This window comes from Phlebotomus papatasi, chromosome 1, assembly GCF_024763615.1.
Source record: "Phlebotomus papatasi isolate M1 chromosome 1, Ppap_2.1, whole genome shotgun sequence".
NCBI lineage: Eukaryota > Metazoa > Arthropoda > Insecta > Diptera > Psychodidae > Phlebotomus > Phlebotomus papatasi.
The window spans coordinates 9,833,195-10,121,552 of NC_077222.1; the positions used below are offsets into that span (position 1 = coordinate 9,833,195).

The 288,358-nt window shown below is 34.3% G+C and overlaps 12 protein-coding genes across 15 annotated transcripts in view; 6 read left to right on the forward strand and 6 right to left on the reverse strand.

The window, feature by feature from the left end:
- Window positions 1-2,661: 2,661 nt before the first annotated feature.
- LOC129798739 (serine-arginine protein 55) lies at window positions 2,662-30,481 on the reverse strand. Of its 2 annotated transcripts, none has more exons than XM_055842051.1 (9): window positions 30,294-30,481; window positions 29,972-30,099; window positions 29,816-29,886; window positions 29,196-29,300; window positions 23,476-23,557; window positions 13,861-13,934; window positions 4,027-4,311; window positions 3,742-3,882; window positions 2,662-3,647 (listed from the first exon to the last, which is right to left on the reverse strand). In XM_055842051.1, the coding sequence occupies exons 2-9, from the start codon at window positions 30,095-30,097 to the stop codon at window positions 3,545-3,547; spliced, it is 987 nt and encodes a 328-aa protein (XP_055698026.1). In that variant the 5' UTR covers window positions 30,098-30,099; window positions 30,294-30,481; the 3' UTR covers window positions 2,662-3,544. The 2 variants fall into 2 exon arrangements, with proteins under 2 accessions (XP_055698026.1, XP_055698027.1); XM_055842052.1 differs by having other exon boundaries at window positions 29,196-29,288; window positions 30,294-30,442.
- A 4,705-nt stretch (window positions 30,482-35,186) lies between these two features.
- LOC129798729 (mitogen-activated protein kinase kinase kinase 4) lies at window positions 35,187-62,986 on the forward strand. 2 transcript variants are annotated; one of them, XM_055842036.1, is made up of 10 exons: window positions 35,187-35,405; window positions 41,666-41,836; window positions 45,593-46,097; window positions 47,766-48,358; window positions 50,349-51,278; window positions 53,846-55,043; window positions 57,601-57,792; window positions 57,861-58,256; window positions 62,140-62,319; window positions 62,402-62,986. In XM_055842036.1, the coding sequence occupies exons 1-10, from the start codon at window positions 35,335-35,337 to the stop codon at window positions 62,483-62,485; spliced, it is 4,320 nt and encodes a 1,439-aa protein (XP_055698011.1). In that variant the 5' UTR covers window positions 35,187-35,334; the 3' UTR covers window positions 62,486-62,986. The 2 variants fall into 2 exon arrangements, with proteins under 2 accessions (XP_055698011.1, XP_055698012.1); XM_055842037.1 differs by having other exon boundaries at window positions 47,769-48,358.
- A 3,954-nt stretch (window positions 62,987-66,940) lies between these two features.
- On the reverse strand, window positions 66,941-177,253 carry LOC129799289 (choline O-acetyltransferase). The gene is made up of 10 exons (XM_055843032.1): window positions 176,029-177,253; window positions 175,222-175,757; window positions 145,916-146,078; window positions 95,889-95,968; window positions 88,056-88,247; window positions 82,141-82,313; window positions 81,154-82,080; window positions 78,731-78,938; window positions 78,468-78,668; window positions 66,941-72,435 (listed from the first exon to the last, which is right to left on the reverse strand). The coding sequence occupies exons 1-10, from the start codon at window positions 177,251-177,253 to the stop codon at window positions 72,238-72,240; spliced, it is 3,903 nt and encodes a 1,300-aa protein (XP_055699007.1). The 3' UTR covers window positions 66,941-72,237.
- On the forward strand, window positions 86,987-88,059 carry LOC129798740 (uncharacterized). The gene is made up of 2 exons (XM_055842053.1): window positions 86,987-87,021; window positions 87,075-88,059. The coding sequence occupies exons 1-2, from the start codon at window positions 87,015-87,017 to the stop codon at window positions 87,917-87,919; spliced, it is 852 nt and encodes a 283-aa protein (XP_055698028.1). The 5' UTR covers window positions 86,987-87,014; the 3' UTR covers window positions 87,920-88,059.
- Window positions 121,256-129,732, reverse strand: LOC129798734 (vesicular acetylcholine transporter). Its single transcript, XM_055842044.1, has one exon. The coding sequence runs from the start codon at window positions 129,559-129,561 to the stop codon at window positions 127,804-127,806; it is 1,758 nt and encodes a 585-aa protein (XP_055698019.1). The 5' UTR covers window positions 129,562-129,732; the 3' UTR covers window positions 121,256-127,803.
- A 28,047-nt stretch (window positions 177,254-205,300) lies between the features above and the next one.
- On the forward strand, window positions 205,301-211,574 carry LOC129798737 (pro-resilin). 2 transcript variants are annotated; one of them, XM_055842048.1, is made up of 4 exons: window positions 205,301-205,401; window positions 206,103-206,158; window positions 206,344-206,410; window positions 209,983-211,574. In XM_055842048.1, the coding sequence occupies exons 2-4, from the start codon at window positions 206,156-206,158 to the stop codon at window positions 211,164-211,166; spliced, it is 1,254 nt and encodes a 417-aa protein (XP_055698023.1). In that variant the 5' UTR covers window positions 205,301-205,401; window positions 206,103-206,155; the 3' UTR covers window positions 211,167-211,574. The 2 variants fall into 2 exon arrangements, with proteins under 2 accessions (XP_055698023.1, XP_055698024.1); XM_055842049.1 differs by having other exon boundaries at window positions 205,314-205,401; window positions 206,347-206,410.
- Window positions 211,575-220,636: 9,062 nt separating this feature from the next.
- LOC129798733 (high-affinity choline transporter 1) lies at window positions 220,637-249,713 on the reverse strand. Its single transcript, XM_055842043.1, has 8 exons — window positions 249,026-249,713; window positions 238,858-239,212; window positions 238,686-238,793; window positions 231,156-231,740; window positions 230,772-231,093; window positions 230,456-230,498; window positions 230,045-230,386; window positions 220,637-222,227 (listed from the first exon to the last, which is right to left on the reverse strand). The coding sequence occupies exons 2-8, from the start codon at window positions 239,021-239,023 to the stop codon at window positions 222,015-222,017; spliced, it is 1,779 nt and encodes a 592-aa protein (XP_055698018.1). The 5' UTR covers window positions 239,024-239,212; window positions 249,026-249,713; the 3' UTR covers window positions 220,637-222,014.
- Window positions 249,714-256,180: 6,467 nt separating this feature from the next.
- Window positions 256,181-261,756, forward strand: LOC129798732 (kanadaptin). Its single transcript, XM_055842042.1, has 2 exons — window positions 256,181-256,596; window positions 260,091-261,756. Exons 1-2 carry the CDS (start codon window positions 256,274-256,276, stop codon window positions 261,715-261,717), a joined length of 1,950 nt encoding a protein of 649 aa, XP_055698017.1. The 5' UTR covers window positions 256,181-256,273; the 3' UTR covers window positions 261,718-261,756.
- LOC129798735 (SET domain-containing protein SmydA-8) lies at window positions 261,707-267,503 on the reverse strand. The gene is made up of 4 exons (XM_055842045.1): window positions 267,114-267,503; window positions 262,919-263,295; window positions 262,164-262,857; window positions 261,707-262,108 (listed from the first exon to the last, which is right to left on the reverse strand). Exons 1-4 carry the CDS (start codon window positions 267,255-267,257, stop codon window positions 261,746-261,748), a joined length of 1,578 nt encoding a protein of 525 aa, XP_055698020.1. The 5' UTR covers window positions 267,258-267,503; the 3' UTR covers window positions 261,707-261,745.
- A 4,260-nt stretch (window positions 267,504-271,763) lies between these two features.
- Window positions 271,764-273,460, forward strand: LOC129798736 (zinc carboxypeptidase-like). Its single transcript, XM_055842046.1, has 2 exons — window positions 271,764-272,473; window positions 272,534-273,460. Exons 1-2 carry the CDS (start codon window positions 271,864-271,866, stop codon window positions 273,202-273,204), a joined length of 1,281 nt encoding a protein of 426 aa, XP_055698021.1. The 5' UTR covers window positions 271,764-271,863; the 3' UTR covers window positions 273,205-273,460.
- A 1,766-nt stretch (window positions 273,461-275,226) lies between these two features.
- On the forward strand, window positions 275,227-276,813 carry LOC129799290 (zinc carboxypeptidase-like). The gene is made up of 2 exons (XM_055843033.1): window positions 275,227-275,836; window positions 276,083-276,813. The coding sequence occupies exons 1-2, from the start codon at window positions 275,227-275,229 to the stop codon at window positions 276,760-276,762; spliced, it is 1,290 nt and encodes a 429-aa protein (XP_055699008.1). The 3' UTR covers window positions 276,763-276,813.
- Window positions 276,814-288,260: 11,447 nt separating this feature from the next.
- The window catches only part of LOC129798741 (peritrophin-1-like), a 612-nt gene continuing 514 nt past the window's right edge, over window positions 288,261-288,358 (reverse strand). Inside the window, exon 2 of the mRNA XM_055842054.1 lies at window positions 288,261-288,358. This exon is cut by the window's right edge and continues 202 nt beyond it. The gene's annotated coding sequence lies outside the window, so the exon portion shown is untranslated.

A 288,358-nucleotide genomic window follows, 5' to 3' on the forward strand; every position in this document is an offset into this window, starting at 1 on the left:
GATTTTTTTTATATTTTTCTTCAAAATAATTTCCGATATGGATTAAAAATTGCATGGAATTTGCTTAAAAAAAACCTCTACTAAAAAAAGGTTTACGAGTTGTTGAATAATTGGATCAGTTGTTCTACTTTTTAGTTAAAATTTAGTTATTTGATTACGTGGCTCACAAGAATTAGAGTTAGGGTGAAAACACAAGTGGGGAAGTTTTACCTTATGGCCTCTACACACTAGACAAAATTATGTCCATATTGAAGCAAATTCCGTACGCTTATGTAGGAAAAACTCTTCAATATGGACATAAATTTCTCTAGTGTGTAGAGACTATTAGATTCCATGGAATTTTGACCGGAAAAAATTCAGAAATTTTATTTGAGAAAAAGAAATTTCGAGTCAATTTCCCGGGATTAGCGGAAAATTCTTCGGATTGTTTTTCAAGAATATCTACGCGAAAGAAACATAGCGTCCTGAAAATTGTCTAACGAGTCTTTCCCTGGAAACTCACACGGAAAAACAGCAGATAAATCCATCGCATTTTTTTTTTCTAAAGTGAAACTTTGCGACCAATCGGCTACAGGGCAATCCTATTCAGAATTTCACAACCGTTTTCAGAACTCTTGGTAAAATTCAGCAATAGGAGCTCTCATGGATCTTTAATGGTAAAATCCACAGAAAACAACGCTGGAAAACCAGTACAGGGAGTTTCGGCTTGAGTGACAACGAATTGAATGATATGGGAGCTTTTATAAAATCATTTATGAATTTGTCACTCCATAAATTTGCAATATATTTTCTTTTGAACGTTTTAGCATACATATATCCGTAGTGTCTTTGGGATAAGCTATAAAGTAATTATTTCAATAAATAAACATGAAAACGCGCTTGAATTAATTAGTGAAATTATGTTTTTAATCAAAAGAATTAATTCTAGTGTAACTGTGTATAAAAATTTAAGTTGAAATATTTTATTCGGGTGAGCCGCTGAGATCAACGACCGATATTTTTCGGGTGTCTCTGTGATCAGAGATGAAGTATGTTCTAAACAAAGTAAAGAGAATGAATCAAAGGAAAATTAAGAAATAAAAAAAAGAAACTTATCGCTAAATTTAGTTTCTTTGCGATTGCGTTCCTTTGCATGAAAAAAATAACGTAAATGCCTCTTCATTAGTCAAGATACCCACCATTTTTCGGGCCATGCACCAAGACAAGACAAACCATTTGTCGACTTATAGCCTTTCGGGTGAGCCAAGACACAAATATTTTTTCGGGTGGATTTCGGGTAACTTTAACTACCTAAAAATTCTGTCACTGATCACAGCGACTAAGCCGAAAAACGGTTGCTGTCTTGGCTATTTGTCGCTGATCACAGCAACGCGCCCGAAAAAAATTATTTCAACTGAAAAAAATATTCTAATGCGATCTTCTATACAAAATTACATTAGAATTAATTGTTTTGATTAAAACTTTCACTACCTAAATAATTTCTTTCCAATTCAAGTGCATTTGCGTTTTTATTTCATGAAAATTTACTTGTCCGTTAATCTTAGCGACACCCGAAAAATTTCTGGCGTTTATCACAGCGACTCACCCGAAAAAAATATTTCCAATGAAAAAAAAAATATTTTATTGCGTTTTTCTAGGCGGTATTAGATTTAAATTAATTACTCCCTCTGTCCCAAAAAGTCGTACATTCTTTCATATAAAATGTACTTGCAAACGTACGACTTTTTTCGGGACGGAGGGAGTATTTTGTTTAAACATTTCTCTTTTCAATTAATTTCTTTACAGTTGAAGTGCGGTTGCATTTTTATTTAATGAAAAATCATATTTCCGTTAATCTCAGCGACACACGAAAAATTCTGTCGTTAATAACAGCGACTGAGCCGAAAAATGGTTGTTGTCTTGGCTATCTGTCGCTGATCACAGCGACGCGCCCGAAAAAAATAATTACTTTAACTGGAAAAATTATTCTAATGCATTTTTCCACAAGAAATTAACGTATTCCAAAGATACCTCCTGCGAGTATGAAATTTTTCTGTATCACTAGAGTGAATTTGCGGGCTTCTATTGCATTTTTCGTTAGTTATGGGGTTTTATATTTAGTCAGTTCAATAAATCTTTTCTCCCGAAGTATACGCTTAAGGGTTAATCTCTTTGAAAAGATCGATTTGACGAAGCTTTGAAAGTATCACTGCACGGGAGTCTTTAATCAAATCACTGGGGTGATTCTTTAGAAAAAAGAAAGGATTTGGATGATAGCATTCTTTTCGGCCATGGGTCTTTCGAAAGGATTCCAGAGAACTTTTTTTATAGGGCACAAAAGTAACGAGCTTATAAGGACGGTCCCGGATTTGATTGAACGTAGTTCTATTTTTATTTAAAAACTGCTGAAAACTAATTTGAAAATGATAAATTCCAAATGGATCATCGAATTGACAGATTCTTCACAGGACTTTTCCTGTGGAAAATCCTTTGTATCAACATTTTCCTTGGAATATTCCGTATTTTTCCATGGAAAGTCCATCAGTCGTCCGCGGAATGTCCATGGGAAACACCAGAAATTTCCTACGACATCTCCGCGTCATTTAGTGAATGGGACAACCCTTGAAATTTCCATTCGACTCAATTCGAAATCCCTCAAGTTGTAAATAAAAAGATGTGTTATCTTTTCTCCAATATTCTGTACTTCATTAAATGTCACTATACAGTAAGGTTTACATTTATATCTCCACACTCTTGTATCTTAATCTATTTACCATCAGATTATCTGAATATAGTAATTTATGTAGAAGTTGTTACATTATCTCTTTTCCATGACTACCAATCTACTACAGTCCCCCTTCTACTTGGGGCTTTTTTTCGGAAAAAGGAAATAGTATTCATTATACAAGTTATCTGCAGTCGCTTCCCCTTAACTAACACTGTAAAAATTAACTCAATAAAGAGCATAAACTATTTGATTAGAACATGTACCATTAGTTGAGAGAAATTATTTAGAAATAATTCTTGCAATGTTAAATGTCTTGGAGAGAAAAAAATTAAGAGAAAATAAAAGTATTTCACAAAGTTTTAATGAATAAAAACTTTCTGGTTTTCTTTCTTTTTTTAATTGTTTTTTTTTCTTCTGTATAAAATATCAAATCTATGAGCTAATATGTTCTAAATAAATGTTAGTTCATTTTTAAACCACAAATAAAAGTGATCTTTTAATTTTTTTGTTAATATTTATTCTATTTTTTAAAAACTATTTTTATGGTGTACTTCTCTTTTTTGCAATTTCAACCTTTATCCTTTAATTTTTTTTAAATAAAAATTAGAAAATCTATTCTCGAGAGAATAATTCTTTTTAGTTCTTTTACTTTTCTTGAAATCAATTTTACAAGAATTTCCACAAAAATTTTATCAGGTTCTGTATTAAAATTTTATCAATTTTCCATAATTCTTCATACTCAAAAAAGATCAATTATTTCTTTTTTTTTCTTAAAGAAATCAGTAAAAAACGGTGAAGAATTGCATTAAAACAAGAAAAAACTCATCTGAAAAGTGCCTAATCCTCCATGCTTTCATTGTGTCCAGGAGATCCGCCGTTGTTCTTTGGTGATTCCGAACGTGATTTGCGATCTTTATCCTCTGAACGATCAGAACGATCCCTAACAGAAAACCAAATCAGCTTTTTAGCTTTAAAAAGAATCACTCGGAAAACCAAAAAACAAAAATAAATCTCACTAAAATACTTCTACAAACCTCGATGTGGACTTTCTATTGGATTTAGAGCGTGATCGTGAGCGTGAATCACGATCGCGCTTCAAAGATCGCGATCGTGAGCGTGAATCACGCTTCAGTGAACGAGAACGAGACTTTGATTTGGAATTGTCTCGTGAATTCCTATTTAGAAAAAGAAATTTTTAAAACATTTTTTCACCAAAACGCACCAAAAAAGAAAAAAAAAACACAAAAATTCCAGACAGAAAGATCACTTCGTGATCCTCAAAACAAATCAAACAAAAAAGCCAAAAAAATCCAACTTACTTTGAACGCGATCTGGAGCGTGATTTAGCCGCTGACTTGGACTTGGAACGTCCGCCACCGCGGGACTTTGAGCGGCTTCGGGACTTGGAGCGTGAACGTGATCGAGAACGCCTGCGAGAGCGTGATCGTGATCGACTGCTGGAAGATCGTGATCTTCCCCGTCCACCACCACCACGTCCCGATCGGCGATCCTCCACCAATCGAATACGCCTCCCATTCAATTCCGTATCATCCAACTTCTCAATGGCCGTCTTCATGTCCGTATGCGAAGCAAATTCAACAACTCTGCAATATCACAAGAAAAAAATCGCAATTGAACTACTGCTAATACCTCAAAAGTATGCAAAGTGGACACACTTGACATATTCAATAAATTGCAAAGAAAAACTTCATTATAACTTTCGCTTTCTGAGAATCATTGAAGCAGGTCTTTCGCATCGCGATACACACTTCACCAAAGAGCTTTTGAGAGAGACTCACTTTGATATTTTTGAAATATTATTTGGTAATAGAAATTAAAAACAGTGTTTTACAATATTGGTATTTATGAAGAAATCATGAGAAAATGTCAGAAGGTGGATAATATTCATTTTTAACACTTCGTAGAACCCTAACTAAAAGTGTCACGGAGGGACCAAGTGGCAGCCGCTGCCATTTATCGAATTTTACATAATATTTTGATATTTTTACTTAAATTTAAACATTCGGAGCCTCAGTCAGTTCTTTTCTGGTGTCTGAATCAGAAATTTTATCTCCTTGGGTACTGTATCTAAAGATTTTTAACCATTCGATGTTTTCATCTTTATTAGAATCATGGAGTAAGGGAAAGTGGCCTGCCTTTAAATGCGACAGCCTTTGAATGTTTAAATTTTTCTCTTATTTCTCAAAGCAAAAATTCTACTTTATGAACAATAGTTAATACTATTAACTGTTTTCTATTAACTTCGCTTAACAAAATGGATTTTTAGCTTTGGGAAATAAGAAAAAAATTGAATAATTCCCAAAATTATTCATATTTCCCAATTCAATATTTCCCATAATTCTTCTCAATAATTTGCAAAAACACTTTCAATTTGTTCTTTTAAGGCTTTTATACACTAACGATCAAGAAAATTACATCTGCAGAACGTCAAACTCCCATATAAAATGCATATGGCAGCAACTGCCACTTGGTCCTTCCGAGTGCAGTTTTTTGTTTTTGCAATATATTTACATTAATATTTAATTTTTATTAAAAATTTTATAACGAAAAAATAGCCAGATAAATTCTGCACGCATTCAATCGGGTCTCCAGGCGAAATGATATATTCTTCACTATAAAAAAATAAATTGAAAACTAAATTGGCAGCGGCTGCCACTAGGGTCCTTCCAAGTGTTAAAACAACTGAATGTCTAGAAAAATACATTTTCACATGAAATAAATATACTCTTAAGCGTTAATCTCTTTCAAACGACCGATTTGACGCAGCTTTGATTGTATCACTTCATGGAAATCTTCAACTGGATCACTCAAGTGATTCTTTAAAAAGGAAAGAATGGTTTCAACCAAGGACATTTCATAGAAAACATCTACAAACAAAAAAAAACATCCACAAATAATGAAAGATCAGTTCCTAATGGGCAATTTGGAGATAGTTCATCTATCAATTTCAATTTGAAAATATTACTACCATATCGGTCATTAGAGTGTATGTTGCTCGCAAGAATTATAGTTAGGGTGAAAAAACAAGTGCGGAATTTTACCCTCAATTCCATGGATGGAAATTTAGTGATCGGAACCCACACGGATCTTAAGCGATAAATCCACAGAACACAAAATGATTTTTTTACAAATTCGCGGATTCACTATGGAGTTCTATATTTAGTCAGTTTAATATGCTTTTCTCTCCCGAAGTATACGCTTATTCTCAAATTAGTAAAAAAGCATCGTTTACGCAAAAAATAAACTCTGTGGCACGGAAGAAGCATCCACATTGCGAGGAAAGCGCTGCTAGGCAGGCGGTCTACAATTGATTCAAGATATTCGTTCAACAGGGGATATGTGATTGATTAATTCTTTATTGTACCTCTGCCGTAAGGCTATTTTGTACTAACTTAATATGAGTCCAACTTCGTCTAACCCCTAATCAACTTGACAACATTGCCCTGCTGAAGTCTGGCAAGAAGTCAGCACTTATAAAAATTCAAATTTAAAGTGATGATTAAATAACGGTTCAAGCTCTCAACAAAAGAAAAAAGGGATATTTAATTTAGGTACTTTTAATGACTTCAAGAAAATATTTAATATATAGAGAACGATGAGAGTAATAGAGTAAGAGGCTTCGATGTTTCGCACACAAAAATGATGTTCAAGTTCAGTGATTTTTTCTGACTACCATGCAAACCGTATCGATTCTCCAGCTATGCCAAAAATATCTCTTACTTTCAAGGTTCATAATCCCACCTCAGATAATCCCAGGAAATCCTCAGATTTTCCTCTAAAGGTGTCTACACATTGGAGCTGATTTCATCAAGAATTATTTCAAGAATTTTTTAAAGAAAAATTCATATTTTTGAAGGAATTTTTGAAGAAAAATGCCTCCACATTGGGTTTTTTATTTTCCATCAAAAATTTTTTTGACAGATTGCCATCATTTCCAAGTCTCTACTTCTTCTGACTGTTTTTCACGAAAATTTGTTGTTTCACTACTGGAAAAAGTGAGAAAAGCGTTTGGTGAAGTTCCTTGGGATAGTATTTAGTGAATTTGTGAAGAAAATCTTCTAAATATGCAAGGGAATAGTGTTTTTCTGGAGATGTCGTTCCTGGTGGAATCCAACCCAGCCTTGAAGGAACATTTCCTGTGATTTTCCTCCAGAAATTGCCGGAAGTTAATCCATCTGTGTATTCTTGAAGTGTTCCACAGTACAGTGGCCTCGTACTCCATGGATTGCAAGATGGGAGAAAATTTACGGGCACTTTGGAATCTCTGCCTTGGTTGCCAATCAAAACAAGAGCTAACCAGAGCCACCGAGGAGATCTCAATGCAAACGAGAGCTGTCCGGAGCTACCAGAAGCCATCACTTGAACCCCCAGAAGAACATCAGAATGATCTTTTATATCATTCACTTTCTCAACCACTAGGAACTCTGTGGGATTGCTTCCTTTCGAGAACATCAGAACTGGATAGCCACATGCCTTCAATTCCTCATGTCAATGGAACATGGAACCCAGTAAATAAATCAGTAGTGGAATTATTTTGGAACATCCATGGAATTTTCACAGGAATATTCTTCTATTATATTAATTTAAAAAAAACTACATTTTTTACATAATAGAGATCCTTTATGTATTTTTTTTTATTTATTAAGGGGTCCACCTGGAAGATGTTTGCCCCGCCTTTATGTAATTTCTAATGATTATTTATTAAAAATTCCTACTTTTAATAACATAATGCAATGTAAAGGACTTTTAATTTAGAAGATTACGTGGATTTTTAAATATTTAGGTTTGCTTATTTTTAGTAGTAGAAAATATATCTGATGTGGGGATGTTATAATATAATACAAGCGGTTTAAAATAAATGAACTAAAAAAAATCTAGTATAATATCGACCACTCAGAATATAATCCGACTATCTCGATTTTTTGCAAAATTCGTTTTTTTCGCTTTTCGGATACTCCGTGAAACCCTCTACCTTCCCTGTGAATATTATACCTGAATATAAATTATTTCCAAATTTATAGCGCTTTTTCTAAAAAAGCAAAATCTCACTCATTTTTCAATTCAGTCAGGATAAGAGCCGCATAATTCGACCGTGTGACGTCATCATTTTGCATGTCAAAAGTATTCCGGCTGATTTCACGATAATAGATAAGCTATTATTTGGCTGCAAATATGTATAGTTTTCAATTTGGTAATATCTAGTTAATAACCAGTATTGTTAATAATAATTAATAACTCTTCTATAAAATTAAAAAAATGGATCAAAAACTAAAAATTGGATATTGAATACGAAATAGGCGTAAAGTGCTAGTATTTTTTATATGGAGTTTGACAGCTGTAATGGACATTTGAATGGCTTATATTTTATAAAGATCAAAGAAAATTTCACGATTTAATCCAGAATATAAATTTTGCGAATATTGCAATTATTTATGAAATATTACTGATATCTTGATAGTTTTTTGAGGTTCTCTAGTATTGCAAGTGTTGCAAAACCGGGATAAAAGCAATAAAATGCTAATTTATTATGTATCAAACTTTTCTTTGGCGCGAGAGCTCATAACCTATTAACTTTTAAGAGGTTTTGTTGCTTGATAATTGGTTAGAAATAATAATAAGAAATATGTGAAAAAGTGAAAATAATAAAAACTAAATAATATAAGACCTATAGGGGGTGTGGTTACCCGTCCTACTTCACTGAAACACTACCTCTTGTTTCGATAATTATATCTTTTTATTAATCAATTTTCACATGAAAGTTTTCTACATTTTCTTTCGGATAATTAGCCGTCATTCCACACTTCACTTCTTCTTCTTCTTCTTCCCCTTCCAGTTCCCCATCCTAGACACACACCAACTGATCGACATTTTCCCATCACTACAGTTCCCACAGGGTAAATTCTGTAATTGCCGTGGAATTTTCACGCTTGCGTTTGATACCTGTCAATGCCAATCGACATATCACATTTGTTCAATTCAAAAATTGAATGAATTGATTTTTTCACACTTTAAAACCCAAATTGACATTTTACTTTAATTTTAAGTGATAACACTAATGTATAGAGAATTTAATGACCTTTCGTTTAGTAGAAAAAAATAGTTGATAACTTTTTTATTATGTTAAAAATTGAAAAAAAAAACTAAAAAATGGGCGTAAAATACCAAATTGGCGTAAAATGCTACCTTTTTATACGTAGTTGGCATCCGAAATGGACATTTGAATGGCTTATACTATATAACCTAAAAAATGTTAATATTTTTGAGTTTTGTCACGATTCGAAAAAATCGTAAAAAATACGTGAAAATAATAAAATAATTATTAAAAATTAAATAATATAAGACCAAGAATTGATGTAGAATGGTAATGTAAAAAAAAGGTGAAAATTCACTTTTCGCTTTGTTTTACTTTTTCTTTTCTTTTTAAACTATATATGAGAATTTTAAAATTTTACAGGATAATATATAAATATAAGTTCTAAGATTCTTTCCAAATTGTTAGGAAAAAGGAAATTAAATATGTAAACAAATGCAGTAGAGTCTCGCTATAAGCCATCGCTCTATAGTCCACAATTTATCGACCGTTGATTTCAAAACACTGATTTTAAGTTAGGTTATGTTTTTTAGTACGCGACAAGCATAATTACAGTAGAGTCTCTCAAATCTGAATCTCTCAAATTCGAACGCCGGTTGGATTTAAAATGTCAATTGTAGGGTTATGTTAAAAAATTCGTATTGTGGATGATTAAAAATCATACCTCTGTGCTGTTTTCTGAATATTTATACACATTATGTGCGAATAAAATGAAAAGGAAGTATGTTACCAACTAACACTTGTGAGAAATTACGGGAATTTGATTCAAAGTGCTATTTAATCTCACATAAATTCAGTTAGTTTTAAAAATATCGATCGAATTTGAGAGGTGAGAAATGTCAAAAATACCCCCCAATCGTTCCAATTTGAGAGACTCTACTGTATTTTAATATTTTTGGCAAACTTTATTGAGTAGTTGTGATAATTGTGATCCACAATGAAGAAAGTAAGGACAAGTACCACAATCGCAAAGAAAGTGGAAGCCGTTGAGCAATTTAAATACTAAAAGTCGTTGATAATTTTAAAAAATTACATGGACTATAGTGCGACTCAAGTGTCAAATCTGAAACCAAATATGGACTATAGCGAGACTCTACTGTAGTATAAGGAAATTCAACAGAAGTTGCCTTTTTGCTACGAAAATCTGTAAAAATTCACTTTGGCATTTGTTGTCAATTTTCACAAAATTTATATAAAAATGATTAGAAAAATGGGAAAATATTTATTGAAAAAATAATTTATGAGTCCTAGAACTGCTGTGAAGTTTTACGAAACGAAAAATATTGAAAAATTGCTTTTTTATGGAGAATAACTGCTCTAGCATTTTATGCCAGTTTGGTGTTTTACGTGATTTTTTGGCTCGGGTTTTAAAGTGTTAAAATGTCTTGAAAAAATTACTTAGAACAATTAATATACATAGATAGTGATGCGTATGGGGAATGATATCGAAACAATTTTGACAAGTGATGCGTGACCAGCCGGGTCGCTTGGCAGCGTGGGAAACTCGAGTTGTTCGGGTCTTATCCTGAGCTTTTGATATGACAGCTCAGGAAAAATATGTTACAACTCGGAAAATATTGTAATAGTTATTAAAATACACATTATTTTGTGAAAATTTTATGGAATTAAGATAAATTTTATCGAATCCTTTCGTTTGATGTACAATATTAGGAAAGTGAAGTTAAATTAATTGATTTATTAGCAAATGCAAATCTCAGCTTTAAATCGCTCTCCTGTAAAGTTGGCCATTCACGAATTAGTCAGGTCTTATTCTGGGTGGTCGATATGTTAAGAGCAGTTTCCCAAAAATTAAATAAAATTTATTTCAATTTTAATTTCGCATTAAAATTCAAATAAGAGACAGCCTTTGAAATTTATTGTCTTTTTTGATCAGTAAAAAGTTTCATTCAAGTTTTTAACGCTTGTGGAAAGGATTTTATCAATATCAGGAGGATTTTTTTATGAGATCTTAAGAGTATTTTCCAAAAATTACACTTTAAGACTCCCAAAAAATCTAGTTTTGAATCTAGTCCTTTACATTGCATTATGTTATTAAAAGTAGGAATTTTTAATAAATAATCATTAGAAATTACATAAAGGCGGGGCAAACATCTTCCAGGTGGACCCCTTAATAAATAAAAAAAAATACATAAAGGATCTCTATTATGTAAAAAATGTAGTTTTTTTTAAATTAATATAATAGAAGAATATTCCTGTGAAAATTCCATGGATGTTCCAAAATAATTCCACTACTGATTTATTTACTGGGTTCCATGTTCCATTGACATGAGGAATTGAAGGCATGTGGCTATCCAGTTCTGATGTTCTCGAAAGGAAGCAATCCCACAGAGTTCCTAGTGGTTGAGAAAGTGAATGATATAAAAGATCATTCTGATGTTCTTCTGGGGATTCAAGTGATGGCTTCTGGTAGCTCCGGACAGCTCTCGTTTGCATTGAGATCTCCTCGGTGGCTCTGGTTAGCTCTTGTTTTGATTGGCAACCAAGGCAGAGATTCCAAAGTGCCCGTAAATTTTCTCCCATCTTGCAATCCATGGAGTACGAGGCCACTGTACTGTGGAACACCTCAAGAATACACAGATGGATTAACTTCCGGCAATTTCTGGAGGAAAATCACAGGAAATGTTCCTTCAAAGGCTGGGTTGGATTCCACCAGGAACGACATCTCCAGAAAAACACTATTCCCTTGAATATTTAGAAGATTTTCTTCACAAATTCACTAAATACTATCCCAAGGAACTTCACCAAACGCTTTTCTAACTTTTTCCAGCAGAAAATAACAAATTTTCGTGAAAAACAATCTTGAATCGTGATGGTTTCCTTCAAGAATTCTGTCAAGAATGACTTTGATGAATTTTATTCCAATGTGTAGCCGATAATTTCTTTCAAAAATTCTTGATGGAAATTTCCTTCAATTGGATATGATTTTTGAAGAAATTTGTCTACACATTAGACAAATTTTCTTCAAGAATCCATCTTTTTGTCAAAAATTCTCACCAATGTGTAGGCAATTTTCTTGAAGAACACTTCTTGAAGCTCATTTTTGATAGAAATTTCTTATAATGTGTAGACACCTTAAAGGAAAATTAAAATTTAATGGCGGTTTGTGCGAAGTATCAATCAAGTTTCCATCTTCGCACACGATTCACGCCATCATTGAACACCCCATTTTCATCGTAAATTTTGCACCGGACACTAAAAGTTGCACATCATTGTTTAAAGGGAACTCTAATCGACTTAATTAAACCGTTTGTGCAAGGAATAAAACATTTTAATATCACTTTTTTGGAACTTTTCTGAGAGATGTTTTATTGACACTAAAAACCATTTTTTTGCTCGATTCTATGAGAATTTCACTCCGGAAACGGTTGAATCTGATGAATACTCTCTTGAAAAGTCCAAATATCACCAAATCTACACGAATCAATAAGTTTTTAAAGCTAAAAATTGACTAAAACTCTGCAAGCGAGAAGACCACACAAGATTCCACCGTTTCTCCACGGAGCCGGATATGCACAAAAACGTTTGACTGCGCATCATTTAAGATTTCTCTGTCCCTATTGCTACAGGAATCGGGATTTAGCATAAATATTGGACCTTCAGCGAGTGAACAGGCCAAAATTTTCACAAAACAGTCTCTTCCGGACAATATATTTTTTTCTTTGACGTTTAAAACAACACATCAAAAGTGAGGTTATGTCAAAGATACTCAAAAAAGTTGTAAACTGTGTGAGCTTATTGTAGATGTGATTCTTTCATTGTACATTCAGTTCAGTTCAGTTTATCAACTTTAAGGATGTGATAGTAGTTTTTCAGAAGTGATATTAATTGTGCACAATCGTTTGAAGTATTGCACAGCAAAATTACAGTTTTGGACCTGTTTTTATTTTTTTGCTTCCTGAAACTAAGAAAAAAGGATTAGACTCTCAATTTTTTCAGGAAAGATGGGATTTAAGGCTAGCTATTGCAATATATAGCCATATGTGAGATTCATAAAGGAATATGGGAGAAATATGAAGTGTTTGAAGGTAGCGTATGTGCGAACGATCAAAGCCTTCCCTTAATTACTTAAAAAGTGCTTATTTAAAAGTTCTTAATTAAGTACTTAGTGAAACTGCTTTTTATGCCCTTAATAGAAAGTACTTAATTAGGGACTTTTATGCCCTAGATACACTGACAACTGAAGCCAAGAGACAGCTTATCGTAATTATAATCAAAATGTCGATCAGTTTACATTTTCACGAGTTTCTGACTAATCATTAATCATTATTTTAATTATAATTGCGTTGAACCGTCTCCCAACTTAAGTCGTAAGTGGTCTAGGGCATTACAAAGGCCTTAATTAACCCTTTAAGGACGAGAAGGCCAAAAATTGAGGGTCAGAAAAAATATTTTTTCTAACTTTTTACAGCAAAATACAACTTTGGAAGGCCGTAGGAAAAATTTAATTTTTGGGTCACCGGTGACCCAATCGTCCTTAAAGGGTTAAACACTTAAGTGATAAGGCTACGTCAAGTCATATTAGTTTCGCTATTCGCCACAAAGCGCTGACGTTTATCACAGTTGGATGCTCAGCGGCACCTTAAAATTAAGTCATTAAGTTAAGAACTTATTAAATTACTTAATAAGTACTTAATGTGTTAGCCGAAATGAGTCATCCTTCATTTTCTTTGGGTGAAATTCAATCTGTTCCACTACAATTCCCTAAATAATTACTGCATGATTTTTAACAACTCCTAAGTGTGACATTTCATTAATTTCATTAGCCTTGTGTGAACATTTTTCTAACATTTATAAAATTAAATTTAAAAAACGAAATTATTTTACCATAAATATCGAATTTTACACCTTAAAAAATTCAAATAAAAATGTTTGTTTTTGGAATCTCCCTTAATTATTTGTTACTGATTTTTGTTTTCAAAGTTTAAAAGTTAGAAAATTCGTTTTAAATTGTCAAATTGAATATGTCAAAATGTACACCAAAAAATCTATTTAAAAAAATATAAAAAGGAATTGAACTCACCCTTCATTGCGACGCTGCTTGTGGGCATCAGCATAAGTCACTTCACCAGCCTGGCGCATGTAATCCTTCAGGTCCTGAACATATCAGAGAAAAAATCGATTACAAACCCAACCATCGAGCAACACTGAAAATCTTTTCTTCCAAATTTCACAATTTATAAATTATCCTTACATCCCGTTTCCAATTTTCTTTTTCTTTATACAAAATAAAAAAAAATACGTTTTGAATTTTAGAAAAAAAAAAATAAAAAAGGTTATTCATTGAGAACTGTGAGAAAAATAATAATCTGTGTCTTATTAGAAACAATAATAATGTGATGGAAAAAAATGGGCAAAGCTGCAATTTTCTTTGAGGATTTTCCTATTTTGAGAGAATCATTGTTTTTTAGTTGTTTCCGGGATTCGTGCTAAAGCAAAAAAAGCTGTCCAGAAGCCTGAGAGATGAAAGATGCGCCTGTATCAGAGTGAAAGATGCCGTCCGGCCAAGAGAAGAGGGAAGACCGTCAAAGTGGAACACACCAGCGAGAGATGGAGACCAGGGAGAGACCACACACTTCAACAAGGAGAAGATTTGCCACCATCAGCAGCATCGCCCTACAACGCCCCCTCACTTTGATGATGGTTTTTTTAATGCTGATTAGGAGCTTCCTGGACATTCTCATTAGCACGATCTCCTTTTCAGGAAACACTATTTGCATTTGATTCTCTCTTTTGAAATTTTCTACTAACTTGTCTGAATGACTATTTTTTTTAATTGCTGAAACTTTCATGAAATTTTGGAAATTTTGACTATGACCTTATTTTAAAAACTAAAAAAAAGGATAAAAAAAACCAAATAGAAAAAATTCAAATTGCACAAGAGATTACTGATATTTTTAAAATATTTCAGAAAAAATTAAAATTTCGAAATAATATTAGATAAAAAAAAATTAATAATTGAAAAATGAAAAGAAAAATCTAAAAATTTAACTAATATTTGAAAAATTGAATTTTGAAAATAAGAAAATTTGATGGAAAGACGTTGTTTTTCCAATTTTGAAGAAGTTCGATCCAAATTTTAAAGAAAAAACACTATTCCCAAGTCTTTTTTTTTAAATTTGAAAGCGAAAATTATTTTAATAAATAGTACTAGAATTTTTTAGATCCTGAATACTTGACAATTTCAATATTTCAAAATTTAATTTGTTTTGTAATTTCAATGGAAAATGTATTCCCGAAAATTTCATGAAATTTCGGAATTTTTAAACTCTTTGTTGAAATTTTATTTTAAAAATAAAAATAAATTTGTGTGATTTTTTTTAAAACTAAACGCAATTTTAAAAGTAGTGAAATTCCAGTTAATTTTACAATTTCAATGCAATATTTTTTCACAAAAAAAGAATAAAATTTCAAAGGTTATTTTCAAAATTTTCACGAAATTTTGAAAAGTTTAATATTGAACGAAATTTTTGTTATTACAAAAAAAAAATGAAAATTCTTGAAAACTGATGGCCAATTTTTGAAATTTTCACTCGCACCCGTGAGCTCTTTAGTAGCCGAGAGAAATTGACTCGCACACCCGGGAAATTCTTGAGTACGTGCAACGAGTACTTTATGTTATAAAGAAGTCGTTACAGAAGGATTTGAATCTACGCGGTGTGCGAGTGGATTTCTCTCGGCCACTAAAGAGCTCGCGGGTGCGAGTGAGAGTTTCAAAAATTGGGCCTCTGAATACTTGATAATCACAGCTTTTCAAACTAAAAACTTTCGGAAATTAAATTAATTTCTGCCATTTTCTTGAAATTTTCTATATTTGTAACGTTGAATTGTGAAATTTTGGAGAAAACTTTACGAATTTAATCAATCTTCAGTGAATAAAGATTTTTAAATAATTTTCAAGCAATTCTAAAAACAGTAGAATTGCAGCTTTTCGAATTAAAGTTTGAGAATGCTTCAGAAAATTTTGAGTTTTTCATGAAATTTTGGAAATTTTGCAAATTCTCTTGAAGTATTTAATTTTATGAATTTTTGTTATTCAAAAGAAAGACAATAAAGATATTCGATTAGTTTCAAGTCTTAAAGGTTGAAAAACTTGGAAAATTCTGATACTTTGATGAAGTTTTGGAACATTTACCGATGTACTTTGAAATTTTGGAATTTCTATAATTACAAAATTTGGTTGTAATTGTTAAATAAATTTTTATAAAAATTAAATTTTGGACATTTTAAAATTGCGATTTTTTTATATTGTTTTTTTTTAAGGACAAAGCAATGAATATTTTATTGCAATTATTTCAAGTCCAAAAAACAACTGCAGCTTTTGAAATTAAAATGTTCAAGAGGTACTGATAACTTCATGAAATTCTGGAAATTTTACAGTTGCACTTTGAAATTTTGGAAATTTTAAAATTGCGAAATTTTAATTTTGAATCAAGAAATAATGAATGAAGAATTAAAAATATTTTCAAGTTCTAAAACAATACTTCAAATTATAGTCTCAGATATTTTCAAGAAACTATGATAATTTTATGACATTTTGAAGATTTCGCAGTTGTTTGAAATTTTGGAATTTTTGAATTAGCAATTTTTTATGATATAATAAAACTAGAAAAGAAATATTTTAGATTAGTTCCACGTCAAAATACATTACAATTGCAGTTCTTCAAATTAAAATTTCATTAAGTTTCAGACAATTCTGAAATTTTGGAAATTATAAAATTGCGACTTTGTTTTTGCAATCGAAAAGCAATGTATAAAGATTTTAGATAATTTCCAAGTTCAAAACAACAATTGTTTGAATTCAAGTGTCAGAAATCTTCAGGAAATTCTGATAATTTCATGACATTATGAAAATTTCACAGTTGTTCTTTGAAATTTTGGGAATTTTGAATTCACTAAAGTTGTTATTACATTAAAAAAACGATTAGGAAAGATTTTAGATTAGCTCCAAGTCCAAAAACAACACAATTGCAGTACTTGAAATTAAAATTTCAAAAAGTTTCAGAACATACTGAAATTTTCATGAAATTTTGGAAATTTTAAAATTACATAATTTTGTTTTTCAACCAAAAAGCAATTCAAGAAGATTTTAGTTTATTCTCAAGTTCTAAAACAACAATTGTTCGAATTGAAGTTTCAGAAATCTTCAAATAATTCTGATAATTTCATGAAATTTTGGAAATTTCACCGTAGTCTTTGAAATTTTGGAAATTTTGAATTTACAATTTTTCTTACATAAAAAAAAACAGTAAAATGAAAGATTTTAGATTAGTTCTAAGTCTAAAAACATCACAATTGCAGTTTTTCGAATTAAAATTTCAGAAAGTTTCAGAAAATTCTGAAATTTTCATGAAATTTTGGAAATTTTGACCGTTATTTTATGAAATATTGGAAATTTTAACAGGGGTTATAAGGAAAACTCGATAGTAAAAATTCCAAGATATTTTTAAGCTCAATATTATTAAAATTGATTAAAAAATATACGTTAAGTTTTTTTTTGTCCAAAAAATCGTCAATTGGATAAAGTGATTAGCAGTACCCAGTTTTTAGCAATACAGAGACTAAAAAAATCCTGCCTCAACCAAGGATTGAACTGCGAACCTTTCGCTATCTAAGCAAATGGTCTCCCTCTGAGTCACGGGGACATCTGCTCTGATGCTACCATGAGTTCAATCCCAGGTGAAGGCAGGATTTTTTTTCCTGTCTCTACTTTAGTCAATCGCCTTCATTAATTCTTCTTTGTACACATAATACCTCAAATCAATCTCAGAGTGTAAAAAACACTCACAATATTCTTTTTCCACCATTTAAAAATTGCAGCTTTGCCCTTTTCATGAAGTCTACGATGGATATTATTTTGATTTCTTTTTTTTTTTTTTTGAATTATTTTACTGAGAATATATTCTAAGAATGAGTGAAAGAAAAAGACCTACAAAAAATCACCATTTTGAGCCTCATACTTTGTTTTTTTCTTATCAAAAAATAAAAACAATAGATATGACTTTGACCAATGACGGAAAAACTATTTGGTTTTTCAGTCATTGTTCATTTTTTCTTTCTTTTTTTTTTTAATATTTTCTTATTACAGAAATATTAAAAATTCACACATTATGTGCTTTTTACCTTTTTGTCAGCCTCTATACTCTCTCTCTCTCTCATTTTTCAGTCATTAACCATTTTAGAGCTTGCTACCACCAAGAGGGCTTTATTGTGTCCTTGAGAACAACACAATAAAAGGCTTTGCACGACTTCAACACATCACGCGGACTTTGAGGCCAGTTTTATTCGTTTTTTTTTATATTGTGGTCATCTCTGTGCTCACCCCATCAGATCACCACCACACGGAGTATCATCGGAAAGAGGGCCAGATTCGAGAGAATTGTGTGTTTTTTGTGTGGGATGATAGAGATCTATCTTGTTGATCATCCGAGCACCAACAGAGGAAGGCTGGACCTTTTTCCACCAACAAAGCAATTTCTATCGCCAAATTTTTATCATTTTTTTTCGAGCAATTTTTTTTTGGTTTTGGTTTTGGTGTCTTTCTGGACAAGCACAAGATTAACACGTCGCTGTTCCACCATCATCATCTCAATCCACCATCGATCGTGAGATAAATCGGTCTCTTCATTTTTTTTTTCTAAGGTAACATCATCATCAGGTCACGTTGGTGTGGCCATTGAAGGGGGTTCAACCGTCATATCCCTGATTGGATTTGAGTTTGTTGATTAAACTTGAAAAAAATTACTTCTGTTTTTTTTTTTGTTTTCTAAAAATTGAAATTTTTGTTGACATCTCACTGACGTCGGTTTTTTTTTAATTATCGAAGGAGGAGACTGTTTTTTTTATTGTGCATCGAGCGCGCGCATCGTCTTTGGGCATCGAAGAAGAAGAAGCACATCAAGCAAGGCACAGAGTTTGTGGCAATGGATCCCTCACATCAATCATTTTTTTTTCAGCCACCACATTTTAGGGCCCCAAATGTCACTGTCACAGTCCCGCTTTCGGTCCCGGACCCCAATTAGAGGGAGAGGCTTCTCTTCGAATAAAACATTAATATTACACAGTTTTACTAATGTTCAATTCAGTGAATTCTTTAGTATTCCTTGTTGACAAATTATTAGTTTTTTTTTTTGAGATTTTTGACACCAAATTTTTCATGGCTATTCTGGTTTAAAGGAATCTTGGATAAAAGTATTAAAGATTCTTGATAATAAAATCAAAATAGGGTAAAGTGGTACAAGTTGGACAATGCAATGGTACAATTTGGACAGGGCTTTTTTTCTTGATAAATTTAGTACTTCATTTTTATTTGTATATTTTTAATGCTTTAATTTTATAATTTGGTTCCTTAATAAAGAAGATATAGACTTTTATCCGCCTTTTTTATCCGAGGTATTTATGCGTTTGTCACTAGCATTGAGGTTTGATTTCTTTGCAATCATCTATTACCTTTAACAAAAGAGACTCAAACGTGATATTTTTTATCCTTGTGAAATTTTCAAAAGTTATCCAAGGTTTTCTTTTAACTCCAATTGCAATTATTTCTTAAAAAAGAATTGCATTAATTTTCAAAAGATTTTTTTAAAACTTTTTTTTAATGTAGTAGGGTAAAGTTATATAATTTGGAATTAGTGTTACAAGTTGGGCAATTCGCCGGTACAAATTGGACATTGCTTTTTTCTTGATAAAGAAGTTACAAATTATTAAATTTAATAAATTTTGGTAAAAAGATTTGAATATCTTTTTTCTTTAAAAAAAAGGAAGATATAAAGTATTACTAAAAAAAGTCAATGATAGCTACAACTATTAAAAAAACACCCTGGATAAAATGTTGAAAATATTCTGGATAATACGTTGAATGTCTTGGATAAGATTAATTTTATGCAATTTTTTTATGAGAGATATGAAACCATTTGCAAAGGATATCCCGAGAAAAATTGATGACATTGTCAATAAACTGAAAAATCTCGGATAATACAGTTGCCAATTTTTAAATAGATTAAAAGTATTTTAGAAACTTCGCAGTAATTGATAGTGACCAAAATAAATACACATTGGATAAAAATTGTCAAAAATACCTTGGATAATGTGGTGAACAAATTTAGAATAGGTTGATAAATCTTGGATAAAAAAAAGTTGCTAGTTTTTAAATTGAATAAATTAGTGTTTCTCTCTTTCTTTTGATATATTTCAAGAGATTTAAAGCATTTTAGAAAATTTACAATTACTGAAACTGAGAAGCACAAAAAATTGTTGGATAAAAATGTGAAAAATTCTTACGATATGATAAAAATTCTTGGATAAAGGTTCACAGCTAATTTTTGAACAAGTTTAACTTTTAACCCGTGAAAGTCCTTTAACAAGAGATATCAGTCCGCTTGACAAAGAATATCCGAGATAAAATGTGGTAAACAAATTTACCATGGGTTGAAAAATCTTGGATAAAAAGGTTGCTATTTTTTTCAGAGTTTCTCTTTTCTTTTTATAAATTTTAGAAGATCAAAAGTAATTTAAAAAAATACTGCAGTTAGTAAAACTGCCTAGCGCAAAAAACATTGCATAAATTTTGTCAAAAATGTTATCTTGGATAATGGGTTAAGAAAATAGTGGATAAAACGTTCAAAACTTAATTTTGTGCAAGTTTAACTTGTAACTTCTGCGAGTCCTACCAAAAGAGATCAATCCATTTGATATTTGATATGAATATCCAAGATAAAATATGGTGAACAAAATTAGCATAGGTTGAAATATCTTGGATAATAGTTACTAATTTTTAAATAAAAGAAATCGGAGTTCCTTTTTTTCTTTTTATAAATTTTAAAAGATTACAAATATTTCTTTTTTTTAAATTACACTTATTAATAACGACTAGTTGGAAAAATTTTGTCAAAAATATTATCTCGGATAATAAGTAAAGAAAATAATAGATAAAATTTGACAGCTTAATTTCGCACAAGTTTAACTTTTAACTCGTCAAATTGTATTACAAATGATATCTGTTTATCTGACATAAGAATCTTGGATAAAATTTGTTATTTTGGTAGTTCATTAAAAAACAATTGTGAAATGATTCCTGGGAAAAAAATAATTTAATGTCGGGTGAAAATTTAATTTTTACTTTCACTGAAGATGCACTTCTTCTCATCTAGGATAAAATTTACCAAAATTGTCTGACTTGGATTATATTATTGATAATGGATAAAATAATTCCTTATTGGAAATGTTAAAAATATCTCTAAATGAAGTTTGATTATCAAAATCAAGCAATTACTTATTCGGATAGCTTTTATGATGTTGGATAATAAAGCTAAAATTTCTAGTATTCTTGGTAAGTTAAAATTTTGACCTTTTCGATATTTGTCAACAGTATTTGATACTGAAATTTAAAAAAAATATATCTTTGTCGAATTTGCTAACTGAAATGCAATTCGAATATTTCCCACCAAATGAGCAAGCTTTCACTCGTCCACAGCGCCACTTAACGTAGAATCAGAGTGACGTGAGCCATGGTTGGCTATTGAGTGTGTGGTGCGAGAGTCAGCAAGATAAGCCTCAATTCGGAAAGTTTTATATGGTTTTTCCGAGAGTGTTCAACATTTTGGATAAAGGGAAATAGTATTCGGATAAAAGGAATCTTCACAAGATTGGATATTTTTTAAGTATTCAAACCCAGTAAGTCTTCAGGAAATTGACATAAAATTTGACACTTCGAATCTTTTCACTCTATTAGTTAACGTTTTATCTCAGTTTTTAAAATTGATACCTAGGTAAATACTAATCAGTCGTTAGTTTCAAGAAATAAACTTTAGATAAAATTTTTGACAACCCGGATAAAAATGACGTCTCACCCGACCTGGATAAAAATTAAAATTTCTTTGGATAACACCTTAAAACATTTCCTATCTGAAAAATGTCATTTTGACAGACAATTCATCTGTCAACTCTAGGATTTATCCATCCTTTTAAACCAGAATAGACTTTACAAATAATTTGTTTTATCCAAATAACTTCACCAAATTGTATTTTCTCCCACCAAATCCTCCAAATTCGATGTTTTTTTTTTTAATAATAAAAGAAAATTACAACCAAAGCATTTGCTCTAGTAAGAAAAAGAAGCTAGATAGAAGGGATAAAGTGAATTAGGGTGGATAATATTCGCATGCAGAAATTTTAGATAAGACCAAAAAAATAATTGTATTAGCGAGGAATTAGGAATTTTAACCAAGAAAAAATAAACAATTGATTGCTTTGACTTTTTTTTCTTTGAATGTTCCAAAGGATTTTTTATCCAAACTCATTAAATTTTTATCAGAACAATCAATTGTTTATCAAAACAAATACCTTAACAGTAAGGTTATTTAAAAAAAAAGGTTTATGATACTTTTTTTTACTGTCTTTTTAGCTTTGCAAAATGTTGAAGTGCGCCAAAATTAGATTGGATTTCTCAATGCCACTTTGTCGTCATCCACTTTTTCTTTTGGGAATTGTGGTTCTCTCAATGCATCCTCCTCTCTCACATTATTGTCAGTCATCTTTTTTTGGCTCTTCTTTGTACTCTATCTCGTGCTTCTCCGTTGCGACTTCTTTTTTTTCCATTACGAAACTTATCGCAACAATTTGTGTTTTTTGTTTTTGTTTTCCTTGCCATCGTCATCAAAACTCTTTTTTTGCCGTACGATTCCCATTTCAGTTGTTTTCATTGATCCTCAGAAAGCAAAAAACTTGAATAACTTTTTGCGATTGAACGATATAGGGGAAGTGTTTGAAGCTTCGCACACGATTTTAGCTTCGAACACTTTACATTTTTCTCATATTCCTTTAAAGAATCTAGGTCAGATTCATTAAAGGAATCTGGGAAAAATATGAATTGTTCGAAGCTAGATTCTGTGCGAAGCTTCAAACCTTTCCAATATTTTGGAAAGAAATCTGTCAAATAAAATTTAAAAAATGAAATAAAATCGCGCATTTAAAAATGGATTTTTCTTTAGGATTTTCGTGGTCATTGCATCATTCATCAGAACCCGTCAAGTGTCCACATCAGGGAGGAGGCTGAAGTGACCATTGGACCCTCTTTGTCACAGGATTTGGGAAGCGCCTAAGCAGAAGGAGGAAGACCACCAGGGAAGACGACCAGAGAAAAACCAGAAGACGACCCACTCTCTCTCTCTCATCAGATCAGAAGACCAAACCCAGAAGGAACGGACCCCTCAAATTCGTCTGCCGCTCTCTCTCACAAAAAATCAAATGATGCAATGACTCACACTAAAAAACCCTCTTCAATCCCAATTTTGGGAGAATATTTTTCCATTTCTCTCTCGAGGATACACTCAATGAAAACAACTGAAAACGCTGAAGATGAATGTTGATCATCCCTCAATTTCTCTCTTTTACAAGATTAACGCCACTCTCTCTCTCTCTCAGAACCAGGTAGAAGAGATTTCAAGTCAGACCATTCTGACCAACGACACTTTTTTTTGGATTTGGTTTGTTTGTTTTAGAGACCCCCAAGCCAAAAATATTTTTGCTTTTTGGGGACGATAAATATTTCCAAAAAGTAAATTATATGCATAGAAATGTGGATAATAAAAAAAAAGATACTGAAAGAGAAAAGACAAAAGTCTTGGGGTAAGTCATTTACCTGCCAGCTGACGCGACTCGATAAATTCTCCACAATCAAGCGATACTCCGTGCGCAAAGGAGGTCCATAGCGAGATGATGATCTGCAAAAAAAAATAACGAATTTTATGTAAAATTATTATTTGTTTCCTTGAAACTCCGATAAACATTCCATTTTTTTGATCAAGCAAAAGACTAAAAAAGGAAATCCCAGCTTTGCGGAATGCTCAAACTCGTAACTTCGTAAACAAATTATTGATTTTTGTAAACAAATATTCGATTCAAAACCAGTTGCGATTTCTCTTAAAATTTCCAGAAACTTAAAAATTATTTTTTTAAAAATCTTTTACAAGAAATGATTCGAGGACAATTTCGCATAGGCATGAAATGTCCATCAAACCTACATAACTCCTATGATATTACAAAAATTGGTTCTGGTCATAATCCCGAAAGCCGAAGTTATGAACGCCACAATCGCAAAAATCAAAATCTTAGAAATCTTAAATCCGGAAAGACAAAATTCCAATTGGGCCGAATTCCCAAAAACCAAAATCCCAAAAGCTGAAATCTCGTAAGGGCAAAAATTTGAAAAAGCCCAAAATCTCAAAAACCAAAATTTCAACTGCGTCAAATTCCCGAAAGCCAAAATTCTAAAAGTCGAAATCCCGAAAAATAAAATTACAAAGGCCAATATCCCGAATGGACCAAAACCCCGAAAAGTCCAAAATCCCGAAAAATAAAATCATGAAGCCAAACCCCTAATGGACCAAAATCTCGAAAAGTCCAAAGTCCCGAAAAATAAAACCAAAGATAAGCCCAGATAACCTTATGGTACACAGTAAAAACTTTTGGACACTGACCAAAATATTGGAATAGATTTTCTTTGGAACAATTTCTTTTTAGTACAAAAGTATGTACCTGGAGAAGATATTTCTTTGTTCCAGTATTTTTTCTTTACGGTTTTGTTACGAAATATAGTGACAATGTTATGTTAAAATTTTCTTTTAGGACGATTTTGATACAGTGGAATATCTACAAATTTGAGTCGATTTTGTTTTATACAAATTTGTTCCCAAAAGTTGGACCCGAACATTTTGTTCCCATTATCTGGAACAAATTTGTGTAATTTAAAAGACTTCGTCAGTAGAGGATGGATGGAATTTCAGTAGAGGTGGATTTCGGTAGCGAAAGTTCATAAGGAACTTGAAATAAGAATCAACTTAACTCTTTCGTCTCTTTTGGGACTCTAGTACCCAAAGAAACATATGAATATTCTATGAAAAACAATGTTTTTTAATTATTCAGAATCTCGAGTAACTTGAATTAAAAAAAGTGAAAACATTTAAATATTGTATACTCGAAAAATGCCACAAAATTGGCGTCCTCCTCGCTTTGATGGTGGCTTTTGGAACAAATTTGTTACTAATATTACCTCAGCTATAACATACGAAAACTTAAAGAAAAAGCATCGTCCAGTTTTCGAAATATTCGAGATCGATTAATCGGACTTTCGATTAAATCGGATGAAATTGGGGTGACATAAGGATTGTAGTACTCTATGAGAGCTTTCCAAAACATCAAAATTTTTCAAATTCCGATAATAAGACACGGAGATACGAGTGAAATCAAGTATTGCTTGGCAAAATTATAGAGAACATTCTGGTCTACATTTCACCCATAGGGGAAATGCTTCTAATTTTGTCCAGTTTCTTATTTTGGACACTTTGAGGATAACATTGGACACTAAAAATAAATTGATTAAAATGATGGATTTTTATTCTAATATTTGATGAATAATGAATTCTATCTAAATATTTGTTCTTTTTGGAATATTTTAACACTAAATACATTAAAATTTGAATATGATTTGAGTTGAAATTGCTTTGTTGAAAATTCAGTGTGAGCAATTGCTTACGAGAAATATGACAGAACTTCGTGGCTTACTTCAGTCTTATTTAGTTTTGGTGAAGTACTAACAAAGTTTGTTCGCTGTTTTTGAGTGATATTATTGAATATTCATTGAATATTGTGTTGATTCACGTTACTGATGATTTGTACATTTGACCTGAAGTGAGATTTGCCTTGTGAATTATATTTTTCATGTGAAAAATGGGAAATTTTTTAAGACATTCACCAGTGAGGTGATGATTCTTATTTTGGACAGGTGTTTTTCTCACGAAATTTCGTGAAGTTTTAGCTTTTGTGATGACTAGGTTGGACAAATGCCTGGAGAAACAAAGGAGCATCATCTCTACGAAAGAGATGTAGCGAGAAATGCCTTGAAAGGCTCCCGGAAAGGGCAGGGAATGAGCGAATCCGCACGTACTTGGAGTACCGAAGTCAACTCACTTTAATGAATGATATGGAAAGTTTCTGGGCTTCTTGTGACATTCCACGTTTCCCTTACATGACCAGGAAGAGGACTTGGTAAGATTGGTTCATAAAATGAAGAACAATGGGCATCCTGTTGAGGCGGATTATCTGTCCAAATTTACAGACAAGTTGTAAAAATTAATAACCAAGTTGTCCAAAATAAGAGTCAAATTCACCTCTACATATTAATTCATTTTTAAACGTATTAAAACTAATTTTAGTAAAAATGAGATGATAAATAGCTTGCCAAGTTTCTAAACAATCCTTCTGAAAAGAGAGTAACAAGAAAAGTCAATTAGTATTGAAAATATGGCACTTCAAACTTAGGATATCGATGCTTATATGCAGACTGTCCAAAATTATAAGCACTTCCCCTATATCACTTTTCTGTCACTCCATCCAAATCTTTGATATTTTGGTTTAAATACAAAATTTGCATAATTTCACGAATTTGATTCAAAATAACTGAATGGCGTCCCCCAACTTCAGCTCTAAATCGAATTTGCATGCACTCCGAGTTAGCTCACGTTAAGAATCTCACCTACATAAGCCGGTTAGGATTATCTGTTCCTTTTCATCTTCCACCCCGGCCCCCCCGGGGGCCACTTTTGTAAACATAACTCCGCGTTTCAGGCGATTTTCGAGAAATAATGTTATGCTGTTTGTTCGTATGTCCGTCCATTCGTTATCACACCTAGAGCCCAAACGGTTATAGATAGAGACTTGGGATCTTTGGAGAACCCCCCAATAAGTCGCGTCCAAAACCATGTATTTTTTTTTATATTGCTCGAAAAAGTTGTGAATTTTTTTCATTTTAAAATGTTTTAGAGGTTCTCCAGGGGGACATTTTGTCCTTATATGAAAATCCCGTTGAATCGTTCTTACTAGCGGTTTTTCAAAGTCAAAACTTAAAAGGCTCTAGAAAGTAAATTTCTCAATCGAAAGCGTCACGTTTGGACTCGTTGGAAAGGTCTTGAAATTACTGACAGACCGGAATCGAGTTCTATCGGTTATGAAGCGGTAATTAACCAGTTATGAACCGATAAGTAATTTTTGACTGAAAATCAATTTTGTTTTACTCTTTAAATTATTTTGGGGGATTTTTTGAGTGATTTATGAATCGGTTGAAAATCGGTAAACGGTAAATAATGCAAAAATACATTTGAGGTGTAATATTTAAGTTACAAGTTCGAGAACTTTGTAAAGCCTGGAACGCTCTGCCATCCCATTTTTTTTCTCAAGACAGCCCCACTATAAAGCTTTTAAATCCAGCATATTAGAGATTTTTGAATAAGAGCCAAATACAGTAGACTCTCGCTAATTCGGCTCTTTTAAGATAGGGCTACTTTTTAATTCGGGCAGCAGTTAAATTTGAAAAAAAAACTTTGTAAACATTTTTCAAGTTTGATTATGATTATCAAATGAATCAAATATGCTCAAATTTGCCATGGTTTGTCTTAGTTCTCATGTATTTTTGCATTATTAAGAGGTTTTCATGAAATTTACCACAAATATGAGTATGTAAACTCAATATGTGTATGCAGATGAATAAAAAATCATTGAATTTCAAAAAAATTGTCGCCCGAATTTCTCTCTAATTCGGGTGACTTTTGGTCGCAAATATCCGAATTTCAGAGAGTCTACTGTATGTTTTCAGAGCCTTTCGAAAACGTTGTCAATTTAATTTTGGATACTTTGAAGTTTATTTCTGAGATGCTTTTCAATTCATTTTTCTTTGGAGCCTTTTACTGCTCGAAATTAAAGGGAGAGCAGTTAATATAATCCACTTTTTTTCAACTTGTGACACGGCTAGAGGCCATACGGTAAGAAATATCGACTTTCGGTCTTCGACAACCCCCCTGTAAGTCAACATTATCTAGGACAGTCTTTTTTCTTTTTCCGCCTGCTCCCTTCCTCCCTTTCAAAACCATGTTTTTTCGTTTATTTCAAAAACAGCTCCTACGATTTCTTTCATTTTCGGATATGTTTTAGAGGTACACAGTAAAAAATAATTACTACGATTATCGCGTGTAATGGGAGAGCATTGATAATTGTAGTAAATTTGCAACGATTATCGTAGTAAGCAAAGTTGAAAAGCAAACAAGTTGAATTTTCGTAGTTGAAAACCAAACTAAGTTGAATTTACCTTTAACAATTGAACTGAAATTACACAAAATATAAAAAGAAGAAGAATGAGTTCAAACGAAATTAGTTGAAAGTTGAACTTTTTGCTGCGATAATCGATTGAAAAATTACTACGAAAATCGAATTGATTGTATTACACGCGATAATCGTGGCAATTTTCAATCAGTCAGTTGAATGAAGTTTATGCCATTTTGTTGCTTCATTTTATTACTATTATAGTAATTATTACTACTATTTATTGTACGTAGGCCATTACCGAGAGTTTAATTTTACTAGTTTTGCAATCTAAATGATTCCTTTTCAATTGAAAGTTGATTTTTTTAGTGGTTTGTAATTCGAAATTTCAACTAGTTCAATTCAACTAATGGAATTCAACCTGCCAATTTCATCTCTTTTTTACTGTGTAGTCAAGGCGAATATTTCGTCATTGGACACCTATGTTCGAAAACCATTTCGATATCGAATTTTCGAAGATTAAATTTTCACCACTTTGGAGGGTCTGTTTTTCATCTGATTTGCTTAAATTTGGATTTTTTTGAAAGATCTTGAAAATATGTCTTGGGTTTATTTTTATTTGTTCTAGAACCTACTTTTCTTCAGGAATTTTTTATTTTGGAATGTTTTTGGAACCCAAAAAGCATGCGAAAAGATATTACATTGGATAGTTTTTTCTAGAGTTCGAGCACTCCGCAAAGCTGGGACGCTTTGCCATTTATCTTTCCATCCCTTTCTTTCTCAAACGAATTTCGTACCTATTCCACTCTTCTTCTTCTTCCAAACATCACAACGAATTCTATTTAGATTTCAAAAAGAATAGAATGGAAAATTTGATTTCATGAAATTTCCCTGATCAAAAATTGGACAGAGTAATAATCATGCAAAATTTACAAGAGGAAAAAATAGTAATTTACTCTGAAACAATCTTAGATGGTAATAAAATTAAAATAGACCGTTTTTGCACAGATTTAGGTTTTTTACTGACCAAAAGTATTCATTGGGGAGCAATTTATTAGCATTTTGTTAGTTCTGAACCCAAAAATTTCACATAATTATTTTTATCTAAAAGATATAGTCAAGTCATTAAAAATCCTTTAGAGAGATACTCATTAACTTTCTAAAAGAGTCAATGTTAGCCTATTACCATGTCCGCATTCAACCCAAATTGGAAGAAAATTGCAGCGTCTCAAAAGTCAAAAGGAAAATTGGATAAAAAGATCAACTTACTTATCATTGTAGCGTCCCCTGCGACTATAACGATCATCATAACGATCCCGATGCCCACCTCTCGCCTGGCCTCGCGCCTGCTCAACAACGACTCTGGAAGAAGACCTATGTTTATTGAATTATCAGGATCAATAGGCAACCATTTCGATTTATAAAATAAATTATAAATTGTAGGGTCTCTTCTGCCTCCAACTGCGCCTCCTCAAATCATCGCCAGTGGACGCTTTTTTCAACATTTTATCTAATCAATTTGTTTAAGTATTCTTTTTTTTTGGTGAAAAAATGCGTGTCTTTTGGGAAGATTTCTTTTGTGGAAGATTGAAAATCATTTCTGGTAGATTTCCATGCTAATGAACTTTTTGAGGGATACAAGTTTCCAAAAAAGGAAGAAACAGCTCAATAAATCATTCCCGGAATGAGAAAATGAGTCACTTTTGTGGCTAATTGATTGCCATTCCGGGAAGCCAAAGAACTGCCTCTTGCGACAAGAAAACACCCACAAAATTTAGATAATCCCGTTGTAATGCTTCCCAAGCCGCCAAATCTGGCCAGACACGCATGATTTCACTGACCCTGGGCCCCATTTGAGGCTTTTGAAAGAGAGAGGACAAGCAAATTACCTTTCTCCCAGCAATTCCTTCCCGTTTAGCTCATAAATCGCATCATCTGCATCTCTATAGTCCTCAAATTCCTGCAATGGACAATAAAGAACCTCTTAGTACCATCAAACATCTTTCCGGACACCTCCTTGTCCGGGAAATCAGCTTGAGACTCACCACAAATCCGTAGCCATTTTTGATGAGAATGTCTCGAGTCCTCCCATAGCCTTTGAAAAATCTCTCCAAATCCCGCTCACGCACGCCATACGGCAATCCACCCACGTAGACCCGTGATCCAACCATTTCTGCAACAAATTCAACCAAAAAAACCCCGTCAATCGCCACAAAAAAGGAACAAAATCCTCAACAAAAAACTTTCAATAATTTTTTCAGTGAATTTTGGGGCTCGCAATTCAAGATGGCGACGACCACATGAACAAGCACAAAATTTTATCGCATTTTCCGGGAAATGCAAAGGAAATTCAGGAGAAAATCCTACCTCAGTTTGTAGCACAGGCGTTTATCTTCAGTTTAACACTATTTTCCAGCACGTCCTTGCAACTTTTCCACAGTATTCTCACTGATTTCTCAAACACTCGCCACAACACAGCGACGCTCGGGAAATAAATGCAGTGGCGCTGCAGGCAAATGACAGCACGCCATGTTTGGGACACCAATGGCAACCCCAATTTCAGGGAAATTTTTTTAAAAACAAAATTTCACGGGGACTTTTCAACCAAAAATATCCTTTGAGGGATTTTTTTTTAAATAATTAAAAAAATATATTAAAAACAACTTTATTAAAGTTTGATAAATATGTTTTATTCCTTTTAACTATTTAAGTAGAGACTAGTAATTTTTCTGACATTTGTTGTAATATAATGAAGAAGATGGAAAAACTATTAAAAAAAATAATTAAGATTATTTGTAAATAAAGTAATAAATAGAAAATAGTTAAATAATATTGGTTGTCTGGCCTGAAAATTCGTGAGTTAAATCAGCATTTCTCATAACTTCAATTAAGAGGTATTTTTAATTTTGAGATATTTGGAATCTTCGTAATGGTGTTCATTAAACTCATTTGAGAAAAAGTAAAAATTATAACCCTAATAAAAAATTTCTTAAACAAAAATTACCATAAATCCACTTAATTATCAAAAATTTATCAGTAATTGTCGAAACTTCCATTTTTAGGGGAAGTTGCGAAAAATTTCCCTGCAAAATTTTCTCAGCATCTAACTTTTTAAGTCACTTGTTTTTTTTTTAATTTTCGGCGAAATATTAACATAAATATATCCATAAAATTATTCCGTACTTTTCCATAATATCCTAAGACACTTTGAATCATGCGTAAGTTAATCATTTTAAATTATTTTCCAAATAAGTTTTTAAGCCACAGTTTATTAGTGTCATTTTTATTATTTTGATTCAAGTATCGCATTCATGGATAATTTGTAAGAAAAATAAAATTGAACAGAACGTTTCATTTCCTGCAAAGGCATCAAAACGAAGTTACGATAAATACAAATTTAACTGATGAATTTTCGAAAAAGAATTTTTGTATTTATAAATTTTAGAAGTAATTAAGCAGATCTCTGCTTCGAGTGCACTTGAGTTGCGAAATCTCAAAACTTGCAAAGAAAGCGCCAAACTGTGAGCTTAATGAACACGAACAGTAATGTATTAAAATTTAATCAGTATTTCACTTTTTCATTCTAGCAATTTATAAAAGTTCCGAAAACAGTTCAATGATGGAAAAATAGATAAGGACAATAAAAAATATCAATCATTTCAACAATAAGAAATGTGAAATAATTTGGTTTGATTTTTCGTTACACATTACACTTCCATTATTTTAGTGGCACTTTTAACATCTGGATGTTTAAAGTTTTTTATATATTAATAATTGACAAAAAAATTAATTATTAATAATATAAAAAAAATTATCATCTTATTAACACCATTTGAATTTTAGTCAGCATCTACTATGCAAAAATGACACTTTTTTACTAATCTTTTTAGCAAAATACTGAAAATGTCATTTATACACCAAACTAGAGTTTGGGAAATCAAAAATTTTGGAAAATCTTCAGTACAAACTTTTTGAGTTAAAATTGGATTCTCAAAGTAAATAAAATTCTCTAACAAATTCTGTAATAATAGACAAATCATAAAATCCTCAAAAGGCCATTAAATTAGCGACAGAGCAGTATTAAAAGACAAAACAAAGACAAAAGCCTTAAGCAACTTTTCATTACGTGTCAGCTGCGAAAACTTTCATCAGGGTTAATAAAACTTTCAATCAATATAAATAATAATAAAGACTTGAATAAAGATTTATTAATTGAAAAAAATTGTTTATTAACCCTCATAGAAGTTTTCTCATAAGATTTTATTATATACAATAGTAACTCTGTTCAAGATGAACATGCACGTTCATACAAATAATTTTCAAATAAGGATTTTTTAATCTTTAAGGGATAATAATGGGTTTTAATTCATATCGAACTACTTTTGAATAGTTAAATCGCCAGGATATTCATCATAAGTCTTCACATCCTAAAAAGGATATGAATTATTCAACACAAAAGTTGGAAAGTTTTGGCTTCACCAAGACTTTACAAAGGTTTTCGTTACCCCTACTTTTTAAGTCAATGACTTATCCTTAAAGGATTTAAGGACTACTACACTATTTTTAGATACCCTTGCTACTAGGAATGTCTTGTCATTTCAATTAGAAACGAATAGTTTAACTAATATACGGATTTTAGTTTTGGTTTAATCGAGTCATTTCACGAAGTATACAAAACAAGCCTCACTTTAACGGCAAATATTGAAGAAACTAGGATGCTAAACGATCCTAAACTTTTACCATCCTATTTTCTATATCCTTAACTCTATCTGGTATCAATTTGCTACCATTCTAACAAGTAGTTTCTATGATATTAGAGATTGAAAATTGTCAAATTCTTATTGAAAGTAGGTCATTATGCTTAGTGCTAATGACACCCGTTCATTCACTTCTTGATCAGCATTTTTTCGTCAGCAAAATAAAGAATGTGCAATTTTGCAATGACGCATTATGGGTTCACGGAGTTCACCTTAGTAATTAAGTGGGGTAAAAATGATTTTGTATAAATAGGGTTAATTTTTGTTAAATAAATCAGATTGCGATAGAGATTCCTGAGTTTCACTTCTAGCAGCACGAGAGTGCTTGTTCCAGAGAAATCGCATCTCCCTTTTGGCCCAAGACCAGCGGCATCCTATTGCCTAAGGATTACCAGCGGCCAATTGGCTCCCTACTGCCAGGAAACAGCGGCTTCTCTTCAAGAAGCCTTAAGACCTAGGGCAGGCTTTGAGAATATTTCTGGAGGATTTTTTCCCTAGAGGCATTCATTTGCCGGACTGCAAGGTTGGAAATTTATTTCTAACCTTGGTTAAACTCTCTCGAGGCACCCCCGGGGGTAGCCTACACAAGGGGGCATTACTGCCTTAAGCCCGGTGGCTCGAAAGAGCCGTTACTAGAGGCCGTGAAAACAGCCGAGAGTCAGTCCAAACAGTGGAAGAATTCCCCAGGAAGTTCTCACCAGAGCAAGGGAATAATCTGACGGGATTCGGATTATTCTCTTCCTCTAGCTTCGGCTTTTCAGCTGTTTGGAGCCGAAACAAACTCAAAATTATCTGTGAAATGAGAAATTTTTCTTCTCTGAAACTTTGTGTTTTGTCAACATTTTATAACTTTTTCGCAGAACTATGCAAAAAGTTTTTCGTCGTTACTGAGAATCTACCAATGCATATTTCATATGGGAATGCGTCAGTTGTTCGGTTTGTCAACTTCATAGTATAGTAGACTATCATTAATTCGGTTCTCTTGATATCGGATCACTTTTTAATACAAGCGGCACTTAAATTTAAAATAAAGTTGACTTTTCAAGTTTGGGTGTGTTTATTGAATGCAATAAATATATTGAATTTAGCTAGTTTTTCTTAATTGTGTTGTGGTGGTTCATGACTGAGAGTTTTCCATGGAATTTACAATGAATATGAATATATGTTAATTTGAATAAATTAAAAAATAATTTGTTTCTGTAATTTGGACGACATAATTGTCCCAAATACTCGAATTCGAGAGAGTCTACTGTAAGATTATTAAATGCTCAACCCGCTCTACTACCTCAAACATAACTGATTTTTATCATATTTAGAATCTTCATAACAACAGGGTAAAAAATAATTACTACGATTATCGAGTGTAATAGGATAGCATTGATAATTGTAGTATCTTTCAAACGATTATCGTAGCAAGCAAAGTTGAAAAGCAAACAAGTTGAATTTTCGTAGTTGAAAAGCAAAGTAAGTTGAATTTTCTTCCAAAAGTTCCACTGAAATTACACAAAATAAAAATGAGTGCAAACGAAAATAGTTAAAATTTGAACTTTTTGCTGTGATAATCGATTAAAATATTACAACTATAATCGTATTGATTCTATTACATATGATAATCATAGAAATATTCAACCAGTAAATTGAATGAAGTTTACGCTATTTTGTTGTTTCATTTTAGTACTATTATAATAATTTTTATACTATTTATTGCATTTGTGCCATTACCGAGAGTTGAATTTTACTAATTCTGCAATGTGATTAATTCCTTTTAAATTGAAAGTTGATTTTTTCAATGGTTGCTATTCGAAATTTCAACTAGTTCAGTTCAACTAATAGAATTCAACTTGCCAAATTCATCTTGTGTTTACTGTGGACCTCAAACATAACCGATTTTTTTTCTTGTTTAAATTTTTTTAGAACAAATTTATTTCAGATGAGAATTAATCTGTGGTAAAGAAAATTTTGCAGATGTTTAATACATGTTTTTTGTTTAATACAGTGCCCGCTCTCTAATCCGGATCGCCGTAATCCGGACGAGTTATCGACGGTTACATTTAAAATCATTTTGAGGTTATGTATGCACGAGAGTATTCAGCAAGGAAAATGGTTTATCCTGTGATGTTTTTGTTTAATAAATGAAGTATAATAGCAGAGAATTCTCTAATTATGTCTTTTAAACTTCTTTAAAACTTTTGTTCTAATTCTAGAAAAAAAACTTGTATTATATTTTCGAGACGTTAAAAAAATTCAAAAAATTCATCCGGATTACGAAGCGGGCACTGTACAATAAAATATATTTAAATTTAAACATTTAAAATTTTTCCTATAGAAACTGTACCTGAAAATTTTTATAGCAATATTTTGTTCCTGAAATGAAATAGAATTTTTCTATAAGAAAAGTTTTAATTTGCAATAAAGTGAATTTGCAATGAGATGAAAGAATGAAATTTTCAAATATTATGCCATTGAAATTTTCGTTGGAGAAGAAGTAGGCCTAAAACCTTGTCCCACTGTCAGTGTCAGCGTTTGGGACGCCGTGGAATTTACGTGTTTGCGTGAAAAAAGTCGCGAGTTCGGTGGAAAATCGCGGAAAAGCAGGGAAAATGGTGATTTTTGATATCTAAATATAGTGCAGTGTCCTCAAGAGTAGCCCAATGGCTGATTCGGATTGGAAGAAACGTGTGGGAATCACGATAAACTACAGTTCCGGCGAAGACGACGAAAGGTGATTTTTTTTGCGCAATCACTTCTTTTTTTTTTCTCTTCAACCACTTCACGGGCTCTTTTTGCCCACAATTCCGCGGGTTCTTGGCGGGGAAAGGGCCGCCAGAGGTGGCCAAACAGGTGACTGTGCAAAAGGTGTGATAAAATCAAATTAACTGAAGTGCTGGGCTCCAATTTGGAGGAGTCTCCGTGACGTAACGAGCATTTTCCCAGGAAAATATCCAATCTTCCGGCTTATCCTGCTCGGAGGTCAATGTAAGGTCTAGTGGGGCATTGCAAGAGCCCAATTAATCAGTGCATGAATGGCTAATTAACCCGATGCAGTGGCACTTCCGGAAAGTCGCTTCACTTTCACTCCCACTGCCCTGCCATGGGAAAACCCATTCGGCTCCATCAAGAGCAGCTCTTTCGTGGAAAAATCCCCTCTGTCAGTGTCTTTCGCCCATTTTCACTTGGCTCGAGGAGTCTCTCGCACAAATTCCTTATCGTTATCTATTTGGCCATTATCGCGATGGGTGTATAATTGTGATTAATTAAATAAAAAGGGGGAGGAGAGCACCGACTGAGGAAAACAATTGATCACACACTTTTTAGATCAAGATGTTCTGGAGGCATTTTCCGGGGGGCTTCTGGGGAGTTTTCTGGGCAGAATGTGGCTCGGGCGAGTGGAAAATCGCGACTGATGAGCATTTTAGGTGATGAAAGTGCCGGAAAAATTGCTAAACAGAACTTTTCCCAAGGGGTTAATCAGCCGGGGAAATCGGTGTTTTTTATTTAAGATTTTTATAAAGATTTTACTAGATTTTACTAGATCTGCTTTTCAAGGAGACCCATAAAATCATTTCTTTTATAAAATATTCTTTACACTTTTTATATACTCGGATTTGTGTTTTGTTCTTTTTATTAAAATCACGCGAAATGTGTGAAAATACGTGCTAATTAATGGCAATAAATATTTTTACATAAAAAAGAAATTAAGGTTCTCGTCTTGAGGGCGCCAGCATTGATTCACATTTATCTCTTCAGACTTTATAAAACTGTCTACACATTTTAAGAAAATTTTGTCAAAAGTTTACTTCAAATTGATAAAATTTTCCACATATTGATTGGTAGGGATTTTTGACAAAAAGCTTTTTTGAAGAAAATTTGTTTAGTCTGTAGGTAATTTCTTCAAAAAACGCTTTCAATTCGAGGTACTTTTCTTCAAAAAAATTATTTAAAAAATAAATAGCTTACATCAAAAATTGTTTTCAATAGTATTTTTGAAAGAAATCAACACGATGCTAGATTATTTTTCATGAAAATTTGTTGTTCGACGGCTTGAAGAAGTGAGAAAAATGTTTGTGGAACTTCCTTAATGGTGTCTACACACTAGAAGCAATTTTCGTCGAAAATTGCCTTTTTTAAAAAAAATCTGACGTTTTTGCCTACAAGGATAGGGGAAATTTTCTTTAAAAAGGCATTTTTTAAAGAAATTTTTGCTAGTGTGTAGAGGCCATAAGACCTCTACAAATTGGTTCCAATTTTCGTCAAAAATTGCTTTTTAAGGAAATCGTCTGCACTTTTGTTTGTGGAAACGTCAAAATTCTGTCAAAAAATGCAATTTTTGACGAAAATTGCATGACAGGATTTTGACAATTACACCTACATCAGACAATTTCCTTCAAAAAATTTCTCCCAATGTGTATAGGCCTTTACAGTCGTGCATACAAATTTCTTCAAAAAAACATTTTTTTTACAAAAATTGATCACAATATCTAGAGGCAATAAGATACTTAAAAATTTTTCAACAAACTGTCAAAAGTTTTTGAAGTAAAAGAAATTTTCTTTCAAAAAATATTTGATATATTTTTTGATAAAATTTCCTTCAAGTAGGAGAATTTCCATCAAAAATGTTTTTTGAACTAATTCGTCTGCACTTTTGTAGGTGGAAACGTCAAAATTCTGTCAAAAATGCAATTTTTGACGAAAGTTGCTCCCAATGTGTAGAGACCTTAAGAGAAATTTTCTTTCAAAAAATATTCGACATATTTTTTGATAAAATTTCGTTCAAGTAGGAGCATTTTTCATCAAAAATTGTTTTTTGAACTAATTCGTCTGCACTTTTATAGATAAAAATGTCACAATTCTGTCAAAAATGCAATTTTTAAGGAAAATTGCATGACAGAATTTTGACAATCATTGCAGAGAATTTCCATCAAAAATTTTTCCCAATGTGTAGAAGCCTTTACAGTCGTACATACAAATTATTTCAAAAAAGCATTTTTTTTGACGAAAACTGCTCGCTCACAATATCTAGAGGCAATAAGATACTTAAAAATATGTCAACAAACCGTCAAAAATTTTTGAAGTAAAAGAAATTTTCTTTCAAAAAATATTTGACATATTTTTTGATTAAATTTCCTTCAAGTAGGAGCATTTTTCATCAAAAATTGTTTTTTGAACTAATTCGTCTGCACTTTTGTAGATGAAAATGTCAAAATTCTGTCAAAAAATGCAATTTTGACGAAAATTGCTTCCATTCCGTAGATTGTTGTTGTGATTTTGTCTTTGCGGACAAAATGGGCGACTCGGGGCATTAATTCAAAAGTTTTTTCCTCATAAGGGAAAAAAGAGTAGTTTCACGCATGCATTCCTTTTTCAAATACACTTTTTTTTAGATAATAAATAATTATCTAAGAACTATACTGTGTATTCTTAGATACACAGTTAAAAAACTGTGTAAAATTTTACTACTATAATAGTGCAAAATCGATCATTTCAGTTGTTTAATTTAAAAATGTTCAAAAAATGCACAATAATTTGGTAATTTATTGTCACGTCATTGAAAATTACCACTATATAGTTGAAAAATTTTCAACAACGTTGTTTAATTTGAAAATGTGTAAAATTTTAACACTAAAATAGTGTGAAATCGGATAAATTAATTATTTAATTGCGATCTGTGTTAAATTTCTTACTATTATAGTCATAAAAAATTTTCGACAATGTTTTGTAATTTAAAACTGTTGAAAAATTCTAAAAATTACCACTATTAAAGTATGATTATAGTTTTTCATATTATTATAGTGTGAAAAAATACACAACTTTATGGTATGTATTGTCACACGATCAAAAAATACTGGAAAGGCCTATTCATTAGCCAAGGCACAAACCTTTTATCGGAAAGATTTTTTCATTCAATGAAAGCCAATAGTCCTAAATTTTGTTTAACTCGTTTTTTTGGTTATTTTCTTTTCCATTCGACGATTTTCTAGTTAGAACTGGAAATTTACCCATGAACATTACCAATTATCTCATATAACATACCATTTTTCTTTTTTAAACCGATCCGAGACACATTACCATTTTTGAAATAGAGCAGCAAGATTTTATTAGCTTCAAAATACAAACAGAAGCCAAACTATATTTCTCCAGAACAATTTGACCTCTATTGACTAGAATTCGGATGAAAATTCCATCAAACAGATAGGAGATTCGTGAAAAATTTATTTGACGATAAGATTCTAATTTGTGAAGCTAAACAATTGACAGCCCGTTTCAGCCCTATATGGCTTCATTGTTAATATTTTTACCGATGCCGTTTGATATGGACAATCGAATCTACGTACGACCTGATAAGATTATTACTCTGAAGTATGTTTTTTACAACTCTTCGTAACATTAAAATTCCTATCACTATTAATGCTTTTGAATTGCCCGGCTGATGAAAATTACATAATTCGGAGTTTTATAAACAAAAGTCGAAGAATTTTACTGTCTACAAGCAAATTTTATTGTAAATTTGAGTATTTGGACACGATTTTGTACATTTTCTGGAAATTTTAATGCTTTAAAGATGCCGCAATCTATTAATTTTAATTTTATTGTCACGATCAAACCAATTTTATCTAATCTTTTTGTCGATTTTTGTGTCTGCTTTACGAACAGATTCTTCCGTGCAAAAATACATTCAAATTCCTATAAAATGTCTAATACAGTAGACTCTCTCAAATTCGGGCATATAGGACCGAAATGTCAGCCGAATTAGACAGAAATTCGGGCGACATGTGCATATAGATATTGAGTTTACACACTGATATATATCGTAAATTGGATGAAAATCCCTCAATAATGCAAAATCACATCAAAACTAAGACAAACCATGCCAAATTTTAGCATATTTGATTCATTTGATAATCATAATCAAACTTGAAAAATGACAACAAACTTTTTTCAAATGTAACCGCTGCCCGAATTTAAAAGTAGCCCGATCTTAAAAGAGCCGAATTTGCGAGAGTCTACTGTAATTCGGTTCATAATTCTGAATTTTAGCATGACGAAAGATGAATTTTTAGGTTATGTCGAACATAACCAAACAATCCTTAGAAGTTTCTTAAGCAAAATAAAATCTAAAGAATACTAATATTCATGTAGTAGGACATCGTTTTGTAATATTATTGATAGATTTAAAGTTCTTCAAAAAATGAATTGTAAAAAATATATTAGAAAAATAGTAAAATAAAAAAATTGAAAAATAACCTAAATTATCCTTATTAAAAACATAAAAAAATATTTTCTTGTTAGGAACAATTTCAGAGTTTCTCTTATTAATATCTGAAAAACTTTTGAAAATTAAGAATAAACATAACCTTACTCTTCAAAATAACCTCTTAAATAAATACGAAATTTTTCTAGAATGTCTAGTGACTTTCCGGAACGTAACATGCGGAAAGCCACTTACCGATTATTTGATCAAAGATATCTTAGCGCAGGAATTAACCAAGCTTCTTCAAAAAAGCTTCAGCGGTATAACTCTTGGCTCCACTGTCACGATTGTGAGTTCGAATCCCACCCGGTGCAAATGATTGAAGCTTACGAAGGGACTATTTCTCATACACATTGTAAATCCAATAAATAATTGTAAAGTGATCAATGTACAAAATGGCAATAAAAGCCCGGTACATCAAAATAAACAAATAATAATAATAGGGAAAATTGATCATACTTCGTACGATCCCTAGCTTCGTAATGACTAAATTTTTCCTATGTTTCTCAATAAATGTAACTTATCGCACTGATATTTTAAAAACTAGGGAAAGTGTCCTGTTTTTTTTTTAAATATATTGCGGAGTCACATTTATTGAGAAACATAGGAAAAATTTAGCGAATACGAAGCCTGGGATCGTACGAAGCATGGGTACTTTACAATATCTTAAATTTGGACATCCCTATAGTTTATAATTATCTACAAGAATTGGATTTTTATCGGGTCTAAATAATACAGAAAATTATTTTTCTCAGAATATTAATATTTTTCTTTGGGAGCCCAGAGTCCCTATAAGTCGCTCTGCAAAAATTCAAGATCAAATCTTCCGGAATTCCTTGCTGAAATTTTTTTTTCATTTTTTTCACGAATTTACTTAGTTACATGCAACTCAAAAACCATTAAAAAATACTTTTAAAAGAATTTTAAGTAACCTAAAAAATAGGGTTGATCTTGAAAATTAGTCACACAAAGTATTTTTCATTTTTAGCTGAAATATGCATTATTTTCTGCATTTTTTTTTGCTATCAACGCTCTTTATTTCCTCCCGATCAAGTTTCACATTGACGAAGAATCAAATAGCATATGCGCAAATATTGAATGAAACAGCTCAAAAGAGCTTAAATGACAAATTGTTTCTCTAAAATATTTTTTCTCTGACCTAAAAAGTTTCTATTTGTTTTTTTTTCTCGGTATTTCTAAAATTATTTCCAAAATAAAATTGAAGTTATTTGGTGCTTGATTAACCCCTTTGAGTCATTGGCGTCTCCGTGGCACAATATCAAATGCAGAATTGTGATAAAAATCCTTTTATGCGGACAGTTGTAATCGATTCTGAGAGTCGCATTTTTGCTTATGTACAACAACAACTAAAAATAAATACAGCGAGCTATCTTATCTCATGGTAATTGCCTGGGATTTGATCCACTCGAAGATGGAAATGGGGTTTTGAAAACTATAAATGGACGTACGGATGATTTGTAATTAGCATTTTGGCGTTGGATGTTTTTCTCGGGAGACCCACAATCAAAATTGATCTGAAGAATTTATTTGTTGGTTGGGAGCAGTTTGGGCGATTGATGATGAGAAAGTTCAAAGGGAAGAAGAAATCGTGAGTTGTTTGTTTAATGAAAGCCTCAAGACACTTGATGGATTTTTTTTTGCTGGCGTTGCCTCTTATCAATTGCGAGGAAATTGCGAGGTGGATTCTTGATTAGTTTTTGTCTTTCAAACAGTGTCGAGTTTCGGACTAAAGCGCCTCCGATTGAGAGGGGCGTCGACTGTGGTGAATTTGGACCGGTATCCTCAACAGATGACCTTCTGACGCGCTACGAGGAATATGGAAGTACTCCTCCGAGGACTAGGATCAAGATAAAGAACAGGGACTGGGAGAGGAAGCAGAGAATGTGAGTATTTAAAATTTTATAAAAAAATGAACACGTTTATATACGCGGATCTTGACCTGGATCAGTTTACATGCAAAAGGATTGGATTAATAATTCTGTGTGATAATTAATCCAAGTTCTCATATTTTTTTCCAAGAAAACAAACATTCGAAGATCAATTTCGAAAGCCAATTATTATTATTATTATTTTTTCCTTATTACTTTTCTTTTCGTCCTAGGTCGACTGTAACTTTAAGTACTTATTAAGTACTTATTAAGTCCTTATTAAGTACTTATTAAGTAATTAATAAGTTATTAACTCAAAGAGGTTCCAAAATATGGCCCTAATTTTATGGGTTTGCATCTTAAAGTAGAGATTGCATTAGATTTTTCGCATGATGACCTTTTTTGTGAGGTTAGAAATGACAGAAATACCATTTTAACTTTCTAAATAATTTTTCTTGATGAATTTCTAATAACTCAGTGTAAAATTTCAGTTAAATTATTGTCAATTGGTAGGGTAAAATGGGGTAATTTGGAACCATTGACAATTTGAGACATTAGAGACTTTCTCACTGTTTTACGGCATTATTACACTTGCACATTAACATTTTAATGTGATTCACATTAATTGTCGCTTGTGAGCGTCCAAATATGTTATTTGTGTCTTTGAGTCACTGATTATATTCGAGATTTTTCTATTTATTGATAAAGAAGTGGACTTGGCCTGCAAAAATAATTTAAAATTACCTAAAGCATAAATATTTTTCACATTAAAAAATTAAAGAGAAAATCGCATTAATTTTTCGCATTAATGCTATAAATCAATTTAAATCAAATTTTGCAGGCCAAGTCTACCTTTTTATCAACAAATAGATAAAATTTTGAATATAAAATGATTCAAACACACAAATTACACATTTGGACTCTCACGAGCAACAATTAATGTGAATCATATTAAAATTTTAATGTGCAAGTGTGATAACACAGTTAGATATTCAAAAGAAAGAAATCTTAGCCTTTTCTTGTTAAATGTATTTTTCTTCTATTTTGCGGTCTTTGTTTTCTCTTTGCTCATCTGAAATAGCGAGAAAATCTTAAGTGTGCCAAATTGTTGTAAATGGTTCGAAATTACCTCACTTTACCCTACTAAAGAAATGCTTTCTGATTGTTTCATATCACCCAAAGAGTTCATCATCAGAACAATGTATCAGAAGTAAAATCCGAAAATGAGGTTAGGCTTTATCCATTCTTTTTTCTTTTTACCTTTTTTCGGCTATCAGTTTTTCGAAGCAAGCTGAAAAAAATCACAAAAGTAATTTGTTTTTATCGTTTTTCCACTGAAAACACCAAACTGAGGTTAGGTTGTCCATTAAATGTCACTCTGAGTTCCATTTCGCGTGGTTAGAAAATTTTTTGGAAGCGTCTCGGTAGCTCAATGAGCAAAGTGTTGGCTTTGTGACACAGAGACCCTTGATTCGATCCTTGATCGAAGCGCGTCTGGTGAATAATTGGAAAACAGGTTTACACAGTCTTTAGAAGTCAGTAATTAAACGCAAAAATATCAAGGAGCAAATATGATAAAAGGGGCCAAAAATGATTTGTAATGGAGCAAAAAGAAAAAAATGATAAGAAGAGATGAGGAGGATCGACTTGATTGAGTCCGACAGCCAAAACGTAAAACGGAAGAAGAAGAAGAAGAAAATTTTCAAAGACAAATGGAACAGGTTCCCTTCTATTCAACACGACGAGTTGGATTTGCCCTTTATAACGACAAAATTAACATAAATTTTAATGTAATGCGACGATGACGATATAATGACCTTAATATGACTTAATTTTTAATTTTAAGGAGTATTGGAACATTCAACTGATCCAACTACTTAAAAAAAAATAAAAAAAAGAAGATGAGACAACTGTTAACGCTTTGTGGCGAATAGTGATTTTTTTCTTAATTACACAATTAATGCCCCTAAAAAGTCCTCCAGCCTTTAAAGTCCTCAATTAAGCAGTTTGTGTTAGGGGCTGTAAAACTACTTTCTACTAAGTACTTAATTAAGTACTTTGGACTAAGTACTTAATTAAGTACTTTTTGAGTAGTTGCCCTGAAACACTTTTGCCTCCTTGGTATAATGCACACGTTGCTCCAAGCTGTCAAAGAAATTCTCGGGTCCGAAAAAAAGTCCGCAAATTCACTTCAGTAACACAGAATACCCACAGGAGAGGTCTTTGGACTAAGCGTCAATTTTACAGCCTATTTTCAATGCCAACGATTCATAAACTTCAAAAATTATTTTATAAATGAGCTCCCAATAGTGGGGAATTTATATCATATTCTTCCAATCCGTTGTCACATAAGCCGGAACTCTCTTTATTCCGGACTGCTGCCGAACGAGCTCTTCAAATCTATCTGACGAATTTATGTGATCAATGAGACGGTATATCAGAGTTTGGTATCCTTTGGGGCAACTTCCACTGCCGTACTCACATAAAAACTGCGAAAGCTAGAAGTCCCAAAAAGCCGAAATTCCGAAAGAGACAAAATTCCGAAAGCCGAAGTCCGAAAATCCGAAATTCCGATTGAGACAAAATTTCGAAATTTAAAATTCTAAAAGAGTCCAAATTCCTAAAACCAAAAGTCTGAAAACCGAAAGTCCGAGAAGTCAAAATCCCAAAAGAGACAAAATTCCGAAAACCGAAATTCTGAAAGAGACAAAATTTTGAAAGCCAAAAGTCCGAGAAGTCAAAATCCCGAAAGAGACAAAATTTCGAAATCCGAAATCCCGAAAGAGACAAAATTCCGAGAGCCGAAATTCAGAAAGAGACAAAATTTCTAAAGCCAAAATCCCGAACAGCAAATAATTTCCTTTTGTCCCAACAAGCCAAATAAAAGTATTTCCCCAAAATTTGACTTCTCGGGATTTTGGTTTTCGGAATTTTGACCTTTTCGGGATATAAATTTTTAGGGTTTTTACTGCGAACCGATTTTCTGAGATGTAAAATTGATTGAGATTGAGATTGTAAAATTGATTGTTTGAGATGTAAAATTGATTTTCTGAGATGTAAAATTTTAGTCCAATCCGTCTTTGACATTTATCTATTTCATTCTCAATTTTAAGTTCTAATCTTTGCCACCAGATGGCACTATTTTTGCCCAAACATTGCCTTAATTAAGGACTTAATAAGTAACTTAGTAAAGACTTAAGTTATGCACTTCAGTAACAGTTTACATTGTGTAACTCGGGCGTGATAGCCGAAGTATGTCCTGTTCGAATATCGTGCGAATTGCCTCAAGTGTCAAAATGTTTGCGTTTGGCCAGTCTCCACTTTTTTGGGGAAAAAATGAAAGCAACAAGGCTCACAATATTCCTTTCTCATTACTAATTCCGTTCTTAATTACTGAGTAACTCCTTTGACAGCCTTTTACTCTGGCAGTATTTCATAAATTTTTATAACCTTGCTCGAATTTTTAGTACGAAAATTCGAAATTCTGTTTGAAACTTTCGAACATCAACGATATTTTTTTTGTAAGAAAAAGCTATTACTTTTTAGCCAAATAGTTTGACAAAAGTGAATGTTTTTTCTATTTGCCTAATAATTTAGTTATAAATGTGAGGTTATGATGAACATAACCTCAAAAAAATTATTCAAAATACAAGTGACATAAATTTTAGAATTTTCGATACTTTTCCATTTTAATCCAGTTTTTCCAATAAAATAAGATAAGATTTGAGTTAATTCAATGTGGCAGTGAGTAATTGCTGTAAAATTTGTCAGGGAGGGCAATGGGAAGAGGAATGCATCCCGGATGACCCGTTCAAGGGTCAATCGGCGGAATACCATGGACTGTGCCATTCTCAATGAGATGTTTGTGGAGGATGAGCACAAGAGGACTGACAAGAGAGCCCTTCAGCTTCAACGGGAAGCTGATCGGGAGATTAAGCTGTCAGCAATGGCCACAGCGGCTGTCAATCAGCTGCAGAAGCGCAATTCCCGGCCACTGAGCAATGCCAGTATCGAGGAGCGTACAGAGAGCCTTCCATTGGCCAATGTGGCTGCTGGTACTGTGGGCACAGGGCCCACAATTATTGAGTGCTCAAACAGATACATGAGTGTCCAGTCGCGTCCGGTTGGATGCAGAATGTCGGCACCACCGTCGGCCTTTGGGAACAATCTCAGGCTCGATCAGACTGACATGCCCAGAATACAGAATCGCCAGGAGTTCCATGAAACTTTTGCCAATCTCATCAAACTGGGCAGTGTGGACAAGCAGGAAAATAAAGTAAGTGAATTATGCAGATTTTTTTGAAGAACTTTTATAGGTTATGTTCAATTTGTTTTTGACTTAATTATTGTTTTTTATGTAATTAATTTTTTTTAAAAAGTTTTTTTGAGGTGTAAGAAATCAAATCTTTTGGTAAAAAAAATCCATTTTTGATTAAAAAAAAAGTTTTTATAGAGGAATTCCGGGAGATTTGATTTCGGTTTTTTTCAGAGCGACACTGGGTTTTTTTTTACATACCGGGTTTTAGTGGACATTTCAGCAAATTTCATTCTATTCAAAATGTCTGCAAAAGAAAATGCAAGTTTTGCAAGTTGCAAATATTAAAATATTAAAAGCTTTCTATTTTTTAATTTTTAAATAAAAAAAAATCCGAAAATATTGGTTTCAAAACGAATTTACACACGAAAATTTGAATTTTCTTTTGCAATCATTTTGAATGGAAAGAAATTTGCTGAAAATTCCAGTAAAACCCGGTATGTAAAAAAAAAACCCGCAGTCGCTCTGAGAAAAACCGAGATCAAATCTCCCGGAATTCCTCCAAAAAACTTTTTTTTGTGAATCAAAAATAGTCTTTTTTCATGAAAATATTTGATTTAAAGCTGACTTTTTAAAAACTACTTTTGTCTTTTGTGCGATATCAAATCTCCCGGAATTCCTCTAAAATACTTTTTTTGTGAATCAAAACTGTATTTTTTTTCACGAAAATATTTGATTTAAATCTGACTTTTTTAAAAACTACTTTTGTCTTTTGTGCGAGATCAAATCTCCCGGAATTCCTCTAAAATACTTTTTTTTTTGTGAATCAAAACTGTATTTTTTCACGAAAATATTTGATTTAAAGCTGACTTTTTTAAAAACTACTTTTGTCTTTTGTGCGAGATCAAATCTCCCGGAATTCCTCTAAAATACTTTTTTTTGTGAATCAAAACTGTATTTGTTTTCACGAAAATATTTGATTTAAAGCTGACTTTTTTAAAAACTACTTTTGTCTTTTGTGTGAGATCAAATCTCCCGGAATTCCTCCAAAAAACTTTTTTTTTGTGAATCAAAACTGTATTTTTTTTTCGCGAAAATATTTTATTTAAAGCTGACTTTTTAAAAACTACTTTTGTCTTTTGTGCGAGATCAAATCTCTCGGAATTCCTCTTAAAAACTTTTTTTGTGAATCAAAAATGGATTTTTTTCATGAAAATATTTGATTTAAAGCTAACTTTTTTCAAAAACTACTTTTTAATTTTTATATGAAGAGTTTTTGTTGAAGTTTTCGAATGTTCCAGTCGGAAAGTACTCTTTTGTGTTTACAGCGCCTCTGGTGTTGGTTATTCAAACTTCATTACTTCTTGAAAGATGTAGGGAATTCCAAGACCTTTCTTTTTGTCCCTATCAAGATTAAAATCAATTCAGTAGAATCGGAACTACGGTTACTTAAATACAAAAAAATGAAAAAATAGTTTTGCCTATTTTAAGGGGCAAATATGAATTTTTAGAAAAATAGAACAAATTTTCGTGAATTAATAGCCCAAGAGCTTGATCTCAAAATCATTTTTTGTCAAGACTTAATTATTTAGCACCTTTACGGAAGATTTCTATCACGACTTTTGCTTCAGCTACTCAGAAATATTCCATGAGATCAAATGGACGGTTTTGTTGTTTGTTTTTTGTTAGCAGCTCTCCCATGAAGAGTACAAATATCAAACCGAACTACAAGACTTAATCTGGCTGGAGCTTCAGGCCTGGCATGCCGATCGGACGCTGGAGCAGCAAGATAAATATCTCTATGCTGCCCGGCAGGGTATTGGGGATCTCCTCAATGAGATCATGTCGTACAGATTTCAGCCCAAATTCTCTCGTACGTCCAGCATTGCAAGTGATACAGACAGTGGAATGGCTTCAGACTCGGCCAGTTCCACTCAGGATGGTCGGTGTTTGATGAGCTGTGGAATGAATCAGCCCTGCACTGGCTGTCTGTCAATGTACTGCAGAGATTGCCAGGATCAGCAGGGTCTGGCAATGAAGCAAGTAGAGGTCCTGCTGACGAGATTGGAGGCAGCTGAGGCACTCTTCCCATCAACTCAGGCCCTGGGCCAGTGCTATCCGATTTATAAAAATGAGGAATTTGTGGGAAGGGTCAAGGCCATGTGTCTTTGGTACAATATCACGCGCCATCAGAGGCTGAAGTTGATGATTCTCGGGAAATTGATGGCAAGGGCTCAGAATGAACCTTTTGCCTGGCCAGTAGCTTTCGAGGAGCGTCACAGGTAAGATTTTCCGAAAAAAAAATCTTTGACATTTTCCAGCGGCGAACCTAGGTTGAAAAAGTGTGAAAACCGTGAAAATACCTTTTTTCTAGAAAAATCTTATCAAAAATAAAATAGTTTTTTTTTTTAGATTTTTCAATACAAATTACAAATCTTACTTGAAAAAAAATAGGCCAATGCCGAGAATTGAACTCCCTCACAGTGACGAAAGGTGGAAGTCACGCTCCAAAAGTTCGGTATCAAATCTCGGGACAACCTGATTGCAAACTTTTTTTTTACCACAGAATATTAGCACTGTAAAATAGTTGTGACTTTTTCAATCAGTAAAGTACGAGAATCAATAATATATTATGTTATTAGCAAAAAAATAAAAAAGCATTGAATAAACGACTAGTAAAAAGTCAAATTTGGTCAGCTAAAAATTCAAAACACTCAGTAAAAAATAAAAAAGGCAGTAAAAAGTTAAAAAGGGCAGTAAAAAGTGAAACCTGATCAACAAAAAATAAAACATGATCAACAAAATGTAAAAAATGATCAGTAAAAAATGAAAAGTGGCAGTAAAAAATAAATAGTGGTCAGTAAAAAAATTAAAATTAAATTAAATTTAAATTATGAGCAAATTAAAAACGACCAGTAGAAATATTCTGAAAAAATTACTGAAAAAATGAAAAGCAATCAGTAAAGAATTAAAAACGAGCAGTAAAAAATAAAAATTGGTCAGTAAAATATTAAAAATGGTCAGTAAAAAATAAAAATTGGTCAGTAAAAAATTAAAAATGAGCAGTAAAATTTAAAAAGTGGTCCGTAAAAAATAAAGAATGGCCAATAAAAAATGTAAAAAATAAAAAGTGGTCAGTTATAAAAATAGAAATGAGCAGTGAAAAATAAAATATCGTCAGTAAAAAATAAATATTGGTCAGTAAAAAATTGAAAATGAGCAGTAACATTTAAAAAGTGGTCCGTAAAAAAAAGTGATCAGTAAAATATTAGAAATCGTCAGTAAAAAATAAAAATTAGTCAGTAAAAAATTAAAAATGAGCAGTAAAATTTAAAAAGTGGTCCGTAAAAAATAAAGAATGGTCAGTAAAAAAAGTAAAAAATAAAAAGTGGTCAGTTATAAAAATAGAAATGAGCTGTGAAAAATAAAACATCGTCAATGAAAATTTTTATTAATTAATTATTTTTTTGTTTTTAAACATTTTATTTTTTACTGTCCGCTTTTTATTTTTTATTGCTTACTTTTAATTTTTTGCTGACAAAATATTATTTTTTAGTGCTCATTTTTTATTTTTTTGCTGCTAATTTTTAATTTTTTACTGCTCATTTTCATTTTTTTGCATATTTGAATATTTTTACTGATCATTTTGAATTATTTGCTGATCAAATTTAATTTTTTTGCTGACCACTTTTAACTTTTTACTGACCATTTATTTTTTTCTCAAATTAAAATAACAAAATAGCAAAATTCCGTAATCAGATATTCCGGAGTCTTAATAATTCTGGAACCCCGTAAATTCAGGATTTGCAAATATTCCGGGATCCGGAATATCCCAAGATCCCGTAAATTCCAGATTTCGACGATTTTGTTTTGCTGTCGGGGTTCCAAAAACGCGGATCCTGAAATAGCAAAATTTCGGAATCTGAAATATTCCAAAATCTTAAAAATCCTGGAATCCTGTAAGTTCCGGGCCTTGTAGATCTAGGAATTCCGAATATTCCGGGATATAGAATACCCCGGGGATTCCGGAAACCAAAATCCTGGAATAGCAAAATTTCGCATCTCAAATATTCCGGGATCTTAAAAATCTTGGAATCCTGTAAGTTCCGGGCCCTGTAAATCCTAAAGTTTCCCACTTTTCTTTTGCTGTCGGGATTCCGGAAACCAAAATCCTGAAATAGCTAGGTGTGTTTGTCCCTTTGGCTCTCTCTAGGTTCGCTGCTTTCTCCAATTTAAGTGAGATTCCTATTAATCTCACTTTGTGATCTTTAGGAATTCCACGGTAAGTTTGCAGGATACAGTGGATTCCGGAAGGGATTCAGTGGATTCCAAGAAGATTTCCCCACCCAAAGTGCAGTTTACACTGGACGAAACCAATGAATCCGGGAGTTCCAATGATAGTACAATTAGTGAAGAGTCAATGCTTAAGGAATCCACCCCAACGCCACCTGTAGGGGATTTTGGGAAGCTCGTGAATGAGGTTAATCTCTTCAGTAGAGATCCCGCAAGCCATAGCTCCCCCTACAGGAAGTACATTGAGAATGTCCTGAAGTCGAGAGGCCTGGGAAAATCTCTGAACTTCCTGCACAGACTTCACAATGTTGTCCTGAGGAAGGCTCAGATAACCCTGGAGAAGCCTGGAAGTGAGGAATCTGACAGCGAAGGAGAACTCTTTGAGATGGATTCGCCTATCATTGAGCCTCCGTTGGAAAAGGAGCAGGAAGAGGAACTCAGGAGATATGGCATCTGGAGTCCGGAGTATGAGCAATTAGCCCTGCCCTCGTACATCCCGGCCTTTGTCTTCCTCTCGCTCATTCCAATGGAAGTTATTCATGAATTTCTGAGGTTACGCCTGGAGACGAGGCCAGAGAAGCCCAATCCATTGAGCCTGGAGCAGTTGATGAAGGAACTAAGGGAGGGACTCATCCTGGCCATAACGCATCGCGAGAGGTACAATAAACATATCACAACGGCGCTGTGCGAAAAGGAGCCTGAACTGGAGAAGTACATTGGGATTCTGGATGAGTTTGACAAGACAGTGATGAAGGTAATGGAGCTGTACTTGGATTATGTGGAACAGTGGGTTCTGATTGCAGCGCCAGAAGGACATCAGAGATCTGCCTTGGACAAGGAATGGATGTTTACGAAACTGGTTTGCCCAATGATTCCCGGACAGCATTCCAGTGCAGCCAGTAGGTTCTGGTAGGTTCTCTAATAATTTTTATTTCATTGCATTCATGACGAAAATTTCATGTCCGCCATTTTGAAAAAAGTACACTTTTTCCTTTATATCTGAATTTCTATGGCTTGGATCGGACCAAGATTTCAGTATGTCAAAGCTGAAACCAAGACCTTTCTAACGAATGGTCAATCTTTACCCTTCGGATTTTCTGCTCTGAGCAATCGAAGGTCAAAAGAAAATTTTTAACTAGGGTAATTGTCCTAATTCAAAACCATTTTCAGACGCTTTAACTTTGACAGAAGATTCAAAAAAATTCTTTAAATATAATTTGAAAACTTCTTAAATACAAGAAAAACACACAAGTGCAAAATGCTTCTATTGGAAACAAATTAATCTAAATGGAGACAAGAGAAAGTTTCTAATTGGAGACAAACAGTGTTAAGTGAAACCGCGACGAAAGGCTTCCAAAACCTTGAGTTGCTCTTGAGTGCAGGATATGTTCTTATTCCTGTTATTTTCTCCTTTCTCATCTAAAACAATAAGAAAATCTCTCCAAAAAATCATATTTTCGGGATTTCCTATTGAAGCATTTGCAGACATTTCAGAAAAACCCTTTTTGTTCACGAAATAGATAATTATTATTTCATTTGAAAAGTTCATGTAGTCGTTAACAATAAAGATTAGCACTTAATTTAACCAAAATTAGCCAGAAATATGACAGAAATGTTAAACAAAACGAATAAACAACAGTCACTATGAAAAATTAAATGGTGTAAAGGTATACTTTTAATTTTTCTGACAAATTCACAAATTAAAATTTGTGAATATGAATGGATTTTCGCTTTATTTATAGCAAAATTAACTAAATAATGAAAATGAGGTATAGAAAATATATAAATATAATAATTTAGTACTGTATTTATCATGAAAACAGTGATGTTTCCATTTAGAGTAGCGAAAAATTTCCACTTAGAGCAAGTTTTGAATTAGCTTTATTTACTCTAACATGTCAGTTTCGCGATCTATTCTTACTATTTGGACAAAAGGAATGTCCGTCCCATCCTGTTACATGCCATTCTGTCTGATCCGCTCAGTCCTGTGCCGTGCTGTGTCTCCTATCCCGTTCTGTGCCGTGCTGTTTGACTAGTCCTATCCTGTGCCGTATTGCCTGACCCTTCTCGTACTGTGCCGTGCTGTCCGTCTCGTTCCGTGCTGCTTGGCCCGTCCTGACCTCTGCCGTGCTGTCTGTCCCGTCCCTTGACGTGCTGTCTGTCCCATTCCATCCTAGGCCGTTCTGACTGTCCCGTCCCGTCCTGTGCCGTGCTGTCTGTCCTATTCCGTCATGTGCCATGCTGACTGACCTGTTTCGATCCGTGCCGAGCTGTTCGTCGCGTTCTGTCCTATGCCGTGCTGACTGAACCGTGTCGTGCTGTCTGTCCCGTGCTGTCCCGTTCCTTCCTGTCTAACCTGACCAGTGTCGTGCTGTCAGTCCCATGTCGTCCTGTGCCGTACTGTTTGACCCATGCTGTGCTGTCTGTTCCGTGCTGCCCCTTTCCTTCCTATCTAACCTGACCCGTGGCATGCTGTCTGTCCTATCCTATCCTGTGCCATGCTGCCTGACTTGTTTCGTCCCGTGTCGTGTGGTTTTATCCGTTCCGTCCGTGTTATCTGTCCCATTCCGTCCTGGGCCGTGCTGTCTGACCCGGGTCGTGCTGTCTGTCCCGTGCCGTCCTGTTCCTTCCTGTCTGATCCGACCCGTGCCGTCTTGTTCCTTCCTGTCTGATCCGACCCGGGCCGTCCTGTTCCTTCCTGTCTGATCCGACCCGGGCCGTCGTGTTCCTTCCTGTTTGATTCGACCCGTGCCGTCCTGTTCTTTCCTGTCTGGTCCGACCTGGGCCGTCCTGTTCCTTCCTGTCTGATCCGACCCGGGCCGTCGTGTTCCTTCCTGTCTGATCCGACACGTGCCGTCTTGTTCCTTCCTGTCTGATCCGACCTGGGCCATCCTGTTCCTTCCTGTCTGATCCGACCCGGGCCGTCCTGTTCCTTCCTGCCTGATTCGACCCGTGCCGTCCTGTTCCTTCCTGTCTGATCTGACCCGGGCCGTCCTGTTCCTTCCTGGCTGATCCGACCCGGGCCGTCCTGTTCCTTCCTGTCTGATCCGACCCGTGCCGTCCTGTTCCTTCCTGTCTGATCCGACCCGGGCCGTCCTGTTCCTTCCTGTCTGATCCGCCCTGGGCCGTTCTGTTTCTTCCTGTCTGATCCGACCCGGGCCGTGCTGTTCCTTCCTGTCTGACCCGTCTCGTACTGTACCGTGTTGTCTGTTCCGTCCCGCTTCGTACTATGCTATCTGACCTGTTTCGTCCCGTACTGTGCTGTCTAACCCTACTACAATACAACAACATTCTAGAACATTTAAACTTCGAAAGACAAAATCTAGGGGCACTGCAGTCACAAAAACCGATGCCCATAAACATAACCTCAAATATTTAAACTCCTCATTCTTATTGAAATCATTCTCATTGAGAAATTCATCCTGCCATGAGGTGATGTAGCTTTATCCATGGTTTTCCTTTGCTCTCCGTAACAGCATGATTGTGCGGAATCTGCTGAGGGCGATTGGGGTGCGTTTGGTGACGAGAGCCACAGAGTTGGATGATCAGATCGATGAGACGGCTCATGGAGAAGCGTCCAAATGGGAGATCCTGGCAATTTGTCGTGCCACTCAGTCGCTGTTCACGGAAGAACGTGAACGGGCTGTGAAGGTGATGGCATTTGCCAAGACTCTCATCCGGGACATTGAGCACTCGGATTTCCATCGGGATCACAGTGATGACTTCCTCAGCAAGTGCACTGGGGATGATTTTGTGTGCAGAGAAGTGAAGGAGGCGATTATAGTGCTCAAACGAGATGCACTCCAGGTCAGGGAGAAGCTGACGACGATCATTGAGATGGTGGAGGAGCGGTGCCATGTTAAGCATATTGCTGACCTGGATGAGATTGACAAGGTGGCTGTTCTCACCAGATCCCGTGAGATTCTGCATCAGGGATATAAGTTTGGCTTTGAGTACCATCGGGATCTGGTGAGGATGATGGAGACGAAGATCAGTACGTGCAAGGATAGCAAATGTGAGTTCAATTTGTCGCTGGGAATCATTGGATTTGCCAAGATGTGGATGAAATTTGTGATGGAGAGATGCGAGAGGGGAAGGGGATTGAGGCCAAGGTGGGCAGCTCAGGGTTTTGACTTTCTCATTTTGGCGTGTGATCCGTCAAATTCGCGGCATTTGAGTGAGAAGGAATTCGAGGAGATGAAGGCAATGATGGACAAATGCATTTCGCATGTGATTGGAATCACAACGGAACCTCAGAGGAAACGTCCATCGCCCAGATCGAGGAAGACCAGTCCAGCCAATCGGAATGCCACGCCCGGGAAAATGGGCATCTCGACGGGCAATCAGAAGAACCTCATGCCACAGATGAGTCTGAGGGAGGAGGCCGTGGGGATGTCACCCACAAGTGCTCCGGATTCTCCGGACATGATCCGGAAGCAGACTTCCTGTGACACATCCACAAATGGGATTTCCATCATTGTCCCGCAGATCACGAACTTTACGCAGCCTCTGCGGCAGGTTCGGGTCAGGGATGCTGTCAATAGGTTGGATCTGGAGCTGGAGAGCAAATTGAGGGAGAGGAATCTTATTGGGCAGATGAAGTCACTCAATACAAGTGACAAAGTTCACATCCGCTCAAGAAGTGTCACGTTCAGATGGCATCGAGGCATTAAGGTAGGTAAACATCATTTTCAGGGTCCCACTTATAATATGATTACCCCTTTTTTAAGAGAAACACGAAAACGTTCCTAGAAATGTCGAAATGCCAACAAGGAACAGGCGACGCTTTTAAGAAACATTGAAATTTATCTAGAAAAATATAAAAACGTTTTTGTAAAAAAAAAAACCGAAACGCAGCAAATAAACGTGAAAACGTTCTTAGAATTGCTAAAACGCAAATGAGAAACACGGAAATATTTTTAGAAACGCTGAAACTTGTCCAATAAATGCGGAACCGTTTCTGAAAAATACTAAAAGCATCAAATGAATATGAAAACGTACGTTAGAAACACAGAAACTTGTTTTATGAATACGAAAACGTTTTTGAAAAAACGAAACCCATTAAATAAAGATGAAAACGTTCTTAGAATTGGGGAAACGCGAACAGAAAGCACAGAAATGTTTTAAAGACGCCGAAACTTATCAGATAAACACAGATATGTTTTTTTTTAATGAGAAACAGATCCAAGAAACACAAAAACGTTCCTAATCATAGCCGAAACGTAAATGAGAAACACTGAAAAGTTTTAAGAACCGCCGAAACTTGTCTAAAAAAACACAGATGTTTTTAGAAACGGAGACACTTGTCCAATAAATGCGGTAACTTTATTGAAAAATCCGAAACGCATAAAAAAGCACGAAAACGTTTTCAGAATTGTTGAAACGCAAACAAGAAACATTAAAATATTTTTAGAGACGCCGAAATTGGACAGGCGAATCCAAGAAACGTGAAAACGTTCTTATGAATAGCCGAAACGCAAAAAAGAAACATTAAAATATTTTCAGAGACACCGAAACTTGAAAAGCGGATCAATGAAACGTGAAAACGTTCTTATGAATAGTCTAATCTAAACGCAAACAAGAAACATTAAAATATTTTTAGAGACGCCGAAACTTGAAAAGCGGATCCAAGAAACGTGAAAACGTTCTTATTAATAGCCGAAACGAAAGCGAGAAACTCGGAAATGTTTTTAGAAATACTGAAAAGGTTTTTGAAAAAAAGAAACCCATTAAACAAACACGAAAACGTTCTTAGAATTGGCGAAACGAAAACGAAACGCACAGAAATTTTTAGAAACGACGAAACTTATCTGATAAACACGGATATGTTTTTTTTTTTTAAAATGAGAAACAGATCCAAGAAACACGAAAACGTTCTTAAAGATAGCCGAAACATAAATGAGAAACACTGAAAAGTTTTAAGAACCGCCGAAACTCGTCTAAAAAAGCACGGATGATTTTAGAAATGAAGAAACTTATCCAATAAATACGGTAACTTTATTGAATAATCCGAAACGCATAAAATAAGCACGAGAACGTTTTTTGAATTGCCGAAACGCAAACCAGAAACATTAAAATATTTTTAGACACGCCAAATCTTGAATAGCGGATCCAAGAAACTTAAAAACGTTCTTATGAATAGCCGAAACGAAAATCTGAAACTCGGAAATGTTTTTAGAAATACTGAAAACGCTTTTGAAAAAGCGAAACCCATTATATAAACACGAAGACGTTCTCAGAAAAGTTTTTCAAAATAGCCAAAACGTAGATGAGAAACACTGAAAAGTTTTGGAAACCCCGAAACTTGTCTTAAAAAAACACGAATGTTTTTAGAAACGGAGAAACTTGTCCAACAAATGCGGAAAGTTTTGAAAAAAAACTCGAGAGCGTTCTTAGAATTGCCAAAATGCAATCAAGAAACATTAAAATATTTTTAGAGACGCCGAAACTTGAAAAGCGAATCCAAGAAACGTAAAAACGTTTCTAGGAATAGCCGAAACGAACTACCAGAAATTAGAAACGTAAATGAGAAACTCGGAAATGTTTTTAGAAATACTGAAAACGTTTTTTTTAAGAAACGGAACGCATTAAATAAACACGAAAACCTTTTCAGAATTGCCGAAATGCAAACAAAACATGGAAATGTTTTTACAGACACCGAAACTCGCCCAATAAATACGAAAATGCATTTGAAAAATTCGAAACGCGTTCAAGAAACAAAGGAACGTTTTTTAAACGCAAAAACGTTTTTATGAATGTCGAAATTTGTTCAATAAACACGAAAAAGTTCTTGAAAAAGCATCCAAGGAACAGAGAAACTTCTTTTAAAAATGTTGTAAGAAACGGAAACGGTTTTAGACATGCAGAACGCATCCAATAAACTAAATCGTTTTTGATAAAAATTCGAAAGACTTTCTTTCTTTTCAGGAAGCAAAGAAACGTTTTACGGAACGTATAAAACGATTCAAGAATTATAAGAAACAAATGTACATTTTTTCTTTTATGTGATACCCCTTTGCTAAGATTTTAGTTTTCAAACGGTCTAGAAAGCGTATTTCTCAACCAAATTGAACAAGTTTGGATTCGTCGGAAAGGTATTGGAATCACTGACAAATCTGAACTGGTTTTAAAGAGTTGCAAACCGGTTAACCGGTTTAAATCGGTTATAAACATGTAAACATAGAAAAAATTCGAAACTTTGGAGAAACTTTTCCGAATCCTTCCTTTGTAGATCGGCCAAGGGAGATTCGGCAAAGTTTACACTGCCGTCAATAATTCAACTGGCGAATTGATGGCCATGAAGGAGATTACAATTCAGCCTGGGGAGAACAGAGCCATCAGGCGAGTGGCTGAGGAACTAAAGATCTTCGAGGGAATCACACATAAGCACCTCGTTAAGTACTACGGAGTGGAAATTCACCGGGTAAGTAGTAAAAGTCCCTCAATCGTCAAAAGCTCGCATCCTGGAGGTATTTCTTTGGGTTTCCGCAGGAGGAACTGCTGATATTCATGGAATTGTGCTCAGAGGGAACCCTCGAGAGTCTCGTAGAGATGTCCGGGGGACTCTATGAGAGTCTCACGAGGCGATTCACCGCTCAACTCCTGTCAGCAGTTGGGGAACTTCATAAGCACGGAATTGTGCACAGGGATGTGAAGACTGCAAATATTTTTCTCACCAATGGGTCTAATTGTCTGAAACTGGGTGATTTCGGGTCAGCTGTCAAGCTTCAGACGCACACAACGGTGCCAGGGGAGCTTCAGGGATACGTTGGGACTCAGGCCTACATGGCTCCGGAAGTTTTCACCAAGAACAACACCGAAGGACACGGAAGGGCCGCTGATATCTGGTCAGTCGGATGCGTGGTGATTGAAATGGCTTCCGGGAAGGTAAGTTGATTTCTTCTATATTTTTACATTTTTCATCTGAATTTTCACGATTTTATTGATTTTTTGAACGTTTTTTGACCTTGGTTTTGGGAAAATTGAAAATTTCCGCTATTTGAAATTTTCAGGAAATTTATGAAATTTTTGGAAATTTTTGGAAATTTATTTGAAATTTTACGAATTTTTCATATTAGGGCGAAATTTTTGAATATTGACTCTCAAAATCATATTTATCTTAGTTCTACTTTTCAAGAATAGAAAATTTAGGCTTGGAAAGATAAGAAAATGTGATGAAAATTTAATCAAATTACCTTTTTTATGGAAAATTTACCTGATTCCTTTCAAAGGTGTTTTTATATCCCGAAAAATTCTATTTGGGCAGATTATTGTCTTATGTTCTCACTCTGGACATCATAAATGAGTCCCCTGATAGGCTGCAGAACAGATTAAAAAAGTGACGTTAGAATACTTAGATTATTATGCTAAGTTGTTTTTTTTTAACTACTCGAACTCCAAGAGAGATCAGTTTCCACAATCTTTGCATTTTTTTATCTCAATTCGTACGATTTTATTGATTTTTGAACGTTTTTAGACCCTTGATTTTGGGAAAATTGAAAATTTGCAACCTTTTGAAATTTTCAGGAAATTTTGGAAATTTACACAATTTTTCATAGAATGTGAAATTTTCGAATATTAACACTCAATACCAGAAGAAGGAGAAGAAGTCAGAATTAGTCTAAAATACCCCATGAATGACTCAAAAATGACGCGTCAAATAAGTACTTTTCAGTGGATTCCAGTGTTAATCAATGTTGTCAGTGCAGTGAATTCGTAAAGTTCCAGTTGTTTTCACGTTTTTTCTCAGTGATAAGTGAAATTGTGAGGAAAAGCCTCCTCCAGTGATTAAAAACAAGTTAGTGAAGGCAAAAATATTCGTGCAAAGTGCCTTGCTGTGAAAAAATTATTTACTTGTCGGACGGTTAAATCATCGATAATCATACGTCAAAAATCTGTGCAAATGTGAGTATCGAATTCCGAAAATAGTATTTTGGTCTGAAATTATTTTAAAAAAATTGATAATATATTTTAGTGTGTAGTGTACTAAGTAGTGAAGTTTAAGTTCTTTATTGGAAGTTCGTTGGTTGATTTTGTGTTAATACGGCAGAGAAAAGTCTCAAATGCACTGTGCGGTGTAAAATTTTTCTTGTGATTTTTTCTTCCGCAAAAAAGACCGTCATTTTGAGTCTCTTCGATTACTCAAATTGTAGAGTAATGTCTTATATCGAATTCTTACGGTCATATTCCTACCTCAATATTGAGTAATGTTTTTGAGTATTTGACAAAAAAACGTCTGATATTTAAAAATAAATAATTCAGAGTAGTTTTTTGGGTATTTTTTTTCTTCAAATGTTCCAAGAATAGAGTTATCATTTTTTGTTGTTTGGTTGCAGAAGAACATTTTAACTCTTTCCGGACCACAACATATCCAGCGAACGAATTTCAGTAAAACTCATTTTATTGTAAGTCTTAGTGGTCAAATATGATACTTTTGTAGCGAAAGAATTTTCTCCGCCTCTGGGAAATTGGAAAACTTATGGGTACTCTCGTCCCCAAAAGAACGCAAAGGATACAGTGCTGTCTCTCTATATGCACACTCTCTATATGCACAGCTTTTGTGTCGGTTGCATTCAAAATCAATTTCTTTACATTTTGACAAAGTAATAAAGAAAATTATTTTCTTGGTAACTAATTTTTCTTGTTTTTAATTTTCTTAATTTTATTTTTTCTGTCTCATATTATAGTTAAAATAACACGGGAAATTCTAGAACAATAAAAAAATGATAATTTATGAAAAGAAAGAAAAAACCGTTGGGAATTTAAAAAAAAAGTTGTTCTATATGCACCCAAACTGTGCATATAGAGAGACAGCACTGTACAAACTTCAATTTTCCCAAAGCCAATATTATCGATTTTGTAAACTATTTGTGCGTGTCAAAGGACTCCTGTACGATGTTGATCACTAAAACAAGAAGAATTATTGACCAGTATCTTGTGGGATGTCCAGGAAGTGCAAAAAAAGACACCCAGCTCCTGCTTGTAAACAGATTCCTCATAATATTTTACAAATAACACTTTAAAACACATTTCTTTCAACACGATGTTAGCTTTCTCAAAAGCATAAAAGACACTTCCTGGACAATCAGAATTCACCAAAATCAGGAAAAATAGGAAAAACTTCCCTGAAAGCAATCTCCCGCGATGCCAAATGTCAAAATTATCGGCCATATTGGCAAAAATTTCGCTCTTGGTTGGAATTTTGTTACAAGGTTGGTGTAAAAAAGCAAATGGCGGGCATTGGCGGGATAACCTTACATTTGACCTCTAGATTTTTGGGGACGAGAGTACCCAAAAATCTAAAATTAAGATTAAAATTAAATCTAAATTTAAGAAAAAATTATTTTTCGAATTTATGCAATCTGTAATTGTTAGTTATCATACTTATTGACCCCAAAAGGTTTTTCCTTATTCTGGTCTAGAAATATCAAAAAAGTCACAATATCTGCAAGGAAGCAGAAAATCGAAAATTCACAATTTTTGACCAAAAATGTCTAAGCTCAGGAGTTAATTAGGATCCTGCAAAAAATATCCTAGATTTGGACATCCTTATAGTTTGTACTTATCCAGAAGAATCGGATTTTTATCGATTCTAGATAGTTTAAAAAAATTGTTGTTTCCATGGGTACCCAGTGTCCCAAAGGAGACGAAAGAGTTAACATAAAAGTTCAAGACTTATTTTCACTAAAATTTGCCAGAAATATTGCATAAACGTTAAGAAAAAAACGAATAAACAATCAGCTAACTTATGTTTTTTTTTTTTGAAAAATGGTCGATCGATGAAATCTTTCGACGGTGAAAAGTTACACTGTCAATTGAGATGAGAATTTTAAATGTTAAAACTTGTTCATGTGAATGGATCTTCGCTTTATTTGGACCACAAGGAGCTAAATAATGACATTATGGCACAGAAAATATATAAATAAGAAATATTAGTACAATATTTATCATGGAAAAAATATGTTTCCATTTAGAGTAGAGAAAAATTTCCATTTGCAGCAGGTTTTGAATTAGCTTAATTCACCCTAAATTCAAAATTTGGGCCCGATCTCACGAGGTCGGATTTCACCTGTGACGACAAAAGCTGAGATTGTAAAGACTCTCAGCTAACTTAAGTCCTTATTTGGACAATTCGTAACCCCGGTTTGTAAGGAATCAAAGGTGAAAATTTCACAAATTTATATCTACGGTTCTAGTTCATATTTTAACCTAAATTTTTGTATGTGTGTTCGTCTCGATGAGCACTTTCAGATTCAAAGTCATTCTTCTCAAAAACGCCTTTGTGGATTTGATAAAATTTTAGAGTGTTCTAGGCTATGAAGTTTCCAAAAAATGGGAGGGATCCTTTCTGGTTTCAATGAAACCTGAGATACAGGGAATTAAATTTGACGTAGTTTTTCTTACCAGGCATAATTGAAATACATTTTGAAATGTTTTCAAAGAATAAATTTAATTAAAAGTAGTGTCTAATTTGGTTGAAACCGTTGAAACAGTTTAGATTTTGGCAATTTGAAAAATTTAATGCAATTTTGAAATAAGTGTTGGAATTTTACGAAATTTTCATCCTAATATTTTAATTTAAATTAAAAACTTAATGAGGAATTATAAATACTTTATCGTAAATTTAATTTATGAAATTTTCCATACTTTGAAATTTTGGTATATTTTTCACTTTGTTCATTATTCGGCTATTGAACTCTTCAAACTTGAAATTTAGCCAAATTCTTTCTAAAAAAATTATTTTGGCTTATGATGGCTTTCCTTTCTGCAGAGACCTTGGTCGCAGTTTGACTCAAATTTCCAGATAATGTTCAAAGTGGGAATGGGCGAGACTCCTGAAGTCCCGGACAGTTTGTCGCAGGAAGGGCATGATTTTCTCAAAAACTGCCTTCAGCACGATCCAAAAACTCGTCAAACGGCCAATGAATTGCTCCTTCATAACTTTTGCAAGGTAAGTCGAGTTTTTTTTTTAAATTTTGAAATTCTTTTTTGAGCAGAAATTGAACTGGGAATTAAATGGACTTTCTTGGCAGGTTGGCCTAGAGGATGACTGTTCGTGCGATGATAAAAGACAGCAGGAGATTCGACGATCTAAAAGACATAAGACCAAAACTTAAACAAAATAACTATTATTACCTCCACATTCTTCCCATGTTAGAATTTTATTTGTTACACTGAGAGAGAGTATCTTAATTGTTTCGATCAATATTTTATTCGGTCTGTTTCTTGTTGAATTTTATTCTCTACTTGCTATCCTTTCAGTAGCTTCCTTTTGAGCATTTTTATATCACTTTAATTGAGCTCAGGAGAGACACGTGATTGTTTATGGTTTTTTTTGTTAGGATATATTTTGTTTTTAGTGCTCAGAGGAAATTGCACGACTGAGAAAGTCTTATTGATTTTTACAGATTAGAGAGTAGAGAGAATTGATGCAATTGTGCCTAATTTAATCACCCGCTCAGCAGAATGAGAACAATGTTATTTTGTACAACACTAAAAAAAAAAAGGTATTTTTGTTATGAGCAAGAGATAATAGATTTTTCTTTGGTATTTTGTGCAAATATTCAGAGTAGACCAAGACACTTGAGAGTGAAAATAAAGATTGTTTTCCAAGGAAATTTTGGACTTTTAATCAATGATGAAGTACAGGAGCGATGTGCATCAGTTCAGTAGCAGGATGAATGTCGGATGGCCATTGCAGGGAGCTTTATGAAGCTCCTACGGGGTTTACAATTGATTACAGCGAAGATTAAAGCTTCCAGTAATGGAAACTGAAGGGCTGAAATCCATCTTGCTCAGCTTAAGTAGCTTAAGTAACTTCATGAATGTTTAGCAGGGACTCTCAATAGCCCCGAAAGACTAAAGGGTCCCTTTGGACAAAATTATAAAGAGTTTAAATCAAATCTTAGGGCAATATATAAAATTCAAAATACTTCTGCCCCGTGCATATGCGTTGCCCTCCTGAAGTATACGCTAAAGTGAAAAAATTGAAAAATCTCAAATATAGCAATTAATTTCTTAATTTACGAAGACTACATTTTGTTTAAAGAATTGTTTAACAGTGTAGCGATTTTATTACTAATTTTTTAACTACAAATTTTAAAGATTTTTTGAATAGATAGTAATTGCAGCTACCAATGCTCAAGTTTATTTGACAAAAAGAGGTTTTTTTGAGTTTTAAATAATTCTATTGATCTATAATTGAGTTAAGAATGGTCAATAAAATGTTTTTTTTTTTAACTCTGTGTCCTTTTTACAAGAAAATGTTAAAAACATCAAAAATAAAATTAAAAATTATTTTTTTAGATACTGAAACGTATGTCTCACAAAACTACTTTTTCTCAAATTTTTGTTCTATCTAATTAACTGAATTGATTAAAAGAGTTTTGTAAAATATTTTAAGCAAATTCACATCCACAACAAACATTACATAATTCCAAAAATATTTTTTTGCTACTAAATAATGTGTAGGGGGATCTGGGGCACCTTTGAATAGGGATACTTTTGAGAACGAGAGGATAAGAGATTGGTGGTCAGAAAAATCATTATTCTGACTATTTAGAGAGGAAAATACAACTTTATACGGGCTTCAGACCTAAGGCTTAGCAATAAGGCTTTATTCTTCTAATTTCTAATCGATCAAAATTTTTTGTTAAAAATTATCAAATAAATTTGGAAGTTATGGGCAAATGATCCACTGAATTCGGAAAAACCAATCCAATTGGTTTCTATTTTGAATTTTGAAATCATCTGGAACTGGGATAAGTCTTAGTTCTGAAGAGGGAATTATATAACCGTATAGGAAAAAATTATTTATTGGGTTACCGGAGATCCAATAGTCCTTAAAGGGTTAGTTGGCCACGGAGTGATTTCTTGATGTTTCTGGACAGATACTATTCCATGGAGGTTAAATCTAGCTGATACGGCTGATGATCAAGGAGTTCGTAATTCGAATCTTTGAATTTCGATATTCATTGTCGAAACGCCTTTGTGAACAGGTGTTTCGCCTTAAGTGAAAATGATTTTTTTGCGGTGGAATTTAGTTTTTCTCGTGAATTTTTGGGTTCAAAAATAATTGTCTTACCTTGCACAAAATAATCATTTATCGTACATTTTGGAAATTAGGATCAAACCCCTTTTAAGCTATATTTCAAATTTTGTTTGCTTTCAAACCGAATATCCAGCTTCAAACGACTTAAATGATTCTTGTATAAATTTAGGATCATGGCAATAGGTCAAAGGCTTGTCCAGGCCTCTACATTGGGAGATTTTTGTCAAAAATTGCATTTTTGACAGAATTTTGACGTTTCTACCTACAGCACCTGCAGGCAATTTCCTTCAAAAATGCAATTTTTGACGAAAATTGCTCCCAATGTGTAGAGGCCTAACACGATGCATAAAATCGGTTTTAATATCCTTAAATGAAAATATTAGATTATATATAGTTGAAATATTAGACACTGACGATTGCCACTTTTTCGGCCAGTAAAAATCAAATTTGGTTAGTACAACAAATTTGATTATCAGTCAATTTTTCAGAAGTATTAAAATTAATGCCTTCACCATTTCTTTGAGATCACGAAAAATTTAATGAAATCGAAATTCATATCCTTTGCTTTCTCACACGTGTTGCATACCTATATCTACCTCACTCGTGCTTTAATTTGATGTGATGTTTAAAGGAAGACGAAGAAGGGTGTAAAAAAGGTAGATAGACATATGCAAAACTTTTCATGAAGAAAGAGACATGAATTTTGATTTCATGGTGTGATTGAACTATTACTGGCCAAAATCGATTTTGTTATGAATAATTTTTTTTTACTTTACGAAATGGTTTTTAGTACCGATCAATTAAAGTTTTATACTGACTTAGATCGTTTTTTTATGGCTGCGACACACCTTTTATGTCAATAAAATTTCATAAAATCAAAATTCATATCTCCTTTCTTTTTTTTTTAAAAGTCTTGCATATGTCTATCCTACTCTTTCGCACTCTTCGTTTTCTTCTTTTGATCATCACATCAAATTAAATTTTAGTTTAATTCAGGGACGCGAATTTTGATTTCCTGAAATTTCACTGATCTATAAGGTGTGCCTGAAGCATAAATGATCAAAACCGATTTTTTACCGACCAAAATTGATTTTATTACAGATGTAATACGTTATTTTGCGATATGGAGCTTTTTTTACTAATTAAAATAATTTTGTTTCACTGACCAAAATCAATTTGTCTCCGGGCATATCATTTAGATCAGGAAATCTCATGAAAACAAAATTAATTTCCTTTGCTTTCTTTCACGTTTTGCATATATCTATCTATCTCACTCTTTCGCTTCGAAGTTGGATTGAATTTTAATTTGGTATGACGTTCGGCAGCAGAAGAAGAGTACGACAAAGTGGCATAAACCATGATAGACATATGCAAAACGCATTAAAAAGAAACGGACGTGAATTTTGGTTTCATGTAATTTTCGTAATTTGGAAGATTGAATTTACCATTTCAGGAATTGAATTTCTTTACTTTACTATCAAAATTAGTTTCCTTGCTGATGAAAATCGATATTTTTGTGGTAATATTAAATTTTTATTAGTCAAAATTTCAGTTTCACTGACATTTTCTACATTTTTAATGAACGAATTCAACAAAATTTTTTATTTCCTGATCAAGTGTTTTTTTTATTAAAATTACTATAAAATATTGAAAACAATTATTTTTCCTATGTGCAAAAATTAGATTCGATTAAGAAGACATCAATTGAGTGTGTAAGTAACAAGAAAAATAGAAATTATTATATAATATTGTTTGAATATGAAAATTGCCGATTTTTTCAATACGTAAAATAATTTGAGTTTGATTTACAGATAAGTGTTACAAATGCTTTTGTATATTAATTGCAAAACATTTAATCGGATTTTTTCTTTGCTGTGTTCTATTAGGTTTTGATATCTGTAACGTTCTAACTAACACATTTCTCGCACATGGTTTTGTTTTGCAATTCTATACACATACAGTAGACTCTCGATATCCGGCTGACTGGGGGACAAAATGACATTTAGGTTTTTTGAATGATCAACGGTTTTTCTATTTTGTGCAGTGTGAATTTATTTTCTGTCTGACAAAGAAAAAGAGAATTTTCTTCATGGTGTGCTTATGTTTCATTTTTTATCACAATTATGTATTAAAAACTTCGATACAATGTTAATAATACTTTAATTCACTCTGGACAAACTTCATGTTTAGTGAAAATAATTTTGAATATATCAACCGCCAGTGTTTGGCAGCTGTCACCCGGATATCGAAGTGCTGGATATCGAAGAGTCTACTGTATTCCTTTACATTACACCGTTTTTATCACACGTCGCGTTTGCTACTTCACCATCCTTGTTAAGTAAATTTAGCAGGGACTCTCAATAGCCCCGAAAGGCTAAAGGGTCCCTTTGGACAAAAATATAAAGAGTTTAGATAAAATCTTACCGTAAGACCTGTTTTTTAAAATGCTTCTACCCCGTGCTTATATGTTGCCCTCCCGAAGTATACGCTCGAGTGAAAAAAATCAAAAAATCATCAAATATTCCAATAAATATTTTTATTTAATTCACTACATCTCTTCCATAGAGTTGTTTACATGTTTTGTCCATGCTTCTGTATTTTTTTTGGAACACATTTCGTTATCAGCTAAATTCACACAATTTTTTCTTTTTGCTAGATGATATGTTTCTTTTTCAATTAAATACTTTACATTTTCTCAACTAAATACCTATTTACACAGTTATGACGAGTAAGGTATTTTCTTGATATGTATTGGTTATGTTTATAATTTTTTGTTTTAGAAACATCAATCATGTTTCTGGGGCACCCTTTCACGGAAAACAACCACTTTTCCCAGCAATACTTCCTGGCCAAATTATTTACAATGTTTTTCCGTGTTTTTTTTCTTCTTGTTTCTGCTCTACGCAATTTCCTTAAAATATGTTTATAAGATTATGATATGTTTTGTTTCAACTATGATACACCTCAAATTGACTGTAGTCTATGTTTCACTAATACATCGAGCGTGATTAGTCCAATAATGTGACAATTAATAACAATGACAACTTAGAATTTTTTACAAGCACTTTTTTCCTGGCTTTTGAATTCGATGAATGAGGCTCGGTTGTTTTTCACAAATTGTAGGAACTTTTTGGTCTCTATCTCAGCCAATTCATCAAATTCCAATGAGTATTATTAACCTTTTTTTTCTCTTTGGTTACATACTGGTGATTCATTCTGTGATCTATAAATCTAATTAGTAAACTTTCTATACAACTATTTTACTGCCTATGTTTTTTTTTTCCAATTACCTACTCTAACTTCTTTATCAATGGACAAGAGTTACTGTGCGGGCGTTCATTTCTCGCAAAAGAAACTTTGGTTTTGTCCATCGAAATGCTCTTGGCGTTCGATAATTTGCAGCGTTTCTTCCGTTGAGAAAATGAACTTTGAAAATAAAACCTAAAGTCTAATATCCTTTTATTTATGATCCATTATCTAAAGTTTCTATATTCACCATTGAAATACAAATACATTTTCTGCGCTATTAGTGACACTTTTGACCATTAACAATGCACACAGAGCAAACAATAGCGATTTTTTTTAGAGACGTGGAAGCTGTGATGATAGGTGTTTTTAAATAAATTACAGGTTATGTTGCAAGGTTTGCTGCATTTTTAGGTTAGACTCTGTACCAATTTCTGAAACTATTGAGTTTATATCGCAGTTCCTTGATTAATTCCTAAACCGTATTGTTCATTTGTCAATTCTCTAGCAGGTTTGTCTCACTGAACAGTGAATTTTTTCTCGGCTGAAGTATAGCTTTTTATGAAAAAATCTGCTGGCAGTTAGTTAGGTGATTCAGAATGGTGCTTCTGATAGTACTTATATTTTTATGGAAACAGTTCAACCAACTTAAAAGAATTGTTCGAAATGCCTAACTGATCAATAAGCCATGCCCCTAATAGTATTTTTTAAGAGTTTAAATTAAATCATACAAGAGTCACCCGGCTCTCTTGGACTGTTTCATTGTAATTGTGAAAGAAATGTTGATGGATCACTATACACTGGGATAAAAGAGGGAACGATTAACATTTTTTCCTCAGAAATTTACCACTTTTTAGGTGTAAAAATATATCAACATTTTTTAATGTCAATTTTAAACCCTTTTAAGGGTAAAATTAACATGAAAAGGGTAACTTTAACCCCTAATACACCTAAATAGGGTAATATTTACACCAATTTTGGATCAATACTGCAAGGTAAAATCAACATTTTCGGAATGTTATTTTAACTTTTTCGGATTTCTCTTAGTGTACCAACAACATAGTAACGTAATATTGGATCTTTTGCATAAACTCCGCACACAAGTAAATTTTTAGCAAACATTCTTCAAGATCTATGAATTTTTCATTTTTAATATAAAATATTGCGAAAAAAGAGATACGAAAGGCGTAACAAATAATAAAATAGGCCACGCCCCTTAATTATAATTTCTTTTTTATCTAAAATCATGTCATGTAGAAGTCATCAAGTCACCCGTTTCCCTTTCAATCTAGCATTAAAATTGTAAAAAGGCCACAAAATGAAAAAGAAGTGGAAGAGAAATAAACATATTACATTTTCGAACTGGAAGAAATAGAACTTATGTTGATAGAGTTCTCATTGTGAGCATACCCATCTAAATATGTAACGGGACCTACGTGCCTATGCACGGTCCTAACAGATTCAACCAATTAAAGGACCTTTCCATCTTTTCTATCTTAAAAGCTGTAATTGACAGACACGCTAAGACGGCGATGGCCGTGTAGAGGATGGGGTACAATACAATATAAATTACATTAATACAAATAATCAATCCATCAAATAATAATCAGCTGCTTTAGGGTAATTTTAAACTAACGAACAATTAATTTAATGCCCAAAACGACGGCGGCGGACAACAGATCGCTTAATAATGAAAAAATAAGGGATAGTCCTAAAGTTAGTTCGGGAAATTTTATGAAATTTGACACTTTTCCAAAGAAAACTTTCAATTTGTTGTTTATTGTTAGGTTCATAAAAAAATTGATCTTGAAATTTTAAGATAGTTCTATGACATTTTGGAAAATATTTTATTTTTTCTAAAAGTCTAGCTAAGAAATAGTTAAGAAGACCTCCTAGGCCATGACTTATTAAAAAGCGTCCCTACTGCTTTGGAGAATAAGTTGTCCAAGAGCTTCGGTGAGGGAAACTCTGACTAACAGTTTTCAATGTCCAAGTCCGACATGGTAACATTGCCCACAAATCACCTCAAGGAACATAATTAAGAAAATAAAATTCTAAGAACTTATCAGAGCGAGAAAAATCAAGGTTTCGAAGAAGTTGACAGTATAAATTTTCTCGGCTGAAGTATAGCTCTTTATAAAAAAAAAGACTGATCGCAGTAAGTCATGTGGTGATTCACGATGACTCCTTCAAACAAGCTTTAAAAAATAAACCACGCTCCTAATGGTATTTTTTTTATTTTAAATCGGGTCATACTTTCTTTAAGTCAGTTGATAGTTCTTCAGAAAAAACGCTTCTTTTATATGTATATTTTAACTGATAAAAACTCCAAATCATCCGTTCAAAAACAATGAAATGGTTATCCATTTCTTTTATTGTAATATAAAAGAGGCGTGAGTCGGGAAAATATTCTGCAATAATTACAATAAATCATCCAAGAAGTCTTTTGGGCGTGGCTTATTTTTTGGTAGGCTATAATGCTTTATACACCGTCTACGACAGACGTCGTAGAAACACTTTGCTTGATCCGCTTTAACTGCGTTACTGTATTAGGTTATCAGTTGATCAAGTAAAGTTTTAAATATTTACTCTGAAAGGAGAAAATTGAAACTGAAGATTTGTCATGTGTTTGTTAAAATGATATTTGTTCATATAAAATATAAAAACGTTTTGACCAATCGTCGGTGAACCGGATTTTGTTAAAAGTTTGTGAAATTAATGTTCTTCCACAGAGAAAAAAATGTTTTGTAAAAATGTTCGTAAATGTTTATGGATTCCTGATGGGGACTTACGAAATACTCGTAAATCGTATAAGCCACAAACAAGTTCGTAAAAGTTTGTACTTTTTTGACAAACATTGTTTGTAAGATGATTATTTGACTAGCATTTTTTTTTACTTTTACAAACTTTTCTTTGTAAATGTTTCTAAACACACAAGAATGCTTGACAAGTGATCATGTTACGAACAATGTTTGTGAGAAAAGTACAAACTTTTGCAAACTTGTTTGTTGGTTATGCGATTTACGAGTATTTCGTAAGTCTTCATTAGAAATTCACAAACATTTACGAACAATTTTAGGAAATATTTTTTCTGTGAAGACGAAATATAACAAATTTTTTTGGCAGTTTAAGAAAGAAGATCTTTCAACAAACTTTTAACAAAATTCAGTTAGCTGATGTACAAACCCTTAAGGAAAATATTTTGAGTATTTTTTAGGTTTTGCTTCAATTCCGATAAAATATTGCGCTTAAATGTAAGTCAATCAAGTCAATGTGACCTCAAAAAAGTTTCTTATATGCAAAGTCAACTTATAAAACCCATCAGATTTAGAAACTTAGGTTATTTTTTTGAGGTTATGTTTATCGCAATTTAACCTTACAACTTAACCTCTGTTGTGCCTATTTAGAAAACTCCATCACAGACTATCCACGGAAGTCCAGAAAATTATCATATCGACAAAGCTGCGTGAGTTAAGCAAAACTTTCTGTACAATCTATACAATGTTTTATTGATTTTTAACAAACATTTTGTTAAATATATCTACTTTCAGTAGATTTTCAGTGATATTGTATTGTTTTTTTTCACAAAATTATAGATTTTGCAGAAGTCTGTAGGGGTTTGCTGTGTTTACAAAACATCTGTGATAGTTTGACAAAACTCTGACAAACTTTTATAAAATTCAAATTTCCACAAAACCTGTATTTTTGTGCAAAAACTCCGCTCCCAGGGGGGCCCAAGAAATGGTTTTATCCACGAAAAAACATCCAATACATTTGTTTGTCCAATAAATACTTCGATATTATGTTTTTTGGTTTTTTTTTGGTGGTTACTAAACTAGAATTTTGTGATATTGCTAATACACGCAGTGGTTTTCTACTTTTTATCTACAACTACACATCCAAATGTTTTATTCAATATTTACTGTATATTTATATATGCATAATTGTATTATACAACAATTTTAGGCATCTAAATTTTTAAACACTTGCCCAGTGTTTTTTTACTACAAAATCCGTTGATATGATATGTATCGTTTTCAGATTTACTTCTTTGAAATTTTTCACAAAATTGTGGTTAACACTATTTATTGATATGTTTCGGTTTCATGTCTTGTTTCCTCTTTCAAAATTGTTCTTCATTTTGTATTTTCTGTATACAAATTTTGTAGTGAAAAGGCATAAAATGTCTTGTGTGACCTTTTCACAAAAAACCGTAAAGTTTCGTCAAAAACCTCCTACAAAGTTCCAACACAAAAATCTTCCAATAGGTCTAACAAATAAATTTGCTAAATCAACAATTCTTTTTGTCATCTCAACTAGTAACACCAATAAATTCTCTCTTTTTCAACACTAAATAGATTTGTTTTTTTTTTCTTTTTAAAGAATAAATATAAATATTTTCTCTCTCTTCAGAATTATATTCTGGTGCACAAGCTTTTATCAATTTTTTTTTTCACACGTGTTTTTGTAAAGCTCTCGATTCAGTGTGTTATTTTAGACTTCCAAGTTTGGAAGTTTTTTTTAGTAAAGTTTTTTTGGGGTTAAATAAGCGTTTTAGGTTAGGGAGAAAATTTACGAAGATAGTAGATCGCGCATGATGTCCAGGGAATCCTGTAGGGACTTGGCGTATCGAGTGGCACTGGTATTTTCTGCAGAAAAGAATGCAGAGATGCAGAATGTTATCTCATCGGGATAGGGATTGTAGGAGCAACCGTAGCCTTTAGGAGTTACTGGACCGTAGCCCATGAAGCTGTCAGTTGAGCAGGCGACCTTTGAAAATTATAAAAATAAGCATAAGACTTTTTGAAAAATCAAATGGATTTTTAAAATAAAAATATACAGTAGAGCAGAGAGATCAAGAGATATTCCAAGAATAAACAAATCTTTATTGAAAAAATGAAAATGACAAACCTGAATTGTTAAAACCGGGTTCCTTCGGAAAACAACTCCAAAATAGGATTGTTCATTCGAATTTACAGGGACTTAGGTTTAACCATAAATTTACTTTGGGTAAAACCCTTTTAAAATTCTTTTTACTTTTTCTTTTTGATGTTTAAGATAGAAAAATGAAGCCTTTCAGATTGAAAAAAAAAAACCGGAACTAGAGTTACACCCCTGTAACTTTAGTGACCAAAGTTAAGATCAAGTAACAAAAGTCAATGGTTTATTTGTTCCGGATAAATTTTGAAATTCAGCCTAACCCGACTAGTGCAAAAACTTAATACCGATTTATTTATAAAATTTTCATTGTTTTGTTGTTGATTCTTGACGAAGTTTGTTATGCCGGCTTTAGACCTGAAAATCTGAGGTTTAGCTCAGTTCCCGAAAGTCTTAAATTTCAAAATAGCAACCAATTTTATTGATTTTTTAGAATTAACCGAATCATTTGCCCATAAGGTCTAATTCTAAGTCCAATTCCAACAAATCTTGACTGATAAGAAATTAGAAATTAGAAATATCTAGGGGGAACTGGGGCAGTAGTAAACTGGGGTAGATGTAAACACTGTAATTTTTTTCATTAATTTTAAGACTCTAGAGGATAAAACCCATAAGCATTCATAGATACCACGGGGATGTATGTCCACAGAAGAATTGGTGAATAAAATCCTAATACTTTAAAAATAAAAATCATTTTTCCCGAAAATTTTGATATTTCAATTATTTTGGTCATTTGGATTTCCACCTGGAAATTAAAAACTGTGTAAAATAATCGAAATGTAGCAATACCAGTTCTTTCCTACATCTTTTAGGATTATATTTATGGATTTACTAGAGAAATTGAGATTCTCATTATTTCAAAAGAATTAATAATTGGTCAGAAAACAGCATTTGGGGTAGATGTAATCAGGCAATTTCAATTTCACAAAATGAGTAGGTAAAAGAGCGGGAAATTGACCTTCATGCGAAATATCTATAATTCATAGATTACGAAAAAAATTGGTGGCGCTGTGTTAAATAAAAAGTCACATGATGTCAAAATATGGGGAAAATCTATTGAAAAATGTCTTTGATATGCATGCTTTTAGTTTTTTTTGCTATTTTAATTATTCTTTGTAAAAAGTGTCATGATTTTTTGAATAATATACAGTCTTTATATATCTCTTAAGTAATTAAAATAATCGAGAGTGGTGCAAAGTTAATTTCAAGGGTGGGAAAAAAGGTGTTTACATCCTCCCCAGAAAGTGGTTACTTCTACCCCAGGTATTTTGTGAAAAGAGAAAAATGCACAGGGACACAAATTTTATTTTTATGGAAAACTCAATTGTTTTCCAGCATCCGCATTACCTTCCATATATTGCCTATACCCAAGGGTAAAACATGAGCTAAGAAATATTTTCCAAAAAATCACGGTGTCCTTGGAAAATCACCTCAAATTCGCATTTATCGAAAATGGTTACATGTGCCCCAGTCTCCCCTAAGTCTTAAGTCTGAAGCCCGTATTAGAGTAATTTAATCGATCTGAGAATGTGTTTTCCCTGGCACATTTCAGTATTTTCAAGCAAATTGAAACAGTTGAGACCTACTTAAAATACCTACTTAATACCTATTTAAAATTTAAAAAAAACCTTTGCAACTTTACATCATGTTAATTAGGTATCGTAGATGTGGAAAACTTCCATTATGGAAGTGACCTTGCACTCCTGCTTTTCCTAAAATTTTCTTTAGTACTTTCGTTCTTCATTCAAGATGATGTTCATTGATCTGATCTTATTATGTCCGGTCAGTTAAAACCATCTTTAAGTGATAGGACTAAAGAAAAGAGTACAAAAAGTAGGAGTGCAATGCAAAGTCATCCGTATCTACGTTACAAATTTAAAGGAAGTAGTATTTATTTTATTAGGAGCAAGTGCACCTTTCAAATTGGTCTTTTTCTCCTATTTTCAATAGGAATTGGGGCTTATTATTATGCAATTTAGCTTCACAATTGGTTTGTCGAGCTGAATTATAATCATGTTGAAGTCCAATTCCGTTTAAAGATAGGCGAAAAAAGAACAATTTCAAAGTTGCGCCATTTCCTCCTAATTAAGTTTATAACGCGAATTTATAATATAATAATTTTTAGACAAAAAAATATCGTTCAAAATTCACTTAAAACATCTCCTTAACTTCAGTAAGACCGTCTTCAGACTACAGATTTAGCCTAGTTTCCGAAGGACTCAAAATCCTAAATAGCAAGCATTTTAATTTGTGTTTTTGATTCAAATACAATAATTCCCCATTAATTTTCTAACAAGGGGAGGAACCCAACTGTCTCCCTCGAATCGGGACGAAACTTGGCGTTTAAGTAGGGTCCATATAGACACTGTGAGTTAAGCCGGGGATCGATCCGATCTTGCTTATTGCGCCACTGAAATCCCCTGGATAAATGAGCCTTAATATCTTAATTTGCTTTATTAATTAAATAATTAGAAAGCTAATAAGATAAGATAATAAAATTAAACACGTCTTTTAGGTTGCTATTGCTACATTTTTGCTATTTTAATACAATTTTAAGTCTTCTATAATTTTTAGAATTATAGATTTAAGATTAGTTCTTTTATTGCCCAACCGATTTTTTCTTTTGTTTTATAAAACAATTATATTCTACAATTTACATAACTGCAGTCCTACAATGTCATCAACGCTTAAAGAAGGATATATTAGAATTAGAATTATTGAATCGATTTGTGGTTCTTTACTTATGATTAGATTTTTATCAGTGATAAATTTAAATATAATATTTGTACATTCCCGATAAATTGTTTAATTTATCACGTTTGTAAAAACGTACTGTTTTTTACTGTGGACTGAAAGAGAGCAGTATATACGCTTCGCTTACGCTTTCGAAGATCAAAGTTTAACCGTTATGTAGATTCTGTTTTCCAACCGATTTGCTTAAATTTGAGTTGTTTGGTAAGGTCTTGAAATTTGAAATCCGGATGCATCGGTTTGAATCGGTAATAAATTTATAAAGTGCACTTAATTAACTTATCTTTCTTTATTATTATATAATTTTTGTTTATCCGAAAGTTTGTTACTGGATTAGAAGTCAAGCCGTAAGCGATATCGACTACCGGTCTTATATGACCCGCCCCCGCCCCATAATCCAAAATTATCTTGAGACGTTTTTTCTCTTTTTCCCCATATCATCCTCCTCATCGTTCATGTTTTCTATGGTTTACATTGCAAAACTCTTCTACGTTTGCTTCTTTTTTCGGATATGCTTTTGGAGTAGGGGAGACTGGAGCAAAATTTGTCAAAACGAAAAATTCAATATTCACTATTTTCTAAAATAAAAGAGACTGGAGCTTGAAATTTTTATTATAGATAGCCTTCATGAACCTTCTTAAACTTAAAAAGTTTCAAGGTATTCGAGGAAGAATTATGTAAAATCAAAAATAATGAAATTTTGAGCCCTATTTTTGGAATATTTGCTCTACTGAAAATATCAATACTGATTAGCTCAATTTAAGCACATTTCTTGTTAAGATAGAGAAAAATTATCTTTGACAAAGTTGTAGATGAATAAATTTCCTATAAAAATAATATGTCTATTTGATATTTTTAACGTTTCCAAATTATCTGAAGACTGACAAAATTTGCCCCAGCAATTTTGAGAATTTCCACAAAATCGACTTTTAGAAAATGATTCGAAAATCACATTTCTTTCGAGATAGAGGAAAATAGTCTTCTGCAATATTGTAGAGCAGTAAATTTCCTATAAAAATATGTTCATTATAAAACATTTCAGTTTTCTCAGAGCTCGTGGAAGAATTAAATAAGCGTTTTGACAAGTTTTGCTCCAGTCTCCCCTAACACAGGTGAATATTTAGTCCATACATACCTACGAACTAAAAAATCGCCATCTAGAATTTTTGAAAGTCGAAGTTTAACCAGTCTAGAGGGCCTACTTTCCAACTGATTAGGTTAAGTTTGATTTTTTTTGGAAAGGTGTTGAAATTTCCAACCTATCTGTATCGGTCATAATCGGTATTGAATCGGTAAAGTACCCGTTTTAAATTCTTTTTTTTTTAATTTTTATCTGTTATGTTTAAAGAAGCAGCTTTATATTTAACTTTCTTAAAGAAGCTCTAAAAATCATTTTAAAATTGGAAACGTATTATTGAACAATCTTATGTTCTGGACTCACCTACGGCTTAAGCCGAGAGAGGGATTAAAGCGGTCTTCAGACTAGCGGTTGAGCCCAGTTCCTGAAGGTCTCAAAATCCTAAATAACGAGCAATATTCCAATCCAATCCAATTCTAAGTAAATTTTTTCCAAAAATTGTGAATGATAAGAAATTAGAGCAATTAAGCCATATAGCTAAGCCTTAAGTTTGAAGCCGGTATAACGCAATTATAATCAAAATAATGATTTGACTACATTTCCATCAATTTTTCATTAAGCCGTCTCTCGGCTTAATCCGTGTGTCTAGGGCATTATACTGTTAAATCTTCATGTCAATGTGACGATCTAGGACACCCTAGTTAGCAACCTACGCTCGCTGACCGTCCGCCACTTCAGGAAGAAATTCCGGGTCCGTTCCAAGACGTTTCCGGGTTCCGGGCATGATTTGCAGTCTCCTTGTTCTAGATCTACCCCAAAGTCGAAAACCTCCACAATGCAATGGCTTAAGTTACACTACACGTTGCTTTGATATGAAAATCCTAAGCAGGACCTCAGTGGCAGTAAGCCTATACCTCGCCCATTTAACAAAGTAAGGAATTGCTTTTAGTATTTGTACATACTCTGGTTTTGAACACTTCACATTTTTCCCATATTCCTTTAATGAAGCTGACCTGTTCGCGAAATGTGACTAAAGGATATTCGAAAAGGCGTGATTAAAGGCTATTTAAAGGAAAAATATGAAGTGTTCGAAACCAGAGTGTGTGCGAATCCTGAAAGCCTTCCCTTACTTCAGTAATATATTACTATTTGCCCTTACTAATTATTTTAGTATTTTACTACTTCAATAGGGGAAATGTGCTCTACCTTCGGACGACTCAAGCTTCGGACAATTCGATTTTTTCTCTATGTTCCTTATGGATTTCACTCATAGCCCTTTTTTGAAGATTTGAGGCATTGGACTAGCTATAGAAATATAATATTATAATGGGGAAAATTCATTTATAACACATTGAAAAGAATAATATGTGCGAAGCATAAATTGTCCGAAGGTAGCGCGCTTTCCCCAACACGGCTTACTTAAAACTGTTTCGTTTTAATTATAGGCATCTTCTTTATGATTTTATTAATCCATTGCTATCTGCTTTAAGGTTTTAATATTCTTCCACCATGAATTTTTCTCGAGTTTGTAAATTTTTTATAATGTCATGATTAACATATTTTCGTTTTTCCTCCCTCAAATTTCACGAGAGATAAGTTTCAAGTGAATCCGAGTGAAATTATAATTTTGAGTCTGTTGAAGTTTGGATTCTCATTAAAAGTCTCAAAATGTGTCTCTTCTCAATGTTGTGAACTTTCCTAATTATTAACTTGAGAACTGTACAAGATGCAATATTGCAAGACATTCTGCTGAGACTTTTGTTATTAAATTTACATTGCTAGTCTATTTGGACTTCGAACTTCATTATTGATACACTCTCTCTAACTCTCTGTATTACTCAAAAGTAACTTACTGAAATTTGCTGGATATTCGTGTGATTAAGAAGTGCTCTGTTTTGAGAAAATAAAATAAAAAGTGCTGTGCAAAAACGTGCTTTTTTAAATAAAAATACATTTATTTATCGGTATCACAGTGTCGTATCACAACAGTGCTTTGAGTGCAGAAGAGTTTTGTGCAGAAGTCTGAAGAAAGTACCTGACTGGTGGATAGGAGGAAGCAATTGGCGATCTTGTAGCTCTCATCCGTAAAGAGTTCATGCATAGGACCTCCACGGTCCTTACAGGCTTCCCGGAGACCCAAGAGATGGATATCAATGCCATGTCCAAGGATATTCTGCACCATAATCTCTGTCTGACGGGCAGCTGCGCATCGGAAGAGTTCTCTCAAGTGATCCTTCTGCAATTGTCGTAATCGTAAAGTTCAATCTTTGAAAGAAAGATCAAATATCAAAGTCTTACGCTATAGAGGCTAAAGGTGACTTTCTTCCCATCTTTGTCATCATCCTCCTTGTCGCTTTCCAGGGGAACATTGGGTCCTTCGCCCTGACACATGGCCTTTGCCCACTCCAGGGCTTCAGTCGTTGCCGATCGGATGCAGTCAACTCTGCCCAGGAGGAATCTTCTTGTTGAAGCGCTTTCATAAGTACTCACCAGGTGCCCATAAAGTCTGCAATAACAGAAAATTCAGCAGGGAAAATGTAAAAATACCGCCCTTTGTGAATACCTAATCAAATTTTCAGCCAAATTAATTTTTAATTAAATACCAAATTATGATGAAATGCTGATGAAAAATTCATGAATAAAAATTCCCAGGACCCAAATTAACATCAAGTGTACTTTAATAAATAAATTGCTCGCAATAAAAAAGGTTTTTTGATTTTTTGATTCCCAAAATAGCAGCCAATTTATGTTTTTATGGATTTTTGTAGTGCTCTTAAAAGCTTCTCTGTGTAAAACATCCAAATAAAATTGAAAGTTTGACCCAGAATACTCGACTTTTCTTTTAAGAATCAGAACGAGAAAAAGGATAGAAAAATATCTGTTGATACATTCCTTTAGGGGAAAGACTCATAATTTTGTCCAGTTTCTTATTTTGGATACTTTGAGGATAAAATTGGACAGTAAAAATAAATTGATTAAAATCATGTATTTTTATTCCAATTTTTGATGAATAATGAATTCTATCTAAATATTTGTTCTTTTTGGAAGATTTTAACACTAAATACGTTAAATTTTGAATATGATTTGAGTTGAATTGCTTTGTTGAAAATTCAGTGTGAGCACTTGCTTACGAGAAATATGACAGAACTTCGTGTTTACTTCAGTCTTATTTAGCTGTGGAGAAGTACTAACAATGTTTGTTTGCCTTTTTTAAGTGATATTATTAAATATTCATTGAATATTGTGTTGATTCACATTAATGGTGATTTGTACATTTGACATGAAGTGAGATTTGCCTTGTGAATTACGTTTTTCGTGTGAAAAATGGGCAATCTTCTAAGAGGTTCACCAGTGAGGTGATAATCATTATTTTGGACAGGTGTTTTTCTCTCGAAATTTCGTGAAGTTTCAGCTTCTGTGATGATTAGGTTGGACAAATGCCTGGAGAAACAAAGGAGCATCATATCTACGAAAGAGATGTAGTGAGAAATGCCTTGAAAGGCTCCCGGAAAGGTCAAGGAATTCGCTAATCCGCACGTACTTGGAGTACCGAAGTCAACTCACTTTAATGAATGATATGGAAAGTTTCCGGGCTTCTTGTGACATTCTACGTTTCCCTTACATGAACAGGAAGAGGACTTGGTAAGATTGGTTCATGAAATCAAGACCAATGGGCATCCTGTTGAGGCGGATTAGCTGTCCAAATTTACAGTCAAGTTGTCCAAATTAATAACCAAGTTGCCCAAAATAAGAGTCAAATTTACGTCTACATATCAATTCATTTTTAAACGTATTAAAACTAATTTTATTAAAAACAAAGACAATAAACCCTTGCCAAGTTTCTAAAAAACCCTTCTGAAAAGAGAGTAACAAAAAAAGTCAATTAGTATTGAAAATATCGCACTTCAAACATGGAACATCGATGCTTATAAGCATACTGTCCAAAATTATGAGCCCTTACCCTATTTGTTTTCTTAAATTGGATAATTTTAAAATTATGAGAATTTTTGTTTAAATCTACAGAAGGGATCCGAAGTATAAGAAATTTTCTTCTAAATCCTTTAAAAGTGCTCTCAGTAGTACTTTTCCTGCTTTGAAAGTTAAAGGTTTCAAGCTTCGCACACACTCTGGCTTCGAGAACTTGATATTTTGTCATTTTCCTTTAAAAAATCTGACCTAATAGAATATGGGAAAAACATTAAGCATTCTAAGCTAGGTGTGTCAAGCTTGAAAAGCTTGCCCCTATACCTTTAGAAATCTCCTTGATCCTACGTTTTTTCTCTTTATTTAATCCACAAAAGCCTTTGCGTGCTTTAAGATTTTATTATTTAACTAAAATATTTTGTTTTTGATCTTATTTTCTAGGCTTTATATATTGATCCTGAATTTTTACTAGGTTCCAGATCCTTTTACTTAATGTATGATAATTTAACTTCGATTTTTAATAGGTTTTTGTGCCGGATTTCGTATAATAAGAAACGATTTAAAGATTTACTTTACTTGGTTGAATATTCCCAGTACGTTTTGTTTTATTGTTTTGCTTCTAGGATCCTGTTCCTAGTTGTAAAACAAAAAAGAAAAACTTCCGCAAGTTTCAAATCTAGAACTGAGTTTCCAAATTCCCTCAGACTTTTCTAATCAAACAGAATTTTCAAAGGACGTACAGATCTCCTAAATTTGTACTACTGACGTAGGAGATTCTAGGTTCCATTCCTACTTACTTGTAATAAGCCAGCTGCAGAGCCAGTTGTATGTAGCAATCAGGACTAACTTGGCAAGCTTTAATAAAGGACTTGCCGTAGGTCTGATACCGGTAGACGTAGAAGTCCAGATCTTCAATTCGTTGATCGAAAGACTTAGCTGCAATTATCAAACGGCGTTGCATAGGTGGCCTTATGACCCATTCCAAGCGTTCGGGAGGTGGCAAATGCTGCTGTCCAACTCCCTCCTCGACATTTCCCATGTCATCAATGGCTTTCAAAATACCCTCTAGAAGCAAAACTACGGCTATCCCTTCGGAAGTAGAGTGTTCGTAACACAGGCCCCAGGTTCCGTCGTTGCAAACGATAATCTGCATTGTCTTGTCGAACCACCTATTCCCACTGTTGTATTCACTTCCGCCTCCATGGATCATCTCATGTTCCATGTTAGTCTCATCCCTACCAGCAGCGTGGTGTCCAATTGTAGGATCTCCGTTTCCAGCCCGTGCGTTGAAGGAGGGTGGTAGGGATTCGTCCAAACAAAGTAGGATCAGAGCTTGTTCAACAAGTTCGATATTTCTGGCATTTTGCTCATCTTGGAGTAGGGCTTCCCGATCGTGGGCCCATTCAGTGCGAGCCTGTGCTGTTAGGAGGCCTACAGGTGGTGGGGTAGCTGGTAAACAGGGGGCATCGCTTAGGACGTAGAGTAGTTGCGAAGCTATCTCATCTTCCGTAAGCTGACCACGATCACTTGCTCGAATCGGGACGCAGTACATTTGGTTGCGACATGCTACGATAACATGTTGGTCCGTCCGCTTTTCAGGCAGGTACTGGCTATCGCGCGGGTCTCCTGGACGACGACAAGAACCTAGAAGCCGGTGGTATTGAGCCATACAAAGAGGTTGACCTTTTTCCCGAGATGCTGCACGTTCGATGGGGAGATTGCCGCTGAAAGAATAGGGCAGTTATTGTAGGGCTTGTACTAAGGGTAATAGGCAGGTTCCTAACCTATCCAGCATATCCTTGTGTTTCATAATGCCATCTATAAGTCTCGCTGAGAACCGAGCAACATCGTGGACGGTTGTAAATTTACGTGGTGGCAGAACCATCCCTGGATTGGAATTAATTGGTAGAGCAAGTCGCACGTCCATGTACATGTCGTTGAGCCAGTAGTCGTAGGCCTTTTGAGACACAATAAAATGTATTAGGTCATTGGTATTTATAAAGATGTGTACACCATTCTAATCGATCAATGTTGGCCCATCAGAGATTGTCCAATAGATTTGGGAGTGTGATTGAAGGAGTGCGCTAATTATCGCATGTTACACAGTTGACCTCGTGATAGGACATTCTTCTCCGCTGCAAATATCGCGCTTATCAATTTTCTTTTAATGGCATGCGGAAAATCGATGCATTTCGAGGGGATTGATTGTGAAATGTCACGTGAAAATTTCACCAATCTCATAGTAGTTGTACCCTAAAGTCGAAGCCAGTGGATAAAAGGATATGGAGTCGTATTTGATGAGGAGAGTATACAAGAGCAAGTACACAATGGAAGAGCAAATGCCAATATCAAGAGGCATCCTGGTAGACGCATTCAAACCCGGTCTTGAATTGCAGAGGACCAGCTACTGAGTCAATATTTATTCAGAAACACACGCATACCCCACACTCCGGGCTTTTTGAGAGGAATGAAAAATTAATGAGATTAAACTAGGGGTTGCTCACTATGCTTTAAAATTTACAACAATCTCCAGGCAAGTTTGCTTGAATTCTTTTGAATCCCGGCTTTTGTGGTCAGAGGGGAAAGTTGACCTTGTATCATGAACTCCAAATTTTGGGGAGCACTTCAGTAGGGGAATTCTGTAACAGTATGACAATGTCATATGACAAATTTTAAAATTTTTATAGGGCAAATTCAGAAGAATCAATCAAAAATCTGTCTCATATCAGTTACCAAAAGCTTCATAGAGCTACTTGCAATGGCTATTCAATTCTCACTTTTGTGGTTGTACTACTCTCAAATTTATCATAAAAATTTGTCATATGACATTGTCATAGTGTTACAGAATTCCCCTCCAGGGCAGTAGCGTACCTAACGGCGTTATCACACTTACACATTAAAATTTTAATGTGACTCACATTAATTGCAGCCTGTGAGCTTCCAAATATGTTATTTGTGTCTTTAAGTCACTTAATATTTGGGGTTTTTCCATTTATTGATAAAGAAGTGGACTTGGCCTGCAAAAGTAAGTTTAAATTTACCTAAAGCATAAATATTTTTTCACATTAAAAAATTAAAGAGAAAATCGCATTAATTTTCCGCATTAATGCTATAAATCAATTTATATCAAATTTTGCGGGCCAAGTCTACCTTTTTTATCAACAAATAGAACAAATTTTGAATATAAAATGATTCAAACACACAAATTAGACATTTGGACTCTCACCAGCGACAATTAATGTGAATCATATTAAAATTTTAATGTACAAGTGTGATAACACAGTAAGGGGGTGCGGGACGGGCGGCCCGCCCAGGGCGCGAGGCTTCAGGGGCGCCGATATTCCTGTTTTTTTTTAGTCAACTGAACCCTGACCCTTTATTCTTGCCATGTTGAAGTAAAAAATATTTTAGTAAAATAGACTCCGAGTCTTTCTGGAGGTGCTTCTCTAGTTCTTAAAATGCGTTTTGCCCTTATCTATCAAAATTTTGCGTGGAAGTCAAGAAAAAGCCTTTTTTAATCCCCTTACTTTCTGGGGCGTCCAACTGTTCTAAAGGCTTTCTTGGTGTCCATAAAAGTCTCAAAATACATTTTGCCCTTATATTTTCGCATGATTTCATGTTTAAATAAAAAGGGACACTTTAAATTCCTTCAGGTGCTTTTTGAGGTCACCTAATTTCTTGCAGAGCTTTCTTAGCGTTCCTCTTGCTCCCAAAACGCATTTTGTCTCTATTATTCTTTCAAGATTTCGAGTTGAAATTAAAAAAAAATACTTTAAAATATTAAATTAAAATTGTGCTCAACGCTCAGATTGTGCATAAAACTCGTACTTCCCAGGTATTGTGAATAAAATCTGCATAGCTGAAGCATAAAACGGTTTATATTGTGCTGAAAACGCGCACAACTGTTAAACATAAAACGATTAAGATTAAGAAAACTGTTAAAAATTTAGATTCAATGAGCTATTCAGGACTTATGCTCAATTTTAACCATTTTATTCTTCAGCTGTGCCCATTGTACCAGTTTTGACAATTACCATCTGTTTAATGAAGTCCAACTGCTGTGCATGTTTTCAGCACAATCTTAACCATTTCATGCATAAGCTGTGCATGTTTTCAAAACAATCTTAATCAAAATACCACTCTTCAAAATTTTGATTTTTTACTGTTTATCAACATTGAGCACTACATTTCTTGCAAAAGGAGAGCTTCTACTTTTGCGTTTAACTTTTAATAAAAACAACTAAAATTTCACTGCATTTTCAAAATTAAATGAAATCTGTTAAACTCAAAATTGAAAGTTAATTTTTTCAGAGAATGATACTGATAAACAGTGAAAAAAAATCAAAATTTTTAAGAGTGGGGTTTTTCAGAAAACTATTTCCCATTTTTTATGCTATATCGACCGCTCAGAATAAGCAACGAACAACTCGCAGTAAGCAAATTTACAGGAGACCGATTCGAAGCTGACATTTTCCATACATAGGGGGAACTGGGGCAGTAGTAATCTGGGGTAGTTGTAAACACTGTGATTTTTTTCATTAATTTTAAGACTCCAGAGGATAAAACCCATAAGCATTCATAGATACCATGGGGATGTATGTCCACAGATAAATTGGTCAATAAAATCCTAATATACTTTAAAAATAAAAATAATTTTCCTGAAAATGTTGATATTTCGATTATTTTGATCATTTGGATTTCCACCTGGAAATTAAAAATTGTGTAAAATAATCGAAATGTAGCAATACCAGTTCTTTCCTACATCTTTTAGGATTATATTAATGCATTTACTAGAGAAATTGAGATTCTCATTATTTCAAAAGAATTAATAATTGGTCAGAAAACAGCATTTGGGGTAGATGTAATCAGGCAATTTCAATTTCACAAAATGAGTAGGTAAAAGAGCGGGAAATTGACCTTCATGCGAAATATCTATAATTCATAGATTACGAAAAAAATTGGTGGCGCTGTGTTCAATAAAAAGTCACATGATGTCAAAATATGGGGAAAATCCATTGAAAAATGTCTTTGATATGCATGCTTTTAGTTTTTTTGCTATTTTAATTATTCTTTGTAAAAAGTGTCGTGATTTTTTGAAAAATATACAGTCTTTATATATCTCTTAAGTAATTAAAATAATCGAAAGTGGTGCAAAGTTAATTTCAAGGGTGGGAAAAAAGGTGTTTACTTCCTCCCCAGAAAGTGGTTACTTCTACCCCAGGTATTTTGTGAAAAGAGAAAAATGCACAGGGACACAAATTTTATTTTTATGGAAAACTCAATTGTTTTCCAGCATCCGCATTACCCTCGACGAATTGCCTATACCCAAGGGTAAAACATGAGCTAAGAAATATTTTCCAAAAAATCACGGTGTCCTTGGAAAATCACCTCAAATTCGCATCTATCGAAAATGGTTACATGTGCCCCAGTCTCCCCTAATAAAGGATTTTATAACTTTGAAAATAATTATCTTATCTTTCAAGTATGTTCATAGGGATGGTACAGGGTATAAAGAAGCATCCAAAAAGCGAATAAAACGATTTTTTTTTTGTAAAAAATCGAGTCATACAAGCCACAAGGCCTAGGAAAAAGTTGAAGACGGGAACAAATAATATAGGTTAAATATGTGTTTTTGATGAGGCTTGTGCTTTCGGGGTATGACCTTCCACCCACCCCCCACACCACGCTCGAACAATTTTTACCGTGGTAAGGGCGCCTTCGCATACAATTGCACCCCCCGCATAAGTGTCTAGATACGCCACTGCTCCAGGGTACTTGTATCATACTTGGAAAATTTAGTAAAAACCGATTTTTCTACGGTCCGCTCGGTGAATAGGTTTTGAGCTTGGTTTTGAGAGAGAACGGTTACGGATCTTGGTTTACGGTTTTAGAGCAAAGGTCATATGCCAAACCCCTTCTTTTCAAAAGCTATCTTCTATCCTCAAATTGGTTCATTAGGATGTTAAACATCGAAAGGTTGGACTTCTACTTTAGGACTTACAATATCCAATCCTAATATTCAATCCTTGTTACGATTCTCACAGGACCCTTAGCATCCTTTAGTAACTTGGCGAAGTCTTCGATGCTTTAATATTTTAACACTAGAATTTAAGGATCCAAATTCATTCCTTTAACTTGATCCTTTATCCTCTAAATCAGAGGTGTGCAAGAACCGTTGAAACCGAATAAACGTCAAATGAAACATGTACGTCAATGGTCAAAACGCTACTATAACAAAGTCATTTTGACGTTAATTCGGTTTCAACGGTTTTTGCACACCTCTGCTCTAAATCGGATTTGACCGTTTTTAAGCTCGGTTTTCAGTTCGGATGGTTCGAACCGAATTTGAATCCGGAGCATTTCGGATTTCAGAGACGCCGAGAATGTTCTAAAAAATTCTCAGTCGCAAGAAGCTTATCAAGCTTATCACTCATTTATAAACTCTTTGAAAGCGTAAGAACCTCAGCCAGGTGGGACAAGCATTGTGATGGATCATTAGTTTAGTGTAATGTATCACTCACAATAAGAAGTGTGATAAATCGTAGTGAATAACATGTCCAAGTGAATTGAGTACATATATGTCAGGGTTTCGCGGTATAAAAGCCCATGGGGTCTCCAAAGAACAGTTCAAAGGAGTGTAGGTGGTGAAAGAATCAACATGAGAGGTAAGAGTGAATTTAAAGTGGTGAAATTGGTGCTAAAACTTCCAAATTTGCAGTTATAATTGCCGTTGTGGCGATCTGTGCCTTGCTGCTTGATACCCAAGCAGCTCCTGTTGCACCAGAGAAGCCTAGGTGTACGAAACAAAATGTCGGGATCCTTTACCCAGACTGTGCGGACAATACGCTGTACTACTTGTGCACAGCAGAGGAGCAGTATGTCCATGTAGGCTGTAGGGATTCCTTCTGGTTCAGCTTCGATGAACAGAGATGTGTGGAGCAGGGTGAGTGGACTAAGTCTGCTATTTGCAGACACCACCCTGAGACCCAGGTGGCTCCTGAACAGGGACTGCCTCATCAATGGCCTCAGCCCCACCCAGAGACCGGTTGGCCTCATCAGCCGCCTCAGCAGTTGCCGGAGCACCCTCATCAACCGTGGCCTCAACCACCCCAGCAATGGCCTGAGCCACCACAGCAGTGGCCTGAGCCCCATCCACCCCAGCATCCGGAACAGCCCTGGCCTCAGCCACCTCAACATCCAGACTTTCCCATAACCTGGCCGGAAGACGAGGCTCAGCACCTTCCTGAATTCCCTTGTGAAGTACCCGTCCAGGACTGTCCCTGCCCCCCTGAGCCCCAGTGTCCCTGCCCCCCAGAACCACAATGCCCACCATGCAATAACGACGAGGGTGTTCATCTGCCAGAAGATCCTTGCAACCCACCCCAGCCTCCACACTTCCCACCAATTGAGCATCCCCACGAGCCCTTTCCACCCCACCCTGTTCCACCCATCGAGGAGTGGCCACAGCCACAACCTCAACCACCAATTGCCGAGGTGCCACCAGATTTTGCCCCACCACCAATCACGGACCACCCTATTGACAATCCCTGCTTCTGCCCGTGATTCCATATCTATGCGGTATATTCGCGAAGTATAGGTGTTAGGTGAAAAAAATAATAATAGAGAACGGACATCGGGGACACCACCCAAATATAAATGCTGTGTGAGGATATGTATGTGTTAAATAAAGATTTCTTACCCAATTTGCCTCTTCCTCTCTCTTGTCGATGAGATACTGCTGCAGGATCGGACCCAGACCAGTAGGGGCTGTGAATTGCTTCACAATCCCTTTCACGCGTTCATGATGCTGTGACGTGAGAATTGGCTCCAGCAGACGCAAGTACTCGGTCATGGTCTGCTCTAGAGGTGGTACAGGTACTTTTGGTAGTTCCTGGCAAGCAAAATTATAAATAAAATTCACTATAGAGAAATTCTCAAGGCTACAAATGCTTTTATAATTATTAAAATTCACATAGACCACCGAAGTCAGGAAACTCAACAAAATTTCTTGATAATTTCTTTCTCAAGACTACCAAGTGGCAAACTTACTGCTTATGCAACATGAAATTAAATTTTCCCGCATATTTCCTCAATCTCTTGTGCATTCACAATTGCCTTTCCGCATCGTTGAGAATGTCCCGGGAGGAAGGTATATTCTTTCATCTTGACAGAGTGATAGAAAGTTATTGTGGAGAGTCTGGAGGGTTTTCGTGTTTCTATTAGGGGTGGAAAAGTGGATTTTTCGAGCAAAGTTTTCCTGGGAAATGTAGTTTCTTGTCTAATTTTCCATAAACTTTAATGGGATCCTTGAGCTCAGTAAACTTTAATAGTGCTTCAGAACATAGTTTGGACAGTACTACGTGCATTCGGAATAAATCTTTTTGAGGAAAAACAACTATATAAAAGATAACAGCATTAAAATAGATTATCAAGCTAACTTCCTCTTCTTTGTTTATTAATTCAGCAAAAAATTTCCCAAAAAATTTTACTTAAACTAAGTTTAAATTTGGAGATAAATTTATTTTCCATCATATCAAATTATGAACAAATAGTTCATTTAGCAATATTGTCTTTGATTCGGGTTTTTAAGTTAATTGCCCTTGAATCCCCCTATGGATACGGCTGTGATTCGAATAACTGTAACTTGTCTTTTTTCTGACTGAGATACATATTATCAGTTTCAGCGACGAAATTAATTTTTATTACTTAAAAAATCGTTTTAATTGCGTTAAGTTTCTCATTATGTAAAAGTCAATAAAAGGGCAAAAGCCGCGAAAGCTTCCTAATTGTTTCTTTTTTAAAGTAATTGATTTGGGCATTGAATAAACGAGCAGTAAAAAGTCAAATTTGGTCAGCAAAATAGACCATATTTTATTTTTCACTGATCAATTTTTATTTTTTACTGACCACTTTTTTTTGCTGGCCAATTTTGATTTTCTACTGATCAAATTTTATTTTTTACTGACCAATTTGTATTTTCTACTGCTCGTTTTTAATTTTTTACTGACCAATTTGTATTTTTTACAGACCACTTTTCATTTTTTACTGACCACTTTTAATTTTTTACTGTTCGCTTTTAATTTTTTTACTGACCGATTTTTATTTTTTACTGACCACTTTTAATTTTTTACTGACCAATTTTTATTTTTTACCGCTCGTTTTTAAATTTTACTGACCGATTTTTATTTTTTGCTGACCACTTTTAATTTATTACTGACCTCTTTTAATTTTTGCTGACCACTTTTTATTTTTTACTGCCCATTTTTAATTTTTTACTGCTTTTTTAAATTATTTTTGCTGCTCATTTTTATTTTTTCCTGATCAATTCGAAATTTTTACTGACAAAATTTTACTTTTAACTGACAAAATTGAAATTTTTTGCTGATTATTTCGAATTATTTGCTGATCAAATTTGATTTTCTGCTGACCAGTTTTGACTTTTTACTGACCATTTGTTTTTTGCCATTGATTTGAAATCCAGTCTTGTTACTTGTGCAATTTCTCCGAGTGTCCTTTTAACCGATTCCGGCCAAATTTCCAAAGATACAAAATCTGGAAAGATCGAAATCCCAAATAGGTTAAAACCCGAAAGCCAAAATTTCGAAAGCCGAAATCTCCAAAGCTAAAAACCCGAGAGCTAAAATTCTGAAAACCAAGATTCTGAAAGCCAAAATCCCGAAAGTCAGGATCCCGAAAACTAAAATCCCGAAACACAAAATCTCAAAAACCGAAATTCCAAAAGCGAAAATTCCGAAAGCTAAAATCCTGAAAACCAAGATTCTGAATGCCAATATCCCGAAAGTGAAAATCCTGATAGCCAAATTCTCGAAAGCCAAAATCCCGAAAGCCACCTAAAGCCAAAATTCAGAATTGGTAAAATCCCGAAAGGTATGAAATTATACGGAGGATAATGTGTAGAATAATTTCAAAAAAAAACAAGAAAAATCTCTTTCCGCCTGATAAACTTGGGTGGAATCATGAAAATAGTCATGAGATCATGACACTTTTAAGACTTTGGTTGTTTCAGGATTTTGATGTTCGGTATGAAGTTCGAAATTTAGGCTTTCGAGATTTTGACATTCAAGTTTTTGACCCTTTTGGGACTTTGGCTTTCGGGATTTTAACCTGGAGCCCTTTTAACGTACCTTGTATTGTTTTTAATTTTTAAATTTTTTTTTGTTTTTAAATGATTTTTTCTGCCTTTCCATTCAAACAGGCTTTAGATACTTGTGAATTTTAGTATGTTGTAGATTAATTCAAGACCTTTCTTATGATATAAAATTTGTCAAAATCGGTTAAGCTATACAAGAGATATCATAGAAAAAGTATACTTTGAAGAAAAACTGCAATGATGTCATCCTGATTTTATGGCTCATATCGATTGCTATATTTGACTTGAGTAAAAATCTACAGCAATACAAGTCCATCAGTTGAGTTTAAATTAATTTTATCTGCTAAATCGGAAAGAAAATTGAAATTCAGTTTCAAATTTCTTCCCCTTTGCATTCAACCGTAAACTAAAACACCTGACAAATTCCCAAGGAAAGATGCTAAACCCATCCTATACGTTCTCTAAATAATTTTCTAGACCTTGCCATAACAATTTTCATGCTTTTAGACAATAGATGAATATTTTTGCATTTATTTTTCACTAAAAATCTGTTTAATTTAACAACTACACGACACCGCATGCAAAGTTTCTCCGTGGGAATAAACCCTTCTCGGTTCGATGGTGATAGTAATTAAATCAAGATCGTTACATTAAATTGGTGAGGGAGTGGCTTCATGAGGAAAATTGGACTGTCTTGGAGATGGGTAAATTTTCCTCATTTGGTGATTACAGCCCAGCAAAAACTTGTGATAAATTGCTCAAGAAGCTAATGAAGTATCTTTTTTGCCTGGCCTCGGTATATTGCTTCGTGGGAGGGTAATGTCATATTTCGTGGCATTTTTCATTGTCCAGAACCCTGCATGGGAAATTCTCCAAGGGTGGTTGCAATTAAAATGTCATCTATCAAGTTTTTCATTTCTTTCCTTTCATTCCAATTGAAGAAAAAAAATGCACTTCCTTCGGTATATTGCAGAATGGGGTGTAGTTTTTCCTATGAAAAGGACGTACCTCTTTCATGTTGAGTATTATTAAATGATTTTATGCTCAGTATGGGAAATTTTCTATTGCTTTTTGGGCTAGCAAAAAGAGTCTATTCAGCTCACAAATACAACAAACAGAAGGAAAATTCAATGGAGGTGCCTCATATCGATCGCTCACCTCGCTTCAGGCTCACCTTCGTCGAGTCCCCCTCTGTGCCCTTTGACCTCCCCTTGAGCGACGCGACGCAAGTCAGCTGGCGGATTTTTCCCTCTGCAGGGTGATCCTTTTACCTCCTCAGAGGGTTGATGGAAAAAAAAACAACTTCCTGGCCACCTTTTTCTTGTTCGTCTGCAAAGCCAATTAGGGAGATTTGTGCCAGAAAGATGCGCTTACTTCTGACCAAATATTGGCATTTCCCATTTGAGGGATTTTCTCACTTGTCCATAGACAAATATTGGGTGAATTCCTCATTTTCTCGGCGAGGAATTTTCACCATTATCTTTCGCATACAATTCAACAATGAATCTCATCAATTGACCGAGAGATTTAAAGGGAAATCTCACTGGATGACGATATTTGCTCACATTTGATTTGCAAATTTCATCTCCCGGACGACTACCAGGGAATAGAGGGGTCTTTTGTATAGTGCCCCAGTTTGTTCACAATTTTTACACTACGAAAAATTAGTCTGTGTTAACGTATCTACACATTGAGAACAATTTTTTCGAAATAGATTTTTTGAAGGAAATCGTCAAAAAAGCAATTTTTGAAGAAAATTGCTCCCAATATGTAGAGAGAGGCCTTTACAATAATAAAGATTATAGTATACTAAGAATTATTCCTAAAAATACAAGATAATATAAGGAAATTAATTTTTATAACTTAATGCATTAAAAAAAAAACTTTCAAGTAGTGGTTTCCTTTTAGTACAGGTGTGTACTAAACTAATTCGTGGCAAATTTACGATTTTAAGTTACTAATTCCAAAATAACCATTATAGTCACCTTAAGAAGCAATTTTGATGAAAAATATTAATTTTCTACATAAAAAATGAGACACTTAATCATTTAGCACATGAACGTACTAAAACGTAGTGAACGGCAAAGACCTACCCTGTCTCTTGCAATTTTATTTTACACGACGTTTTGGGAAACTATATCCCCTTTATTAGGTCTACAAAATATTAATTAATTAAATAATTGAAAGGGAGACAACAGGTTTTTCCGTTCACAACTTGGTATACCCCATTGGACCGTACTTCGATGTACTAAAATCTTTCGTAACACAAAAATACATTTGTTTTAAAAGTATATTAAGGCACATTTACATCATTGCTTTATACCAGTCCAAGAAACATTAAATTCTTAACTTGACTTAAACATTTGTACGAATTTAATGCTAGTACACAATTGTACTAAAAATTTGCGTAAGACAAATTTACAAATTCCACGTTAAATAATTGAAGAGAAATCAATTAAAAATGAATAAAAACAGCAGTTTTTAGAGATATTGGTCAGGACTATTGGTCAGACAATATATAGCATTGAATTAGTACACAACTGTACTAAAAAATTGCGTAGGACAAATTTAGAATTTCCGCGTCAATTATTTGAAGAGAAATCAATTAAAAATGAATAAAAAGCAGAATAGAAAGCAGTTTCAAGAGATATTGGTCAGCACTATTGAATTGAATGTTAGTACACAATTGTACTAAAAATTTGCGTAGATAATTTTACAATTTCTGCGTTAATTATGTGAAGACAAATCAATTAAAGATGAATAAGAAAATCAGTTTCAAGAGATATTGGTCAGTACTATTGCATTGAATGTTAGTACACAACTGTACTAAAAATTTGCATAAGACAATTTTATAGTTTCCGCGTCAATTATTTGAAGACAAATCAATTAAAAATGAATGAGAAAACCAGTTACAAAGAAAATTGGTCAGTACAATTTAATTGAATGTTAGTACACAATTGTACTAAAAATTTGCATAAGGCAATTTTACAATTTCCGCGTTAATTATGTGAAGACAAATCAATTAAAGATGAATAAGAAAAGCAGTTTCTAGAGATATTGGTCAGCACTATTGAATTGAATGTTAGTACACAATTGTACTAAAACTTTACGTAAGTAAAACGTAAAAATTTACAATTTCCGCGTTAATTACTTGAAGACAAATAAATTAAAAATTAATAAGAAAAGCAGTTTAAAAAGATATTGATCAGCACTATTGACTTGAATGTTAGTACACAATTGTACTAAAAATTTGCGTAAGACAAATTTACAAATTCCACGTTAAATAATTGAAGAGAAATCAATTAAAAATGAATAAAAACAGCAGTTTTTAGAGATATTGGTCAGGACTATTGGTCAGACAATATATAGCATTGAATTAGTACACAACTGTACTAAAAAATTGCGTAGGACAAATTTAGAATTTCCGCGTCAATTATTTGAAGAGAAATCAATTAAAAATGAATAAAAAGCAGAATAGAAAGCAGTTTCAAGAGATATTGGTCAGCACTATTGAATTGAATGTTAGTACACAATTGTACTAAAAATTTGCGTAGATAATTTTACAATTTCTGCGTTAATTATGTGAAGACAAATCAATTAAAGATGAATAAGAAAATCAGTTTCAAGAGATATTGGTCAGTACTATTGCATTGAATGTTAGTACACAACTGTACTAAAAATTTGCATAAGACAATTTTATAGTTTCCGCGTCAATTATTTGAAGACAAATCAATTAAAAATGAATGAGAAAACCAGTTACAAAGAAAATTGGTCAGTACAATTTAATTGAATGTTAGTACACAATTGTACTAAAAATTTGCATAAGGCAATTTTACAATTTCCGCGTTAATTATGTGAAGACAAATCAATTAAAGATGAATAAGAAAAGCAGTTTCTAGAGATATTGGTCAGCACTATTGAATTGAATGTTAGTACACAATTGTACTAAAACTTTACGTAAGTAAAACGTAAAAATTTACAATTTCCGCGTTAATTACTTGAAGACAAATAAATTAAAAATTAATAAGAAAAGCAGTTTAAAAAGATATTGATCAGCACTATTGACTTGAATGTTAGTACACAATTGTACTAAAAATTTGCGTAAGATAATTTTACAATTTCCGTGTTAATTATTTGAAGACAAATCAATTAAAAATTAATAAGAAAAGCAGTTTGAAGAGTTATTGGTCAGCACAATTTAATTGAATTGAATGTTAGTACACAATTGTACTAAAACTTTCCGTAAGACAAATTTACAATTTCCGTGTTAATTATTTGAAGACAAATCAATTAAAAATTAGTAAGAAAAGAAATTTCAAGAGATATTAGTCAAGATTAATTAGTTAGCACTGTTAGCACTATTCGTTTAGTACATAAATATACTAAATAATAGATTAACAAAAAAAAATATTATTTTAATGTTTGGAAACTTTTAGTTCAGTTTTTTCAATTGCTTGGTGTACAATTGTCGGGAACAATTTCGGACTAAGCTGGATTTTACTAAATCGAAAGTACTAAATTGATTCGTAAGAAGATATTTTTAGTACTCTTCATAATATTGTGTAGTATTCCCATTTTGTTTTTATCTCTCACACATTCCTTATATTCAGAAGAAAAAGAGAAGAATTGAAATATTTCTCACCAAAAATTTATACTTGTACTAAATTTCAGTACTAAATTTCAAAAATCTACCAATTAAATATTGTGTTAATTATTTTGAAAAATTCTCTGCAACAAAATATTTCTTAATGAATTGGATTTTTTTCAATTACTCCTTTGCGTTTGCACAGGAAAAATCGTAATTTAAAAAAAGAGCCAAGACACACACCATAAAATTTTCTCTGCGATGAAGTGATAATTTTTTCTCTTCTTATAAAAGGTTTATCTCGATTGAAGACTAAGAGTTGCTACCAAAAGTGTAAGGGAACCTGCATTTTTTTAATGAAGAAACCTTTCAACTTCACATCTCGTTTTTACGCTCGTAAGTTTTATGTCTCGGCTAATTTATTTTCGGTTTTGAAGATCAATGTTCTTGCGAGCACTAAATTAACTTAAATAAAGAGAATAAACAGAATGAAGATGAATCTTTCAGAATTTTCCTGATTGCCCCACTGAAGAAGGCAAATGAATAATTTGCATTTATAAAAATTGCCCTATAAAATCATGATTCATTGCACAATTGCTCAGAGTGTAAAAACATCCTTCAAACACTTGAAATTCTTTCTCGGCTTTTCTTCCAATTTCAGCCCACTTTCCCATCTTTCATTCAAATGACTTAAACTCCTGGGAGATAGAGTCTTGAGAATCAACGCCCTACTTTGCATTACAATGTCTTCTCACATAGAAAATGTTTCTATTTCTGAGGGCGTGCGTACTAAAGAGGGGCTCGTAAGTCCTACTAAATAATTCCTTTTGACTTACTTCGGGAAAGCCATGCTCGTCGGTAGCCTCCGTAGTAGACAACCACTTTTTCGGAAGGGACAGCAAAGAATCTCGCCATCCTGGAAAATAGAAAAAAGAAATAGCACAAATTGATTAAGGAAATTTCTATAAACGTAACTTTACAAAGTTGAGAGCTTAAATTTAGTTTGTTTAATGTGCGAAAGGGGTGGGATAGTGGTGTACAGACCACCCACTCAGCCTTGCTCCAGATCCATATGCTTAAATATTTTAGCAACTCAGCAATTTCTATGGAATCAAAAAGGGTAATAGTTCCTGAAAGCGTGTTGCAGTGGAACTCTAATGAAGACTTTAACTAAATGCAGAAAGCACCCTGAATTGATGTTGGAGAAGAAGAAACTTGTAATCCAGGAGGATTTAGCTTGTGGCTGAAACTTAATTGGAAATTACCTCATTGTCTATCGGGGCAAATTGGAAAAGATTTTAGCTTGTGGGTCACGTCGTTATAATAAAAACGGAGAACTTTCTGAGTAAATAACCTCATTTCTTGACCTTGTGAAAGTCCATTAAAATCTCAGCGAGAAATTTCAATTACCATGATTGTTTATTCCTAAATGGTCTTTTGAAGGCCATCCCTTTTTCTATTTTATGCATGAATCTCTTATAACATCACAGCTATTGTGATGATTCGGTTCAGGCAATTGCATTCGATGACTCAATCAGGCTCATTTTCACAGAACGTAGTAATGGTGCTATTCCAATGAAAAAGTGACCATGTTTTTTTAGGACATTACTGTTCTCAAGTAAAAGTAAAAGTAAAAGACCATGCCTGTTCCCATGTCTGTGATTTTGAAACTGGGGAGAGAATAACCTTACATCTTGTCAATCATGATAAAGAAAATATAGAAAATACTATGAAAGTGAAAACATTAAATTAATCTTGTCGATTTCCCAACCGACATTAATTGAAATAACATGTGTGAACAGTCATGGTCTTTTTAGTACTTGAGAACAGTAATGTGCTAAATAACATGCTCATTTTTTCATTGGAATAGCACCATAATTCGTCAATTCACTATACAGAAAAAATACTTCATATAATAGTTCGTAAATCTTTGTGAATTCTCACTGGGGATTCACAAAATGTTTGTAAATCGGATAAACTACTAAACGGTTTGTAAAAGTTTGTTATTCCACACAAACTTTTACGTACATGATCACTTGACTAGCATTTTTTTGTTTGTTTTACAAACATATTGTTCGTAAATGTTCGTAAACACATAGAAATGTTTGTAAAATTTTGTCATTTGTCCGTAAAGTTTTTCCAGTCAAACAAAGATCTTCGAACATATAATTATGATTTCCGAGCTAGGAAATCAGTATTTAGAAATAAAGAAGACGTCTCTTTTTTCGATGTCCACTTTATTTTTTCCTTTCTATTGATACATGATATTTTTATGATTGCTCTCCCTTCGATCTTCTTTGTCTTTTATCAGATATCTATTTTTAGAATTTTATGATCTTATGTTGATTTGAATTTCGCAAGATGTACATTCTAGTTCAAGGTAAAATAAGCATTGTGATTTTTTGTCAATTAAACATCAAAGAGTGATCCATATTAGCCGAAACTTTGAAAGATAAACAGTCTCAGACAAATTAATATAAACATTCCCACAGTCTTTTGTAGATGCTCGTCAAATAATCATGTAACGAAAATGTTTGTGAAAAAGAACAAACTTTTACAAACTTTTAAATGGGTAATACGATTTACGAAGATGTCGTAAGTCCCTGTTGGGAATTCACAAACATTTACGAACAATTTCACAAAATATTTTTCTCTTGTGTACTTAACTTTTACATTTTTGACCAGTCAAACTAAAACCGTTCCAAATTGATGTCAAAGTTGAAAATCCTCCGAGCCGTTATCAAGATATTTGTTTAAGCTGCTTGATTTTTGAAAAATGATTCTAATCCCCGTGAAAGCTTAGGAACAGATACCTAATACTATCGAATATATTCGATTTGAAGATCAGGGGTGGAATGATAACTTTTCGATACTATCGAATCGATAATATCGATAAATCTATATCTGCTAGATTAAGCAAATGGCGACTTTTTACGCATTGTTGGAATATTCATTGTGATATTCTTAAAAGAATGTGACCTTTGATAAATATCTACAATAGCTACAGAAAGTGCAGACATCGTTTAAATTTTTCACAATCGACAGTTGATACTATCGAAAATAAGTTATCATGTCACCCCAGAGATCTTGATGAATGGCTAGTTTCTCCTGCAATACAGTTCTTCTGTAATAGGACTGTTGAGTTTAGAGGAGTTAGAGGGAGAAAGCTCGTCCTAAGGAAGATTCTTCTAAGCCAATGGTACCAATCACTGTTCAGTTGAGGTGGTAATTCTGAGGGGTGCTATAACGGCGGTTAACCTCAAATTACGATATGGCTATAGTTCAGCTAGATGGGATTGTGAGTGCTCAATGAGATATTTCGAAGCTACCCCCTGGCAAGTGGCCTTCAACGTGGAAGCCAATTTCTTTCATTCACATACAAATGCGTATGGGATTTTTTCTGCACTCCTGATCGTTACACGATATATGTCACAATTGAGGTGTGCCTTGTACACAGGATTCTGTGCCGAAGGCATAATCGAATCAGCTCAATCTCCGGGAGGCTAGCGATAAAGGATGCTCCAGCATGTACTGGTATGGGGCCTGTAGCATTCGTGACACAATTCTTACATTTTGAAAATGAAAACAGGAACGGTTTTAAACGGATTTTGCTTGAAAAAAGCGTCCCAGCTTTGTGAAGTACTCGAGCTCACGAAATAAACAATTCAAATCTAACCAAATCGGTTGGAAAATGGGCCCTCCAAAGTGGTTGACCTATGACCTTCAATAATTCAAGAGGCCGAATTTTCCGGTCATAGGTATGTTTAGACGAAATGTTCGCCTGGACTACTTCTAAAACATGTCCGAAAATCATTGGAAAAACTTGGACCATTTTGAGAAAAACCAAAAAAACATGGTTTTGGATGAAAAAAGAAAAAAAACTTCTAGAGATATTGTTTTTTTTATTGGGGGCCATCGAAGACCAGAAGTCGATATCTTTTACCGTTTAAGCTTCAGGACCATGACAGGTTGAAAAAAAGGACGATTATATAACTGCTCTTTCTTTCAAAATTATGACAAATTTTAAAATCGAGTTTACTAGATATTTTATTTAAATCTTTTTTTGAAAATTTATTGAAAAGTTTTGTCTATCCGGACGTAGAGTGCTCTTGTAATTCTAGTTTCAGAAGAAATCTATACTGATTGATAGTTTACTTTCAATGGTCTGTTTTCCGTGAACCTATCGTAGTTTTCCGTCAACCTATCATAGTTTTCTTTAAACACTTTAAAAAACTTTTAAAGTGATTCATTTTTTAGGTACAATAGTGCTATTCCAATGAAAAATTGTAAAGAGAAAATCTTTCTCCTGAACTTTTTTTTTAGTACATTACTGTTCTCAAGTGCTTCTGCATTATCGAGTTTTCTTTTTGTTGCATTTTGTCTCGCCTGTTCTATGGTTTTAGAATACCGCGAGGACTTGGAAAAATAGTCGAAACAGGAACCAACACAAAGAAAGGTCGATAATGCAGAAGAACTTGAGAACAGTCATGTACTAAAAAATATTCAGATTTTCCCTTTTCATTTTTCATTGAAATTGCACTATTAGTCCAGTCCAAAAGATGTTTTATAGAACATCTTTTATTAGAATAGCAATATAATTCATTAGAATTCGGGTTTTTGTGCCGTTTTTCTAATAAGACCGGTCTCTTTGTAAGGCGCCCCCATTCTGTTACTTATTTATTAAAAATCGTTGTTCCAATTAGTTTTGTATAAGAGCACGGAATTACTCATATACGACACTTGTTGATAGAAGTGACGGGATCTTAGTTAATTTTCTAACAAAATGCAATTTCCAAATAAAAATCACAGTTCCCAAAACCTAAACCAAGCTTATCAAGTTCACCAATATATCTTTAATAAAAGAAAAGTTGTAATGTTGTGAAGGATGAAAAACCCAAAAGCACGTTCTTCATTAAAAAAAAACAATCCCCGGTAGAGCAGGAAAATAAGGGGCACCTGAAAACCACCCTTCGACATATTACATACACCCCCAAATCAAATTACATTACCGTCGCCGGTGAAATTTTGCAAAAAGCTGCAATCATCCCCTCAAACAATCCTCTCGCATTTCATCCGCCGTTGCCCTTTAATGTTGTCGGGTACTTTAAGGCTTTCTGTTGAATTACGAATTATCCTGGAGAGCTATATAACGTTGTTATATGCGTACGTGTAATAGAGAAAATGCTTTATACTTGACTCATGGACTACGCCCTAACCGAGGCAATTTTTTTTCTTGAGTACCTTCCCTGAGGACCATTCTATTCTCTGACCCTCCTTTGCTATACCCTCCCACCATCCTTGCTTGGTATCCTCAGGAGCATCAATCGTTAGATCGAAGCTGCAAATATAGACATTGATACACTCACTGAAGGTTTCCCGCAAGAAAAGTCCCTGACAAGACCTGATTAATTGTCAGGAGTGTTTTTAGGACACCCACATGTGAATCCCCAATTTTTCATGACACTGCTTCGATGCGAAATGAATATTTTACAATAAGAAGACGAGAGTTAAGTCTTATTTTGTGAGACGGCTTCTCAAGACTCTTTCATCATTTATGGTTTTCCTTTCGTAATTAATTCATGCAAAAGCTGAGTGTTTTCAAGCCACTTCACTAAACACGATTTAGGCTTCTTTATCTCATGAAAATTACAGTGGTTTGAGTTTTCACGTTAATGACTTCTTTGGGATAAGGTGTATTTTTGTGAAAATTTGTACGAAAATTGTGAACTTCAAGTGATTTCGTCGAATTTTTTAATTAAGAACTTGAATGAGAACAGTTGCCAGCGCCTCTTGCGGGAGAAAGCAGTGCCCTCATGCGGAGAGAACGATTGCCAATCTTAATAAATTGTCATAAATTTGCTTATTGTCATTTCAGTGGAAGGTTTTTATTCGTAATTGTAAAAGTAAAAGATATATCTTGAGAATCAGGGAGATAAACTCTTTCCCGCTGGGTCAGGTAGATCAGGGGTGTTTGTCCTTTCAGGAAGAGGAAATATTAATATTTTTTGCCAGAGCTTTCGGTGTTACAACGCGTTAGTGCAGTGGTTCAAAATTCATTGAATTTTAATTCTGTATTCAAATGAAAAAGAAAAGGAAAAATCTTTCTCCTGAACATTTTTTTAGTACATGACTGTTCTCAAGTGCTTCTGCATTATTGACTTTCCTTTGTGTACATTTCTGCCAAGGCTGTTTTTAACAGTCCTCAGCGTGTTTTAAAAATAAAACTAAACGCAACACAATTATATCTTTCTTCTGAACATTTTTTAGTACATGACTGTTCTCAAGTGTTTCTGCATTATTGACTTTTCTTTGTGTACATTTCTGCCAAGGCTGTTTTTAGTGTCATCAGCGTGTTTTAAAAATAAAACTAAGCGCAAAAAAAGTTAAATCTTTCTCCTGAACATTTTTAGTACATGACTGTTCTCAAGTGCATCTGCATTATTGACTTTTCTTTGTGTAGGTTTCTGCCAAGGCTATTTTTAACAGTCCTCAGCGTGTTTTAAAAATAAATCTAAGAGCAAACAAAATTAAATCTTTCTCCTGAACATTTTTAGTACATGACTGTTCTCAAGTGCATCTGCATTATTGACTTTTCTTTGTGTAGGTTTCTGCCAAGGCTATTTTTAACAGTCCTCAGCGTGTTTTAAAAATAAATCTAAGAGCAAACAAAATTAAATCTTTCTCCTGAACATTTTTTAGTACATGACTGTTCTCAAATGCTTCTGCATTATTTACTTTTCTTTGTGTAGGTTTCTGTCAAGGCTATTTTTAGTGTCCTCAGCGTGTTTTAAAAATAAAACCAAGCGCAAACAAAATTAAATCTTTCTCCTGGACATTTTTAGTACATGACTGTTCGCAAGTGCATCTGCATTATTGACTTTTATTTGTGTAGATTTCTGTCAAGGCTGTTTTTAGTATCCTCAGCGTGTTTTGAAAATAAAACTAAGCGCAAACAAAATTAAATCTCTCGCCTGAACATTTTTTAGTACATGACTGTTCTCAAGTGCTTCTGCATTATTGACTTTCCTTTGTGTACATTTCTGCCAAGGCTGTTTTTAACAGTCCTCAGCGTGTTTTAAAAATAAAACTAAACGCAACACAATTATATCTTTCTTCTGAACATTTTTTAGTACATGACTGTTCTCAAGTGTTTCTGCATTATTGACTTTTCTTTGTGTACATTTCTGCCAAGGCTGTTTTTAGTGTCATCAGCGTGTTTTAAAAATAAAACTAAGCGCAAAAAAAGTTAAATCTTTCTCCTGAACATTTTTAGTACATGACTGTTCTCAAGTGCATCTGCATTATTGACTTTTCTTTGTGTAGGTTTCTGCCAAGGCTATTTTTAACAGTCCTCAGCGTGTTTTAAAAATAAATCTAAGAGCAAACAAAATTAAATCTTTCTCCTGAACATTTTTTAGTACATGACTGTTCTCAAATGCTTCTGCATTATTTACTTTTCTTTGTGTAGGTTTCTGTCAAGGCTATTTTTAGTGTCCTCAGCGTGTTTTAAAAATAAAACCAAGCGCAAACAAAATTAAATCTTTCTCCTGGACATTTTTAGTACATGACTGTTCGCAAGTGCATCTGCATTATTGACTTTTATTTGTGTAGATTTCTGTCAAGGCTGTTTTTAGTATCCTCAGCGTGTTTTGAAAATAAAACTAAGCGCAAACAAAATTAAATCTCTCGCCTGAACATTTTTTAGTACATGACTGTTCTCAAGTGCTTCTGCATTATTGACTTTCCTTTGTGTACATTTCTGCCAAGGCTGTTTTTAACAGTCCTCAGCGTGTTTTAAAAATAAAACTAAACGCAACACAATTATATCTTTCTTCTGAACATTTTTTAGTACATGACTGTTCTCAAGTGTTTCTGCATTATTGACTTTTCTTTGTGTACATTTCTGCCAAGGCTGTTTTTAGTGTCATCAGCGTGTTTTAAAAATAAAACTAAGCGCAAAAAAAGTTAAATCTTTCTCCTGAACATTTTTAGTACATGACTGTTCTCAAGTGCATCTGCATTATTGACTTTTCTTTGTGTAGGTTTCTGCCAAGGCTATTTTTAACAGTCCTCAGCGTGTTTTAAAAATAAATCTAAGAGCAAACAAAATTAAATCTTTCTCCTGAACATTTTTTAGTACATGACTGTTCTCAAATGCTTCTGCATTATTTACTTTTCTTTGTGTAGGTTTCTGTCAAGGCTATTTTTAGTGTCCTCAGCGTGTTTTAAAAATAAAACCAAGCGCAAACAAAATTAAATCTTTCTCCTGGACATTTTTAGTACATGACTGTTCGCAAGTGCATCTGCATTATTGACTTTTATTTGTGTAGATTTCTGTCAAGGCTGTTTTTAGTATCCTCAGCGTGTTTTGAAAATAAAACTAAGCGCAAACAAAATTAAATCTCTCGCCTGAACATTTTTTAGTACATGACTGTTCTCAAGTGCTTCTGCATTATTGACTTTTCTTTATGTAGGTTTCTGTCAAGGCTGTTTTTAGTGTCCCTAGCGTGTTTTAAAAATAAAACTAAGCGCAAACAAAATTAAATCTTTCTCCTGAACGTTTTTTAGTACATGACTGTTCTCAAGTGCTTCTGCATTATTGAATTTTCTTTGTGTAGGTTTCTGCCAAGGCTGTTTTTAGTGTCCCTAGCGTGTTTTAAAAATAAAACTAAGCGCAAACAAAATTAAATCTTTCTCCTGAACTTTTAGTACATGACTGTTCTGAAGTGCTTCTGCATTATTGACTTTCCTCTGTGTACATTTCTGTCAAGGCTATTTTTAGTGTCCTCAGCGTGTTTTAAAAATAAAACTAAGCGCAACAAAATTAAATCTTTCTCCTGAACATTTTTTAGTACATGACTGTTCTCAAGTGCTTCTGTATTATTGAATTTTCTTTGTGTAGGTTTCTGCCAAGGCTGTTTTTAGTGTACTAAGCGTGTTTTAAAAATAAAACTAAGTTCCTGTATCGATTGTTTTCAACATTCCTCATCATGTTCGAAAGACACCTAGCAGTCATGGCAGATACCAACAGAAAAAAAGTCCATTAAGTAGTAGTAATTGACAATAGTCATGTACTAATGAAATTTTCGCGAGAAAAATTTCTCCTTTTCATGTTTTTTTAGCACTTTACTGTTCTAAGATGTTACTGCATTATCAATTTTTCTTTATATTGGTTCCTGTCACGACTGTTTAGTGCTTTTAGAACACGACGATAACTGGGGAAAGCAGTCGAGTTAGGAACCAACGTAAACAAAAGTCGATAATGCAGAAGCACTTGAGAACAGTAAACTACTAAAAAAAAGACATGTAAATTCTCCACTGGAATAGCACCATTATTGATATTTTAACATTTAAAATAGCAGTTTATTTTCCAAATCAGCAATTCTCATACCTGAACAATGACCACAAAAACTATCAAACAAACTCTTATGAGCAATATATTTTTCTACTGAAATTTTATTGCTTTTGTATTTATTCCCTGTGATGACAATTTAAAATTGGATGTTTTATTGAAAGAGGAAGACAGACAGCTCCTTGTAGTAAGGAGTGAATCCCAAATCTTTATCGTATTTTTTGAAATATTTAAATGTAAATTATTTAGACATACAATTTCAAGTCGAAACTGCAGAATAGCATTTTTTATGATTTTAGATATAAAAAATACAATGTATAGAAGAATGACAGATAAATGACAACAAAATGACAACTAAATGACAGGTAAATGACATATCAGTATGTCATGAAAAATACGTTACTTTTCTACGTTTTAACAGAAATACATTTAATCCAGAAATTTAAAGCACCTTTCTGAATAATAAATTCATGCAATTTTTACTTTATCCTGCAACTGCCAGTCGGGATGTCTATTATCTCTTCCGTTGAAGGGAGAGTTCCTCTTTGGAATAGCTTGAATTCTTCTCTTTGTCACTCGTGCCACTTGCAGGATTTCTGGGAGGGCGGAAAACACCCCAGGATGTCGTGTCTATGGCAGAAATCGTATTACCAGACACCTTCACTCTCATTCATCCCACCTGAACCCCTTCTGATCCAGCATCCACTAAAAGGCCTGTCGCTTCCTAAAGATTCTCGCGATCACAGAATATTTATTTTGTGGAATCATGCTGAGCTGAAACACTATGAAGGGGTTTGAGGGATGCTGAGAAGGGCTCAAATGCGTCAGTTGGGATGGGGAATTGAAGCACAAAATTATATGAATGATGCGATGGGTAAAATAACATATGCTCTTGTGAATTCAACACTAAAAGATATCACTATGATTGTCTTTCATCTTGAGAATCTATCATTTTGTCCTTGGAAGAAGTGTAAAACAGAGTTGAAGAGGTTTATTCTATGTCTTTGGCTTTAATCATTTCTCATATCTAACGTCTACATTCATCTCTAAACTAAACAAACCCCAATTCTGCTTCCAAGAATCTTCCTTCAGGAGAAGAATGGGAAGCTCTTAGTCATGAGAGGATACAACTCAAATTTCTTCGTCAAGGGGATGAAAGAGAATAGAGAAGTGCACTAGATAGGAGTGTCTTATATGAGTCGAAAGGTTTCTCTTTGTGAAACTTTTAAATAAAAGTCCTGGCAGTTTATATTACACTCAAAGTTACTTTAAGCTGCGAAACCACAAACTTCCAACTGTCAGAGTTACTCTATCCAAAATGCCATGATACATTATTTTGTGTGGGAAGAGCTGTGAGATCTAATTGAATTTGATGTACGGAATTTCCCTTCGATGCAGAAGAATCCAATTTGTGAAGGAAGATCGATGACGGATGAGTGAGCCATTTTCAAATAACATCAATTTCACGTATCATCAATTGAATTTGCAAAATCGATTTGATCAAATTGTAAAAAAAACTGCCTCTGCTGAATTTTATTCCCTGTGATTTTCAGAGAAAAAACATCTCTTCAAGGATTTTCCCTTAAATTGGTTTCTTTTTCTAAGAGAAAAAAGAGAAAATTGGAAGAAATTTAAGTGCTTCTGGGGTGTTAGAAGTCATTCTTTAGAAAAAATGTCTCATATTATTTTCAAGAGTGATGAGAGCAATCAGAGCTTGAAAATTTCAAAGTACAACAGTAATTTTCTTTGGTGCTATTCCAATGGAAAATGAACATATTTTGATAACATTTGACTGTTCCCAATTGCTTCTGCATTATCGACTTTTCTATTTGAGTTTTTCCCAATCCTTGCCGTGTTCTAAAACCACCAAACAGTCGTGACAGCAACCAACACAAAGCAAAGTCGATAATGCAGAAGCATTTGAGAACAGTTGTTTGCGTTTGAGATTCCTTTGAAGTCACTCTATTTTTAGCCTTTAGGTAGGCTTAGTCAATCCAAGGGATTGTCCATGAGCACTAATTTAGCTCTAAAAACTAGCTCAAAATACGCATGGGGGTTTCTTCCTTACTCCCTTTGAGAACAGTAAAGTCCTAAAACACATGCTCATTTTTCATTGTGATACCACCAATATACAGAAGACTAAATGCCTCTACACATTAGAAGCAATTTTCATCAAAAATTGCTTTTTGAAGGAAATTGTCTGTAGTGCTATAAGTGGGAATGTCAGAATTCTGTCAAAAAATTAATTTTTGATGAAAATTCTCCCAACGTGTAGGTCTTAAGGCCTGTACACATTGGGAACAATTTTCGTCAAAAATTGATTTTTTGAAGGAAATTGTCTGGAGAGGTGGCGGTACAAACGTTATAATTCTGTCAAAAATGCAATTTTTGACGAAAATTGCTCACAATGTGTAGAGATCTTTACGGCCTATATGCACTGGAAGCAATTTTTGTCAAAAATTGTTTTTTAAGAAATTTATTTACACTTATGCAGATAAAAACGTCAAAATTCTGTCAAAAAATATATATTTTTTTAAACGCATTTTTAAATAAAAAAAAGGTCTTTTGGCCTCTACACACTAGCAGAAATTTCTTTAAAAAATGCCTTCTTAAAGAAAATTTCCCATAACCTTGTAGGCAGAAACGTGAGAATTTTTTAAAAAAATACAATTTTTGACGAAAATTGCTTCTAGTGTGTAGACACCAAGAAAAAGCCAACTATTCTTGTAAGGAACTACATCACATTGCTTGACAGTTTTCTTCAAAGATTTTTTGAAGTATTTACAAAGAAATATCGGAAAAAATTAACAAAAAAATTTTTGAATTACTCAGCAAATGTTCTTGATTATTATTTGTGGATAATAGTCTCTATACATTGTGAGCAATTTTCGTCAAAAATTGCATTTTTGACAAAATTTTGACGCTTGTACCTACACCTTTGCAGACGCTTTCCTTCAAGAAGCAATTTTTGACGAAAATTGTTCCCAATTTGTTAAGGCCTTTAGACTAAGACCTCTATATGTAGAATTTTCGTCAAAAATTGCTTTTTTGAAGGAAATCATCTGCAAAGGCTGCAAAGATGTAAGTACAAACACCAAAATTCTGTCAAAAAACCAATTTTTGATGAAAATTGCTCACAATGTGTAGAGATCCTTATGGTGTCTACACACTAGAAGCAATTTTCGTCAAAAATTTCCTTTTTTCAAAAATTCCGACGTTTCTGCCTACAAGGATAGGGGAAATTTTCTTTAGAAAGGCACTTTTTCAAGAAATTTCTCCTAGTGCGTGGAGGCCTTTACGGCCTACACACATTGAAAGAAATTTTCATCAAAAATTGTTTTTAAGAAGAAATCTATTTACACTTCTGCAAGTAAAAACGTCAAACTTCTGTCAAAAATACAATATTTGATGTAAATTGATATCGATGTATGAAGGTCTTTAAGAAAAAAACAGCTATTCTTGTAAAGAAGTATATCACATTGCTTGACAGTATTTTTCAAAAATTATTTGAAGTTTTTACAAAGAAAAATTGCAAAAAAAAATTAAAAATGTTCGAAGTACTCAGCAAATGCTCTTTAATATTTGTGGATAATAGTCTCTATACATTGGGAGAAATTTTCGCCAAAAATTGTGTTTTTGAAGGAAATTGTCATCACTGCTGTAGGCGGAAACGTCAAAATTCTGTCAAAAATACAATTTTGACGAAAACTGTTCCCAATTGTTTGGGAAAAATGTGGGCTTCTGCACATTCGAGTTTTTCTTTTGTTAAAAATTACATTTTTTTTAAGAAATTGTCAATGTACTGCTGTCACATTTCTGTCAAAATGTCAGTTTTTGACAAGAATTAGTTTGATACCTGTGAAACCTCTTGAAATCTATTTAAAATAAGTACTTAAAGGAATTGGTAAAATTAAAGTTTAGTATAAAATTCATGTAAATAATTTGAAGCACATTGCTTTTGAAGACCTGAAAACATTTCCCATCTTCGACATTTTTTTACACTAGAGGCGCAGCGTTCACTGAGTTCCAAATACAAAACCAATGACAGCTTTATATTGACATTTCCATTTCTACTTGAATGACAGAATTTAGATACTGTCATTACAATCTGTCATTTTACTCTCATTTGGTTGTTTGTCATAAAAATCTATCATTTTGCCTATTTTACTGTTTTCTGTCATTTTGTTCTATCGTAACAACTCGTAAAAAAAAGATTTTTATTACAGGCTAAATCTACTCCAACCCGACGACTGTCCTTTTGAAATAAATTCCGCATCGGTTTCCTTACTTTATAATTATGTTCTGTAAGTTATTCTGATGATAGAACTCTATCATCGATAAACTGTCACTATTCCTCAGCCAGATTTTCTATGTAATTTTATTCTGTCAGTTATATGATTGACATGTTACTCTGTCACTTTGCTATCTGTCATTGCTTTCTCTGTCATATTTTCTCTTCTCTGTTATTTTTATCTCTCATTCCAATCTAGCATTTCGTTTTGTCTCTATGTTGTTGCTTTCTATATTTTTCTATGTTTTATTATCCAATCAATTTCGCTTGTCATTTTGACTTCTGTCATAAAATTTTTATATCGTTCCTATAATTAATTTTGTTTTATTGAATTTATCTCGAACAGTCTCTTTTTAATATTTTCGCAGCAAAATGTTTTTCTTTTTATTTTTAGTACAACAATTATACACCTTCTCGAATTATCTTGAGAAGAAAAAATCAAAAAGTAAAAACGCTATATTAATAGTAGTCTAACTTATTAATTTTTTTAATATGCTTCAATTTGAACAAGAAGTGTTGTTCATTTAGGACGGAATGATTTACCAGATTTTTAGTACATGCATGTACTATTTTTTTTAAATAGTTTTTTTTGTATATGTGGTGGGGCTTCGTCTGTCATATTACACTTTTCGTATAGTCTCCCTTCAGAGAATCTACACGAAAATATTTAAAATGTCAAGTATGCTATTTTAGTACAGACATGTACTAAACAAATTTTTCAAAATGATGACTCCTTTTTTCCTTAAGTATTTAATTTCTTTTGAAGTTGTTTTTGCATAGATGGAGACTACAAATTGATTTTTAATGAGCCAATAAAAAATTAATATTTTTATCTTTTAATGAATTTGTAAATATTTTCTCACAATTAATTTTTTGTGTATACGAAGAGGAAAATTGTTGAGCAATCTACGTCAAAGCGTTGAAAAGGTTTTTGTACATTTGTCTGAATTTTGAAGAGGGAAACATTTCCAATTTTTTTTCTATCTGAGCACAACACAGGGGTTGAAATTGTATGAAAGTATATCTCTGTGAATTTTAGATGAAAATGGGAAAAATTGCCTCTGGCTCAGATGTTTGAATTTTCTGGAGTGTTTGGAGTATGTGGGTGGGAAAGCATTGTCTCCCTTCTGTAAATAACACACGAAAGTCTGCAACTTTCAGCAGATAAAAAATTTATCAGGAAAATTCTTCTAAGAAATAAAATTTAGTACTGTGAATTTTCTAGTTTTCGCCAAAGGAAAATTGATGTTTAACAATTTAGTATTTTAGCGGAAGGAACAATGTTTGATTTTCTTCCTATGTGGCTTTTAGGGGGAGGGAAAGAACACACATTTCTGCTGATGGTGACTTATCGTGGTGACAATTTCCTCTTCCGAACGGAAAACTTTGTCCTACTTTCCATCCCTATTTTGGGGAAATTGCTGCTGGCTTAAGCCACAAATAGAAGCATTGGCGAAATGGATTTTCTGAAAAGGTCATGGTGAAATGGATGATTTTGTGGATGGTTATCTGATTCTTTGACCAATAAATTTCATTTGCATCCACCATGATATCACGTGGAATAACATTAGAAACGCTAGGCATCAGTTGGATTAATTGTAATTAGTATAATTACTTGTGTGTCTAATTGTGATAATATCATGGTCATGTGCCACCCATACCATTTCAACAAGATCGTATCTCTTTTGATGTTCTGCCACTATATATAAATAAAAGATGAAAGGAAATGATTTCACTTAAAGAGGGGTTAGTGGGTTGTTGAAATGCCATTTTCTCATTTTCTACCCAGGTAAAATGGAATTGCACAATGCTCTATTTCGAAGAAAATTCAGACCATATTTCACCTTTCTCCAGCAGAAAATCTCTCACAGAACTCTAATGAATGATTTCCGGTAGAACTTGGCAGTTCGATTGATTCAGTTCCGATTGTTCAATTTTCCACTGAAAAGCATTCCCTCGACTGACTCACCCTTTTCTTTTCTGAAGAGTTTCCTCAGAAATTGGAGAAAAGGGACGAAAAGGAAGAGGAATTCTTTCGAGTTAAATTGGGGATTTATAGAATAAAATTGGGGAGATAGTTTCTTATTGAATTTTTAGGCAGTTTCCCTTCTAAAGAGTTTGCTAAACTGAAGAATTTATTCTGAATTTAATATTCGTTGGAATATAAAATTAGTCAGAACATTTTAATCAGCGTTTTAGCAAATTTTGGGAAGTAGATATAAAATTTAATTTAATTTGATAGATAACAAAAAGGGAAATCATATATTCTTCATGCTAAAAAATAAGTGATTTTTGTTTAATATGGTCATAATGTAGTCAAAATGTGGTCATAATGTAGTCAATTTTTGGTATAATGTGGTTAAAATGTGATCAAGGTTTAGTCATAATGTGGTCATGATGTAGGCATAATGTGGTCATATTGTTGTCATAATGTGGTCATAATGACCGCAAGTACTTTCATATTTCTCCTGTTGTTAAGTCTATTCTTGACCTTCCTATTATCCCTTATTTGGAAACTCATGCTGTTGCTCCCGATTATTAAACTCTGGTGGGCAACGGTATTTCGAGGAGCTTGTGATGCCTGGATCGTTCACTAGGGTTTCGTGTCACGGTGTTCTTTCTTCTGGTTATCGCATTATCCGCAACTACCTTTTGGTTTAGGGATTGTCTTTTTATGGAACAGTTAGCCTCGCGAGTGGAAGAGGGAGCTTATCCTGAGATTTGTGACTACCACGTGCTCCTTAAATCTCACAAAATCAATTGTATAGGGAACACTTATCCTAATTTCTAACAAAATAAATTGATTTGAAATGAATGAAATAATGTAGTTGAAATACGATCATAATGTGGTCATAATGAAGTCAAAAATTAGTGATAATGTGATCATTGTAAAGAAAAAACCGACTTGAAACTAGTTTTATCAATAGAAGTCTGGAAATCATCAGAAGTGGAAATTAACTCAGGGAAAATCCATCAACTTTTTCCAGAGCTCTCGGCTCAGTCCCCAAGCCTTTATCAGTGGTCAAGTGTTTAAGTTCTTCTCTGAGTTTCGTTCAACTTGGTCAGACTTATTTGAACCGGGCATATTTAGAGAATGGTGACACTTTCTTACTAATTTAACAATTTTTCACTACTCTAGGCATTAACAAATTTAATATTTTCCTTTTTCTCGGGATTTTTGTGATGTCAGGGAACCAGTCTTTGTTCGCACTGTGTGCGAACAAAATAATAATGTGATAAAAATTTGGTCATAATGTGGTCAAAATGTAGTCATAATGTAGTCAAAATGTGATCATAATGTGGTCAAAATATGATCAAAATAATGGTCGAAAATTTATTAAAATAGATTTAAACAGCATTAAATGTGATTATTAAGGGCAGAATCACATTGACAATAAAATGCTCGCCGTAGCCTCACCGTATTTCGTTAATTTACGCATTTATATTGCAATTCATATACGCAAATTCTCGATTACGGCATTACCTTATCTCATACTCGGTGGCCTTAGGTGAAAATAATATAGGAAAATTGAAGAAATAAAGCGAAAATCCAATAAACGGTGAGCAAAAAAACTTTAAGAGAAATTAATCGTACAGTTTTTTTGCTTACCGTTTATCGTAGTTTCTTTTTATTTCTTCAATTTTCGTATATTATTTTCACGTAGTGCCATCGAGTATGAGATAAGGTAATACCGTAATCGAGAATTTGCGTAAGAATTGCAATGAAAATGCGTAAATTAACGAAATACGGTGAGCATTTTACTGTCAATGTGATTCTGCCCTAAGTCTATACCGTTTTTTGTAGCCCGAGTTTGGTTTTTCCTCAAGGAATAAATTAAAGTGTAATTTATCAAAATCGTTGAATTATTGTGAATCGTCTTAAATTTTAGTGCATGGTGTGATGGCAGCGCTAGGTCGACCATACGACACGATAACTGACAGTTTTATTCCAAAGTTTAACCTCTTATATCATACCTTTGAGTACGTTCAAACGATGCAGGACTATACGATGCGATGCGAGAAGTGACAGACAAATTCACTAAGTTTATAGCAATAAATCTGAGCTCTCTTTAACTTTCAAACCAGCTTAAGTCTGATATTATTAAACTAACCTCTCATATCATCCCGTCAAATCATTGCTGTCTGCCGATTTTACTCTGAGGTTTTTTGAATTGTAACGGTATATTCTAGTACATTTAGAGAAAATCTGCAAATTCTCGGCAGAATTTCTCCATAGAAAATTTGCATAGTGTCCATTACTTCACAAAAATATTGTTGATTTATCAAGAAACTGTAGAAGTTACAAAGAAAATGGTATGCTCTGCTTAACAAGCATTACCGATTAAACATTTTAGAGAACTAAAAAGATGCGAGGAAAAATACTAATTTCTTAAAAATCTCCCATGGAATGATACAAAAACACGAAATTTAAGTCGACACTGTATTTAAAGTTATCACTTCACTATTCTCTACTTAGGGGAATGTGGGGCTACATTGAGCTGTGGGGTTAGATTGTTATACGACCTTTCCGTCTATTTCTAAGTGAAGCTGGTCCTTACAATTATTTTATTTAGATCCACAATTATTTTGTTTATCGAAATTGTATCAATTTTAAGCTCTGTTTCCATTAGAAACAGGCGAAAAAATCGTACAACAATTTAGCCCCACTGCTCAAAGTAGCTCCACCTCCCCCTATAACACGACGTCGCAGAATTCTTTATTTTATATAAACACTGTGATATCACCAAGAATAACTCTATTGAATTTTGCAAACTTCAGTGAAAAATATTCCATATTTTCTGACACAGCTGTCTGAAAAGTCTGGAATGTAGAAAAATCTACAGAAAATCGGCAAAATATCTACAGAAATTCGTCAGAGTGTGCACTAGGATTCGTCAGAAAATCTGCAAAAATTTCTACGAATTTTGTCCCAAGCCCAAATAAAATTCGTAGGAATATCTACAGATTTCTCGTCAGATTTTAAGCAGAGGTGTAGATATTTTCTGCAGAAATCTTAAAGATATCTGACGAAATTATTTGACGGGATACCTTTGGGTACGTTCAAACAATGCAGTACGATACGATGCAATACGTTGCGATGCGATACGATACGATAAGTGACGTTTTAAAAGTTTCTCGAGTTTCTTATGTTGTCAGATGATTCATCGTCCATTTGGAATGGTTAGATAGAATAAATTGATTAAATGCGTACGTAAATAAAAAAAATAAGACATAACTTTCCATGAAGCAGTTAAACGGCTACGTGAAGTAAGGGGTTAATCCACCATAACCTCTTTCTACATACAGCAAAGCCAGAGATATCTCGCCTTCAATTTTACGCTGGATTTTACACCTTTTCCTCCAAAAAATATTGCCAATCGTTTGCAATTTTATTTCCCTGGAGAATCCTCCCCCTCAACCCATTGATCCTGGAAAATGCACAAGTTTCTTCCCCTCGAAGAATACCCTGCCACCGGCCCTTTTTCCCATCACAAGGCGAATTGGTTCATTGCAGGGGGAACATGTTACCTCGTTAGTTTCCTCGTTTATTTTTGGTCGGTGCAAGTTGGGCGGGAAAGTAAAGGGGATGAACGATGACTGGAATACAAATGTATACATTTCTACAATGTTGAACACAACATAATCTCGCATCCTCATCTTCAGACTTTCTCTTCTGCGTCCCTCAAGTTGTTCCAAAGGTGGGGGATCAGCACGAAGGGATTTTCCTCACCCTCGTGAACTCTTAGGACTATTGTATGTTATGTGGTTTTGCTGCTGAGGAAAGCTAATATTGTCTCTTCGGGTAGAGGAACAAGAGAGAAAAAAAGCAAGCGAAACTAAATCCAGCTTACAACACTTTTCTTCAATTCAACATTTTCTTCACGGTGATTGAATTGAACAATAATATCTTGTTGAAGGGATTAATTTCTTCATGGGCACTCCAGCAATTGTCTGCTCTTTCCCTGGCCAATTCTTCACGGTGATGATGCTTTACTACAAAGGGAGCACGTGTCGATAAGGGGTTAACCAGTTGTCCTCGTAAAGAGACAATCGCAATAATCGACGGAACAATAATTTCATTAGTTCCGCGTCTCAATTCATATCATTCCTTTTCATATACAATAACCGTCACGTGGCGGTAATTTAGGATCATCAGATAGGGTGACTAAACCCTTGTTCCAAAAACCCGACAGAATTATATTCAAATTAAGTAATTAAAACATCCTAAAGAACCGTAGTTCGCCCCGAAGATGCCAAAACGTGCTGAATTTTGTGAAAATGAAAGAGAAATTTACTTCCGCAACCAAGTTCAATTTCCTGTCTCGAAGGAATTTCTCTCTGGCGCACAAATCCGGCAGGTGAAAATTTTCCTGCACTTTCACACTACCTCTTATAGACACTTTTCCGCGCGGTACAATGGTTCACAATTTGGCTGGTTTCAGCGGGATGAGGGAAAATTCCTCGTCTGTACAATTTTCCCTTCGTCATTGTTTCCTCACCAGAAGTTTGTTCACATAATTAGTGCAATTTCTGGATTCTCCCCTTTTTCGTTCATCCCTCTAACCTCGTATTTTTCACAGAATTTCTTTGGATTCTGTGATGTCGAGCACGAATTCTCTAGATGTTTGAAGGTATGTTTAATGATTATATTGCTTCATTGCGGAGAGTGTTTCAGCATGAGAAATTTTCCCGCAATAAGAAGTTGAGATTTAACACTCTTTTCTTTAAGCTACTTTATCAGGAATTTTCTTTTCTCAACACCTTGTCAAAGTGCTCTCACCACATTTAATGCACAAAAGTTTTCTATGCTGCAATAGATCTCCACATGACCAACTTTCTTACAACTATGGCAAAAAAAAACTTTTTCACACCTGAATCCCACAAAATCCATTAAATACAGCAACTTTTTTTAATACAAACAATAAATCCCGATGATATTTGGGAAAATAAAATCAACCAATTGATTGGCAATGGGATTGCACATGTGGGTGTATTGAATGAGAAAGAACAACAATAAAGGTGTGGAAATTGACAAGCATTAATCATAATTTTCCATCACCGGAATGGGATTTGGCTGTTGAGGGTGGAAATTGCAGAGAGAGAGAAATTCTTTTATGTTCAACCTCAGTACAAAAGGGGGCACCCTTGTGATACGAACCTTACCCCAGAAGGGCGATGATTGTGTCTGGTGCTTTATTAACAAAAACCCATTGAGCAATACAATTCATGTGCCACACTTACATTATTTACTCGTTTTATCACGTCCGGTACGCTATAAAGTGCATAAAACCACCCTGAATTTTTTTCTCCCTATCCTTGCAGCCCTTCTCATGCCCCTTTTTTCCTGCCCTAACATTGTCTGACGGGATGAAAGGGGGAAAAACACACGCGTTTTCCAGCAATGTGCATATTTTCCATGCCACTCCAGAGAGAGCCCCTCTGTTGGTTTCTGAGGTCGACAACTTTGCTGGTAAAATTCAGGAGGAGGAAAATTTTGTGGGTGCGAGATCTGCACTAACGATATTACCATACCAAATTGGTCTAATACACTCACTTTCATATGGAAATATTTGATGTAAAGAGGGTGGATTTTAATGAGACACGCCAGAATTGAAAACTTTCTCCAACAGTCCTTAATGCTCTGTTGCTCTAACTATGGAAGGAGAGCGATATATGACGCCTACGAACCCTCTAGGTTTAGTTTTCTTTATCTATCAAGGATTTTTCGGTGCATTCGTCTGTTTGTTTGCTCATCTGTTAGTCTAATTTGTGTCTATAAAATTTTAAAAATGAATAGAACGTGTTTCAAAAGTATGTCCTTCATTCTAGTGTTCAAATGACCTTCAAATATCCCTTATTAAGGTTTTTCAAAGCCGAAAAAATCCCGAAAGAGCCAAACTCCCGAAAGCCTGAATCTCGAAAAAATCCAGAATTTTCAAAATCTTGAACAGGATGAAATTATATGGACAAAATAATGTGTAGAATAATTTTCCAGAGCACAGGAAATTTTCCTTTGTCTCTTGAAAGCTCTGGTGCATTCGTGGAATTAGCTGTGACACTTAAGAATTCAGGATTTTGGCTTTCGAGATTTTGGTATTCGACATTTTGACCGAAACCCGGGCAAAATTGCTATTGCACTGCACTTGGACATTATTCGCAAATTTTCACTTTGAAGTTCCATGGAACTCCGAAGCTGCCTGTAAAGAATGTCCGCTACGATAAGCTTAACTGGGCTTATCAGGTTCATTTTCGATCTTAAATAATTTGAGTACAGAAGGCCAACAAGCGAAAAAAAAGTTCATTGAAATCGGTTAATAAACATTAGAGATTGAGTTCAATCAATTATGGTATAGTAAAGGTCGGGTAGGGGTACAGTGGAGTGGCGTGGGGATGAATGCAATCTATTGTCAGAAAGGTCTTGATCTTAGATACAACATACTAAAAAATCATTGAAATCGCTTAATAATAACAACGAAGTTTCCGGTCAAGTTATTTTCATTTATACCTCGGGTCAGGGTAGAGCGTGGGCAAAGTATAACCCATCGTTGGAATGTTCTTGCACCAAGAAAAAAACGGGGGTGCGATTAACTTTTTTTCCTCAGAACTTTAACACTTTTTAGGTGTAAAAATATATCAACATTTTTAATGTTAATTTTACACCTTTTTAAGCGTAAAAATAACATGAAAAGGGTAACTTTAACCCCTAATACACCTAAAAAGCATAATATTTATACCGATTTCGGATCAATACTGCAGAGTAAAATTAACATTTCCGGAATGTTATTTTAACTTTTTCGGATTTCTCACAGTGTGACCTAAAGCAAACGTACAAAAATTACATCAAAATTGAAAATGCGGGTTCCGATATATTTGAAATTGAATATTTGAAAACCGGCTTTTCGATTAAACGGACCTTCAATCGTATAAAGTTGGTGTGTTCAGAAGAGTTTTGGCATTTAATAAGAGTTTGAAAAAACACTAAAGGTTATAAAATTCTGGCAATTAGAACCGGATAAATTGCCAGTTTAAAATTAATTGTTTAACTCCTTATAGCTCGGGTTAGGTAAGTTGGTAGGGGGCTTAATTTTTTTAATCGAAAGCTCTTAGGCTTGACAATAACACATTAAAATTTGAGATCGATTCATGTCATAGGGGTTGAGTTATTCAGAAAACGAAATTTTGGGTGTTCTAAAATTACGGACGGAAAGGGTAAGAAGATGGACTGCCATGGAATCCAAAATCGAAACCTGAAGAAAACATCCATCCTTTAAACGTCGTGAAGGATCAAAGAGAATAAATTAAGATAGGTCTATTTTTCCGTCCATTATCTGTTCTTTTTTTAAGTTTAGCACGTAATGATAGCTTTTACCGATTAGACATGGTTGAGAGGATCAATTAAAATCATCCATTAAAGAAAAGCTTACGAACAGCAGGTGCAAAAATAAACCTTCGAGAGGCAGTTCTTCGAATCAACAGTACTCAATTGACCTTGAGAAATTCCATTTTTAGAATTCTTAAGGTTAAAAAGTAAAAGCTCTATTGAGGGATATTTTCGAAAAACAAAAATTGCTCTTTATAATGGCTAATAAAATGAGTAGTTTTTGTTAAAATACTTGTAAAAGTTCTTAAGTTCCTTACTAGTACATCATTTATACAGGTTTCTGTTACCGAACGAGGAGTGATAGAAGAGGTCTTTAGGAACGTGTGTGTTCGAAATGGCAGAACAATCAGCGCTAAAGCGACGGATATATGAACTTGCACTTTAGGCTTCCGGTAAATTTTCGAATAAGTTTGGCTTGCATTTGGAGTGGCTTTGTTTCTTCGAAAGGTTATTACTGAACGGAGCCATTCACTTTTAACCTTTCGAAGAGACAAAGCCACTCCAAAACCAAGCCAAACCTATTCGAAAATTTACCGAAAGTCTAATGTGCGAGTTCACATACCCGCCGCTTTAGCGCTGATTGTTCTGCAATTTAGAATTTTGGTATTTTTGACACTTCAAATGTCAAGAACAGTATGCAAACGTTTGCTGCAAAAACTGAATTTTTTGTGGGATTTCAGGAAGGCAGAACGTTTGAATTGCAATTTTATTAAAATAAATTTCTTGGACTGTATATCTGGCTGAATTCTGTGTAATTGCAGCTGTTCCGGTGTTCGCCAGAGAATTCGTTCTTTTCAAATTAAAAAGACTCCGAATTTTTGCCAAAGCTTTCAACCCTTGGTGTGGGTCTTCATCAGTGGGTCAATTACAGTCGTTTTTAACAATTTGAAAATTCGTCTTTCATCTGCTTAGATATATTATACTTTGCCACTTTAACTTATTATCGGTTTTTTTTTTAACTATTTTCATTTAAATTATTACGTGTTCTAGTTTCTTCTTGGTGTTCTCTTCGTCACAGCCTTTGTGAAGACCCACACCAAGGGTTGAAAGCTTTGGCAAAAATTTGCAGTCTTTTTAATTTGAAAAGAACTAATTCTCTGGCGAACACCGGAACAGCTGCAATTAAAATAAATTTCCTTCCCTTAAACTTGCTCAATTTTGTGTAACTTTTTGAGTTCGAACTTCCAACGGGTTTTAGGTCAGTTCTCTCTGATATACAGTAGAACCCAGCTATAGGCCATCGCTCTATAGTCCACAATTTATCGACCGTTGACTTCAAAACACTGATTTTAAGTTAGATAGAATGTTCAAGGATTTCTACAATAATTTGAACCTTATGGCGCTGGCACACCTTTTCAATTTAGTAAGATTCAATCGATTGAAATTTTACCTCTCACACTTTCAAACTGAGATCAGATACAGCTGTCTTATTCTATCAAATTAAATTTAAAATTGAAATTGAAATTTCAATTTCAATTTTCATTTGCCAAAAAGTGACAAACATATCTTATTTCTGTTTGAAAGAGTAAGAGGTTAAAATTTCAATCGATTAAATTTCACTAAATTGAAAAGGGGTGCCAGCGCCATTAAAATTCTCACTATAAGTCTTCTAAAGGCCCATAAAAAGTTTAGTTTGTGTTACAATGATATATTCTTTATTGGATAGTTTCTTATAGGGGAATTCCGTAAGAATATGACAATGTCATATGATAAATTCAAAGTTTTTTACAGTAGAACCCCGCTATAGGCCATCGCTCTATAGTCCACAATTTATCGACCGTTGACTTCAAAACACTAATATTAAGTTAGGTCAGAGGCGTGCAAGAACCGTTGAAACCGAATAAATGTCAAATGAAACGTGTACGTAGTAGTTGTGATAATTGTGATCCATAATGAAGAGAGCGAGGACAAGTACCACAACCGCAAAGAAAGTGGAAGCCGTCGAGCAATTTCAATATTAAAAGTTGTTGATAATTTTAAAAAATGACATGGACTATAGTGTGACCCAAGTGTCAAATCTGGAATCAAATATGGCCTATAGCGAGGTTCTACTGTATTTAGAGATTAACAAAAGAACTAATCGAAAATCGATTCATATCAGTTACAAAAAGCTTCATAGAACTCCTTGCAATAACCATTCGATACTCATTGAGCTTTTTACTACAAAAATTTGTTGTATGACAATGTCATAGCGTTACAGAATTTCCCTACCGAATAGTTATTTCAATTTTCAGAATCTCGAGCATTTCACAAAGTCTCACCTATTCCGTCACACCTTTTCATAGAAAAAACCTTCGCATGAGGAAAATTTAAAAGGTTTTCCTAGAAATAATTGAGAACTCGTAAGTTTTGGCTTTGAGGCACTTGAAAGGAAAATTACTACTTGATGTTGTTATGGATGTGTTTGAATTTAAATTTTTCATTTTGTACCCTAGGCCCCTATTAGTTAGACGCCCCTGGATATACCTTCATTTCTTACTTCTTCCAATTTCTCATGTTTCTGCCGATACGGAAAGTTTCGTGCAAACTTTCCCATATTGGGTTGAGGGTGGATCCTGAGAGAGGGGATGGACTAGAGGGAAAAGAAAGCCATTACCAGTAAATTCATCCCTCGCCCTTTTCTCCAATTCTCCTCACTCCTTCCACCAGGGTTTTAGTGGCAATCTCCAGGGTTCTCCCATGGATTTATTGGCATTTAAATTCTTCTCGTTCGCTTCTCATTTGATTCCATCACGTTATGGGAATTTTCCGGGATTCACCAATCTCTTTGGTGGGAAACAATGGTAAAGTCAGATGGAAAAGAATTTAATGAAGATTTCTCAAAATTGGCTGCTCTGGAATCCTTCTGGATTCTCCCCGCAGTCAATTTATCATGGAAAATTTTCTCCCTCGCTGAAGATATTTCCCATCAAAATTCGAGGGGTGAATGTTTTGTCATCAAAAAGATGGAAATTGTACACATCTCGCAATAATAGTGTTATGGTGAGAAAACGTATTTGTGTACAATGATGATGGTTGACAATATTTTCTCATAACACTGCAATAGGGGTTGATATTACATTTTTCAGGGTATTATGCTGTCGATGGATGTCGCTAAGGAAATAATAAGGGGGACTATTAGCACTTTACCAAACAGAAATGTAGACAAGGGGAGAAAGACACTTCAATGATAACCACATTTCTTTTCGGATAACAATCAAGAGTTTAATTGTAATTGTTATAAGTTTATATATGTTTTTTTTTTAAAGTAGCATACACATTTTTTTCACTTGTCTGTTATGTTTTTTTTCTTGTAGATTACACATTCAGAGTAACTTATCAACGGGAAACGAAATAATAGAAATTTTTTCATTAACACGTTTGTGTTTTCCATTCATATTTTTTAAGAAGGAAAAAATTATTTCTTTAATTTAATTTTTTTTTCAAATATGGTAAATGTTTAAATATACTCAAATATCTGCACAATACTACATCAACAAGAATATTACTTCAATTGTTAGCCTATAATTATTTTATGGTTGTTTATTTTATGTTGCTCATTGGGTTACAATTCATAGTTTTTTTTGCTATATACTTTACAGTCGCTTAAGGGTTGATTTACACGCAGGAAATTTACTTGGAAGCAAAAAACTTTTATAGGATTCGCAGAAAATATATTAATTTTCATAAAATATGCCAAAGATTTTTATGAGAAAAATGGTTTCTGTAAAAGAATTCATGCGATTTGTTAGACTTTTCTAGCAGAGTTATTCTGTGTTGCTTATAATGGTGCACGCACAATCATTTTTGTCATAACCGTAAACATGTTTTCGACGCTGCGGTTTGGAGCGAGCGAGACATGTACAACTAGGTCTTGTGCCCAATGCACAATAACTTTTGTTTGTAAACAAGTTTTTAAAATTTCATACGTGAGTGAGCGAGATGACTAGATCAAGATTTCATTCATTCTCATTGAAATGTCAAAAACATGTTTACAAAACAAAAGTTATTGAGCGCTGGACATTACTCTCTAAGGCCCAATGCACAATAACTTGTTTGTAATATTTTCAAAATTTACCATGAGAATGAACGAGATGACTAGATCTATGTTTCATTCATTCTTATTGAACTGTCAAAAACATATTTACTAAACAAAAGTTATTATGCGTTGGGAATAATATCCAATGCGCAATAGCTTTAGTTTTGTAAACATGTTTTCGTAACTGCCTATAAGAGTGAATGAGATGACTAGATTTATATCTCACTCACTCTCACTGAAGTGTCAAAAACATGTTTACGAAATAAAGGTTATTGTGCGTTGGGCATAATTTCTTGAAATGTCAAAAATATTTTCAGAAAGCAAAAGTTATTTTGTGTATTTTCGTGTCATAATACTGTATACCAATTTAATATTGTTTAGTAAACATATTTTTGACATTTCATGGAAAATGAGCGACATATACTTCTTTCTTTTAGAGTCTGATGGGAAACTTTAAGCTCTCAATTCTCCCGGTGTTCGTCAGAAGGATATTCCTCTTTCAGGGTTAAAAGCTTTGGAGAAAAACCAGATTCTTTTAATTTGAAAGAGGAATATCCTTCTGACGAACACCGGAAGACTTGAGAGCATAGAGCGACATATAATTCTAGTTATGTCATTCCTCATTCATTAAAATCAATTGTGCGAATGCCATAATGAGAGGAAAACGATTATTCCTTTAACCGTGTTTCCTGCTGAATTATTAAAAATATATATTTAGAAAAAGAAATAAACGTAATTTAGCGTACTATTTAATTTGGTACGGAAAGTATGATCTTTAATAAAAATAAAAGATTCCGTCACAACATGAAAGAAAGCGGAAAAACGAATATTAAAATTTCCATAAAGATTCTAGAAAATTATTTTAAGCATTGAAACGGAAATTTCTTGATTGCTCATATCAAATTATTATGAAAATAAAAATACTTTGAAGTTTTGAACTTGTCCAGCATTACCTTACACTCACTGTATCCTGATATTTTTTACAAAAATATGTGTTTGACGTTTCAATAAAATTGAATAAAATCGGTTTATAATGAGCAGCGCATAAGAACTTGTATTTTGCAAACATACTTTCCGGACTCAAAATTACCTGAACTAGAACTCAGAACTACTAGAACTAAGTCTGTTCTGTCACTCTGAGATTTTAAATAAATTGTTAATGAAAGAAAAACTAAAGAGCGAGGCTCGTGATTTTGTAAGGCGGTCTGATTCATCGTGAGCATTCTAAAGGTGGTCACCAACGCTAAGACGGCGGCGGCTGTTATGACCCAATTATGATTTTTTTAAGCTCTGTATCTCTTAAATATGCTTTCAAGACCACTAGGCCACTTCCTCGGGTCTACAATGTTTACGGATAATACTTAGGGTTCTATAATAATATAGAAAAATTGAAAAAGGTATCCTAATTATTGTTCATAAATATTCTAGACCTGAGGAAGGAGACAACCAATCTTCGAAACGTAGTAAGAAGAGGAGTTAGAGAAATTTAAAAGGTCTATACCGTGTTTTTTGACTCCAAATTACTGTTCTTATTGATTGTTTCTGAACCGTATGAAAAAAACAACTCGAAGGATTTTTCATGTCTGTCAACTTTGTACGTAATTGATAAAAGCTGGGAAGTACGAGTGAGAGGCAAGATCACACACTTGCTAGCGTTTTTTTTTGGGATTCTCGCAGTTCAGAAATTATTTATTATCTCAAAAACAATTTTTCAAGTGTGGAAACCGTGGTTCAAGCAGTTTTCGAGTAGTTTTCATATATGCTTACTTTGTAAGATAGTTTCCGCAGTTGGAAAGTACGAGTGAGAGGAAAGATCAAATACTTGTCATCGTTTTTTTGGTATTCTCGCAGTTCAGAAAGTATTAAAATTAATACAAATATTATATGTGAAACCACGGTCAATAAGAATTTACTGTTGGCATTAATAATTGTTTTCTGATTTATCTGAAAAGCAAGTCGAGCAAGTTTCCATGCATGCCAATCCTGAACTCCAACTCTGTTTCGAGCAATTTTCGAGTAGTTTCCATGTCTGCCATCTTTGTCTAGTGTTCGTAAGTTAGCAAGAAGGAGTAAAAAACAAAATTAAATACTTGCTATCTTTTTTGACATTCTCGCAGTTAAGATTGTTTAGAAATAAAACCTTGAAGTAGAACTAGATATCTCTTTCTTGTACTGAGAATTTGTTTGCAAACAATAAGCTTTGTGCTTTGCTCACAAGATGCACCGCTTGACTTTGCGTCAAATTTCTCCGTTGCAGTGGGCGGTATGCAGAAATTATTACCGCAATATTTATAGCAGTTTGCTAGAATAAATTTTCGTTAATTTTTATATTTAAAGTTCTCTTAACAGTCCTTACAAAAATAGTACGCTGTGCATTGCACTATAACAAACTGCACGAATTCTGCTAGAATGAGTGTTTATAAATAAAAATAGGAAAACAATAAACTTCCAAATAAATTCCCAATTGTGAATCAACCCCAATATTTGGTTATTTAACTGTTTTATTTTGTTTTCACACAGGAAAATCAATAAAAGCCTCTTTTTGATGGATTTTACCAATAATATTTGTCTACATTTAATATAATTTGTTACATTTTCTTTCTCTCAAGGAATTATATTTCACTGAATGGGGTAGCTAATAACTAATTTTATTTATCTTCTAGTATTAATCCTATATTACACTTGCCGGCACCATAGTCTCTTTGTTCTTCATCCTCAAGTAATTGTTTTTTGGGGGTGATGATAAGAGATTTCTATAAGGGAGAATATCTCATTCACAAGATATTTACAAAAATTTCTTATACTCAGGGATTTTTTAAATGCGCAGAAAAACAAAAATGGAATAAACACCTTTTTGAGATTATTTTCCTTCACAGATTATACATTTTCTTTTTTTTTGGGGTGGTTTTTGTAAGGGGAATAGAATTTGTTATGTGATTTTATGAGGGGAAACTTTACGGTGGAATATTTTGTTCACTTTTTTTTTTAATACTTTACACCTACATTTTACATATTAAATTAGTTATATCCTAAAAGAGAGCTGCTTTTATCTATTCTCATTTATCGTCCCATTCCACCTTAAGCCCATTTATATAGTCTTCTATGTAACAGCTCAAGGAAATTATTTTTCCAAGTGGAAGGTTTTAGCAGCAAAGGAAAAAGGAAAAGAAGCTTTTTTTTTGTTATCGATTTCTCTGCTACCTTTATCAAAAAAAAACGAACCGCTTTTCTTCTTTCGGTTGATATTTTCTGGTATAATGGGAAACAATAACTGGTGAATATTGCTGAAAATGAAATAAAACAGATAGCTCTTGTCTTATTTGCCAGTTTATATACAATTGTATAGACTTTAAGTAGAATATTCTTTAAGATATTATAGTAAAAGATCCCCATTTTCTATATAACTCCTATACATTATGACTTTTGTTCTTTACACACAACTCTGAGGGATGATTTGTTCGGTTTATATTGTACAGATGACCCTCTCATGCCCTCATAACATTTCTTGTTTTTTAACCTTAAGCATCTTTTCTTTTTAGTTTTTTTCTCTTGGTTTTTTTAATCCCCAATAATTGAACCTACGTGATAATTGTGACGATTAGTGTGAGTCCCAGAACGCTTCTGATCTTTACATATTTTCATTGTTTTAGCGTCTAGCATATCTACAAAGACTACCTCTTCTACCTCCCAAAACTTCTCCATCATGTTAAAATTGGTATTATGGATTATACATAGTTAATCAATTATCTAATGCTAGAATATATTCAAAGTTACTTTTTTTTTAAAATGTTTTAAGTCATGATATTTATACTCAAGTTCCAAATGTTTTTTTGTATTGCTTCGTTAGGTTACGGACAGGGGTCTGGTTCCTAGACTTTCAAAGGAGTTCTACTACCAATTTATAAATGAAACAATAAGGATTTCTTTTTGGAATAGGGGAAAGTACTCTCTCTTCGAACGTTCATGTCTTCGAATAATGTGAATTTTCTTTTAGTTTTCCTAAGATACTTACACATTTCTATTAAATATTAGTTGGCTTATCATCAATTGTTGATAATTCCATGATAATTTAGTATAAATCTCTTACGAAAAACAAAATAAATTCACATTATTCGAAGGCATGAACGTTCGAAGGGAGAGCACTTTCCCCTATTGTCTAGCTGTATTTTGTGGTCATATTGGCTTGAATCATAAAATCAAGTATTCTACCCTTTCTTTGGTATTCGATGTATGAATTGGGCTTACCCACCCCTATAGGGGATACCTTCGATATTGTGTAACACTGCATTGGGTCTAAGTTTTACAAGAGGATTACCTCTCTATCTCTCTCTTAAAAAATGGACAACTCAGCGAAAAACCAAAAAAGACTTGTTTTTGGGATTCTCTGACTAATCCTATCCTATTACGATTAATTGATAAATTTGATATGATTTGATATTAATGATTAGTTCAATTTTCTAGCGGTAACCCACTCCTCAATATCCTACATCTCATCAATCTTTAAGTCTACTTTACACTGATGCTTTTTTTGTCCCTTAACTAACCTTAACCTCAATATAATTTATGTAAATATAGGGGCACTGGGGTCCTATGATACAAACCCCAGTGCCCCGAATAATATCACTTTGGTAAAAATCAGGCGAGTCACTTGACTCTGATATGTATCGTTACCTTGGTTGTGTCTTAATGTTAGAAAACCGGGTGACCTACATCCGGAATCAATCCGAACACCGGCCTGTCCCACTAAACTCATAAGGTAAGTCAAATAAAATGTCAATCATACGGCCCTGCTATAGGTTCGATGGCCTAGTACCAATAAGGTTTCACCACCTACTCCTCCGCGAGCACCCAAGAGACGTGCAAACTTTCAATGATATGTATGCGATATCGATGCTCCGTCAGAGCCCTACTCTCAGGCCCGATTGACGTCCTATCCTACATTTCTTTTATACACACCTACAACCTACATACTAAAGAATTTTTTTCCGGGGTTAGGGGTCGGGAAGAGTTTTCGAAAGAAAAATCTAGGCGAAAAGAAATAATCCCAGCATTCATAAATTTCCATTAAACTTGAATTGGATTGTTGGAAAAAATTGAATATATAAAAAAAACTCTGTGCAGAGAAACTTTCCGCATAATCACTGACTTTATTCCTCATAATCCAATTCAATTTAAGTGCACACGTAAAACCTCAATATATCTCCAAATATATTAAACTCTTGCACCGAAATATGTCCATGTTACTATGTAAAATTATTTACAACAGTACAATAAATCTCTCTATACATTAGTACATTTATATTTAGTAAATACTTCTTTTCTGTATATAATAATTGCATATATCTTTTGGATATGTATCTGATAATTGTAGCTTCTTTTTCTTTTGGTAATACCATATAGACGCCTTTCTATCTATTAATCGTGTGCGATTTGTTGATGAAAACAGATCTAACAAGGGGGGCGGTATAGGGGCTATGAAATTATCAATGTTGAGGATTGCCTATAATTTATGGCGACAGTAGCTGTAAACAAGGCTCTGAACAATACTGGCCAATCAATATAGATTTTGCCGAACGTGTGACCAGTGATTAACAATTTGCTATACTTTTCCACAGGGGCGTTTTCAAACATGCTTCAATAGTAGCGATAATTTCTGCAACAAGAAGAATATAACACAAACGATAACGAGCGGGAGGTGGGTGACCAATTTAGAAGCCCTGTCGGAAGGGATTTACTGGTCTCCCGGATGCCTGTGGCTCCTGTGGGGCTTGTTCGGCTTGCCTGAATGGATTGGCCACAGGTTGCTGGGGCAGGTGTCTCTGCTGGGGCTGTTGTTGTTGTTGTTGATATACCCCACCTTGTTCTTGATACCCCGGCTGGTACCCCTGCTGCTGATACTGATACGATGGATCTGCGTACGTTGGCGCTTGTTCCGCATACCCATTCTGATCCTGATCGATATTGGTCTCTTGCACTCCCTGTTCCTCCTCGAATCTACCGTACTGTAAGTGGTTCTTGTAATTCTCAGCTACAGGTTGCTGATCGTGCATCGTGTACGTCTGGTACTCTTTGCTCGGTGGGTCACCCATTAGGATGTTAGCCTCACTCTGGAAAGGCTTAAAGTCATAGATGTGTTTGAGGTATGTCAGAACCGGTGCATAGAGTAGATTTGAAAATGCTATCAGGATATTTAGGGCCGTAAAGCCTATCATTTCAACAATCCCACCCGCTATAATGGGACCTACAGCGTACGCTAGGGAGTAGGATATGTCTGCGATAGCATATATACTCCCATATACGGAAACGTATCGTACGTCCACGAGGTAGCCGAGTGTTGGCAATAGGGCTGTATCAATCAGGGCAATACCGAAGCAGATGCCACAGATTGGGATCATTAGCATTTTGTAGGTGGAGGACATGGGTATGAGGAAACAGCAGAAACCCTCTAAAGCTAGGCCACCAGCTGCCATAAGCCATTGGTGTTGAGGGTACTTTCGGGCCATTTTTACGGTAATTATAACACCGAAAACATGAGGGAAGAACGCCGGGAGCCAGATCATACCAATCTTCCAGTTGTCTCTCGTTAGATTGTCCTCCATCCATAGAGAGATGGTAGGCTCTAGGAAGGCCAGTGCCACATTGCTCATCATCAGAGCTCCGGCACATACTGCAATGTAGGGGTCCATCATGAGGCGCCAGATGGGAATGGTGGGTGAGCGTTGTTCCTGCCTTTCGGCCAATTGCTCCTTGATTGGCTTCATCACTAGTAGCAGCATCAGGCCATCCAGGAGGGAGATGAAGGCGAGTATGAGGAAGGGCACTTCCTTTCCGGCGAACTGGTATAGAGCTCCACCGAAGGGGGGTGCTACTAGACACCCGAAGCTAATAAAGGCCAAGGCAATGCCCAGAGCACGAGATCGTTCATTCTCTTCTGTAAAACGATCGGCTATCATGGCCAGGCCAGAGGTGTCTGCAAAGGCTGATCCAGCTCCCTGGAGAGAGCGTGCAAAGAACAGAACACCGTAACTGCGACCACACGCAAAGACTGCCGTCGAGAGGAACATGATCGTCAGACCGATCATCATGGGAATATCGTAGCCGATACGGTCGATGATCGCACCCGAAAAAGGGTTCACCATGAGCTGTACAATGGCTTTAGAGGCAAACAGTACACCCGTTGCTGAGTCCTGGCCATGGTGATCGTGATGATGGGGCTTGCCGTTTGATCCATTTCGTGCTTCCATTTGCGCTTCCAACTGTGCTTCTACGCCCCAAGCCCCTATGTACCGTAGGTAGTCGGGAATAATCGGCACTATCACCATGTACAGCATATTGTCCAGCAACAGGGCAATGGAGACGATCACGAGGATCAGTCGGCGCTGCATCACCGGTTCCTGGATCTTGGTCCATACTATCTCCTTCACCTCGTTGAACTCCAAGTTGATACCGGGTATTGTAAAAGACATGGTTGCTGTGTGTGTGTGTAGCTCTTGGTGTTGGTCACAATCTTTACCTTAGTTTACGGTGAACGATCCAGTGTCAACCACGTGTCATGTTGGCTGGATGGGTGTTAGTAGTGCTGGAGGCTGCACAGTTGTTCATCGACGTGCCCAATATCTTTCATTCCGCAAGAAGGCAACCTTCAACACACAGAAACAATATTTGTACTTTAGTCTTTCTTTTGGCATACAACAAAAAATCATGATTGAGGCAGTACGATTGGGCAGTTAATATCGATCTTAGGTATTAAAGAAAATACCTCCCGGTGACTCTTAGCTAGCAAGTCAGCACACGCGATATTATTTATGATTGAAATGTTGTTTCTGTGGTTTAAGGATGCCCTCATTTCCTTCGGATTCACTTTCTCACCCACACACTTTACTCTCTTTTGCTTTTCTTTTTACTACATTAACTACCCCTAGATTGGTCAGCTTTAATATTCTCCTGCAAGATATATGGTTATCCGGCCAAATATTGTGTCTTTAAAGCATTTTTATCACCCTAGAAAACACACATTTCAATCATAAGGAAATATCTAAGAGTGCTTCTCTTGCAATTAATTGATTCCTCTTTTTAGTTTCTTCAAAATCTTAATTCCTAATCCACTTCTCCCTCAATAAATTTTAGTAACAAAGGAAAATGGAAAATACTCGCAGCCCTCAAGTTCTTTTCTTTTCAAATGACATGGGTCTTGTTCATTTGAGGAGGAAATTGAAGGGGATTTGGAGAAGGAAGTCCGGATACTGCGGAATTCATATGGCTTTCTTTTCACATGATCTCAGCTCATTGAAGTAAATTGTTCGTTTCTCGATGATTTTGCCACTATTTGTTACACTCCAACCCTTAAGCTTTCACCCTCTTTCTTTTTTCCTGAATCGCATTATGTCCATTATGTGGTTCAAAGGACAAAGCACGGATATCACTCAATTGAGCGAGTCATGTACTACTTTGAAGGCTTTAAAGGGCAACCCAAGAAGGATAAAATGCCAAGCTCTACTAAGATGTAGTATTAAAGTATAGTAAAAATAGTGATAAAGACTAGATATTATCAAAAACAAAGAATAGTAAACAGGGATTTTATTGTTAAATCCGGATTTCCGGACAAACCAACTAGAACTTTGAAGATTATCTTAAGAATTCTGCAATTTATAAGGGAAAGCAAACCACTTTCGGACTAGCTAGTCTAATGCCTCAAATTTCCTGGAAAAAAACCATGGATCAAATCCTCATTAAGAGCATAGAAAAACTTAGGTTGTCGTAGCTTAAGTCGTCCGAAGGTAGCTCACTTTCCCCTAGGGTTTTCCAGAATTTCAAATTTTTCTCTAGAACAAGTAGCGATAAGTTTACTTCAAATTGAAACACGGGTTTCACTCTGGTTTATCCTCGAAATTTAATAAAGAGTTAAAAGGAATAAATCCTAACCAGGGCAAAACCCGTGTTTCAATTTCAATTAGCAAGAAAAGTGAATCCCTATCCAGATTTCCAGATAAGTTTAGAGTCGAAAATCACTTTCCAGTTGTCAGTTGTGTCTGTTACAGATCTAAAAACCAAATAGATTTAAATATCAATTTTAGGTATTCGATAAACCCCTCCTAGGTTTCCAACCTTACTTAGAACTTTCTCAGTATCAATTTGTTTTATTCACTTGGATTTTAATAATTAAATGAAAGTAAAGAGTGATTCCAATAATGTAAACACATTTTATCCTAAGTTTACTGAAGTTATTTACGTTCGTACTTGTTATAGTTTCAACTTTACAAATTGAATGGATGAATGAAAAAAATGAATAGTTAAAGTCCACTAAAGACAAAAATCCCAAAAGGTTCAAATCCCGAAATCCAAAAAAATAAAATAGATAAAATTCCAGAAGCCAAAATCCCGAAAGAATCAAAATCACAAAAGCCAAAATCCCGAAAAGCCAAAGTCCCGAAGTCCAAAATTCTGAAAAGTCAAAATCCCGAAAAGGCAAAAATTCCAAAAGGTCCAAATACCGAAAAGCAAAAATACAAAATCCCGAAAGCCTAAATCCTGATGGCCAAAATCCCGAAAAGCCTAGATCTTGAAATAAAAAATCCCGAAAAGCTGAAATTCGGAAATCCAAAATCTCAAAAAACTAAATTCCTGAAAAGGAGAAAATCTCGAAAGCCAAAATCCCGAAAAGCCAAAGTACCGAAGTCCAAAATTCTGAAAAGTTAAAATTCAGAAAATACAAAACTCTTAAAAGGCCCAAATACCGAAAAGCCAAAATCCATAATTCCGAAAGATTAAATACCAAAGTCCAAAATCCCGAAAAGCCTGAATCCCGAAATCCAAAATCCCAAAAAGCTAAAATCCCGAAAAGGCCAAAATTTCGAAAAGACCAAAACACTGAAAGGACCAAAATCTCGAAAACTAAAATTCCGAAAATCCAAAATCCAGTAAATCCAAACCGTAAATTTTCAAAAAAAAAAAAAATCAAAAATTCAAATTCCTGAAAGAACTAAAATCCTGAAATCCAAAGTCCCGAAAAGGCCAAAATTCCTGAAAGCTAAAATCCCGAATAGACCTAAATCCCGAAACCCAAAATCCTGAATACCTAAAATCCCGAAAGGACCAAAATATCAAAAGACCCAAAATCTCAAAAGGGACAAGATCTTGAAAGCTAAAATCGTCCTGAATTCTTAAAGGTATCATAGTTAGAACTACGATTACACTCATTCTTGTTGAAGGCCAAGGACTATTTACAGTGTTTTGAAAAATTATTCCACGCGTTATCCTCTGTACCATGTCGTTGGTTTCAAGATTTTGACCATTCTAAATTTTGTCTTTCGCGATTTTGACATCCACCGGTGTTAATTCAGTAAGAATCGTACACGTATAAAGAAGCTTTTCCGAACTTTTAGTTCGGAAACTACCATTAAGTCGGCGGTAGACGCTAAGTATTAGGAGCACAACATTGTAGAATTTCAATATTTTGGAAAACTTTGTGTATTTTGTCAGACTGCTATTGAGTCTGGACGGTATTAACGTAAAGACTTTGAGAATAACATAAGTGAAACACATCGATTATGAAGGTTGGATCAACACCCCAAAATTAAATGATTTTTTTGAAAATTACTCGATACTTTTAGGGAGAGGTGGGCAACTTTGGTAACTGGGAACAAGAAACTAAGTTTTAACGTAAGGAAATTTGTAAAGGCCAAACGATTATGGTTCTAAATTAAATTGTGTCAAGGGTCCGTTTCCTTCAGAAATATGCGAAAAAAGCCCTATATAAATATAGCCCCACAGCTCAAAGTAGCCCCACCTCCCCCTACATGCCTCATTTACTTTATATCAAAATTGTTAGATTGGACCATTTCCATTGAGAAATTTCTCAACAAATTTCTCAGGAAATTTTCAACTCCATATGAAGTAAATTGTGCTCTAAAGCTGAAAAATAAAAATTGGGAACAGTTTTGCAGACTGTTTCCATGAAGAACAACGTCATCCATTCAGTTTTCTTCTGATACTTGTATTCCAATAAGTTGTCAGCTGAGCGAATTCCCACAAAAACAAAATCTTCATTTCACAGTGAAGGTGTTTTTAGATAAAATTAAAGTATATTCGGGTTCTTTGAAGGTGAAAGTAGTGCGTACAGTGAGAAAATGTCCCTGTATTTTGGATACAGTATGCCCAGAACTGTGATTTGCGGTAAAGGCGGGCAAAGTGTTAGAAGTTGATCGGAAAACGGTAACGTTGGTATTTTAAAGTGGTAACGGTTTCAATTACCCCTGATTATCAATTTCCCTGCTTAAATTTGCGCACCAAACGATTAACGATATCCTTTAACAGTGATTTCAACGAGATGTTCGTATTCAAAAAACTGGGCTTTTTTACTTTCATGCGATTTGGGAATTACAAAAATCTGAAAATTTTCCCAATGGAAATGGCCCATTAGAAACAATGCCATACCCAGGGCAGAGCATTCTCATACATTTTTCGTACAAAAATGTGGTATATTTTTCTTAAGTGGTTTTTTAGTTTTGGTATAAAACCAAATGCAATCATTTTAAAACTTTTACCAAATGAAATAGTATTTAATGTTATGTTATTAGCACAATATTTATAATGATTGCACGAGGATAATAGTTTCTAAAACCTTTATGAAAAAGACGTAAAATTCGCAATTTTTTGAATTTTTCTGAAAAAATTTCTATCTGTAACACCAGTAAAATATTAAATTCAATAAAAATATATTCTCTGTATATGTGGCTACCATTTCGTGTTATATTTATTTTTGTGGGATCTAAGGCTTAAAAATTATAAAGAATTTAAAAAAAATGTACCATTTGTTAATTACAATGCTTCATCCGTTAGTTAATCATCCTAGGCCATACCACACCTATTAATTTTAAAAAGAAAAGTTAAGGAAAGAAATCGGTCTCATGAATATCATATTTTGCTACTTGGGTACATTCCTTGCACCAGCTTTAAGAATATAAAGTGACCACAATATCTTGTAAGTTAGATTGAATCCTCAGGAAGGTCTTCTCCGTGTGAAATGAACTTGGTTCTTTTTGTTGGGCTTCCTCACACTTCTTAGGACATAATTTGTTGTGGCGGTTTGGATGAACAAGTGCGAGGGGATTAATGAACGATTTGCCCTTCATGAAAGGGTGTTAAATGGAATGGAAGTATTTTATTGGTATCTATTGTCAGCAGGGTGTTTTTCTCAGCAGCAATTATGCAATTTTCTTTCTCATGCTATTTTCTGCGTGACAAAAATATCCTGACACAGAAAAAAAAACCACCATTCCTGACCACTTAAAGTGCTGTGGGTAGGATTGACTCTTTGCATGGCACAGAGTGAATAATTGACGATGTCAGGTGCCTAAGCAGGTGAAGGAGAGAACCAAGTTAGATGTAGTAGAACAATTCTTAGACGTAAGAAAGACCCAAATGTAATTCTCATATCACGCAAATGATTTCAGTCACGCAACTTTATTCACTTTTGAGGGAACTTTTAGGAAAAGCAAGAGGACGAAAATATTGATTTAAGCAGAACTTGTCAGGGAGACAGCAGAAGAAATGTATATATAATTTTTTGCCAATTTGAATATTTTCTTTTCTATGGAAAGTACCTCATTAAAATGTCTGAGAAAAATACATAGAATGGAGAGTTTCGCATTTCTTTTTTACAAGAAAAAAAAATGTTTTAAACATTGCGACAGTTTGAAGAGAAAAACTCATCCCCTAATCGAATAAGATGGAAAATTTTCAATTAGAATAAAAATATGAATAAGTAATGAGATTTCTGGCAGTCCCTCCAGGAGAAGGAAGAAAAAAAGTCCATGTATACATTTTTTCAGGGAAATGGAAATTGTGTCCATTCATCCGCCGTCTGGCACCTTATAAAATATTCACACGAATGTTGCTAAATAACGAGTGAGATATTCAATACCAAACCCTGAAAATAAACCCCTCTGCAAGAGGGGCTGACATACCAGGGGGCTATATTTGTGCTATGTTTGTACTGGGGAAGTGCGTGATATTTCAGGGTGAGACTACCACCCCTAAAATCAAATGCAATGTTGCTCTGGAATGGGATAAAATTACCTTTTCATCCCCCGCAGAGGCCTACAACCCTCGTCATACCGATCCTATTTCTATTTTTACTACCATTTCATGCGTCTGCCATTTGACTGGGATGCGTGGAGACGGCATCTCTTGATGATTCAAAATATTGATCTTCTAAATCATCTGACATCCAATTTGTAATTAGACACGGGAAGAAACACACCTTCTTGCCAGGGAACTTGGGCAAACCGAATAGAATTTTTCCCCCAGTATCACACCCTTAACAAATTCTATGTCATTTTGCAAATTTTCCAGAAAAATAATATTTGATTGAATTGAAAATGTGAAGCTTCCTCCCCTTATGATAAATTTACAATTCAACCGCAATGGAAAGGGAGCAATGGGGAATTAAATATTCAAATTGAGCAAAAATTTTCAATCAAAAATTTTATTAAATATTACTGAGATTGTCAAAAATCTACTATTATTCAGTTGCAAATCAATGACATTTTACCAGAGGCACGGCGTTTCCTATGTTTCTAGTGTGCCGAAAAAACTTTTGAGTTTGTTAGCTGTTTTCTATTGTTCCAGAATGAATTAACAACAACTACAAATACAAAATAAAAGCTAACTTAATACTGAATAGGCAACCGAAAATCCCAAATTGGCATCCAACGTAGTTTTGGAGATATCTTATGAAATGTGTATGAAAACAGGAAAAAATTTACACTAAAACAGGTTGCACTTTTCAGAGCTAATGTCACCCCCCTCCCTGCAATTTACCATGGAAATTTTATTCCACAAAACTTACGTTAAATGTGTTGAAAGTTTTATAGCCCCAATTTAAATAAATGTCATAAAATTCAGTTTGTAAAACATAAATTTCAGGGAAGGACCCATATAATGCAATAGAAGAAAATAATTTAATATTTATTCATAAAATGAAAGAAGCACTGAAAATGACCCAAAGAGCAAAAACTAGTCATCTTGATAAAAATTTAGTAAGTCTGGCGTTTTGATTTAGTCTCATTTTAAGCCATTGAAAGTCGTAATTAACGAAAATGGAGAATCGTTTATGACTCAATGGAATATGATATATTGGTCACCATGACGTCGATATTGCGTTACTAAACTTACATCCTTTTTGATTGCTGTCAATCTCGTCAAACTGATTAAATTTTAATCATTCTTTTGAGGTAGTATTTAAAACGTTCAAGCAGCGTCTTCTTGACTTAAATTCGTGCTTTTATTTCTGGAATACTTTTTGGGATACTCAGTATTCTTAGCTAATTAAATAACTCACTGTGACATGTATAAGATTCAAAATAATGTCAACCGTCAAACCAAAACGTCAGAAATTTAAATTAACATTTGTAGCTATCTTCAGAACTTACATATCAAACATAAATCTTTGAATATACCAGAAAATGCATAATTTCTTCAGTAATTGGTTGTTTTTAAGCATTAAAAATCATTTTGGCCATTAAATAACTTACAGATGATCAGAAAGAGCTTTAAACCATGTGAAGTTCCAAGAAGTTTCATTATTTCTTAATTTTCCATTTATTTTTGTAATATTTTTTTTTTAAAACATAAACTTAATAATTTTCTTTTTGATTAGCTTTTCACCATTTACTGAAGTGAAATTTAAATGATAAAATTTAATTAATCGATTTTTTGACTTAAATGTTATAGCCTCTAAGGGGTTACATGGGTCATGAAGATTAAAAAACCCACATTTTCTTTAAATATCTTTTTCAACAGTAATAACATTAAAATTGTTTTAAAGTTTCTTTTAAGTTTATTGAAACCACAACAAATAAATCGAAACACAACAAAATCGAAGGCTTTGGTAAAGGCTAGCAATGCCAACATCCCAACGTGTTTGCGATCAATAACCGCCGCCAGATCATGATTTATTCGAAGAAGGGCAGAAATAGTAGGGTAAAGTGGTACAAGTTGGACAATGGTACAATTTGGACAGGGTTTTTTGTCTTGATAAATTTAGTACTTAATTTTTATTTGTATATTTTTAATGCTTTAGTTTCATAATTTGGTTCCTTGTGCTTAAAAACAAATTTTGTACTGTATTTATTAAGAAATAAGCCATATCCAACTTGTACCGGCGAATTGTCCAATTTGTAACACTAATTCCAACTTATATCACTTTACCCTACTGTGGCAATTGCGGAAACCCGAGTGATTGGCACAGAATAGGTTGTTATCGCACAAATAAAGAGTATGTAATGGAAACTCGAATGCTTTCGAAAGATATGCTAAAAGGCTTATAGACCTGAAGTCAGAAGGTGAAGAAGGGTTTTGATATCTTTGAAATTGGAACAACTAAGGTAGTTTTCCGGGAATCTGGAAACGAAGAGGTCGTTATGATGTGATTGAAAACATCAGTGAACAATGGTAATATATTCTCTGAAATATCCATTTAAAAAAATAAGTAAAAAACATCAGCTGTTAGAACCTGATATTCGGAGACCTTTCTTGAAAAAATTACTTTTTGGTGGTCACGATTACTCAGAGTAGGAGCCCAACTAGCAAATTAGCTGACTTTTAGAATCAAATATTTTAAATGATCTCATAATGATCTTCTATACAGCTGACAGCGAAAATATAGGAAAGAGATATAAAAGTTTTATAAGAAGCGTAATATATTTCTATGAAACCCTTTTTAGAATATTCATGATTTGTTAATTTTGTATTATTTTTAAATAAAACAAAGATTTTCTTTTTGATTACATTTTTGCTGCATTAGGATAAAAATTAATATTTATCGACTTTTTTACTGAAATGTTATTACAGCTTTTAAAGAGTTACGTGGATCATGAATGTTAAAAACCCATATTTTCTTTAAATATTGAATACTAAAAGTTATTTTAATTTAAACTCTTAAGCGCATTAAAGTATAACACTTAATTTATATTATCTGAAATTTTCATTTAAAAAATAAAAAAAAATCAGACGTTAGAATTTGATGTTCAAAGATTTTTCTTATAAATAAAATACTTTTCGGTATTCACGATTACTCAGAGTAATAGGTTATGCAGTAAGTGCGTAGTTTAATTAATAAATGGGAACTCTAAATTCATGGTATCGCATGCGTTCTTAAACTCCTTTTTTGACAGCTGTCAGGTTGTCATTCTTATCTGTGGAAGGGTAAATGGTAACTATCTTTCGGATAAAACATTGATGTTCGAAAACTTTGATTGAAATTTTACGTTGAATTTTGGTATAATTGCCTAGCCTCATACTAAGAAGATGCTAAAGGAGGTAACAATGATTTATGCAGGGAGTTATCCAATAAAATGCACATATAAATCAATAAAAACGGTCTCTGGCAATTGGTTGAAATATATTTCGAAATTCCTTTCTAGAAAATCCTTGCGGACGAAACGAGAAGTAAGTTCATTTTTTCTGGATATTGAAATCAATATTTCATTGTCCTTTATCTTGGGGAAACAACACCTGTGTAAATAACAGGATTAAGTAGAACGAAAGTGTAAAATACATAATAAATTACCTAACTTGAAACTTAGTTCATATTGAAATCATTCGAAGTCAAAACTGCAAGGTTATGTCATCGAATATTGGAAATTCAATTTAAAGGATTTATTATGAACATTTTGTAAAAGTTTGATTTTAAATTCTGTGAAAATCCACTCACTGACGGAGGCATGAAAATGCAAAGCCGCCGCCTTTTTACCAAGGGAGAATCCCAGGAGATCAACCGCACACAACCCCCTGTTTTCTGGACAAGGGTTGCAAATTAAAGACAGCTGGTATAAAATTTCACAGGAGAGCAAAAGCACATCTCATGTTAATCTCCTGCCTCATCCCCCTCAACTCCCAGGAGACCTGTCTCGGTAGTTGCGTTCAAAAGTGAAATAATGCTGGTCCTGGGAGGATTTCATGGAGGGGGTGGAGTGATTTTGAAAGTCGTTACAGCAAAAGATACTTGGAGACAACAATGCGAAAATTCACGGCGCACAATAAAATGATAAAACAAATTTCGCATCTCTTTTGGAATGGAAGAAGCAGGAAAAGATGAATAATTTAATTTTTCTACCCCTCATCCTTCAGGCAATCTCTCCAGGTTGTTTACTTTACGTCCTCCAACCCCTGCACTGAGGAAAATTCGATGGTAAAAATTACCATTTCTCGTGGAAAATTCTATAAATAACACTTTTTAGATTTTATTAAGATTAGCTGAGCGAAAATTTTATTATTTGGATATAGAAATTTAATATCTGAGGATATTGCGTTGGAAATTTAGGTGTTCGAGCTTCGCATGTTATTTTTAAATTGAAGGAATTTCGCTGCTGATTAAAATTTGAATTTAAAGTTAGAGTTGAGAATTTTGAATTAGATTGTCATATAGCATTTTTAATATTAAGTAATTTATGCCAAAATCCTGAAAGGATCATAATCCCGAAAATCCAAAATCCTCAGTTCGTTAAAATTTCCGAATGGGTCGAAATTTCGATTGGGCCAAAATCCCGAAAAGCAAGATTTCCGAATGAGCCAAAATCCTGAATGAATCGAAATCTCGACTGAAACAAAATCCTAAATACGCAAAAATCCAAAAATCCAAAAATCCAAAATCCCCAATTCGCCAAAATTTCCGAATGGATCACAATTCTGAATGGGCCAAAATCTTGAATGGATCAATATTCTGAAAATCCAAAATCCCAAAATGCGCCAAAATTTCCGAATGGGCCAAAATCCTGGAAGGCTCAGAATGCCGAAAATCCAAAACTTACAATTGGCCAAAATTTCCGAATGGGTAAAAATTCCGAATGGACTAAAATCGTGAAAAGCAAGAATCCCGAATGAACCAAAATCTCGAATGCATCGAAATCTTGAATGGGCCAAAATCCCGAATGTGAAAAAATGTCCAATTTTCAAAAATTTCCGAATAGGTTGCAATTCCGAATGGGCCAAAATCCTTAAAGAATCAAAATCGAGATAATATAGAATCCCTAATTCGCCAAAATTTCGGAATAAGTCACAATTCGTAATGGGCCAAAATCCTGAAAGGATCAAAATCCTGGAATTCCTAAACCACCCAAAGCGCCAAAATTTCCGAATGAGTTGAAATCCCGAATGGGCCAAAATCCTGAAAAGCACAAAATCCCATAAGTCCAAAATCCCCGATTCGGCAAAATTTCCGAATAGGCCAAAATCCCGAATGTGCAAAAAAATGTCCAATTCTCCAAAATTTCCGAAGATGTCGCAATTCTTAATGGACCAAAATCCTGAAAGGATTAATATCCCGAAAATGAAAAATCCCCAATTCGACAAAATTTCCGAATGGGTCGAAATTCTGAATGGGCCAATATTCTGAAAGGATCAAAATTCCGAAAATCCAAAATCTCCAAAATTCCCGAATGGGTCGATACGAAATTCCAAATGGGTCAAAATCTACAAAGGATCATAATCCCGAAAATCCGAAATCCCAAATTCTCCAATAGTTCCGAATGGATCGAAAAACCTGAATAGGCTATAATCCCGAATGCATCAAAATTTCGAAAATCCAAAATTCTGAATAGGCTAAAATCAAATAATTATATTTTTAGCATATAATATGACTCGAGATTTATTTAGATGAGAACGTTGTGAATTGTCAATTTTGAGTATTTATTTTCCGGTTCTTAAGTATGATTTAAGTCAAGGCTCTTTTGTATGTTTGATTTTCATATTTTAAACAACATTCATCATGTTCTGTTTGATTTTTGAAAGTCTTTACACTCTTTCAAATTTTGCTAAGGGAAGAGTACCAGCGATTGGCAGTGTTACTCTCGTCAGGTTAATACCAAATTGTTGCTCCCAAATAAATGATTTTTTTTTAATTATTAGCTACTTTTTACCAATTAACTTTCACAAGAATACAGTACACTAACTCAGATTTCATTTATAAAACCAATTTTCCCTGAGACTCCTGATTAAATTCCTGACGATCCGAAGTACAGATTGCAAGTTTGCAATTACAGTTTATGATTATAGTTAAAGAGATCACAAATGTATGAATAAGCATTCATAAAAATACCAAATAATGTTTTGAGGATTATATTTTCAACTAAATATGGAGCATGTCACTTAACATTCCGATCTGGGGTACTCTTCCCTTATATTCATGGCTAATTTTCACACTAAAATGGTAATATTACTATACTCATATTGAATACAACTATTTTAATAGTAAGTTAATTAAAAACTGTCATTTCCTTTCAATTTATATAGCTTTTCACTAAGTGCGTAATATTATATTCAGGATCACTATATTTATTTTAAATTTTAATATTCTGTTTCTAAATTTTGCTATCTTCATGGTTATTTCTAATATCTAGGTTTTGAAAATTTTAATATATAAGATTTTAATAAAGATTTGCATATGAGTAGCTGAAAAAATCTAAAGAACTCTACTATCTACTATCGTAAAATCTACTATCGTATGCAGATTTTCTCTTAGAAAATTTTCAAGTACTAAATTTATTGCAACTACCAACGAATTTTCTCTCAGTGAAGCTTGGCTTCACAAAGGCGAATTACTGTGGGTTTTTATTATTCCGTGTACACAAGACACTGCCATCTTCATCATGATTCTCCGTGGAATGATATTAAATCGAAAAACAATATCATCCCTCAGACGATGGGACGTTGTCGGAGGGGGTTGAGTTCCTGAAGCGACATTTGAGGGGTGGAATGATAAGTTTGTGTTTCTGCGCGTCTTCCTAGAGCGACGGTGAAACTTTGATGGTGTACAAAATTGAACGGATAAACAAAGAATTATTCTCCCCTTTCACAAACCATCCCCTCAGCAAACCTCAACTCAAAAGAATCCCAGGAAAAAAGGTGAAGAAATTAAGCGTCTAAATGCCCAACGAACTCTTGGACGATAAACCCAATATTTTCCCCGGGAAAATCTTATTACATGCGCTTAGGGTAGTTAACAGTATTGGATAATTTGATTAATGTCATCAATTAAATTCAATCAATGTCACCTTCTCATCAGACACATCATCCATCCCTCAGGAAGGACCCCAAAAGTCTCCCTCACACGACACTTTTTTTTCCAAGGGGGGCAATTAAATAAAATTAATAATCTACCCTGTGTCATAAATTAATCTCATAAGAGGGGCTAAATGAGTTTTCTTCTTCGTGGTTCTTTTTTAAACCATTAGATTACAATTTAATAGCACTATTTTTCATTTCTTCCCTATTGCTTTCTTCAGTGATAACATTAAGGGTTGGTTTGGGTTAATTGCCACCAACGATGTGACAGGAGATTCTCTTTCGTTCTGATATGAATATAAATATGTAAAAGAGCAATATATACTTTCATGCCTTAAGGATACAACTAAAACAGTTTTGTTCTCTCTTGCAAGAGGTTTAGTTAATATTCAAGACTTATTCTAAATGATAAATTTCCTGGATCTTAGAGCTTTATAGTGTTTATACTGTAATTTATCTTAGTGGAATACGAAATTGTAAGACTTTGAAATCACATACTTTACATAAGAGTATTTTAATATAGAGCCGAAAATGTATTTTTTCACAATGTCGTTGATGTTCGAAAACTTGAAATTTAATTTCGAATTTTCAAATTAAATTTTCGCACAAAATTGTGAAAATCGCCACGTTCGTTGAACAGTGTTTAAACAGGGAACTTTCGTTGCTGGAAACTAAAATCCAGCAAAACTTCGTTCTGCAGCTCCGCAATTTCTCTTCTTCTTCCTTTTTTTAACGGCCATAAAATGGAACTCTATTTGCACAAAGAATCGTTGATATTCGAAGAATTCAAACTCAATTTCAGATTTTGACACTAATTTTTTGGCAGCTGGGGAAAACTTTATAAAACTTATAAAATATCACACTGAAAAGCTCTCAAAAGACTTAATCAGTGATTATGAAGGGGTTAAAGAATGATACGGAAGCAGGGAATGTTGTTGATTTGTGGTTTTCCTTACAAAAAAGTGAAGACGGACATGTTTTGACACTTGAGCAGTTCGAAATTCAAACAGGAAGTATTTCAGCCACCTTGCGGAATTATCAAGAAGTAAGAATGTCTTTTTTTTGGCTTTTCAAATAGATATTTGATTTTTTTAAATTGTGAATGGTAGAGATATGTCTTTTTTCAGGTTATGAAACCGATTTTTGAATTTCTCATAATTCGACGGTTTCATTCCATATTATTCTATCTCAGAAAGACAACTTTTCAGGAGAGCCATTTGAAGTTGGAGATTTTCTATGCTGCCCGTGTGACTTTTTTTTCGAAAAAATTGAATATCTCGTTATCCGAACGCCGGATGACCACAAATTTTTACCAGTTATAGATCTCGGTCCCAGGAACAACATATCTCTCGAAGTGATATAATTCTGATTCGTCTTAGAATAGTATGGCTAGTATAAATTATTAGCTTCTCAATAAATTTCGGAAACCAGGTTCGGAAAGAGACTTTCGAAAGAAATTGTCAATCTCAGTGGTCTGATGCGCCATCTATGCTGGCTGTATGAACCCAAATAAATCCGACAACCAGAACGTAAAATAGAAGAAGAAGAAGCTTTATATGTCATATTTGAGCCACTCATTGCCAAAATATACTTTTAATAAGAATAGGCATATACAACTCTTTTTACTCGCTGTAACTCATTTGTAATCCAATATAGATGGACAGGTCTATTTTTATTGTCCGATTGTTATACTAAAAAGGCATTGAAAATCAAAATTTGTTATAAGAAAACAAGAAATATTAGAGTGTTTTTGGAATTCCTTAAATTTAAGGATTTTCCAAGGAAAAAATTGGATCCTTCAGTCATGTTCCAATTTTCATTATTAACGGACTATGGAAAAATGGAAAATTTAGTATTTGGAGATGGAAATTTATGTGGAATATTATATTTTGAAACAACTTTTATCGAGTACAGCCATAATTTTTTTGAAGTGACAAAATACAACATTATTAAGTCCATTTCGAAAAGCCTGATATCTTTTCTAAAATTAATTTGAGTGGAAATAGTAGCTCCTTAATTGTGGAAAATAAGCTAAATGCTTAAATTAACTTAAGATTCTCACGGAAACTGTTTCGTGTTGTGTTGATATGGCGCGATAAACAGCTGTTAAAATCGTAAAGAATTCCGAAACAACCTGAAAATCAAATAAATCTGAGACACGTGCCAAGACAGTAGAATCAAATTATTTTAATTAACCTTTGTATCTTAATTGGAAGGTGTGCATTTCGAAATCTAACAGTAGATATTGATTTATTACAGTTTTATAAGAAATTAGAAGTTAATTAAAAAAAAATTTTGAAACATGTGTCATTTCTCATTTCTATTTGAAAAATCGAAATTGAATTGTCATTTTTCATGGCGCTGGCACACCTTTTCAATTGAGTGAAATTCAATCGATTGAAATTTGACCTAATATTCTTTCAAAGTAAAATAAGATATGTTTATCTCTTTCTGTCAAATAAAAATTGAAATTTCAATTCCAATTTCAAATTTCATTCGAAAGAAAGTGACAGCTGTGTCTGATTTAAGTTTGAAAGAATAAGAGGTAAAATTTCAATCCGTTGAATTTTAGCCAATTGAAAAGGTGTGTCAGCGCCATTACATTCAAATTGGACAGTTTTGAATTTCGAAAGTTGACAGCTTTCGAACTTTATAAGTCTGTTATACATGTGAAGGTAATTGGATGAAATCAATTTCTTCGAAGAGGTTGCAAACCACCGTAAATAATTTAGATTTAAAAGGTTCAAATTGGACAGTTCGAAACTTGTCACTTTTATTCGAGTATTCGAATTGGAAATATTATTTTAGAAAGTTTTACTGAATATTGTTTTTCAATTTCAGTTTTTCGAAATAAGGAATATAAAATAAGTATTTGTTTTTGAGATTTAAAAATTAATGCTAACTTAGAGGGAGGTGGACGTAGGACTATTTGGAGCTGTGAGGCTGCATTGTTATACGATTTCTTCGCCTATGTATAAATGAAGCTAGACCTTATAATTATTGTATTTAGATGCACAATTGTTTTGTCAATCCAAATTACATCGTATTAAAACCCAGTTTCCTTTATAAATATGCGAAAAAAATTGTATAACAAAGTAGCCCCACAACTCAAAGTAGCCTCACAGCTCAAAGTAGCCCCATCTCCCCCTATATTGTTGAGGTTATGTTGTAACACTTTGAGGTTATGATGCAAAAACAGAAGAAATAAAGTTTCCTTCAGAAATTTAACTTCACCAATTAATTAGTATAATTATACTAATAATTTAGGCTGAGTTTTTAATTATCCACAAACATAATTCCGTCGGTTATTCATGCAAAAGTCCAGTTATATTTCATAACCACATTTTTTGTAACACTGAATTTTCCTAAAAGCTCTTCTGCTGAGTAATAAACCCAAAAATATTTTATGATCCTGATGTTTCGATCGTGATTAAAATATCACCCGCCGCGTCGTAAGGTTTCTCGTGTAGAATGTTAATAAACTATCATGTCGTGACTGGTATTTGTAAAATTATTTATTCAGGGAAAGTAGTATCCAGTTTATTGGAGTTAGGTAATATTGCAAGTATTTCTATAATCGTTTGGTTAGTGATTCTTTTTTCAGAATTTCCGGAAAAATGGCAATCAATAAATCCGTTTAGGGCAAGGGGATATGGTTGTTGAAAATTCCTTCCCTTTGGTGAAAATTTTCCACGGAAAAAAAATTGTGCGGAGCAAGGTGAAAATGGAGTCTTTGAGGCTTGATTACGTAACACTCACCTGTATCGGGAATTGCCCCAGTGAGTCGATTCGCGAGATATCCACGGATATTTGTGACGACTCGCTGTGGGGAGTTGGGCCCCCCGAAGAAGGCACCACCTAGCTTCGAGAACAGGGCGGAATCTCCGCTGCTGGGCCCCTCCGAAGACGCCACGGTCTCGCGTTATGCAATCAAACGGTGCTCGTGTGAAAAATTTAGGACAAAAAGCTCCAGGCGACACTTATCACAACTTTTCTTTTATATTCAATGTAGCCTCTGATTTTATCACTTGGCTTTTTCTTTTGAATTTTCTCTTTTTTTTTGTAAACTTAAAGAACTTTTTTTTCTGTAGCACTGATTATGTCCTAGATATCATTTGCTATTTTTTAAGCACTTTGGTCTTTCACACTCGTGGACTTTTTTTCTTTATTTCTTTTTTTTAATTTGGGCAATTCCTCGGGTGGTTGTCTCTGGGAGATTGTGAGCCTCCTCTCCAGCCTCCGGACTGGGTTATGCAAGAGGGCCTCCCGTCCAAAAGTACTGTATCTGGCTGTTGGTACCTCTTTCCTGCAGCGCCAAACGGTCCACTCGACCTGGCCGTTCTGAAATGTAGCTTCGATCTGCCGGGCTCTTCATCAGCCCCTGCGCCGGAAAACCTTTACCCCTCTGCACTCACCAGGCGCATGTGCTGATCATTTTCCCGCCCAATTCCATTGGCTGAGGCTCAGTGTGACGTCACTGCGTGACTTACGACTCCCTCTTTCTCCTTCAAAAAATCTCTAATGTATTTGTGTTTGGGTAAAAACTAGGAGATCCCCCTCGCACATTTTCACCCCGAAAGACATCAATTGGTGAAAATCCCTTCGGAGAGATACCAAAAGACAATCTATATAGGGGGGGCTAGGCCATCTCCGACGAAAAAAAGGCCCACTCAGGAGGAAAGAAAATGTTTGTCAAAGCAACCCCAATTCCTCATACTAGCCCAATATTTTTCCACTCATTCACTTGGTCGATGTTTCTCAGCCGATAAAAAAGGAAAACTTTTCACTCTGAAGGTGTTAGGAGAAGGTCGGGTAGTTTCTTACTGAAAATTGGATGGAAAACCAATTAGATAGGTTTACTAAAAATCTTTAAATTTCCCAGTCCTTAACCTTTTAAGGACGAAAGGGGTACAATTTTGGGGCCAGAATATTTCACTTTAGAAGGCCGTACACAGAAAAAAAACGGAGGTGCGATTAACTTTTTTTCCTCGTAACTCTTTAACACTTTTTAGGTGTAAAAATATATCAATATTTTTTAATGTTAATTTTACACCTTTTCAAGGGTGAAACATGAAAGGGGTAACTTTAACTCCTAATACATCTAAAAAGCATAATATTTACATCGATTTCGGATCAATACTGCAGGGTAAAATAAGCATTTCCGGAATGTTATTTTAACTTTTTCGGATTTCTCTCAGTGTAGGAAAAATTTTATTATGGACTACATCGATGTACAGGTTGATAAGACCGAATTATGATGTTTTTCTTTACGCTACTACGTTTCAGAAATAGGATATTCCTTTCATCAGGTCTATAAAACGTTTTGAACGCTTTTGGTTACACTTTTGAAAAACGGATTTTGACATTTTTATTTATGTAAGTTTTCTTCGAAAATGTCAAAATCTTTTTTTTCAATAAGTATAAGTAAAATCGTTTAATTTTTTTTGCAGACTTGATAAAGAGGACATCGTATTCCTGAAACGTAGTTGCGAATAAAAATTGAAAGAAGCGTTATAAGTTTTAATCCGTTCTTACCAGTGTCTTCAGTCCACTTGATCGTACATGGCCGAAAACTTGGATGAATGTTTGAAACGGAGGCGGAGAAAATCTCGAACGCCAACGTCCTGAAAGCCAAAACCCCAAACGCCAAAATCCCGAACGCCAAAATCCCGAAAGGGCTAAAATCCCGAAAGCCAAAATCCCGAATGTTCAAAATCCTGAATGGGATGAAATTATATGGAGGATTATGTGTTGAATAATTTCCCAAGACACAGAAAATTTCCCTTCGCCTCCAGCAAGCGCGGGTGCCATTATGGGAGTAGCTATGACACATTTAAGAATTCGGGATTTTGGCGTTCGAAATTTTAGCTTCCGGGATTTTGGCGTACGGGATTTTGGCTTGCGGGATTTTGACCGGGATATGTTTGATATCAACGAAATAGGGGGTACTTTCATATAAAAACCGGAGGACTTCTCAATTCGAAAAATAAAGCAAATATTTAAGGCTTAAAATAATAAAAATTGAAGTTACTGTAATATTTTTCAATGAAACTATAAAAAACACAAATATAGGGAGGTTGGGCTACTTTGAACTATAGAGCTACATTATACAATTTTTTCGTATATTTCTAATGGCCTCTACACACTAGTAGAAATTTTTTTAAGAAATGCCTTTTTTAAAAAATTCAGACGTATCTGCCTACAAGAATAGGGGAAATTTTCTTTGAAAAGGAATTTTTTAAAAGAATTTCTACTAATGTATAGATGCCATAACGAAACTGAGCTTTAACCCTTTAAGGATGATTGGAACACCAGTGTCCCATAAAGTAAATATGTTTTTCTGACTACCTAAAGTTATTTTTTCTTATGTTTGTACGTAAATGCAAAGTAGAAGGTTGAGGGAATCTAGGATATTTTTTGCGAAGCTTCATCTATTTGCTATATAGTAAATTTTTAAGCTCACAAATAGAGAATTTTTAAATTCTCATATAGAAAATTTATTTTAATTATTTTTTATACTTCTAATTTTTTTTAGTACAACCGTTTTGGAAAAAGAAACTACAATATCCAAAGATAATATTTTTCGTTAGAGTTAAAATTATCGGTCAATAGCCAGAAAAATTACTTAAATTTTTGGGCTATTTTTGTCCATATCGTTCATAGAGAAAAAAATACACCAAATCAGATTCTGTTGGCTTTGCGAAGGTTAGATGTAAAACGCTTCACAATTTTGTTTATCGATTTCATTTTTATTGCTAATTTTCGGTCAGCGGAAATTGTCACGTGTTGTTAAAGGGTTAACGTAACGTAATTTAGCTCAACAAAACTATTGTGGAATTAAGTAAAATAATTGTAATTGCTCATTGTAATCTGCCCCACCTCCCCCTAAAGCTTAGGTAAAAATTTTCAAAATGATTAATGTGCAATATTTAAGACATTCCCAAAGTTTTTAATAATATTGAAAATATAATAAACACATAAATATTCTAAAAATTAATAATTCTACTGTTTAGTGCAAGAAAAAGTTTCAAAAAATACAAGCTTTGTACCAGAGTAGTGCAGTACAAATTATTTATAACAAATATTAAAAAAAAAACCGATGAAAAGAGCAAATGAAAAGATTTATGGTATTGCTTATCTAGTTATTGCATTCCATTATGTCCATTTAAGAGATTTCTCAGAAGATAATACCAAACTATAAATTTCATTTCATAAATAATTTTGTTTCCAAATGCTCTAAATGGTGTTTTTGTTAGATTTTATCTGCCCATTCGTATTGAAAAACAGTAAATGGAGTACAAAATAGAGAAGAATGTTTTTTAAAAATCAATTTATTATCAGTACTTTGTAGGTTTAGAATTTCAATACCTTTCAAATTAACACAAATTTGAGAAAATCAATTGGAAAATAATCCCTCCAGAGTGATTGAACATCGACCTTTAATAATTCAAAATGGCGAATTTTCCGGTTATTGGTGATTAAGGACGAAATGTCCGTCTAGGCTATCTCCGAGACAAATCCAAAAATGAAGGAAATCGTAAGGGGCAGTTTTGAGTGATCCCCAAAAAAGCATGATTCTGGGACAAGTTAGGAACAAAGCGAGTTTTTCATTGATTTAAAATAAATGGGACAAAACCACTACACAATCGTAAGCGGTATTAAGACGTATCTTGACTAAAAGAATGAATATCCTCATACTATTAATTTGTAGGCTCTATATTTGTAAATCAGGTTTAAGAGTCGAGTCTCATTTACTGATGAGCCTGATAAAAGCACACTACCCAAGAAGAAAAATAGCTGCTTTATAGAACCAAGTATTAGACAAGTATTTTAGTGCTCTTTTAAAAGACTTAAAGTGAAAATTTTCTATGGAAATTCCTATAGCAGCTCTTAAGATCCTTAAGAGAGCGCCACTTTACTTATAGTAATCTCAGTAATGAAAGCAAGAGCGTTATAAGTAAATAAAAAGATTTTTAGTTCTATAGTGCCTCACTTAGGGAATTCTACAAGACCATTTTAAGAAAAAATTGCTGCTTGGGTACTGGTCAACAGCTTATAGTGGCAGAGAGGTGAGATGTCTATTAGAATGAGTATTTCTCGAAGCATTCAATGAAACCAAGATTGATAATGTGAGTGAATGAGCTAACTCGCGTAATTGACGGATGCTAGAGAGGGCTGTACTTCCTAACGAACCAGGGCAGATACATCATAATACAGAGCTGAAGAGAGGTTCCGTCCTCCAGGGTGAAATAAATCAGAGATACACTGATCAGTGCATGAGAGTCATCAGTGCATGAAGGCTAGTGGCAGTGCTGGAAGTAATTATCTAGTTCAGGACACGGTGCCTGAAACTATGCGTTTAGTCGATCAATTTTTTTCCAGCATTTAGCACGATTTTGGGGGGGACTCAATGGGTCAAGTGGTAGTGTACTCGCTCTATGATGCAAGTGTCCCGGGTTCGAATCCCCTTTAGGTCATCAGAAATTATTCTGGCGTTAAAGATGTTCGAATTGCATCCAGTGAGCTTCACTGCACTTGATTCCACGGGCATGGGACTGACAATCTCATTCCGTACAAGAAAAAATAATAATGCATGTCTAGAAATCCCCTTTCGGGAAAGCCTTGTTCCTTCATGGAATGTTGTCCCAGTATTATTATTATTATTATTTGGCACGATTTTACCGTCGCTCGAACCAGAGATCTCTGGGCCATAGATCCAATACTCTATCCAATGAGCCATGAGATCTCCAAAGATATTAGATTCTACAAACAATTCTTTAAAAAATCATCAACATTTAATGCTTTTGTTGTTTCAATTATTCTCTTTGTATCCAGAAAATATTTTCTTTAACTCCTCACTGGCAGAAATACAAAAATATCCTAGAAGACTGCGTGCCAAACTACCCCTTTTTTGTCCCATTGTGCCCCAGACACATTCAACATTTTTCGTCTTCCAAGAAAGCCCATTTATGTCCTGAGCTCCATGGAATCCTCAAAATCTCAAAGTGAAAATCCAAAGAAGTGTCCCAAATATCCTCGATCTCCCCTGCATTCTCGCAGAAAAAAATATTTCTACATCAAAGAAATAATATCGAAATTAAAAATAAAGAGGGATTGTAATATAAAATATTGACAATTATTGATAAATCTTGATATTTATAGGGATTGTAATATAAACCTTCAAATATTGACTAAAATAAAGACGTTTCATATTAAATATGTTAAACCAAATACATATTATTTAAAAATATTAAATTAAAAAATCTCTAATAAGGTGAATTATACTACTTTAGTGGATAAGTCTAATATGTGATGTGATGGGGGCAGTTTGTACACCATTTTATCTGATAATTCTAATATTCAGAATAACTTCTTTATATTTATGAATTAATTTTTACATTTTAACTGCTAGAACTCCAAAAGAGGGCAGTTTTTTAAATAGTAAGTAGTTCAGAATGTTATTTTTATCAAAGCTTATAATTATCCAAAAAGAGCTTTGGAGGAGAAACAAAAATTGAACCAAACTGCCCCATAAGATGTGCTAAAATCAAATGACTAAAAAAATAAAAATTTATGGTTCCCCAGGTGATTTGAAACTCAATTGCTTCGGTAACGCAGAAAATTAAACTTTTCCTTTAAGAAAGCGCCCCACCCTCCCCTATTGTGAATTAAAATGTTAGAAAAGTCAGCGAGAGAAAAGTTTCTCGTTATGTAACATTGTGCAGAAAATGGAATCATGAGCTGTTAGAAAAGTTTTTAGGATTTTGGGTTGAAAGAGGACTATGTGGCAGTTTCCAAAAGTTTAACTTTGGTCCGCTGAATAAAATATATTTAGAGAATTAATGAGGTTATCGGAGTTTGTCTTTCCAAAAAACCCCATGAAATACAATACTTTCCCAGTACACTCAACTTTATGGGGTTAAGTGTTTAATTTGGCCAAATAATTTCACGTTTTCTGCCCATTTTCCCCAAGAGGAAACATGCCAAAAATTTTCAACAAACGAGGTGAATGTACGTCCAACTGTCTATTTATTCCCTTCCAACATATCCTCTTTCAGATGCTCTGCATTAAACATAAATACTTTATTGCGACTTGCGTCGAGGGCGGTATTTCATTTGAAATGAGAAATATAACAAATCGATTTCATACCGTATTCATTATGCATGAATATCACGGAAATAATGATTTTTTGGCCCTTGCTCGAAAATAAAATATGGTTATTTTAGTCCCTGGAGCAAATATCGCATGTTTTTTTTTGGTGAGAAATCATTTTTGGTAATCCTCTGAATTTTCTCTGCAGAGGGAATTCATCTCTGTGGAAAATTATATAGAATTTTTCCGTCATGTTTTACATCCTCAGGGGCTGACAATCTTCATCAGTGAATGCCGAAATCACACAAATAAATATCTAAATAGAATATGTCTTTCAGCATAAATGACATCTCTAGATTTCTGATAGTTTATTTTAGACCACACAATCTACGGAAATCAATAGAAAGGTTAATTGTTTAGAGTTGAAGGCAAAATGTCGACTCTTCGTATTAAATGCTGAAATATTGAAATCCTAAATCACTGATAAGAGCATTAAATCATGTTTAATTTTGATACTTTCATGCTCTAAAAACAGAACATGTTAATCAGGATTTATATTCAGTTTCAGTTTGGCAAATTTTGTTTAATTTGTATGGAGCGTATAGTTACATTTTCCACAAAATAGTTAGAACTTCAGCAACGAATGTACTATGCTACAATAATTAATAAACATTGTGGCACTATGAATTGACGTTGGAATATTGGTGAATACTTTTCATTTGTCCAAGCGCTAATTTGGTAAATAAAAGTTACATTTATAAGCTAAATTAAAGGTAAAATATTTGTTTAAAAAAAGCATAATTTAGTAAGAATTTTTACTAAATTATGTTTATTTTTTATTATTTAAAATAATTTAGAAATTTATTAGAAGTTTTTGTACATACAAATTTTACTTAAATTGTTTGGATATCTTTTTTCTTAAATTGTTGTTTTTTTTTTTAATTTAAAAACTTCATATTAGTGAATAAATTGCTTTCTAAATACGTAAAGCTTTAATCAACTTCTAATAAAGATTTTTTTTTTTAAAAAATAGAAGAATTTAGGTAAAATTTGAAAGGCTTGGTAACTCGAAATTCCGGACAAAACAATTTAAAGGCAACTTACTAAAGATTTCGAAAAAAATCAATTAAATTATCTTTAATTCAGAGTACACTACTTTGAAAAGAAAGTCTTGTAAAACGAACAAATGAATTTTGTTCAAATTTTGCCAAAAGGATATTATTTACCAATTTGACAAATTTTTTTCTCGCATTTTATATGGAAAAATACTCTCTTGATAAATTTTTAACAAGATTCAGTTGGCCGCCGATTTAACAAAACTTTTTCATATTTTGTATGGAAGGATATCCTTTCGACAAACTTGTCTTGTTAATTTGTCAAACAATTTTTATATAGTAAGAGCTATAATTTTGGACAGTTTCTAAATTTGGACACTTTGAGGGTAAAATTGGACACTAAAAATAAATTGATTAAAATGGATTTTTATTACAATATTTTATGTAGGGAAAAGGCTCATAATTTTGGACAGTTTCTAAATTTGGACACTTTGAGGACAAAATTGGACACAAAAGAAATTGATTAAAATTACGGATTTTTATTCCAATATTTGATGAATAATGTATTCTATCTAAATATTTGTTCTTTTTGGAAGATTTTAACACTAAATATGTTAAATTTTGAATATGATTTGAGTTGAAATTGCTTTGTTGAAAATTCAGTGTGAGCAATTGCTTACGAGAAATATGACAGAACTTTGTGTTTACTTCAGTCTTATTTAGCTGTGGTGAAGTACTAAAAATGTTTCTTGGCTTTTTTGAGTGATATTATTGAATATTCATTGAAAATTGTGTTGATTCACATTAATGGTGATTTGTACATTTGACGTAAAGTGAGATTTGCCTTGTGAATTACGTTTTTCGTGTGAAAAATGGGCAATCTTCTAAGAGGTTCACCAGTGAGGTGATACTTCTTATTTTGGACAGGTGTTTTTCACTCGAAATTTCGTGAAGTTTCAGCTTTTGTGGTGACTAGGTTGGACAAATGCCTGGAGAAACAAAGGAGCATCTTCTCTACGAAAGAGATGTAGTGAGAAAATGCGCGAATCCGCGAATCCGCGCGTGCTTGGAGTACTGAAGTCAACTCACTTTAATGAATGATATAGCAAATTTTTGGACTTATTGTGACATTCTACGTTTCTCTTACATGAACAGGAAGAGGATTTGGTAAGATTGGTTCATCAAATGAAGAACAATGGTCATCCTATTGAGGCGGATTAGCTGTTCAAATATGCAACCAAGGTGTCCAAACTTCCAACCAAGTTGTCCAGAAGTTGAGTCAAATTCACCTCTGGATATCAATTCATTTTTAAACGTATCAAGAGTAATTTTAGTAAAAATAAGACGATAAATAGCTTGCCAAATATCTAAACAACCCTTCTGAAAAGAGAGTAACAAAAAAATTAAATAGCATTGAAAATATCACACATGTCAAACTTAGAACATCGATGCTTATGAGCACTCTGTCCAGAATTATCAGCCCTTACCCTAATTATTTAGTTACAAGGGTTACAACTATAAAGCGGTGCTCTATGATGAAGATTTAATTATAAAGTCGCTGTGTTTGATGACATTTCTCCAGGTAGTGGACTGTGTGGACTGTCTTGATTCATTTGTAAGGTACATTGTCAAAGTTTAACAAATTCATAGATTATAAAAAAAATATTCAATATTTGCTCAAATGGACATAAGCTTGTATGTTCTTTAAAACAGATTTTCCGTAATTTTCTCGTGGCGGCCGGTTATAGTAAGACGGCAACATTCACAAACGTAGCGGATTTTATGGGAATAAATGATAAACATAATATTAGAAAAATAAAGACTTTAAAGCTATCTTTCAATCATAGTAATTTCTGGTTCGGCTTTCAATTTTGACCAAAATTCTAAATTTAACTCTATCGATGAGTTTCAATTAAAGAAAAATTGTTAAATTATAATTAGAATTTCAAAATAAATTTTAAAAAAGCAATACTAATTTAAGATTTTAATTCAAGCCCTTGTGGTTTAATTTTAAAGAAAAATAAATACAAAATTGAACTTTAAAATAGAAAAGCACGAAATAGATTTGGTTTTTTTATGTCGTGAAAACTGTAGGAAGTATTATACGGGATATGGAAACTTCGTATTTTACATGTTCGTTCGTATTGCACATTTCGTATTGCGGAAACTTCCTATTCTAGTACATTTCGTATTTTACCATTTCGTATTTCCCATTTCGTCTTTCATAAATTTTGTACAAAAATTGAGCAGGCGCTACTGATAACTTCCAAAAACACAGAAAATTTCTTTTTGCCCCAATAGGCGATACTGATAAAATTAGAGCTTGAAGTTCGACTTTAAACTCAGACCCGAGGCGTATAGCGCTCTTAACCCCATAAAACTGCAATTCTATTCCTTTATTGGTTGATACATATATGCTTGTGTAAAATGTATGGTAGACGAAATGTTCAATTTTTGTACAAAATGCATGAAAGATGAAATGTGAAATACGAAAATGGTAAAATACGAAATGTACTAGAATACGAAGTTTCCGCAATACGAAATGTGCAATACGAACATGTAAAATACGAAATGTAAAATACAAAGTTTCCGCAAACCGTATATACAACTGTCTTTTAGAATTAAAGTTAGATCATAGTAAATATAAGTAGTATTTTTTATTTTTATTTTTGACATTAATTTTCTATGTGCATTTTGAGGTAAAATTAAAGAAAATACATAAGTTCAAATGAATAACTTAAGATGTACATCATTCAAACAAAATAAAAATTTGATGACTTAAAATCCTAAATAAATTTAAAAAAAACTTTTTTTTTAATAATTTTAAATTTTTAATTTTTAATTGGAAAACAGTGTTTATTTAATTAAGAAGATTCATCTGGTTTTCGAAAAAAGCTTTGATTAGAGCTTTTGAATAGGGTTTTTTTTTAAATCATAGTGTGAAGTTTTCACTTATGGATGTAAAAATCTTAGGTTCTTACCTAATATAGTTTTCGAAAGACCATAAAATTATTAGTAAGGGGAAGTGGGGCACCTTTGAAATTTCGAATTTTTTATCTATTTTTAAATAAAATCGAGCCTTATCGTGATATAATTTAGATCCACTTAAACATAAGAGAAAAATTCCAATTTCAAAGGTGCCCCACTTCCCTCTATATGATGTAATTAATAATATTGTTATTTTTTAGAAATTCGTTTTAGGTAAGAATTTGAAATTTTTGCAAACTGTCCGTGTTTGATGACTCTACCCTATATTTTCGAATTTGAGTTTCGGAATTTTTAAAAACCCTTAATTAGAAAATCAAGCACAATTAACTGCTATATACGTTAAGTTTAATATGCCCAAGTCTTCAATATTTTAAACTATGTATTGAAAATTGATTTTGAGATATAAAACGATTAAGGTTTATATCTGGGAAAGATGTTTTTTTTTGGTTTTGAATTTAGCAATGTGCGTTAGCAATCTGTACAACCAATAGGGGTATTCTGTAACGATAATGACAATGTCATATGATAAATTTTCATGGTAAATTCGGTAGCAAGACAACAATAAGGCCTAGTAAGAATCGAATGTCCATTGCTAGGATCTGCATGAAGCTCTTAACTGATATGAATCTGATTTCGATTAATTTTTTTTTAATTGTCCACATAAACATTTTTAAATTTGTCATACGACATTGTCATACTGTTACAGAATTCCCCTACTTTAGGGGATGGAGATTTGAATAGTAATATTGCAAAGTATCCCTATCTGGATTTACAATGATAAACCCAACCTATTTTAAATTAAAATCTTTCTCATAACACAAAGATTATTTTAAGTACCCATTCCTGATTTAAAAATTTACAAACCCCCTAAAGACTATTAGAGAAAAAATGTAATTTTATTCAGTTAGTCCCATGAGATGGTAATTTTTCCACAAAGACTGAAAAGAACTTCCTTCTGGCGTATTCTGACAATCTCCTTTATTTTTCCGTAATAATCTCCATTGCGGAATTGTTCCAGTCGTCGCGTTGAAGCTGGGGAGAGGGTGGTCTACCAAGTGAGTCTCGACCAGGAAGAAATAAATGGTCTTTTAGTGGTGCAGTGAATAAAAAGAATTGTGCACTGCTTGGTACTTTTTTTCTCCTCTTGATAAATGTGTTTCAATTAAGGAATTCTCATTGTTTTCAGCGTCAAGAGCAGAGAATTAATTTATCTACGGAGAACTTTTGCGCTGGTAGCAAAATAAATTGCAAAAATCAAAAGTGTCCAGTTAATAAAAATGGATGAATGTTGGTAAAACAATGTGAAACTTTTATGTTTTCTTGGTGGTGCTTGTATGTGGGAATTTATTTGTGGACATGGAAGGCTCAATCTATCTTGGAAGGGTTGTAAACATGACATTCTTGATGGATATCAATGTTGGGTATTGCTACAATTTAAGTGCACTTCATGTACTTTCATGAGATAATCCTCAGGATGGAAAATTATGCCAACATAGTCCGTCCGAGGCGTCTAGAACATGAAGGATTTACGATGGAGCTATCCCAGATGATATGGTCAGCTGAACATTACACAATTTTATTATTATTCAGAAATATAGCAATAAATGGACTTGAAGGAATTTTTAAGGAGAATATTTATTGAACTAAATTAATGCCCCTCAGATGGTTTTAGCAAAACATTTCTCCACATGTCACGAAAAAGTTATCGAATGTTTGCATAAAAATTAAATATTTCTCTTTTTTCTCTCCTTAAGCACTTATGATGATAGTGTGAAAAATTAGTTACGTCCACAGGTGTAACATTTTCGCATTCTTGTATTAATTCTTCTCTACATATTACCACACAATTGTATCATTTTGAATAAAATCGCCATCGTAAATTGAATCTAATTTTTATAGTCTCATGAATTCTTCATGAGAAAAGTAAGACATTGAAGAAATCATAATTTATCACTTGAATGCAAGCTACTAAAGTGTGAGATTGAGCACGTGTTTTTAGTGCTAATTCACACCGTTTTTTAATCACTATCTAGATCTAGGGTCACTTCAAAAAATGATCAATATCTCTATGGGGACTCTCGACCAAGAGTTCAAAATGCTCCTCGAAGTTAACTAAAAGAGAAAAATTGAAAAATAGTCATTTTAATTTATATAAATACAAAATGACTATTTATTATTCTTGCGTGACTGAATAAAATTAAGACGAAATACAATAATATATTTAGAGTGTTGTGTACATTTGAAGAAAAATTTCATTACAAATTGTTTTTCTAATCATGTTGTGTAGTCTTTTTTTGGCACGATACAAATAACTATTTCATTTTGACTTTCTAAAATCTAAATTATCCTAAAACTTATATATTTCTAAAACAATTTTATGAATAAGATTAATTTTAGTTTTTTTTTGTTTAAGAGGTTACGCAACATATGCAACTCTTTAATGGTTTTGTTTAAGAATTACATTGAACATAAATTTTCCCTCGTTTTATTTAAATTTATGCATTTTAATTAAAACATAATTGTTCAGAAAAAAAACATTAAAAATAAAAAATAAATTAACATTAAAAAATGGGAAATTAATGCGCATTCACATAATAAATTTTAAGCAATTTCATTAAATTAAATTTTAAAAGAAGTATAGGGGAAAGTGCCCATGCTTTGCAGGGTCCCAAGCTTTATAATGACTAAATATTTCATGTTTTTCAATAAATATGACTCATCGCACCCAAATTTAAAACTAGAGGTAAGTAGGGAAGACTGGGGCAGAATTAGTCACGCATAGTATTAGATAGTGGGATGTTATAGCCTACCGTAAAACAAATATTGAAGAAACTACTACATATTTGAAGAAAACACATCGCTTCCTATTCATTGAAATATTTCAAAAATTTCATTTGCTGGCTAATTCTGCCCCGGTCTCCCCTTTCATTCATTCATTTTCAACCACTTAACCCTATTGGGGTCGCGGGCCCATGACATCCAAAGTAGCAGCCCAATATGTAATTAATATGTAATACTCGATTTCAAATTTTAGGATCTAATTTGTATAGGGGAATATTGGCATGATTCGAACATCATGAACCTTCAACAACGCAGATTTTCTCTTTATTTGCTAGTTTTACTATTTACTAGTTCGTCATTTCTTAGCCATAAGATAGATAATTATTAAGCTCATGAGACGAGATGAGAAATGGTAAGTCAGCTCTTTGCAAACAAAGAGAAAATTCGCATCGTTTGATGGTTCACTGGATTGGTGAAAGGCCAAACGGTAAGAGATATCGACTTCCGGTCTTCGACGACCCCACTCCCTTCCCTACAAGTCAATATTTTCTAGAATAGTCTTTTTTTCTCTTGACCATCCACCCTGAACCTTTCACTAAAAAACATGTTTTTTTTTGGTTTATTTTGAAAACGGCGCCTACAATTTTTTTTTAATTTTCGAATATGTTTTAGAGATAGTCAAGGCGAATATTTCGTCCTTAGTCACCTGTGCGAAAACCATTTCGATATCAAATTTTCGAACCTCGAAGTTAAACCACATTGAAGGGCCTATTTTTCAAGTTTTGCTTAAATTTGGACTTTTTTTTTGAAAGATCTTGAAATTTCCAACTCGACTCGGTCATGAATCGGTAATACATCCGTCAATGATTTATCTTTTTTATTGGTTCGTATACTTGTTACTCCTGCCAAAATATTCTAAAACCTACTTTTCTTAAACAATTTATTATTTTGGAATTTATTAATAAATTTAATAGGCAGTAAGGCGGTATGTACCCGAAAAGCATGCGAAAAGTTAATACACGGATAGCTCTTTCTTGTCAGTTCGAGAATTCCGCAAATTTTGAATCTAATTTTGGAATACAAAGTTTCGACAAAAAAAAATACATAGAGGAAGGATAGGGTAGTTACATGCACATGAGCTATTACTTATTCATGACTCATTTATCAAACACGAGATAAAGATAGCTTTGAATATTTAACTTAAATATTTAGTGTCAAAATTAAAGACTTTTAACTTTAACATAAAGGCTCATATCACTTAAAATGTTCTAATATTGCATATAAAAAATTTGTATCTTAAGGTATAAAAGGTTGTCCTACCACTTTTAATATTTCGTTATCAAAGTCAAAGTTTAAGGAAATTTGATACTTTAAATTGAAAGATCATTATCACAGAATACGAATCGGGCTTTAAATGTCGATTTAAAGATTGATCTCAGAATTGAAGGTTGAATTTTTAAACGAATATGGACCATATCGACCATTCAGAATATAAGTCGAACAACTCGATTTTTTACAAACATCGTTTTATTTGCTTTTTGTATACTTCTTTATACCCTACCTTCCCTGTGAATATTAGGTATACTTGAAAGATAATTATTTTCAAAGTTATAGAGATTATAAATCTCAAAAATCCTATATTTTACATATAAAATCTCAGCTTCAAATCGCTCTCCTGTAAAATTTGCCTACTGTGAGTTATTCGTTTCTTATTCTGAGTGGTCGATATTCAAACTAGCTAAGTCCAGATAGTTTATCCTTGAGTTTATCTCGTGTAATAGCTATCTGAAATGTATAACCCATTTATTACATCATTATACTAAAAGAAAAATGTGTATTCTCGTAAGTAGGCAAATAAATAACTCCACCTTTCCTTAGGTTAAGCGGTTTGAGATATTGTGATGGTGTTTTCGAGGGATACTCCACTGGTAGGTTCTGTTTGGATTTTTAATTGGCGCAATTTTGCAGTCTCTATTACTCCAGTTACCTTTCAAACTCAGAGACGGTGACCTATTTTAAAACAGTTTACGATTTTCGGTTTTATTACGGTAACATATTTTAATATTTTGATAAATCGAAGATCACTCGATATTATGTAATCTAAAGTGTTAGTCTTCATTTTGGAACTCGATTTAGTATTATCCTTAATTCTTATTGGAAATTTTTTTCAATGTTTTGCTGAATGAATTTAAAACGAACAAAATTTGCACAGTCCATGAATTCATAAACGGAACCACAGAGTCATTGAGAAAGCGCTCGATCTGACCCACGGAAGTCTTCTATGGTGGTTAATAATCAAGGATAACCTCTTAAGGATGAGTATGACATCGGTGTTTCAAAAACAAAAACAATTTTCTCTAACAATTTAGAAGACAAACTATAGCCAAAAAATTGTTTTTCTTTTTTAGGACACCTCGATGTCTCTCTCATCCTGAAAAGGTCAACATTATTTTTTTTCAATTTTAACCTTCACTGATAAAAAAAGAGGATGCAATTAGCTTTTTTTCCTCGCAACTTTTTAAGTGTAAAAATATATCAACATTTTTTAATATTAATTTTACACCTTTTTAAGTGTAAAATTAACATGAAAAAGTGTAATTTGAACCTATAATACACCTAAAGAGGGTAATTTTTACACCGATTTCGGATAAATAAAGTAGGGTAAAATTAACATTTCCGGAATGTTATTCTAACTTTTCCGGATTTCTCTCAGTGTTTCCTTCTTCATCAAAAGGGCACTCATTGAGACAAGTGGTAGAGCACTCGCTCTACGATGCAAGTATCCCGGGTTCGAATCCCCTTTAGGTCACCAGGAATTTTTCTGGCGTTAAAGGTGTTCGGATTGCATCCAGTGAGCTTCACTGCACTTGATTCCACGGGACATGGAACTGACAACCCCATCCTTGTATAAGAAAAAAATAATAATGAAATAATAATAATAATAATAATGAAATAATGGCCTTAATTCTGAGACCAAGATCAAGATCAAGAAAATTCCAAGATTTTGGTATTCTAAAATCATAAAAAGAAGATCAAGATGTTAAATCTATCAAATGTCTTGGAATATTGAAATCCAAGACATAAACTGTGTGGATATCAACATTTGCAATTCTGAAACCAATATTTCAAGATGAAATGACTATTGATGGGGAATATTTCTATAAGAGGTGGTACAAAATGAGAATTACTTTGCAAAATATACTGGTATTTAACCCATTTCACCTTGTAATTTAATCGAAATGGTACGTAGGGTAACATGAGGTAAATTGGAACCATTTACAATTTGGCACACTTCAGATTTTCTCAATGTTTCAGATGAAGAGAAAACAAAGACCATAAAATAGAAGAAAAAGACGATTAAGAAGAAAAGGAACATATTTCTTCCTTTTGAATCTCTAAAACAGTGAGAAAATTTCAAATTTTCCAAATAGTAAATGGTTTCAAATTACCTCATTTTACCGTATTTCTAGATGTACATATCGAAGTACACTACCCTGAGGATCGGTGGCAGCCAAAATCCCGAATGTTTAAAATCCTGAAAGGGATGAAATTATATGGAGGAAAATATTTAGAATAATCTCCCGAGAAACAGAAAATTTCCCTTTGGCTCCAGCAAGCGCGAGGACAATCGTGGGAGTAGCTATGACACTTTTTAAAATTCAGGATTTTGGCTTTCGGGATTTTTACCGGGACCCGTTCTTATAGGGGGAAGTGGGGCACCTTTGAATGTGGGGCACCTTTGAAATTGGGATTTTTCACCTATTTTTAAATAAAATTGAGCCTTATCGTGATATGATTTAGGTCCACAAACAGATTGAGAAGCTAAATTATATCACGATAAGGCTCAATTTGATTTCAAAATAGGTGAAAAATCTCAATTTCAAAGGTACCCCGCTTTCAAAGGTGCCTCACTTCCCCCTAATGATTTTTGTTGGTATTTGAGCTTTGGGATTGTTTTGAAATTGGTTATAGCTTTATTACTTTGAATTATTCCTTCTGACGATTTTTCAAGGTCAAAATTTAATGAGCTCTGCTGAGGATATTCCTTAATCGTTTTGGGGAAATGCCGAATTATTTGAAAGGTCTTTGAATATCACACCAAATAAATTTGAACGCGAACAATTCGGTTTCAAGAGGCCATGGATCAATGTACTTCAGTATCAGTTTAAGGGAAACTTACTTCGACTTATGTCGACCTTTTATACCGAAGTGAATTTATTTATTATGAAGTGTAATATCTATCTATCTTCATTACAGCCCCAGTTCCCCCTAAGTGTAATTCTGAATAGCTAGAACACCTTGCCACCCCCTTTTGTAGGTAAATTCTTAAAGAAACGTTAAACAAAACATTTTACTTCTTCCGTTTTCTTAAGTCAAATATTTAACTTGAAATACGGAATTTACGAGTTACGATTCCGTAACTTAGTTATTGAGCAAAATTTGACTCAATTGCAATAATTTCTATCTGAAGCGTGTAATTAACTGAAATCGATTTAACAATTCATAAAGAAGTTTTGGCAAACAATTCCAAAATTTGCCATGCGAAGAGTCTCCTAATAGAAAATCCACAAGCTTGGCTCTGTAAATTGGTGAATTGAGTTATAAACTTTTGGGGGAGCACTTATAGCCAAAATCATCAGGTAAATATTATTCCACTTCAGTTGGTAAGTATGGCAATTGGTGTCCGGAAAATATCTTCCGTAAGGTATTCCAATTGATGTTATTTGTCTCGTCGGAGCCATAGGCATTTCCCCCCGGGGAAGTCGATATCGATAACAGGCATTTAGGTCGATGCTGGAGCCCTGACGAGATGCAGTCGATACACCTGACGACATGACGAACTGTGAGGGGTAGAGCTTTTTTGTCAATGACATTTTCATGACCTCCAAAAGTTCGATTTTGTGGGGTAAGTTTTTGGGGATTCGAAAAGCATGGCCGCGAAGGTGTGGCCTGGGGAAATGTTGGAAGGCTTATGCTGAATGGGCGTGGTGAGCTTGGATGGTACATCGTTTTTTTTTGGACAAGTGTTGGGGAGCTTTTTGCCCCGACATCGGATCAATATGACCTCGCTGGGTATCCGGAAAGTTTCGGGATGTCCGTTTTCTTACACAAGCGCTCAGTGTCTCTGCAAAAGGGCCACAATTCACCTCACAGACAGCTCATAAATAAAGTTCTTGGGGAATCATTAGATTCAACCCCATTTGGATTTCCGGACTTGGACTGGTTTTTTTTCACAACCATCCTGGGCTATTGAGAGTTTATTATAGCTTTTCGTAGTTGTGCAGAAGCGAGGAAAATCTATTGAAAAAGCGCATATATTTCGGCGCAAACTCGCTGAAGAGTTCGATGGAAATTCCTTCCTCTACTCACACTTTACAACCTTTTTCACGCTTTCCCATTCATAAAAATTGCTTTTTTGCGTGTGCCTTGGCCACATTATTAATTCTTGGTTCACATTGTTGGACCAGAATGGATAGCACTCTTGGCCAAAAGAAAGCACCATCATCGGGCCCTATTTGTAGCACAAGAGACGCAATAAATTGGCGAAATTTCATAATTTCTCGTTCGTCTCCAACGGTCTCCACATAATATTTTTTCTCTCTTTTGCTTTTGGCCACAACGCCCCACTTGAAATGACCATCTGCAGTGCACAAATATTGATGGTTGAAACATGGTCACGAATTGCTGATGAGACGTTTTCAAAAAAAAAGCATTATTTGCAAATTACTTAAATATTTATCCAACTGACGAATCATATCTCATATTTGATGCTGATGGTCCGAAGAGCCAGAACTACAGGGTTAGTTCTCTAATTTGATATTAAAAATTGAATTTAAAAATATCTGCTAATTAATAATAAATAAAATTTTAATTAATTTGATTGGCAACTGGCAGGTTATTAGTGCCCTGTGGGACTTAAAATTAAAAATATCCAATTAAATTGATTGCATTATTAATTTCAGATGTGCTAATCACTCATTAAACATTAAAATATTCAATTGTGGGGTCCTTTTTTTAATTTCACTGTTTTACAGTTGATTTTAATGGATATATTGCTACGGGGTAGTATAAAAAATATATTATTGGTTCATAATTAATTTGATCGATTCAGGGTTTTTAAGAGCTTGGAGCGCCTTTGAAATACATTTTATTTTATTCAAAAAACGAACAGCCAAGTTTAGGAAAATTATTAAAAACATTTCGTCTACTTACAATTCAGAAGATTTCGAATTTTACATAAATTAAAGCGTGTTCACGATATAATTGTTTCCAAGAATAATGCTTTAAAAATGAGGTCTACATAATATTAAAAAAAAAGAAAAAATATTTTTTGAAACTTTAATTCATTGTATTTATTAGATATATTTGTTTTTTTATTTAAGTATTTGATTGATTAAATCTCGAATCTTCTTCTTGAGTCCTCCCATCAAGGTCTGTACAAGATCATCACCGCGGTTCTTGGTTGCTTCGTTCCATTTTTTCTTGAAGTCCTCGATGTTCTCGACGCGTTTAGCCTTCTTCTTCAGATCGTATTTGATAATAACCCAATACGTTTCAATCTGGACAGAGATTTGAAGTGTTTAGCGGATTCATCTCCTTGGGTACATAACGAACGTCGTTCTCCTCGTACCATTTTTTGGTTGCTTCTGAGTAATGGCACGAAGCCAAATCTAGCCAGAAGATCGGGGGTATGTCATGGCATTTGTATACTGAGAGAAATCCGAAAAAGTTAAAATAACATTTTAACTGCAGTATTGATCCAAAATCGGTGTAAATATTACCCTTTTTAGGTGTATTAGGGGTTAGAGGTACCCTTTTTCATGTTAATTTTACCCTTAATAAGGTGTAAAATCAACATTAAATTAAAATTAACATTTTTACACCTAAAAAACTTTTCATAATTTTTAAAAGTTAAAATAACATTCCGGAAATGTTAATTTTACCCTTAAAAAGGTGTAAAATTAACATTAAAAAATATTGATATATTTTTACACCTAAAAAGTGTTAGAGTTATGAGGAAAAACAGTTAATCTCACCCTGCTTTTTTTCTCAGTGATTCGTGCAATGAGGGACTGCTTGGGCCTTAAAAGTCTTCAGTCCATTCCTCTGTTTGATTTTGTGCACAAGACTGGGAGAACATTTATGTTTTTTAGCCATATCCCTCACAGATGTCGAAGGATTGTTCTTGTAGCGCATGATCACCTTTGTCTCTAAAACTCAATTTCCAATACCCCGATTTTTTCCACATCCAGGTTTCTGGGCAGTGGTTTTACTGTCAAGGAATCGAAGAATCACCCTCCGGACGGTCTAGCGTGAGGTATTTGTGAGTTTTCCAAGGTCCGTGTAATTGATTCCAGGATTTTTTAGATACCTGTACACGATCAGTTCCCTGTTCCCTTCTCTTTTCCATTATTATTTCGTACCACATTGAAAAATGAACGGAAATTGATAAGAGTTTCACCAAAAGAAAGGTAAAAACACGTATTACAATGTTTACATACAACGAAAATGCGGAGCTAGTGACATGTGTCATAAATATATCAAATCATTTGGAATAATCTTGTCTTGGACACGCTTTAGTAGTACGTTGAGTAAAAGTCATAACGTGATGGTCATATTAAGGGGTTTCACGCATAATCGATCCCTCTATTCGAGTACCAAGCCGTTTTACAGAGAAAAAAAGACAGAAAAATTGTTAATGATAGTTTTTGTGATTTGTTCATTAATGTAAGTTACTTATGTCCGAAAATTATTGATAATTAATTGTAATGATCCTAATTCTAGAGCTCCCAACTGTTGTTTCCAATCTGATGAATGTAATTTTAGACAAAAATAGTGACAATATCCAAGATAATAGACTAACCAAGAAGTAAGTTGAGAAGAACGATCTTGTAGAAGACAAATTTCAAATTGAAAAATTCGTTAAATTTCAAATAAAAAATCCTTCATACAACCACTGAAGAAGACACGATATAGTGTCGAAAGCTCTGGAACCTTGAGTGTTTTAATTTTGGATTAAGCCACCTCACCGACGCTCACCCGAAGGACAATTTTGTCCTGAAACAGCAGAATCCCGCAATATTAGACCGAAAATTAGCTGTATCGATATTACTGCTCGAACTGAAAGAGAGAGCAGTTATATACCTAAGCGTCTTTTTTTCAACTCGTCACCATTCTGGTGCTTAAACGGTAAGAGATATCGACTTCCAGTCTTCGATGACCCCTAATAAAAAAAACAATGTCTAGACTTAAGTCTAAGTTTTATGCCTAAGTAGTATGTCTAAGTTTTGGATATTCGCCGAAACGCTAGTAAATCTACTCGGCGGTCCTTTCTTTCGTCCCTGTATCTTAAAAAATACTTCGAATTGGCTTCAATTTGATCTTTATATCTTTAGTATTTCAAGTACCTACATTATTCAAATGTGTTAAACAAGTTTTTCGAAAGAGGAGAAGACAATTATTTATTCAGAGAATAAATAATTGTTTTTTTTTCATTAATTATAAAATCGATCTTTAAACTTACCCTGATGTTTTTTTTACGATTTATGGTTTCAGCAGATTGGCAGTGTTATGGTAATAATGGTCAGTTATAATCAAAATCGTTAAGTAGTGAAATATTATTGGTCAAGAAAAGATTAATAAGTTATAAACCATTTTAATTTTTACCGACAAAAAATTTGTTTTATTTCCCAAAATTGATTTTTTTCTTGATTTTTCAAATCACTTAGATTATGATATGTGGCTATATTTCAGAAAAAAAAAATCATACCAAGAGCTCTGGCCATGAGCGTAGAATAGCCTCAGAAAGAGAACACTTAATGGCCATATCCGATTTACCTTTCAATTTTTCAAAGAATTACTTTGAATGAATAATAAAAATTAGAACTTTTCACAACGATTTAGTACATTTTTTATTCTCGTTCGAAACCTAATAAAATCTAGTAAATTTTATCATTCAATTTATTGATCGTTAAAATCGTTTTCGAACAAAAATCGTGTATTTTTAAGAGGCTGCCTAAATTATTGTACTAGCTATTAACCGTGCTACTATCCTAATAAAAATATCTTATTATTTGATTATGACAAACCTCAAAATTTTCCTGCAATTCCAAAGAACAACCCTGCAAATTTTTGTATCTTTTTCGATCAGCTGTAATAGCAGAGTAACGATCTTCTCATTAAAGATTTTGATCTCAAGTCCATTGCAAGAGGCGTCCGATGCCGTTGACAGGTGAGACACGAATTGCGTTCAAGGTGAGGCAAAACTATTCGCAAAATCCCATTGCAGACCGTTGAATTGGGAAATTGCCAAATCACCCTGTGAATCACATTTGACTTAGATATTTTCCAAGGGAAGAACTCGTCAGGGTATCGCACTAATTGAGCACCTAATATGATCTCATTCGGTTGTCCTCACCTCAAAAAAAAAACTCATCTCAAGCTGTCAATACCCCATCAACGCACACGTCTCTTGTGGCAGCCTTCGACGATAACCCAGGTCGGCCAGGTAATGGAAAGCAATTAATCATTTCGTCACAATCACCGCGCGAATGAGATGATTGAAGATCAACACAAATCATCGCGAACGATCACACCGAAAAAGTACAATTGACTCGATTTTGTCCATGTCAGCTACCATTCTACCATTCCTCAATGGGACGTCTAACCGGTAATTGCATTTTCAAGCGCTTATATCTATCCAATTTGCTCTTTTGCTCACCAATTGGGCAATATTCCAATATTCAGGCATAAAAGGCGCCCCATAAATTAAGCACTTGGCGCGTCAATTTGGACTCCTAAAAGCTCCTCAACTGAGGAGGTCTCTCTATCCCAGAATCTAAGGGGTTTTCTAATTAAAATTTTAATTGCCTCAATAAAATGATGACACTGATAAAATTGCGAGTGTTTATATTGCTTCAAGATATACAAAATTAGTTTTTATTTTGAATTAATTGAATTCATAAATAATGTTTAATATTAAAACGTTCTTCTGGAATAATTCCGGAAATAATTTCCAAGGGTAATTAAATTTTATAAGTCTGTTGTACACTTTGCCAAATCTAGTTCAAAGGTTTTATTTGTAACGCAGAAAATATTTCTGATTTTTTCGGAAATAGAATAAATTATAAAAAAAATATTTGTGGATTATTTTTCAGATTTTTTGGTAATTTTATCAATGCTTCAGAGTATTTTCTAAAATTTTCCGGAACCACTCACTTGATGCTTAGAAATGTTTCATTATGAATTTAATACAACAAAATTCTAATAACCTAGAAAAAGAACAATATGGAATGCTTTCCGAAAATTTCCGGACATTTGCTAATGAAGTAATTTTCCGGATCTTATTATTGTAGAGTTTTGTAATTCAGAATCTTGTAAGTTTCTGAGAAAATCTTACTGTTCTGAAACAAAGTTCCAAAATATATTTATTTTTATTATAAAAAAATGTCTTACTTACTGCTAGGATATTTTCAAGATTATAAGGCAAAAGTTATTTAGCTTTTTCATGAGTTATAACGTATAATTTTCTAATGAAATGATGAAACAATAAGAAAACCGTCCTACGTTATTTTCCGGATTTTTTTTGTAAAGCCGTTTGTAAGGGCTATTTTAGTCTTTTCATACCAAATAATTAAAAAATAAAATAAAATTCTGAAAATATAGGGAAATAATCCTCCAAAAATTACTGCAAAAGTAAAAACTACTTTATAAAATTTCGGAGTCTTTTCCGGAATATTCCCGGAAACTGTTTAGCTTTTTCAGAAGTTATGACGTATAATTTTCTAATGAACTGCTGACAGAATAAGAAAACAGTCCTACATTATATGTTCTGGATTTTTTTTGTTAATTGTAAGGCTTTTGTAGTCTTTTCATACCAAATAACTAAAAAAAATAATAATAAAATTCTGAAATTATAGGGAAATAATCCTTCAAAAATTACTGCAAAGGTAAATCTACTTTATAAATTTTCGGAGTCTTTTTCGGAATATTTCCAGAAACTATTTAGCTTTCACATGAGTTATGACATATAATTTTCTAATGAATGGTGACAGAATAAGAAAACGGTCCTACATTACGTTCCGGATTTTTTTTTGTAAAGCGTAAGACGTTTTCTAGTTTTTTCAAAACAAATAATATAAAAAAAAATTAATAAAATTCTAAAAATATAGGGAAATAATCCTTCAAAAATTACTGCAAAGGTAAATCTACTTTATAAATTTTCGGAGTCTTTTTCGGAATATTTCCGGAAACTATTTAGCTTTCTCATTAGTTATGACGTATAATTTTCTAATGAATAGTGACAGAATAAGAAAACGGTCCTACATTAAGCTCCGGATTTTTTTTTTTTGTAAAGCGTAGGGCTTTTTTAGTCTTTTCTTACCAAATAATTGAAAATAAATATAAAATTCTGAAAACATAGGGAAATAATCTTCCAAAAATTACAGCAAAGGTAAAAACTATTTTATAAATTTTCGGAGTCTTTTTCGGAATATTTCCGGAACTATTTAGCTTTTCATAAGTTATCACGTATAATTTTCTAATGAAATGGTCACAGAATAAGAAAATTGTCCTACATAATGTTCCGGAATTTTTTTTGTAAAGCGGTTTGTAAGGGCCATTTTAGTCTTTTCATACTAAATAATTTAAAAAAAAAATAATAAATTTCTGAAAATATAGGGAAATAATCCTCTAAAAATTACTGCAAACCGTCGACTGGGTTGACATACGTCGAATAGGCCATACGCTCTACAAAAGGTAAAAACTATTTTATATATTTTCGAAGTCTTTTTCGGAATAATGTTAACTATATAAAGGAAGAAACGATTCGGTATTTTTACTAACATTTTCGGAATTTTCTTATTTTTGGTTAAGCATTTTACCATTAGGTATATTTGACAAGTTTTCTAAAAGTTTTTTACGCTTTTTTTCTAGTAGTTTCTGATTTTTTTATGTAAATGTCCACTATAAAAAATTATCCACAAATTTTCCGAATTTCCGGATTTTTTTTATTGTTAAGACAATATTAGTTTATTAATCTTCCTCTGATTTCCTTTAGGAAATCCCTCGCAATTTTCTAATAGATTTCCGACAATATAAAAAAATCGTTTCGGATATTTTCCGAATTTTTCCGGAAACCTCTTTTTTTAATAAGGTATTTCTATTACATTGAATAATTTTATTACGCTGTTTCACCTAAGGGTCTGACAATCGAAATTGATTTTTTCAAAATCAGAAACTAATTGATAATGGTGGCCTGTAATCAATATGCTGTAACAGAGGATTAAATAAGACCTCTGAGATGGCACTCACAACTTTAATGCAATTTTAATGAAAAATTCCTCTTTAAATTACCATGTAAAGCCCAATATTTAATCAATTAGTTGCTAGCGTACATTCACCATCTGTTGAACCCCCAAAAATCCTCCAACTCGTGATCATCATCTCATAATTGAGTGATCTGTGAAGGATAAAATGCAGTCCAGCGAACGTCTTCAAAGTCAAATTGACGGTGAAATGTTTTGTTGAGAAGCCCCTGAGCGAATGACTTTAACTAAACGATCGCTGTCCGATACTTTGAAGCCGTTGTCAACTTTGGCCGCCTCGTAAGCGATCACGGCAGCAAATTTCCTAATAATTCCCAGTGCTAGAGATAGTCTCTATCATCAATTTGGGTATCGTGTTGAGGGCGAGATGGGTGATTGATTTGGCAATTTTGAGCGATTGCAGAGCGTTATACCCGCATCAGCCCATCAAAAGTGCTTTTGGGACCTCGATGCTAAGATGAAAGTGAATCAAGGCTGACAAATGTAAATTTTTCTTAATAAATTGCTCACATAATTTGTATGGTGTGGTGCAGCATAGAGCCCCGTATTATTTTGCATTATTTGTCAGGCTCAATTGTGTCTCGGCGGCTCTTTTTCTCTTTTTTTTTCTTCTTCTTCTCCTTTTGAGCTTGTCTTAAAATAGAAAAATTCATGTCCAAAGTGAACTAGAGGTATATTCTCTCACTCTCCATGTCTTGGATGGCTTTGCCATGAAAGATTTGCTGAACCTTGCCCACCAAATTGCCTCCAAACCATCTCTTTTGATAGCTCGCTGAAGACAATGAGAGACGCATAATTGCCAAAAGACGCTACCCAACGTCCAACTGTTGATTTATACACAATTATCAATTATCATTCTCCTCTGACTTTGACGAGGCGCATTATTCATGATCTACTGCGTGAAAGATCACAGAAGATGGTTGGTTATTTAACCCAATTCCATTGAAGGTTTCCGCTACCATGCGTGGCACGGAAGATATTCTCTGCAGATGCACCAGGAAATTGTAAATTTACCATCTACACAGTGTCAATTTACGCATTTCAATGTACCTCCTCCAGCTACTGACCATTGTGATTGGGGCGGAAAACATGTCTCGATAAATTTTACCAATTTCCCAAGCCATAATGTGCCTAAGAAAAAAACATAAACATTTTGTCAATATATTATTCATTTTACTACTGTTTGTAGATAGTACTAAACTTCCATAGTATAAACTCCGCCTTGATGTTCATTTAGGCCACGCCTCCTTGAGAAAAATCTTTAGCTTACAATCCTAATATTTTTTTTTATGTTTTATATCAAAACAAATTATACTCTTACCAAATACAAACCGCATCATAAAAGTTATTTGTCGGTATATCTTAAAGAGGACCCTACCTTATGAATAATTAGCCCCGCCCCTTGTGAGAGGGAACTAATTTTTGACACCCAAGTAACTTTGCTTGACTAAAGGCGCGTTAATAAGCCATAAAGACGTCGAAGAATGACTAAAATTTTATTATTTTGATATCAATCATAATGGTTTTTAAATTTTTGTCGAAGTAGGGGAAAGCGCGCTACCTTTGGACGATTTAAGTTTCACACAATTTTTTTTTCAATGTATTATAAATGAATTTGACTAATTATAATATCATAGCACCGGCACACCACCTTTTAGAATAGGTAAATTTCATGAAGTTGAAATTCGAATTCCTTTCTTTCTCACATGCTTTGAATATGTCTATCTCATTCTATTGTACTCTTCTTTTAAACATCACTCCAAATTCAATTTAGCTCAATCGAATTTGCTGTGTGAAAGAATGAGATAGTCACATGGAAAACATGTGAGAAAGAAAGGGATTCGAATTTCGACTTCATGAAATTTTCCTGATCTAAAAGGTGTGCCGGAGTCATTAAACGTTAATAGTTAATCCAATGCCTAAAATTTTTAGAAGAGAGCTGTATGAATAAAATCATAAGAAACATAGAGAAAAAAATTAATTGTCCGAAGCTTGAGTCATCCAAAGGTAGCACACTTTACCCTATTGATATCATAGTGATCATTATTTATGACGATCTTTTACGATGAGCATTAAAATAAAATAAATGTCTGTTAAGTATTCTATTACCAGCCTACAGAGAGATATTTGCACTAAAATTAATATTATTTTCTTCTGTGATATCCAGAAGACACTTGGTCAGAAATATAGACTAAATCATGATGTCAGACTTAATAAAATTTACATCACAAAGACTATGTTTTGCTACTTGGGCAGAATAAGAAAATAAAAACTTTTGTCATGAGTATTTTGGTAAAAACATTCAGTGAAAAATCATTTGCTCAGTAGAAAAATACGTTTGTAATTTAGGTCAGTTAAATTTCATAAAATGAAAATTCGTTTTGAATATTTTTGTCTAATCTTTACGCAGTCAGATTTTGATTGGACTAATTTGAAATTGTACTGATGTTCAAAAGAAGAATAAGAGTGCGAAGGACTGGGATAGACGTATGCGAATCGCCAGAGAAAGCAAGAGTTCTTAATTCCGATTTCATGAAATTTTCCTGATCCAAAAGATGTTCGGGACGGGAGCCAGAAGCAATTAATTTTGGTACGTCGTTCAGTAAATGAATAACATTTTGGTGAATGAAATTGTGATCAGTAATAAATCAAATTTGGGTTGCAAGAAATATTGATCGTGAAAAGTAAAAAAATTGATTTTGATTACTAACAAAATCGATTTTTGTCGGTAAAAATATAATTGTTGGTATCGGAAGAATTGAAATTTTGTTTGTGAAACAAAATTAATTTTAGCAAGTCAGAAATAGGTTTTCATTACTAATGGCTCCGGCACACCTTTTAGATCAGAAAAATTTCATGAAGTCGAAATTCGATTCCTGTCTTTCTCAAAAGATTTGGGTAAGTCTATCTCATTCTTTCGCACTCTTCGTCTTCTTTTAAACATCACAACAAATTCAATTTAGCTCAATCGAATTTGGAGTGTGAAATAATGAGATAAACATATGCAAAACGTGTGAGAATGAAAGGGATGCGTATTTTCATTTCATGAATTTTTCCTGATCTAAAAGGTGTGCCGGGGCTTTAACAATTCAATTTCAAAAAGTAAAAATTATAATTTTGGTCAGAAATAAACAAAATGTTGATCAGTAATCAGTTCGATGAGATAATAAATCCAATTTGATCTATAATGTCACCAGTACACCTTTTAGATCCGTAAAATGTCATGAAATCAAAATTCTTACTTAAATCTCTTTCTTACTCAAAAGATTTGAATAAATCTGTCCCAGTCTTTGGGACACCAAATTGGGCTGAATTAAATTTAATTTTCTGTGATGTGAACGGATGTGAATTTTAGATAGATAGATAGATAGATTTAAATTGGGGGCAGTAGGCGGCGTCCATCCTCCTCATGCTGCTTCAGCTCCACTCCCGACTTCATCCTCAGCTAAGCCGCTCGTGTCCACGCCAACCCGTCCGCTGCATCCAGGCCTCCGATTGGGCCCCTTATGCATCCCCATGTTAATCCCTAAATTAAGGGTGTTGTGAATTGAGCCAGCCAGTCTTACGGATAAATTTCATTAGACTGGCCGGTTTCAATTTTGGGAGGTCATTCCAGTCGAGCACCGCTTTTCCAAGTAGCGCTCGTCTGGTGTTGTAAAGGCTGGGACAGTCACATACATAATGTAAGACCGTTTCCTCAGCGTTGTCACAACCTCTACAGATTGGATTACAGTCAACACCCAATCTGTTGAGGTGTTTGTTTAGACAGTGTCCAGTGAGAAGATCAGCAAACTGCCGCGCTTTGCAGCGGTTACTGCTCACCAGGTACTCTGTCCTTTTCCTGTCCACAAGTGGCATGAACAGTCTGGACACGCGACAATTACTTGTAGCCGTCCAGACCGATTGGTGTTGTGAAAGTAAATCCTCCCCAATGATGGTTTTCTTCATTTGGGGAGACACTCCCACGGCAGGCTCAGGACCGATGAATTCGGTCTTCGCTCCTGCCACTGCGAGGCGGTCGGCCTCTTCATTACCCGCAATACCACAGTGCCCAGGTACCCAATGTAGACCGATCTCACAGTTAAGTGAGACCGTTTCTAACATTTTCCGGCACTCGAGCACCAGCGAAGAGCGGGATTTGTTTTCCGATATAGAGAGCAAAGCAGCTCTGCTATCAGAAAATATGTTAATTTTCCTGCCAGAAACCCCAGATTCAGTCAGAGTCTGAACCCCAATTAGGATTGCTGTGACCTCGGCCTGGAATACAGAAGTATACCGGCCAAGTGGCACTGACCCACCAATTCCGAGTTCCGGACAGTGGTACCCGGCTCCAGAGGAGCCGTCCAACCGTGAGCCGTCTGTGAAGAGTGCAACCGCACCGGGTTCATTGATGACCCCTTCCCGGTCTCTCCACTCAGCTCTCGTGTTTACAAGCTAATCTCTGAAGCCGCTGTAGCGCCAGTGCCGAATTTTTATATTCGACTCTTGGCCACCATACTACAGCTCCATATGAGATTAGTGGTCTGACTATGGCTTGATACATCCATAGTGTGATTTTCGGCGACAGACCCCAAGATCTGCCGAGTAAACGTCGACATGAGAAAAACGATCTAGTGGCCGATGTGATACGGTCTTCCAGATGCTTCTTCCATGTGAGTCTTTGATCAAATAAAATACCAAGGTATTTTACTTCTTTCTGCAGGGTAAGTTCTTTCCCAAAGAATTTGGGTGCCCTATACCCCTCCAGCTTGTACTTCTTCGTGAAGGCGATGAGAGCAGTCTTTTCGGGATTAACCTTAAGACCGCGGGAATAACACCAGCCTTCAACGATGCTTAATGCCCTCTGCATAAGATCACACAGTGTAGATAGAAATTTCCCCCGTATGACAATGCAGACATCATCAGCGTAACCTTGTCTATAAAAGTTCGCTGAGTTAAGTTGCACTAGCAAGCTATCAACCACCATGGACCATAGAAGGGGAGACAGTACACCTCCCTGAGGGCAGCCGCTGCTCACAGCTGCCGACAGTTGTGCGCCGTGTACCTCCGCCTCCACAATGCGGTTTCCAACTAAACTAGTGGTAAATTTTTCTAGGGTTTGACCTAGTTTAAACTCTCTCATCGCTCGTGCCAGAACCGTAGAGTTGACCTTATCGAAAGCTCCCTCAATGTCCAGGAAAGCAACGAGAGCAATTTCTTTGTCGCTAAGCGATTTTTCGATACGGCTTACCAATTGATGGAGAGCCGATTCTGTTGACTTTCCTCTTTGATAGGCATGTTGCATAGGACTTAACGGATTCTTCACAAGAATCCGACTCCTAATATACCTATCACAGAGTTTCTCCAGGGTTTTTAGCAAGAACGATGTCAGACTAATAGGTCTGAAGGACTTAGGGTCCTCGTAATTGCTTTTACCTGGTTTTGGAATAAATACTACTCGCGCTCGCCTCCAAGTATGCGGTACATACCCGATGGCAAGACACGCCCTAAAAAGGTTTACAAGCGACACGGTAATGGTCTCCGCAGCCTGCTGGAGCAAAGCCGGAAAAATACCATCCGTACCTGCTGTCTTGTATGGTGAAAAGCTGCTGATTGCCCATGTGACACTTTCAGATGTGACAATCTCTGAAGCCTTTCCCCAATCACGTTGGTTCCCCGAATATAGCTCAGGTCGTATAGGTGCACTTTCCGTACTATCAATCTGACAGTTCGGAAAGTGTGTTTCAAGCAACAGACGCGTGACTTGATCCGCAGAATCTGTGTGGATTCCGCTGGGTGCTCTCAACACGCCTAGCCGTTCTGAGGGATCCTTGGATAGAAGCTTCTTAATCCTGGCCGCTTCTTTCACAGCCATGATTTGTCCACAAAATTCTCTCCAATTCTCCCTTTTCCATTTTCTCAATGCTCAATGATGTGAATTTTGATTATATGAAATTTTCCTGATCTAAAAGACGTGACGGAGCCACAAAAAAATTGATTTTGGTAAGTCAGAAATCGTTTTCGATTACTGATAATGAATTTCTGTTGTAAAAAAAGAATTTCGGGCAGTAAAAAATAAAATGTAATCAAATTCAGTCTGTATCAAAATTGATTTTGATAAATAAAAGGAAATCGATTTTGGCTCACGTAAATATCAATTGTACTTAGTCACTTAAATTTTATCTATAAAATAAATTAATTCTTGGGACTGAAAAATCGATTTTGATTAGTAAAATTTAGATTTTTTTCGGTAGAAAAATAATTTTGGTCAGTAATAAAGAAATGACGGTGAGATGACAAAAAAATTATTTTGTAATCAATTGATTTTGGTGACTGAAAAAATCAATTTTGATTACTAAAAAATCGATTGTGGTGGGCAAAAATTTCAATTTTGATCACTAAATAACAGTATTTTTTTTACTGTAACGTAAAATTTAATTTGGTAAGAGAGAAATTGAATTTATTTATTTGAAATTTTACCTCTTACTCTTTCAAACTGAAATCAGATATAGCTGTCTCTTTCTGTCAAATGAAATTTAAAATGAAATTGAAATTTCAATTTTCATTTGACAGAAAGAGACAAACATAATTTATCTTACCTTGAAAGAGTAACAAGTATAATTTCAATCGATTAAATATCACACAATTGAAAATGTGTGCCAGCAACATAAAAAATGAATTTTTGTTGGCAAAGAAAATAATTTTGACCGGTCAGTAATAAATAAAATTTCGAAAAGTAAATAAATATAATTTTGGGAGGGTAATTAATTAAATTCTAAGTGAAATTCGACCCAGAAAAAATAGATTTTTGGTAAGTAAAAAATCGATTTTGCTGGATGACAAATTAAAATTGGTCAGTGAAATAGCTAAATCGGTCAATAAAATCTAAATTCAATGAATAAACATCAATGGATTTCAATTTTGTCAATAAGCAAATCAAATTTTAGCTTAATTTAAAATTACATTTAGTCAGTGAAAAACGTAAAATTTTTATCAACAAATTCATAAAGATTCACATTTTTTTTTTCGAAATCTGTATTTATCATTTAATCTAGAATGGTGGAAAAAGAATGGACTACAAGACATATTTCTAATTGTTCATTTTATTGAACCTTAAAAATTCTTAGGGTAATGCAAATGAATTACTAATTGCTTATTGTTTATTGTTAGATGGATTCTGACTTAGTAAATGTACCTCGTTAAATTTAGGTATCTCTTATCTTAATCAAAAATTTAATTGAAATTCCACGACTGAAGAATTTATCTGATAGAAATCAGTCGTTTCTGATTTTTTTTTATGCTGGAAAAATGAGCTCTTGCGATCATACCTTAACAAATTCATCATGCTTAAGCTTTAACTATATCTCTACAATTTTTTTTTCCCAAAGCACTCCACGTGTGTTAAACACTACAATTATTTACAAATGATGAAACTAAATGGCCATTAGAGCCAAGAATGATATTAAGCTGCTCAGCAAGACATCAACTTACGTTTTAACCGTCCAAGTCCAAATACGAAATCCCACGCATTAGTAGCACAAGTTCAAATTTTATAATTGTTCATTGTTGTGAGTTCTTTTTTTAATGCTTTATTGACTACGTCCTGCACTTGTTTGACTAATTAACTGTGGCATGAGACGCATGGGACACGGGACTGGCTGAAATTACTCAAATCCGGAGGTTGCGATGGATTCTCCCATGGATATCACCGGATCATATGATGTCGAGCCCATTGTTGAGCCATTTCTGGAGCTGGGAGATTTACCGTCTGCACTAAATACGCAGCCAGAGGAAAACATCTTTCATAGTTTTGCAACAATATTCATTTGCACAGCACCTCATTCAAATGCTTTTTTGTTGGGAGAAGATGGCATCGTGAGCAATTGCATATGGCTCAAGTGACTCTTTTGCATACACAATTCACGTACTCGCGACGCTCAATTGCGAGATTACGCATTTTCTTTTAGGAGGGATTCTTGTGCAAGTTTGATGACTCTTTTATGGACTTCAGCGGCTTCAGCACTTCCCACTTGTCTCAACATTACTCTTTACAGGTTTTTTCACCTTGGAATTCTCGCGAAATCCATCTTTGGACACGATCTGTTTGAAGAGTGCAAATCCTTCTTCAACGGATGATCGTTGGATCTTGAAAAATCCTTGATTTTTGGGATCTACACAAGGGGGTGACAAAATGCGACCGGTTTTAGTGTAATTTTTTCCCTGCTTTCGTACACATTTCACGAGATATCTTCAAAACTACGTAGGTTGACAATTTGGGGTTTTGGGTTGCATCTTCGTTATTAAATTGGCTTTTATTTTGTATTAGTATTTTTTGATAATTCATTCTACAATGACAGAAAACAGCTAATGAACTCAAAAGTTTTTTCGGCTCGCTAGAAACATATGGGAATCATAGGAAATGTCATGCCCCTGGATCTACACTTCATCCGACTTCTGTTAGAAGCACTATTAAATCTTCTGTGAAATTAATGAAATTAGGGAAAGGCTTTGAGGTTTCGCACATACTCTGGCTTTGAAAGTTTCATATTTTCCCATGTTCGTTTAATTGGAATTTCAAAGAAACTCAAGACCTTTCAAAAAAATCGAAAATTAAGCAATTATTATTATTATTATTATTATTATTAATAATCTCATTGAAAATTGAGCTCCATGAGAGTGTTTGACTTTTGAATTTCGAAAATTCATTACGACAAATTTTGTTGCAAGCGCACATTTAAAAAATTAGTGACAAAGCGTCCGAGGCTTTGTGAGCTGCTCGAACTCTCAAGAAGGAGCTCTGCCTTATATTCCTTTTCGCAAATTTTTATGGTGCATATAAAATTATTATCGAAATAAATTTGTCTATAAATCAGCACAAAACCATCTTTAAATTTATCAGTGATCATTTTAATTAATTAAGGTAAAGTGCCCTCGAGTCTACCGGTTCATCCACTCGACCGGTAGTCAATATTTGAATGTTTTAATGGTGAATATCTATAAAATTGTCGCTGATTCGTATTTATTTATGGAATAGTAACTGGATTCCATGGTTCCAATGGAACTGAACTCAGAGATGTCACGCGAATTTTCATAATAAATTCAGACATCTCTTACCTTGAGCATTGTTCTCTTTTGCTTTCTTTGGGCTATGGCATGTTTTGCATGTAACAATTGATAAATTTGAATATGATTAATTTTGATTATCCAACGTAATGTAGTTCAATTTTAAAACATTGTAAATTTTTGTAATTTTATTATCCTATGGATGTTTGGCATATACAACCTACGAAAGAGCTTTTCCACCGTTTTGCTCTGGAGGTTGGTCACCAACGCTAAGACGGCGGTGGACGCTAAAAATTAACCAAAACCTACCCACATCAAAATTATCAATGTTGAAAAAGAATCTTGGATGTATGATAATGCTCAGGTGCAATAAATAAATAAATAAAAAAATAGTTGACCTATTAATGTTAGATCATACGCCAAATATTAGTGCAAATATAAATAAATTTAGTAAATATCTCAACCAGTCGATTTTAGGAACTTGAGGGAACTTTACCTTAATTGACCAAATCTGGTCAAAATTAGGCCTTTGATCTTAAATAATTCAAAATGGAAATTTTTCCGGTGAAAGTGTCTAAGGACGAAATGTTCGGTTGGACTACCTCCAAAACATTTCCAAAAATGAACAAAATCACCAGGGTCAATTTTGAGAAAAGTTAAAAAAAAAACTAATTTTTAATGGATTTTAGGGGGATAGGGAACGCATGAAGGGGGAGGGGGATAAAACAAAGAGATTAGTTTCGAGATAATCCCATTTGAGTAGGGGTCATCACAGACCGGAAGTCGATATCTCTTAGCGTTTATAATCTAGATCGGAAAATTCGTGAAATAAATTTCCGATACTTCACCGATTCATTACCGATTGAAGCAAATGCAAATCCAATTTCAAATATATTTTCAGTATATTTTAAGAAAATCTTAATTTAAATAATTCCGTTGAAAATTGAGTCCTCTGGAGTGGTTGACTGACCTTTGACTTTTGAAAGTTCAAAATGGCGAATTTTCTAGTCAGGATGAAATATTCCCCTGACCTAGTTATACAGCATATCCAAAAAATAATAATATTACTGGGGCTAATTTTGGATATATAAAAAATAAACATGCACACACAAAAAAACATGATTTTAAAGGGATTGGTAGGTATGGAGCTGGCTTCATGAAGATTGTTCGTTAGAGAATGTTTTTTAGGAGGAGTCACCGAACACAGGAAGACAATACCTTTTACCGTTTAGTGGAAGCTAGAACGGTTACGAGTTTTAAAAAAAAACTATTTTTTCCATATACTGCTTTCTTTTTGAGTTCGAGCAGTAAAATAGAAGAATTCTGTATAATATTTACAATATAATAACTAAAACACTGCACTTTATAAAATATAACGTATACGAAGGAGATGCAGATAAGGGAGAACATTCATTTTGTTCAGAAAAATTCAGGGGGAGATATTAGGGTCAGAAGTGGTGTACAGCTGAAAATGAAGTGCTTGGAAGTCTTTGAAAGTGGGAGTGCCTAAAAATAAAGTCTTCTCTGTTTAATTCCGAATTTTGCAGACTATACGCTACTTTTAGTTCAGATTTTTAATTCGAATGACAGTATTATTTGAAAAAAGTTTGTTGACATTTTACTTTACAATGAGATACAATGATAATGAAATGACTGGGAAACCTAAACATATATTGTAGTGAGACTACTGCCACGCTCCTGATATTTTGGGATAAAGTACCTTTTCTGGATCAGATTTGTGATAGGTGTTGTTGAGAAATGATCTAATACAGCAACAATGGAAAAAGTCTTGGAAAAAAATAGCCAGTGTTGAAGAAAGGGCATAAGCTTGCAAGTCGACAGTACTAAATCATGCGTCGAACAATAGGCACTGCCAAAATTTCAGAACTTGCAATGGAAAATTCTCCAGAACCTAGAATATCTTTCAGGAGCCTTCAGACTATCATTTGCTTCAATCTTGAAGACTCCTTGAAAGATATCTAAAACCAAAAAGACTCTCCAAGACAGTTTCAATAAATTAGAAACAACAATACATTTTTTCAGAGACTCTCTTCCAAAAGGAGCTCCACTAGTGTTTTAGAAAATCCAGAAGAAGAAGAATCCATATGGAAGAAGGATCCATATGGTAAGAAGAAAATCTTCTCTTACCATAGAAAGAAATTCTATTGGTCATAAAACACAGATAATATTAAAATATTGTTTTCCTAATTAGATTTTTTCAGAATTATTAAATAAATTACACTGTGCAACGATGATTTTGTCCCTGGGTTCTCATGCTATTTTTTCTATTGCTAGGGTCAAATGATTTACGAAAATACTTATCATTTTGATTTCATTTGGATTTTGCGCCTGGAATCTAGGCAAAACCGTTTTTGCCGTTTTTTGATACTTGGGGGCCTATATCTCCGATTCTGATGAACTGATTAATTTCTTACTTTGAAACAATTTGTTGTCCATTACATGCCCGATAAATCCTCTGAACAGATGAAGTTCGTACAACTGACACCAGGGGCGCTGTAGTCTCATAAATGTCAGAAAACATGGGAAAATCGAATTTTTTAGCAACTTTGATCAAAAATATCTCGAAAACTAGAACTGTCCCTAACAATCTGTTTTGTGGGTTTGATAGAGAATTTAATCAGCTACATTTTCGTCCATGTACAACTTTTCTCTCAGATTATTTTTTAACCTCGATATTGAGGTTCAAACAAAAAATGAGCACTCAGCCTGCTAAAGAAAAACTTAACTATTTCGAGTGCTATTGGTTTTTTCCTCGCAATTAGGCAGTAACAAGCTTTTATTATATTATTTAATACTTAAATATCGATATTATGGTGATTTTTATATGACATTTTAAATTTTTAAATATTATTTTATTACTTGGAAACTTGTATAAAACTTTAACGTATGTGATATACATAAAGTAACAATTACAAGTTCAAAAACTAGTTTTAGATTTATTTCGATGAAAATCACGTAATTATGAGGTTAAGATTGTAGGATTGTAGATAAATGTAGGAAATTTTTTTAAAGAATTATAAAAAGAAATGAATTTAGAAAAAGGATTTTTTGCAAAGTTTTACATATGTAACTGGTATGTAAAAGGTAAAATAGATACTTATTGATTCTAAAACGTAAATTTAACAAGAAATATTCTTTGAAATATTTAAAATTTTGAAATATGCAGTTAATATGTCTTTTTTGTAATAGTCTTTTGAGATTGAAATAACACTAAAATCTTACTGAAGATATTGTTTGAGTTATTACCTTGTATTATATCTAAACACATTTTATAATGCAATAAGTATTAATAAAGTCCTACAATTGTAAGAAAAGTGAAAATAATACTCTGGGTTATCTAAACTTGAAAAGAAAAAGTCAAAATGTGCGAAATAGTTAAGTTTTTCTTTAGTTGGCTGAGTGCTCGTTTTTCGTTTGAACCTCAATATCGAGGTTAAAAAATAATCTGAGAGAAAAGTTGTACATGGACGAAAATGTAGCTGATTAAATTCTCTATCAAACCCATAAAACAGATTGTTAGGGACAGTCCTAGTTTTCGAGATATTTTTGATCAAAGTTGCTAAAAATTTCGATTTTCCCATGTTTTCTGACATTTATGAGACTACAGCGCCCCTGGTGTCAGTTGTACGAACTTCATCTGTTCAGAGGATTTATCGGGCATGTAATGGACAACAAATTGTTTCAAAGTAAGAAATTAATCAGTTCATCAGAATCGGAGATATAGGCCCCCAAGTATCAAAAAACGGCAAAAACGGTTTTGCCTAGATTCCAGGCGCAAAATTCAAATGAAATCAAAATGATAAGTATTTTCGTAAATCATTTGACCCTAGCAATAGAAAAAATAGCATGAGAACCCAGGGACAAAAAAAAAGTTCAAAATTGTTGCACAGTGTTATTGATTCCTAAGTATGAGAAGTGCATGGGAGTGCAAGAAGTGCTGGAAGTATTGCAACTTTTTCAGGAGTCTTCCGAAATGTTGGAAGTGCGAAGCGGTCTTTTATACAAATTGTGGAAGTGTCTGGAAGTGATGTACACATTTTCATCCTAATATCTCCCCCTTGGAAAAATTGTTAACGGTAATTTTAAAAACTGTCATTTTGATGACGTAAATCTTACCTCTAAAATATTAAGTACTATCTAAACAAAACTTTAGAAAGACTGACGTTATCTTTCCGGTCAGTTGTGGTTTTGACGTAATTGTTTCAGGTAAAAATTGAGGTAAGTTAGTGGAACTTATCAAAGAAGTAAGACTTCGTTAGATGGATGTATAAATCAAAATATCTGATGGTAGACAGCGTATTATGACAATATTCGGTCAGATTTTCGAATTGGTCAGAAAATGCTCTTTGGGTAGGGCTACCCTAGGTCATTTCAATGACGTGCGAATAATATTTTATTGCCCTAATTAGTGAAAAATTGTCCACTTTTGTAGAGGCCATAAGGGAAATATTCTAAAAAGCAATCCAAAAATTTGAATTACATTTAGGGGAAATGCTTCTAATTTTGTCCAGTTTCTTATTTTGGACACTTTGAGGATAACATTGGACACTAAAAATAAATTGATTAAAATGATGGATTTTTATTCCAATATTTGATGAATAATGAATTCTATCTAAATATTTGTTCTTTTTGGAATATTTTAACACTAAATACGTTAAAATTTGAATATGATTTGAGTTGAAATTGCTTTGTTGAAAATTCAGTGTGAGCAATTGCTTACGAGAAATATGACAGAACTTCGTGGCTTACTTCAGTCTTATTTAGTTTTTGTGAAGTACTAACAAAGTTTGTTTGCTGTTTTTGAGTGATATTATTGAATATTCATTGAATATTCATTGAATATTGTGTTGATTCACGTTACTGATGATTTGTACATTTGACCTGAAGTGAGATTTGCCTTGTGAATTATATTTTTCGTGTGAAAAATAGGAAATTTTTTAAGACATTCACCAGTGAGGTGATGATTCTTATTTTGGACAGGTGTTTTTCTCACGAAATTTCGTGAAGTTTTAGCTTTTGTGATGACTAGGTTGGACAAATGCCTGGAGAAATGAAGGAGCATCATCTCTACGAAAGAGATGCAGTGAGAAATGCCTTGAAAGGCTCCCGGAAAGGGCAGGGAATGAGCGAATCCGCACGTACTTGGAGTACCGAAGTCAACTCACTTTAATGAATGATATGGAAAGTTTCTGGGCTTCTTGTGACATTCCACGTTTCCCTTACATGACCAGGAAGAGGACTTGGTAAGATTGGTTCATAAAATGAAGAACAATGGGCATCCTGTTGAGGCAGATTATCTGTCCAAATTTACAGACAAGTTGTAAAAATTAATAACCAAGTTGTCCAAAATAAGAGTCAAATTCACCTCTACATATCAATTCATTTTTAAACGTATTAAAACTAATTTTAGTAAAAATGAGATGATAAATAGCTAGCCAAGTTTCTAAGCATTCCCTCTGAAAAGAGAGTAACAAGAAAAGTCAATTAGTATTGAAAATATGGCACTTCAAACTTAGGATATTGATGCTTATATGCAGACTGTCCAAAATTATAAGCACTTCCCCTAAAGATTTTCAACTGAAGAATTATTCTCTTTTCCTTTGCATTATTAAATTTGGGACTTGTCTTATTTTTTTTTAGAACTCTAGATATGAATATATGGAAAAATGTATATTGAACAGTTAAGGTTTCTTTTTTATTAAGAAAATCAGTATAGAGCTCTCTAAAAGAAATAAGCATCTAGTCATTGTCGTTTTTCATTAATATTTTAATGCATTAGGCAAGAAATATTTTCCTGAATGCTTCAGCCCATCGACATCGTCAGAGGAAAGAAGTTGGAAAATGAATGGATGGATGGATCGACATTTACTTAACATAAATTACTTGTAAAAAAAAAGTCTTTAAAAAACAGTCGAAATGCATTTAATTTATGCAACAGCCACTAATCTCCACGAGCAGATTATCTAAAACTCCAAAGCAATTTATTAAAATCTCTTCCCCTTGATCCTAATCCATTGAGACACTTTTGATACTTCCTCCTCATCATTTACTAATAGGATTTTTTTGCTACTATCTCTGGGTGAGATTAATTTTAAGCGTCAAAAGCAATCATACTTTTGGCAGTGAAATCAAATGGAGAGACTGTGAGCCTTGGCTGGTGTCCTCCTATCTGAAATGGCTGTGTGCAAGTTCAGAAGAAAGCCCCATCAATCTCTGAAGGAGATGATCTAAGCAAGACCTCAGCCTGTCTCGAGCATTGTCTCTCAAAATGTGGACCACATGAAGATCTCGCTGATTGTGTTGATGATGCTGGAAGCGAAGAGGCACTCTAGCAAATAGACTTTCACTCTCATCGTCTATCCGTGAATTACCGTCTGCTTCGCAATTGCCTTCAAGATTGGCTTTTGGGTTTGTTCTTCCATCGTTTACTTTTTTTTTTGTTGGTACTACGGTTGGGGTCAAGCGCAATTTAGCTGGGGACAGAACAAGTGAAGCTTGATACAATGGACGAGTAATTTTGACTTAGATTTGATCTGATGTCTGGGATGCACACATAGTAGGGCCAAGTGCCCCTTATTGGCCACTTCTGAAGAAATTTGAAACGTATTTGTCAAGTAATCTTCTATTTTAAGCCCAAATTAACCTGAATTTTCATCTGAAACTTTGCAATTTTCCACCTATATTTAATTAAGCTCAAAAGCTTCAACATGAAAATTCGCTCAACTTCGTAATGCTTTTCATGGAAATTTGGCACAAAATTCACTAATTGAACTTGCACTTGCTGTTTCCTAAATTTCATATCTCAAATAATTTACTATAGGAACTTTTCAAGGGAATATGATATTAGCTCTTGAACAACAAATAAGAAATAACAGTTTATCGTGTAATTTTCCACCGAAAATTTGTGCAAGAAGTTTTTAAAATGTATAAAATAAACTTATCCCGATTAGCTAGGAGAATATAAACAAAAAAATACCAATAGGAGAGCGTGGGGCCATTTCAGTCATAAAAGTTTTTTTAGTTTATTTTTGGAAACTAGCTGACTGAAAATACATTGCATTGCATATTCTCTATATGTTAATTTATTAATCTAAAATTCATAAATAGATTAGCAACTCGCACTTTTAAAAAATTATAGGAATTCATGGCTTAGTGATGGCCAGACAAAGACCTTTTGATTTTTGATACCCACTATTCTTTTCTGAATCATAAAATCTGCCGTTTTCCCGCAGAGGGTGTTGTAAATACGACGGTGGCCGCAATTCGAGTACCCGCGGCAGAGTAGTGGTATGGGGCGTATTTGGCTCGAATACTGCACTTCTTCGAAATTAGGCAAGTGCATTTTAAACCTGTAGTGCACGATCAATCAGAACAAGTGATAATCAAGGTGATAATCGAAAAGATCCGGGTTAGAGAATTCACCGGGGCCTGTAGCACATCTTAATTCTGGGTTTTGATATTGACCTAGAACATAAAAAGCAAATTACACGGGGCGTTGTTCCAAGATCACTCGTACTTGACTCTTGTTCCAGTCTAACCATTTTTGAGTAATTTATTGATAAATTTAATCGGTTCTTATTTATCAGTAGCAATGCTCATTGACAGTTTCGCATAGTATCAGAACCTAGATTGTATGAGTCCCATTTGAATTTACAAAATGCAGAGAATTGTCTTCTCTCTCGAGAAATTTGCTTGCATTTATTGTCGACTTGGAAATCTAGACGCTTCGCTAGGTGAAAGCTACGAACCTTTAGTTTAGGGATACTCGATACCAATTTCTCATTGTTTGTACCAATACAAACCTGGAAATTCTTTCTCTCATTGCAGTAAAAATAGAAAATCATATTGATCTCAAAATAGTCCGAAAAATTCAATCCAATGACGCTTGTAGATCGGCTATATTAGTTTTTTTTGGTCCTTGGTCTTGTGCGTGAAAATGGTCATTTCTGGAGCGTTTATATTGTTTTTCGTAGTTGTTTCTTTCTCGATAGAGCATGTTTCCCTAGGCCTATTTAGCCAAATGATGTGCATTACTTAATTTTTCTCTCAAGTTAAAGTGATAAAGTACCACTCCCGCAAATGCTGCGTTTTGGACCAAAACCCAAAATCTTCGTTGTTAGAAAAAAAATTGTGTTGCGATATCTGTTGGTATTGTAACTGGGTAGGGGGAGATGGTACTTTTTTGATCAGTGGGGCTACATTGATATACGATTTTTCGACATATTTCTAAAGAATTGTTTTGTAGAGCTAAATTACATTACGTTAAAGCCCGATTTCTTTTTGAAGTTTGCGAAAAAATCGTATATCAAGCCCCACTGCTCACCACTGTAGCCCCACTTCCCCCTATTGTTGGCAGATAACTAACTTCCACAGTGAAGTATGTAGACTACTTAAGTATGTAGGCTACATATTATATCACTAGCGTCATATATTTGTAAAAATTCACCAACTTGTTCAGGACCTAATGAAGTATTTTACAGTGCGTGCTTTATTTATTTTTATAAATCTACCTACAATAATTCCTATTAAATGAACCACATCGAGAGCCAGCCTTGCCTACAATAAACTCTTTCAAGTAAACCATTATTTTTTAATTTAATTGCTTTTACAATTCAACCCTTTTAGGGGGTGTGGCCTATATTCTTTTCTGGATAAATTTACAAATATAAAGGGGTATTTCTGTCAGGTATTAGATTGAAAGCGGTGGGTAATTTTTCAGGATTTATCATATAAGTTGTGAAAGTTCTATGGAAAATTCAGAAGGAAGTGTCTAAAGTGGTATAGACATAGACATTTCTTCATAATGTCCCCTCCCCCTTGCAAATATTCCACTTAAGTGAAATACATGTACTAATTTAATAAGGCTTACAAGTCGAGTCTTCTACGTGATGTAAAATACTTCTTTTCATAGTATAACCTATAATCATTTCTATTTATCTCAGATATCCATTACCAATTCAATTTGTTTCAGTTTTAAAGTATTTGGGAAGGTGTGGCCCAAAGTGTGGCCAATTTCTTCTTCTGGTTAGCCTATAATTAATAAACATGCATTGCAATAGGTCCGGCGTTTGGTAATTCGAGTCAACTTTTACGTTATAAAATACTGATTTTTCAAGAAAAAAATATATAGCATTTTTTTAAATAAACTTTACCTGAAGGGGCGTGGCTTACTATTTTCTGTGGTCAAACCTACAAGAAATTCAGAGCCATATTTTATAAAGTGCTAGATTGATTGTCATTTTATTAAACACAGTAAAGGAGAGGATATAAATTTAAAGAAATAATTTAACTGACGTGAAGAAAATGAAGGCAGGACATTCCGGAAGTGTCATTGGAGGGAAATTGTCAACTCAGAGAAAAAATCTTCTCAGTTTTCCATGATTTTCATAAGAAACTGAGAAGTTTTTTTTTCCTCTGAGTTGAAAATTGTTCTCCACTGATGCTTCCGGAAGGGACACTCGTGCTCTGCCTTCACGATATCAATTTATTTTCCATTAATTAGTAATTATTTTGGTCCAACACTGAGAAAAAAAACGGGGGTGCGATTAACTTTTTTTCCTCATGACTTTAACACTTTTTAGGTGTAAAAATATATCAACATGTTTTAATGTTAATTTTACACCTTTTTAAGGGTAAAATTAACATGAAAAAGGGTAACTTTAACCCCTAATATACCTATAAAGTATAATATTTACACCGATTTCGGATCAATAATACAGGATAAAATTAACATTTCCGGAATATTAATTTAACTTTCTGATTTCTCTCCTGTGAATGTACAGTGTATTCTATAATCATGGTTTTTAAGGCTAGTGTCACATTTTATAAATAATTAAACATTGAAAATTTAAAGCATATTAAATTATTTAAGCATCTGTTCTAAAGGAGGCGTGGCCTAAATTTTGCAATGCGAAGAGTCAGGAGATCAATATATTCAATAGCTGCAAAAAAAAATAATTTAAAAGACAAAAAGCGGTGTATTTAAAGCACCTAGCCAGTACACTGAGTGAGAGAAATCCGAAAAAGTTAAAATAACATTCCGGTAATGTTAATTTTACCCTGCAGTATTGATCCGAAATCGGTGTAAATATTATACTTTTTATGTGTATTAGGGGTTAGAGTTACTCTTTTTCATGTTATTTTTATCCTTAAAAAGGTATAACATTAAAAAATGTTGATATATTTTTACACCTAAAAAGTGTTAAATTTCTGGGGAAAAAAAGTTAATCGCACCCTCGTTTTTTCTCAGTGTAGGTATGATATGGCCATTTAGGGGTTACTTGACCATATTTGAAGTTGAACTTCTGACCAAAGAAAAAAAGTGAAGTAATTCCTTCCTCAAAGTGCCCACCTACTGAGCGGTATTTTATGTGTCCACAAAGACGATTGCATGAGAAAACAATTAAAAGATTTTCCAGTGAATTGTGCAATGCTACTAATTGATCTCAATCATCAATCATGGTGCAGAGTGCAAGACAATGAGGGAGTCTCGAGAGCAATTCATGGGAGATTAATAGGTTTTCCACGCAATGCATGTATCCTTGGTGCTGCAATTTCTGCACAATTGCACTTGAATCCTTTCACAATTCCCACCGACAAATCACATGAAGAGAATTTTTAACACGAGAGAGAGTGTCATGAATTATTAGTTCCACTCTTGTGGCATCTTTGCTAATATTATACAATTATGACTACAATTACACCTTTTGATATACAATTCACCGAAAATAAACCATCTTGTAATTGATGGATTAAAATGTATGGAATTGAAAGGTGAATTTTTATATGAATGTGCAAGGTGTGTGGTCAAAAAAACTTCATAATTACTTTGTTTTTTCTTTTTGAATCTCGAAAGTACATTGAGCAGAAATACAAATTTTCGGTCGTCCACCCACTTCCAAAAATAAAATAAAATTAATAAAAATAAAAATAAATGAGAATAAAAAGAAGTGAGTGTATGAGATGCAATTAGTTGTTTCGCTCTGTGGCGTTTCCTACCAATAAATCAATACTCTTGAAGATGGAGCTCCGTCGTAAATTTTATCTTCAGCACATTGTAATCTTCTCTGCCCACCTGTCCCTTTGTCTACACATTGTCTACACATTCGTCACACATGCGAAGGTTGCACCAGAGCTATATTATTGGGTAATTAGAAAATTTGCGCATTCACCTGCAAGGTGCATCACTTAGTGTCACAAATGGGTGATTTTTCATCTAAACCTCAGACCCAGTTGCACCATTGTGAGCCTCTCTCGACTGTGGTGACACAGAAATCCGCTCCAAGATGTGCACTTGAGTCTATGAATATTGCACTATCGATTAGTGCAAAAGATACTCATGGGAAACTTCATTTGAAATTCTTCTGATTGATGCCTTCTTCGAGACTTCTTACCCTGAAATTAGAAGAGTCATGAAAAATTGCAATGACGCTCATGCAATACCATTGATGTTCTCCTTAATATCACAGTCACCCAGAACACTGGTGTCAGAAGTGGAGTAATTAAATCACAAAGTTATTAACTAAACCGAAAGATCATGGGTCAAGCTATCGGTACAAGAAAATTCTTGCATAACATTGTTCTGCTGACAAATTAAGATTTTGTGATCAACATTTTACTACCGCATTTTTAGGATTAGAAAGAAAAGTTTTTAAGGATCCTAGGGAACATTTAAACACTCTGAGAGAGATCCGAAAAAGTTAAAATAACATTACGGAAATGTTAATTTTACCCTGCAGTATTGATCCAAAATCAGTGTAAATATTACCCTTTTTAGGTGTATTAGGTGTTAAAGGTATCCTTTTCACGTTAATTTTACCCTTAATATGGTGTAAACTTAACATTAAAAAATGTTGATATATTTTTACACCTAAAAAGTGTTGAATTTCTGAGGAAAAAATGTTAATCGCACCCTTTTTTCTCAGTGAAGGAATTAGGGTCGGAGGAACGTCTGTTCGACAGGGAACCCCTATTGACTCTTTTGTCAAAATGTTGAAAATTATTTAATGTATCTAGTAAAATATAAGTAATATAACGTTTTTTCTGTAATATACCTTTTACTATAAACAGAGATCTTCAAATTTTGTATCCCAAAGGGTACAGAGTAGGGTGTCAATAGGTGCTGACACGAGTTCTTCAAGTGTCAATAGACGCTCCTTTCACCCTATAAAATTTACAAAAGCACTTTTAGAACGGAATGAGTAAAATAATAGAACTTTCGCTACACTATTCAAACCTCCCTGGTTCGATCCTGAAACTCAAGTAAAATATATATAGCTATATTAGATAAGGTTTCCTAAAGTATCCGGTTGGGATTTTCCTGACTAGATAGTCCTTACACAGAAAAGAAATTGCAAAATTGTTCGTAAATGTTTGTTAATATCTACTGTGGATCTACGAATGCGCTCAAAGTTTTTGCTTTTTCACAAACATTGTTTGTAACATGATCACTTGACGAACATATTTTGTTCTTCCTCAAATACTGACAAAACTTTACGAACAAAAGACAAAATTTTACAAATAATTTCCTGTGTGTTTACGAATAGACAAGTTTGTAAGGGAATATCAAAAATGCTCATGATGTGATAAAGTGACGAGCAGAGTTTTCGAATAAACATCAAATTTTTACGAACTTTTTACAGAGTTAAGGTAAGTGTGCGAAATTCCGGCCACCTTGCAATTTCGGCCATACTTTTTGTTACTCGAATTTCCATGAATTTTTAGGTTTGCATTCTCTTGAGATTGTACAATGCAAAAAATAACAAAAAATGTCCCTTCGACGAGCAAGATGATCTGAAAGAGACATTGAAAGAATTCTGGAAGGACAAGGAACTATGAAAATGAAGGTGGCCGAAATAGGCCACCAATGCTACGTCTACTTTTTTATTAATTTTAAAATGTATTAAGAATAATTTTAGAGAAAATAAAGATGATAAACTATCTGCAAGGTTCCAAGCAACACTCCTTATAAAAGAGTAACAAAAATATTCAATTTTTATTAAAAATATTACATTTTAAACTTGAGACTTTGTCGCTTGCATGCAACTATGCCGAAATTTGGCACACTTACCCTATACGATTTGCAATTTTTTCTTTAGTCCGCAGCTGGGAGTTATCATAATAGTACTACATTGAAAATATTTTAGATTTTTATTGCGAAATATAAATAGGTTTCCAAAGAATATTATTTTTTTCCAAAAATTAAGATAATAAAACAACTCAATCAACGAACTTTCTATAAACTTTAATTAATAACCTTTTTGTGTACAAACCTGTACCTTTTTGTGTCTTCTCTTCTTCATTTTTGGATATGTTTTAGAGATTACCCAGCCGGACATTTCGTCCTTAGACGGAAATACCGTTGAATCATTCCTAATAACGTTTTTCAAGGTCAAAGGTTTAAAAGACGCTAGAGAGCGCATTTTTCAACAGAATCGTATCGTGTTTGCGCTCGTTGGAAAGGTGTTGGAATTTTCTATAAAAGTCAACCGGTTCTAATCGGTTCTGAACCGGTAATGAACCGATTCATAACCGATAAAATTTTTTATCTGAAAATCAATCCTATTACTTTTAAGAGTATTCTGGGGATTTTTTGAGTGATGAATCTGTTCAAATCGTTTGAAAATCGGTAAATGATGCGAAAATACTTTTGAGGTATAGCATCTAAATAACGAGTTTAAGCATTTCGCAAAGCCTGGGACGCTTTGCCACACCTTTTTAATACATGATAATTCCTACAAACGGTGAAAGCAAGTAGATGAATGTCCCACCTAAACACGGATGTGCAAATTTTTGTGTCCGGTGTAATGTTTCCGGGGTAAATGAGGCCTTCCTAGGTGGGAAAAATGTTGTACGAAACTGAGCAAACCAGGGCAGCTTCGTAAAAATCTCTACTAAATTTTCATTATTCTGCAGAGGAAAATCCAAGGATTTCCAGGAATTTTATGAGATGGAATTATGAACCTAATTGGTTCGGTTTGTATGGCATTCAGTAAAAAAAATTAAATCTTGGACATCATTTTCCGCAAGAAGTTGCACAACCTCCCCCTATGCATGTGATAAAATTAGTCCAAAACATTTACGACATACCAAAAAAAAATTATAAATAATACTATCTTAGCTTTTCTCTTTAAAAAATCGAACAAATTTTAGTTCAAAATATCTTTAAAGCTTATTTTCTTTTGAGAAAGAATATCTCCTACAACATGAAATACATTTAAATCTGCTCTTTCATCGTAATCTATTTTGATTCTCAAAAAACCTGGAGCTTGTCTCTTAAGATTTCTTGTGGCTCTCAAGAGATTCAAAGATTGAATCCAACCCACAAGTCCTCTTTCTAAGAAACGCCAGAATTGGATTAGAAAATGTTATTCTAGTGAATACTGATGGAGAGTTTTCAAAGATATTGAGGTAATTTTTATATTATTTTTTTTTTTTGGCAATACGGCTGTGAAGTCAAAACTTCAATGAATATGTTATTCATTTTGTACATATTTTAATAGTTTAGTTTTATCACATTTCGGGTTTCCGCACGAGAAGATGGTATCAAGAATTAAAGTATTTGGATAATTTTCCTGCGTTAAAATGAAAATATTCTAGGATGTACACAATTTTATTATTATATTGCGTGTAACTTTGCAATAAAGCAATATTCATTGATGCTCTATTATTTAAAAGATCATTGCAAATCACTCAATTTGTTATCTATGACCTTCCCCATTAATAATAAAAATAGCAAAATGACTTTCATGGACAGAAAGATTGCAAAAATCAGATCCTATTTCCTAAATTGTATATACAAAGTTTATTGATGCATAAACCTAAAGGCAATATTAGCAAAGCTTTTGTTGAATGATAATGATACTTGAGTAGTAAAAATGAAATTATATAAAAATAAAATCGTTAATAATTCATTACTTTGTACAATGTAAATCTTCTGGTAAGCCATGAGGAACTCATGTTAATTTTTTAAAATTGCTTTGGGCTCGCCAACTCACAAATCTTAAAATAACAGTGATTTTCTCTTAAATGGTCACGATGTTCCTCTAGTCAGTTAGTCAAGCAGGTAGTGCTATATAAAGAGATCATCTCAATTTGCAAGATAACGCATTTCACAATTGTCTTACAGACACTCAATTGATCTTTCCAAATGATTCAGGTCTTTAGTTCCTACTGATTTTTTGCCTTGTATGAATATTCCCGGAGGAGCGTCTTCTTGAGCTCTGAATCTAAATATTCAACGAATTTTTTTCGCATACTTCAAGCCACGAACAATGATATCTTAAAATTATTCTTCCTCAAATGAGCCAGAAAATTCAACAGAGCTCAGCGAAATGATCTCTAAATTTGTTATGCATACGAATATCACTGGGAAAAAAAATGTTATGGAGTTTAAAAGTAAAAATCAGCAAGAGGAGGTAGAATTAATTGTAATTATTATTGTTAGTACCAAAAGGTAAGAGTAAGACGTGAGTTCATTTTTCGACACAAGAATCTCCGCAGAGATTTCCGAGAGGAGATAGTGTTATGGCGGATTTTATGAAAATGCTTTATGAATAGCAAGTGGAGCAGAATCATCCATGAATGAGCATTATTGTAAAGCTTTTTTTCCATCTCCAGATTTTTGTGACAAGATGTTACGCCAATGAATTAAATTGGTCGTTTGGTCGTACAGCTTGACCATTGAGAGACGTAAGATTCCATTTTCCAGCTAATGCTTGTGCTTGTCATCCCGTTGACGAAAAAATTGAAGAAGAGTACAATTACTTAATCAAATAACGCATATAAATTGCGCAACGTGTCCCATTCGAAATAAATAATAGTCAATCATTCGCTATGAACGGGCAGTAAAGTATAAAATACATTGAATATCATATTTAAAATATTTTTCTTGTGGAATTTCCTTCTTTTTGAATATAGATTTTAACTTGTGAAATTATTAAATAATTTTTTTTAACCTAATTTATTTAGCCGAGACACAAATAGAGAATGTCGACTGAATCATTTGAAATGGTTTTAATATGCATTTTAAAATAAAAAACGTTATACTTGAAAAACACTGAATGATCTAACAAAAATAAGACACAAAAATGCCATAAATTAGGGAAGGATAACGAAAATATTGAGTTACAATACACTACACCAAATTCGTATTTAGCTGAGACACAAATATAGACAATACACTTTGAGCTTTGAGCTATGCACATAAAGCTCATGTATATATTATAAATTTACAAGAAAGTAAGGACAGTTTAGAAGGTAATAAACATATCACATAAATTAATTTGGCATTCTTCAATAAAACCTTGGATATGGTGAGAAAAATTACTAAACAGGTTAGCTAAGACACATCACAAAGAAGTTTTTTTTTTAAATTATTTTTCTAATGACATTTAACTAAATTAGGATACAAACTTTAAAATAAGCTGAGAATAATAAAGATTTTACCAAGGCATTAGCAGATTCTCTAAGACATAAGGTAAAGTGCCCTTAAGTCGACCGGTTGCTCAATTCGACCGGTAGAGTTATTTATACAATTTATTTATATTTGCTACAATATTTAGTGGATGATCTAACATTAATTAGGTCAATTATTTCATAAATAATACAAATCAGTAACAAATTTATGGAAACTGGCCATAAAATATTGAAAAATTGACCACTGGTCGACTTTAGGACACTTTACCTTAAATCAAATAAATAAATTGCATAAAGGTATCGTCACTTACCCTCTACACTAAAACTAAGTTCGGATTAAAATAATTTAAATAAAACAACAGTAGGAGGATTGTGGGAAAACTAGTTGAGCTAGACACAAAAAAAACGATAAAGTTGTCACATTTAAGAAAAACTGAATTAATGAAAGCTGTCAATTTGTCTTCTAATGGCTCCGGCACACCTTTTAGATCAGGAAAATTTCAAGAAGAAGAAATTCGAATCCCTTTCTATCTCAAAGGATTTGCGTAAGTCCATCTCATTCTTTCGAATTCTTCTTATTCTTCTTTTGGACATCACAATAAATTCAATTCAGCTCAATCGAATTTAGAGGTTGGAAGAATGAGATAAACATATGCAAAACGTGTAAGACAGAAAGGTATATGAATTTTGATTTCATGAAATTTTCTGATCGAAAAGGTGTACCGGGGCCATAAGGAATAATTTTCCTTCCGAATCACTTTGAGATAAAAATTTGAACTAGTAAACTGAATAAGATATATAATTCAAAATTACAAAAGAACTGTAGCAGTATGGTAAGTATTTTGGTTTAATATCAAGAAAAGAAATCAAACTTAGTAAGTAAAAAAAATTTGGTTAATGAAAAATGGTAAAAAAGGTCAAATTTAGTAGACATGGATTAAAAATTGATCAGTCAAAACACCAAATTGGTAAGTTATTAATTCTAAATTAGAAGTAGAAATCTTGTGAGTAATGGCGCTAGTACACCTTTAAAACAAATTTAATGAAATCGAAATTCACATTCTTTTTTTCTCAAATGTTTTGCATATGTCTATCGAACTCTTCCTTTTCTTTTGAACATTACACAAAATTTAATTTAGTTTAATCTAATTTTGAGTGGGAAAAAACGAAATGGGCGGACATTACGGAAAATGTTTGATAGGCAAAAGATATGAATTTAGATCTTACGAGATTTTCCTAATCTAAAAGATATGCTGGAACTATAGAAATCAAAATTTGTAAGTATAAATTGTAAATTTGGTAAATAGGAAATCAAAATTTATAAGTATAAAAATCGAAAGTTGGTCAGTAAAACAAATTAAAATTAGTAATTAAAAAAACTAGTTTGTAATGTAAAGAAAAATTAGTGAGTATGAAAATCATAATTGCTAAGTACAGTAATCAAAATTTCAAGCAAAAAAGTAAATTTGCTTAGTAAAATTTCGAATTTGATTAATAAACAGGGCTCAATAGGTAAGTGAAAAAGCAAGATTTGTTGAGTAAAAATAAAAACTGGTGAGTATAACATTCAAAATTGGTAAGCCAAATTTCAAATTTTGTTAGTTATGCCTTCGGCACACCTTTTAGATCGGTAAAATTTGATGAAATCAAAATTCGCGTAACTTGCTTTCTCAAAAAATTTAAATAAGTCTATCCCACTCCTCTCGGTCTCAAAATTGGACTGAACCAAATTTAATTTGGTGTGATGTTCAAAAGAAGAAGAAGAGTGTGAAGAAGTAGGATATATATATTTAAGAAAGAAAGGAATGTGAATTTTGACTTTATAAATTTTTCCTGTTCTAAAAGGTGTGCCCGAGCTATTAAAAATGTAAATTGGCAAATAAATAGCAAATTCGAAGCCATAATGTGTGCGAAACCTGAAAGAAATTTTCTAAATAAATGGGTGAATGACATTCTAATTAGCAAATACTAGAAGTTGAATAAATGGATTCTACTAGTGTAGGGGAAAGTACACTCCCTTTGAACGTTCATGCCTTCGAATTATGAGAATTTTCTTTTATTTTTCCTAAGAAATTTTACTTAATTATCGCATAATTATTACACTGAGAAAAAAAGAGGGTGCGATTAACTTTTTTTCCTCATAACTTTAACACATTTTAGGTGTAAAAATATATCAACATTTTTAATGTTAATTTTACACATTTTTAAGGGTAAAATTAACATGAAAAAAGGTAGCTTTAACCCCCAATACACCTAAAAAGGGTAATATTTACACCGATTTCGGATCAATACTGCAGGGTAAAATTAACATTTCCGAAAGGTTTTTTTAAAACTTTTTTTGGATTTCTTTTAGTGTAATAATCGATAATAAGCTAACTAATATTTAATAGAAATGTGTAAGTCTTTTAGGAAAAGTAAAAGAAAATTCATATTATTCGAAGACATGAACGTTCGAAGGTAGGGTACTTTCCCCTATGTCCCGGCTTAGTAATTTCAAAATTTTCACGTTCAGTCCTAACGGTCCTAACCGTTAATTGCAGATAAGGAGAAATAGAACTTTTGGGTATAGTTCAAAAGCTTCCCACTTTGTGAAAGAGTTTTCAATGGGATTTATCTATTTTTAAATGTTGCACAACATTTAGAGCTAAAACATCTCATTTTCCGTATTTAACATCAAAATTATTGTCACCACGGTTTTGTGCCTTTGTTCAAGAGAAAGCCATCGTCTTCTTCTATTTACTCACCATCGCAGATGAGACAACAGTAGCTGCCTAATGATGAGAAAAATGATGAATGACTAGTTCAGAGTTCATCCTCTCGCCAGAAATGTGAAGAGATTGAGGAAGATTCTGTCGGAAAGGTACTAAATAAATCAATATTATGAAGGTGTGCAACTCCTCACCCAGAAACTCTTCTTTTCAAACTTTCCGCTATTGTTAAGCATCACGCAAAAGTCAGAGAGAAAAGCATTGTAAAGAGACGCTTTTATGTTTAATGTTTTGGGAGAGAGAGAATTAATGTTGGTGAGCATCTTCAGAAAGTGAAATTAATCGGTGTTTTGTGGATATTTTTACACATTACACAATTTTGTGTCAGATGTTAGCAAATAATTGCAAGACAATTTGCATGAATTATCCATTCTTCTCGTTATCACCTTCCACCACAGCGCCCAAAAGGTAGTGCAGGTGATTCCCCTCCCACCCAAATGTCTTTGACACCTCTTCCTTCACTTTTCCTTGGGGCCAGGTGAGAGGAAAAGTGCTAGTATTGGATTTTATGCGCTAATCATGGCAATTGCTTTCTGCCTTCGATTATCACATAGTTGTGGTCAGGGCATCTTGCGCTAAACAAATTTCTTTTTGGAGGTTTGAAACAGAAATAGAGCTTGAGGTGATGATTATGAAAGTTGCGATTATTTGGGATCATGCTTCATAATTGGCTAGATAGAAGATCTATTGGTTGCTTATTTGTTTCACTAAAGCACTTTGAACTCTGACCTTCAAAAAGAAATCCATATAGCAAAGGTCCTAGTACTCATCTGAATATCACAAATTTCAGTTTTTGAAATCTACAAAAAATATATTCAATATTTGGTCTGTATGACCCCAGGAATAAATTATACTTCCAAAGTTCTTAAGGTCGTGTTTCAATCAAGCGACACAATCAGACAACAAACGCCATGTCCGATGTGTTTATAATTACAAACAATGTTGGAAACCTTCACGGAAGTTATGTGATTATGAAAACTATCCAAATATTTTGGTATTTCATAAAATAAAATATGTATGTATCCTCAAGTGTGATATAAAATTTTATCACACTTATACGTACAGATTGGTTACGGAACTGGCAATAAAGATAATTTTTTTCTTCATCAAAATTCAAACAATTACACCTTTGTGCGAAATGATGGTAAATTACATTAAATTTTTATTTATATAAAGATACATTTGCATTTTATTTATATCATGTATCAAATATTTATGAAATGGAAATGACTTTATTTTGAGAAAGTTATAGAATTGATACTTACCTATTAGTACAATTGTAGTATCATTATTCAAAAGGCGCCGTTTAAAAGGAACAAAAATTTTAATTTCCCATTGTTTTAAAGTAAATTAAATAATTTAAAAAGAATTACAAAAATTATTGTCTACATACAAATAAATGAGATATATTTGAATAAGAGCTACCATTAAAGTATAATCTGATGAAATAGATTTATGACCGCTCCGCCGCTTTGCTTTATCGGAATCTCATTATTTTCAATATAATAACCTAGTTTTTTTCCGTGTAGTATATTTATTTTACAAATTTATAATAATTAAATAAATAAATAGGAAATAATTTGCCTTTGTGAGATCAGTTTATTTTAACAAAATAATTACTTATACTTCTCATTATATCACCATAAAATGCAAGTATCTTCCATAAAATATGTTGGTACAAAGCATTATAACCCCTACAAAAAAATAATTAAATTATAAAAGACTAATTTCAGGAATTAAATTTAAATAACAAAGAAATAAGCTAAACATTTTGAAATAAACTATAATAAATAATTTGAATTATTATTACTGATAAAGTATATTAATAATTTTAGATCGTGGCTCTCAACCCCCATGAATGCAGTGATCGTGATATTACTAGTCCTCAGGATGCCTCTAATCGCAACGATTAGTCTCGAAGATCGCATAGATTGCGACTATTAGTTTCCATAATCGCCCTAATCGCGGCTCTTAGCTTCCATTAACATACTGATCATGATTATCAGTCTGCAGGATAATGCTAATCACGAGTAACAGTTTCTATACTGAGGGAAATCCGAAAAAGTTAAAATAACATTCCGGAAATGTTAATTTTACCCTGCATTATTGATTCGATATCTGTGTAAATATTACCCTTTTTAGGTGTATTAGGGGTTAAAGTTACCCTTGTTCATGTTCATTTTACCCTTAAAAATGTGTAAAATTAACATTAAAAAATGTTGCTATATTTTTACTCCTAAAAAAGTGTTGAAGTTACGAGGAAAAAAAGTTAATCGCACCCCCTTTTTTTTCTCAGTGTATGATCGCGTTGATCGCGCGATCAGTGTTCATGATCGCACTGATCGGTCAAATAAGTCAAATGGATATTTTTTTTAATTACGTGAGCTAAATATGATAACTTATCCCATGTTTGATACTTCTCCACCTAGTTTACAGAATCTTCATAAAATCAATTTTTACAAAATGGCTCAAGAAGCACATTTTCTTTCAAAACAGTGGAAAATAGTTTTCAGCAAACTTTTAGAGCAGTAAATTTCCGATAAAAGTATTCTGACTATAAATTTTTTGACCCTTATGGTAGCTAGCGAAATATTAAAGCATCGCTCTGTGAACAATGCTTATAATGCTCGAAATCCAACAACATTTTGATCACTTGGAAAATGCATCAATAATTAAAAATTGCGCCACAATTGAGATAAATCTTAAGTGGCTTAAACATATTTGCTTTATTCAGGGACCCATCAGCCTAATAAAAATGTAGCTGTGTTTCAGTTTTTTCTTGTAAAAATGTTGCAAAAAATATTGTAAAAATGTTGGTCTTGTAGAGAAGACCAGGGCAGAATTAGCCACGTATAGTATTAGATAGTGGTATTGTATATTGTAGTGTACCTGCGAGAGAAATATTGAGGAAACTACCCTTTATTTTAAATATATACTTCCCTTCCTATTCATTGAAATATTTATCAGCTTTAGGGTAGACGGGGGTATTATCGATCAGTTAAGGAAATGATCAACTTTAACAAACAAAAAACCATATATGTTCGTATTTTTGAAGTGAAAACTTGTTATAGCCAATCTTGCAGATGTCCTCTACAAGATCGACCACTCACATTCTTGATATATTTATTTTGAAATGGTTTAAAACACGAAAAACTTTTAGAAGTGCATTTGCATGTAATATCGATCAGCTGATGGTATGATCAAGCAAAAATGGGTTTTATATTTTCCGATAAAATAAAAAAAATAGATAATTCAAATGCTTAGCTTCAATTTCTAAAAGGAACAATCTAAATAATTTAATACACCACAAAATTGTTTGGAATTTTCAACTTCCTGCATAACATTTACACAGAAGTTGATCCTTGGTAATTGGTAGCCCGTGAAAGGACCCAAGCTTTCAGCGATTCCTCGTGTTCTCTTGAAAGGACTGCAGAAGCGCCGATACGGCTTTCTTCCAGACTGGTTACTTTCAACCTTCAGCTGCCTCTCTAATGCCTAGTCCATTCCTGGGATCGTCAAGGGCTTTTGCCATTTCATCATCCCGGTATTGAAGGCGTTTTTTTTTAGTGTTTTTGCTGAAGAAAAAAGTGATCAATATTCCGTACATTAGAATTTGAGATTATCGATCGCAGAAAATCTCTTATTACGCTCAACTAACAGTACTTACCTAAGAAATCTTCACATGTAAGTTTCAATCCTTAATTGGTTTCCAATATCTATACCAATTGTATCGATAAGAAGCGCACAAACTGTTCAATTCACTGACAAAACTGACTGTATTTGCTTAAGACAAATGGCAGCAAAGGGAATTTTTGGAATGGCTACTATTGAAATTTTGTGCACACATTTTTAATAATCACTTTTCTTGTGTAAATATTACCGGAAAAAATTGTTAAATTTGTTATTTGACATCGTGAAACATGTAATAATTAAACAATCATATAATGATTAAAGTTCATGTAGAAAATTTTTTTATCCATAAATTGGAAGAGAAGTCGATATTACAAGCATCGCTTTATCGATATTAGGAGCGTTTTGGTAATACCAGCGTCTATCCTATTCTAACATTTTTATATTCTAATTCTGGCTAATTCTACACCGGTATTCCTTATTATTTCGGCGAGCATTATGAAATATGTATTTTTATATATCTTTTAATGCACAATTTCGAAATATATCAGACTGATAAGTCAATTCTCTTTTGGTAAAACCGTGCCATTAGGTTTCACTGCCTCTATACAAAAACGTATGGAAAAATGAACGTCGAGAGAGCCCTGCTTTATTCGATATTCATAACCAAACTCATAATGTATTAGCTGCCAATAAATTTCTTTCAAAATTATCTGCCGTGCGAATTAAAAAGTACCCCGGTTCTAAAGGAATGGAATTAACGAAAGTCTACTGTACAATAAATTTTCCAAATAGGGGTAAGTGGGGCACCTCTGAATTGGGGCTGTTTTGAAACTGGTTTTTTCTGGTTTGAAAACTAAATTGAATCATAATAAGGTTCAGTTTCATTTCGAAATATCGTAGACTCTTTAAAATTTGGGCATTTAGGACCAAAATGTCACCCAAATTAGAGAAAAATTCGGGTGACAAACTTTAAAATCCAATGATTTTTTGTTTATCTGCATACACATATTGTGCTTACGTACTCATTTATTTTGTAAATTTTATGAAGAGACGAATTAGCGAGAGTCTACTGTAGACTCTAGAGTCTACAGTCTGTAGAGTCTACTGTAGTGTCTACTGTATAGTCAGAAAAATTACTTAATTTTTTAGACTATTTTTGTCCCTATCGCTCGTAGACGTAAAAATGCACTGAATCAGACTCTATTGGATTTTCCAAAGTCAGATATAAGACGTTTCATTGATTTTGTTTATCGGTTAAATTTTTATTGTTGGTTTTCGGTCCGTAAAAAGTGTCTCGTCGTTAAAGGGTTAAAAGGTGCCCCAGTTCCCCTATTTATCAAAGAATATTCTACAAGGCCTATTTGACCCTAGTTAATAGTTTGAGGGCTAAAAAATATAAACTAAGCAAATAGAGAATTTTTGTATACTAACATTTACCGATTAGAGTGGAAGTTAGTTCAATGGATACGAAGTTTAAATGTTCTACAACCATCCGGTGCTTTGTAAATTTGGTATTTTACCTAAAAATTATCATTTTTTAGATTTTTTAGTTTATTTATTGAAGCTGAGGTGTAAATTTGCAATCAGGTAATTTAACATCGTTCTTGTCGGATAGATGAAAGCTCATTTAAAGCTCTAAAATTCACTAGAACATGAGATCTTCCTCAAGGCCATTCGGTGCAATAAAAGTCACACATTTGTCCAGAGAGAAGATGATCCACTTGAAAAGCAAATGCACTTCCAGAAGACAAGATGGTAAAGATTGTGGATTTTGCATTAAGATAGAGAACACCAAAGAGCTGCCGAAGAAGCACCATCGGCAAAAAGATGTTCAACAATGAAGAAGATGAAGTGTACGATTCACTTGTATTCCACCACCTTCGCGATTTTCGTGCTGGAAGAGAGGTGAGGATTTTTGGATGGGGAGAGATGCGTGGAAAGCCACCAAGTTCGCGGGAGATCTTTTTGAGGCCCCCCTGGTTGATGCCCACAACTATATAAAGTGACGAATTTGAGCTGAATGGTATTCAGTTTGTCGAACACGGTGGTAGCAAATAGTTCCTCTTTTTCGTGAAGTTCCCTTCCACAGTTCAGTGTCCACAAGAAGGAACTACCTCAGACGGTTAGTGATTCTTTCAATGCCCAGTATTTAGAGCCCAAAAGTGCTAGGAAAATTCACGATATGTGGTGTCCAATCTGTGTGGATTATTTGAGTGTGCTGCCGTGAAGATGCGATTGGATTGCTCTTTGGCTGTTATGCAATTACCCATCGTCAATCGCATATGGCCCTTCCGGATGACCTTTCAATGAGCTCGCGGTTCCCGCAAAAAGATCCGCGAGACATCGTGTGAAAGTTGCGAATATCAATGCATCTTCCTACTTCAGTGGATAAATATTTTTGAAGATTGATGACGATGGATGGAAAAAAAACTGGTGACATTGTGCAGAAAGAAAGTCTTTCTCGCGATATTGGTGTGCAACAATCGCGTGCGACTGATCACCTGTAATTGATTTTAAAATGGGACTTGAGCACAAAAGCATCCTCAATGGGATTCCAGTGATCTATCACTTTCCCCATTTTTTTCCCGCGCAAATACCTTTTGTCACAGAGTGATCTTGCCAAATGGCAAATTAAAGCTGTTACAACTTTTTCATTTGCAATTTCAAACCCATCTCACACTTCTAATTAAATATTGCTTGGGTATTCTGCATGAAGAATTGCACAAGAGTCTCTTTACAACAATAGTTCCGTTTTGTCTTCCTCAATACTTTCTTCAGACTTCACTTTTCTCCATTTGCTTCTCATTTTTTTCTTTCTTGCAGAAAGTACCAATTTGCTGCACTTTGTCGCAACGAAAACCACGATAGGCGTGAAAATGGTAAGATCATTATTTAAATATGCAACATTTTTATAGTCTCTAGAATGCAGAAGGTCACAGACTTTTCTCATGCATCCAAATAAAAAAAAAGATTGTCCACCTCATCTTTCACCTTCCCACACAAAAAACCTCCAGCACCAAAAGAACGTACCATCGGATTAATTAAAATATCTCATTCATTGCAGCAGTTCGTTGTGGTGCTATGCTGCCTGATGGGCACCGCTTTTGCTGGCGAGTTGGTTAAGCGTGAAGGTAAGTTATTCAGCCAAAAATTCCATCATATCTGGACACAGCATAATATGGATTCACCATCTCCCCCCTAAATTTCAATCTGTCCACATCTGGGAAGATAAATTGACCACAGATAAGGTACAAAACGGTCGTGGCTTGAATACAGAATAATGACCAACGGATGGAGTCGTAAAAGTGTCGCACTAATCTTGATGTCATGGTTGTTCTGGCTCGTTTGCAACTGGTCATTTCGATTTCATGCTCATCACTGAATTTGGAATTCACATTAAGTCATTGCGAGATTTTTTGATGTCTTAAGAACGTCAAGCTTAAGCTTTGAAGATGCCTTTGTACCCCTACTTAACGAAGAATTGAATTCCAATAAATCATCTCTTAGTTGGTTTTGAATTACAAGGCCTTAAACGTATTAAGACATCAGTATCTAGCCCTATCTGGAAGCTTGAACCCGTCTTTAGAACAGAGACTTAGGGGAAAGTGCCCATGCTTGATACCATTGGAAGCTTCGTAATGACTAAATTTTCTATGTTTTACAATATGTGACTCATCGCAACCATATTTTAAAAACAATGGGAAAGTGATCAGTTTTTAAAATATATTGCGGAGTCACGTTTATTGAGAAACATAGGAAAAATTTAGTCATTACGAAGCTTCCAAATGTATCAACCATGTATCAATCAAGTCCTTGAATTTTGAGATCCTAGGTCTTTATCCTTATTTCAAGATATTAAAACGAAACTTCTTTTAAAAAATCTCGCCCAAGATCTCTCCCAATACAGGTTCAGAAAAGACAAACTTTGAAAAGACTATTTTACCGATTAAAGATGCCTTAGAACTCTTAACCTGCTTCAGACTGGAGGTTTAGCCCAATTCCCGAAGGTCTCAAAAATCTTAATAACATGCAATTTTATTGATTTTTCAAAATCTAATAAATCATTAGCCCTTAATATTTAATCCTAAAGAACAATTTCCTAAAACATCATGCTTGATGAGGAATCAGGGGAGTTAAACCAGATAGCTAAGCCTTAGGTCTGGAGACCCTATTAGAACGACAACCTAAAGCCCTATGCTAGTCTCATACCTTGATTCAACGATTGATTACTAAAATATAATTCATTTGAACTGATTTGCAGTTAGAAGGCGATTAGACGCCTAAGCGGTCTTCAGACTGGAAGTTTAGCCCAGTTCCCGAAGGTCTCAAAAATCTAAATAAGAAGCAATTTTATTGATTTTTCAAAATCTAATGGATCTTTTGCCCTTAATATTTAATCCTAAACAACAATTCTTTAAAAAATCATGCTTGATGAGGAATTAGAGAAGTTAAAGCAGATAGCTAAGCCTTAGGGCATTAGACAGACCTCGAGCAGACCTGAGCATTAGCCGAGAGACGGCTTAGCGTAATTATATTCTAAATAATAATTAAACTACATTTCCATAATTTTCTACTAAATCGTCTCTCGGCTTAAGTCGTAAGTGTGGCTAGGGCACTAGGTCTGAAGCCCCTATTAGGACGACAACCTGAAGACCTATGCTAGTCTCATACCCTGATTCAACGATTGATTACTTAAATATCATTCATTTGAACTGTTTTACAGAAAGGTTAGATTAAATTGAAAACCAGAGTAAACTTTAATTAGCAGGTGATTAGACACCTGAGCGGTCTTTAGACTAGAAGTTTAGTCCAGTTCCCGAAGGTTCCAAAATCCTAAATAGCAATTAATTTTATTGGTTTTTCAAAACGTAGTTGATGATTTGCCCTTAATAATCTAATCTTAAGCCCAAGTTTTCCAAAAGTTCTTTACTGATAAGGAACTAAAGAAGATAAGCCATTTGTCTAAGGTTTAGGTCTGAAGCTCGTACTTGGCTCTCGGTCCTCGATGACTTGAAAACCTTGACCTGAAGTATCGTAGATAGGGGTGACTTTGAACCCCTGGTTTTCGTATGCTCTTATTTAATTCTAGCACTTAAGGATGGTCTTTACTTATCGAACCTAATAGGTCTGATCGATGAAGACCATCCTTAAGTGCTAGAATTAAAGAAAAGCTTGCGAAATGCAGGGGTGTAGAGTCGTCCCCGGAGCGCAAAGTCACCCGCATCTGCAATACTAGAATATCGAATTCAAGCCCTATATTTAAGCCTTAAACCCCTTAAACCCTTAAGGCTTAAATAGACTCAGACTGATCCTCAAGAATATTTAGCGTACAAAATCTGGAAGAAAAGGATCCGATAAAGAAATTTTATGCAAGGGGTTCTAATTGAGGATGCTAAGCCCACAGTGTATGAGAGTTTGGGATAGATCTTTACTGCTGAATTTTACAAGCTAAATATTCTCGAGGATCAGCCTGAGTTTATTTAGGCCTTTACTTGATAAAAATCGAAAAGAAGAACTTGAATTATTTCATGAATGGTACATTCCTTTGAAGATACTTGTGGTTCTCAACTGTAAATTCTTACCAGAAGCCTGAAGACTTTTCAAAATTCTACTAAGCCTTAAGCCCAAGCCTTGTTAACAGCTGTTCTATGGATAATTGTATAAGTACTGACGTGAGAAATGGTATTGGAAATATGAAGATGAAAACTTCCTCCGGTTGCGTCAGGGTTGTCTATCATTTCAGGACAAGAAAAACACGTAGATCTTTGCCATCTTGTCCTGTAAGAATATACAATCCTGAAGCAACCGGAAGAAGTTTTCATCTTTCTATTTCCAATAGTTTTGTGGATAACTCCGTCATTGAAGACGCTTGAAAACCTCAACCTTAAGTCATCCTAGAACATAGAATTCAAGCCCTAAATTCAAGCCCTAAATTCAAGCTTTAGATCCTTACTTTGCAATAATTCGAAAAGGAAACCTAGAATTATATAATGGACGGTGAATGAAGACGCAATTGTTCTCATCCATAAGATATCCGTAAGAAGTCTGACCCACTGAGGAAGACCCATACCAAGGGTCGAAAGCTTTGGATAAAAATTTAGAGTTCTTAATTGAGGAAAAGAAGCTGCCTCTGATGAACACCGGAAGATCTGAATCCAATATAATCCGTCAGATACCCTACCTGTAGAAGCCAGAATACTTCTCAGAATCCTTTCCTTAATCTTTAAGTGGAAAGGATTTATGCCCTTGCTTTATGAATATAATAATAATAATAATGCTGGCGCAACATTCCATAAAGGAACAAGGCCTTCCCGTAAGAGGATTTCTAGACATATGCATTATTATTTTTTCTTGTACGGGATGAGGTTGTCAGTCCCATGCCCATTTAATCAAGTGCAGTGAAGCTCACTGGATGCAATCCAAACACCTTTAACGCCAGAAAAATTCCTGGTGACCTAAAGGAGATTCGAACCCGGGACACTTGCATCGTAAAGCGAGTGCTCTACCATTGAGTGCCCTTTTGACGAAAAAGAAACTGTTAAAATAGAACAAAATAATATTGACCTTTTCAGGATGAGTGAGACACCGGTGTCCTAAAAAAGAATAAGAAAGCTATCATTCAGGACTAATTCAGGAATCCCCTGTCTCCAGAACGCAACGCTCTAGTTGCTGTTTAAGACTGAATACCCAATTTACTTTTCAGCACCACTCCCATCAAGTTACTTGCCGCCTTCCTCAGGCCACAATGGAGGACACTCAGGAGGAGGATATCCCGGTGGACATGGTGGACATTCCGGTGGACATGGTGGACATTCTGGTGGACATGGTGGGCATTCTGGTGGGTTCGGAGGTGGATTCGGAGGTGGTTTCGGAGGTGGTGCTCCATCTGGTTCATACGGACCCCCAGCTCCCCCATCCAGCTCATACGGGCCTCCATCCAACTCCTATGGTCCCCCACCATCTCGTCCTTCCCCAAGCTATGGACCCCCTCCCTCAAGGCCTTCCCCAAGCTACGGACCCCCACCATCCAGGCCATCCTCTAGCTATGGTCCCCCACCATCTCGCCCATCCCCAAGCTACGGACCTCCTCCCTCTTCAAGCTACGGACCCCCACCATCTCGCCCATCCCCAAGCTACGGACCTCCACCATCCAAGCCATCTTCTAGCTATGGACCCCCACCATCCAGGCCCTCATCCAGCTATGGACCTCCACCATCTAGGCCATCCAGCAGCTACGGACCCCCTGCCACTTCTTACGGTGTCCCAGCTGCTCCCTCTTCCTCTTACGGTGCTCCTAGCTTCGGTGGTTCTTCCCATGGATCTTCTGGAGGTTTCGGCGGATCATCTCATGGTGGTAGCTTCGGTGGCAGCTTCGGCGGCTCATCCCATGGCAGTTTCGGTGGTGCACCCTCTTCCTCATACGGAGCCCCAGCTCCTCCTTCTTCATCCTACGGACCACCATCCTCTAGCTATGGCGCTCCTGCTCCCCCATCTTCGACTTACGGAGCTCCCAGCTTTGGTGGATCACACGGAGGATCCCACGGTGGATCTCACGGTGGTAGCTCCCACGGAAGCTCTCACTCCTTCGGTGGAAGCAGCAGCTTCAGTGCTCCATCCTCATCCTACGGAGCTCCAGCCGCGCCATCTCCTAGCTACGGCGCCCCATCCCCGCCATCATCCAGCTACGGACCCCCATCCCCGCCATCCTCTAGCTACGGACCTCCCTCTGGAGGATACAGCGGCGGTGGTGGTGGATTCTCATCCCATGGTTCCAGCGGTGGTTTCGGAGGTGGTTTCGGCGGTGGATTCTCCTCAGGAGGAGGACATAGTTCTGTTCCCGAAACCATTCCCCAGAGCTACGCGTCCAACGGTGGCTACAGCTACTAAAGCATCTCGTGAGTTTGTCCTGGTCCTCATCCTCATGCTGACTCTTGAGGGCCGGGTACGTCCAAAGCCGACCAAAACCATTGCAATTTGAAATGTGCCTGAAAAAAAACCTTCATTCCCATATCTTTTTGTTTCTAGTGTAAATTATTTAATTTTTCTTGTTTTCTCGTGTGTTATTATTAATTGTATAGCCAAGTAAGTGCCTATCCATCCAAACAAACTCACTATCTCATTGCTCTTCCCGCGATGCACAAGATATTTCACATTGCAACGAATAAGACCATCGGCTGAGACACAGATCCATAATTCCGTCAACTCGAAATACTCAACCTCATGTGTTTTTTTTGTACTTGGAAGGTCTTTTGTAATAAATTCTCAAGATGTTTCTCCAGAAATAAAAGAAATAAATGTGTTTTATTTTTTTCAAACAATAATTATGTCCTGTGGTTTTTTTTTCTCTTTATTTCTCAAATATTACTTTTTTTTGTATATGACTATGTTTTCTGTTTTTTTATTTGTCAACAACAATAACTATTTTTGCTTCATTTCTTCAACACTCCGCACTTTTCAATTCTTTTGGTTCCATTGCCATCAATTACTTCATTCCTAAATGATTGATCTGGGGGAGATATCAATTTTTTTTTATAATGTTTTATGTATAAATTTATACATTTATTACATTTAGACTTTCAATATTAAGTTTTCATTTGTTCAATTTAATTGCCTATATAGATCATCTAAATATTCTTTCATTCCTCCTTCTTCAATTTATTATTAATTTAGAGAGCAACATTGCTCGTGATATGTATGTGATCTTTGTGTATTTCGGGAGATTATGGGATTTCATGTTGGGTGAAAAGACTGAACATCTCTCAATTAAGCGATCATGTTTGACTTTTCATCAGCAGGTGATAACTTCTGACGATCTTCACTTTTTCGAGAGAGAGACTTTCATGATCTTAAATACAAAATTCCATGCAATCGTATGCGATCTTCAAGTGATCTTCATGCGATCTTCAGGCGATCTTCATGCGATCTTCACAATGAACCGAGTGTTTTTCTAACTTGTCGAGGTGACAGTGCTTTAAAAAAAAAACTTCCAAAAACTTTCCCCAATTCTCTGACTCGATCTTTGATCAATTAATGTTTAACAAGTTGTATGGAAATCAGCGGGTAATTTATATCCAAACAAAAACTGTCCCTCACAGAGGTCTTCATTCGATGCACGAAGGAAGGTAAATAATTGACAAGCAATTAGAGAAATTTTAAAGTTTTTTTTTTCTAACATAACTATTGAATGTTGTAACTTTTTTGGAATATCTTTTACTGCAAAGGTGGTATTGACATTTTAGCAAAAGATAGAGGTAGCTAACTAATTGAATACTGTAAAAAATAAATATAGGCCACGCCCTTTTCATGAGGTATTACAAATAATAGTCGAGGTATGTTCATTTTTATTGCTATCCGGGAGATTAATACCAATTATCAGAAGCAAGGCATTTATGGGCAGGGCCTGCAGTTTTACTTAAGTCGAAAATTGACCACGCCCTTAAATTTCGACAAGGAACATCAATATTATAACTATTATTGGACATTTCCTTAAACATTTTCATTCTTATATCACTTTTAATAATTGTACAGAGAAGGCTGCGGACGAAAAAATAATTTTGGGAACGGTTAATGTATTAAAGTGGGCGTGGCCTAAAATAAAATAACTTATCTGTGAATCAAGCATTATTTTCTACTTGTAGAATATTTTTAAAAATTTATCTTCTTGTGCAAAAATAAGAAAAAAACAGATATAGTAAAGTGGGGTAACTGGATCGTTTTCTAAAGAGTTCTACTTAGGGGATTGTTGGCATGGTTCGCACAGAGTGAACCTTCAAACAACGCAAATTTTCACCTTATTTATAAAGAGCTATTTCGTTATTTCTTAGCCATAACATAGATCATTATTAAGCTCATGAAACGAGATGAGAAATGGAAGGTCAGTTCTTTGCAAACAAAGAGAAAATTCGCATCGTTTGAAGGTTCACTCTGTGCAAACCATGCCTACATTGCCCTAAACACTTGTTTTTGGACTGATGAAATTCTTTTTTACTTCTTCTAAATCCATAGAATTATTCACTGTTTCATTCAGAAACATCATATAAAAAAATTATCAAAAATATTAAAGAAAATTTATAAAAGAATGATAATACTGAAATAAGTCAACATGCACTATCTGGGTCGCCTTTTCGCTAATTAACTTTAGTTAAACCTTTGGATTTAAAATACATAAGGAAAAAGCTATAAATGTTTTCAATCAATGTCATTAGCGAAAATATCACTGCTAGAAAATTTTTAGTGAAGAACCCAGCTGGCACAAGATTGAAATGCGTCGATTACACTCACGTATTTAATAGATAAAAATATTATTTTTGCTCTTTCTCAATGTTGAATAGTTATATTATGTTACTGTAGTGACTATATTACGGAAATAAAAATAAAAATATGGTTTTATGTGGATTAGTCATAAACGATCCAGATAGCGAAACGCCCGGATTAGCACACTTGACTATAGAATTTCAAAATTCAAAAATTCAAAATTGAATTTCAAGAGTTTGAAAGAGCTTGGAGTATCCAAAATTTATAGCTATTGGAAGGGGTGAGTTATTACGATTGTTGTAAGATACGACCTACAGTGGCGACAAGATAAATAGCACAGTTTCGGACACTGTATTGTATATGCCTTATTTTTCGAAAAATTATGCTTTTAAATGATGAAACTAATAATAATAAATGAACTTGTATATATTTGCATTTTGAATTTGTGGATTAGCACACTTGACTGTACAATCTGGGAAAATATTCAGAATGAAAACGGTTTAGATAAAAAGAACACGTATTTTGGCCTAGATCCTTCTCTTTCTTTATTACTCAAGCAACGTTTTCTGTCTTTTTAAGTGTTATACATTGTAGACCTGAGGAAGGAGCCAAAAAGCTCCGAAACGTTGTTTGAGTAACAAAGGGGGGGAAGGATCTAGGTTAAAATCCGTGTTCTTTTTATCTAAATTCATCTACTGACCAAGAATCAAATACTGAATACCGTTGATAACCTTTTTTTCTTTCTTAGTCTTTATTTATTCATTATTCTTTTTTTTAATTTTTAATTGACCTGATAGAAATTTGTAGAAAACTTGCTCAATTTTTCATAAATTGAATTGCTTTGATTGATACTCAATGATGAAGTACTCAATGAAATTATTTTATAAATCAGAAGATTTAAATTGGGCGTGGCCAGTTTTTGACAAGGAGTTCTTTCGCTGCATTTTCGTAAAAATAAATATAAAAAAATGATCCTCTTAAACGATTAAAATTCATTATTTTAAATATTTTAAATTCGAATAATTGTAGCTAATGAAGGGGGCGTGGCCAAATATCTTATGATTGGGACAATGCACATAGATAGGCGTGGCTTGAGAATCGAAGACTGATTCTTTCGTCAAGATTTGCACAAAATTTATCTTCCTTTTTGTAAGTCCTGATAGGGCTCACCTAAATACAATTTAAGACTTATAGAGGGAAATTGTAGGTGCTAGGGGAATGTTGGCATGGTTCGCACAGAGTGAACCTTCAAACAATGCAAATTTTCTCTTTATTTGCAAAGAGCTAATTTGTCATTTCTTATCCATAAGATGTATGTCAGCTCTTTGCAAACAAAGAGAAAATTCGCATCGTTTGAAGGCTCACTCTGTGCGAACCATGCCTATATTCCCCTATCCATTTTTCACTTTTTGAGAGTGAACCGTCCACGGTGACTGATGCTCACTCACTGAAGACTGAGGACTGTTACCTAACAGTAAGAACCACAAAGCAATATTTCAGCACTCATAGGGATGATAGGGGTTGGAAGTGTCCAATGATTAAAGGATTAGGATTGGTGGGTTACAGCCGTCGACTGAGTTGACATGTGTCGAATAGGTCGTACGCTCCACAACTTGTAGGATATCTCTAAGTAAAGTACTTAAAACATTATCCACTGAACTTGAAGATTTAAAGAAGGCGTGCCCAATTTTTGACGGTAAGAGTAGCCGCCGTATGCACCGCATTGAAATGACCGTGGTCTAAATTCGTCTTACTCAAAAGGATTTATCCTTCCCTGTTTTGTAAAAATATAATAATAATAATAATAATGCTAGCACCGCATTCCATGATGGAACAAGGCCTTCCCGAAAGGGGATTTCTAGACATATGCATTATTATTTTTTCTTATACGGGATGAGGTTGTCAATCCCATGCCCGTGGAATCAAGTGCAGTGAAGCTCACTGGATGCAATCCGAATACCTTTAACGCCAGAAAAATTCCTGGTGACCTAAAGGAGATTCGAACCCGGGACACTTGCATCGTAGAGCGAGTGCTCTACCACTTGACCCATTGAGTGCCCTCAAATAAATTTTGTATTTTTGAAAAAATACACAATTTAATTCTGTTTTTCTTTTCTATCACCAAGAGTTACCGAATTTCATGGAGGCTTAACTTGTTTTCAATTTTTTTTCACATTTTTTTATTTTAAATAACTTTTTCTTTATGAAAATCTGAAGAACTTATGTAAGAGTTGGATCATGTTGATGGTTTAAAATTCACACCATAATCTTTTCCCTTTAGCAGGTATGATGCCATACATGAGATGATAAATTAAATAAATTGCTTATGTTGAAAATCGCAACTTGACCTTACTGATCAAAGCGAAAAAAGCAAGAAGAGGAATATGTTTGGAAATTTTTATCTCACTGTCATCCATCGAGACTCACCCATAAAATATTGTCCGTCCGGTAAATCATTTATTAATGATTTTGCTGGTATTTTTGTATTTTTTCCAATATATTAACTTTTCTTGTTGAAGAAAAAACAACAACAACAGCCGAAAAAAAAAACAAGCTCCGGGCGAAGTAAGAATAAGTACCATCAGATTTCAGTCCATCTTCCGTATCATGTGGAATTTTCTTGAATTTTTCCCACAGCCGAAGATGGCAAGAGCAACGTGAGAAAAGATTGCGTAACACTAATGATGATTTTTAACGGCAAAGAAAGTGATTCACGGTCAACTTTCTTCCGCAAATCGACTGACACAGTGTCGGTGTCATTTCTGCTTTTCTACCTTCCGGACAATGACATGAGAAATCATATGCAAATGATTATTTAAATAATCTCAAAACTAGTAATTATGAGTGGTGATTTTCGGTGAAAATTGCAGTTTTTATGGCTGTCCTACAAGAAATTCCACAGATTATTTTTTAAATATGAGAATGATCATGTTTTTGATCAAGTACTGCGCCCACTCTCACTTTTTGTTTCATGCTATTAAGACCTGAAGGTTCAACCGGTACTTTTGGCGCCTCGAACTCGCGATGCTTCTCGAGAGGCGGGGTATTGCAATTGACTGGGAGTGGTACTTTTAGTACGATTGATACTTTTAACACTAAACCTACCTATCGTTTTTGGTGTTTTCTTTACAAATTTTTCTTGGTAAAGAGGAAAAAATTAAAATTCAAATACTGAACAATATATAACATATATATACTTTAAGAAATTCACAAAGTTTGATAGTGACATTATACCGTTTAAATATGTGTTACTTTAAAAAAAAGTTTTTAAACCGGGTAATTTAATCTGTCTTGGTCGGTTTAGAATTAATTTGGCTAGAAAATTAAATGCTATATAAATTGATTTAATAAGATCAGCTATGAATTTTACTAATGTAGACAATAGGTTCTCTTCATTACGTACTTCATGCTAAATAATTTAAATTATTTTCTGATATTTTAAATATAACGACAGTATGAGCAAAAAGGGTTGGCAAAGCGTCTCAGACTTTGCGTATTGCTCGAACCCGTGACTTAAATGCTGTACCTCAAAAGTAATTTTATGTTATTCACCGTTTACCGGATCTCAACCGATTTGAACCGATTTATAAATCACTCAAAAAATTCCCCAAAATAGTTTAAGGAGTAATAAAACCTACTATCGCACAAACATTTTTTTATCGATGCATAACCGGTTTATTACTTGGTCACGAACGATTTGAACCGAGTTATAAATCACTCAAAACATTGCCCAAAATAACTTAGGAGTAATTCAATTGAATTTCGGATAAAACTTAGTTATCGGTTGTGAACCGCTTTATTATCGGCCCGCAACCGATTGAGGAGTCGTTTGCGGATCTAGTACTTTGTAAGATCGGAAGCTCTTTGACGTAAAGATATCTTGTTTAATTCTCTTAGTTATTAGTATTATTATTTGTATCGAGACAATGTTCTCGTGTTGGAACAGTCTTACTGATCGTTGATTGCTCAGGAGCGGTCGTCCCCCTATTGAACGCTTCTTCCGTACTCCCGGAATTTTTTGGGCAAAATCGGTGCAATTAATAAATTACAAATGTAATAATAATAACGTTTTGTCACATTTGATAATGTCTGTTCCTGACTGTAAGTTGTTTGTATGGGACCTGAACTCACAACTGTGAGTCAAGCTAGGGATCTATCCGCTCAAGACCCGATGGTCTTGTCCGTCTTCAGAGGGATGCTTCTTTAGGAGTAAGCCCTACTAAGTGTCTAGCACCTGAAAAAGATGCCTTCCGGAGAAAGCCCCAGGAACATCTTCTGAGGATTACTGTAACCAAGAAGACAGCACCAAATAAAAGAGTTTATTCTACTCTCACAGGTGTAAGTTCGAATCCGGACAAGTGTTAAAAACTCGTTGACTGAAAAGGGACCCTTTCCAACCCTTCCCCACGTTGTGGAATTAAATAAAATTTGCCCATAAAATCCGGGAGCACAGAACTTAAAATTTTTTCCTCATTTTTTTCATTTTCAACCGCTTTTCCCTATAGGCGTCCCCCCGAGCCCATGACATCCAGTTTAGTAGCCCACACCTGTTGATTTTCCGCTAGTTCAGAAAGATATTCAGGTTCGATTCCAAGGCGCTCCAAGGCAAGATCCTGAATTTAATTCAGCCATCTTGTTCTAGGTCTGGCCCGAAGTCGAGGCCTCCTCACAATGGCTTGCATAGCTTTTCTGGGGAACTGTTTTCTATTCATGCGTTGAACATGCCCATACCATCGAAGTTGTGATCTCAACCCGAAGAGAGACGTTCCTCATCTGATCCTCACTTGCGATTCCGTGCCGGAGGTACCTCATCTCGGCAGCTTGTATTCGCGATCTTATACTTTCGGTTATTACCCAAATCTCATGACCATAGGTGAGAATAGGAATGAACACAGCTTTGAAAACCGATAATTTAGCCGAACGACTGAGCTCTGCCTTCCTCACCAACTTTCTGCCAAGCTCCCTTATTACTGCTTGACTAATGCACGATGAGAGTTCTGCGTCCGTCCTACTATATCTCTTGAATACCCCGAGATACTTGAACTTCTCTACCTGTTTCATTGGGTTTCACTTACAAGATACACATGTAGAGTGCGCAAAATCCCAAAAATTTTGAAAAATTGAGTTACTTATTTTCGGGATCAGGAATGCTCCAATATGTATACCCTGTGAAAATCAGACCGTTTTTAGAAAGTCGATGAACTAGACTGACTTCAAAAATAGGAGTTTTTCATTGGGAACCTTTTTGGACCAAGTACTGCTTTATGATGTAGATGACCTGAGTTTCAGATTCAGATTGCTTACATTACTTAATGGTTTTATCTGAAGGGGAAATTCATTCTCATTTTTTACTGACAAGGGTCTATGGTCTCTCGAGTTTCGCAATCCAAAAAGTGCGTTTCTAGGGTTTCTCCGATTTCACTATCCAATTTTGGGTTTTTAGGGTATCGAAATGCAAATTTATTGGGTTTCTTGAATTTTGCGACATAGTGGGTTTCTTAGGTTGCGTGACGCAATTCTAGGGTTTCTCGGTTTTCGCGATCAAATTTTTGGGTGTCTCGGAGTTTCCGATGTAATTCTTGGATTTCCCGTGTTTAGCAATGCAATTTTTGGATTTCTCATGTTTCCTGATACAATTCTTGGGTATTCCCGAGTTTCGCGATGCAATTTTTGGATATCAAGGGTATCGTGATGTAATTCTTGGGTTTCTTAGAGTCCGCGATGCAAAAAGTGCGTTTCTAGGTTTTATCGGGTCACGCGATCCAATTTTTGCATTAGTTTAAGGTTTCGCAATGCAATTTTTTGGGTCTCTCGGATTCGCAACGCAATTCTTATGTTTCTCGGATTTCACGATGCAATTCTTGAGTTTCTCGAGCTTTGCGATGCAATTTTTTCGGTTTTTCAGGGTCCGCTATGCAATTCTGGGGTCCTCCGGGTTTTGAAACGCAATTTTTGGTTTTTTTTTGGATTCACGATGCAATACTTGGGTCTCTAGGAATTCTCAACGCTGCAATTCTTGAGTTTCTCGGGTTTCGCGATACAATTTTTGGGTTTCTCAGAATTCGCAACGCTGCAATTCTAGAGTTTCTTAAGTTTCACGATAAAATTTTTAGGTCCGCTATGCAATTCTTGGGTCCCCCAGGTTTCGCAACGCAATTTTTGGGCTTCTTTGGTTTCGCAATGCAATTTTTGGGTCTCTCGGAATTCGCAACGCTGCAATTCTTGAGTTTATCTAGATTCGCAATGCAATTCTTGTGTCCCCCGGGTTTCTCTACGCAATTCTTGGGCTTCTCGGGTTTCACGATGCAATTTTTGGGTTTTTCAGGGTCCGCGACGCAATTTTTAAGTTTCTAGGGTTTCGCAACGCAATTCCTGGATTTCTTCATATTCGCGACGCAATTGTTTTTGGAATTCGTGATACGATTTTCAGGTTTCTCGGGTTCAGTGATGCAGTTATTGGGTCTATTTGGTTTCGCGATGCAATCCTCGGGTCTCTTAGGTTTCGCAACGCAATTCTTAGGTTTCTCGGGTTTCGCAAATCGTTTCTCGGACAATTGACAAGGATTTCTCAATATGAGTTACCCCTTGTTTTATCGTGTATTTGCGAGCACTTCGTCAGGTACTTTTCCCTCGCTCTTACCATACCTCTCTTAACAATTGCCTAATGAGCTCATCACGAGATCTTCGATAAGCTCACGAAGTCTGAAAAAGCAAAAGAAAAACAATAACTCTGGAAATGTTACACTTTCATTCTATTTTTACCGCAAATCTTCACTGTGTCACTCTTTCTTCATTGTCCAATAGCACTTTATCCATTTAACATCCAACTCTCGCTGGTATTGCATAATTGATTGAAAAACATAATTTTTGTGTGGGAAATTGATTGATTTTCTCTCAGGTTTGTGCCTCATCGGTGGTTGACACAAATAGTTTTTGTGTTTCAGAGTTGAGGTGTGAATTATTGAGAGATGTCCCGCAATGAATTTTCACCCAGTTTGATGGGATCAAGAAGGAAGGGAAGAAGGATTAGAATTATTCACATTTTAGGGATTTCAAAAAATGGTTATAACACTCAGATTTATTTACACCGAGATGGATTTATCTTTGTTCTTTTTTTTCTGTGTTGTCTTTTAGACTTGAAACTTTACATGAATTTAGCAGGTAAATTTAAATCTCCAGCTAAATGCAAGGAAATGCTTTTAGCTTCACCTGTCTTGTGTTTCACTTTAGTTTGTTAGTACACTTTGTATATAAGTAAAATAGTCTTAAAGGCTATAAACACTAAATATTATTACGTGATATGTATTTGGTTTCTTCAGTATTTTTATTCAACCCTCTTTCAATTTCGTGTTAAACTTGCTCTGGAAGGACACCATATTGATATGTTTATTTATACTTCTTCATCCTCAAATTACAATTTAATTTTAATTATTTAATATCTTCTCAGTTCTATTTAAGCGTTATACATTTACTTTATTAATAAAGTTACTTCTTGTTTATGTCTCACTATTTTTATTTTTTTTTCCTAAAAGTGTGATGCCTTTTCTTCTTACGAAACAGTCGATGTTTATTTTTTATCTTCTGAGACTTCTTACGTTTTTTTTTTATTCTTTGGTAGATTAGCTGTATCATGTCAATATACATCTTTTCTTTTATCTTTGCACTTCCTTCAAGCGATACATCATCTCATATTTCTCGCAAAAACTCATTAGTTATTAAATAAATCTCTTTTCAAAAACTATTCTCTTCCCTCCCAAGCTTATCTCTCTGCATTTTTCTCATAGCACCCAATCCGGAAAAAAAACTCAATCACTATAAACTCTTATTTTTATGCAATTTACTTGGTAACAATGATAATCACTTCTCTTTCTTTTTTTTCTGAAAATATATTTTGCTCTTCTTTTCTGTTCCACAGAATAATTTATAGCACAGCTAATTCTAAGAAAATTTTCTTTAGGCGTTTAAAGAGTAATTGAACTAATTACTTTGTGCTTCTTCCCATTTTTTTTTGTTAATTTGTAACCATAACAAGAAACATTCAACAAATGCAAAAGTATCCCATGGTCAAATAGGTTACCTACTTCAGAAACATTAGGAATTTTTCTTTTTATTTCAAAATAATTTTTTTTTGTCTTTAAATTTCTTGCAACGGTCGCTAAAATGTTTTCTTTTAATACTTTTTTTCACTTTCAATAACTCTTTTTTTAGGTATAATATTGATATGTCTAAATAGAATCTAAATATAGATAATTAATTTTTCATTTTAATACTCTCCATCGAGTCCTCTGCATTGCCCATCAACTAACAACTACAGCATCTTTGTCTGCATTGCATTCAATAAATATTCATCTTATTGTATAACGTTCAATTAGACTTTACAGTGATATGTATTTGGTTTCATCAATTTGGTTATATTTATGCTGAGATTATGCTCAAGTGTTTGTCTTTCGGAACCCCCTTACCGGCCACTTACTTTGGATATTAGAAGGCAGTATTGGCTTGTCCTGTTCCTGGCACAGGGACATCCTGACCAGTTTGACCACCTCCACCGGCTGCGCGGATTCGTTGCACTTCTGCAATGGGCAGATCATCGTCTGGCTCCATTGCTGGATTAACTCGCCCATTCATCTCATCCTTGCCCACCATTGTGGCTGCCCCGTACATCCTACCCATGGCACTGGCCATCACCGACAGCTGCAAGAAAAGATAAAGGAGATTCTTATCAAACTTACTCAATAAATTCCAATAACTTTCTTATGTTCTTAAGTTACTTTCATTTGGTATTTATTCAAACACTGAGAGAAATCCGAAAAAGTTAAAATAACATTCCGGAAATGTTAATTTTACCCTGCAACCTGCAGTATTGCTGCGAAATCGGTGTAAATATTACCCTTTTTAGGTTTATTGGGGGTTAAAATTACCCTTTTTCATGTTAATTTTACCCTTAAAAAGGTGTAAAATTAACATTAAAAAATGTTGATATATTTTTACACCTAAAAAGTGTTAAAGTTATGAGGAAAAAAAGTTAATCGCACTTTTTCTCAGTGAAGTATTCATAATAGGCACTTTAAGTGCATCCGCGACGAATACTGAGTCAAATTATAAATTTGACCACTGAGGAAAGCGCCCTGAAGTGCCGAAAGCTGTGGTAAAAAATCTTGTGACTGCCTATCCCGAAAGAATTACATTTCTTCCCGTAAGCGGAAGGAGAAGGAGTTTATCTCCTCATTTTACTTGAGTTAGTACCATCGTCAGTATTCTACCAAAATATAAACAGGTAGGGTCGAAAGACCGCCTCTTCGTCAGGGAACCCCTATTGACATTTTTGTCAAAATGCTGAAATTTATGATGAAAGAGATGTTCAAATTTCATATCTTAAATCGGTACTGAAAGTTTCAATATGTATGGCATGTAGCAGGAAATAGACGGAGACACTGAACTTTTGGGTGTCCTCTTCATCAGGTATCGAATATGGTAGGGAAAATCACGTACACGTGGGAGTTGTTACGTCACTTGGACTTTGATCACAACTTGATCCGTGATGTTCACCATTCGACTGACTGACACAGAAACTGTGTCATCCATCCTCGAAGCGTCGTAGAGAATAAAATTGTGAAACTCAAGAAAGGTTCAGTGTCTCCGTCTATTTCCTGCTACATGCTGTCGAACCGAAATTCTTCTGCAGTATGGCATGATAAGTTCTTAAAGTGTCAATAAGTGTTCCTTTTACCCTATGCTAATAACGGTTCTCGATTGCTACCGATCAGCTGATAACTGAGATTGATCGACGTCGATCAAACTGATCATTGACATTGATCATCGTCGAATTGCGGCTCAAGGACACTGATTTGAGTCGAACATTCAATCATGGAAACTAATCGGCATTGATCAACCGATCATGGAAACTAATACCCGTCGATCACTTGATTATTGAGATTGATCGGCGTCTATTATCCGTTCATGAAAACTAAGCGACATCGATCAGAAGATTATGAAGACTAACCGAAGTTAATCTACCGATCTTTGAGATTAATCGGCGTTAATCAGCTAATCATTGACACTGATCGATATCGATCAGCCGATAACGGGGGCTAATCGACTCCTATCGGCTTATTATTGAGATTGATCGGCGTTGATCAGCTAATCATTGACACTGCTTGACATCGATCAGCCGATAACGGAGACCAATCGACGTCTATCAGCTCATTGAGATTGGTCATTGAGATTTATCAACGTTGATCATCCGATCCTAAAAACTAATCGGCATCGCTCATGAAGACTTATCGACGTATTATTTATACATTGATCGGCGTCGTCTGGCAGAAAATGTAAACTAATCAGGATTGATCATCCGATAATGGAAAATAATCAACGTCGAACAGTTTATTATAGATATTGACCGGCTTTGATCTTCCGATCATGGGAACTAATCGCCGTTAATCAACTGATTATTGGGGTGGGACGACTGTCAACCTGCACGTTTGGTCCACTCTGCATGCGCTCATAATTCAGATGTTATAGCGTAACCGATAGTCAGTCTTTATAGGTGCTGCTACAAAGAGATTTGACAGCAGAAAGAATACAAAAGGCAAGAAATTTTTCAAGGATGCACCGTAAGCAAGCAAACTGATTATTAAGATTGATCGGGGTTTATAAGCAGATTATTCACATTGATTGCTGTCGATTGGTTGATCATGGAAACTAATCGGGATCGATCTGCCGATAATGGAGACTAATCGAAGTCGATCAGCTGATTATTGAAGTCAGTCGGCGTCGATCATCCGATCATAGAAACAAATCGGCATCGATTGGTAGATCATGGAAAATAATCAGCATTGATCAGCCGATCATGGAGATTAATTGACGTCAATCTGATGATTATTGATCTGCGTTGGTCACTTGATTACTGACATTGACCGGATTCGATTGGCCGATCACGGAAACTAAACGGGATTGATCAGCTAATAATGTAGACTAATCGATGTTGATCAACTGATTATTGACATTGATCAGCGTTGATTAGCTGATCAAGGACATTGATCGGCCTAGATCAGCCGATCATGCAGACTAAACGGGCCGATCAGCCCATAATCGATACTAATTTGTGACGATTCTCTTGTGATAGACACTGATTTCCACCGATCAGCTGATCTGTCACTCATAGTATACTCTTGCTGTCCATACATATTCAACCTCTATATTAGACTCTTCAATAACTAAGTGAATAAAGAACAGGCCTTGTTAAGGTATAGCCCTGGGTTCGATTCTCATAGCAAAGATAGATAGAATTTTCGTGAAGTCGTAAGTCTTTACGTTTTTATATCTAAGAATAAACAGTTTTCGGTTAATAAATGATAAGTTGAGAGAGACTTTAAATATATCAGAAATTCTCTTAAAACTAACACAATAAACAAGATATAGTGGTGTGGTTTATTCGTGGAAAATATTCCTAGAGTCCTCCTTAATCATCCTTTGATATCAATCATCATCAATGATGTATCGTTATTGAGAAAAAAAACAAGTTTCATAAAATATTTCTGTGAATTTTTCAAAGATCCTTATCATAAGATATATCAAGAAGCTTGGTATGGTGGACCATAATTTTCTTCATGAGCAAAGTTTAGGAAACATTAAGAACCAAGAAAGTATTCATCATTTTCTATCCCATTTTTGTCTGTTGCACAGTGTAATAATAATAAATTTATTCAACTTTCCAGAATCCCTATTCCCTACGTCTCGCGTAAAATTAAAGTTAAAATGTCAATTAAATAATTTTGAGAACTTTTAGAAGTTTAGAAGAGGCGCTTCGCGGATCTGGAGCAATTAATAGGGAGAATAGGGACTATCACACTGAGGTAATGTCGCGTTAAGCCTGATAATCTCATCGGTCGCAGGAATATCGCCCTGGGTAACCCTAAGTTCCTTCCCTCAAATTTCAAGGCAGCCCTTTACAATTGTTTTACAAATTCGGGGGAGAGAAAGAACTCCCCAAAGCGGAACCACAACATGAGAGAACGAATTTTCCTGGGACTCAGGGGACAATAAGGCTACCCTCTCAGACCAAGAGGGAACAATTAAGATTTTCCCTTTTGCAAGAGTTCCCTGTATTTTCGGTTTATTATTTATAACTGACAATTTTTAATGAAAAATTGTGTAATGGTTTTCCAAAACCAAAGAAACCAAACAATTTAGATCTTTCCGAATATTTTAAAGATATACGGGGAAGTGGGTACCTTTGAATTTGGGGCAGCTTTGAAATTGGAATTTTTCTCCTATTTTTAAATCATATTATAAAATAATTTAGCTTCTCGATTTGTTTTTGGAGCTATATTATAAAATGATAAGGCTCAATTTTATTTAAAAGTAGGTGAAAAATCTCAATTTCGAAGCTGTACTATATTCAAAGGTACCCCATTTCCCCTTACCTTAAAATATTTTTCTTGTTCTGAAGGTGAAATTTTTTAGTAGGGCTTTAAACATGTTACCTAATAGGAGGGGTTGTTGATAATGTATCCTAATATCTCTAATCCTTTACTTTCAAGACTTACGACAGACAGAAAAAAATACTGAGAGGCGCCAAAAATGGAATATGTATTTTTATTACAGTTTCCAGGGATTTTTATTTGATTATTAATTAAATAAATAATTTCTTTATTTATTTATACCTCTCTCTTCGACTGCAATCTATAATTTCTTTTGAAAAAAAAATGACTAACAATATGCATGAATAATTCAGCAGAATCATCTCGAATCATCATAGACTATAAATCTTTTGTCGAGTCTTCCGACAATTAATTTGATTAATTTAAATAATGGTTTCATTAGTGATAATAGTAATTGGTCGGTAGGGACGGTACAAAAAAGAAAACATATTCATTCATTATTAACTTAAGAAAACTCTAAAGTGAAGAAAAGCAATTAAAATATTCCAGAATGATGGAAGTAAAAATAAATACTCTGCACATTTTATTGAAATTTGAGTTGCTGGAAAACTCGTTAGAACAACTATAGAAATTTTAAGTTTTCGTAGAAATGGGTATGAAAAGCTTTTTGGCAATCGCGTGGGTAGTTTATTCTGCAGCATATGTAGTTCTTCCCTTGCAAAAATATTGCACTTGCGCTTATTTGTCTTTCATTTGATTGAAATCAATAAAATTAATGAATTCATATATCACAATTTACAAATGGCTCATAATTCTTTTTATAAGTAATTTTAGGAATTTAATTTAATTTAAAATGGTTAAATTTAGATTTTGAATGATTTTATTAGTGTTCGCAGATTAGAGAAAAAGCTTTACAGACATCCGGTAAGTTTATTAATCAAGCTTAAAACTTTACAAATTTCCTTTTTATCAATGAATGAGTTTTATTTTGGTGCTTTGAAAGTACTTGCATAGAAAGTTTCAAAATCCAAAAAAGTTTTGTATACATATTGTTTAGGGTAAGTGTACCAAATTTCGGAAAGCTTGCAATTTCGGACACTATTTTTCTTCCTCAAATTTCCATAAATTTTTAGTTTTTGGTTACTCTGGAGATTATGCAATGCAAAAAATAACAAAAAAATGACGCTTTGACAAATGAGATGATGTGAAAAAGACTTTGGGAGCATTCCAAAAGGGAAGGGAATTATTAGAATGAAGGTATCCGAAATATGACGCCAAATCTATGTCTATATTTGTATTTATTTTAAAATCTATTACGAATGATTTTGGAGAAAATAATGACGATAAACTCTGTACAAGATTCCAAGCAACACTTCTTAAAAATAAGTAACAAAAAATGTCAATATGTAGGGGAAGACGCGCTAGCTGCGGACGACTCAAGCTTCGGACAATTCAATTTTTTCACTGTGTTTCCTATATATTTTACCCATAGCTCTTTTCTGAAAATTTGAGGCATTGGATTATCTATTAAAATATAATATTATAATGGGCCAAATTTATTTACAACAAATTGAAAAAAAAATAAGTGTGCGAAGCTTAAGTTGTCCGAAGGTAGAGCGCTTTCTCCTATTAAAAATATCACATTGCAAACTTGAGACTTTGGCGCTTGCATGCAACTATGTCGAAATTTCGCACACTTACCCTATCTATTTTATTTATTTAATGTCGTTTTCAATTAAACTTGATTATATAATATTTTGAAATATGATTGAAAATAAATTGTAATTTTTATAATTATCTAGTCTAATTTGTAAAAAATTTGCGATCATGTAGATTTTTAATCTTTTAAATTCGTGAAACTTTAACGAGTTTCGTGGTTAAGTTCTTAAGGGGTTATATTGGTCACACAGTCTAAAAAAAACAGCATATTTTCTTTATACAAGTCTTGACATTTTTTTCAAAAAAAATTATATAAATTAAACTTTTGAGCATATAAAAGTGTAATACTTTAACTATATTCTGTGAAATTTTCATTTAAAAATTTTAAAAATAATGGTGTTGCCATGCCACACCTTTTCAATTGAGTGAATTTCAATCGATTGAAACTTTACCTCTTACTCTTTCAAATGAAAATTGAAATTGAAATTTCATTTTCAATTTCAATTTAAATTTTAATTTGACAGAAAGAGACAGCTACATCTGATTTCAGCTTGAAAGAGTAAGAGGTAAAATTTCAATCGATTGCATTTCACTCAGTTGAAAAGGTGTGCTAGCGCCATAAGCCTTTGAGAGCTGATTTCCGGAGACCTTTCTTGAAAAAAAAAATACTTTGCGGTAGTCACGATTACTCATAGTCGGTTTATCAGAAGTCAAGAAGCCTAATATGTATTTCTTTCTTTTTATTTTATTGGCTACAACATATTTTACAAGACATAACGTGATGCGAAATATGACAAAAATGTTTTTTTTTGTATAAAATCCTCGCTAAAATTCAAATTTTATTTTCTAATTTTTTTTTGTCTAATTACGACTTTACGTATCGGCTAAGAGGATATAATTGGTTTTATTGACTTTCTAGCATTCTGATGAACGTATTCTGAGTAATCGTGACTACCGTAAAGTATTTTTTTTTTAAACAAAGGTTTCCGAAAATCAGGTCCCAACGGCTGAATTTTTAAGATTTTTAAATAAAAATATGAGCATGAATTAAATACTATTTTTTACGTTAAAGAATAGAGAACATATGCAGTTTTTCAGTCCTTTTAGACCCAAGCGACTCACGTAAGCCCTTTAGCCCTTAAAGGATGAGAAACTTTTTACGAACCGGAAATCAACATCAACAATAAAAATAAAACCGATAGACAGACATAACCTGTGAAACATTTTACAACTAACCTTAGAAAGACCAACAGAGTATGATTCGGTGTATTTTTTTTTATCTCTATGGATAATAGGATCAAAAATAGCCCAAAAATTTAACTCAATTAGCATTAGAAAAAAATTACTTTATAGCCAGTAAAAATTATTTTCTCTATGGGTCACAGATAACCCAAAAGCGTCCTTGAAGGCTTAGGAATAAAAATTTGTTTTGAAGCCCTAAAATTCTTAAACATCTTATAGACTTTGTAGGGTAAAATTTGGAATTCCGGACAACATGGAATTCCGGACAAACCGCATTGAAAATCCAGAATTTGATAGTTTTAGAAGAATTTAGTAATAAGGCGATTCTAGAATACTTTAACATTATTAAGTTCATTGTTTATAATTAATTTTTTAAGAGGTTTATCCGGATTCTAAATTGGATTGTTCAGAATTTCGCCTTGTCCGGAATTCCAAATTATATTCTAAATCTTTTCGGATGATCGTCTCAATGTAGTTTATTTGACAACCTATCAAGATCTTTCAAATATATTTTTTTTAGAAATTCGTGGAATAATTGCAAAAGAAGTAAAATAAAATTAGAAAAAGAGAAATAATTTATTAAATGAAGATTTAAAACGGATTGTGATCTGAGTCCGGATTTATTCCTTTGAGAAGGGGACAAATAACCCTTCGTATATATATATTATATATTATATATATTATATAAGCTCGTACGAATCGTATGAAGCTATTAAAGGAATAAATCCGAACCCAGGTCATAATCCGTTTTTAAATCTTCATCTAATATATTAATTATCTTTTTCTAATTTTATCTTACTTCCTTTGCAATTATTCCACGAATTTCTAAAAAAAAAATATTATTTAAAAGATCTTGATAGGTTTTCAAATAAATTACATTAAGACGATCATCGGAAAAGCTTTTTTGGGATAAAATTTGGAATTCCGGACAAGGCAAAATTCTGAACAATCCAATTTATAATCCGGATAAACCTCTTAAAAAATAGAATAAAAAGAATGACCATGTTCCTTTAATATATTAGATTTAAGATGTTCAAATGCAAGTATGGTTAATGGAGCTCAATTTTTTAGACTAAACTTATAAACGGATTCATCTCATCTAAGCTGTACTCTGTGAACTGATCAATGCACTCGATTCTAAATTTTCAAAATTACTGAATTTATCAACAAACCCAGCAATAAAATTATTTTCGCAAAATGGTTTAATAAGGAAAAATAAGGATTTACCTGTTCTCCTGCTTCCGAGGGCTCTCCAACTCTCTGTACATCCTCTGGAATATTCACAACACACCTGAAGATATCGTATTTGGGTTCTAAACGACCCGTCTCGAACGCCCATTTGCTATACCAAGATACTCCTACTAAGGTAATCAAACTCATCACCATGGCCATTGTTCTGAAGGGAAAGAGTTGACGTTGGTTGTCTTCGTCGTAGCCGGGATAGTGGATGGCAGCTGGGAGACCAAGCAAGGGCTCCCCTCCTGACAATCTCACGAGGAATGCCACGACGTAGGCAGAAAAGCTGCCGTAAGTATTGCAAAAGGGCTTGAAATGGACTACCATGAGGAGCTGGAAGAACATTTAAGAAATCCTTTAGTTTCTGGTGGTTTTATCTTTGAATCCTTGTAGATTCCTTACCTGAGGAAAAAGGATGCAGTAGACGAGATCTGAACACATTGACCTGAAGAAGAGAAGCCATGTGAATGATGGACGGGAGTTACATAAAAACATACAGAATACATGATTTTCTTCCAGTGGTAATATTGCACAAATATTTAATCACTATACTCGCAATGATCTCAAACATATTTGATAATCTCACACAGTATATGCCAAGTTAAACATCGTGACAGTATGGAGAGGAGAATCACCTTGTTTGGTCACAAGTGTACTTTCTAATCTTTTCACACACAGACAGCCCAATGTGGTCAAATATTTGAAATGGAAGACTTACCATAAACCATAGATTGAGGGTATTGTCAAAGCCATCACAGTCGCTAGAACACCAACCACGCAAATTGAAATTCGCATCACCCAGATGATTTCCATCTCAGAAGCCCTCTGTCGCCAGATCAGGCGATAAACATTGCGGGCGAACATGGAAGCTGCCGAGAGGACTGAGGAATCCGCTGATGACATCACAGCGGCTGAGACAGCACCAAGTCCGAAGAAGGATACAAAGTCTGGGGTCAAGTGCTGCAGGACCATGGGCAGGATCATACTCGTTTGATTTTCTGCTATCGGATATGGCCCGGTGTAATCTGTTTCATTCCAGCCTACAATTCAGAAGTTGGATTAACCCCTCTACCCTTTCAACTGAACAGCCATTTCGACTTACGAGTGGCTTTGGCGATAGCTCCAATTAAAACCGGTGGGATGGCCATCAAGATGCACCCAAAGGCCGCTACGTAGGATAGAAGCTGAGCCCTACCCGCTGTTTTGCTGGACAACACCCGCTGGAAGTACACCTGCCATGGAATCCCGCCAAAAATCAGCAGCAATCCGTAGTCGATGTAGAACCAGTGCTCTTTCGGATCCACAGATCCCACCCAGTCCACTTCCATATCAGACAGACTGTCAACATGTTCATTGGCCCAGGCAAATGGGATACACATCCACAGACCCACGAAGATGCAGAATAGCTGGATGACATCGGTGTAGGCAACAGAGTAGAGTCCACCGAAGAGGGTGTAGAAGACAGCGATGCAGGCTGATAGGATAACGGACGTACGCTGATCCATGTCGATGATGACAGACAAGGTGGCTCCCAGGGCAGCCAAGATTCCAGCTGCCCAGAAGACTTCGCCACAGAGAGCGGGCAGGAAAAGCAAACCTCCCATGCGCTCTCCAAAGCTGTCCTGTAGTGGATCGAGCATTGTAATGTAGCCCTGCTTTCGCATTGGATTGGCAAAGAAAATTCCGCCTGGAAAAAATGTTTGAAGAGAAATAGTTTTAGGACTTTCAATTATTAAAATCGGAAATGATCTACAAAATCGAGTTTCTGACTGATCGGATCGATCGAATGTGTCCGGAATGTCGAATATGTTGAAAGGGTTGAAAGTTTTGGAAATAAAATGAAAATTGTTAGATAACAGTGGCGGCCAAAATAATAAAATCATTTTGCAAAGCTTATCCTTTTTAACTTTTGTATTTTTTCCCAATTTGTTGATATAATTCTGCAGTAGAAATCTTCAAATTATTAGAATCATAGAATGAGGGTTGTTTTGGCCGCTAGACATCTCTATTTTACACAGAATACGTCAATAATGAAATTCATTTTTGCCAAAGAAAAATTAGAAAACTGTCATTTATGGTTTCTAAATATATGGCTTTATTTAAACTTATCCTATTTATAGACCACATTCTTTAATTTAAATAAAAGTGGTCCTATTGTGTTGTTCAAACCAAATTTCACTATTCATGTATTCTGTGTAAAATAGAGACCTCTAGTGGCCAAAGCGACACTTATTTGACGTAAGGTAATTATTTGAACATTTTTATCCGAAATCAGAATAATATGTCAAAATTATTTCAACGAATTGGAATAAACAAAAATGCTCATGGTAAAATAGTGGTCTTTGCGGAGCTGATTCTATTAATATGGCCGCCACTGTATATGAGATAGGTTGTTTTCTTAGGCTTGAGCTAAAGCTATAAGGTTTAACGACAAAATTTTCGTAAAAAGATGGGATTCTTAATGCGGACCTACGGAGAAACACGGATAATCAATCCTTTCGTTTTTAAAATTCAGTCATCCAGCTTCTTGTTTATAAATCAGGACTTTCAGGAACGAGATTAAACCTTAAAGTGGTCTTCAAACTAGAGGTTCAGCCTAGTTCCTGAAGGTCACAAAATACTAAATAACAAGATAGGGGGAAGCGGTGTACCCTTAAATTAGGGTACATTTAAAATTAAATAAAACTAGGGTGATATGATAACTTCTTTTCAATAGTATCGACTGTCGATTCTAAAAATTTTAAATGATAAGTTATACTTTATATGGGTGATAGAAATCCTTATTTACAGTCACATTCTTTTAAGAATGATGCATTGAGTGGTCCAGTAATGTTCAAAAAATTGTTATTCATTCAATCTGCCAGATATAGATTTATCGACTATCGATAAAAGCTCGTTAAATCAATTTTGAAGTTAAATTACATTATGATAAACCTTAATTCCTGTTGAAAATAAGTTTAAAAGAAGCATAATTTCAAATATACCTGAAACTTCCCTACATTTTTTGGCTTTTCAGATCCAATGGATCATTTACTCTTAAGATCCAGTCGTAAGTCGTAATTTTGCCAAAAACCTTAACTGATAAGGAGTTAGAGAAGTTAAGCCATATGCCAAAGTTTTAGGTCTGAAGCCCGTATAAGTCTAAAATTCATATCTTATTATAATTTACTGTAAGTAGTTGAGTAACTTGAAAGGGCCAAATTGGTAAACCTATATGTCACGGTTTAAGATTTAAACAAGTCTCTAAGATAAAAAATAATAATATACGATTAGGGCCTAATACATATTCCTCAACTTTAAAGTCTAAAGTGGTCTACAGATCTTAAATCTATCCATATGGTCTAACTTTAGAATATTTTAGCTTACTTTAGAATAGGGTTAAACCTCTAACCTGAAGACCATGTAAAGCGGTCTTCAAACTAGAAGTTAATCCGAATTTTAGAATGTCTTAAAATATTAAATAGCTTTCAATTTTATTGGTTTTTCAGAATCGAATAGGTCATTTGCCTTTACTAACCCAATCCTAATTCAAAATTTTACCAACAATTTTGACTACTGTGTAATTAAAGTAGTTAAGACAAATGGCTAAATCTTGGATCTGAAGCTCCTATAACATTGGCTTCTGTCATAATGAGGGTAACGCATTTTATTTAACTACTTTACATTTAAAATATGAGTTGTCTTAATGGAAATTGGTAATAAAGATTAAACAGATTGCATAGAGTATTTAACATTCCAGTCCATCGAGATTATCTGGAATTAATTGTTATTTAGAAGTCAAAAATTCAGTAATAAACCTGAGCTCATAAGAAGCATTGAATTATTGAAAATGCATGTAGTTATGCAGGAATCGAATAGTTCTATAAATTCTAAAATTGAGAATGCTTAAAGATTTATGTTAAATTTAATGTCAAGATGAAAGATATTGAATTCTGAGTTAATAACCAAGGGAGATATTAACTTGAAAACGGTGTACAGTATCGGAAATGGTTTATATGGGTGTATACTGTTTTTTGACTAGTAACTCCCGCCTACCCGTGACGATCAGTATATATTAAGTCCACTTATTTTTCAGTATTTAAAGAATAAAATAGAATAGAATAGAATTTGATTTTATCTCCTTCTCTTAATAAACTCCTACATCAATGTCACGATCCGAAATCAGTTCCTAGAGCTGAGGACTTGTGGGTAGAAGAGGAAAAACAAAGAAAAACTTAACCCACCCCCTGAGGATTAAAAGGTCATCATGAACAGCTTCATATAAAAACAAGAATTCTAAAGAAGTTATAAATATTTATTTCACTGTCGTTATTTGAGAAGATGTTCGGTTTAATTTAAATTTTAAATGCTCAAAGACATTGGTAAGTTTTAAATTAAAGACATATGTATCGCAGGATACCAATATATTATATTTATATCCTGACTTAAAGATTGGAAGAGCTTTAATGATTTTTCTCAGAACTGAGAGGAATGGCTTCCAAAATAGATTAAAAAATTCTGATAACCATTAGATGATGTAACTCACAGCTGTGACATTTGACCCAGAGGTCTATCAGCCAAAAGCACACGGTTTATTTTATCGAATAAATTGGTTCCCATATATCAGGAAACAATTCTGAACTAGAAAATTTGTAAAGAAGTGTGTACATATTTTAGAGAAGAAAATCAATTACGATTACTTGACCACTTCTATTGGATACCATTTTGAAACTGATATAGCCTGATAATAAATGTCAAGATCTTTCCAAAATATCCAAATTTAATCAAATCGGTTGAAAAATAAGCCTTACAAGGTGGTTGAACTTTGTGGAATTTTGAATAATACAAGATGGCGATTTTTCCACTGAAAGGTGTCTATGGACGAAATGTTCGCCTGGGCTACCTATAAAACATATCTGAAAATCATTTGAAAAGCTTGGGCCCCTTTGGTTCAATTTTGAGACAAACCAAAAAACATGCTTTTGAAGGGGATAGAGTGGGCAAGAGGGAAGAGAAAAAAGACCGTACGTAATGTCCATTTAGGGGAAAGTGGGGCACCTTTGAATTGGGGCAGCCTTAAAATTAGGCTTCTTTCTCTTACCTTTATATGATGAGGTTAAATTGTTAAATGGTATGATCCAGTCAATTTAAAAACAGAAGTAAAGAGCCCTATTTTAAAAGTACCCCAATACAAAGGTGCTCTATTTTTCCCTATGGTGCGTGGTGTCTCCGAAAGTCAGAAGTCGATTTCTCTTACCTTTTGACCTGTAACTCGGAGACAAACATAAGAATCAAGTAAAAAAATAATTTCCGAATAAAACGAATTAATTACCAGTATTTAACCGATGCATAACCGATTAAAAATGATGCGGACGGGTTGAAAATTTCATAACTTTTCTTAAAATCCAAATTGAAGAAAATCTGTTGAAAAGTGGGCCCTCCTAAATGTTTGAACTATAACCTACCGTAAGTCGAAATTGCGGTCATGGGCAAGGTCATAGGTATCTATGGACGAAATGTCCGTCCACTCTACCTCTAAAACATATCCGGAAATCACTAAAAACACTTGAATAAATTTTGAGGAAAACCAAAATTCAACATTTTGAAGAGAACGTAAAAGAGTATGGAGAATATAAAAAAAATCTTTCGATATAATATTTTTTTGGGAGGGGAGGGGTAACCGAAGACCAGAAGTTGATATTTCTTACTGTTTAAGCTTCAAGACGATGACAGTTTGAAAAAATCGAATTCTCTATATTGATCTTTCTTTGGGTTCAAGCGGTAATAAAGGAAGAGAGAGGATTAGGGCAAAGCGCTGTACGGCTGTACCTTGGGACGACGAAAGCTTCGGCCAATTTATTTTTTTTAAGTGTTTCTTAATGAATCTGACCTAAAGCAATATTTTTTAATAGCTAGTCCTATACCTCGAATTTTTTTAAAAGAGATATTGGCCAAATTCAATAAGAACAGAAAAGAATAGTAAGTTGTCCGAAGCTTCAGTCATTTACAGTAATTGGACTTCCGCTTAGAAATACAACGAATAGAAGAAAGCGCGCTACCTTCGGGCAATTTATGCTTCGCATAAATATTTTTTTAATGTGTTATAAATTAATGTAATATTATATTTTAATAGATAGTCCAATGTATCAAATTTTCAGAAAAGAGATATGGGTGAAATCATTAAGGAACATAGAGAAAGTATTAAATTGTGCGAAGCTTAAGTTGTCCGAAGGTAGCGCGCTTTCCCCTAGTATTTAATGACTTTGTTGATTTAATATTTCAAAGAGAAATATTTAAAATGCATGAAATGAAAGCTTTAAATTCCATAAGCTTGAGGATATTTAATGCAATCGTTTTATTATGAAATCAAAGAAAATAAAGCATTTTAAATAATTATTCTTTTAATTGAATTGACTATGAACTAGCGTTACTAATATTTTTTTTTAAAGTGACACTATAGGGCAAAGTGGTCAGACTTATTTCCGCATAAGTCGCATTTGGATTTTGTATACTGAGAAAAAAAGAGGGTGCGATTAACACTTTTTAGGTGTGTAAATATATCAACATTTTTTAATGTTAATTTTACACATTTTAAGGGTAAAATTAACAAAATAAAGGGTAACTTTAACCCCTAATACACCTAAAAAGGGTAATATTTACACCGATTTTGGATCAATAGTGCAGGGTTATTTTAACTTTTTCGGATTTCTCTCAGTGAGGTAAATGTTAACTATCTGTTGTCGGATTCTCTCCATCTTTTTGAGATATCTCAACCAGAAATCAATATTTTTTAACGAGTGTGTATAAAACTAATGAAATAAACTAAAAATGACAACTGACAAACAAAAAGTAAACAATAGTTGAAACTATCAAAATCATATCAAGTGTTATGCATAAATCCTGGCATATACGATCTATGATTCAGGGGGTTTCTGCCGTATACCTGATGATATCGGTCGTGGTAAGTCGGCGGCAGACGCAATCAAGCATTAATTGAGGAGAAATATATAAATTGAATTGAATTGAATTGTTGGGGAAATTTAATCGATCCCACGCTTTACGTGCGGTCCCTAGCTTCATAATGACTAAAATTTGTAGCACGAATGCTACAGGCCCCACATCAGAATATGCTGGAGCATCCTTCATCGCTAGCTTTTCGGAATTGAGCCCCCTTGCCCATTCCATGACAGCCACAAATCTGGTGTCCTCCTCGCTTCACTGGTGAAGACCGACTTAGGAGTCGGTTATGCCTTCGGAATAACTCGTTAAGCAATCACAAATCCACCTGTAGCGGAAATATAGCAATATCGTAATTTGAGGTTAGCCGCCGTTATAGCATCCCTCAGAATTACCACCTCAGCTTAACAGTGATTGGTACCATTGGCTTAGAAGAGTCTTCCTGCAACTCCTCTAGGCTCAACAGTCCTACTGCAATTTGTCCTATATATCTCAATAAATGTGACTGCAATACATTGTAAAATCTGGCCATTTTCCCCTAATTTTCAAAATATGGATCCGATGCTTTCATGCAATTCTCACATGGACTACCATTAAGAATTTGCTATCTTCTGCATCCGGAGATCTTGTCAGGGGCCTTCTCAAATCGAGATATCAGTAATATTTTAACTTGCTCTGTTTTTTGTGCATTGGTAACTTTTTTTTAATGTGAACAGCCCGAAAGGCTCAACATGTGAAGTATAATCTTTTTGAATTTTATATTCCTAAAGATTGAATAAAAATTAATATGAATATATAAATATGAGCCACATTTATTGAGAAACAGGAACAATTTAGTCATTAATAAGCCTGGGACCGTACGAAGCATAGGCACTTTCCCCTATTCTTCGTAATCAATATTTGTCAGCGTTCATCTGTGAATATCTCTAACACTTAGCTACTTTTAAACTTGTGTAAGAAATTGTCCCATTACGTTCACCTCAAGTAACTTTGAATCTAAATATATTTTAAGTAGTCAGTTGAGCATAAATTGCCCCAATGAGTAAAAACTATTTTCGGACGGTAGGTGATTGTAACTTAAATCATCATCGGATATAATTCTACATAATTTTGCTGCAAAAATTTAAGTCTGACATGCAATAAATTAATGTTTCACTAAAGAACAAATCGTCTGCAAAATGAACTTTGCATAAACTTTGTGTTACTATTAATTTGCATCGCCGTTTTTCTTACGTCAGAGAAAGAGCTTTAGGAGTCCCATCACATTCACTCTTATGCTCTTATCCTCATTTAGAAGCCAAATCACATGTTATCCTCGTAAAAAAAAAATCCTGGCGTGAACTGAATAATAAGATTGGAGTTTGGTAATCGAGTTTATTGATGTTATTGGTTTTAAGGCCATTATGGAGTATTTCAGCGTAAGATTTTTAGATTACAAAATCTTTTGCTACTTTTTAGACACTTTTTTTCTTCAATAATTAGAGAGTATGACAAGAGGATTATAAATCTTGTGGGAGATTTCATGCAAGATGGGATTTTATGAGATTTTACTCCCACGTGCCAGTGTAAATCGCAAAAAAGAGTAATAAATCGACGGGAGGTTGCAAAAAAAGCTTGGGTTGGGTTTTTATAAGAAGATTTTTCGCAATTTCCTGTGGTGGAATAAAAGGAGCTTTTATGGAATTGAGAGACTCACCGAACACGAGACTCAGGGCATATCCGAAAGGAGCCTGACACCAAACCAATCCGGATGTATATATGGCTTCTGCTGTTCCATTTATGTATCCTCCTCCTACCCAGGTTGCTGCGAAGGTAATCAGGACAATTAGTCTTTGTCTTTGGTAAGATGAAACAACCTTCAGAATTACCTGTCATGGTAAAGATGCCCACGAAGAGACCAATTGATCTTCCCGCGAGCATTACCTCCTCCTCAGAATCATTTCCCTCCTCCTTCTTCCGTCCAGCCCAGATTCCCACTCCCAGGATCAGGAGGTAGAACAGCACGATGCTCACAACACCAGCGATATTAATCATTTTTTTCTTGCTCTTGGTGTCACCTGCGCGCACAAATTATCAGAGAGCTTCGAAGTCCAAAAAAACAAGCTTTCGCACTTTTTGCCGCAAAAATAAATGATTTTCTGCAGAAATTTTCCACCCTCCAAATTAACAGGAGATGCTCAACACCCTCTTGTCGGCAAAATTTTTTCTCGTATCAATTTTCCACTGTGGATTACATGAAAAAACAATCCAGCATAATTTTACGAATGACAGACACTGGGAACAAGTGAAAAAGCTCAAAGTGAATTCTAAATGTGTTTGGACAATTTTTATGTTATACGTTCTTTTTTTCCCGCTGAGGAAAATTTCATTTTAACTGCCACATTTGTGTTGCTGAAAAATTAGATTTCATTCTAAATGAGTCTGACGGATAAGTTGTGAAAAAGCCTCTTGCAGAAATATGAGTTTTAGATGGAAAATGATTTTTTCCATGTGAGTTGAAAGGAAATATAAAATATTAAATTATATTTGCGAACAAAAGAATTCAAAAGTTTAGTTGAATATGATACCTTAATATTTTTCAAGAGTATCCTTGCATATTTTATCTGTAAAATATTATTTTAGTACATGGAAAATTTGAAATGCACAATAAAATTATTTCTTATAGAGAAAACTGGGGCAGTAGTGAACACGGAGTAGCTGTAAACATTAATTTTATATCTATATTACTTGGACTTGTGTTAACCATTTCTTCAGTAGACGATCGCTATAGATTCCATGGATTCAAATAGGTCTTTTCACCTGAAGTCTGATATCTAATTTAAAAATTGCGGTGTCTACAACTACCCCATGTCTATTACTGCCCTAGTTTGCCCTATTCGTAGGCAGTGTAAGTGTTTAAACTTGTTTCCTAATTTAATCCTTTCTAGGTTTATTACTAAACTTCTATAACAGCATTTAAGCAGTAAAAATTGAAATCGATCAGTGGAATTAGGGGAAAGCGGGTATCTTCGGACAACTCAAGCTTCGAACAATTATTTTTTTAATGTGTTCTAAATGAATTTGAAATACATTTAAAACGTAGAAGCTTAAATCGTCTGAAAGTAGCGCGTTTTCTCCTATTCAATTTAGTCACACAGAAAAAAATATTTTAAAAATATTTTTTTTAGATAAAATTATTTGAAGCACTACTTTTCACCAATTCGAGGACTGATCGATTGGGCTTCATCAGTCGTATATTTATATAGACATTACATTGAAATCCAGTTTTCTTGAGTACTATGAAACAAAATCGTATTTTAATGTAGCCTCACAACTCAAAGTAGCCCCACCTTCCCCTAGTACAGATAAAAAGCGAAATAAAAATACTGAAGATTAAAACAAATGGTAAGAAATGAGTTCCATGTAGCACAAAGTAATCTGCGCAATCGAAATTTTAGTAAGTCTGACGTTGAAATGTAGTCATTTTTGTGGTCCTTGAAGGTCATACGGGTCATACGGCTGAAAGAAAGAAATCGTCGCGGGAAAGAAAAACAAATCCGGACTTTTAAACCGAAAATATTTTATATTAATCTAATTTTATCACTAATTTGTTTAGTAAGGTAAAGTGTCCTCAAGTCGACCGGCTCCTCAATTCGACCGGTAGAGTTATTTATTCAATTAATTTATATTTGCACTAATATTTGACGTATGATCTAAAATTAATAGGTCAATTATTAAATAAATAAATACGAATCAGTGACAATTTTATAGAAATTCACCATTAAAACATTGAAATATTGACTACCGGTCGAGTAGAAGAACCGGTCGACTTGAGGGCACTTTACCTTATATCCAACACCAATTTTGTCAAAAGGTTATGTCATGTAGAATCTGTTACAATAATGGTATTAGTGTATAAAATAATTTGATTTTTAGAGTTGTATGATGTGTCAAATACATCAATTCTTTAGAACTCTCATTTTAATGGTCGCAAAGCAGGTTAATTAATGGTCACTATATCGTCAGCACTTTGACACTAAAATTTAGGGGAAAGTAATCTCCCTTCGAACGTTCATGCCTTCGAATAATGTGAATTTCCTCTACTTTTCTTAAGAGATTTACACATTTCTATTTGATATTAGTTAGCTTTTATCATCTATTATTGATAATTATGTGATAATCACGTGAAAATCTCTTAAGAAAAGTAGTGGAAATTCACATTATTCGAAGGCATGAACGTTCGAAGGGAGAGTACTTTCCCCTACATTTTCTATTGCTATTATACTAGTAAAATTTTAGTTACTTTTCCATCGTAAAATAAATGACGTTCATATGACCTTTTGATAACCTATAATATCATATCCTTATTCATGCAGTGCCACTTGGGATGTCACTAGCAAATGATTTATTAATTTAATTTTTTGTCACATTAATTAAATAATAAATAAACCAAAATATTATGAACTAATTTAATTTATTGTACTCGAATTAAGGATTAATTAGAACACAAAATATTCTTCTTGCAAATTATTAATTTTAATTTGCATAAAAAATGTATTTCGTTAAAAATATCAATGGAAATTGAGAGTAAGAAATAAAGTTCTTCTTGACAGTTCTGATGGAATATCCAATATTATTTCATAATTTTAAATTTTAATTTTAAACTAGCTTTTCACTGAGAAGAATTTAATTTCAAAAAGTTTAATTTGAATGAAAGCGAATTGTATTCAATAAGTTACAAGAAATTTATGATAATTCTTTCCGTAATTACTTACATTTCGCTTCAGTGACTTTGAATAAAGTAAACCTTTAATATTAGCTATGCATTCATTATCACAAAATTGTGTTTCAGTGATCTAGAATGGATTATCGTGTGTTTCCTTAGAGCTTTCTTCTGAATAGACAAGAATATTAATCCTCTGACTATTTTATTCTATACAAGTTCCTCAATTATCTTTCAGTGAATTTGCATTACAACTCAAATGGGATTAAGACATTAATTTATTCGGAGTTGTGTAGAAATAACTACAATGGCTGAAAGCACTCAACATTTCACAAACTTTAAATTACAATTTCGATGTTCTCTCAGATCATTTGCACTGACTTGAAACATTTGTTCGGTAGTTCAAATTGAATTGGTTAAAAGGGTTAGCAACTAAGTATTTTTAATAAAGCGTTATTCTAATTTCTCAATTTAGAAATTACTGATAACAAAATTCCGTGCTTGATTTGTCTGGGGTAAGGTCACATTACAATGCATTGCACGAAGCAATTGGATGTTTAAATTGCTCTCACCTTCAACATAAATCTCTAGAAGAAACATTTTCATGACATCACCGTTTTTTTTAAATAATTTGTCATCATAAAGTACATTTGATACTTTGTGTTTACAAAATATCCTTAAGGAAATCGTAACGTTTTTAAAAGGTTCACTTAAAGCCCGTCAACGCTAATTGATTTAAAATTGTTGTTATCAATTTGCGAATGGAAAATTGTCCATAAATCCTTCGGGAAATCGGGTCAATGGTGCACAGTGCATTTATGAGCAATTTAAATATTTTTCTGTCACAATAAATTACGGTTTAGGCGTTGGTGTTTTATATTTTCGAATGTGTACAGTAAAGCTTAATTACATCATTGGCATTGTCATCAATTGTAAGTGCCCTAAAGGATAATTGAAAAATATGATAAGCTTTCCACCATGTCTCACTGTCCAGTTAATGCCCCTACCAAGGGCATCCTTAATGCCATTGATTTCCTTTCAAATGGTGCCCCTTCTGTTCTACCTCGAAATTCGAACCTGCCACAGAATCATGCATAATTTATAAACACAATTGGTATAACAAGTGAATGGCAAGGTAAATTTTCTATAAATAAGCCATCAAAAATTGATCAATATCCATAGTTCTCTCTCATAGATTTTTTTTTGGGTAGAGCTTTTATGTACGATGGATTCATTTAGGGAACATTTCTATCCACAAAAGCCCAGTAATTAAGATTTGTGGGAGAAAAGGCCCATGAGTGATTTCTTTTATTTATGCCACAAATTTGTTTTTCCATCCCCTTAGGAAAACTTTCTGAGTGAAGCTTTTTGTAGGTGATTTTGTCAATTATGTTGATTTTTCTGCTGCTTCGTCCAGAAGGTCAACAGCACAGGCGTGTTGGTTGAAACTATTTCAATCATATATATATATATATCTCATTTGAATGATTAGACAGGGATTTATTTATATCAAAAGCTGAATGGAAATACCATGCGAGAAGTGATTTATCGATGATTAGGGAAATTAATCATGTCTCGTGTAATTTTAGAAAAGGTACACAAAGGGACAAGATAAGGTTTCCACAGAAGAAAGTTCTTTGATTTGTCTAAAGCACGCAAATGACTTTAAGTGAATAACTATAAGACGTTCTAACATATCTTTTTTTTAAAGCTTTTATAAATATTTCTACAACTCTTTGATACCAAAAAGGGGGTTTTACATTAAACAACATGACCTTACCAAGGACGTCGTGCAAGGTATTAGTCAATAAAGAATTGATGTGCCTCTAGATTCCTATTTTCATCCTAAATGAGCTTTGCTAATCGATAGAAGAATGAATGAATATCTAAGACCCAAATTAATAGTTGAAGATACGAATAAAGTCTTGAAGCTGCATTTGCAAAATCGAGCTTATCATTTTTACCTCAGCTTAATACATTTAATTGTTTACTCCATATTAACTTTCAGAGCTTTCGACTTTATATAAAGCACCACAACAAATGGTAACACTTAATGATGAAACGAGATATTTAAAACTAAATACACTAGTATATGAATGCATGGAAATTTATTATCAGTAATATGCTTCCACATTTCTGAACATTATCAAAGGAATTCCTTATAAACAATTGCTAAAAGTGATACAGTTTAAAAGGTCTTGAATTTCTCTACAATCAACATCGTATCTCTGTTACACTAAAGTAAAATAAAACGTTGCAAGTATCACTTCACTTCGTGTTAGAAAATGTTTTTATCGAGTGGTTCGGAATTTGGACTAACACTTGAAATTTAAAAGCTCTAATTTCTTAGTGGTGCCATTCCAATAAAAAAACGAATAGGGGAAAGTACTCTTCCTTCGAACGTTCATGCCTTCGAATAATGTGAATTTTCTTTTAGTTTTCCTAAGAGACTTACATATTTCTATTAAATATTGTTTGGCGTATCGTCAACTGTTGATAATTCCGTTATAATTTAGTGTAAATTTCTTACGAAAAACAAAAGAAATTCACATTATTCGAAGGCATGAACGTTCGAAGGGAGAGTACTTCCCCCTAGAGGAAATATTTCTCCTGAACAGTTTTGGCAGTTAACTGTTCTCAAGTGCTCCTGCATTATCGACTTTACTTTGTATCTATTCCTGTCTCGACTGTTTTCCCGAGTCCTCGATGTGTTCTAGAACCAGCACAGTCGTGACAGGAACCAACACAATGAAAAGTCGGTTATGTAGAAGTATTTAAGAACAGTAAAGGGACGAAAAGATTTCCCTTTTTTTGTCCTCCCCCATACCTATTTTGTAGGTCTAAAGCTCATCGGCTTATTCTGACCAAGAACAATTTCTAAAAAAAAAATAAAATGATAAATAAATAACATTCACTCATGCTCTGTGTGACTCATTCACAAACTGTCTCCCCATAAAATTGAATCACACACATTTAAAGCTGTGTATCATGTTTTTCAAGTTTAAAAAGCATTTTTCATGTTCTGTTCTCAAGTATTACTGCATTATCGATACTTCTTTGTATTAGTTTCTGTCTCGCCTGTTTAGTGGTTTTACAAAAAAACAGCTAGGATTGGGGAAAACAGTCAGGACAGGAACAGATACAAAGCAAAGTCGATAATGCAGAAGCGCTTGAGAACAGTAAAGTGCTAAAATAATGTGAATTTTTCATTAAAATAACACCATTTTTCACAGCTCGAAAAAATTCGAAGATCGGTTGCGAAAAGTTAAAAGAAAAGACATTTCGTCTCCTTAAAATGCAGCTGTTGCAACTACATTTTTTTGTATCTTTAATAGTAGCAAATGCACTTAGAACAGTTTCATTTTAAGGAGACTATTTCGACCGCTCAGAATAAAAAAAAAAACAAACAACCAAGAAGGCAAATTTTACAGGAGAGCAATTAGAAGCTGAGATTTTACATGCCAACTATAGGATTTTTGAGATTTAAAATCTCTATAACTTTGAAAATAATTATCTTTCGAGTAATAATATTCACAGGAAAGGTAGAGTACGTACAAAGAAGTATCAACAAAGCGATTAAAACGATTTTTGTAAAAAGTAGAGTTGTTCAATTTACATTCTGAGTGGTCGATTTTTACTTTTCGTGTCTTCTGCATGATGAGACGTAAGGAATCGAAGTGAAATTTTATTAACAACAATAATCCGGTGATCGTCGGATGGGAAAGTTCAACCCAGAATAAAACGCTTTTCTTCCCAGAGTTTTCGGTGCCCTACTGATGAAGGTGCGTAGGGCACCGAAAGCTCTGGAAAGAAAAGTTTTTTATGCTGGGCTGAACTCTTCCATCCGACGATCACAGGATTATTGTTATTAATGAAGCTGAACTGGGAATGCCCATTCTTTTGGGGAACTCCTGATATGAGCTTTTGGAATAACTTAGAAAAGCTTTTCAAGTTGAATACAAGAGCAGTGTAAGAAGACCGTTTCCTTTTTTTAATTATTCTGTCTTCATCTCCTACAACGTTACAAAGATTGATTGCATTCTACTTTATTTCTACAATCTTGATTAAAAAAATAAATAAAAATCTTTTTTATTAGATTTTGTCAAAAAGATAATAAAATACCTATACGTGTAAAGACAGGGAAAATCGTATTTCTAATATTCCATAAATTATCCTCAAATTAATCAAGAGAACTTTTTAATTGTTGCTTTTAGAAAATTGACTTTTAAATAATTTCTTTATTTTTTTTTTAATTATAAGTTATTCTAGGTCAGGTAGAATCTAAATCGACCGTGACTGTATTTATTAAAAGCAAACTAAAGTAATGAATATGTGAAATTTTTCTAATTATTTAAGAATTAAAAAAAATTTAACATAGTTTGAACAAATTCGAATGATAATCTTAATATTTAATTAGTTTAAGGAAATAATAATTTCAATAGCTGAACTCCCGATTTAATATTCTTTGAAGATGTCTTTGAATTTCTCAGAAATCTTCATAAAATGAGAGTATGAAAAATATGTATGATGGTATGAAAGCATGCACAAAAAGTATGAGATACGGAAAAAGAAATACGATAGCAATCTCTGAAGTAGAATCGCAAATTTATGCTGTACCTCTTGTATACTTTAGACTTTAGTATGTAATTCCATTGCAATTTTTATTTTATATCCTGGTATAAAATACAAAATCCTGAACATGCTTTAAACGAATTATTGTAAAAAAAATGTATCGCATTACGTGTAGTGGATTCACTTCAAATAAAAAAAGTAAAAGAAAAAGAAAAATATTTGGAAAATATAAACTTTACTAAAGTTCAACAAAAGTATTATTTTTTCCTAGAAAATCTTATAGTTTCAGGAATATTTTCTTAAATTAAGAAATATTTAGGGTGAAAGGAACACATATTGACAGTTTAAGAACCCGTATCAGGAATACGAAATTCGAACACTTATCCTTATCGAAAAACGTAGATTAATGAAAAAACGTTATATTTCTTATATTTTATTGGATGCATTAAATAAATTTCAACATTTTGACGAAAGTGTCAATAGGGGTTCCCTGTCGAAGAGATGTTCATTCGACCCTATCTATTTTATATTTTTTTTATACCAGAATTTTTATTTTGGAAAAGAGAAGAGGTGTTCTTGATTCCGGTATTTAACATTTTCTTAGTGGATAAACATCCCTATACATCTATGAGTTCATGCAGGCCTTATCCTCTGAAATCTAATTACAGTAGAGTCTCGCTATAGTCCATATTTGGTTTCATATTTGACACTTGGGTCGCACTATAGTCCATGTAATTTTTTTAAAATTATCAACGATTTTTAGTATTGAAATTGCTCGACGGCTTCCACTTTCTTTGCGATTGTGGTACTTGTCCTTGCTCTCTTCATTGCGGATCAAAATTATCACAACTACTTAATAAAGTTTGCCAAAAATATTAAAATAATTATGCATGTCGCATACTAAAAAACATAACCTAACTTAAAATCAGTGTTTTGAAATCAACGGTCGATAAATTGTGGACTATAGAGCGATGGCCTATAGCGAGACTCTACTGTATCTAATTAAAAAAATTACAGTATTCGGTGCTATCCCGTGTTCGCTGGTGCTCTAGTTTCCCCTAGATATATAAGGATTATCCAAGTTGGGTTTACCGATATAATGTTTCTGATAGAATTCATGGAATTCATAGAATCCAAAGAATCATTCGAAAGATTCTGTTGTAATAGGATTTGAAAGAGAATAAATTACAGAATAATAAAATATGAGAATCTAGTTCATTCTACAGCCGTAGATAGCACTAGATTTGCCTACGACCGATCGGTCATCGTCAGTTGAGAGTTTTATTCGATTAAATACGGAAACGTTTAAAATTCGAAAACAAGAATAAAGAGATCGTAAAGGAATAATTAAGAATTACGGAATACGGCGTTCAGTCATAAAAAAAATCATGCTTTAGTGAGAATGCATGGGAATCATAAAGAATTATGGAAAACTTATTAATTTTTTATTTTTAAAATTTACTGTAAGGGAAAGTACACTCCATTCGAACGTTCATGCATTCGAATAATGTGAATTTCTTTGAATTTTCATAAGAGATTAACATAAAATTACGACATAATTATCAATAATTGATATAATGCTAACTTATAATTTGATAAAAATGTGTAACACTCTTAGGAAAAATAAAAGAAAATTCATATTATTCGAAGGCATGAACGTTCGAAGGGAGAGTACTTTCCCCTACTAGAAATTAGGAATAAAAGAAAGATCAGAATATTTATGATTCTAATATTCGGTTTCTAAACTTTATAAATTTCGGTCTAAAGTCTTTAGAGAGCGAATAGTTGTTTATTAGATATTTTTCCTCCAACTTTGTTTTATTTTCGTTTACATGGCTGAAATCATTGAAGAATGCACGAAAATACGTTAACGTCGTGCCCTACCTCCTCGGATCCCTACCTACGAATGCTGCTCCATTTTCTTAAATTTTTGCAAAGCTTATGCTTCAAAAGTGTTTAGTCAATTGAACTTTTGGTCCAAAGATTAACAAATTTGTTGAAAATACCATCCAATTTTTTTCTTGGTTTTAATTAATAAAAATGTGATAGTAGGATTCTATCGGTTCAGGAATAGAATACGATATATCCAAGTTAAGGGTCCTAAATTGTAAGTTAATTTCCTTGACGCAAATCAAATATTTTCTGATAAATTATTCTTCACCCACGAAAAAACTTTTCGTAGACACCTACGCACTTGCCACTTCATTGTCAGCTAAACAACCCATTTGGGAGAGTCTTACGTAAAGTCTAACAATAAAACTCCACCATTGATCGACTTTTCTTGCTCCATTTGGTGTCTTGAGTCTAAATTGCAGGGAAATCTCCTTGGGAGAGACCCTAAAATCCATCCCACAGCCAATGGTAGAAAGAAGTTGCAGAGGGAAAAGGATGGCGGATGGGAAAATCGATAGAACGACGTCAAGGTACTATTGAAAGAGCTGCGTCCTTTTTTCAACGGCGCGTAATTAAAATTCCTGAGGATAATTGCATAATCGCCAATCCTTCTTTGGGGAATAGCGTTCCCAAAGAGGTGGATGGCATGGTCCTTGAGCTTTTCTGAGGACACTTTCACTTCCAGCACAGGAAGATTACCTTCCGCTACTTTGTTCACGGTTCTTAATAGGGTTCTTCCGCGCCTTAATGATTTCGCAAGGGGTTACGTAATGGCGGTTGTGAGGGTAAAAAAATTGCCCAAAAAATTTAAAAATTAAGCTTTGAGCTTTTCCACCAGGTCCTGGGATTGGAGGAGCTTGGGGACTTACCGTGAATTTGCGTTTGGAAAGCAAAACAAGGATAATTCGAATGAATCTTCAGGAGATCTTGCAGTTAGCACATCACAGATACTTTTATTTTTTTTCTAACTCTTCACCAACGATCAATTCTTCATTTTTTTTGCTAAAACACAACTCTGAGGGAACTTCTAATCCATTTACAAGAAGACTTTGGGAGCTTTGAAAGTTCAAAACACTTTTCTTTTGGGGTTTCTTGAGTGGCTTCAAAGTTTTTTTTTCTTGGTGGCTTGTTTTGTACACTTCAGTTGTCCACTTTAGTGGGTGGCAATTGGAGGATATCTGCGTAGCTGGGATGCAGATGAATTTACGGTGAAACAGTTATCGCCCCAACGCAGAGACGTCTTCTGAGACGGACTGTTCCTCGTTCTGAAGGCCCGTAACCCGCACATGTGCCTTTCCCTGGAGCCACACCAGATGACTTTCCCAGCACTTCAAGGCATGGGATTCTGTATCTTGATCCACAACGATGCCCCGTCAATTCCGTGAGTACAGGGTATTAAAAAAAATGGCGCTCCCAAATCGATTGGCGGGAGAGTGTGTCCCGAAACCGAAAGCTCCCGACGGTGTCCTGTGGCTGAATCAGTCTAAAAAGCTCACGATATTGCGCGCACGAAAGCACCAGGCTTCATCCGCTTCTGGACGCGGTGGATGCGATACTGAGCAAGCACCCCGACGTGCTTCCCCCATCTGACGGCGATCGATCGTCCTCGGTGACGTCAAGGCATCGCTATTGGCGGCGTCGGAGCTTTTTGCACCCCCTCTCCAGTTACCCAGGCGCAGGTCATCTGGATGCCAGGAGAGCCCTTCAAGTGCGTACACCTCTCACATGCTTCGAGACAACTCGTGTGCAATTGTTACTTTTCGACCACACTTTTACCATGTTTTTCTCAAACACTTTTCCACCCCTTGTCCTAGGCCCTCACCCCATCATCTCCCATGGTTAAATATAGGTTCGAGTTGGGAATCATTGAGGATTTGAGGCATTTTTCACCATGTCAATTTGCCCTCAAATTGACGAATCTCGCAGGAGTTTTTTTCAAAGATTTTTTCTTAAGCATTGTCGTCATCAACGTGGAACCGTAAAGGTTGAATAGGCTAAGGGTAGACCTATTCATAGAATTTCAATAATTCACAGTATCTGTCCTGAATATTGTCTTTCGAACTCTTGAAACTACTTCAAGTTACCTTTTCTCGTCTAAATAATTCATTTAGAAAATTTTGTAAACTCTACGAAATTGTAAACTCAGGGGAAAGTCTCAGAGTAGGAAATGGCTTGAAATAGGTATCCTCAAATCATGAAAATGACAACCATTGAACCACAGATATCGAATCGCGGTTTTTGGAATTTTCGACATGAAATATTAATCCATAACATGATAAATAATGAAACAACATTATTCTAATAATGGCTGTAAATCCGGTTTTGCTTGGAAGAATTTAATCAGTAGGGGAGACTGGGGCAAAAAGTCACAAATTGAAAATTTGAAAATTCAATATCTTCCAAGATAAAAGAGATAGCGACTTAAAATTTTTTCCATAGATGGCCTCCATAGACCTTCTAGAAAGTCGTAAGTTTCTTAGAATTCGAACAAGGATTTCAGAAAATAAAAAATATTGAAATTTTTAGCCCTATTCTTAAAATGTTTTCCTTACAGCAGATATCAATTTTGATCTACTTATTTTCCAAAATTGATGCACTGGTAAGTATTTCCTAAATGATTTGGACTCTTTGAATACGAAACCACTATCTATTTTAGAATTTTACAAAGATTCGTTTCTACAGAAATCTTTTTCTTAAAAATGACCACTTGGGGTAAAAAGTAACAAAAGGTATAGAGCAAAAAGTAACAAAGACCGAAGCAATTTCTGATGTCTCACGGCGAGAAGAAACGTCATTTCCATGTTTCGCCGCTTTTTGTTTGCATTGGTCAAACGATTAGCAGTCTCTTGTGTGTTTTTTCTAAAATAGCTTGAAAAGCACTTTTCTCGTTCAGATAGAGAAAACGGTGTTTTAAAAAGGTGTAGAGGAATAAATTTTCTATGAAAATATGTCCTCTCGGTATTTTTTTCAAATTTACGGAAGCCTGTAATCAAGCGAATCAAAATATGATAATACCCAATGTCTGGTATTATTTGCCCCAGCATTTTTGAGAATGGTCACAAAATTACCTTTTAAAAAACAGCTCGATAAATGTATTTCCGTATGCAATAGAGGAAAATGACTTTCACAAAGTTGTAGAGCAGTAAATTTCCTATAAAACTGCACTGATTAGAAATTTCTGGGGCGCTAGGTTAGCTTGTAAAAAATTAAAATATCTGTTTTGTGACTTTTTGCCCCACTCTCCCCTAATTATAAAAATAATTTGGTGGTTTTATTAGGAAGAAAAATATGTTTAATGGCCTCTACATATTGGGAGAAATTTTTGTCAAAAATTGCTGTTTTAAAGGAAATTCCCTGCAGCGTTGTAGGGGGAAACGTCAAATTTCTGTCAAAAACGCAATTTTTTTGAAAGAGTAAGAGGTAAAATTTCAATAGATTTAATTTTTCTCAAATGAAAGGTGATAGGGAGTGTATCCGGTGTTCGCCAGTGAGTGGGAAAAGTGGTCACCCTAAGAGGAAAACACTTTTTTGGTCTTGCCCAGAGCTTTCGGTCCCAATATGGACCTTCTTCAGTGGCTGAAAGGGCATCAAAATTTATTTTGCAACATTTTCTTCTTTTTACAATGCCTTTCAGCCACTGAAGAAGGTCCATATTGGAATCGAAAGCTCTGGGCAAAACCAAAAAAGTGTTTTCCTCTTAGAGTGACCACTTTTCCCACTGGCAAAGACCGGATACACTCCCTATCAAGAAAATCGCGCCAGTTCCCATTATTAGATCAAATGAAAGGGTTTGTCAGAGCCATTAATTTATAAATTTTAAAGTCTAAAATTAGAAATTAAAATAAAGATCTTCCAATGTGAAACGGTTACACATTTCTCTAAAATTGAATATGAAAGATTTTCCTTATATTTTTTAATTTTAAATTTGTATTTTTTTTACTCTTTAAACTCTATTTCATTACTTTTATTTTTCGCTTCTCCTGAATATGTAAAAAAATCCAAAGGAGAATGGTCAAATCCGGTCCCGGAATCGCCACGAACGAGACCTATGTCATTGGATAGACATTAGTATAGGTAACAACTTTTGTTCTGGGATCAATGTTCTAAACGATGGAGGAACAGTTCTAGAGCATAAAAACTATTTTTTACAATGATGAAGAATGATCAAAAGTATATGGGCGCTGGTTCATCTTCATACAAACATTAGAGTAGACGCATTTTGAAGATATTGATATAAGGTTGAGAAAAATGCCGGGACCCAGGACGATAAACGCTGGGAGCCCTTGTAAAAAAAGGCCTTTATCCTTCCGAAAAATCGTTGTTTTGACAACGAATTACACAAGAACTGCTAAAGTGATCTTGATGAAATTCGGTATAGGGTCACTGTATGACTTAAAGTTTTTATCCATGCATATCACCCCCTCCCCCCACCCTCCATTCTGATAGTCCCCATACAAAATGGGGGAACTTTACCTTATAACTCCTTTCTAAGACGATGTAGAAAGCTGATATTCAACAAGAGAACAATACTTATGAAAGACTTTTAAACCATGCATGTTAAGCCGCTCCTCCACCACCCCTTCTAGTAATTCTATACAAAATGAGAGCATTTTGACCTCCTTTCTGAGAAGAAGTAGTTGTTTGTAAAAGAATGAAAAAAATGAATAACTAATAACGTTAACAATAATTTTCTAGATTTTATATGCATTTATAGACATCTAGTCGAATTACAGCTTTCTGCCTCCTCTTAGAAAGGAGTTATAAAGTAAAATAGTCTTATTTTGTATGGGGGCTACCAGAAGGGGTGATGGAGGAAGAGTTTGATCAGTATGGTTAAAAAGTCTTCTTTAAGCCTTGTTCCCATGTTGTATTTCAACTTTCTATCTTTTCTCAGAAAGGAGTTATAAGGTGAAATGCTCTCATTTTGTATGAGGGCTACCAGAAAGGGGGACAGAGGAGGGAGATATTATACATGGTTTAAAAGTAATCCCTAAGCTTTGTTCCCTTGTCGAATTTCAGCTTTCTACCTCCTCTTAGGAAGGAGTTATAAGGTAAAACGCCCCCATTTTGTATGGGGGCTATCAGAATGGAGGGTGGGTGGAGGGGGTGATATGCATGGATAAAAACTTTAAGTCATACAGTGACCCTATACCGAATTTCATCAAGATCAGTTAGGCAGTTCTTGTATAATTCGTAGTCAAAACAACGATTTTTCGAAAGGATAAAGGCATTTTTACAAGGACTCCCAGCGTTTATCGTCCTGAGTCCCGGCAATTTTTCAATCTTATATCAGTACCTACAAAATGCGCCTACTCTCGTTTGTGGCGATTCCGGGACCAACGCCCATATAGTTTTGACCATTCTCCTTTAGGATAATAAACTAAAAGAATGCATAAATGGCATACTTCTTTCTTACTTTTCTTCCATTGGACTTTTATTCATTTTTTTAGGAGGACAATTTTTTCATATACGAAAATATCGTTGGATCAGTAATAACGGTTTTTCACTGTGAAGATTAAAAAAAGCTCTAGAGATCTTATTTATCAACCTAATGGGGTTATACTTGGGCTTGTTGAAAAGGTTTTGGATTTTCTGAAAAGTGTGAACTTCTTTTAATCGGTTATGAACCGCTATTGAACCCTAATGAACCGATTCATAATAGATAAAGTCATTTTTATTAGATAATCAATTATATTATTCCTAAGCTATTTTAGACAATCTTTTGAGTTATTCAATTCTTTCAATAAATCGATTGTGAAACGATAAACGGTAAATGATGCGAAAGTACTTTTCAAGTACAGTAGAGTCTCGTTATAGTCCATATTTGGTTTCAGATTTGACACTTGGGTCGCACTATAGTCCATGTAATTTTTTAAAATTATTAACGACTTTTAGTATTGAAATTGCTCGACGGCTTCCACTTTCTTTGCGATTGTGGTACTTGTCCTTGCTCTCTTCATTATGGATCACAATTATCACAACTACTTAATAAAGTTTGCCAAAAATATTAAAATAATTATGCTTGTTGCGTACAAAAAACATAACCTAACATAAAATCAGTGTTTTGAAATCAACGGTCGATAAATTGTGGACTATAGAGCGATGGCCTATAGCGAGACTATACTGTATAGCGTAAAAGTCACGAGTTCGAGAATTCGGCAAAGCTGGAACGCTTTTCCACTCTGCCCACGGCCACTGAAAAATATATTTAAAAATAAAAACGCATATTTACTCCTCAGTTTTTTCACTATTTTTTATTTATTTAATTTACTAATTTTTGCATACATCTTTAATTCAGGGGTGTGCAGGTACCGTTGAAACCGAATAAACGCAAAAAATAAGTTTGTTTACGTAGCGTTTTGACCGCATTGACGTGCAAGTTTCATTTGACATTTGTTCGGTTTCAAACGGTTCTTGCACACCTTTGCTCTAATTGCTGGTGATAGGATTACCAGCGATTGCAGATGTTTAGTGGGAAACCTTGAATTTTCTAGAAAAATGGAGGAAATGATAAAAATGATTCCTTTCAAAGTTGTAGAACAGTAAATTTGGTATGAAATTGTATAATTTAAATTTTTAAGAATTAGTAAAATAGTTCGTTTTATCAGATTTTGCCTTATATTTCTTTATTTTTTACAACTAAAATTTTACTGGAGAAATATCCTTTTTTCTCTAAAAAATATATTTCTGGATATTTTTTTAAAATTTATATATTTTTTTCAATTTTCATATTTTTTTTAGTTTAATTTTATATCTGAAACTTTATTTTCTAAAATTCATATTTGAAAAATGGAATGAAAATTTAATAAAATCTAATCTAGGTTAATTTTTAGAATTTTTGTAATTCAATGTTGTCAAGAATTTCATTATTTTACTTTAATTGTAAGAGAATACTAAATTTTCAGTTTTTCTTCAGTTTCTGCAGTTTGTTTTTTTTTTCAAGTTATTTTTCCTTTAATTTTCATTATTAATGTATTTTTCATTTTATTTTATAATTTTGTATTTTATGTATTGTATTGAGTAAGTAAAATTAATTTCTTGTTCCTTTCGGATAACAGTACTTACATTATTTAGACCTTCTTCTGCAGAGTTTAGAAAATCACTGATATACAAAGTTTAACTTGTATTTAATCATTCTTCAGGATTTAAATTGAAAAATAGAAAAATAATTCGATGGACCGTGTACCTAAGCCCACATTTTCCTAATTTAAATAATTTTACTTTCCTTTGAATATTAGATTTTACAGAATTTAAAGAAGACAAAATTCAAATTGAATTTAATGGCTTTTCATTTAATTCTCAAAAAGGCTCTCACTAAACGAGCTTATCTCAGGGTTTTGTACCTGAAGCCCACGCATAGAAGTGTGAAAATCAAGCGAACAATCTCTATCAAATTGCATCAAATCTTCTCATTTTCACGCTTTCTGCTGTGTTTTTTTCTACCCTCATACCAAAGCTCATATTCTCTTGGGGCCTTCAATGAAAGCTCCGATGCGGGGGAGTAGCGTAGGCGTTATATTAATCGATATAGCGTACACTCTTACATACTCCACTGAATTGTGAGCCTTGTGAGTACTTGGCCCATCCCCCGACCCAGAGAAAATTGACAGAAGCCAAAAGAGGTCAGGACACATGGGGATGTCACTTAAAACCAAATCGATTGGGATCAAAATTGACGGGACACGTGGAAAAATAGCATTAGAGTCCTCAATTAGGATCATTTATTCACCATGATGGAGTCCTCGATAATTCATGAAAGAGTGCTCTTGAAGGATTAAAGGTCAACCAGGAGTGACGCATGGGGATTTTTATTGATGTTGATTATTCCAGGAAATTAATCGCTTTTGAATCCAATTAGAATTATTTTTAAAAGCGCGCGCTTTTGAAATAAACCCAAACCAGCCCAAAAGCTAAACCCAAAAAAATGGGTTGTGTCTTCGCTGAGTGAAAGAGAGGGAGAGTAATTTACTTTTTGGTTCTCTCTGGACTTCTCTCTGGACTTCTCTCTCTCTCTCTCTCTCTTTAAGTTTCTCTCTGTTGTTGTTTTACTTGTCAAACGTGTTGATAACGTCCCGCGAAAATCTTAATAATTTTTAAGAAAATCCGTTAAAAAAAACATGGAGGAAGGATTTAAAGTCCCTTCGTTGGACATAGTTCGTCCAATTAAAACCTCTGTTCCGAAGATCCCCAAAGAGGAGAGCAGCATTGAAGGCAGCTCTTCTGGCCAGGAGAAGACAGAATCATCCCAAACTCTTCCAGTTGCAGAGTGTCCCTACATCGAGCCCAAATGGTCAGGAAGACCTGAATCATCATATAGCTTTGAGGTCCTCAAAACAGGGACAATCATCGAAATTGTCGAGAATTTGCAGGAGAAACCGTATTGGGTGTTTGGAAGGCTTCTTCAATGTGATATCCCAATGGCTCATCCCACTGTATCAAGGTTAGTTCCTTTTGGAAATGGATTTTTACGAGTTTTACCAAGAGAGTAATAACTGATGAGTACAGACAAATTATTTTGGTGAATAATGAGTATTCTTCCCATTTTGATGAATATTCGAGTACTCTTCTGCTGTATTTTTGATATAATATTGAATATCTAGTGAATAGGGTAGCGGGATCGGGTCAGACGATCGATCATGTATAAAAGCCATACAGGCAATAAAGTTGTTCAGTTCACCCCAATCTCTGGTGTTTTCCTGTCCACCACATCTTCCCGTTTTAGTGAATATGCGAGTATTTTCATAATTTTCACCTGAATTTCCAATTTTAGTACAGTCGTTTTCAAACAGCGAAATGTCATCCGCTTTGTGGACGAATTCACCCCATAAAGAAAGCGTTTCAAGAGAAATTTCCCTATTGATTCTTTGGAAAAATTTCGCCATGTATCCAGTGAATTTTCGCCCAAAATTACCGTACACTTCTCAAATTGGGAATTTCTTAAGAAATTATCTAGAGCTATAGACATTTCCCAAGAAAAGTGTTTCTGCCGTTTACCTGATGAGATCGGTAGTGATAAGTCGGCGGCAGACGCAACTAATCATAATTGAGGAGAAATATATAATTGAAATTGAAATTGAAGTTGAATTGAAAATCACAAGAAATCCTTATGAATTTTCAGTCTTGGAAAATTCGTTAGTCTCTTAGGGAATTCCTAGAGAAATTTCTGTGGGTTACTTCCTCTGAGATTTCTTGGGATTTGTCCCAGAAATATCAGTGTTTCTGTAGTGAATTTTCCCCTTATCTGCAAGGATTCCCTTATTGAAAATTTAAGGGAAATAACTGAAGAAATTACCTTTCTGGGTTGCGGAAATTTCCCAACGAGATCACAGAAAATTCCGTTCGATTTTTTGTAATTAGAATTTCCACGAAATTCCCAAAGATTGCTTGAGAGTTTTCCAAGGAAATTCTTAGGATTTTCAACAGAAGTTTCGTTATTCATGGATGGAATTTTGTCCTAAAAATCCCCGAAGATTCCACACATGGGAATACAGATGAAATTACTGAAGAAATTACCTCGCTTAGAAGTAGAAATTTCCTATGGAGATCACAGATATTTTCCAAGGTCCAGTGATGATTTCTTGTGAAAATCTCCTTAGGTGATTTTTCTGTTTACTTAGAGAATTTTCGTTTAGTATTCTCCAAATTTTTTCTATCATAAGAATTCAAGTGGAATTAGTATAGAAATGTCGTTGGTAAGCTGTAGAAATTTCTTGAGAAGGTCTCCGATGATTTGCATAGAAATAATATTCCCATAGTTTTTCTGAATTTGCTGAAATTTCCACAAGATTTCTTATGGAAATCTTTAGGAAACTTTCCCAAAAAGGAGGTATGAAAACTTCAGTAGCCTGTTAAAGATATACTTCGGCCGAGATATTTTTATTGCAAAAAAGGCATAAGAATATTGAGTACTCATGTGAAAATAGTAAAAGTCGTTAACCAGAAGAATTTTGGAAAATGTTGTTCATCTTTTAAAAATCTTTAAAAAAAATTATTAATTGTGAAAGGAATATCCCTCTATATTGTTTAGGAGGGATAGAAAACAATCTTCTCTCTGTATGTTTCTCTGACATTAAATCTCAAGCAACAAAACACTTCATTAAATATTTAAATAATTTTCTTGGGTACCCACCGTTGTAAAAGAGACGAAATATTTAAAGAAAAGTAAGAAACTGCAAATCTAGTACATGTACAACACCTTGTGTGGTGAAATAATATGAATCTATATTCACTTTAGGTGAATATATATTCACTTCTATATGAGTAGTGAGTGTTTTTGAGTGAGTTCCCGAAAGAGTATATGGGTCCCTGGGTTCTTCAGGATCCCTGAAAAATGTACAAGTTTTCAGGGTCCCCTGTTAGTTCCTCATGAGTTCTCTGAAAAGTATTTGGGTTTTCAGAAAAAATGTATAGGTTCTCTGAGTTTCCTGAAAAAAACATAATAGTCTCCGAATTCCCTGAAAAATTTATGGATTCTCCGGGATCTCTGTGAGTTTCCAGAAAAAATGTATAGGTTCTCTGGGTACCTGAAAAATGAATGGGTTCCCTGAAAGTTATATAGGTTCCCCGAGTTCCCTGTGGGCTTTCTGTAGGATCCCTGAAAAAAAATGTATGAGTTCCCTGGGTTCCCCGTGAGTTCCCCAAAAAGTACATGGGTTTCCCAGGTTCCTAGAAAAACGTATATGTTCTCGGGATCCTCTATAAGTTCCTCGTGAGTTCCTTGAAAAGTATGTAGGTTATCCGGGTTTCCTGTACGTTCCCCATGAGTTTCTTAAAAAACACCTCCTATATGGGTTCCTCGGGTTCCTAGAAAAATATATAAATTCCCAGGGACCTCCGGGGGTTCTCCTTAAATTCCCTAAAAAGTATTTGGGTTCCCAGAAAACTTTTTGGGTTTCCCGAGTATTCTGTGGGCTTACTATGAGTTCCAGGAAAAATTTATGGGTTTTCCGGGATCCCTGTGAGTTTCCAGAAAAAATGTATAGATTCTCTGGGTTCCCTGAAAAATTAATGGGTTCTTTGAAAATTATATAGATTCCCCGAGTTCCCTGTAGGCTTTTTGTTGGATCCCTTAAAAAATGTTTGAGTTCCCTGAGTTCCCTAAAAAATATATGATTTCCCCAGGTTCCTAGAAAAAAGTATATGTTCTCGGGATCCCCTGTAAATTCCTCGTGAGTTCCCTGAAAAGTATATAGGTCCTCGGGGTTTCCTGTGCGTTCCCCGTGAGTTCCTTAAAAAAATCTCCTATATGGGTACCCCAGGTTCCTAGAAATATATATAAGTTCCCAGGGACCTCCGTAGGTTCTCCGTAAATTCCCTCAAAAGCAATTGGGGTCCCAAAAATCTATATAGGTTTCCCGAGTACCCTGTGGGCTTACTATGAGTTCCCTGAAAAAATATATTACTCTCCGGATTTCCCTGAGAGTTTTCTTTAAAAATATATGTCTTTCTAAGGTTCCCGTCTAGGACCCTTGAAAAAGATTGTGGAGTTCCTAAATAGTAACGACATTAGAATATAACTGATACTGATAGATTTTTATTAAGGACATTTGTTTAATTTTTAAGTGTTTTAGTTGTAATGGGATCTTGGTCACAATAAGCCGATAGGCTTCAGACCTATATCAAGGCTAATCAGAAAAAAACTAAGATTCCCTGGAAAAATGTATAAGTTTCCTGGATTCCTCGTGGGTTTCCATGGGTTCCCTGACCAGATTATCTCGAAGTTCCTGAAAAGATTTACCCCATTTTTTATACCCTAGAACCTATCAATCTAAATAAGCTTATTTCTCCCAAAACTTTTGACTCTGTCTCCGAACCTTCCTCCTTCTACTTTTATCAATAAATCTAACTGATCTCTCTCTTAGCATTCTACTTTTCAATGAATGCTATGTGGCTTTCTCTCCCGAAGTATACGCTTAAGTGTTAATCTCCTTTAAGGTTCCACGCTGTTCTTCAGTATCGCCCAGAACAAGACAAGCCGCAGGAAGAAGACGCAGAAGACGGTCAGAAGAAGAAGAAAGTCGAACCTGGATGGTACCTCTATGATCTGACCAGTACTCACGGTACCTTCGTCAACAAACAGAGAATCCCTCCGAAGACTTACATCAGAATCCGGGTGGGGCATATTGTGAAGCTGGGAGCAAGCACCAGGCAGTTTATTCTCCAGGGACCTACAACAGATGAGGAGGAGGAGTCTCAACTATCCATAACGGAGTTGAAGGAGCTGAAGAAGCAACAGGCAATTGAGATGCTAAGGAAGCAGGAGCAGGAACGTCTGGAACAAGAGAAGAGAGAGAAAGCTCGGGAGGATGAAGGAATCAGCTGGGGAATGACAGATGATGCTGAAGAGGAAGAAGTTGACCTTTCTGTCAATCCCTTTGCCTCAACCAACAATGAACAGCTCTTCCTGGATGATCCGAAAAAGACACTCAGGGGCTTCTTTGAGAGGGAAGGACTCAATTTGGAGTACAAGTGTGAAGAGATGTCCCAGGGAACTTTTGTCTGCCGTGTCGAATTGCCCATTGACGATGCCCAGGGACGACCAATTGTCGCTGAAGTGTGCCACAAGGGGAAGAAGAAGGAGTGCGTGGTGCAATGTGCTTTGGAAGCTTGTCGGCTCCTGGACAGGCACGGAGTTCTTCGACAAGCGAATCATGAGCCCCTCCGAAGAAGAGTACCCAAGTCAGATTCCGACGATGATGACGATTTCCTGGACAGAACTGGTGATGTGGAGAGGAGGAGGCAGAGAAAAACAGCTTCCGGAGAGAATTCTGCCCTGAGCTACGAAGATTTGCTCGAGCAACAAAAGAAGATTATTGGGCAGATGGAGGAGATTGAGCAGAAGATCGAAGCTTTTAAGGAATCTGAGAAGGCAGCAAAAGCCGGAAATGATGCTGATGACCTGGATGATTTCATGACAAATCTGAGGAGTGAGAAAATAGACAAGACAGAGATCCGGAAGCTCAGAGTTGAGCAGCAGCGATTGAAGGGAGAACTGTCAAAGGTTGAGAAACTTGCCAAAATTGCTGCTCCGCATCTGCCCTCGATAAAATCTCTCAAGGAGGCTTCAGATTCCGGAGAGAAGAAGAAGCCTGTCCTTCCACTTTTCGGAAAAAGACCCAAGCTGAAGAATGACTTTGGCGTGAAGCGAGAGGAACGGAAAGTCCCAGTGGAAACCCAATCAACAGTGGAAGTCGAGGAGGAGACAGAAGAGAAAGAAAGTCCCGAAGTTCCTCAGACGAAGAAAATCCAAGGTCCGACAATTGACCCAGAGATCCTTAAGAGAATTTCCAGTCAACCTACGGAGGAGAAAAAGCCAGACGAAGAACCTAAGAGGAAGCTCTCGGAATCCAAGGACCAGGAAACTGAAGAAGGAGACAAATCCGAACCAACTTCCAGCAAGAAACGCAAGACCCGAATTAGGATTCGCGAGAAAACCCGCGAGAACATCGACATGCCCGATGAAGACCTGGAAAAGGATGCAGAGAAATTTTCCGGATGGCTTCCGCCCGAGAACCAGAAAGGAGATGGGATGACTGAGCTGAACAAGAAGCTCGGCTACTGAACTTTTATTTCAGACAAAATAAAACATTCTAAAATTGCATCATTTGTGTCAGTTCCTGAACTTTTCCGTTGATGAAATCCTTCAGGGCGGGGTCTGGACTTAGGATCCTTACTCCCTCCTGAAGGAGATCCATAGCCTCTGTAAGTTTCCTAAGAGTCTCTTCCCGGTCTGCGGCATTTTTCTCGAAGTCACGCTTCGCTTGAATCGCCAGAACGGCCTGAAGATCCATGAGAAGGTATCCGCGGAAGAAGCTGAGACCGGGTTCTAGGAGATTTCCCACTTCTAGAAGTTCTCGACATATGTCAATTTTCCGGATAAGAGCTGCCTCGGTGAGTTCATGCAGCTGGAATCCGGGAATATTGCCATAAAGCTGACTCAGAGCGTACTTCACCTGAAAATTAGGATCTCATTAACCGAAATCTCCATATTCCCCCCTAAGATCTTACTTGAAGCATATGGGTATTGGTACAATGAAGAACATCCTTGTACTTAATTAGGAACGCTTCAAATTCCTTCGGTGAATTTTGATCCAGTTCAGATACTTCTTTCATGATAACTTTGTTCCCATTGATCACTTGCTTGGCTGGGATTTCACATTCACAAGCTGAGCACTTCCATGGGGCGGTATCTTCAAAAGGATTTTCAGGGATCATCTTTCCGTTGTTGCAACGGGTACAGTTGAAGGAACCTGCAAAGGTGCTCAACTCGGTGGGATCCCCACATCTTTCGCAGAAGCATTCGAAGTACTTATTCTGACGCAAATGCTGACGTCTCTGAAGGGTTCCCTGCAATGTCTGTCCATAAGTCGTGTAGATAGGGCTACCCTTAGCAATATCCACCGTTGCAATAAGGACAAATTCAAAGTCTTCATTGAAAGTGTGAGCAGTATTCGGGACGCAACTATGGGCTATCATAGCTGCCATTGGATAGAGTCCCCTGACTTTGATATTCCTATGCTGATGGCGGATCTCAAAGGCATTGGTATCCAGGATTGCAGCAATTTCCAAAATAGTCCCTTCCTCAATATCCAAATTTAGAATGGTCTTGATAAAAGTCACAAGGTTAGCCTTCAAAACCCGGTACAGGGGAGTCTCAATTCTTTTGTCCAAATGGGATTGCAGGTCCATCAGCTTCTGAAAGCTAGAGAAACATATCCCAAGAAGAACCTACATAAATTCTTAAATAAATTCCATTATCATACCCTTCCGGATCCTGTGTCTTCAGTAGGCAACACCTTAGGGGAACGATGGCACAATACGCCGCTTCCTTCTTGTTTTCATCATCCCTTGATGCATCAATCTGAGCCCTGAATTTCCTAGAAGCCATTAGGGCACATTCAGCTTGATGGATAGGAAGCTTTTCGCAGGAGGCTCCACAGAGGGGCCAGTTGCACTGGGAGCATTTGTAGTAGTTCCTTTCTTTGGGTTTAAGGCTGAGGAATCGATGGCAACCTAGGCACATAGGGCGGCAGTTGAGTTTAGGACCAATTGCTAGGGGTTTCTCCCTTAGGATCACTTCTCCTTGCTTAATGTCTCTGGTGGCAGATAAGAATCGTCCCATAATCTCGTCGGTTTTGAGCTGAAAAGCATATTTAAAAGAAAAAATTTATAGGCTTAGGGTAAAATGAGGTAATTTGGAACCATTTACAATTTAGGACATTTGAGATTTTCTCACTGTTTTAGAGATCCACAGGGAAGAAAATCTGTTCCTTTTCTTCTAAATCGTTTTTCCATCTATTTCGCGGTCTTTGTTTTCTCTTTGCTCATCTGAAACAATTAGAAAATCTCAAATGTCACAAATTGTAAAAGGTTCCAAATTACCTCATTTTACCCTAAGTCCTTTAAGGACAATTGAGAAATCGGTGTACCAGGTGTTCCATAGAGGAAATAATTTATTTTCTGGAAATCTAAATTTTCATTTTTTTCTAGAATTTGTTCATAATCACAAAGTAAATATTGCAGGAATAAGGATATTTTTAAAATTTTACTTTGAAGAAATAAATTTTATTCCTTTTTTGATTTCAAACGAGGGTGCAATTGTGGGAGAAACTGTGACAATTTTAAGAATTCCGGAATTTTAGCTTTTGGAGTCTTGGTACTTTCGGAATTTTGGCTTTCGGATTTTGACCGCGACCTCATTAAGGAAATACTATAAGTTAAGAATCATGCTTAAGATGAAAAACGAGTAATGAGAATGAGTCTAAATTGTTATTGTAATGAGAGACATTAATAATAAGATTAGTAATAAAAAAACAAAAATAAAAATAATAAGATTAAGATTCAATTTTGAATTAGAGTTTTCTAAATTCAAATTATTGTTGAGAGCGTAGGGGGTGCAATCTTATTTTACGTGACTAGTTTTATCAGGGTGTGGCTTATTTTTCTTTTGATTTTGGATCTTTGTAATTTACAAAATCTCAGATTACGTGACCTAAAACAAAGCATTTTTTAATCTTACACAGTTTTTTTTTTTATTTTACCCTTTTATTTTATTTAAACGCTTTTTTATTCTTTTAAACGTGATATGTGAATAAGAAAATGCATAATACGAAAACCCAGTCTAAGTGTAGTGTCTAACTTTGTAATAGATCCGCTTGGTGTTTTTTTTTATTTAAAACAGTTATTGAAAAAAAGTTCTTATGACAATTATTTCGAAAGGACACAATCTTAGTACTCACAATTTCCGAGATGTCCTAATTATATGACAAAAAGTTTTCACCAAAAATGATCAACGACTTAAAAATCCAAAAAGATCTATTTAAAAAAAGCAAAAATTACTTTCTGTAAATATTAATATAAAACCATGTACAACGTCAAAAAAAATTAATAATTTTTTATTAAAATACTTATAGTTCCTGTTATTATTTACAATTTCTAAAAAAAATACTATGCTTTGCAAATGATGTTTTTCGGATATTACTCTAAAAGATTGTTTTTAATTATCTCAAAAAGATTGTGGAAGCTGCTCTCTCTTGGAGTTCGAACTATTAAAACTAGTGGAATTCCTCGTAAATTATTTGAAAAAAGCTGTTTCCTTTATCTTTAAATATCGTTTTATTACTAAATAAAAATATTTATAAACCTTAATTTTAAGTGAAATTGATCGAACGAAGAGTAAAATTCTAAAGAGATGGCTACTGTCGGTTAACCATGACCGATATCATTAAACAAAACTGTAAAAACTCTAATCATAGATAGTATATTCGATAATAATGTGAATAATGATCTTCCTGTTAATCCGGGTAAATCTTAAGCTTTGTCAATTACAAGTAGGAGATACCATCCTTGTCCACTTCCTCTTTATCTCGATGACGAGGAGATACCTTATGTCAATAAAAGCAAAAATCTTGGACTTAGTTTCAATGATTCTTTGGCTTGGGATGACCATATCTCGTACATAAGTAAAAGAGTAAACTTTTCTCTCTGTACCCTTAGAAGGCATGTACTTCACTCCTCAGAATATTTGAATGCTATTGGTTCGTGCCCTGCTGAACTCTTTCTTCTTGTGATAAAGCCTCTATGAGACGCCTGACTATTATATTCAATAATTGTATTTTCTATATTTTCAATCTTCATCCTTTTAATCACGTATCCTTTTACTTACGTCCTACTATTGATTTTTTTCAATAAAATTGATTTTTTTTAATAATAAACTGATTATGGTCATATAAACTCGAAAAATACAAAAACATATAAAATTTATTTTTATAAAGATTTAGCTTTAGGATAATCAAAATTTAATATAATCTAAGTACCAAGAGGTATAACCAAGGTCGAAAATTGATCTTAGGTTTCCATTATTTCCTGATGATTTTAATGTTAGGGCTTTGATAGACCTACGGCTTGATCTGAGAGAATGCTTAACACGTATAATAATTAGACCGTATTTCTATCAGATTTTCACTAAGCTGTTTTCGTCTTAAGCCGTGGGTCTGCTTAGAGCGTTTAGAGCCTTATTCTAAATGTGTAAGACCGTCTTCAGACTAGAGGTTTAGCCTAGTTTCCGAAGGTCTCAAAATCCTAAATAGCATCCAATAAAATTTGTCCTACTGATACGTAAATTAATTCCCCTTAATAGTTCATTTATAAGTCAAAATTTTTCAAAAATTGTCGATTGATAAGAATCTAGAGAAGTTAAGCTTTATGGCTAAGCCTTAGATCTGATGGTTTTGGTTTTGGTTAAGCCTTAGATCTTTAATGGTTTAACGCAGTATTCCGTATTCCCTATTTAGTCCTGTATTTGAATCTCTCCAATTTTAATTTAACCATTGCCATGTTTAGCCGAATAAGAACACACGGCCATAGATAACTAATCGATCATTGGTGATCCTAAAGCGGTCTTTAGACTAGAGGTTTAGTCCAGTTTCCGAAAGTCTTACAATCCTAAGTAACGAGCAATTTTATTGATTTTTGAGAGCCTAATAGGTCATTCATATTTAATAATCCAATCATAAGTTTTCCAAAAAATCGAGATTGATAAAAAATTAGAGAATTTAATCTATATAACTAAGCCTTAGATCTGAAGCCCGTATAAGGCTGTCTATGGCTGGGTTGCTGAAATTATAATCTGTCATGCTACTTTATTCTAACAACTAGCGATTCTGTTATTGATTCCTTTGGAGATTCTATTTGGAAAAATTGTCGGTATTACCAATTTGGGTAACCTTTAGCTCATTGCAAAATATTTCTGTAAGAAACAGTGGAATTCAGAAAAATGGATTGTAGCAATTGAATTTTTAATGTCGAGACTCGGAAAATGGAAAAGAAAACATGTATTTTTAGGTGTAAAAATTCTTGGTAAAAGAAAAATTAAAAATGTAAGCAATATTGTTTTATTTAACTCAGGCATAGTTTAAAAAAATATAATCAATTAGGAATCATTCATTGATCAAAATGCAATGTTTCTACTGATCCTAATTTTATTTTTCGAATTTTAACAGTAATGACGTAGGGCTCCTGATCCTGATAGCTTCAATGATTTTGTCACATTACAAAATGGATAATTTACGTTATCAAATTTGCTAAAAGGATCAGAATTTCCACCAAAGTTAAGCTTCTAAGCTCCCATTCATAATATGTTCTAAATCAATCTGGATAAATGCACATTGGTTGCCTAACAGAATAGAGAGTTTGTAAATCTAAATTTAAATAAATAACTCAACACGCGTGTTCTATTTACGCTAAAACTATCACTTTAAATTTTCCCATTAGCACCAATACTTTAATGCTTTCTGGCAGCTAGAGGAGTAGCATTGCACTCATTGAGACTATATGCACCAAATGATTTCTCTTTTATTTTGAGATTGGCATGATCAAGGCAAGAGGTCAAGTGCCTTGTCTCCATTTTTGCGAAAATGCCAGCAGTTTTTCCGCGATCACGATCCAACATTGGCTCACCTCAACGCACTTGCACATGGCCTTGTGACCCTTCCGCCAGTGAATCTTCTGATGATCTTTCCCACAGTATACGACATTTTTACATCCGCCACACTTCAGGCTGGCTTCAACCCCACAAACGGCACACGAACTGATTGATGGCATATTCAGAGAAATTATGATGAGATGTCGTCTTGTCTCAATTTCACAGACACCGCGGACACTCTTATCCGTCACAAATCATTAATAATTACTCAACTAGCACGCTTTTTCCATCAAATATATTATTCAGGAACAATTTTCCCGAGAGTGTCTCATCACCGAGATACCTCTTGTCGTTCACAAATCAATCAGACAAATGGCAAAGCACTTTCCTCAGACATATCAGAAGCAACCGCACAAGACAATCTTGGCAGTTGCAGGAAAATTTATTTTAAGAACCTATCCCAATAACTTCGTCCGATGATCGGAAATTAATTTTATTCCCTCGTGTCCAACCACTCGATATAAATATCCAACCCGTACATTAGTTGTGATCCCATGATTGTTTACGTTGTATATCTCATTCACGTCCTCGTTTATCATCATACAAAATATCCCGTCATTTTTTTCATTCCAGATGGGGATTAATTAATAAGTCCACAAGGTGCTAAATCATCTCACAACCATCAGCATTATTTATGATTTCCCGAAAAAAAAATTTCCCACACTTTTCAAAATGTGGTGAGAGGAATTTTCCTCCGATTCTCTTAATGTGATGTGATGTGTCTCTTTTCATCTTGCTTATTTGTAAATTTTCCACCACGACCAAGAAAAATGACAATGGATAGAGAGTTGAGTTTGGGAGTTTCTAAATTTTCCACATTGCTGCCAAGTGAAATTAGTTCTACTACACTGCTGGCAATAATCATAGCTCCACTTTTTCATACTAGAAAAACTTTGAAAAAAAATAAAAAAAAAAATAAATAAAAAAATCATTTGAAGGTATTTTCATACCGATATGAAAAAATGCCATTTGAATTTCATACCGTTAGAACTGTGAGTACTGTGATAGAACCTTTATCAAAATGGCGATTTTCGGTTGGCAATAATTATAGCTCCACTCAATAAATTTGGCTCCAGGGTATTTATTTTCAATCAGTGAAGGTTAATATCTTTTTGTAATTTAATTAATAACTTTATTAAGCTAATTAGAATCATTTTTATAAAGTTTTTCATGAATTTTGCCGAAATTTTGTAAGGAAAATGTTTAATGAACAAAAATAAGGGATTAATTAAGGTCTTGAAATGGATGGAAGTTGATAACCAAAAAAATTCCATAAAAATGACAAGATCCTATCACCTTTCATCCGAATTTGTCCATATTGCCGACATATATGCATTTTAAACCACTCCCAGGGCTAAAAATCTTCTTTTGTTAGAGGCAAAAGTGTGCAAATTTCCGTGTTACAGTCGAAAAAAATAAGTTTTCTACCGAAATTTGATGTAAAACAATGCTGACTGTTTAGTCTCATCATGTCCTGTTGATTTTGTCGCAAACCAGAATCCTAAGTGACTAAGGTGATCTTTAGAATACTGGAACAAAAAATTATCAAAAAGAAGCTTATTGCGGTTTGATGAGTAGAAGGTGTTTTACCTAATTTAAGTGGTACAAAATTACTTTTTTCGAATAAAAAAATTGATAGGTCTTGTCTTAACATGTTTTCTGTCTGAAAAAATAATTTTAAACCACTTAAATGACGTAAAACACCTTCTATTCATCAAACTGCAATAAGCTTCTTTTTGATAATTTTTTGTTCCAGTATTCTAAAGATCACCTTAGTCACTTAGGATTCTGGTTTGCGACAAAATCAACAGGACATGATGAGACTAAACAGTCAGCATTGTTTTACATCAAATTTCGGTAGAAAACTTATTTTTTTCGACTGTAACACGGAAATTTGCACACTTTTGCCTCTAACAAAAGAAGATTTTTAGCCCTGGGAGTGGTTTAAAATGCATATATGTCGGCAATATGGACAAATTCGGATGAAAGGTGATAGGATCTTGTCATTTTTATGGAATTTTTTTGGTTATCAACTTCCATCCATTTCAAGACCTTAATTAATCCCTTATTTTTGTTCATTAAACATTTTCCTTACAAAATTTCGACAAAATTCATGAAAAACTTTATAAAAATGATTCTAATTAGCTTAATAAAGTTATTAATTAAATTACAAAAAGATATTAACCTTCACTGATTGAAAATAAATACCCTGGAGCCAAATTTATTGAGTGGAGCTATAATTATTGCCACCCGAAAATCGCCATTTTGATAAAGGTTCTATCACAGTACTCACAGTTCTAACGGTATGAAATTCAAATAGCATTTTTTCATATCGGTATGAAAATACCTTCAAATGATTTTTTTATTTTTTTTCTAAAAATTTTTTTTTCAAAGTTTTTCTAGTATGAAAAAGTGGAGCTATGATTATTGCCAGCAGTGTACAAATTTTTTAAAGCGGTCAACAAACCATTTAATTAGTCACAATTATTATGTGTTTCGCATTATTTAAATTGCAGAATGAATTTATGAGTTTTTTTTTACAAAAATTACAGATGTATAGTTTTTGAAGGAATTTATTTTGCAACGGGAATATTGAATCGATCAGGATTTCGAATAGGTCAGGATAATGAATGGATCGGAATCCTGAAGAGCCAAAATCTCGAATAGGTCAGGATCCCGAATGGGTCAGAATCTTGAAGAGCTAAAATCCAGAATGGATCGGAATCCTGAAGAACCTAAACACGGAATAGATCAGGCTCCCGAAAGAGTCAGAATCCTGATTGAAGCAAAAATCCTAAATGAATCAGGATACCGAATGGGCCGGAAACTTGAAGAACAAAAAGCCCGAATGGGTCAGAATCCTGAAGAACCAAAATCCCAAATGGGTCAAGATCCCAAGAGGGCCGGAATCTTGAAGAGCTAAAAGCCCGAATGGGTCGGAATCCTGAAGAGGTAAAATTCCCAATAGATCAGGATCCTGAATGGATCGGAATCCTGAAGTTCAGAAATCCCGAATGGTTCAGGATACTGAATGGGCCGAAATCTTGAAGAGATAAAATCCCGAATGAATCAGGATCCTGAAGAGCCTAAATTTCCAATAGGTTTAGGGGAACGAAAATCCCAAATGGACAGGATCCCGAATGGGCCAAAACTTGAAGAGCAAAAAGCCCGAATGGATCGCAATCTTGAAGAACCAAAATCCCGAATGGATCAATATCCTAAGAGGGCCGGAAACTTGAAGAGCAAAAAGTCCAAATGGATCGGAATCATGAAGAGGCAAAATTCCGAATAGATCGGGATCCTGAATGGATCGGAATCCTGAAGTTCAGAAATCCCGAATGGGTCAGGATACTGAATGGGCCGAAATCTTGAAGAGACAAAATCCCGAATGAATCAGGATCCTGGAGAGCCTAAACACGGAATTGATCAGGCTCCCGAAAGAGTCAGAATCCTAATTGAGGAAAAAATCCCAAATGAGTCAGGATACCGAATGGGCCGGAAACTTGAAGAGCAAAAAGCCCGAATGGGTCGCAATCCTAAAGAGACGAAATTCCTAATAGATCAGGATCCTGAATGGATCGGAATCCTGAAGATCAGAAATTCTGAATGGTTAATGATACTGAATGGGCCGGAATCTTGAAGAGCCAAAATCCTGAATGAATCATTATCCTGAAGAGTCTAAATTCCCATTGAGTTGGAATCCACAAGAAGTAAAATCTCCAACGGGGCAGGATCCCGAAAGGCAAAATTCCCAAAATCAAGATCCTGAATGGATCGAAATCCTCAAGATCAGAAATCTCGAATAGCTTAGGGTCCCGAATGGACCGGAATCTTGAAAACCCAAAATTCCAAATGTGTTAGAATCCTGAAGAGCTAAAATCCCAAATGAGTCGGGATCCTGAAGAGCAAAATGCCCGAATCGATTGGAATCCTGAATAGTCAAAATCCCTCATGGATCAGGATCCTGAATAAACCAAAATCCTACAGAGCAAAAATCCCGAATGGGTCAGGATCCTGAATAAACTAGAATCTTGAAGAACTGAAATCCCGAATGAGTCACGATCCTAAATGGATCGGAATCTTAAAGAGCCATAATCCCAAATGGGTTAGAATCCTGAATAGGTCGTAATCCTGAAGAGCCAAAATTCCCAATAATGGTTCAAGATCCCGAATGGGTCTGAATCCTGATTCAATATTGCAAATGCTATTTATTATTTGCAGATCAAATGTAAAAAACAGAAATTATTAAACGGTTACTTTCTTTTTAAAATAAAAGAATATAAAGAATATTTTACTTAAAAAATTGATGAGTATCCAAAATTCACAAGTAAAAATTTAATATTCAAATATTGCAAATGAAATAGATTATATTGAACACTTTGAATACCATTCCTAATTAACTATGTATTTATTTAATATAATAAGATCGTTATACCGGTATATGAAGGCACTCATATGCTTGATTTGATTTTCTCAATTTATTAGAACATATCAAAAATTACCTTTTGTCATTCATACAGTGTATTTGAACATAACACTTGTAGACTATAATGCGTCAACAATGCTCATCTCTGGACATGCGTAGAAAGTGAATTCCAAGCTCGGGCATTTTCGGTTTTGCTTCTACTCTAAAGTGTTCTGTCTGGCCACATTGGGCTGTCAGGAACATCTTTGTCATTCGACAAGGTTACTCTCAGTTCATCTGCAATTTCCCCAAGAGTTAAAATGCCTCCGCGAATTCTACTCCTTTTCCTTTCCCTGATTGCCTCAGTGGTTGTGAATTCCTGTGAGATTGCTGACAAAGCCAGGTATGATAATTACCGGCTTTACCGCTTTCATCTGGCCACAGAAGACCAAGTAAAAATCATGCAGGAGCTGGAAGAAAAGAGCGACAGCTACATTTTCATTGGTCATGCCCGGCACCCCAATCAAAATCTCACAGTTATAGCTGCTGCCCACAAAGTACCAGAGATTGAGGATTTGTTCGAGAGGTATCAAATGTCCCGCGAAGTGCTGGTGTACAATATTCAGGAGAAGATTGATGATGAATGGGATAATGTTCTGCCGAAGAGAACTCCTGGATATCAACTGGACTGGGTGCATTACTTCCATCTGGAGACCATCAATCAATGGTTGGATCTTAAGCTAAAGGATCATGATGATCTGACTCCAGTTGTATTGGGAAATAGCTATGAAGGAAGACCCATTAGGGGAGTCAAACTTTCCCGGGAGACTGGAAATACTGCGGTTTTTGTTGAAGCTGGAATCCATGCCAGGGAATGGATTTCTCCAGCCACGAGTACTTACCTCCTGAACCAACTCCTTACTTCTAAAGGTTGATTTTTATACATCACGTGATTAATAGCAAATGGTAATAAATTAATTTCTGTTCCAGATACCAGAGTACAGGAACTCGCTCAGAACTACGACTGGTTCTTCTTCCCAGTCGTGAATCCTGATGGATACGTCTACACATTCGAGAAGGATCGCCTTTGGAGGAAGAACCGCAAGCCTTATGGACTCTGCAGAGGTGTAGACCTCAACAGAAATTTTAACTCATCCTGGAATGGTCCAGGAACCAGCCCTGATCCCTGCCGATATGATTTTGCCGGAAGTTCAATTAACAGTGAACCTGAAGCTGAAGCCATTTCTCGGTGGCTTAAGGAACATGTCAAGGAAGCCCGTATCAAGACTTTCTTGAGCCTCCATTCGTACTCCCAGCTTCTGATGTTCCCTTTTGGTAGTACAGAGGCCAAAGTAAAGAACTACAATGATCTTAGAGAAATCGGAGAGAAGGCTATTGATGCCTTAGCTAAGGTTCATGGAACCAAATTTAAGACTGGTAGCATTATCGAAACAATTTATCCATCAAGCGGTGGAAGCAGTGATTGGGCTTATGAGGAATTAGGTATAGATATCTCCTACACCTTCGAACTTAGGGGACCTCCAGATAGCATAGATATGTTCATCTTGCCAGCTAATCAAATTACTCCCGTTGGCGAGGAAACTCTTGAAGCATTTATCACAATCATGGGAGCAGCTCAGGATAAAGGATACTACAATTGATACTACTACGATTTGTCAATGAACAAGAACAAAACCAATAAAAAGAAATTATGAAAATTTACTCAGTGTTGTGGATAGGGTCGTTATGCCTTCAAATCTCGACGAATAATATATTAAATAGTCTCTAATTTAGAGGAAAAGAAAGTAGGTTTCACATGGGTTTAAGACTGAAAAGCACAATAATCTACTCGAAGCCCCTACGCAACTAATTGTACTGGAAAGGCCATAATAAAATGTATAATTGTCAGAATTTTAATATGGTTTTATTCTTTTTACCTAATTTTAGATGTGAAAGGATTCTCGGAACGCCAGGACTTATGAATTGATATCACGACTTAAAATTTATCAATCGTTATTCTTTCATTCATGGAACTCCAATGAAAATCCTTGTATCTCGTAGAAAACTTTCAGTAGACGTGTCAAGAAAAAATTCAAGCTTTAACCCTTTAAGGACGAGTGGTACACCAGTGTCCCAAAAACAAAAGTATTCTCTTTTGACTATAGAAAGTTATTTTGTCCTCTAAATAGTTCGAAAAAAAATAGTTTTATTTTAGGGACACAGGTGTCCCATTCGTCCTTAAAGGGTTAATCCATTTCTTACTTTGAAAAACTAAGAAAAAGAGTATCAACTAAAACGTGTTACTTAAAACCGCTCAAAATCGGATACAAATCAGATTTATGCCGAGTTTTTGATAAAGTAAGATATAAAGTATCTGGTTTAAGAAATTCTATTTTGAGACGTTATTTTCAGGCATAAATGTAGTTTCCATCAAGAAAAACTATTCAGACTCAATAAAACGTTTTTATGCTTCTGTATAAGTCCATTAAAATCGGTACAGACATGAATCAAATAGAACAAAATATTCTTAAAGAACAACCCAAATAGCAACTTTTTCTTAATATAGTTTTATAGAATTCCCTAAGCAAGGCATTATAGAACCAAAAATCTTTTTGTTTGCCTATAACGCTCTTGGTTCCATCACTGAGATTACTGAGTGGCTCACTCTTAAGGATCTTAAGAGATTCTATAGGAATTTCAAAAGAAAATTCTCACTTTAAGTCTTTTAAACTTGCTCTAAAAGGCTTGCCTAATACTTGGTTCTATATAACAGCTGTTTTATTTTTTGGGAAGGCCCTAGGTGAAATTTTTCCTAATGGTCCTAGAAAACGATAGTATTGATTTTTTAATAAGCTCAGTTCAAATGGTTTTGCTCGATTAAAAAAAATCGATTAAATTTAAATTCGGCTCCCTCTTACCAAAATCCTGTCTGCGTAACTTGGAAATCAATAAATACATTTATTTAAATAAAATTTAAAAATCATACTTTTAAATATCAGGAAAAATATATAAATTTTAAAATAATAATGGAAAATTTTGTATAATCGATATTAAATTTGAAAAAATATATCAAAGATTTTTTTAAAAAAATATTTTCTATAATATGATTACTCGAATTACTTAAAAGTGCGAATGTTTATAGAGAATCAAAGAAAAAAATATGTGTATTAAGAGTTTGAAGCCTTGTCTTTCTAATTTTGAAAAATAAATAGAATTTATAAATTTTTGAATTGTCACATTTTGCCCTAGGTCCTTTATTAGAACCGGAAGATACCTAGTATAGGATGGTCTATCTCTTAAGGGGTTCGAAGTCGAATACATTTCTATAATCCTGTTCATTTTGTTATGTTATCTTCTTTATTGCAACTATTTAAGATTTTGCATTCTAATAGCAGTTCATCTGAAACAATTCTTAATGCAGAATAATAATTTTAGCAATTTAACTTTTCTCTGTAGAAGATCACCTTGCAATTATTTTCAGTGTAAACAACCTAATAAAACCTTGACTCAAGACGCGTCAATAAGTTTATTTTCTTGCTGAGAAAAAAGAGAAGAACTCGTTAAAACTAAACTCGGATATTTTCGGATTTTCTTTTACTTTCTCAAATCTCTGATTGCGTTTAAAACAATTTAGTCGCTCGACAAAGTTTCAAGAGTTTATTGCAAATCGCTTACAAGGTAAAATGTATTCGCGAATAGTATTTCTCATCCTCTGTTTGATAGTCTCAGTGGTTGTGACTTCTTATGGAATAGAAGACAAAGCCAGATATGATAATTACCGGATCTACCGTTTACATCTGGCCACAGAGGATCAAGTTCGGATAATGCAGGAGTTAGATCTCAAGAGCGATAGCTTCATTTACTTTGGTAGTGCCCGGTATCCTAATCAGAATCTCACGATTATAGCTGCTGCCCACAAAGTACCAGAGATTGAAGATTTGTGTGAGAGGTACCACATTACCCATGAAGTACTTGTGTACAATCTTCAAGAGAAGATAGACGATCAGTGGAACAGTGTTCTACCAAAGGAAACTCCTGGGAATCAATTAGACTGGGAGCATTATTTCCATCTGGAAACTATCTACGATTGGTTGGATCTTATGTTGATGAACCACGAAGATCTGACTCCAGTTGTATTGGGGACAAGCTATGAAGGAAGACCCATTAGGGGAGTCCAACTTTCCCAGAAGACTGGAAATACTGCGGTGTTTGTTGAAGCTGGAATCCATGCCAGGGAATGGATTACTCCGGCCACCAGTACTTACCTTCTAAACGAACTTCTTACTTCTAAAGGTTGAATTTCTCACAAAGCAAGTTGTGTAGGATAAAGTGGGGCAGTAGTAAACACGAGGTAGTTATAAACACTAATTTCACAAGAATCCCTATTCCCTATACTATCTACGAGTATAGGTTTCGTTCTCTGAAATTTAATTTTAAAATTAAAAAAAAAATTTGCAGTGGTTATCAACTACCTCGTGGTTACTACTACCCCAGTTTTCCCTATAAAACAAATTCTCAGTTACTTAATTTCTGTTCCAGATACCAGAGTCCAGGAGCTCGCTCAGAACTACGACTGGTTCTTCTTCCCAGTCGTCAATCCTGATGGATATGTCTACACATTCGAGAAGGATCGTCTTTGGAGGAAGAACCGCAAGCCATATGGACTCTGCAGAGGTGTAGACCTCAACAGAAATTTCAATTCATCCTGGAACGGTCCAGGTTCTAGCCCTGATCCTTGTCGATCCAAATTTGCCGGAAGCTCTGCCAATAGTGAACCAGAAGTCGAAGCCATTTCTAAATGGCTCAAGGAACATGTGAAAGAAGCTAGTATCAAGACTTACTTGAGTCTTCATTCATACTCTCAACTTCTGATGTTTCCTTATGGAAGCACAGAGACTAAAGTTGATAACTACGATGATCTTAAAGAAATCGGAGAGAAGGCCATTGATGCTTTGGCTAAGGTTCATGGAACTAAGTATTATACAGGGAGCAGTATTGATACGATTTATCCATCAAGCGGTGGGAGCAATGATTGGGTTTATGAGGAACTAGGCATCAAAATTCCCTACATTTTTGAACTTAGGGGACCTCCAGATAGCGCGGACATGTTCATGTTACCAGCTGATCAAATTACTCCCGTTGGCGAAGAGACTCTTGAGGCCTTCATCACTATCATGGAGGTATCCCAGGCGAAAGGATATTACAATGAAGGCCCTTAAGTGTTAATTGGTTTTCGGTTATATTTTTAAATTGGATTTTATTAATTGATTGAGAAGATTAATTATTGAAGGAGATTAATAAATTGATTGACCATTTAAGAAAATTGATAATAATGTTGTCCCGTTGTCAGTATTAGGGTAAAGTGATACAAGTTGGACATAGTGTTACAAGTTGGACAATTCGCCGGTACAAGTTGAACATGGCTTTGTTCTTGATAAATACAGTATAAAATTTGTTTTTAAGCACAAGGAACCAAATTATAAAACTAAAACATTAAAAATATACAAATAAAAATGAAGCACTAAATTTATCAAAAAAAAAGCCCTGTCTAACTTGTACCACTTTACCCTACATCATGATCAGGTACTTCCAATCAACAATTTGCGTAAGTAACAGCCTTAGCTTAAATTGTTCTGAAATAACCATGCATGTTTGTACTAAACAGGGTCAGAGAAGTTGAAAAATAAATAATAATGATGTCCTTACACAAAGATCTCATGTCATTCATTATGCAATTGGCAAACTTTCCGAGATATACTAAATGAGAAGGTATCACTTGATGTGTCTTTGAAAAATGAAGCTGAGTTGGAGGATGCTGTGGAGCAATTCACTTGTGCTGTCCAGAGTGCGGCGTGGAATGCCACCCCGCAATTCTTCACTAAGGAGAGTAAAAACCTGCCTCCTATAAGCGTAAGCGTAAGAGAGAAAATAGCTCTGAAACGTAAGCTCAGAAGGCGATGGCAGAAAACCAGAAGTCCTGAAGACAAGCGGATATTAAACAAATGTACACATGAACTTAAAGAGCTACTGAGGGAGATCAGAAATGACTCTTTCCAAAGGTATCTGTCCGATTTGTCTCCGTCGAAGGACACCGACTACAGTCTTTGGAAGGCAGCCAGGGGATTCAAACGACCTCAACAATGTAATGCTCCCATTAGAGACCGCAATGATGCTTGGGCTAGAAGCAATGAAGAAAAAGCTAAAGTTTTTAGTGAACATCTAACGGAGGTCTTTCAACCATGGGATATGACTCAAGATGATGCATTTGTGGCCAAATTAGAGAATTCTCTCGAAAATCCATTTCAAATGGAACTTCCGGTCTCAAACTTCAATATTTCTGAAATAATAGACGCTATCTTTGAAATCAATCCTAAAAAGTCTCCTGGTTTTGACTTAGTCACAGGAACAGTGCTTCGTGAGTTACTAGTGAAAAGTATCAAATTTCTTCGTCTTTTGATGAACGCTATCCTGCGCCTGCAGTATGTGCCAAGGCAATTGAAGGTTGCCCAAGTGGTGATGTGCTTAAAGCCTGGGAAAAGGCCCGAGGAGTACATGTCCTATAGACCTATAAGTCTTTTGCCTGTATTGTCAAAATTGTTTGAAAAGCTGCTTCTCATAAGATTGATTCCGATCTTGGAGAATAAAGCCGTCATACCAAATCACCAATTTGGTTTTAGAACCCAGCATTCTACAGTGCAGCAGGTCCACAGAGTCGTCAGTAAAATCAGTGACGCCTTAGAAAATAAGATGTACTGCTCGGCACTCTCATTGGATGTGAGTCAAACTTTCGATCGGGTTTGGCACTTGGGACTGTTTTACAAACTGAGGTGTATCTTCCCGCATCAGTTGTATTTAATACTTAGATCGTACCTTGAGGACAGATTCTTTTTTGTAAGAGTTCAGGATGAAGCTACTAGTCTTGGGCAAATTTGCTCTGGAGTTCCGCAGGGTAGTGTGATTGGCCCAGTGTTGTTTTCTGTCTATACTTCTGATATGCCCGCGAGCAATGAGACTATGATTGCAACATATGCAGATGACACGATGCTTCTGGCATCGGATGTGTTGCCTGAGGTAGCTTCTGAGAAGCTTCAGAGGTGTGCTTCCGCGGTGGCGGATTGGATGCACATATGGAGGATCAAGATTAACTCTTTCGCGTCTTTAGGGTCATATATGACCCGGGGAAAAAAGTTTCTTTTTGGCTATTTACATTAATTGAAATCTAACTGGAGTCTTGAGAAAATGAGCCAAGAATCTTACATCCTTCTATTATGATGTCGTGCACGAACAGATAGATTTCAATTAATGTAAATACCCAAAAAAAACTTATTTCCCCGAGTCATGACATTACCCTAAAGACGCGAAAGAGTTAATGGGCTCAAGTCCGTGCATACAACATTTTCCACAAGAAGGGGTCATTGTCCCTCAGTAACAATAAACAATGAGGTTGTACCCTCAAATGACTCCATTAAATACCTGGGTTTCCACCTAGATAGACGCTTAACATGGAAGAAGCACTTGTGGGCCAAAAGATTGCACCTAAGTGAGGTATTAAGGAAAATGTATTGGCTTATTGGCCGAAACTCACAACTTTCAACTGAGAGCAAGCTCTTGCTATACAAGACTATAATGAAGCCCAAGTGGCTCTATGGCATTCAGATTTGGGGTTCAGCAGCTCCATCAACAATTGATATTATACAGCGCTTCGAAAACAAGATGATGAGAATCATTGTCAACGCTTCATGGTACGTGCCCAATTCCGTCATTAGAGGGGACCTACAGCTGCCCACTGTCAGAGAGGAAATAGTACGCCACGCAATTAAGCATCGTGAGAAACTGTCAGAGCATCCTAATACTTTGGCTACAAATTTGATTAAAGTTAGAGCCAGAAGGCGACTCAAAAGAGAAAGGATTCTAGATTTTGTTAATTTGTGAGATTTGTGTGTGAATCTAGTATTTAAGGGGACTTGCCACTGGGTAAGTGCCTCTCATGTCTTTTTTGCATTGGTCATAAAAATTACTTATTGTATTAGAATACAGATTGTAATAATAAAGGGAAGTCCAAAAAAAAAATTCATTATGCTCTGTTGCTACAGGCTGAGAACCTTCTGCGATCTAAAGGATCTACGCCTAAGTCGGCCTTTAGACTAGAGGTTTAGTCCAGTTAGCGAAGGTCTCAAAACCCTAAATAGAAATAGGGTAAGTGTACCAAAGTTCGGCATAGTTGCATGCAAGCGCCAAAGTCTCAAGTTTGAAATGTAATATTTTTTAAAACAAATTGATTTTTTTTAATTACTTCTTCTTAAGGAGTGTTCCCTGGAACTTTGTAGACAGTTTATCGTCTTTATTTTCTCCAAAATCATGCTTAATACATTTTAAAATGAATAGAAATGTAAAAATGGAAATAGCATTGGTGGCCTATTCCGGCCACTTTCATTCTCATAGTTCCTTACCATTCCGGAATAGAGTACAGCAAATAATGTGCTAGGTGTTTGTGTAAATATCGGGAACTATGGTCAAAATAGGTCTAATGACCTAAGACCTGGGTAAGGGGGGTTAGGGAAGGGGGGATACAAAAAAAAAAAAAAAAAAACCATTCCGGAATTCTTCCACTGTCTTTTTTAAATCATTTTGTTCGTCGAAACGACATTTTTTGTTATTTTTTGCATTGTATAATCTGTAGAGTATGTGTAAAAACTAAAAATTCATTGAAATTCGACGAACAAAAAATGTGGCCGAAATTGCAAGCTGGCCGGAATTTGGTACACTTACCCTAACTTTTATTGGTTTATTGGGTTTTTCAGAATTTAATAGATGATTTGCCTTAATAATCCAATCCTTAGTTAAATTTTTCCAAAAACATCTCTACTGATAAAAAAATTGGAGCAGTTGACCCATAATGCTAAGCATTAGGTCTGTAATCCGTGTAAGGGTGAAGTTATGCAACATTTCTCGAATAGCCCGGATCACTATCTCATCCCGTTAACCTTCTTGAAAGAAAGTGACGGAAGTGAAACTAATTATCTCAATAGAGAATCCGGAAATCATTCGGGAAAAATGCACCAACTTTTTCAAAGCTTTCGGATCAGTTTCCAAGCCCTTGTTGGTGCGGTCAAACACTTTACGAATTTTCCTTCTCCATTCATTTAAGGTACGTAACCGATTTAGATGTGACTTAATTCGCTTTATAAATTATTTTAAAATCACCCTAAAATTCTATATGAGTCGGTTCAAATAAATTTTCAATCCAGAAGTCATAGGTTCTGATTAAAACTGATCCAAATTTTCCGTAAACCTTAAAAGAAGATAAATGAATATAATACAGGCTTTAAACATAAGGTTCAGCCATATGGCTTAACTTCTCTAATTTCTTATCGTTCAAAATTTTTGGAAGGAATTTGTCTTAGAATTGCATACAGTAGACTCTCGCTAATTCGGCTCTTTTAAGATCGGTCTACGTTTTAATTCGGACAGCAGTTAAATTTGAAAAAAGCCTGTTGACATGTCACAAGTTTGATTATGATTATCGAATGCAGCAAACTGCCACGGTTTGTCTTAGTTTTGATTTGAAATTGCATTATTAAGGGATTCATTCTAATAGTATCTCTGGACAATTTCCCACCTTTCAACTTTTTGTAATTTGCCATTTTTAACCTAAATTATATATTATCAAAAAAAAACAGATTATTTCTTGTTATCTATAATCACTTTTATATACATATATTTACTATTGATAACTTTAAAAATGTATAATTCGTGCCTCTCGAATGACATAAACTCAAAATGTAATCGGCTTACATTAAGTTGGTTGCATGTTTTGACCATTTTAAATTAGTTTTTTAATTAAGGCAACAAACTTCTGATTTTGAAAAATTACCAACTTTTGGAAAACAATTATTTTTGATATGAAGTAAAATTAATTATTTTTTTTGAAAAATATAAATAATATCTACGGATTACAGAGAATTCATCTGCAAAAAGAAAAATTTTAAAAAGAATTTTTTTCTATCATTTTTTTCACTTGTTTTCTCAAACATGCATTAGGCAACAAACTATTGACACTCACTGCATATGAAAATCATTGCATTTCAAAAAGTTTGTTGCCCGAATTTATCCCATATTAAAATTTCAAATTGTTTAGAATTTCGAAACGTTCGGGAACTAGGCTAAACCTTAAGTCTGACTTACAAGCATTGTTGTGAAATGAGAACATTGAAACCTATCTTATCCTTGATCTTGAAATAACTTTTTCTTATCATAATACATAATATAAAAATCTATTGCTTTCTTAGTGTAATCACTTACCTTTTCCATCTATAATTTTTCTCAGAATCTTCAGGTGCAGCAAGTGATCAAAGGAATAATAAATTATTGGAGTGGGATTAAATAATGAACCCTCCAAGTGACATTTTGTAATTATGGCAAATGAGAAAAAGTGTATTCTGTGTCTCTCTTTTTTTGCATTATCTCTCTTGGGAAACTAAAAGCTGCGTGATGTAGAAAGTCAAGCTCTTATTAGTTCTTCTCCTGGGTGGAATATTAATTGCATAATTTATTATTTCAAGAAGAGCGCTGCACTAAAGACTGTTAGTGGGGAATTTTTCATCTGGTGGAAATGGGAGAAAAATTAATTCGCAATAATGGTGCAACAGTGAATATTTAATTGAGCAGATTTTCAAGGGTTCCCCTTGAGAATTTTTTTTACAACATTGCATGCTTGTAGCTTTAATTGTGCTCGTTCTGTACTTCCTCTCGAAAATTTTTTGCTGTTTTATTGCATTTTCCATGACTTCCAGGCGTGTTTGATGAAATGATTTCTGGCGACTATTGCAAAATTTACAAAACTGTGGAAAATATTTTCTAGAGGGGTCTTTTGGTAGTACTTCTACTTGATTGTAAAGTAAAATTTATCTTAAGGAAGTCGAGAGAGCTTTCTTGGGTAGATGCTACTGGAACTTATGCATCTCATTTATACTTCTTCGTGCACGGAGATGTTATAGGGCATTTAGGGTCATATGCTCCGTTTTTGGCTATTTTGGAAGAAAGTTATTTAATTTTCTTACTTTTTTTTTAAATTTCTATTTTCCATTTAGTAAGGGGAAGTGTGCTTTCACTGAGAAAAAAAGAGAGTGCGATTAACTTTTTTTCCTCGTAACTTTAACACTTTTTAGATGTAAAAATATATCAATATTTTTTGATATGTTAATTTTACACCTTTTTTTAAAGGATAAAATTAACATGAAAAAGGGTAACTTTATGCCCTAATACACCTAAAAAGAGTGAAATTTACACCGGTTTCGGATCAATAATGCAGGGTAAAATTAACATTTCCGGAATGTTATTTTAACTTTTTCGGATTTCTCTCAGTGTTTGAATTCGGATACCTTTGAAATAGATTTTTTTCTCCTATTTTTAAATAGAATTGAATTTTGAAGCTAAATATCATGGCGCGGCCCAGTTCTATTTAAAATAGGTGAAAAGAGACCAATTTCGAAGATTCCCACTCCCCCTATTGTGCAATATTTTGATATAATTTATTAAGTTTCCCATCAATTTCAATTCATGAAAAGAAAACTATTAAGAAATGACTTTATTAGACATTTAGAGTTCCCAGATACTCAATGATGATGACCTGGCGCAATGTACTTTGAGAGGGACTTTTCGGTGTTCGCCAGTGTAAAAGGTCACCCTAAGATGAAAACACTTTTTTTCGTCTTGCTTAGAGCTTTCGGTCCCGATGTGGACCTTCTTTAGTGGTTTAAAAGGGCATGAATTTTTATTTTATAACAGATCATTTTTAAAAAATTACAAAGGTCATTTTTTGGACAATTTCGAATCTCCCGGATACGTTCTTGAACATTTTCTAGCCATAGGTCATATAGCTTTCTTGTACCCTAGACAGACTTACGGCTTAAAATGGGAGACGGCTTAGTGGGAAGCTGGGAATACAGTCTAATCATTCTTTTGATTATAATTACGTTAAGCTCTCTTCCTGTTTAAGCCATGGATGTGTCTGTCCAGTACAGTGTTAGAATTCGTCTAAATTCTAAACAGAATGTACCAATGCATCGCTTCTCTTATATGAAAGGATTACAGTAGACTCTCGCTAATTCGGCTCTTTTAAGATCGGGCTACTTTATAATTCGGGCGGCAGTTAAATTCGAAAAAAGTTTGTTGTCATTTTTCAAGTTCAATTATGATTATCAAATGAAGCAAATATGCTCAAATTTGTTTTTATTTGCCTTAGCTTTAGGGTCCCGGTCAAAATCCCGAACGCCAAAATCCCGAAAGCCAAAATCCCGAACGCCAAAATCCCGAAAGCCAAAATCCCGAATGGGCCAAAATCCCGAAAGCCAAAATCCCGAATTCTTAAAAGTGTCACAGCTACTGCCACGATTGTACCCACGCTTGCTGGAGGCAAAGGGAAATCTTCTGTGTCTTAGGAAATTATTCTAAACATTTTCCTCCATATAATTTCATTCCTTTCAGGATTTAGAAAATTCGGGATTTTGGCTTTCGGGATTTTGGCTTTCGGGATTTTGGCCTTTTCGGGATTTTGGCGTTCGGGATTTTGGCTTTCGGGATTTTGGCTTTCGGGATTTTGGCTGCCACCGTTAGCTTTAATATGATTTTGCATTATTAAGAGAGCATATAAACTCAATATGAATATGCAGATGAACAAAAAATCGTTGCATTTCAAACAATTTGCTGCCAGAATTTCTCTCTAATTCAGTTGACATTTCGGTCCCAAATGCCCGAATTTGGGAGAGTCTACTATATTAAGTTTAAACTTCCTTGAAAAGGAGGTTTACCAGGAGATACCATATGGATTTTGGCCGAAAACTTGATGGAAATAGAGAAACACGAGTTTTGATCTGGTTATTCTCCTCCTTTATTCTCTAGCCAAAGAAAGGAGTCATCCCACTCCGAAACTTTGGCTAGAGACTAAAGGAGGAGAAGAACCAGGTCGAAATTCCGTGTTTATCTATCAAGAGGTTATTCATAAGCAAATAGAGGGGCTCAAATTCACGGTTCCCTGAAAAAATGTATGCGTTCCCTGTGAGTTCTCTGAAAAATGTATAGGTTCCCCGAGTTTCCCGTGAGTTCTCAGAGTCCCCTGGGATCCCCGGATTCCCCGTGAGTTCCCAGGGTTTCCCATGGTTTGACTGGTCAGATTGACTCGAGTTCCCCAAAATAAGTTAGCCCTTGTTCTATACTTAAAGGAGATATCGTCGTTTGAATTATATACTGTCGTACAAAAATTTAAATGATTTTAAATATTATTATAATTATTATTAATTTTATTCAAAATCAGCGTAACTTTGGCGCATTTACTCTAATTTAAAAAAAATCAAATATGATACTTACGCAATTAAAAATTTAATACTTTAAAATGGAATTTAATCATCATCATTTTTTCTGACTAGCTAGAATTAAAAAAAAATCAAACTCTACAACATACCGAAAACATGGTTTTGTGTCCACCAAAATTTCCTGGCGGAACGGCGTCAAAATGGCACCAAAGTAAAGCGTTTAAACTTAAGAATAAAATTCATGTGAGCAACTGAGATGCCTGCGAGTGACAATGAGGCGAATTTAAAAGAAAGAACAGGTTTACTGAGGAGTAACAACTTATGCTCAATGAGATTAGAATTTGGCCCAATTTTAGAAATAGTCTGTACCCGGTGGCAGCCAAAATCCCGAAAGGGCTAGGGTCCTGAATGTTCAAAATTCTGAAAGGGATGAAATTATATGAAGGAAAATGTTTAGAATAATTTCTAAATAATTTTTAAATAAATTTTGGCTAATTCGGGATTTTGGCGTTCGGGATTTTGGATTTCGGAATTTTGACTTTCGGGATTTTGACCGGGACCCGTCTGTACCGACCTCTTCTTGTGGTGTTGTCGGTTTCCCTCCCTGTTGAGGTCTTTTCACCTCTTTGATGTCAAGTCCTGAGCGTCTCACCTTCTAATTTTATCAGTGCCCCTCTTCGTGGGTTTTTAAGCTTACGCGTGAATTAAGGCGTCTACACATTGGGAGCAATTTTCGTCAAAAATAGCGTTTTTGACGGAAATTTGACGTTTCCCCCTACAACGCTGTAGGGAATTTCCTTCAAAAAAGCAATTTTTGACAAAAATTGCTCCCAATGTGTAGAGGCCATTAGGGAGTAAACAAATCTGCCACTCACGGTTCAGTTTGGGTCATCAGAGCTATTCTGAGACTAATTGCGCGATCACCGCGATATTGGAGACTGATCGGCGCGAAATTCCGATCTGTCACTCACGGTACGCTTGTTGACCGCTGAAGTAAGATGGTTTACTCAAGTGCTTGAGTTCCTTAGTAAAGAACGTGAGCCTTCTCCTGTTCCTAATTGACTCCGCCATACCGTTATGACTTTTTTGGTGTACAGTAGGAGAATTCTGTTACAATGTGACATGTGACAATGTCATATGACAAATTTTCGTGGTTAAATTCGGGAATAGGACACCATTAAAGACTGGTGAGTTTCTAATGGCTATTACATGTAGCTCTCTGAACTTTTCAATCATTGATATGAGACACATTTCCGAACACTTTCACTGAATTTGCCACATGAAAATTCTAAATTTGTCGTATGACATTGTCATAGTGTTACAGAATTCCAATGCAGATCGTCTGTTTTACAGTAGATCGCCCGCATTCACTGGTGAAAATAAAAGGGTCAAATTGACTCTTTTGAACAAAAATGGATCATAGGGTAAGTGTGCCAAATTTCGGCATAGTTGCATGTAAGCACCGAAGTCCTAAGTTTGAAATGCAATATTTTTAATTCATATTGATATTTTTTGTTACTTCCTTTTCGGGAGGGTTGTGTGGAACCTTCAAGACTAGTTTATCATTTTTGTTTTCTTTAAATCACTTCCTAAAATATTGAAAAATTAATAAAAATACGGACATTGCTTTGGGTAGTATTTCGGCCACTTTGTGTGAAATTTCGGCCACCTTTTTTCTGACTACATTTTGTGACGCAACGGATAGAAAATTTCAAAACGTCAAACGGAACGAGTTTAATATTTAATTTAATACGTTTATATCACTCACAAGCCTTGAGATCTTCAAATTTACGCGCAGATTCTCGTAGCAATTTGCACTTCCTGAACTCTTCCAATGCCTTTACCACATCATCGTTTTCATAGAAGCGATGGTTTTTTTCTCTGGACATTGTAGAATTCAGAAATTGAAAAAGGAAACATAAAATGAATAAGAAATTTAGGAAAGCAAAAGATGTGGCCGAAATAGGCAACACTACCTCACCGGAGAGACGCTCACAAAGTATATACTTTTTTACGCGAAATACAGGATCCAGCTGGGAAATTTCACCCGAAATTTAAAGATTGATTCACTATTAACATAAACAGAAACAATCTTTAATGAAAACTAATCAATTTTCATGAAAAACACAGAAGGAAAACCTTCTGCACTTCACCACAAATCACAAGACTGCTAGAGACACAATCGGTCTGTCACATTTTTTGTAAGACTCTTTCCACACTGAGTTTTTACAACACAATTTAAATTCAAATTATACCTATAATTTAACTGTCTTTGTGTTAATACATCCTAAAATGAATAAATATTTGAAAGCAAAATGAATTCATTGACTATTCGAAGATTACATACATAATTTTAATTAATTTATTTGCATGGCCGAAATTATACTCAAAGTGACCGAAATTAGAAGCTGGCCGAAATTTGGCACACTTACCCTATTTGATCCTTTGAAAGGTTCACTTGAATCTTTTGAAATTTTGTATGCATATTTGTAACGATAGATCGTGTTTTATCGTAAATTTATTACTCTTGTCTTATTTCTCTCATCTGAGCGAACACCGAAGATGACTCTTTAATTGTTTTTATTTGTGTGTTTAAAGGATGAAGAGCCCAAGTGTCTTTACTACCACAGGGGTAGAAACTCTTACTGTTTTATGATATCTACACACTGCACTAGAAGCAATTTTCGTTAAAAATTGCCTTTTTTTTTAAAAAAAATCTGACGTTTCTACCTACAAGGACAAGGGATATTTCTTTAAAAAGGCAGTTTTTAAAGAAATTTCTTCTAGTGTGTAGAGGCCATTATAGACAAGATATTTCCATACCCGAGCTGGTTAGTACCCCCTACGCGCCTTCTTAATTCACATCAGACACCGTTTTATGTTATGAACTTTGGATGCCGTATCGATAGGACTTATGGATTGACTGATAGAAAAATTGACTGATAGAAAAAATCGTTGAGATCGTTCAAACCCATGCCTCATTACTGGTGCTGACTTACTCCCTCCGAAAGTCGTGAAATAAATATTTAATTCCACATGTAAAATATTTTTTTAAAAATTTTGAATTGCAGTTTCTTTGAAAAAATCTAATACTCAAAATAAAATAAAACTTCTACAATATTTGCACACCGATTCCTTGTAAGGTTTGATTTAAGATATCTTGCATTTTTTCTCTGAAAGTTTACTTAAATGTTTATTCGACATTTGCTGATGCAACCGACAATTCAAACGTGGAATTTAAATGAATTTGACCTGAAAAAAAAATCACACATAAAAGAACTGTATGAATTCTATCCCGTTTTAAAATAAAAAAAGCTGAATTTAGGAACAAATAGCCAAAAAATAGGGAATGGGCAATTAGTGTACACTCGACCCTATTTTTTCTCCCGGAAAATGCTAAGGGCGGACGAAGGCAGAAAATGAGGAAGAGAATACTGACATCTTCCTTAACAAATTCACATGAATTGCAACACTGAATTTATTTTCCATTGGCACGAGAGATTTT

What these genes read in the sequence shown, in the direction of transcription:
- LOC129799289 (XM_055843032.1), bottom strand. Translation starts at nt 177,253, where the DNA reads ATGGCTGTGAAAGAAGCGGCCAGGATTAAGAAGCTTCTATCCAAGGAT. An exon ending in TCACCTTTAGCCTCTATAGC is followed by an intron (nt 78,669 to 78,730) that starts GTAAGACTTTGA and finishes CGACAATTGCAG; the next exon opens with AAGGATCACTTGAGAGAACT. An exon ending in TCCTCCTATCCACCAGTCAG is followed by an intron (nt 72,436 to 78,467) that starts GTACTTTCTTCA and finishes TAATTTTCAAAG; the next exon opens with GTCGCCTGCTCAACTGACAG.
- LOC129798737 (XM_055842048.1), top strand. An exon ending in CGAGTTGGTTAAGCGTGAAG is followed by an intron (nt 206,411 to 209,982) that starts GTAAGTTATTCA and finishes TTTACTTTTCAG; the next exon opens with CACCACTCCCATCAAGTTAC.
- LOC129799290 (XM_055843033.1), top strand. Translation starts at nt 275,227, where the DNA reads ATGTATTCGCGAATAGTATTTCTCATCCTCTGTTTGATAGTCTCAGTG. An exon ending in CGAACTTCTTACTTCTAAAG is followed by an intron (nt 275,837 to 276,082) that starts GTTGAATTTCTC and finishes TTTCTGTTCCAG; the next exon opens with ATACCAGAGTCCAGGAGCTC.
- LOC129798734 (XM_055842044.1), bottom strand. Translation starts at nt 129,561, where the DNA reads ATGTCTTTTACAATACCCGGTATCAACTTGGAGTTCAACGAGGTGAAG.
- LOC129798736 (XM_055842046.1), top strand. Translation starts at nt 271,864, where the DNA reads ATGCCTCCGCGAATTCTACTCCTTTTCCTTTCCCTGATTGCCTCAGTG. An exon ending in CCAACTCCTTACTTCTAAAG is followed by an intron (nt 272,474 to 272,533) that starts GTTGATTTTTAT and finishes TTTCTGTTCCAG; the next exon opens with ATACCAGAGTACAGGAACTC.
- LOC129798732 (XM_055842042.1), top strand. Translation starts at nt 256,274, where the DNA reads ATGGAGGAAGGATTTAAAGTCCCTTCGTTGGACATAGTTCGTCCAATT. An exon ending in GCTCATCCCACTGTATCAAG is followed by an intron (nt 256,597 to 260,090) that starts GTTAGTTCCTTT and finishes ATCTCCTTTAAG; the next exon opens with GTTCCACGCTGTTCTTCAGT.
- LOC129798739 (XM_055842051.1), bottom strand. Translation starts at nt 30,097, where the DNA reads ATGGTTGGATCACGGGTCTACGTGGGTGGATTGCCGTATGGCGTGCGT. An exon ending in AAGCAGCGTCGCAATGAAGG is followed by an intron (nt 4,312 to 13,860) that starts GTGAGTTCAATT and finishes GTGATATTGCAG; the next exon opens with AGTTGTTGAATTTGCTTCGC. An exon ending in AATAGAAAGTCCACATCGAG is followed by an intron (nt 3,648 to 3,741) that starts GTTTGTAGAAGT and finishes GTTTTCTGTTAG; the next exon opens with GGATCGTTCTGATCGTTCAG.
- LOC129798735 (XM_055842045.1), bottom strand. Translation starts at nt 267,257, where the DNA reads ATGCCATCAATCAGTTCGTGTGCCGTTTGTGGGGTTGAAGCCAGCCTG. An exon ending in CCATGTGCAAGTGCGTTGAG is followed by an intron (nt 263,296 to 267,113) that starts GTGAGCCAATGT and finishes TATGCTTTTCAG; the next exon opens with CTCAAAACCGACGAGATTAT. An exon ending in AAGACACAGGATCCGGAAGG is followed by an intron (nt 262,858 to 262,918) that starts GTATGATAATGG and finishes ATGTTTCTCTAG; the next exon opens with CTTTCAGAAGCTGATGGACC.
- LOC129798729 (XM_055842036.1), top strand. Translation starts at nt 35,335, where the DNA reads ATGGCTGATTCGGATTGGAAGAAACGTGTGGGAATCACGATAAACTAC. An exon ending in GATGGCATCGAGGCATTAAG is followed by an intron (nt 55,044 to 57,600) that starts GTAGGTAAACAT and finishes CTTCCTTTGTAG; the next exon opens with ATCGGCCAAGGGAGATTCGG. An exon ending in TTGAAATGGCTTCCGGGAAG is followed by an intron (nt 58,257 to 62,139) that starts GTAAGTTGATTT and finishes TCCTTTCTGCAG; the next exon opens with AGACCTTGGTCGCAGTTTGA.
- LOC129798733 (XM_055842043.1), bottom strand. Translation starts at nt 239,023, where the DNA reads ATGATTAATATCGCTGGTGTTGTGAGCATCGTGCTGTTCTACCTCCTG. An exon ending in CCCTCAATCTATGGTTTATG is followed by an intron (nt 230,499 to 230,771) that starts GTAAGTCTTCCA and finishes TCTCTTCTTCAG; the next exon opens with GTCAATGTGTTCAGATCTCG. An exon ending in CCTCGGAAGCAGGAGAACAG is followed by an intron (nt 222,228 to 230,044) that starts GTAAATCCTTAT and finishes CTTTTCTTGCAG; the next exon opens with CTGTCGGTGATGGCCAGTGC.